Source organism: Choloepus didactylus, chromosome 17 (assembly GCF_015220235.1).
Source record: "Choloepus didactylus isolate mChoDid1 chromosome 17, mChoDid1.pri, whole genome shotgun sequence".
NCBI classification, from domain to species: Eukaryota; Metazoa; Chordata; class Mammalia; order Pilosa; family Megalonychidae; genus Choloepus; species Choloepus didactylus.
Genome location: NC_051323.1, coordinates 44758314 through 45010666, shown reverse-complemented (window position 1 = coordinate 45010666; position 252353 = coordinate 44758314). Strand labels below are relative to the sequence as shown.

General features: G+C 46.6%; 3 protein-coding genes across 7 annotated transcripts; 1 reads left to right on the top strand and 2 right to left on the bottom strand.

Moving 5' to 3' along the window:
- The first annotated feature begins 8922 nt into the window (after nucleotides 1-8922).
- On the top strand, nucleotides 8923-135330 carry TTC7A (tetratricopeptide repeat domain 7A). Of its 3 annotated transcripts, none has more exons than XM_037806985.1 (20): nucleotides 8923-9441; nucleotides 17514-17677; nucleotides 24816-24984; nucleotides 46364-46494; nucleotides 49694-49809; nucleotides 64291-64369; nucleotides 65128-65285; nucleotides 65885-65948; nucleotides 73128-73265; nucleotides 73774-73857; nucleotides 78138-78242; nucleotides 85602-85719; nucleotides 87236-87293; nucleotides 88556-88628; nucleotides 92144-92304; nucleotides 107752-107868; nucleotides 110705-110802; nucleotides 114051-114188; nucleotides 121647-121849; nucleotides 133212-135330. In XM_037806985.1, the coding sequence occupies exons 1-20, from the start codon at nucleotides 9258-9260 to the stop codon at nucleotides 133431-133433; spliced, it is 2580 nt and encodes an 859-aa protein (XP_037662913.1). In that variant the 5' UTR covers nucleotides 8923-9257; the 3' UTR covers nucleotides 133434-135330. The 3 variants fall into 3 exon arrangements, with proteins under 3 accessions (XP_037662913.1, XP_037662915.1, XP_037662914.1); XM_037806986.1 differs by having other exon boundaries at nucleotides 8924-9441; nucleotides 114054-114188; XM_037806987.1 differs by lacking the exon at nucleotides 78138-78242.
- Nucleotides 135331-148062: 12732 nt separating this feature from the next.
- STPG4 (sperm-tail PG-rich repeat containing 4) lies at nucleotides 148063-198654 on the bottom strand. 3 transcript variants are annotated; one of them, XM_037807580.1, is made up of 7 exons: nucleotides 196778-198654; nucleotides 194909-194968; nucleotides 192849-193106; nucleotides 183986-184050; nucleotides 183686-183740; nucleotides 150578-150682; nucleotides 148063-148179 (listed from the first exon to the last, which is right to left on the bottom strand). In XM_037807580.1, the coding sequence occupies exons 1-7, from the start codon at nucleotides 196856-196858 to the stop codon at nucleotides 148063-148065; spliced, it is 741 nt and encodes a 246-aa protein (XP_037663508.1). In that variant the 5' UTR covers nucleotides 196859-198654. The 3 variants fall into 3 exon arrangements, with proteins under 3 accessions (XP_037663508.1, XP_037663507.1, XP_037663505.1); XM_037807579.1 differs by lacking the exon at nucleotides 148063-148179 and having other exon boundaries at nucleotides 150602-150682; nucleotides 183686-183717; XM_037807577.1 differs by lacking the exons at nucleotides 148063-148179; nucleotides 150578-150682 and adding an exon at nucleotides 167454-167624 and having other exon boundaries at nucleotides 183686-183717.
- Nucleotides 198655-200912: 2258 nt separating this feature from the next.
- CALM2 (calmodulin 2) lies at nucleotides 200913-215964 on the bottom strand. The gene is made up of 6 exons (XM_037806875.1): nucleotides 215840-215964; nucleotides 210208-210238; nucleotides 203291-203434; nucleotides 203100-203206; nucleotides 202523-202658; nucleotides 200913-201532 (listed from the first exon to the last, which is right to left on the bottom strand). The coding sequence occupies exons 1-6, from the start codon at nucleotides 215840-215842 to the stop codon at nucleotides 201504-201506; spliced, it is 450 nt and encodes a 149-aa protein (XP_037662803.1). The 5' UTR covers nucleotides 215843-215964; the 3' UTR covers nucleotides 200913-201503.
- Between the last annotated feature and the right edge of the window lie 36389 nt (nucleotides 215965-252353).

The window sequence follows — 252353 nt, the reverse complement described above, 5'->3', positions numbered from 1 at the left end:
ATACCTGATGATGATATTGGAATGGGTAAATGACTGTTAACCATGAAGCAAAGTTTTCATCCACAATTTAATCAAATTTAGGGTTTGGGGTGACAGCATGATGGGGTGCTATGAAAACAGAGCACTGATCACACTCTCACATGTGTTAAGACGTTGAGAACACAAGCACCAGAGGAGCCCAAGGGGCAAAAACAATGGTGTGTTTGGAGGACTTGTCCTCCATCTCAGGTTGGCCGAGAGCACTTGGCAACCTCCAGCCTAATGCCTCATAGTCACCATGGCAACTGATATGAGTGATTTGATTGATGGGGACTCTGTGTTATAATAATCACATGCAATAAATCTCGGAATCAGTGTATAGAAGAACGAAAACTTTCTATACTCACACAGCTTACTGTCGACATTCACAACTTTACTAATCCAGGAACTCTTGCCCAGGACGATAACGTTGTAAATAACTATATATTTTTGCAGAAACTTCAAGAAGCAGCCATTTACATAAACTTTGCAACTTTTCAATTGCTAACAACAAACTACTATTTACTCTCAAAGACCCTGAAAACCCTCATTTTGTGCTGTTCAACAATCCTGACCTGTTTTATCATGCTTCTTGCTCAGTCTTCCTCAGGCCCCCTCCCTGGAAGACTGCCTTAAAATAAGTTCCCAAAACTTCATAAATATACCCATTCTGCCATCCCTCTCCTGAAGGCTGCCATGACTCTATCAGGGTAGAGCTGTGCGTCATCAGAAGGCGGTTTTGGTGATATTTCAGGGAGTGAACATTCTCGCTATTGAAGACAACGGGGATACAGTCACAGCCTCCTCGCCTCTGCAGCCAAAGACCCAGGACTCAGAAATGGGCTCCTCTGAGACCCTTGAGCTGCCTGCATTTTGCACTGGGTCTGAACTCCAAGTTCTTTTTATAGTTCTCCTTTTTCATTGAGCTCCCCAAACACTGGCTATTTTTTTCTCCTAAGAATAAGGAACCATTTTTAGGAATCCTTTGCTCAGATTTCAAAATCTTTTTCCTTGATGGACATCTGCCTTATTACTAACAAGGCTATTACTTATCTAGGTCTGTCCTTGTCATTTTTTGCTGCATATCTGTAAGAGGAAAGTTCATAGGAAGAAAATGTGGGTGAGTCCCAATAAGTCTATTCCTAAGCCAACCCGGGGACCAATTTTGTCTCAGACCTATATTCAAAACCTATGAGAACTTTCCTCAGACTTGTCTTGTTTGTTTCCAAGAGAGTTCAGTTTAGGGAGAGATCCGCTGAAACTCTCTATCTGCCAGACACTGCAAATTCATCAGGGCTGCACTGGAGAAGGTCTAGCTGTGAAGATGGGGGACGCTGAGCCAAGAGATGTGGAAGCAACAGTCTCAACTGACCGTTCCCAGATTCTCACTGAGTTGTTTGGGTATAAACCTCCATCCACACCTTCCCCTGGCCAGACGTCTGCCTGAGGACTCCTGTATTTATGCTGCTACCTGAATTTGTGCACTTCCCTTTCTAAATGGCTTAATTCTACCAAGGATAGTTTAGAATTACAGGGGCCACCATGGGGAACTTATTTTACTTAAACTTTTTATTTTGAAATAATTTCTAACTTACAGAACAGTTGCAATAATAATAAAAAAATCATACAGAGAACTCCAATACACCACCCTTTGAGATACCCAGATCTACCAATTTTAACATTTTGCCACATCTGTTACATCATTCTATCGACCTATCTATCTATCTATCTATCTATCTTCTAAACATTTGAGAGTAGGAAGTATATATCAAGCTCCTTGAATGCTCTGTTTCCCAAGAACAAGGATATTCACTCATGTAATCACCTTAAGTATAGTTATCAAGTTCAAGAACTTTAGCACTGATACAAAGCTTTCAGTCTATATTCCAATTTTTTCATCCTTCCCAATAATATACTTTCAGGCCTTTTCTCTTCCATCATTAGTTCCAGTCCAGGATCATGCATTGTATTTAATTGTCATTGTCTCTTTAGTTGCTATGGGGAACTTAGATTCAAAAACAGAATTATCACCCTTTTTATGTGGCTAAACAGATATAACCCATTTCATTATGTGGAATTTTTTAATGCAATTTTATTGAGATATATTCACATATCATAAAATCATCCAAAGTGTACATTCACAGTATCATCATATAGTTGTGAATTCATCACCACAATCAATTTTTGAACATTTTCATTACTCCAAAAAAAATAAAAATAAGAAGAAAAATAAAAATCAAACACCCAAAACATCCCATACCCCCCCCCATTATTCATTTACTTTTTGTCTCCATTTTTCTACTCATCTGTCCATACACTGCATAAAGGGAGTGTGTGCCACATGATTTTCATAATCACATGGTCGCAACTACAGGGAACTTTTGATATGAACAAAATTATTCACTTGAGAGGTGCCTTAGAATGAAGAGAACACAATTTCAAACAGCAAAAGGTCTTCATTTTTTAATTAATGTAAGGAAGTGTCCAAGAGAAATTGATTCCAAAATTGCCTCAACAGATTCCTTGGCCAAAGCAAAAGAAAAATGTGAACAACTTAAAACTCTTTTGATCCCCCTTGCAAATCACGACTTGAACCTACCATCCCTTTTTCCCCATCCTACACTCCTCCATCTCCTTCTGCCACTCTCTCTCCCTCTGACTCGCTCCCCTTCCCTCCAGGTTGGGGAGATACCCCGAAGGTCTCTAACCTCTTCAAGATAAACTCCCTTCAGAACAGAAAAATCTTCTAATGGTAGATTTCTAGCCCTGGTCTCATTCTTAGTCGGAAGTCACTGTCAAAGACTCTTCAAAGCCCAGACAAGACAGAAATTTGCAGAGGAATTTAGAATAATTTTCGGGACATATAAAGCAGGGCACCCAGATGTATACCCGTTAGTTCACGTTAGTAGGAACCTCAGATGCAAAAAAGCCCAATGAACAAGTCAGAATGGGGAGATCCTGAAGGGTGTCTCAAAAGACTCTGAATTGCATAGGAAACCAGAAGGGTTTAGAAAATGTGTCGATGTTGGCCAAGGTCTTTTGGAGGCTATCATCCTCAAAGTCTTCCTTGTGAAAATAGACTGTGTTCTCATTCGGTCCTTCAGGTCCATGGAGACCTCAGGGGCAGGCAGGCGAATGCCTGGCCACAGCAATCAGCAGTAGATCTGGAAGCAGTGGTGACTCCAGCTCTCCCTCTCGTTTGTGAACAGCCTTAAGCCAGAAATAGGGGACTTAATAGGCAAGTAAAAACTAAAATGGGAAATAGCCCCATGGCCAGACCTCCAAAACCTCGCTGAATATTTTGAAAAAGCTCTACAACTAAAGAATGAAAGGAGGAAGAAATAAAGTAAGTCATCAGTAAAGGTGTTCAATTTCCCTAGAACTTTTACCATTATCTTCAAAGAAAAATTTCTGTAAAAATTAAAAGACAACTGTGCCAGTTTGAATGTATTCTATCCCCCCAAATGCCATTATCTTTGATACCATCTTGTGTGGGCAAACTTATTAGTGTTGATTAGATTGTAATTCTTCGATTGAGTGTTTCCATGGAGATGCGACCCACCCAACTGTGGATGATAACTCTGACTGGATAATTTCCATGGAGGTGTGGCCCCACCCATTCAGCGTGGGCCTTGATTAGTTCACTTGAGCCCTATAAAAGCTCAGACAGAAGGAGCAAGCTTGCTACAGCCAAGAGGGAAACTTTGAAGAATGCACAGGAGCTGAGAGAGGAAGTGCAGTCTATAAAGACATTTTGGAGACGGCCTTTGAAAGCAGACTTTTGCTCCAGAGAAGCTAAGAGAGGACAAACTCCCCAAGAGCAACTGAGAGTGACACATTGGAGAGAAGCTGCAGCCTAGAGAGGAACGTCCAGGGAGAAAGCCATTTTGAAACCAGACCTCTGGAGCAGTCACCAGCAACATGCCTTCCCAGCTAACAGAGGTTTTCCGGACACCGTTGGCCATCCTCCAGTGAAGGTACCCGATTGTTGATGACTTACCTTGGACACTTTATGGCCTTATGATGAACTTTGTAACAAATAAACCCCCTTTATAAAAGCCAATCCATTTCTGGTATTTTGCATAACGGGCAGCATTAGCAAACCAGAGCAACAACCTTGCAAACTTCTTATTGATATGGGCACAGTAATATCAAACTTAAAGGCGACCACTATTCTATAACCTTTTCCTTGGAGTAAATAAACTACACGGGCCATGGGTCTATGTAATAATCCTTGGAAGGCATGCCCCATGCTCCAGCCATAACCATCAGCCTCAGGCCTTTAACTGAGGAACATTCTTTTCCCCTCTGGGATACTATATTCATTAATGTAATAGGGAGGGATTTGCTGTGTGAGTGGAAATGCTACATTAAATGCTTTCCTTCTCGTCTCTTCCTTGAAATCCCTAAGGAAACAAGGTCATAGCTAATTTGGATATTGATTTATCAGTACTTTTCTGTATCAATCAAGCATAGATTGAAGTTCTCTTGTAGGCAAAAACATCTACTGATGTTGGCAGAATTACTGGAGTTAATCCTGCTCCAGTATTAAACCTCTCCTCAAACTTGCACAACATCCTCTAAAAAGAGATGCTAGAAAAGGAATAAAATAATCAAAAACCTTATAAAGAAAGGAGTGTTCATACATTGCATGAGTCGTTCTAACACTCCTATCTTGTCAAAAAAACCCCAGTGGGCAGGAATATAGATTCATGTAGGATTCCAGGGCCATAAATAAAATAGTCACTCCCCACTTTCCTACAGTCCCAAACTCAAATACGATTTTATCTTTGAGGCTCCAGAGACGACATGTTTCACAATCATACATCTGTGCTGTGCATTCTTTGGTGTCTCTTTAGATCAAAAAAGTCCAGACTTGTTTCCCTTCTCTAGGGAAAGTCAACAATATACCTGGACAGTTATGACCCTGAATTTCTCAACCACCCATCTGCTTTCCACAAGGCCTTAATCAGGACCCATGGGCCTTAAACTGCCCTGTGATTCTGTTCTATCCAATATGTGCATGACCTTTTGTTGTGTTTTACAGATGAGGAAAGCTTTAGACTGATTCTATATGCTTATTGTTTTAGCTCAGAGACAGCATAAAGATTCCATAGAGAAGTTACAATTTTTCAAAGTAAAGTGCATTATCTAAGACAAGATTTATCTCATGGAGGTAAATCCTTTCCTGCAGACACAGGCTGTGCAAAACATTACCAGGCTAAGGACTAAAAGACAATTGAGAGGATTCCTGGGTCTTACTGGCCACTTCAGACAGTGGGTTCCCAACTTTTCTGAAATCTCCACACCATTATCTGACTTAACCAAGTCCTGGGTAACAAAACCAAACTTTTTCCCTGAGAACCCAAACATGAACAGGACTTTCTTGAATTAAAAGAGGTTGTAAACACCCTTCTCTTTAGGGCCCAGCTAATTCTCATAAATCTTTCTACCAATTCAATAAGAGATCTCAATGAGTCCTTGATGTTCCAGCGTAACCTCTCGGGAATCAAGATCAACAGTTTACTAAATACAGGCTCTCTCTTGGCCCAGCAGCAAAAGCCTCCCCACCTTGTTTAAGAGGAGCAACTAAACTAGTGGAGTCTTCTGTTCTGCCAACTTGGTTTTAGGGTCAGATAGTCCCTGTGCCGCTTTGGATGTATTATGGCCCCCAAAACACCATTATCTTTGATGCAATCTTGTGGGGGAAGATCCATTAACCTTTCTGATTGGGGTGTGATGTTTTGATTGGACATTTCCAGGGAGATATGACCCATCCAACTGTGGGTGATGACTGTGATTGGATAATTTCCATGGAAGTGTTATTCTACCCATTCAGGGTGGGTCTGAATTAAATCACTGGAGCCATATAAATGAGCTAAAAGACAGAAGGAACTCAGTGCAGTTGTGAGTGACATTTTGGAGAGCAACTGAGAGTGACATTTTGAAGAGGAGCTGCAGCTAAGAGAGGACAGAATGCCCCAAGAGCAACATTTTGGAGAACGCCATTTTGAAATGCAACCTGGGTGCAAGTGGACGACAGCCACGTGCCTTCCAAGCTAACAGAGGTGTTCTGGACGCCAATGGCCATCCTTCAGTGAATGTGCCCTATTGATGCCTTACCTTGGACACTTTATGGCCTTAAGACTGTAACTGTGTAACCAAATAAACCCCCTTTATAAAAGCCAATCCATCTCTGGTGTTTTGCATAACAGCAGCATTAGCAAACCAGAACAGTCCCCATACTGTACAATTGTTGTTGCCCACTGAAAATACCCAGCCTTGCTCAGCATGTGGGCTCGCCTCCTATGAAATTCTATACTTTCTCTGAGAAGCTGCTAAGACTAGGTCAGTGTTCTCCTTTACCGAGGTTACCACTTGTCATGACCCAAAGGGACTTCTGCTGCCAAAGGACTAAAGAAGATGCCAGGCACATTCTGAGACATGAGCTTTTATTCAGGGCTTACTTACAAGGAAATGGAAGTCGGTCACATTGCCCTGGATTCAGGAGCTGCTCTGAAAGACAGCAGGTTCAGAGCTCAATGTGAAGATACTTTGCAAAAGCGGGGTTGCCAGGGAGTGTTTTATATGGATTAGGACAAAGACATGCCAATGGGTATGAGAGCATAAGTGTGGGAGTGAGGGTCTTGTGATGTAGGAAAGGATTGATTATAGTCAACAGGGAAGAGGGGAGGATTATAGGTTATCTTGCAGATAATACAGTCTCAGGGAGTTTCAGGGAGGAAGTAAACTATAGATTACATTTAGTGCTGGAGGCCTGATCCTACAAGGAGAGTAGGTCAAACCTTAACTGCCCTAGGTCATGCAAGCCACTGTGTGCACAGTCTTCAAGGCCCTTGGGGAAGGCCCTGGGCCCGGAGCTCGCACAGCAATGAACTCTGCTTTGCCTTTTCAGCCAGTATTTCACAGCATTTTTGGTGAAGCAGCATATGACAGCAGTCCTCATCAGAATTTGTCCTAAGCTTTCATCTGAGCGATTTCAGATTAGTAAAAAGAAAACAGACACTCTCTATCTGCCTTTTATTTTGGCAAATGTTACTGGTTCAATTATAGTTACTGTTTGTTCTTGTTCTTACAATATCTTACTCCCCTGAAAAATGCTGGTCAGCAGAGGGCTGAGTGGGGTCTTGTCCCTGCTGGGAAAGAGTACTGAGGGGGTCAGGCCTGGTTTGGCAGGGTTGAGAAACAGCTCGTTACAGAATTTAACTGTGAAGATGGTGTTCCTGTTCCCCTTCGTCCTTCCAATGCCCACGCACATATTGGTGTCCAGCTCAAAGAAACAAGCTGTAATTCCCTCTTTGGTTGGTTCTCTAGTATTTTGCAATCTGGGGTGGGGTTGGCAAAGGACTGGGGCCTCTTATTTCTGTCAAGGCCTCTTATCAACCCTGCTGTTCACTCCTTGCTCCAGGGCGACTCCAGGCCTGGGGCAAATCACAGGGTGTTCTCAGGCCACCCTAACCCAACAGACAGGCTCATCACTCTGCAAGTGAAATCTGGTCTGGCCATCATCAAGGACAGCCAAAGGGTAACAGAAACCAGGAATTAAAGAGGAATAGGTGAGGAAGGAGTTCATGGGCTGATTGAGTGGACTGTCCCAATTTTCCTTCACTTACCTCCTGGCCTCTCCAGAATAGATCCCAGGTGCTTAGAGCTGCTCCCAAGGTCAGGAAATCCAAGGAAGGAATGGAGGAGCTGGATTTGGAATCTGGAGAGGAGGGCATCCATGGGGGAGTTGGGGGTGAGGTGGTGGCAGGGAGACTGTCTTCAACAGCTGGAGGAGAGGGCAGGCTTTTAGCAACCCACCAGCAGACTGAGCATCCCGAGCCTGGGCTGCACTTGGCATGAAAATTGTCCACAAACATGAAGCAGTGAGCCTCCTGCCACTGACAACACAACCCCCGAAGTCCCTTTCTCAGGGGTCTATAATTGAAGGACTGCCCTCATTCGACTGTCTTCCGGACTCTTCCGTTTGAGCCACACATTATGGTCACTTAAAACGTTGTTTCTTTCTTTGTGTGTCCTGTGGTTTCTGGCGTGTTGGCCTCCACCGCCCTCCTACAGCTGTGGGCCCTGGTGGCCCCGGACGCCGCCCTCGACCGGCTGCCTCCCTCCTCTAGGCCACGCCCTGTAATTCTTTGAACTTTTGGTACCCCACGGCGCTGGGCTAAGCCCTGCTAAGGGCGCCACACAGCTTTGATCATTGTCTTTAGACGCCAGAATTAAGTAACTAAGTGTCAAGTTAGAGAAACAGCTTAAAACCTTTAAGAAATCCAGAGCAACAGGGGTTCCGCGTAGGACAGACCAGCCTGCTAGTGTGGGGAGAGACAAGTTGGAAAGAGGAACCCCGCTGTCGAAAAAGGAAAAAACAAAAAAAAAAGAAAAAAACACAAACTCTCAGAGTGTGGGCGTCTAGAGCGTCAACGGACTCGCAACGCGCCTGTTTTCTCCCGGGCCCCCGGCGCTTGCGCGCGAGGCCCGCGCGTCCCAGCAGGGCCGGGATGGGACCACGCTCCCGGGAAGGCGCGCTCTCGCAGCTGGGGGCGACCAGCCGGCCTCTCCCCGGATTTGTGACGTGCCGGGGGAGCAGTGGTGACGGGACCACCACACAAAGCCAGTGGTCGGGGCGCGGGTCTCCCAGGCCAAGAGCCCCTTTCGGTGGGGGAGGGGGAGGGGGAGGGGAGCGAGGCGCCCCCGGGCGCCCGGGCTCCGCGCAGCATTAAAGTGAGCGCAGAGGCGGCGGCGGCGGGGAGCGGGCGCCGGGGCGGCCGCGGGCGCCTGTCGCGCGCCTGGCTGCTGTGGCCGCGCTGGCCGCCCGCGCGTCCCGCTCGCCGAGTTCGCGCCACGCCCCGGCGGGGGTGGAGCAGCTGCCAGGGGCGGGTCCGCAGCTGGCGGCGCCCGGGCTCAGGGCCGAGGCTGTGGCAGCAGCTGCAGCTGCGGCGGCGGCAGCAGCGGGAGGAGCTGCTGCAGCAAAGGCGAAGGCTGCTCCTAGACGCGTCCAGGCCTCGCGGTCGGAGTCCCAGCCCGGAGGCGCCGGGCGGCGCGTTGGGTGGTGTTGCTGCCCGCCCGCCGCCGCCCGGGCCCCCGCTGCCACCCAGGCCCCCACCGCCGCCCGCTCCTCCTCCAACCTCACCGCCCGCGTGTACGCCCCAGCCTGGACGCCGACCCCGGCCGGGTCTCCACTTCTCAGCCGCTTCTTCCGCGACAGTGCCCGCTCGAAGATGGCTGCGAAGGGCGCACACGGCTCCCACCTGAAGGTGGAGGGCGAGCTGGAGCGCTGCCGCGCCGAGGGCCACTGGGACCGCGTGCACGAGTTGGTCCGGCAGCTGCAGACGCTGGTCATGCAGGGCGGCGGAGGCAGCCGGCGATCCAGCCCGAACCCCTCGTTCACCGCTCAGGACTCGGGTGAGTGAGGGAAGGGACTGGATGGTTCCCAGGAAACGAGCGCGCGAAATGCGCCGCCTCTTCCAGGAAGCGCGCTGCGACTGTCCCCGGCCGGCGAGAGCAGCCGTCGGGATTACACTCCCCGCAGTGCTGGTTTTAGGCTCAGCCTGAGTAATTAGGAAGGTTCTTCTACTTTGGGGGGAAAGAGAAAAAGGACTTTTGCTCCAAATCCTTTAGGATCATAAGGGTAACTTTGTCTACTGTAAAATGGTATCGGCACGTATCAGCGCATCCGTGGACTCCTTCCCCACCTGGGTCCGGGGATGTCCTAAACTCTATCCGGCGAGGGCTCTGACTGCTTACCTTTCTTTTGGCTCTCCTTTCCTTCCCCTCTGTTTCCTCCAAGTAAAGTTGAAGACGGAGTTCTGTCCGCAGCAGACAAGGGTTGGGGTTTGACCTAGCGCCAGGGCGGGGTGGTGGAGAAGTGGGGAAGAGGCCTGGCAAGCTCCGGTTTCCTCATCCGTGGTCGGACTCGGATCCCGGCTAGCCGTGGCAGTAGGTGACTTTAGCGGTAGGGCTGGTTTGGCTGGGCTGGAGCGGGAAAGCACCCCGATGTGGCAGTGGGGGAACACCCCGCCCCAGCCTCCAAACTCAAGTCTTGTTCTGGTGCCTCGAGAGCACTAGGCCCAAGCCCGGTTCTTTCGCATGCACAGCCACTGAGGAGCCTTCAGAGCCTTTTGTGAAAGGAGGCAGCTAAGAAATAGAGACATAAAGAGTTTGAAAGGAAGGCTCAGTGGGGGAGAAGGAATGATAATGGTAATAATAGCTACCACTTTTCTACCTTTCACTTGTACCAAACACTGTCCTAGCACTTCAGTCAACTCATTAACTCCTCACAGCCACCCCACTGGGGCAGGTGCTCTTATTTTCCCCACTTTATACATAGATAAGGAAGGTTAGGCACGAAGAAATTAACTGGATCACCCAGCCAGTATTTGGCGGAACCAGGATTTGAAGGGAGTTTCCAAGTACATCCTTTTAACTTAATCATGCCTAAAAGAGGTATAGTAAAAATTCCTGCCCCTGAAGATCTCTGGGAATGGTTGGGGAGGCAGGGAGGTGATTAGAGGGCAGTTGTGTGGTTAGATTGCGCAGTAGAAAGGGAAGAGGACTTCAAGGAAGCAGCAGAACTTTGGCCTCTGATGAGTGTTTGGGAAAGTCAGGGTATGTAGGGCCAGAGGGGAGGATGGATGGAAGCCTGCTGCCGGGGGTTGGGTGGCAGGGACAGTCAGTCTGAGGCTTTGGGGTAGGTCTGAGCATGGCAGTGCGGGGTAGTGGCCAAAGCTGAAGATACATGTTTGGGAGAAGCTGGTAAGCCCCTTCTTCCAGGGTAGGAGAGAGACATCACCGGTTCCCCTTGGTGAGGGGTCATGTGCTGGGATGAGGAGATGAGGCTGGGAGTGGGAACTGAGCCAGCAGATGGCATTGGACCCCGTGTCAAGTGTGGGAATTGGAGTGAGGCTGGCAGCACAGAGAAACATACTGGGCCCTAGACAGGAACCAGGGGCCTCTTCGTGTAGAACCGGAGGCTGTATTTCCTAAGCCTTCTTCAGAGGTCTCAAGGAGGCTGGGCACTTAATAAGCATCCCACAAAGGAAGAATTTGGGAAGTCAGTAAGTTTGGAAATAGTGGATTAAATCACATTAAACAGAATTTTTTTTAACTACAGGATTTCTCAGAGCCCTTAACATACTCACCTGCCATGTCATGTGCAAGCCAGGGTTAGAGAACAAATGCCACGTTTCCCAAACTTAACTTGACCACATTCTATGGAACACAGTTTGGGAAACATTGGTATGGTATGGCAGGTTATCGTTTATACAGTGCTTTCTCTTTATATATATATTTAATTCTTGGAAACAACCCTGTGAGGAGGGGCAAGAGTTACTGTCCCATTTTAGAGACAGAGACACCAAGTTGCAGAAAGATATGGGGTAGACCCCATACCCAAGTGTGGATCCCTGCCTCTGGGTCCGCTAGCAACATAGCAGAGGCCGGGGAGTCCCGGCTGGCTTCACTGCGGTTACTGACTTAGGGGTAGTGGGACCCCTCCTGCCAACTTGGATTTTCGCTCTGTGAGTGATTTTTTTCTCCCACTGTTAAATCCAGACACACCATCCCCTACACACACATAGACATACACAACCTAGGAGGAAAGAAAACAAAGGGCTCCCTGAGTCCATCTGTGGAGCAGTTTTTGGATTGTCTGCTATTTTGCTTCTCTCTGTCAAGGGGTTCCTTGAACACTTGGAGACTGAGAGCTTGCTCTTTTTGGGGGTGTTGGGGCTGCAGCCCACCCCCAGCAATCCAGGAGATTCTTAGATTCCCATCTGGACTGTAGCACATTCACAGCTCCATAGATTGTGGGGGTGGGGGAGGGAGGTGCTGAGGCCCTGAGCCCCCTGTGCCAGTGAAATTTCCTACAGAAACTAAAAAAAACAGCTTGCAGAGCCCAGACTCCATTCCAGGCGGGCAGAAGGCCAGAGGGGCGGATGGGGCTGTGTGTGGCAGTGGTGGTGACTCTGGTCTGGTGGGAGTGAGGGATCAGAAGATGCTTAAGAGGACCGGCCCCCGCACCTTTTCCTGTCTGAGGAGGCCACGTGTACCCCATTGGGGGTGGAGGTAGGGGGAAGGTAATTGTACAGTTTGTACATTTTCTTTGAAACGCACATCCGGTTCAGATTTGGTCAGGATGGCAGCAGGGGAACCCCCAGAGTATGACTGGCTGTGAAGGGAATTATTTGGGTAAAAACAAAGAGCCCCACCCAAGTGGTTAAAAAAGAAAAGAAAATTCTATTATGAAAAATTTCAAAAACCTAAAAATGTAGAGGGAAGGATGAGTCCCATGTTCCCATCAGTCAGTGTCAATGTTTGTGAGCTCCTGAACACTCGTGTTGGAGCTGTAGCTCCACTTGCCCCCACCCTTCCTTAAATATTTAAAAATATAACCACCATACCATTATCACACCAAAAAACTCTAGCAATTGAATTTCACAGTTGGTTTGTTAGAGTCAGGATACAAATAAAGTCCAAAATTGCTCTCTACCGTCTCCAGCATTTTATACTGAAAATTTCAAATATACAGCAAAGTTGAAAGAATTTTTCAGTAAACACCTATATACCTGCCACCAAGATTCTATCACTAAAAGTTTACTGTACTTGTTTTGTCACAGATCTGTCCCTCGATCAATCCCTCTATCATCCATGTTGAATCTCTTCTAATCTGTAGTTCCCCCTTTGGACTTTTTTTTAACTGGAGATTGTTCTGAGCATTTCTTTGGTTTAAGTTAGAGTGGGGTGTTTGGGGGCAGGTGGCCTCTCGCTAGTTTGCAGCTTCCTCCTCTCGCCGCGGTTGGAAGGTTCCAGCCCTCGGCAGTCCTGTGAGGTGAGCAGCTGCAGAAACCACCGTGCCCCCATCTGACCTGCAGGGAAGGGCCGGGTCTGAGCCCTGGGTGGGCAAGCTGTGGAGAGGGGAGCACCGCTCTCCACATAGGGGTCCGGTGAGGAGGCTTATGTCTTTGAAGTGGGTCCCTGAGGGGGTTCTTCAAAAGGGCAGGAGCTGCAAGGGCTCCGAAGAAGGTAGCTGAGGAAACTTTCGAAACAAGGGTGAGGCTAGAAGATGGGGTGACCATGGAGCGGTTGATTCCCTGGGGCCTCCTGAGGGAAAGGGTGCTGGGCTGCCAGAATCACACCCCGGCTCCCAGAGACTTTGACTGTCCAGAGAGTCTTCCTGAAGCTTCTCCCCTTCCCACCCTTGGGAGGGTAGAAGCTGGAGCACAAACAGCTGGAGCACAAACCTGGATGGGGAATAGGTTTTGGACAAAAGGATGATAAAGAGCAACTTGTTTTGCCTTGTTTTGGAGAAGGACAAGAGCACCTCTAGCCACGTGGATTTTTATTTAACAAATGAGAACCTAGAATATTTTCAATGCCATAAATTGTGGGGCTGGGGGAGGTGCTGAGGTGCTGAGCCCTCCTGTGTCAGTGAAATTTCCTACAGAAACTAAAAAAAATAGCTTGCAGAGCCCAGACTCTGCGATATATCTTCAGTTCCACAGATTGGCCAGCCAGCAGTAGTGGGATGGAAAGAAAAGGCGGAAGGAAGAAGGAGTATTGGGCAAAGAGAGAAGAGAAAGAAGTGAATTACAGAGTGTGGATTAAACAAAAACCATTAGGCTGAGTGGAGGAGTGAACAGGGAGGGCAAAAAGGCATGGGAGAAGGACCTTAAGTCTTAGTAAAGGAAATAGTCTGAAACTGACAGATATATGAAAGTGAGCAATTCTTATCCCTGCCTTTGGAATTGCTATTAGCTTTTAATCTACCGTTTACAGCTCTTAGATTGTTCAATTTCTAAACTGCCAGCTTTGCTCTGCATGGAATGCAGGGGGAGACAGACTATTCTTTGGGTTAAAAGGCTGTGACCGTAATAATGTTGCATATACATTGTGCTGGTTGAGCTGTAGCTAGCCAATGCTTCCGGTAACGATTTATAACCAGTGATTATGTCCTCTATAGTCAACTTTCAGTAGCACAGCATCTAATGGATTATATTATAGACCCGTTTCTTCCAAGGGGCTGACTCCTTACAATTCTCCACTCCCTCACCCCTCCATTGATCATAACAGCTTCATCTGAAGGAAATATGAGTAGAAAAGTAACGTTCTGATGAAAGCACACACACTCACACACACCCGTCACTCTCGTACATACGAATGTGTGAGAGGCTCCAGATTCCCTGCAGAAGAGTTTTGGATAACCCACGCCATCATGACCTTCCATCGGTGCAGACCCTGAGGGCTACTTTTGGCTCCTCTCAGATACCACTGGTGTCACTGTCACCTTGTGATACCAAGGCTCCTGGAACAGGTGGTGGGGAGAGAAGAGGTTTTCGGCTCTCCCAGACCCAGATTTAAATTCTAGCTTTGCCAATTATTAGCCTTTTGAGCTTATCCTTGTTATTTTTAGGTCTGTCAGTCTGTTTTCTCCTCTGAAGGAGAGACCAGTAAAGTCCTTAGCACAGTGCCTGGTGCAGAGTCAGTGCTCAGGAAATGCTATCTTTATCATAATCTATAAAATGGGACTAATACCTACCGTTTAGGGCTGTGCAGATTAAACGACATTATATATTAAAGTGCCTGGCACTTAGACCCTCGACAAATATTAGCTCCCCTTTCACAGTAAAAGGCAGTCTTGTTTAGAGAAGTGCTTCAGAAAGATCTGCGAAGGATCAGGGTTTTTTTGTTTTTGTTTTTGTTTTCTTTTCAATTTCCAATCTCGCGTGCTCTGATACTTTCAAAAGATACAACAAAAATGAGTGACCAGAAAAGCGAAAGGAAAAATACACAAATACGACTCTCAGTGTTGTGTTAGTAGAGTCAACAGATTCAAAATTATTCTGTCAAATTATCAGAGTTTCTAAATTGTAGTCTAAAATTTCTGCACTTATCTCCTCGGGATTGGGTAGCATTCGCGGACCCAGGCCAGCGCACCGACCACACTTTGAATAGTACGCGTGTAGAGGACACCCCCATTATTTTGAGGAAAGGTGCATACTCTGGGGAGTATTTCGAGACTGAGGGTTGCTTGGAAGGAAGCTGGTTTCGCCGGGCATATAGGGAACTGAACCGACGAGCTTCGGGGAGGGCTCGTAGTGTGTGCTGGGGTGCGAGGGCCGGGCCCGACGACTTGGCCACGCCCCCGCGCCGTGCCCGCGAGCCCGTGAGCCCCCGCGCCGTGCCCCTGAACCGCGTTCGGGAGCCCGTGAGCCGTGCCCGCGAGCCTGTAAGCCCCCGCGCTGTGCCCCTGAGCCGCTCCCGTTAGCCCCTGCACCGTGCCCGCGAGCCCGTGAGCCCCCGCGCCGTGCCCCTGAGCCGTGCCCGGGAGCCCGTGAACCGTGCCCGCGAGCCTGTGAGCTCCCGCGCCGTGCCCCTGAGCCGTGCCCGGGAGCCCGTGAACCGTGCCCGCGAGCCTGTGAGCTCCCGCGCCGTGCCCCTGAGCCGCGCCCGCGAGCCCGTGAGCCCGCGCGCCGTCACACAGGGCCGCAAAGAGGCGCGGACCAGCCCGGGAGGCGGAGATTGAGGAGGGGCCGACGTTCAGAGGGACGCGTTCTCAGCCGAAGAAGCCGTGGTCTGAATCCCAGACCCCTGCGGGTGTGTGAATCCCAGACATGGCTGCCTCCTAACCCTCCCTCCTGGTTTTACAGCTGTAAAACAGGTTAGAGAGCACCTTTCCCGGAGTCACACAGCCGGGTTGTAACTCGGATTGCAGCTCAGGACTGTTTGTCTCCTGCATCCCCTGCCAAGCGGTCCACCGTTCCTCCTAGCTGAGATTTGGAAGTGGAGAAGATTGCCTTTCATTCCTGTGCTGGTTTGAATTTTGCTTTTGGCTAGGTACAAAATTTTAAAGGTACGAGAGTAACGAGTGAAAAGACTCTTGGCCCTCCCTGCCCCTGGCCCCCCCGCCACGGTAAGCCAGACAGGTTATCAGATGTTTGTGTATCCTTTCACATATTTTGTGCGTAAACACACAGTGGCATAGTCTGTACGTTGTTGTGCACTTTGCTTTCTTGTCAGTTTAACTTGCAATTCATTCCATAACAAGCACAACTTCCTTTTTATGACTCCATGGGATCCCTTTTTATGGATGTACCATACTTTATGAATCACTCCCCTGTTGAGGGGCATAGTAATTGCTTCTAAGTTTTTGCTATTACATGTAATGCTGCAGGAAAGACCTTGTACATAGATCGTTTTACACACGTGCAGGGACGCACATTGGAGTGGAATCAGTGGCTCACCGGGGATCTACAAAAATAATTTTGATATATATTGCCAAATCGCCCTTTTTTAGAGATTCTACCAATTTATATTCCCACCAGCATTGGATGATAGTTTGAATCAGATACTTTCATTTAATTTTAAAAATCATATTGTAGCAAAGGATCTGATGGCAGGCTGTGGCATCCTCAGGGGCAAAACATCCTGCAGTGGTGTTCCTTGGAATCTGGGCTCAAGGATTGTCTCTGAGGGGAGGTTTCCTTACAATTTAGGACCAGTGGCTTTGAGATGTGAGCAAATTGCAGTGATCCGGTGAGCAAGGCTGTGGTCTGAGAATGCCATCCTGGCAGCAGAAAGAGCACTGACAAAGGATGGGACCAAGTGGACATTCCTGGAGACAGTTTTGGGTCATCCCTTGTGAGCCATATGGCTTCCTCATGGGGTAGTTTAGAGGGCCCAATTCATTTGACAGATTTTTGTTGGGCATCTATACCATGTGACAGATTTGGTCCTTGCCCTTATTATGGGGAAGGGGCAGTGCACCAGTCACACAGAGCACTGCAGCCTGAGGCTGTCAGGAAGCCACTCTTGGGCCAACTTCAAACACTGCCACATCTCCTCTGCTGTAAGTTGGGGTGTTTGGTGTGGTCTGGGCAGGCAGCAGATCAAACCAAGCAGTATAAAACCACTTGCCATGGGGTGCAGTCTGCAGGTGAGGACACACATATGAGAGCACTCTGGAAAGTGTCAGCACTAAACCTGTTGACAGGTTTGCCTTTCTATACAAGTAAATCCACTCCCCACCTTAACTCTTGGCTTTGTCTGCTACGCTTTCTTTGGGTCATGTTAAAATACCTTAAAAATGAAGTAAACCAAGTACAGTTTCACAGAAATCAGGAGCATGTGAAAATGCATTAGCCCACCTCGTATTTTCCCTTTTGGGTTAAGAACTTATTACCCACAGCAAAGCATGTGGGTATGACTTTTTCCTTCATTTTAAATTCTGAAGTTTTGGGAATTTGTTCCAAGTCCTGGGAACTCTACCTCCTCAACCATCAAACTATAGCAGGAAATAAACCCAAGGGGTTTTGAATGTGGCCATGCTTAAGTTTGTGGAATATGTGTCTTTATTTTCTCAAGATGCAAGCCATTTGGGGGATGGGGGGTGGGCACGGGGGCACGTACTGCTCCCCACATCTACCGGGTTCAGGGGGTCTTCCCACACGTGTCCATCTCATCCCTGTCCTGTCTTCTAGATGACTTTGGGAAATTGCTCCTGGCCGAGGCCCAACTGGAGCAGTGTTTGAAAGAGAACCACGCAAAGGTAAAGGACTCCATCCCTCTGCTGGAGAAGAATGAGCCAAGGATGAATGAAGCCAAAAACTACCTGAGCAGTATCCTTAACCACGGGAGGCTGTCAGTAAGTTGTCAGCCCCCAAGCCTGGGCCTCCACCCCTCTCCCTCCTGCCTCCCACGTGCTGTCGAGCTCTCCCTGGTTCATTTGGTCACTTGTGCAACATCCCTCTCTTAAGGGTTAGCCCCTCACTGTCCAGTACTAGTCACGTGTGACTGTTGAACTCTTGAAATGTGGCTAGTCTGAATTGGGATATGCTGCTTAAGTGTAAAATACGCACTGGATTTCGAAGACTTAGTACAAAATGAAGACTCTAAAAGATCTCATTAATAAGTTTTTATATTGATTACATGTTGAAATGATATTTTGGATATATTGGGTTAAATAAAATACATGACTAAAGTTAATTTTGCCTATTTTTACCTTTTTTTAATGTGACTAGAGAATTTACTAAAAAAAAAGTGACTAGAAAATTTAAAATTGCACCTGTGGCTTGCATTGTATTTCTGCTGGACAACACTGGGTTGACCTAATATGTGCTTGGCCTTTTGGACTCTCTGGAAATAAGACCTCTGTGAGCCTGTAAACTAGATAGAGGCAGCGCACATGTGAAGTTGGCTAGCTATGGAGGAGCTCAATAACAGGGCATGTCAGTGTAAGTCCACATGCATTTATTGAGCACCTACTGTATGCAAGGAATGTAGTCACAACTTTCTCTAGACCTTTGCTGCTCAAAGCATGGTCCACCCTCCAGCAGTGCAAGCATCATCTAAGAGCTAATCAGACATGCAAAATCTGAATCAGACCTTGCATTTTAGCAAGATCTCCTGTTGGTTTGTGTGCACATTGAAGTTTGAGACTGTTCTAGATTATAGTATATCCCATGCTATAATAGGGGATAGGTATGTTGTTAGAGACCCAAAGAGTGAGTGAGTTTTCAAGAGATATTCCAAAACAATCTACATGCTGACAAACATTTTTTCGAGCACCCGCTAGGTGCAGGGTACTGCATTACATGCTCTGAGGGCAATAAAAATGAATCCAGCATGGACCCTGCCCTTGGGGTTGCAGGTCTACTGGAAAGATTAGTCCTATCAGCAAATACAAAGCCATGGTCCAAGGTGGGCATGATATACACCACAGGAGTGGTATATACAGGAGGCAAGTGGTAAACACGAGGGGGGCCACTTCTTCGGGGTGCAGTGGGGTAGGGAGCAGAGAGAGGGTGAGGGTAATATTAGAGGGGGCCGGGCCTTGGAGGGAGGAGAGATGTAGACACATAGAGACAGTAGGGCTGGGCATTCCATGTTAAGGAAGCAGCATGCAACCTAAGGGCTCCTGGAATTAATGGGAAGGAGGTCAGTTTAGCATGAATGAAAATGAATAATGCAGAATTAGGTTGTAAAGTTGCACTAGTGCCAGGGAGTGGTTACTGGAATGCTGGGCCAGGGGGTGTGTGGCTTATTCTGTAAGCTTCTGAGTGCACAGAGCAGGGAGGGAGGTTGGGGGATGTCCCGAGTCCTGGAAGATTAAGGTAAAGAGCTATGAGAAGGCCACTAGCCTCTGAGAAGTATCAGTGTAATTGGAGGGTCTGTTTTGAGTGGAGGAGGAGGAAGGGTGGGGAAGGCTTGTCAGAGGATGGGGCATTGGGCTGGGTTTCAGGTGGCTCCACAGTTTGCTAATTAATTCAACAAATATTTATTGAGCACCTACCATGTGTTAGGTACTATTCTGGGCACTGAGGGTGCTGGACCAAATAAGAAAGTAAAAATGCTGTCTTCATGGGGCATACATTCAGTTATCTGCAAACTGGATGAAATCAGTAACGTATGCAGTGAGCTAGGCAGGATGTCAGATGGTGACAGGCACTGAGAGGAGAAAAACAAAGTGAGGAAGGGAAACGAGGAGTATTGGAGCAGAACTAGAATTTTACATGGTGTGGCCAGAGAAGGTCTCACAGAGAAAGCAATATTTGAGCAGTGGCCTAAAGGAAGTGAGGGAAGGAACTTGCAGGTATTTAGGGAGAAGGCATTCCAGGCAGAGGGAATGGCAGGTGCAAAGGCCCAGAGGTGGGAATGTGCCTGGCATGCTGGGGAACAGAAGGAGGCCATTGGCTGGAGAGGAGTGAGCTGGGGAGCATGAAAGGAGATGATATCAGAAGGAGAAAGAGAAGGGTGGAGTGGGAGGCAGATCCTGCAGGGTTGTGGAGCCCGCTGAAGGACATGGGCCCTCACACTGAGTGAGATGGAAAGCCTTTGGGGGGGTCTTCAGCAGAGGAGCTTCAACGTGTCTTTGGGTTAGAAGATACTAACCAAGGAAAGAGGCAACCCGCCTGGATCAGCCTATAATTTCAGGGGCTTTGCTCAAGCAATACACATCTGCCTTGTTCATAAAGAAACAATCTTGCTGGGTGGAGTTAGAACCTGTCATGAGAAACAGTTTTTAACCCCTCTGACAGGGCTGGTATTGGATTAATATAGCTGCCAGGCCTACACATGTCCCTTGAGCTCTCGGGCCACCAGTTCCTTATCTGCCAAAGGAAAGGGTCAGACTTGATTGGTGGTTTTCAAGCTCTTTCTCACCAACACCCGTGTTTGTTTTCCTGGTAGACACCATTAAATTAAAAAAAAAAAAGTACATTCTTATTATTAAAAATTCAGTAAACAATTTGAAGAATTAAAGCCCTCATTGGCCACTCCCACCCCAGAGCTGAGCACTAGTCACCATTCTGTGTGTGTCCCACACAATATTTCTTTACAACACACACCCACACAGCACTTTCTTTTCTTATTGGAATCATAGGAGATGTATTTGACAACTTGCCCTTTTTCACGTAGAGCTTTTACTGGGAGCTTTCTCCATGCTCGTACCTCATTCCTTGTATTGGCTGAATAAATGACGTCCATGTGTATCATTTTGAAAATTGTTTCCTCTACCAGATCACATTTGTTTTTTTTAATTCAGTTTTGAGATACAGTCACATACCATACAGTCATCCACGGTGTACAGTCAGTTGTTCACAGCACCATTATATAGTTGTGCATTCAACGCCACATTCAGTTTTTGAACATTTTTGTTACCATACACAAAAAAGATTAAGAATTAAAGTTGAAGTGGAAAAGAACACCCAAAACATCCCTTCCCCCCATCCCACCCTATTATTCGTTTACTTTTTGTTCTCATTATTCTATTCCTCTGTCCATACAGTGTATACAGGGGATGGGAGCCACAAAGTTTTCGTAATCACACAGTGTAAGCTATATAGTTATACAATCATCTTCAAGAGTCAAGGCTACTGGGTTGCAGTTCAACAGTTTCAGGTATTTCGTTCTAGCTATTCTAATACACTAAAAACTGAAAAGGGGTATCTATGTAGTGCATAAGAATAATCTCCAGAATGACCTCTCAACTGTATTTGAGATCTCTCAGCCACTGAAACTTTATTTTATTTCATTTTGCTTCCCCTTTTGGTCCAAGAAGGCCTTCTCAGGCCCACAATGCTAGGGCCAAGCTCATCACTGCAAGTCATGTCCCACATTGCCAGGGAATTCCATACCCCTGGGAGTCATGTCCCACATAGCGGGGAGGGCAGTGAGTTGACCTGCAGAGTTGGCTTAGAGAGAGGCCATATCTGAGCAACAGAAGAGGTTCTCTGGGGGTGACTCAGGCATCATTTTAAGGAGGCTTAGCGTCTCCCTTGTATAACAAACTTCATAAGGGCAAGCCTCAAGATTGAGGGCTCAGCCTTCTAATTCAGTAGCCCCCAGTGCTTGTGAGAATATCATTAATTCCCCAGGTGGGGAAATTTAATATTCCCACATTTTCCCAGAGTCCCTCAAGGGGGCTTAGCAAATACAACTTCATTCTCTTTCAGAATTGTCCTGGGATGTACTAGGGCTCCACACTAACCTGCACAAACCAACCAGATCTCACTCCTCAATCAATGCTCCATGTAATTATGTTGTTTGAATAAACTGATCCTACAAGTCAAATTATATAATGTGTTACAAAAAATATAGATGTTGCACCTAATAAACATCTCTTCCTTTGGTCCCACACAGAAGCTGAAGCTTCAGAAATGCTGTCCATCATCCTTTAACCTTCAGTCTGATTTACCTTAGTCCTAACCAAGTCCATTTTGTTCATATCTCTAATTGAAGTCTGATCTCCTTTTTCAGACTCTTGAACACAGATCACATTTATTAAATACAAGTTTTACTGTGTTGAATTAACCAAACACATACATAGAAACCAGTAACAGTGAGAAACTCACTGTTATCCCATTGTATATGGGATTTCCAGGTCAAAGCCAAAAGCTTGATGTTGATCAGGCAAAATAAAATATTAAAAGTAGTTTGTGGGATTCTCTGTCTTGCCCCCAAAGGTCAGGGTGTGCCTGGGGGGGCGATCTTTCTTGGCAGCACATGAAATCTCACCTGGATCCCTGTGCACCCCAAGTAGCTCTGACGGTTGAGGAGGGGACGTGGGGAGGTGGGTCCTGAGGTACCTACTTGAGGTGATCCCCAGCCACCCCCCAGAACCTCCATTATCAAATGGGAACCAGGCCTTGTGCCGTCTTGTTATTTTTTTTCCCATTTTCTGGATGATGCGACTGAGAGCCAGGAGAGGTTCAGTCGCTTAGCCAAGGCCTGCAGTAGCAGGTGTAGGATTTGAATTCAGGCCTGTTTGTTTTCATGGCCCAGCTCTAATGCTCTTTGCCACATCTTGCTGCTGCCTCCCCGAGTACTGGAGTGGAGATATGACGGTGACCAGGGCGCTGGGACTAAGGTTGGCTGTGATACTGACACGCCCACTTCCATAGGTCCCGTTTTACATCTCATCTCTTCTCTCCTCTTACCCAGATACCCACAGGAAGTTACTCCTCCCTTTTTATTAACAGAGACCTTGTGGCAAAAAAAGAATAGGTGACATGCCTGGCACTCACAGTGGAGGGGCTGTTCTCAGACTCAGCGACCTGCATAGCACCTTCCCACTGGGCTGGGTCTCCGGCTTCCTGACTGTTGCATTGACAGACCAAGAACATTCCAAATCCAAATACACGGGTCCCACAAAGTGTGGCCAGCTTTTCCCTTTGCCAAGTAAGGACACAGAAAGAGAAAAAAAAAAACAAAAAACAGCAAACTGTACCATCTTCTATTACTATCACTCCATAAAAGAAAGCATATTAATATAAAATGCAAGATGGGTATACTACTTTCATGGTAAAGGGAAACCTTTTAAATAGTATAAATTTAGCTTTATGAAACATGCAGTGCATTGTCCTTAATTTTTCCCCACGCTGTTTGTAAACTGTCATGAGTCCACCAGGAGCCACCATTAGCCACACCCTGTCATCACGCCCTGAAATATATCCCTCAGAGCCTAGCTGCCCATTTCTCCCTTTGCAGTAGAAGAGGATAATAATAATAATTACTCATACCCTGTGTTTATCTTGCTGCTTTCTCAAGAAAAGTTCAAAGCTCTTTTCTGGACTTTGCTCCATTAATACTCAGTATTGCTGTGATGGGAGGTTCCGTGTGGGTGCCATCAGGAAAATGAGGCCTGAGCAGGGAGGACATGTGCCCATGGCTTGCAGCTAGTGGGGGGCTGTGTGTCTTTGGGGGATGTGTAAGTGTTGGCCCTGGCCTAGGGAGTGGGTGGCTTATTTGGGGGAAAATTCAGCATTTGACAGTTAATCAGTAGTCAGAACATACGTCAGGCATGAGGCAGGGAGGGCTGAATGAATGGTCTACCTGAAAGAGGTGTTGTAGGAGTCCCGCAGGAGGGAGTGTAGTGTTAATCAGGGAGGCTTCCAGAGGGCGGTGATCTGAGCAGGGGACTAAAAGGTGAAAGAGGATCTGGATCGTGAAAGGCCAAGGGGAAGGAGAGATTATTCCAGAGAAGAGACCTGTGTTAGCAAAGGAGGAGGAAAGTGTATTTACAAAAACCAAAACTACCAGCAGGGAGGGAGAATTCCCTCGAGCCTGGCTTTGCCTCTCTCTGTTTCTCTTAGTTGTCTTCTGAGAGGGCAGCAGATGGTGGGGGTGGTGGAGGCTTCCCGCAGGGGTACAGACACCCCAGACTCTTACCTCCCTTCAGGGAGACAGGGATGCAGCCTTCCTGCCCATGACCGAGGCCAGCATGGGTGCAAGGCTGCATCTCTTGGGAGCTTTGTGGGCAGCACTGATGCCTGGGTGGCAGAGTCGGGCCCAGAGGGGTTGCTGGCTGACTGAGCACAGGAACGGGGCAGGGGGCTGAGCAGATGACATCAAGTGGTGGGAGTGCTCAGAGCTGGGCCCGCCCAGCCTCCTCAGTCAGCAGCACTGGGGGCACCGGCCATGGGCAGGGCCCGGACGAGGGGCAGGGGTGGCCACGGCACACTGGGCCTCCTTGGGCCCTAAGGGAGACCTCGAGGGTCCTTGAGTGGGGCGGAGGTTTGGGCAGAAGCAGCACTTGAGAAAGTAGGCAAATGGGAACAGGTTTGTATTCAGGCACATTCAGCACCCTTGATTCTGAACTTTCACCCACTTCTGATACGAGAAGGCTGGTTGCCTAGCAGGTGCCTCTCTCCTCCTCCGTCCTCTGTCCCGTGCTGGTGGGGTCTGTTCCTCTCCCCTCAAAGGCCACAGTGCCAGCGAGGAGCTGGAGCCTTCCCCCAGGGGCTAAGTTTCAGAGCCCCTCCCTTGCAGGGCTCTTCCCAACGTCTTTCACCTAATTATATATTATATATATTTGCAAATTTGCATTCATTTTCTTAAAGAACAGCCCCATATTATAAAAGCCGTGGGCGGCACCAGATGTGGCTCTGTCCCTGGGTCCCCTCATGGCGTTCAGAACAAGTGCCTGCACTGCTGAGTGCCCGGCCTTGGACTGGAGCCCTCGGGGATGTCAGGAGAGAGAAGATGGGACCCAGTCTGCAGGCTGTCTGGAGTCTAGCTGGGGGCAGAAGACATGTGTGCATGAAACAATTCGGGATTCATAAAAGAATTTTAAGAGCCACAGGTGCAGGTGGTGAAGGGAAGGGGGGTGGTTGTGGAGAGACGGGAGCGCGCAGGCCCGTGCTCCGGGGTCAGGGTGGGCTTCCTGGGGGGAGGTGTCTATCTGAGCATACATGTAGGCAAATCTTAGCTCACAGGGGTGTTCATCCCAGGGTGCCTGGTAGGGTGGGGCTGGAAACCCACTAACGAGGTCCCTGTCCTTTCAGCCACAGTACATGCGTGAGGCCATGCTGATCCTGGGCAAGCTGCACTACATGGAGGGCTGGTACCGCGACGCCGTCAGCATGTACGCGCGGGCTGGGATCGAGGACATGTCCATGGAGAACAAGCCTCTCTATCAGATGCGGCTGCTGTCCGAGGCCTTTGTCATCAAAGGTAGCTGTGGGCGCTGGCCCGGGCTCCCCACTGCCAGGTCCACACCTTATACTCTGGCCCCGCAGAGCTTGAAGCAGGGTGGCCTAGGGCAGAGGGCGCTGTGTTGAGGGTGGGCCTGTGGGGCGAGAGTCACGATGTTTAATCCCCAGAAGCGTCTGGGTGCTCGCCACCCAGGGCGGTACGTATGGCCTGAGAGCCCAGGCCAGGGGGGTCAGAAGACTTGTGTTCTTGCCCTGGCTCTGCCCAGCTGTGTGTCCTTAGGAAATCACTTCTTCACCTTCGCTTGGCCTCAGTTTGGTTATCTGTAGAGCCCTGGTTATCAGACTTGACCTTGTAGGGTTTTGATGATTGGGAGGAATCAGCTGAGTTGTATAACCAGGTTGAGAAAGCCTTTAAAAGCGTGCTCTCTCGCTGTCAGGTTGGTTCTAGTGACTGGCACAAGCTACGGCCAGATCAGGTGCTGAGTGCTGCTGTAGAGGCATCTGTCAGTTTCTGGGTATTGGGCACCTGCTGTGAGGTCCAGTGGGGAGGGAGGATGCTGGGATCCAGTGATGACAGGTCAGACCAGGTTTCTACCCTGGAGGAGCTCACAGCCTCCTCCCTGGGGACTCGGGGACCCAGGGGCAGTGGTGTAGGAATTTCATGAGGACCCTTGGATGGCCTCGTTGAAGACATAGTGCTTCTGCACTGTCCCTGAATGGGTTAAATGTTAATAAAAGCCTGAACCCAAACTGTGTGCTTCAAGGGCTCAGAGAGCCTGAGGGGCAGCCCCTCTGCTGAGACTGTTGCCAGGAATTGTTAGATCCTTGATCATCTTCCTTCTCCTGGCACAGACCAATCCCTGGAGAAAAGTCTAGAAAGGCTTGTTCCCATGTGGAGAGTTGGTGCCTGGCATGTTTAAAGTATGCATCCCCCTCCCCCTTTTCTATTGTAGACGGGAAGGTACATTCCCCCCTTCTAATATATGGGGAAAGTGAGGCCCACAGTGGAAAAGTACCTTGCCCAAAGTCACCCACGGATTTCTGGTGGAGGCAGGACTAGGACCTCCACTCTTTGACTTTGGCCTTGGAGTAAGAGCTGCCCTTTCCACGCACACTTCTCTGACTCCTTTGGGTCCCACCAGGGGAGTGGAAGGGGGACTGTGGCATCTGTGCAGGGCAGACCCTCCTTTGGCTCTGGCTGTAGGAGGTTCTTAAGGATTGTTTGTCCACCCCTGGATCCTTGGGTCCCTCTCCCCATTGAGATCTGTTCACGCCATCCCAGGAAACCTGCCGAGGTGTCACTCTGGGCAGACCCAGTGCCATGCCGTGGGAGGGTGGCTGCCCAAATGGGATGGTCCAGCCTGTGGGGGAGGTCTCTCCCTTGGCTCTCTCATCCCCCTTGCTGTGCCCTGGCGTAGGCCAATCTTGGGGGCGATCTTCATTTGGCATATGGGTCTTTTGGGCTCTTGGAAGCCACTTCTGCTGTGGACTCCCCACGCAGCACCCTTCCTTGGGTTTCCTTTTCTGTACTTTGCCCTATAAACCTGGCTCAGTACATATTGCTCCCTGTCTCCTGCTCTCTACTCTCTCCAGCATGCTTCCAGCTTCTTGGGGGAACACAGTCCTGGTGGCCAGAGGTCCTGCAGGGGAGGTAAGGAGCTGGGCACCTCTGGCATGGGCTGCTCGGTAGCGGGCTGTTCTAGCTCCCCACCCTCGGCAACTGCACGCAGCCTCCACTTCCTGCCTTCCTCCTGCCTGTCCCCCTCTCCTGCTGCTGTGACTGCACCCCGCTGCTTGGCATGCTGAGGTTTGCCTGAACCTGCATGGGCTTGAGACTGTGCACGTGGCCACATGGCTGATTTTCCTGGGTTTGGGGGGATCGGTGGTTCTTCCCATGTAGAGAGTAGAGGCCACACCCAAAGAGGGTGAGGATGGTTGGTCATTGGTCCTGACTCAATTCTGTGAGCATGAGGGTGGTGACAGCAGGAGGCCACAGTGTTCATGGGATATTGATTAAGCCCTCATGCATGCCAGGTGTGACCTCGTTTAATCCACACAGTAGCCCTCCGAGTAGGTCTTGTCTTCATTCCCTGTTTCAGGTGAGGAGTTAAGGTTGGAGGCGGTAAAGGGGCTCATCTGGGGTCTCTAGGAAGTGGTCAAGTCCGGACTTGAACCCAGGCAGCCAGAGCTTGTCAATACCATGTGATGATGCCACCCTGAGAATTAGGTTGAAAGGAACTATAGAAATGATCTGAGCCAGCCCCTCATGTCACAGATGAGGAAACCGAGGCTGACAAAGGTGAAGCAGCTCACCCTGGGATGTGAGCTAGATCATGGTTGAACTAGAATCCTCTGCTCCAGTGAGCCTGATGCTCAGTTTCAGGCTCTGTCTGCTCTGGGTGCCTCCTGCAGGAGCCTGGCTCCACTCCCAGCTCTCCACCTAGCTGGGCTGTTACGCCACAGCTTTATCTACCTTTGTGCATTGGCTTGTGCTCCGGGGTTCCACGTGGTCCCATCTGGTGGGGCGCGGCGTTCTCAGGCGTGCCTGGCCTGAGGGAGAGGACGGGCTGCGGTGTGACAGGGGGCCTGAGCTGGCCAGGCCATGCCTCTTCTGGGGCCCTCTGGGGGCTCACTGGGGGTCTGAGTATGAGGGTCTCTGGCTTGACCTGCTGTTCTTGTTGGGGGTGTCAGGACAGCCCCCTAAGACCCAAGAGCACATCAGTCACCCCCTCTCCCCATCGGAGCAGAGGGACTTGCATCGTGACCCTCTGAGGCATCACTCACAAGGACTTGACCTCCCTCAGAAGTGCAAGGCCGTGGCTTAGGCCTGGTTCTCGGCCTCGGAGCATGGGGAAGTGGCGGTTGAAGCCACCTCGGGAGCCCCTTGCCGGAAGCCCGTAAACATGATGCTTGTATGTGTGTTTTGGGAGGAAGGGACACATAACCCTCTGACTTCTCTAAGCGGAAGAAAGTTATTGTCCCTAAGTCATTGGTTTTTTCAGAAACAGTATAAAAATCACAAATCTTTCACAAAGACAGAAAAATAAAACACTTTCCTGGGAAGGCCTGCCATTCCCACATCCGAGAGATCTGTGCATCCCCCCCCCCCCCCCCCCCCCCCCCCCCCCCATGCTCCTGCTCATCCAGCATTTCAGTCTCGCACGTGCCCAGGCTGAGCCTGGTGCTCCAGGTGGTCCTGCTGAGAGTAAGGGACTGGATTTGAAGACCTCGTGGTGGCACCTGGGAGGTGGGTCAGGCCCTGTCAGGGGCTCTGGCTCTTCCTGGGGCCTGCAGCCAGCTCCAGGGTTCGGGAAAGGGAGTGAGCAGGAGGGACCGAGGAGGACAGAGAAGGCTGCCCACTGGCCACTGACAGGCCTCCCTCCCTCCCTAAGGTGCTAAAAATATTCCAGACATACAGAAATGCAACACATTCAGTTGAAGCCTTGGTGTCACCTTCCCTGACCCCCTTCTTCTCCCCACCCTGACCCCCAGAACTAACCTCTTGCCTGGATTTGGTAGTTATCATTGCTGAATATATCTTTTTCTTTTGTCATATCTCAATGTGTTCCTAAACTTTTTTTGTATTGCATTGCAGATTTTTTAACTTTATATAAATGGTAAGTTGTATATGGGCTTTTGTTATTTCCTTTTCTTGCTCATTATTGTTCTTGAACTTAATCTCAAGCCCACATGCCCATCCCTTCCTAGGACGTTGGATTGTCACCCTGGAGCTTCCCAGGGCTACGTTCGCATTCAGGTTTTGGCTAAGAGGTTGCCTCTTCTGAAAGTCCTTCCCTGACTGTCCCCCTGGCCTACCTTACCCCCCCTTTTTTTTTGTTAGAGCTTATCGTACCTGAAATTCTTAATTGTCTTTGTGTTTTATTGTCCGACTTGTTCAGTGGTGTCCTGGTAAATGTTTCACAGCTGGCTTTGGTTTCTGGTCTTTCCGTGGCTTAAGTCCTCCACTATGGCTAGTTTCAGATTACCAAGGTGCAGGTTGGGGAGAGGTGTGCAATGGTACATTCTTACACAGTGTTTTCACCACATAGATACAATAGGCATAAATAACTTCAAGAGCAGAGATAATAGTCAAGTGTGGCAAAATAATAATTTGATGAGTTGTATTATGACCTTTATTTTAAATATGATTTATTTTAATTGTAAGTTACTGTAACTTAATTTTTAATAATGGTTATTTTGAACAACCAGCTCACAAATTTCCCGAAAATTTAACAGTCAGGTCTTATGAGCTAGTTAGTACCAGCTGGCTCTGGCAACCACTGCCCAAAACAAACAAACAAAACATTAGACTGTTAGCTTCATGACGGTAGAGATTTTTTTTCCATTCAATTTTATTGAGATATATTCACATACCGTGCAGTCATACAAAGCGTACAATCAGTTGTTCACGGTACCATTATATAGTTGTGTATTCATCACCAAAATTAATTTTTGAACATTTTCATTACCACACACACAAAAATAATAAGAATAAAAATTAAAGTGAAAAAGAAAAATTAAAGTAAAAAAAGAACACTGGATGACTTTTTTTTTTTTTTGCCCCCATTTTTCTGCTCATCCATCCATGCACTGGACAAAGGGGAGTGTGGTCCATATGGCTTTCCCAATCACACCGTCACTCCTTGTATGCTACATTGTTATACAATATCACAGTAGAGATTTTAACTGCTCAGCTCCGGATCCTTGGCACCTAGAACTGTGCCCTGGGCTCTTGCTTCTCAACGTGGACCAGCGGCACTAGTACTACCAAGACCTTGTTAGAAATCTCAGGCCCTCCCCAGACATACCAGATCAGAGCTTGCATTTCATCAACATCCCCAGGTGATTTATATGCATATTACAGTTTGAGCAGCAGTGCCTGGGAATACCTGTTTAAAAAGTTATTTGTTGATCTCTATAAGATGAGTAGTTGTTATGACCATTTTATGGATGAAAAAACTGAGGTTTGCTCAAGGTCACACAGCTTGTAAGTAGCAGAGCTGAGACTGGTGGCCAGATGGTTATCTCCAAAGCTTGTGTCCTTTCTGTAACAGGAGCGCACGAGAGGGTGAGACAAAACAGACTAATTATAGTTAACTCTGAGACAGATTCACTCAGCTGAGGAAGAATATAGGAAGGATGGGAGTCCAGAGAAAGAGAAACCTGGCGGTTACTGCAGAGCCAGCGGGCAGAGGACAGAGCCTTTGGGCGTTGTCATTCTGTCCCCCAAGGGTAGCCCAGAGGAGGCCTAACTGGGCTTTTGGGAGCTGGAGGGCCCGGGGCGGGGGTCCTTACCTCTAGAGGCTCCTTCAGCCCTAAGTTGAATCGGAGCTGCAGCCTCCGGGGAAGCCCTGCGCCACTTTCCCCCGGGCCTGCTTAGTGTGGGGGCAGCCCAGGTGATGGTGGGCGAGTTGTTCAGAAAGTTTCCTTTTATATTTTAACATGAAATCCGTCATCTTGGTCCAGAATGGGAAGCCTGCTCCTCCTCCCCTGCCCCCCCAGGCCCTGCCATGGCCCATTGTGACTTCTGACAGAGTACATCAGAGCTGGGAAGGCCCCAAGAAAGGAAGCAAAAATCTTTTGGCGGAGCAGCCCAGTCACGATCCTGTTGCTTGGTGGGGAAAGTCTTCCATATATGTGGTATTAAAAGCATTATGGAATTTTTCTGTAAACCTATAACTGCTCTTTAAAAAAAAAATCCCCTCAATACCACAATATAGAGAAATTTGGTCTTCTCGGGTGGCCTCTCCCCAGTGCTGCCCAGAGTCCTGCTTATTTCATTCTGCGTGTTCATGGCCATCAGCTCTGTCTCCCCTGGAACCTGAGTCCCTTGAGATGGGCGTCTTCTCCTCTGTGCCCCCAGCCAATCCTCTCTCCTGTCGTTCCTCCCTGTCCAGCCACACGGGGTCTGCTCCTCACTGTCCTTTCATAGTCAACACCGTGGAGGGGGATATCTTCATCACAGCACCAGTTTTACGTGGTCCTTGCAGCACAGTGCCCAGTGCCTCAGAAGCAAGCGCCATGGGGAAGGCTCTCCCTGACCTAGCTGGTCTCACACACCCCCAGGAGCCAGTTGCAATGGCCAGAGACTGGGTTGCAGGGCTGGTGCTCGGGGTGGGAGTTCCCCATCTGAATTTCATGGACTGAGTTGGAGGAACGGTTCCTCAAAGAAAAATCGGTGTGTTGTTACCAAAGTAGATGGAAGGTGTGAAGGGCGGCCCCAAGTTCCGGCAGAAATAACTCCTCCCGATTAAACCATGTATTGTTAGGGTCAGGATTTGAAGTCGGCTCCCTTGGGCTCCTCCCTGATGCCCAAAGAGTCCTTGTTGGATTGGACCACTGTGTCTCAGAGAGGGAGATGAGGGAGACCCAGCTAGTTAGGGAGCCTTCACAGGTGAGCTGGGGGTTGAACCTGACCTTGAGGATGAATCAGGGACCCGTGGGTGGAAGAGGGGCCTTCCAGGTAAAGGAAGAGTCCAGAGGGAAGGGTGAGGGGTGGAGTGAGTTTGGGAGGGATTGGGGAGATGAGAGGGGTTCGAGAGTCAAGAGCCTGGCGGCAAGGCTCAGAGTGTCCCTTTGGGCAGGTGTTTTAGAACTTTAGCTCCGGTGCCATGTGGGGGTGGGGCAGGTATAGCACAGCTTGTTTCCCCTAAAATCACTTGTTAGTTGGTCTACTTGCTGCCTGGGTTGATGATCTTCTGTAGGATCTGGAGCTGAGGGGTCTGTGCCTTGGACTCTAGGATGAAGCCTTTGTGGATCCAGGTACCAGATTTTTCTCTTTTTTTGTTGGTCTAAGCCCTAGGAGACATTCCCCAGATTTTTTTTTTTTTTAGCCGTTTTACTGAGATATATTCATACACCATACAGTCCATCCAAAGCATATAATCAGTGTCTCAGTATCTTCACATAGTTTGCATTCATCACCACAATCAATTTTAGAACAAAAAAAAAAACCCAAAACATCCCATACCCATTATCCCCTCTATTATTGACCCTTAGCACTGGTGTGGTACATTTGTTACTGTTGATGAAGGAACATTAAAATATTACTGTTAATTCTGGTCCATAGTTGCAATAGGTGCATTTCCCCCCATATACCACTCTATTATTAACTCCTTGTAATAATGACGTACTTTTGTTCTAGTTCATGAAAGAACATTTTTATATTTGTACTATTACTCACAGTCATTGTCCACCACAGAGTTCAATGTGTTATACAGTCCCCTGTTTTATCCTCTAACTTTCCTTCTGGTGACATACACAACTCTAAACGTCCCTTTTCAACCTCATTCACACACGTAATTCAGTACTGTTAATTACACTCACCCTAATGTGCTACCATCAGCTCTTTCCAATTCCAGACATTTAAATTCATATTCCCCAGCTTTGACTCTTCACCAGGTGCTTCGGGGGGCACAGAGGAGAAGACGCCCATCTTGAGGGACTCAGGTTCCAGGGGAGACAGGGCTGATGGCCATGAACACGCAGAATGAAACAAGCAGGACTCTGGGCAGCACTGGGGAGAGGCCACCCGAGAAGACCAAATTTCTCTATATTGTGGTATTAAGGGGGATTTTTTTTTTTTAAAGAGCAGTTATAGGTTTACAGAAGAATTCTATAATGCTTTTAATACCACATATATGGAAGACTGCTTTCCACGTCTCAAGCCTTAGCCAGCTCACCTCAAAGGGCTATTTATTGGCAGACAGCCTCCCTTGGCTCACCTTGGGCCCAGGTCGCTTTTGTTTTTCTGGCTCTTGATCTGGGTGGTAACGACGCAGGGTCCTGCCCCGAGCCCCCCCAGGCCTTCGTTCTTGGTGCCTGATTTACAGCTGCTTGTGGCTCCATGAATGGGAATGAACCCCCTGAAAACCAGCCCTGCCTGGTGTTTCAGCTTAGCTCCCCCTCTTTCCCTCTGTCTGCCTCACAGCCCAGGCCCAGGCAGCAGATAGCAGACCCACTCTGGGCAGACTTTCTGGCTGGCTGACTGGGAGCAGATTGGCCTGACTGTGGAGAAAAATGACCTCGATTTACATAAAAATACTGAAGCGAAGTACTAGATGGTGAAGGTGCGGTGAAAAGCAAAAAATAAAACACGTTAAGTAGGTGTGAGGATTATGATTCCCCCACATTCTTTTATCCTCACCCCTCATGTTGTTTTCCTGTTTTCTTTTGGTTAATGCAACACTAAGCTATTTTCGGTCTCACGTAGGATTTTGTGGCTTATTACAACTTTTGAAAATAAAAAAGAGAGCACCAGGCTATTCCAAGGGCAGGATATAGTGTCTTATTATTTTTTATTTTAATACTGGCATGGCAGGAATTAGCTGTTTATTTGGCCTCCTCAAAAGGGTGTGGGCTGTTTGCCTTGTGGGGATAGAGGTCAGCACCTGGGCCACTGCTACCTGGGCCCCCAGACTGTGGTCCCGGAGGGAGGGCCTGGCTTGCAGACAGGAGACTGAGCGGCCCACTGTTGGGGAGTCTTGGAGGCTGGGTGTGGTAATTGAGCCTTCACTGAGTACTTTCCGGGGCCAGGAGATACAAAACAAGATACATTTTCTCATCTGGTCAGGGGTTTGGTGGAAGAAGTATGGGAGCATTTCGGTTAAGAGAGAATCACAGGAGGGAGACTGGGTGATCTCCCACATCCTCTCCTCAGAGGCCACCCTCAGAAGGGGCCGTGGGGGTGTGCAGTGTGGACAGGGCTTTGAAGGTGGGTGCTTGGGGAAAGAAGTCCCGTTGATCCAGCACTACCCCATCCTCAGTCAGGGTAGAGAGCTGTATCTCAACCTCATATTCCCCCATGAAAGGCGGGTGCAGGGCAGCCTTGGGCCGACCAGGACCTGAGAGCTGGGACCTGCTGGTCACCGAGAGAAGGGAAGGGCCCCCAGGAGTCTGGGCACAGGGAACAGGGGGCATTGAAGCCAGAAGACCTAGTCTCGACTCGGGCACTTTTAGCTGATAAGTCTCAGAATGAATCTTTTATTCCCTGAATTGTAGTTCTCATCTTTACCCCTAGGGTAAAGTTAAAACTAAGAGTCATTGTGAGCCTCCCCTGAAAACATTTTCTGAGCACACACACTCTGCTTTTTAGAATCAGCCATCTGATTTAATCATATGGCCCCCTGTGAGCCAGGTGTAAGTAATCCCACTTTGTGTTTGAAAAAACTGAAACTTAGATCTTGGTGAACATTTTGAGATCTATCCTTCCAACCTTTTCCCCCTGTATACTTTTGTTTTTTAAACACAAATAAGTCCATACAGTCATTTTTTATAGTCTGCTTTTTAAAAATTAATATTTTATGAACTTTTCCAATGCACATCTACATCGCTACTTTTTTTTTATCTTCATTTTATTGAGATATATTCACATACCACGCAGTCACACAAAACAAATCGTACTTTCGATTGTTCACAGTACCATTACATAGTTGTACATTGATCACCTAAATCAATCCCTGATACCTTCATTAGCACACACACAAAAATAACAAGAATAATAATTAAAGTGAAAAAGAGCAATTGAAGTAAAAAAGAACACTGGGTACCTTTGTCTGTTTGTTTCCTTCCCCTATTTTTCTACTCATCCATCCATAAACTAGACAAAGGGGAGTGTGGTCCTTATGGCTTTCCCAATCCCATTGTCACCCCTCATAAGCTACATTTTTATACAATTGTCTTCGAGATTCATGGGTTCTGGGTTGTAGTTTCAGGTATCCACCACCAGCTACCCCAATTCTTTAGAACCTAAAAGGGTTGTCTAAAGTGTGCGTAAGAGTGCCCACCAGAGTGACCTCTCGGCTCCTTTTGGAATCTCTCTGCCACTGAAGCTTATTTCATTTCCTTTCACATCCCTCTTTTGGTCAAGAAGATGTTCTCCATCCCACGAAGCCGGGTCTGCATTCCTCTCCGGGAGTCATATTCCACGTTGCCAGGGAGATTCACTCCCCTGGGTGTCTGATCCCACATAGGGGGGCGGGGCAGTGATTTCACCTTTCAAGTTGGCTTAGCTAAAGAGAGAGAGCCACATCTGAGCAACAAAGAGGCATTCGGGAGGGGGCTCTTAGGCACAATTATAGGGAGGCCTAGCCTCTCCTTTCCAGCAACCGTCTTCCCAAGGGTAAAACCTATGGTAGAGGGCTCAACCCATCAAACCACCAGTCCCCTATGTCTGTGGTCATGTTAGCAACCATTGAGGTGGGGTAGGCCAATACCCCTGCATTCTCCACAGGCTCCTCAAGGGGGCACTACATATTTTATTCCTTGTTTTTCTTTTTTTTTTTTTTTTTAACTTTCCTTTCTTTTTTAAATCAACTGTATGAAAAAAAAAATTAAAAAAAAAATACAATAAAAGAACATTTCAAAGAGACCATAACAAGGGAGTAAGAAAAAGACAACTAACCTAACTGCTTAACTTCCAACCTGTTCCTACTTTAGCCCAAGAAAGTTACATAATATAGCAACATTTCTGTGAACTTGTTCCTACTATATCCATCAGAAATTAACAGACCATAGTCATTCCTGGGCATCCCCAGAACATTAAATAGCTTATCTGTTCTTCTTGGATTATTGTTCCCCCTTCCTTAATTGCTCTCTATTGCTAGTTCCCCTACATTCTACATTATAAACCATTTGTTTTACATTTTTCAAAGTTCACATTAGTGGTAGCATATAATATTTCTCTTTTTGTGCCTGGCTTATTTCACTCAGCATTACATCTTCAAGGTTCATCCATGTTGTCATATGTTTCACGAGATCGTTCCTTCTTACTGCCACGTAGTATTCCATCGTGTGTATATACCACATTTTATTTATCCACTCATCTGTTGAAGGACATTTGGGTTGTTTCCATCTCTTGGCAATTGTGAATAATGCTGCTATGAACATTGGTGTGCAGATATCTGTTTGTGTCACTGCTTTCCAATCTTCCGGGTATATACCGAGAAGTGCAATCACTGGATCGAATGGTAACTCTATATCTAGTTTTCTAAGGAACTGCCAGACTGACTTCCAGAGTGGCTGAACCATTATACAGTCCCACCAACAATGAATAAGAGTTCCAATTTCTCCACATCCCCTCCAGCATTTGTAGTTTCCTGTTTGTTTAATGGCAGCCATTCTAATTGGTGTGAGATGGTATCTCATTGTGGTCTTAATTTGCATCTCTCTAATAGCTAGTGAAGCTGAACATTTTTTCATGTGTTTCTTGGCCATTTGTATTTCCTCTTCAGAGAACTGTCTTTTCATATCTTTTGCTCATTTTATAATTGGGCCGACTGTACTATTGTCATTGAGTTGTAGGATTTCTTTATATATGCAAGATATCAGTTTTTTGTCAGATACATGGTTTCCAAAAATTTTTTCCCATCGAGTTGGCTGCCTCTTTACCTTTTTGAGAAATTCCTTTGAGGTGCAGAAACTTCTAAGCTTGAGGAGTCCCCATTTATCTATTTTTTCTTTTGTTGCTTGTGCTTTGGGTGTAAAGTCTAGGAAGTGGCCTCCTAATACAAGGTCTTGAAGATGTTTTCCTACATTATCTTCTAGGAGTTTTATGGTACTTTCTTTTATATTGAGATCTTTGGTCCATTTTGAGTTAATTTTTGTGTAGGGGGTGAGGTAGGGGTCCTCTTTCATTCTTTTGGATATGGATATCCAACTCTCCCAGCCCCATTTGTTGAAAAGACCATTATGACTCAGTTCACTGACTTTGGGGGCCTTATCAAAGATCAGTCGGCCATAGATCTGAGGGTCTATCTCTGAATTCTCTATTTGATTCCATTGATCTATATGTCTATCTTTGTGCCAGTACCATGCTGTTTTGACAACTGTGGCTTTATAATAAGCTTCAAAGTCAGGGAGTGTAAGTCCTCCCACTTTGTTTTTCTTTTTTAGAGTGTCTTTAGCAATTTGAGGCATCTTCCCTTCCCAAATAAATTTGATAACTAGCTTTTCCAAGTCTGCAAAGTAGGTTGTTGGAATTTTGATTGGGATTGCATTGAATCTGTAGATGAGTTTGGGTAGAATTGACATCTTAATGACATTTAACCTTCCTATCCATGAACATGGAGTATTTTTCCATCTTTTAAGGTCCCCTTCTATTTCTTTTAGTAGAGTTATGTGGTTTTCTTTGTATAGGTCTTTTACATCTTTGGTTAAGTTTATTCCTAGGTACTTGATGTTTTTAGTTGCTATTGAAAATGGTATCTTTTTCTTGAGTGTCTTTTCAGTTTGTTCATTTCTAGCATATAGAAACATTACTGACTTATGTGCATTAATCTTGTATCCCGCTACTTTGCTAAATTTGTTTATTAGCTCTAGTAGCTGTATCGTCGATTTCTCAGGGTTTTCTAGATATAAGATCATATCATCTGCAAACAATGACAGTTTTACTTCTTCTTTTCCAATTTGGATGCCTTTTATTTCTTTGTCTTGCCGGATTGCCCTGGCTAGCACTTCCAGCACAATCTTGAATAACAGTGGTGACAGCGGGCATCCCTGTCTTGTTCCTGATCTTAGAGGGAAGGCTTTCAGTCTCTCACCATTGAGTACTATGCTGGCTGTGGGTTTTTCATATATGCTCTTCATCATATTGAGGAAGTTTCCTTCAATTCCTACCTTATGAAGTGTTTTTATCAAAAAGGGATGTTGGATTTTGTCAAATGCTTTTTCAGCATCTATTGAGATGATCATTTGATTTTTCACTTTCGAATTGTTAATATGTTGTAATACATTGATTGATTTTCTTATGTTGAACCATCCTTGCATGCCTGGAATGAACCCCACTTGGTCATGGTGTATGATTTTTTTAATGTGTCTTTGGATTCGATTTGCAAGTATTTTGTTGAGGATTTTTGCATCTACATTCATTAGGGAGATTGGCCGGTAGTTTTCCTTTTTTGTAGTATCTTTGCCTGGTTTTGGTATTAGATTGATGTTAGCTTCATAAAATGAGTTAGGTAGTGTTCCATTTTCTTCAATGTTTTGAAAGAGTTTGAGTAAGATTGGTGTCAGTTCTTTCTGGAAAATTTGGTAGAATTCCCCTGTGAAGCCATCTGGCCCTGGGCATTTATTTGTGGGAAGATTTTTGATGACTGATTGGATCTCTTTGCTTGTGATGCGTTGGTTGAGGTCTTCTATTTCTTCTCTGGTCAGTCTAGGTTGTTCATATGTTTCCAGGAAATTGTCCGTTTCCTCTACATTATCCAGTTTGTTGCCATACAGTTGTTCATAGTATCCTCTTATAATTTTTTTAATTTCTTCGGGATCTGCAGTTATATCATCTTTTTCATTCATTATTTTGTTTATATGAGTCTTCTCTCTTTTTGATTTTGTCAGTCTAGCTAGGGGCTTGTCAGTCTTGTTGATCTTCTCAAAGAACCAACTTTTGGTGATATTTATCCTCTCTATTGTTTTTTTGTTCTCTATGTCATTTATTTCTGCTTTAATCCTTGTTATTTCTTTTCTTGTACTTGGTTTAGGATTGGTTTGCTGTTCATTTTCTAGCTTCTTCAGTTGATCCATTAGTTCTTTGATTTTGGCTCTTTCTTCCTTTTTAATATATGCGTTTAGTGCTATAAATTTCCCCCTTAGCACTGCTTTTGCTGCATCCCATAGGTTTTGGTATGTTGTGTTCTCATTTTCATTCGTCTCTATATATTTAGCAATTTCTCTTGCTATTTCTTCTTTAACCCACTGATTGTTTAGGAGTGTGTTGTTTAACCTCCAGGTATTTGTGAATTTTCTAAGTCTCTGATGGTTATTGACTTCTAATTGTATTCCATTGTGGTCAGAGAATGTGCTTTGAATAATTTCAATCTTTTTAAATTTATTGAGGCTTGTTTTATGTCCCAGCATATGATCTATTGTGGAGAAAGTTCCGTGAGCACTAGAAAAGTATGTGTATCCTGGTGATTTGGGATGTAATGTCCTGTAGATGTCTGTTAAATCTAATTCATTTATCAGATTGTTTAGGTTTTCAATTTCCTTATTGGTCTTCTGTCTGGTTGATCTATCTATAGGAGAGAGTGATGTGTTGAAGTCTCCCACAATTATTGTGGAAACATCAATTGCTTCCTTTAGTTTTGCAAGTGTTTCTCTCATGTATTTTGTGGCACCTTGATTGGGTGCATAGACATTTACGATTGTTATTTCTTCTTGTTGAATTGCCCCTTTTACTAGTATGTAGTGGCCTTCTTGGTCTCTCAAAACATCCCTGCATTTGAAGTCTATTTTATCTGAGATTAATATTACTACACCTGCTTTCTTTTGGCTGTAGCTTGCATGAAATATTTTTTTCCATCCTTTCACTTTCAGTTTCTTTGTGTCCCTGTGTCTAAGATGAGTCTCTTGTATGCAACATATTGATGGTTCATTTTCTTTGATCCATTCTGCTAATCAATGTCTTTTAATTGGGGAGTTTAATCCATTTACATTCAACGTTATAACCGTGAAGGCATTTCTTGAATCAGCCATCTTATCCTTTGGTTTATGTTTGTCATATTTTTCCCCTCTCTCTATTAATATCCTTTATTGTACCCATACCGAATCTCTTTAGTACTGATCCTTTCTCCAAGTCTCTCTGTCCTTTCTTTGTTTCTCTGTCTGTAGGGCTCCCTTTAGTATCTCCAGTAGGGCAGGTCTCTTGTTAGCAAATTCTCTCAGCATTTGTTTGTCTGTGAAAAATTGAAGCTCTCCCTCAAATTTGAAGGAGAGCTTTGCTGGATAAAGTATTCTTGGCTGGAAATTTTTCTCCCTCAGAATTTTAAATATATCGTGCCACTGCCTTCTCGCCTCCATGGTGGCTGCTGAGTAGTCACTACTTAGTCTTATGCTGTATCCTTTGTGTGTGGTGAATTGCTTTTCTCTTCCTGCTTTCAGAACTTGCTCCTTCTCTTCCGTGTTTGACAGTGTGATCAGAATATGTCTCGAAGTGGGTTTATTTGGATTCATTCTATTTGGAGTTCACTGAGCATTTATGATTTGTGTATTTATGCTGTTTAGAAGATTTGGGAAGTTTTCCCCAACAATTTCTTTGAATACTCTTCCTAGACCTTTACCCTTTTCTTCCCCTTCTGGAACACCAATGAGTCTTATATTCAGACGTTTTATATTATCTATCATATCCCTGAGGTCCGTTTCGATTTTTTCAATTTTTTTCCCCATTCTTTCTTTTATGTTTTCATTTTCCATTCTGTCATCTTCCAGGTCACTGATTCGTTGTTCATCTTCCTCTAGTCTTGTACTATGAGTGTCCAGAATCTTTTTAATTTGGTCAACAGTTTCTTTAATTTCCGTAAGATCTTCTATTTTTTTATTTAGTCTTGCAATGTCTTCTTTATGCTCTTCTAGGGTCTTCTTGATGTCCTTTTTATCCCGTACTATGGTCTCATTGTTCATCTTTAGTTCTTTGAGTAGCTGCTCTAAGTGCTGTGTCTCTTCTGATCTTTTGATTTGGGTGCTTGGGCTTGGGTTATCCATATGATTTGTTTTTTTCATATGCTTTATAATTTTCTGTTGTTTTTGGCCTCTTGGCATTTGCTGAACTTGATAGGGTTCTTTTAGGATTTGTAGACCAATTGAAGTCCTTATCTTTAATTTATCAGATCTACAGCTTCGTGGAGTACACTTTCTCTAACTAACCAGCAGGTGGCATCCACGAGCCACCTGTTCTCCACAAGCCAGTTCTCCCCTGCTTAGCCTTTGTGGTAAGTGGGGGAGTGAGTCTCGTGGGGTCCAATTGGTGTACCAAGCTTGCATGTGTAGTTGGTGTTGCCTGCCCTGTATATGGGGCGTGTTTCTGGGCAGTCAGGGAGGAGGGGTGGCTCTAACAATCAAATCTCCCTGGTGATCCTGGAGTTTTAAAGCTGCTGCAATAGTCTAATCCTTCAGTTCAGTCCTGCCACAGTTTGTCTCTGCCACTGACCCACAAGTCCTTGGTATTGGTGTATGGCTCCTGAGACTTGCAAGTGGGCCCCTCTTCCAGGCTGTGCACCCCCTGGTCCTCTGTTGAGGGATGACTGTGCTATGTCACAGATGAGTGCCATCCCCCCCAGGGCAGTTCTGGGCTGCTGGGCTGTGTAGGGAGGCTCCCAGTCTGCTGCAATGATGGCTGAATGGGGCTTTGTTAATTCACACTGCTCCACCTTCCCAACTCTGGGACAATCAACTGATGTTGCAGGGAAGGCTAATGTCCATGCCCAGTTTTGTGGTGTGTGCCTGTTATTTGAAGCACTTCCATCACACTGGGTTGTCTGGGGCAGCTCTGGGCTATGGGGCTGGCGATGGGCAGGAGTGTTTCCTGTCCACCAGGATGATGGCTGTGAGTGGACACCCCCCTTTTCTTGGGAAGTTGTGGTGTTTAGTGAAATTTCTCAGCCACTGGATTATTGCCTTTTGTCTCAGAGTTCTCTTAGTTCTGCTCTTGTCTTGACCTGCCCAAATTGCAAGTCTTTGAAGCTTTCTGTATTGGGCTTCTTAGAGTAATTGTTTTAGAAAAAGAAAAAAGGATTAAAAAAAAAAAAAAAAGGGCCCTCCTCAGAGATTTAATGGGTTATTGAAATGCTAAGAGACAAAGCAATTAGGGCCATTAAGGAAAGGTCCACAGGGCAGAGAGATCAGCTTTTCTTTGGAATTTGCATATGAGCCTCAGGGCCTGAGCTCTGCCCTTCCCCTTTCTATGTTCACCAGAACTCCAAAAATCCTCCGCTTTTATTTTATTATTTATATTTGGAGTTTTTTGTGTTGTTTTTTTCTATGCCTGTCTCCTCTCTGCTGGTCTGGCTGCTCTCAGATTCTCTGGTGTCTGGTCTCAGTCTATCAATGGTTGGAGTTTGGATCAGTAGAATGAGTTTCCGATAAGGGCTGCCACTGCAGTTCTCCCTTCTCCTTCCCGGAGCTGACAGCCCCTCCTCCCACGGGACTGAGCCTGGCAGGGAGGGGTGCGGGTCCCCTGGCCACAAAAACTTACAGATTTCGCTGATCTCAGCAGTTCCACGTTTTCATGAGTGTTGTATGAAGTATGCCCAAAGTCAGATTGCTCTGTGGTGTCCAGTCCACGCAGTTCCTGGCTTTCTTACATCGCTACTTAAAGTAGCTTCACAGCATTTCATTGTAAGGATCTATTGTAATTTAGTGAGCCTGGCCCCTGTTATCCAAACTGTAGAATAAATCTCTCTCTTTTTTTTGCCATTATAGACAATGCTGCAGTGCATATCTTTGAAGATGAATATTTTACAGACATCACTGATTCTTTTTTTAATGATAAATTCCTAGAAGTGGAATTGCTGTGTCAAAAAGTATGCACTTTTTGGACCCTTTTGGATACACGGTGCCAAATGGCCCATTAATTTTGAGTGTGATTTGTGGGGGGAGTCTCCCCTTCCATCTACAATGCTCCTTCTCGAGGGCTGAAATAGTGACATGCATGTTTTCCTCCCCTTCCCCCACCTGCGGTACCCAACTCTGGTGGGCACTCTGGGTGCCCATGCTCTTTGAGCTGCCGGGGGGGGCGGGAGGGAGGGGGCATCCGTCTGGAGAGAGTGCTCCATCACGAGGAGGCTTTGTGCTCTGCACCTCTGTATCCAGAGCCCAGGGCTCTGGGAGCCGGGCTTCTAGGAAGGGCACCTGCCCAGGAGGCGGTACATCATCTCAGAGTGGAGAAGCCGGGACCAGCCCGGCTTTGCTAGGATCAACTCACTTCCAAACCAAAATTTCAGAGTTAATTAAAAAGCAAACCCTCCTCTTGACAGGGCTCCTAGAGCTGGGTGTTTTTATAGAAGGGCCCCGTCTGCCAGAGGGAAGGCAGTGCCCAGGGCTTCCTGGCAGCCCCCCTCACTGAAAGTATCCCTTCCACTTTTATCTTTTAGTTTCTTGAAATCTTAACTGCTTCCTGCCAACCTTGGTAATCCTTTGAAGGCCACCTCGGAAGCATCCCATCTCCTTCTTGGGTCCAAGGCTCTGATTTGGCCATTTCTGCAGAAACACTGACTGGGCAGAGGATGAAAGAACTCAGGGGTTGGAATCCCCGGGTAGGTTTCAGATCAGACATTTGTGGACAGGGAAGTGGACCTTCACATCAATCACAGAGCAGATAAAAAGGTAAAGAAGCCCCTTTGGTGACTGGACAGTGGCTTGCTTACGAGAAGCTGTTGTCAGCTCCAGAAACCTTTTGATCTTATGTATGTTAGAAATTGTTTTGTAGAAAGACTGCCCCAGTGAAAGCATCCCCTCCACTTTGATCTTTTAGTTTTCTGAAATCATAACTGCTTCCTTTCAAAAACACATTATCTCCCTTATTTTTAGGTAAATGTACAGTTTAATGCACAAATTTTTAGGTGTCTAATTTGATGTGTTGTACAAGTGTAAACACCCATGTCATTAACACCCCAGTGAAGACAAAATATTTCCATCACCCCAGAAAGTTCCCTCAGGCCCCTTCCCGATTGCTCTCCCCCTCCCAGGCATCCCCTAGTTTGTTTCTGTTAATATAGATTAATTTTGTACTTTTATTTCTGAGTGGTTTCCCATTGTGTAAATATACCACAGGTTGTTCATGAACTCTCCAAGAACCACTTTTTAAATGGAGGGGGAGAAACCCCATTGGGCTGTACACTCAGCATAAATGAATCTGTCCATTTATTCACTTACTAAACTCTAGGCCTTGACCTGGAGTGCAAAGGTCAGTGAGAAGTGGGTGGAGAAGATGATGACAATGTAGGAGGAGGCATGTGCCAGGGAGGTGTGACTCATGCTCGGAAAGAGGGAGGCTTGACTTCAGCTGGGAAGTCTTCAGGGAGGAGGTAGCTTTGCTTTGAGCTTTCAAGGAGGATTGGATTTAGAATTCTTGGAGAATCGTGGTGGAGAGGCCCCAGATGGGAGTGGAAGGAACAAATGACGCTGGGGGGCAGTGGAGGCCCACAGACAGGCATGACTGCGTGCACCACTTGGCGGTGGTCAGCCCACCAGAGGCTTGGGGCTGCTGCCTGTCAGCTGGGGTCACCCATCCCCATTCTGGGCCCAGCGGTGGGGCAGGAGAGAACCACCCAGTAGCACATCTCTCTTGGGCTGCAGGTGGCTGTGTTAAAACAAATCCACTTTCTGTCTTCTGAGGCTGGCTGCATCCTGCTGCCACCTGCAGTTGGTCTCCCGAGCCAGGCCTCTGAGCAGTTTGTACATGTGTCTCACCTTCCTGCAGGTGGGCAGGCCACACGCCTGGGGAGGAGGGGACGGGCCTGCCTGCTCCTTCCTCTTCTGCCGCAGCCTCTGTTCCTCCTTCCTGTTCCTAGTCCTCTGGAGGAAGCTTTCTCTCTCTGGTCCTGACTCATTTCACAGGAAGCACATTGAACTTGGTGACCCCTTTGTGTTAAGAAAAGGCATTCATGTTCTGTGTCCTCTTTCCACCAGCCTGGGGCACCCCAACCTTTGGACCTGGTCATACCCAGCCTGGCAGAGGGCAAGCTTGCTAATCCATATGAGTTGGAATCTGGCCAAGAAAAATAATAATAGTTCCTTATAATTACAGAGCACTTTGTACTTTGTGAAACATGACCAGGCTTGTTTGTTTCTCTGTCCACCCAGCAACGCTTACTGTGCGTCCACTGTGGGCCAGGTGACATAAAGGTGAATAAGGTCAGGTTGATTCCTTTAAGTCTGGTTGGGAAACAGATGTAAGAACTAGTAAGTATAGGAAATGGTGGGACAGGGATATGTGCAGGGTGTACTGGGGCTCAAGGGAGGGAATGGTTGGTTATAACAGGGTATATCAGGAAGGGCTCCGTGGAGGAGGCAGCACTCAAGCAGTGTCTTCTCAGAAGGTGACTGTTCGTTTTGGGCAATTGGGGATGGAGTGCATTCAAGGCAGGAGGGGCAACTTGAACAAAGTCCCAGAAGTATCCCCCAGCCCTGCAGTTAATAGTAGGGGTGGATGCGAATGTGGCAGGTGCAGTGAGAAATGAGGCTGGAGAAGTGGCAGGGATTGGGTCCTCGAGGGCCTGGTGTGATGTGTCAGGAGTTTGGACTTTATCCTGTAGCAGTACAGATCACTGGAGGGTTTTAGGCAACAGAGCAGAGTCCAGGGCAGATTAGAGTAGAGTACAGTGGAGTGAGTCTAGAAGTAGGGAAGCCAGTTAGAAGACCATTGTGGTCACCCAGTTGAGAAAAAAAAGCATGAAATAGGGTAGCAAAGGAAGGGGGAGGGGAGATTTGAAATGTTAGAGGCTTGGTAATCAGCCGGGTGTCGGCTGTGGGGCAGGGAATGGTTGAAGATTCCATTTTTTTACATTCCTTCAGCAAGTTCATCTTAAGCACCTACTACTTACAAAGCACCACATTGTGTGGGGCACAAAGATGAGATGGACATGGATTCTGCCCACTGGGAACCAACAGTCCAAAGTATAGTCTTCTCTAGTTAGGTGTGTGTTACTTGCAAGTGACAGAATTGCAGCTTAAATGGACTTAGACAAAATAAAGTAAAGGTATGGGGGATTTATTGGCTCATGTATTAGAAAGTTTCAGGAGATAGGGCTTCAGGCAAGGCTGAATCTGGTGTTCCAACAATGTCTTTAGAGATTTGCCCCTCTCTATCTTACCTCCTTTTAAGGCTGGCTTTCCCCAACACTTCCGGGCTGACATTTTACCAGCCTAACGCTAGTGGAGAAAGTAAAAATGCTGCGACCGGTTCTTATGGCCCAGCCCAGGCCATGTGCTCATCCTTAACCGTGGAGCCTGGCTCATGGCCTCCCCTGGAGGTGAAGTGGGGTCATCGCCCTCTGAGCCACGTGAGGTCGTGGGAGGGCTGGGCAGCAGCTGGGCGAAGCAGTGCTGTCACTGGAACGGGAAGTGGGTTTCGGGGAGGTAAAAATGGAAACGTTCACTACAGGCAGATGTGACCTGAACACAAGTAACATATGTGAGGTGGAAACTGTTTGACTTCACTGCAGGGATACGTAGAAAATGCCATGCCATGCTGCGCCGACTCCTGGTAGTGTGAGCTGCTGCACTGGGAGCTGGGAGAGTCCCAGAAGGCTGCCATGTTGCCCACATAGCACTTTCATCAAAGAGGGGAGAGAAGAACTGGGCGCAAATAACCCGAATACAATGTAGAAGGGGATGGGGACCTCGATGTTTCTTTTAACCACTGGAAGAGAAAGGACCAGGAATGGCCTCAGGGAGGCGTTGGACATTGGGGTGACACAGTCCGGGTCCCCGTGTGGGCATGGATACCTTTTGTTGGGCCACTGCTTGATCCCCGCTTCAGCTAATGCCACCATTGCTTTAGCCTCCTCCTTCCCCAGAAGCCTGTCTCCTCGGATGACCCCACCCTCCACCCCGGACCCTAGGAGGGGCCTGGGGTCAGGGGGGCCTGAGCAGGGCAGGTCTGAGGTGTCCCCCTCCTCCCACAGGCCTGTCCCTGGAACGCCTTCCCAACTCCATTGCTTCCCGCCACCGCCTGTCGGAGAGGGAGGAGGAAGTGACCGCCTGCTTTGAGAGGGCCTCCTGGATCGCCCAGGTGTTTCTGCAGGAATTGGATAAGGTGAGCCGGGAATGACAACACCCTCTATCGGGCACCCACCTAAGTGCTTCACACCTGTGGCCCCTGCTAAGCCATGGGGCCCCCTTGTGCAAATTAGAAAAAGGTACCCCACTCTGAAGATCTGCAGCTTCTTGGCTGGGAAGGTCCTTATGGTGAAACGATTTTGTAAAAATGAGACTCTTCACTCTGCAAAGAGCCCATCCTGTCTGGGAGGGGCCCAGAGCCTCTTTGGGGACTCAACTTGTACCCCCAAAGCAACAGCACAGTCTGTATCCGCCAACTTATAATGTGAGGTAGGGATGATATGGAGCCCCGTTTAACAGACAAGGGAAATCAAGGTTTAGCGAGAGTAACTCATTTGTTCTCCACTCTCTCCTTGGGAGGGGTGGAGTCAGCCTGGTGCGTGCGCTCACAGGTGCTTCCCTCTCTCCCGGTGGTGCTGCCCCAGAAGCTCCCTGCTGGGTCCCCTGGGGGGGGAGGGGTGCTCAGGTCTGGGCACATTCTCCAAGCCTTGGGCTGGCAAAGAGCTGGAGTCTGGAAGTTCTCAGGCCTTCTCCCAGCCCCCATGATGGCCGTAGTAACTGTCTGCAGGATATCAGTTCCAGGTGTTGAGTACCATGATCATTTTTCCAGTTCTTCCCCTTCTGGGGGCTCCTGGTTTAACAGGGAGGAAGGACAGGCAACCGTTTTCAACAAAGATGGTGCTGACGTTTAGTGAGTGCTTGCTTTTGTGCTAGAACCCTCACAGTGACTGTGTGAAGTATGTTGCTATCCCCATTTTACAAATGAGGAAACTGAAATTTGGAGAGGGGTTAAATTGCTTCCCAGAGTTCATGGAGTTAACAAGTGGCTTTGGCAGGATTTGAATCCAGGGAGTGTGGCTCCGGTTCTTGTGGGCTGGCGCTGCAATGTTCTGCTGGCAGGCTCAGTAGCCGGAGCAGGTAGGGTTGGCATCCTGAAGGAGGAGGTGGTTATGAGCAGAGAGACTCCAAGCCCAGGAGACGCTAAAATATCAACCGAGCATCTGTTTTTGTGACGGCCCTTCTTGGTGGAGTTCTCGAGCCAGGTCGATTCCCCTAGAGCTGGCTTTTTCCACCTTAACAGCATTGACGTCTTGGGCTGGGAGATTCTCTGTTTCGAGGGGCTGCCCTGGACATTGTGGGATGTTTAGTAGCATCCCTGGCCTATACCCACTGATGCCAGTGGCACCATCACCCCCAATTGTAACAACCAAACATGTCTCAGGTATAACCAGATGTCCTTGGAGGCAAAATCACCCCCCTGTTGAGAGAGCCACTAGCTTAGCGAGAACCTCTGCTTGCGTAGGCCTCGGGAGAGGAGAAGTGATTGGATGCTCCGTGCCCAGGCCCTGACAGGCTCCCTGGAGGCCTCTGGGGGTTGACCATTCTCCACTGGGGCTGTGACACGTGAATCACTGCTTTCGGAGCCCTTTACATTTGAATTGCCTGTGGTTTGAAGGAGACTTTCATGAAAAAGATAGTCTTCCTCTAAGCCGGAAGCCTAGGCTTTGAACTTTCAGAAGGTAAGGGAAATGGGCTGAAATGGTGCCCCAGGCCAGAATCAGTGCCCAGAGGCCCTGGGCTGGCATGTTATCCCAGGTGGAGGGAGGGCAGGCCTTGGAATCTCGTGCATCCTTAGGAATGCCGCGTGTCCCTCCTAAGACCCATGTTTTAGTAATTATATGGGTTGGATTAAACAATGGGAATTTATTTGCTCATGGTTTTGAGACCAGGAAAATGTCCAAATCAAGGCATCGCCAAGGTGGTGCTTTCCTCCCAAAGCCTGGCTGCTGCTGCCCCTTGGCTTCTGTGTCACACGCAGGGCACATGGCTGTGCCTGCTGGTCTGTCTTCTCTTCCGGGTCTCTCTCTGTCTGAATTTCATTCTCTTAAAAAGGACTCCAGTAATAGGATTAAGACCCACCTGGATTGAGGTGGCCATGCCTTAACTGAATAACCTCATCAAAAGGTCCTGCTTAAAGTAGGTTCACACCCACAGGAATGGATTAGATTTGAGAACATGTTTTTCTGGGGTACCTACAGCTTCAAACCACCACACCCCAGTTCCAGCCACAGGAACTAAGAACCTTTCTTTTGCTCTATTTGGATTCAGAAAGATAAGGTAGATAGCGCACTGATTTCCCACCCCTCAGATGAGCCCAGGGAGGTGATGGTGAAGGGAGGCCTTGCTCAGTGGGGCTGGGTGACCCTCGTAGGGCTGAGGCTCAAGTGACAGCTCCATGAAGATAATGTAGTTGTTTCTCGGCTTCTCCTGGAGCCAGGGGTCCCAGACCTAGGACTCTTCAGGTGCTCCATGGCCTCATGACAGTGACAGTGCACTGCCTGGCATATGCAGGCACTCAGATATTTGCTGAATGAATGAAACAATAATAGAAATCACCTGGACTCTGAGCTGGCCAGACCTGAGTTTGAAGTGACCTCAGGCACTTTCTGAGCCTCAGTTTCCTCATCTATAAAAGTCAGACACAACCAGCTCGGTTGGACTGTTGTAGGGCTGAAATAACGATTTTGGCTTTTGATGCCTGTTCAGTATTTGTTTCCTTTCCCCTCCTCTTCCACGGGGTGGGGGGTGGGGATGGGGGAAACAGCAGAAACTCAGGAGACAAAGCCTCTGGGAGTGAAGTCTAGTGGAAGATGAGATGTGCATACACAGAAGAGCAGACACCCATGTGTGCTGTCAGGGTTGAAGAGGGTATGCCTGGCGTGGCTCAGAAACGTGGGCAGTCTTCATGCTGGAGAGGTGCAGAGTATGGACCCCAGAGCCTGGCTCTGCCGCCCACAGCCTGTGTCACCTTGGGACAGTGAACTAACCTCTCAACCTCAGTTTGCTCATCTGTAAAATGGGGGTGATGATAGCTGCTACATGATAGGGTTGCTCTAAAGGCTAAATGAGCTGATGTATTTATAAAGCTCTGTGTTATCCAAGAACGTTAGATGTGGGGCTTGAGGGCACCCAGCATTTGGGTGGAGAGAGGGTGCTTTATACATATTTTAACTTAGAGTCAGGTTAAGTTCTGTCTGAGAATTGTAGTGTGTCCAGAGGCACAGGGCACACAGGTGGCGATGGGGCCACCTCCTCGGGCTGGGCTGCTCCTTGGCTTCCTGACCCTCTACCTTGGACCCTTGAGACAGCAGCTGTCTCTGTGTTCCCTTTTCCAGACCACAAATAACAGCACGTCACGGCATCTGAAAATCTCTCACCCGGTTGACTACGAGCTCACCTACTTCTTGGAAGCTGCCCTCCAGAGTGCTTACGTGACAAACCTGAAGAAGGGGTAGGTCACCGAGCTGAGCGGGACCTGGACATTTCTCCCTGGGCTGGGGTGCTTTGGACGTTCTGTTAAATCTGGCCTCCCTGTTCTGGTGTGTGTGTGCCTGCGTGCGCTCTCGGGAACTGAATGGGGGCTGGTTTGTGTCACATCTTGTCATGCTGGGGGTTGCAGAGGCACTTGCAGTGGGAAGGCCAAGTTTCGGGAAGCTGCTGAAGCAATAAAGCATACACATGCTTTGGGGGAGAACTGCTGAGAAGAAAAACAGGAGCGGTTATCTTTGGAAAATAATGTTGAAAGAGCAGAGGTCTGTGAGCTGGGAAGTGGGGGGTAGTCTGGTTTTGATCACTGAGCATTGAGGCATCAAAGTTGTTCTGCCCAAAATCCAGTGAGAAGGCAGATTCCTGCCCATTCCAGCATCCACGGCATGTGGAGGGGCAGGGGCAGCGTGGTCAAAACAAAGGCCTGGCATCTTTTGGAGGGTGTGGTTGTTGCTGCTGAGGAGGTGGCAGAAAAAGCTGCTTTTTCTGTAGTGACCTGAAGTGCCTGGGAATCCTCAGCCCCGAGAACCGTGCCTGGTACCCGGCATGCCTGCTTTTGCTCTTTGGGTTAGGCAGGTTCCCTCCCTCTGTGGATGGCCCCGTGGGAGGGGGTGGCGGTGTGGGGCACCAGGCAGGGAGTTCTTGCCTCGTGGTGTGTGTTGAGCGGTGGTGGTGAGGGAGAGAAGAGGGCCCTGAGCAGGCAGCCGTGGCTCTCACCAGCCTGCTGGGGGTGCCTCCGTCTGGACCACTCCTGGGGTTTCCTGCACCTGGGATTTCCTCCAGGTCCCAGCAGCAGAGCTTTTGTGCCCTATTGTTCCCTCCTCTGCTTTATTAAATCCCGGAGCTGTGAGGACATCAAGGGCAAGTGGGAGCAACTGGGTGCAGCCACATGCCAGTCACTGCAGGGGGAGAGGGGGCTCCTCACACACCCACGTCACTTGAGCCTCCCTGCTGTAGGGGGGTTGGGCCAAGCAGGTATCATCTCTTCCCCACAGGTGAGGAAACTGAGGGTCAGAGCTTTCTTTTGAGGGACTGACTGGGTTCTTTGAAGCCCATACTTCATTTTTGATATGATTTGTTTTGTTAGGTTTCACTTTCTTCCTTTTAATTTAACTATTTTTTTTCCCAAATAAATTTTGTTAGAGAAGATGTAAGTTTATGAAATAATCATGCAGAAAATATAGAGTTCTCATAAATTAATGCATCTCTATTAATTTAACTTTTTTTGGATAGGTGATTCTTGCATGTAGTACTACATTGAAAGGGTGCAAGAGAGTAGTCTATTAAAAGTCTCCATCCCAACTCAACCCCAGCCTCTTGGTTTCTCTGTAGACAATGTTACCAGAATTTTCTATATCGTTCCAAATTCTCAGCATATGCGGCAAGTATATACATATATTCCTCTTCACCCCCTTTTCTGTAAATATTCTGCCCCCTGCCTTTTTAACTTAAATACATGTACCTTGGAGATTGTTCCCTGTTAGGACATAGAGAACACCCTTTTCTTTTGCATGGCTGCATAGTATACCATAGTGTGGATGTATTGCCATTTGTTTAATCAGTTCCCTACTGATGGGCCATTTAGGTCACTTCCAGCTTTGGCTCTTTTAAACATATCCCAGAGTCCAGAGAATAACTTTGCATATGCATTATCCACAGTGTGGGTCTGCCAGAAGGAAGAATTCCTGGTAGACAGGAAATTTGGAATTTCTGGGTCAAAAAGTATGAGCCTCAGTAATTTTGTTGGATACTGCCAAATTGTGCCCCATGGAGGCGGTTCCAGTTTCTGTCCCAGCAGGATATGTGACGATGTCTGTTTCACGAACAGGCCACAAACAGGTCCTGGCCAACACAGTGTATTATCAAACATTTTGATGTTTCACTGATCCTGATTGGTGAATATATCTTGGTGTTATTTTAAATTTGCATTTTTCTTAGGAGTGAGTTAGTTGTATTTTTATGTTTTAAGAACCATTTATGTATATCTTTTTTAAAAATACAATTTATTGACCCCACCCCAGTTTACATAAGTGATATATGTTTATTAGGGGAAATTTTGGAAGTATTTCATAAAAAAATTAAAAAGAAAAGTAGAAAGCACATATTTTTATCTTTGCCAGTGTCGTAATTGGCAAATTGTGGTCCTCTGACCACCCATCTGTTTTTATAAATAAAGTTTTATTGGAACGCAGCCACACCCATTTGTGTGTTATCTATGCCTGCTTCTGACCACAGCCTCAAAGTTGTGTGGCCCCAAACCTAGAAAAAGTTTGCTGACCCCTGCTCTGGATAATCTCTATTAGCATGTTGATGTATGTCTTTCATGTTTTTCTAAAAATGTGTAGATAGATATATTTTTTCTTTCTCTTTTTCTTAACCAAAAAAAAAAAAAAAAAAATGGCTCCCTTTAGGAAGGCCTTGCTGGTTGGTAGCCTGCTTTGTCACTCTGGATACGGTTGTGAGCCTCTTTCACCTTCCTGCTCGTCTCCCTTCTCCACGCGGTTGCTTCTTGTTGTTCCGAGGGCTGTGAGGGTCAAGGGGAAGCCACCGCAGGGCTGGGCGGGTGCGGGCACACAGGGGATGGGAAGGGCAGCACGTCTTGGATTTGGTGGACTGTGAGCTGGGCCCCGAGGGAGGGAAATTCACAGAGGAGCTAGGGAGGGACTGAGAAGGTAGGATGGGGCTGTGGAGTCAGACAGGGTCTCCAGAAGAGGGTCCATGACCAAATAAGCTGGGAAACACTGGTTTAAAGACTTCTTGGAGCCTTTAGAACACAAACAAACATGATACATTTCCAGGCTCTGTTGAGGGTTCATCTCTTGGAGACCCCTTTTTGGGAAACAGTCCTCTGGGAGGCAGGAGTCCTTGTCCAGTCTGGCAGCCCTGTCCTGTCAGAGCTGCCCCCCAGTTCCCTGAGCTGTGGGAAGCCCCTGAGCCTAAGTCCTCAACTGCCTGGAGGAGGAGCGAGTTGGGTTCCTCACCCAGAAGGCAGAGCATGCCGTGGTAAGGCCCCCCAGGGAGGCTGAGGGAGCTGGGGTGGCTGCAGGCAGGCAGGCAGGTGGGGGTAGGCCTTGGGCAGGCTGGGGAGGCAGTCCTTCCCCAGCCATGTCCCAGCCTCGGGGAGCCCCGGACCCCTTTCTTCCCTCCCTCCCCTCTGCCCTTGCCATGATGCTGCTGTCTCAGGTGGTGAGAGAAGGCCGGGGTGCTGCCCGAGCCCCTGTCTTCCAAAATGGTAAGAATGGAGGGAGAGGGCCCCAAAGAGGAAACAGGCCACCTCCTTGCTCTCTCCTCACACCTGGCAAAGTAGGAAGGTGATGAAGCTGTAGCTTTGGAGCCGGCAGACCTGGGCCTGAAAGCCTGTGTGGCCATGGGCAAGGCCCTGGAGCTCTCTGAACCTCCCTTTTCTTTAACTGTGAGAGGGGGCTGATGACAAGGCAGTGCTGTCCTCACCACTCCACTGTGGGCTCAAATGACACATGAACACCTAACAGAGCTCCCGGGACATCACAGCTGCTTAGAAAATAAAAGCCATTATTGTTATCATTTATTTTTACTACTTTTCATGGCAGCCCACAGCTGGACAGGCTGCTGACCCAAGCACGAACTTTTTGCCATTTTATTTACTTTTAAAATTTTTCAAGTGCTAGGCCAGGTGGGTGAAGGTGTCCCCTTTTGTACATGCAGATCTGGAGGCCCAGAGAGCCAAGGCAGCTCGCCCCCGAGGGCGACTTTTTGTCTCTTTTTGGTTGGCAAGCTTTGGCTTCAGAGAGATGGTGGCCCAGCCAGCTGGTCCGTTTTTACTGCCCAGATGACTGCCTGCCCTCACTGGGCTCAGGTGAAGCACGTGGTGCTGGCGCCTGGAGCTTCCTTGCCTCCGAAAGCCCTCACTCAGCCAGTTGTGAGCTCCCAGGGACCAGTCTGGGGGTGCTGCCCTCAGCTCCCCACCTGCAGAGATTCGGAAGGAAGGAGCACATTGAACCTCATGGCAGGGGTCGGCAAATGATAGCCTGCAGCCTGCTTTCGTTAAAGTTTTATTTTAATCATATTTTTTATTGTAGAATATAACATTAATAAAGTTTTAATAGCATATTGCCACACCCATTCATGTATATATTGTCTCAAAGGCAGAATTGAGTAGTTGCAACAGTGACTTTATGGCAGAGCCTAAAATGCTTGCTATCTGGCCCTTTACAGAAGAAGTTTACTGACCCCTGCTCTACAGAGTTTAAGGCACTTCCCCCATCCTCACCCCCACCCCAGCCCTCCCTGCAGGGACTCTCCCAGGCCCAAAGGGCAGAGGTGCTGTCCTGCTTATGTATGGGCACCCCATGGAGTAGATTTTGGGGAAAGAACAGCTCCAACTTCATATTCTGTCGCCATTCTTTCATTTAGCAGATGTTCGTGAAAACAATACGTGCCACTCTTTAAGTGCAAAATCTGTGCGAAGGACCGTGGAGCACTTGGCTTGCATGGTGTTCCTTATCCTCCTGACAGCCCTCTGATATAGGTGCCTTCCTGAGCATCCCAGTTTTACACATGGAAAACCGAGGCTCGGGGAAGTTAAGTGACTTGTCCCAGGCTGACTTTTGGAGCTGCCACTCTTTAACCACAAGGCTGCACTCCACAGCAGAACTCCTGGGATTACTAAGATTCTGCTGCTGCCCTCGAGGAGCTCACAGGCCTAGCGTCTGCTTCCCAAGTGTGCTTGCACTTGGCAGGGACTGTACCAGCTTCTGGTCTTACAAATGTGGTGGGTGCCCCAGCCATCTGTGAGCACGTCGGGGTGTGGTCAAGCAGGGCCTGGCAGCAGGCAGCCGATCTGCAGCCTTGGGCGAGCTCCTCCTCTCCCTCCCCAGCTCTGCTTCCTCCCCTCTCAATGGGGCTTGGGTTCACTTATATCCCAGTGGGGGTGAGCCTCAAAGAGGAGGGAAGGAATGAAAAAAAAACACCTTAGCTCACCTCTCGGACACTTGGGAGGTTCTTGCCCTCTCTGCTGAGGGCACCCCCTCACCCTGCAGCTTCTTTTTCTGCAGGGTGGAGTTAAGGTGAATGCCAAGGACAGCCAGGAGGGCAGGAGAGAACCAGCAGTGATCAAACACCTGCTGTGCCAGGCTGGGGCACGGGCTTGGGTAGTGCTCCGGGAAGGAGGCCGCATGACCCCTGTGTCACCAGTGGAGGCACAGAGGCTCGCTGCTGAGCAGGTCTGAGTGTGGCCTTGAAATCTGTGCTGTTTCCAATTTTAGGGGTGTGGAAGGCAGCCTGTGGGGTATGTGGAAGAAGGACAGCACCCTGGTGACAGTTGGCAGTCTGTGGGCTAGTCCTAGGGATGGTGTCTTGGGGCCCTTTTTGCCCCCTGCCTGCACCCCCCCCCCCCCCGGGCTCTGCTATACCTCTCTCTGGAGTGGGTCTGTTCCCTCTCACCTGCGTTCCATGCACTCAGGCTGTATATGAGGGGGCACGTGAGTGTGCTGAGAGTGTGTTGGTGATGGTGCAGCAGCAGGTGGAGACGTTAGCCAACATCAGCCGATGATCACCCTCCAGAAAAGCCTGAGTAATTTCAGGTACTTTCTGTTCCCATAACTCTGCTCCCTTCCATGTCCTCTTATCTTCCTGATGCACAAATTTCACTCCTTAAAGTCAGGATCCTGGCTCTTTCCCCTCTCCCCAAGTAAGGAAGATTGGTAATGGAATCCTGGTTTCTTTCAAAATTAACAGCCCACACATTTTAAGGCCTCTGAAGTGTGGGCAGCCGTCCCCAGGACATATGGCAGTTGCTCAGCCCCTCTGTTTCCAAAGGCCGCATCCAGCCCCGCGGTGGCCCCGGAATGTGACAAATATTTAAAGCAGTGCTGCTGCTGCCCCTTGTACCTGGGCAGGCTTTAAATAATTTCTCTGCCCCTTTCCTCATAATAGTAGCCAAGATTTGTGGGACATGTACTGCCTGCCAGGCAACATGCTAATTCCTGTCTATGCAATCCTATGCAGTAGCAGCTGATAATATCCCTGTTTTGCCGAGGCAAGGAGAGGTTAAGTAAATTTTCCAAAGTCAGGGGGTAACAGGTGGTGGGGCAGTGTCCCTGGAGCTCGGTGTGTCCAGCCCCACTGCCCAAGGGCCTGCTCGCACGTAGCCCAGGAGTGGCTACAGGAGGCCTGCTTCACTGGGTTTTTTTTTTTTTTTTAAACTGTGGTAATATGTTTATTAATATGCGTGTTAATGATAGTCCACTTTTTTCTTTTTAACAATGTAAGAACTGTTTTTTTAATGCAATTTTATTGAGCTTCACTCACCATATAATCCAACCAAAGTATACAATCAGTGGCACACAGTATCGTCCTATAGTTAGTTGTGCATTCATTACCACCATCAATTTTTTGAGTATTTTTATTCAAAATAAAGGAAAAAATATTTTGAAAAAATATAAAAAGTAAAAAAATAAAATAAATCAAAAAGAACACCCAAATCATCCATAACCCTTATCCCCCCTATTATTTATCTATTTTTTTGCCATTATTTTACTACTCATCTGAACAGGTTTTTGTATGTTATTGTCTTTAGGTCCAAAGTTCTGTCTTCCTAGGTGAATCACTACCAGTTCCAATATTTTCCTTATTTATTTGTTATTGTTGGGATGTTTTAAAAAAAAAAAAAAAACAGTCGGTTGAGCCGGCCCAGGGATTCTCAGCCTCGGCACTCTTGACATTTTGAGCCATCTCTGTTGTGGGGGTGGAGCTGTCCTGTCCAGTGTGGGATGTTTAGCAGCATCCCTGGCCTCTGCCCAGTAGCACCCTGGTCCCAAGTTGTGATAGCCAAACTATCTCCAGTCATTGACAGATGTCTCCTGGAGACCAAATCACACCGGGTTGAGAACCTCTGCCATAGCCTAAAGAGACAGAAGCAGCAGTTCAGGAGCAGATTGGGACCTGGACACCTGATGCTGGGTCACCTTCTCCAGGGCATCTCCGAGAAGCTCTTCAATGGCTCCAGAGCCATCTCCTGCTGTTAAATTCAACCCTGCCTGGGCTCTCCCATTGGGGTGTTTGGGAACTGGGAGAAACCTTTCCCTGTCCTCACAGAGCTCACAGCCCAGCGGGGGCATGGGGTGAAGGTGAGAAAGCCCAGAGAAAGCCTGGCAGTTAATTTTACAGACACCGTGCATGCCCATGTCGTGCTAGGTCCTGCACCTGACACGCTAGGTGGGAGCTGTGGGCAGGACTGGGTCCCGCTTGTGGAGCTTGTGTCCCAGGGGAGCTGGCAGTCAGCAAGAAGCCCAGTGTAGAGTAGAGTTCAGCCAGAGCTTGCTGTGGGGAGGAAAAGAGGGTGGGCAGTGAGAGGACTGGCTGCCTGGGGTAGGGCAGCCTGAAGACTGAGGAGCTGGAGCGGGGCCAGGGCTGGAGGGCCTGCCCAGGTGTTGGAAGAGGGGCTTTAGGGGACAGCTTCTGGGCCTGAAGCTGACAGGCCGAGCTCATTCCCACAAGGTCTGGGGTGGAGCCAGCCTCCAGAGGGGATGGGGGGCCCTGCTGAGAATGGGGTGCTCTGCCTCTGGGGCCAGGCAGCCACAGCAGTGCCACTCCACCCAGGGTCCAGCCTTGTCCCTCGATTGAGGATTTGACATAATTGAAAGGGTGTGGTGTTCTCCATTGTGCAAAGTGGGAAGCATTCGCTGGAACCCCAGACAGTTTCCCTGGCTTTATTCCGAGCCTTGGGGATGCCTGGCCTCCCTCACCCTGGCCAAGTCTGAGACTGTGGCCCAAGACTCATTCAGTATGTCTAAGGGACATTGCTTTTTTCCAGGGGCCTTGCCCTATTGAACAAGCAGTTAATTCCTTCAGATGACTCCTGCCCTTGCTCCGCGGCTGATGAGAGGGCTCCAAACTGGCCTGGAACGGAAAACACCGGCCTGGAAGGACAGTCAGTAACTGAGGCCCTCCAACCCAAGGCGAAGCCTGGGACTCACTTCCCCTTGTTGCCACCAGAGGGCAGCCGTGGACTCCAGTGGAACCTCTCCCCAGGCAGTACTGCGCACCCCAGCTGCCCGGAAGGAGGCACCTTTCTGACATGCCCTTGGGGGGGTTGGGGCGAGGGCAGCTGGGGTCCAGGGTCCTGGCTGTGAGGAGGGTTCGGGGAAGGGATCTGGTTCTCTTTGCATGAAGCAGCTCCAGGGGTGAGGCAGCCACGGGGCTGAGGCCGTATAACACCAGGGAAGCTGCTTGTCCCTGTTAGTGGCTCTGTCCTCACTAGGACTGAGTCCCTGGGCAGCTCCCGAGAACAAGAATCTGAGCCGGCTCCACCCCTTCACCCAGAAAATGGGCACGGGGCCATTTCTTTTTGGGTTGGTTTTTTTCCCTTCCTTCTGCCTAGATCTGGCAGAGCCCATGCCTGGCTCAGGGCTTTGCATGAGCTTGAGCTATGGTGTTTGAACCAGGTGGGCTGTGTTTGTGCATGTTTAAAAAAATTTTTTTTAATTACTAAAGCAACGTGTCCTCACTGTCCCAAACTAAGCAATAGAGAAGGGAGTGGATGTGTTTTCTGAGGGAATTCCCAGGGCTGGCAAGTTGTCAGAACCTTTCTGGTGTGTTTGTGTGTGTTTGTGCCTGTTCCACCGGACTGCAGATGGTTATGGGCTGAGGACAGGCTCTGCAGAATAAGGAGAGCCTTAGAAAACCCCATGAGGGGTCTGGTCAATCAGTAATTTTGTCTGGTATCTGCTGGGTGGGGGCGGAGGGCAGGAGACAGATGGTTCTGCAGGGGGTTCAGGGACCACAATTGCCCAGATCAAGAACCTCTGAGGGTTCTGTCCTCCCGCTTTGGGGCACGGGGTGACCTCTGAGGCCCACTGGGGAGAGCCCACCCGTGGAGCCTCCCTCACTGCTCAACCTTTATTTATTGTTAGCACCCACCTCCCCGCCCCCCTCACTAGAAAAGCCAAGATCCCATTGTCTGCCTGTCCTCAGTGCCATGCAGAGAAGTGTCACAGCCTTTTCTGTGGAGAGGAGAGTTTCAGTATCATAGATGATATGGGTCCGTGACGGGATTGAACAGCTTGACAACCATTTGACCTTCACCTGACCTTGTCCCCTAATTCAGCCCTCCAGCTGTTGGGATCTGCCAATTGGCTCTGCTCTTCCAGGTCTTTGACCAGAAACCTCATATATAAATCATGATGCCAGCCCTGAAATGAAGACTTCTGGTCAGGGTCGTACATGCTGGTGTCTGTTTCTGTTCTATTCCGTGATTAATTCTGTGCGGTTTCTCATTATTCTTTTTCTCAAATCAAATCAAACCAAAAAAATTATTTGTTGAGCACTTACTGTAGGCAGAACATTTTGCCAGCCTCTGAATAAATCGGGAGCATGGCTGATTTGGGGCAGGACTGTGAATGAGACGTTGACTCACTGGGTCTTCTCTTTCGTTCCGCAGTGTTTGCTGAATGCCCATTTCAGGGCGGATGACCAGGCATTCCCTACGCAGCAGACACTTTGTAAGGATTTAGGAAATTGAGTCCCAGAAGTTCTGGAGTTTAAAATTGCCCGGGGGAGGGATGTGTCACAGTGCCAGGTCAAAAGCTCCCTGGGGTCTTTTTAGCTAAAAGGGAGTCACATCTCTCCCAGGGGTGTAAATCTCCCTGGCAATGTGGGACGTGACTCCCAGGGATGAGCGTGGACCTGCTGTTGTGGGATTGAGAAAGCCTTCTTGACCAAAAGAGGGAAGAGAAATGATACAAAATAAAGTTTCAGTCACTGAGAGATTTCAAATGGAGTCGAGAGGTCACTCTGGTGGGCATTCTTATGTGCTATATAAATATCCCTTTTTAGTTTTTAGTGTATTGGAATAGCTAGAAGGAAATATCTGAAACTGTTGAACTGCAACTCAGTAGCCTTGATTCTTGAAGACCATTGCATAACTAGGTAGCTTACACGGTATGGCTGTGTGACGGTGAAAACCTCATGGCTCACACTCCCTTTGTCCAGTGTATGGACAGATGAGTAGAAAAATGGGTACAAAAACTAAATGAAAAATAGGGTGGGATGGGAGGGATGGAATGTATTGGATGTTCTTTTTTACTTTTATTTTTTATTTTTTTTTGAGTAAGAAAAATGTTCAAAAGTTTATTCTGTTGATGAATGCACAGCTATATGATGGTACTGTGACTAGTTGATTGTACACCGTGGATGATGGTAGGGTATGTGAGGTATCTCAATAAAACTGTATTAGAAAAAAAAAAAAAGGAGTCAAATCTGAACTCCCTGGTCCCTGCTGTGAGCCGGCCCTTAGCCTGGGGTAAGTGATACCCTGGAAAGTGGGGTGTCTTTGAGGCTTCAGTTCTTCTGTTAGAAATTGGGGGTTAATGCACATACCCAGCGATGATTTATTTTGCCTTCTCTGCTCCAGGCACCAGGCTGGTGCCCGGGACAGTGAAGCCTTCTCCACCGAGCCCACGGACACTGCACAGGCAGATGCAGCAAAACCCTTGACAGTTCCACAAGGCTGCCTGCCCTTGGCAAGGGGACAGAGGGGCTTGGCCCCTCCTCCTTGGGAGTGCATCTGGAGGCTCCCTGAGATGAGCTCTTTTTCTTGACCCATCGCTGGACTCACTTCTCTTTATTTCTGTTCCTGGCCAATCAGGATTTACTTTAGTCAGAACAAATGGCTTCCCGGCTTCTCCCCACACAACCTGTCTCTGAGCCAGGGTTTGTTTGAGGCCCTGGCTGGATGTTGTTGAAAGTGGACAGCTTTGCTCAGAAAGGTCAGCATGAGAGTGGGGAACAAAGAGATCTTTCAAGCTGGCCTCTCCGGGCAGCCAAAAACGGCTCAGAGAAGCCCCAGCTCTCTCTGGCCTGGGCAGCTTTAGACACAGAATGGGGCTGCTTGGGTTTGTGGCCATCTGGGAGGAGGGGAGGCCTCCCCTTGTGAAGTGCCACCTGGTTTCCCATTTCCCAGAGTAAGTGGAGGCACAGGGGTATTGCAGACATCTCTCAGTGTCAGGGACAGTCCCAAGCCACTCCGTGGCTGACTGGACCCTGGAGCGTCTGTGTTGGTTTTTCCCTGTAAGCTCATTGGATAAAAATTGGGATCTACCCAAAAGATGCCTAAGGGTGATGACTTGCTAAAGGATTCCTATGAGTTCATTTAAATACCAAAATCCCTTATAGATTTGGAAGTAGTCAAAATACACAACTTTTGGGACATGGGATCCTTAAAACGCAGTGCTAATTCCTTACCTGTGTGTGTGTTGGGGACGGGGGTCCCTGCCTTTCTCACATTCCCCAGGCGATGCCAGTGCAGGGCTTGGGAGCGCCTTTGAGTGTTGAGGATGGAGAGGCTGAAGAGTGACCTTGAGGGGCCCTGGGGGAGGTGGGGCTGAGGGAGGAGAGCCTTGCCCGCAGTGGGAGGAAGGGCCTCCGTCACTTCTGGCTCCGGCCTTGTGGGAGCCGCCCGGGCCACGCCTGGCAGGGAGCCTACAGAGTGGAAAATCACCCGCCGTCCTGAGAGCTTTCAGCTCTGCTGGGCCGTGGGGGCCCGGGGCAGCCTCTGCTTAGCCTGTGGCATTGGCCCAGCTGCCAGGGCAGAGCTCTCCAGCAGACCAAGTTCCCAGAGTCGGCCATCCCTGCTCTCTTTGCTGGAGAGCTCCCGTGGTCGGATGCCTTCTTTCGTTCGCTCTCCTGGTGGTGGCTGGTACAGGGCTTCTCCCTCATCTGATCTGCTGGCCTGTGGCCCATGTCCAGCTTGGGGTTCTTTCTGAGGCCTCAGTGGGGCTTCCTACTCAGGCTTATGGAGCTCAAGGCCTGCCCCAGGCTTGGTTAACATGTCCCCTGTTCTCATGTCCACTCTGGGAGCCCACGGGGGTTGGTGGAAGATCCCTTCAGGCACTTCATCTCCCACCCACCCCCACCCCCAGCTCTTAAGTTCCGTAACTTCCATGCAAGATAATATGGTAAAATAATGTATAAGTAATATGATCTTTAAGACATAAATTAGAAGGGGAACAGAAAATAACTAAAATTTAGTGAGCATCTACCACGTGCCTGGTTGTGCTTGGGGCTTCACATGTGTTCCTCTTCCTGAGAACACCGTGAGGTGATGAGGAAGCTTCTCCTCGTGCAGATGGGGAGACGGAACTCAGAGGACACTTCACTTTCTTAAGATTACAGATTTAGAGTATGGCTGCAAGGCTGGGGTTTCTGTTTCAGATTGTTCCTTCTGAAACCCACCTTCTTTGACTAGGAGAACTAGAAGACACTGGAGATCATCTAAACCGATGTTTCTCAAACTTTCTCGTGCATCAGAATCCCCTAGAGACTTGTTAGAACCGATTGCTGGGCTCCCCCGCAGTTTCTGAGGTCTGGGCTGGGGCTTTGGAATACATTCCCAGGATGCTGGTGCTGCAGGTCCAGGGACCACACTTTGAAAACCACCCATCTAAAGCAGTGCTTCTCCAAAGTGGGATGAGCACCTTCTGTGGTTTAAGTGGTTTTAAGTGCTACACAGACTTTAAAAAAAAAAAAAAAAGCTCTATTTATTATGTATTAGCCAAAAAAATAACTAGCACACCAAAACCATGATTTCTGGTATTTTTGATTAGGGTGAGATATGCACTGAAGTAAAAAGAAAGTATAAACAGAAGTGTTAAATGAATCATAGAACTGGTAGTATGCAGATGGGCGAAATCGTGAAAGTCAAATGGCCCTCGGCCTCACTCAGCAGAAGAGGCACCGCGCCTGGGGGGTGAGCCGCTTTCGTGGCCGCAGCTGGGCAGACGCAGCACCAGGACCTGAGCCTGCCTCGGAGGGGGCTGCAGTTCCCTGTCCTGCTTGCCCCTCAGGGTTCTTCATGAGCAATGGACAGGCCAGGGGAGGTCTTTGTGAGTCTGTGTCTACCACAGGGGTCCTTGTCTCTGTTCTCAGCCCCAAACTAGGAACCGTGTTTAGAGTGTTGGTTGTCTGTCTGTTTGGGGCTTTCTTCTCTGTGACCAGTGCTTCCCAGAAGGCAGGGACTTGAGCTACAAACATAACCTTTTACAGCTCCCAGGTCCCATACGCACCCAGCAATGTGTTCGTTCCGTGCATTGAAGTTGGAGGGGAGGCTCATGCCACTTGCCTCACTGCCAGCTTTGGCTTTTCATGCTTTGTGGTCTTTCCTTTTTCAAATGTGCTGAACTGGCAGCCTCTGCTGTCCCTTGTGTGGTGTGATCCTGGGAACCCCTGAGCACACAAGGTCATTTCCTTTCCCTTCTCAGACATGTGCTGAGCATGTGCTGTGTGCCAGGGGCTGGGGCTGCATTTCAGGAATGCAGGAGACACACACCATGGCGGGGGGGGGCGGGGTGTCAGATCTGGGAACAGGAAATAGCCAGGCCCTGCAATACTTGCTTGAAAGAGGCATTAACAGGGTGCAAGAGGGTGCAGGGAAGAGGGGTGGGCGTGGGGAGGGACCTGGGGACAGCTTCATGGTGGGGAGGGGTGATGTTGGAACAGGTGTTTGAAGGGTGAATAGGGGAAAGGCTGTCCAGGCAATCGAAGCCGTGGGTCCTTCAGGAAGGGCTGGAGTGGTAGGTGATGAGTTTGGAGCAGGCGAAGGGCAGGCCCACCAGCTGGGCAGCCATGCTGAGGCTGGCGCCGGATCCTGTGAGCCCAGGGTGGGTGGGCCGCAGGGGCCTAACCCCCGAGGAGCATGATGGTTTTGCCTGTCACAGGGGCCCACTCTCGGAGGAGGGAGCGGTGTTTTTCAGATTGCAGGCCTCAAGCCATTAGTGGGTTTTGAGATCTACTTAGTGCACTGCAGCCTGCGTTTTAATAAAAGGGGATGGGAGGAGGTAAGACAGAAAATATCAGAATGAATTGTACATGGGAGATGTAAGTATTGTTTCAAGAAATTTTCTTCAGTTTTATATAAGGAAAGAGGATGTGTATACTGGGTCTTGATGTAAAATATATTTCTTACTGTGGGTTATAGTTTTAAAAGCTTGAAAATGCCTCAAGGCCTAGAGGGCTAGCTGGAGGGGCTGAGACAGGCTGGTGTAGCCATCCGGGCCCGAGGTGACGCCAGCAGTCAGCTGGCCAGCCCAGGGCAGTGGGAAAGTTGGGATTGAGGTAAGGATGGATCCCAGAGTTGCTGCGGGTGAGGAAGAATTTGAGGTTGACTCAAGTAAAAAAAAGTCTTGGGCCAAGATAAAATCTTGTTTTAAATGCTCAGTCTCAGGGTCCTTCTGGTGGTAAAATGGAAGCCCAACTTGTTGAGGGGCTTGGGAGAGAAGGGATGTCCCTATTCTCTGATTGCTAACGTCCTGGCCCTCCAGGGTCCTGGTTGCAGCTCTGACCTTTATTCCATTTATTGATTATTTTTGAATAAACCTCCAAAGGCAGGCCTCCTGCTAAGGCCTGTGGTTTGATGAGGGTCTCTGTGGGAACTAGGCTGGTAATGACTCTGCTTCTGCTGTCCTCCCACTAGGAACATCGTCAAAGGCATGCGAGAGCTCCGGGAGGTTCTCCGGACTGTGGAGACCAAAGCAACTCAGAACTTCAAAGTGGTAACCAGAGGAGGCCTGGGGCTGGTGCTGGCTGTGGCTGGTGTCCTCAGGGGTCAGATCTCAGTGGGAGACTAGAGAAGGCAACCAGGGTGCCTGCCTGCTCCTGCTCTCCCTACTGTGCTCGCGGCAGACATTGTTAATCAATCGCAGCACCCTGTCCCACTCAGCCTGGGGAGCACCCTCGGCATCCTTCTCATCACAGCACTGCAGATAGCCCCCAGCTTTAGATCAGAGGAAGACTATGTCCTTGCCAGGTGGTGTGCTAATTCTCAGGGATTTCCGATTTTAGTAAGTAACATTGACTCTGCTGTCCTGCCCCAACTCAGGCCTGCCTCTTTAGGCCTTAAAGTTAGTTCTACTCAAAGTCAGAACCACAGATGCTTCCCGCTCTAGAATTTTTGGTCAGAGATCAGGAGAAGCATCTGGCAGAGAGCGACCCCTGTGCATATAGCTTCATGCTTTTCTCCTAACTCTGCAAGGACTTACAGAGTACTCAGGACTGTGCTGGGCTCCAGGGGGTAAGGAGGAGGAAATGCACCTCTTGTCTAGGAGAGGAGAGAGGAAAGAAGATTAAAGTAGGAAGCATTAAAGGCCAACACAAGGGGTGGAGGGACCCTTGGGAGTGCAGCAGGGGCCTCCCAGAGGGGCAGCAGGTTGCACGGCAGGCAGATGTGGCTGGGTGGCGGGAGGAGGGTGTTCTAGGCCAGGTTGGGGAGAGCCAAAATGTGCCTGGGTCTGAGTCCCTCCCTCTCTGCCAGATGGCGGCTAAGCATCTGGCAGGGGTTCTGCTCCATTCCCTGAGTGAGGAGTGCTACTGGAGCCCCCTGTCCCACCCGCTGCCTGAGTTCATGACCAAGGAGGAGAATTCCTTCATCATGCAGGCCTTGCGGAAACCTCACCTCTACGAGGGAGACAAGTAAGCTCTATCTGCCCTGTTGGACACCCACAGTCTCACGTCCTCATCCAAGACTTGATCTCCGCTGGTGGCCCCTCTCTGACCCGTGCTCTCTTCCCACCTCCACCCAGCTCACCTCCTGGTAGGCCCCTGGGGCATGGGGTGGGAGTGAGGGGAGACTCCCATAAGCATCAAAAGCCAAATATTTGGGAGTTATCTGCCTTCCCAGTAGTCTTGCTTACTCTGAGATTTGCTTCTCTCTTATTTACACCAATAATTGAAGGCTGGATCTGTGACCAACCTGGTAGACCTTCTTTCTTGCTTTTCCCCACCCCTTGCCCCAGGCATCTGAGGCCCTGATAGGTGTTGGAAGGGGCATTTCTTCCCCTGGGAGCATCTACAGTGTTTGGCCCAACATCCGCCGCCCACAGCAGCCTTGCAGGTCTCTAACTTGAGGCATGCTGGAGCTGCAGATGGTATCCGGTGCCTCTGAATTATGCAGAAGGTCACCTTACTGGGGCTGCTGCTGACTTGGACAGCCAGGCCAGCGTTGGGCTGATGTGGGACCGGTGCTGCTGCTTCGTTGTGTTTGAGCCAGACCAGCCGTTTGTGTCTTGCAGCCTCTACTGCCCGAAGGATAACATAGAAGAAGCCCTCCTGCTCCTTCTCATCAGCGAGTCCATGGTAAGCTCTGGGGGTTCCTCAGGGGCCTCTGGCCCTTTGACCCTCTGACCCTCTGACCCTCTGATCCTGGGGTTTAGGCTGCGGGGCTCAGGCACAGCCGCCCAGGTCCTGGCAGAACTCTGCCTCCCAGGGGTATTTCTGAGTAGGGAGCTTCTTGGACCTGCTCACCACACGTGGAGTGGGTCTTGCTTATTGCTTTGGGTCTGGCTGCATATATCAGTCAAGATTCTCCAGAAAAATAGCACCAACCAGATATATGGATTTATTATAAAGAATGGGCTCATGGGGCTGGCACATCTGATCTCCATAGGGTGGGCTGCAAACTGAAAACTCTGATAAGGGTGATGCCAAAGTCTGTAGTCCAAATTCCCCTAGAGAAGTTGGCTGGCTGGAAATCCTGGCAAGAGCTAATGCTGAAGTTGAATCTGAGTTCTTCTTCTGACCTCTGAACGTCTCAGCTCTGGCTTCTGAGGCCTCCAACTGATTGGATGTGAAGGCTCTGCACATTGCTGAGCCATGTCCTTTGTTGACTGTAGATGCGCTCAATTGATTGTAGGTGTAAACTCCATCTCGAAATACCCTCACAGTAAAAAGCAGGCCAAGTGCTTGGCCAAACAACTGGACACCAGAACCTAACCAAGTTGCCTCATTAAATTAACCATCACATTGAATGGGGCTGCATTTGGGGCCATGGGTCATGCCCCAGATGAGTAGGGACTGAGGGAACAAGTCTTGACCCACCTCTTCTGGGATTATAAGAGGTGATATCAGCGAATATCAAACAGTGTGCGTTGAGCACTGTGCGGGGTTCTGTGATGGCTACGAGGGAGTGGCCATTGAAGGTGGAAGGAGCATGAGCTTTAGAGGCAGAAGGCCTGGGTTCAGGCTCTAGCTCTTGCCACTTGTCAGCCTAAGGCCATGGGCAACACTTCCTCTTTTGACCCTCAGCTTCCTTGCCTATAAAATGACAATGACTCATATAGGTAACTGTGCAGATGGAAGGAATTCATTCGTTCATTCAACAACTATTTACTGTCTACTTTGCACCAGGCCCAAAGTCTCTGCCCTCGTGGAGCTTACATTCTAGTGAGGGAGGTAGGCAGAATTAATTAACAACTAAAATATCGCATGTATCAGTGTGTAAGTGATCCCTCCACAGGAGAGGGAGATGAGGAGTGCTGGACAGAGAACATAAAGTGCTGGTTAGATTTGATCCCAAGGCCCATTTGCTGTGTCCTGGGCAGGGAGAGCGGACAGCATGCACTCCAGCACTGGCCGCGAGAGGGCTTTGCAGGTGCAGCGAAGGAAGAGTGGGGTGGTTGGGTGGTCCAGGACTGGTCCAAGGGGGAGCAGGAGAGCCATGTCTGGAAGCTTTGCCCTCTGATCGAAGGCCCAGCAGTTTCTGAGCTGGGATCAGCATTGAGAAACGGGTCTTTTAAATTAAGTGATACTTCTGAGTGCCAGGTTGGGAGTGGAGTTTGAGGAACAGAGAACCCGTGAAGTGGATACCTGAACAGCCAGAAATGAGTGTTCCTTTGGACTTCTGGGGCATGGGATGCAGGGCTTGCTGAGAGGACCTTGGTCAGCGGGTTGCCCCTGGCTCAGCAGGCCTCCCGAGAGTCCCTTTGAAGGGTGTGGGTATTTGGATCTGGATTGCAAACTGGCCGGAGCCTGACCCTGAGAAGCTTGGTGGGTGGGTACAGGGTTGCTTGAGGAGGGAGCAGCTAAATGGATGGCTTGACGTTACCATTCACTTTAAAAAGTTTAAGAAAAAAAATAGTGCTTCCTGAGCTTGATTCCATTTGGCATTCTGCGGATGAGCACAGTATGTTCCAGCTTTTGCTCCAACACAAGGCCCTGCTCTGGCAAAGGCTGCGGCTGGTGAAGGGTCTAGTAACCGTGCCAGCTCAGATCAGCTTCGAGTATTGTTCATCAGGGTGGGAGAGCCTCTCTCCCTAGCTGGTGGGAAGGGCTATGATTTCTGCCCAGGAGCTTGACATGGCAGGAGAGCAGGGGCTGGCCCGGGTCGTTGAATAGGGGGGCTTGCCACAGAGTGTGTTATTTCTTGGCTCTGTGGACTGGCAGCTTGAGAGCCAGTGGTAATTATGTCCACTGGTCGGGGGTGGCAGCAGGAGCTGAGTATTACAGCGTCCTCAGGGGAGGGGACAGGTGCTGAGCACAGATGCTGCCAGGCGACCCTTTTCCAGGCACGGTTGTACTGGGGCATCAGCAGCAGGCCCTGGGGCCAATGTGGAGGCTGGCTGTGATCTCACGGCTGAGCAGTGCCAGGGACATGGTTGTCTGAGAAGCAGTCCCTGATTTGGAAAACTCGGACTGTGTTTCGATTTGGTTCTTTTATGAGCAGAGCCATCTGAGGGTCTCCAGTGTTGTTGATGAGGCTATTGGACCCTTCCTCGGAGGCAGCTGGAGGCAGGAATGGAAGCCAGGATGCTAAGTCTCAGCCCCCTGTCTGTATGCTTTGGGCAGCTTGCCTGGCCTCCCTGGGCCTCTCTCAGTCTTCTTATCTCTGAAACAGGAATGATCGTCCACAACAAGGTCATGGCCAGAATTGCAAGATGCCACCTACAGAGTGCTCTGAAAGCTAGTTCCCTTTCTTCCCTTGGATTGGAGCCCTGATCACATCTAGGAATAGAGGGAAGAAACAGGACTGGGCAGAAGCAAAGGTGGTGCTGCCTGAGGCCCTGCTGCCAGGAGAGGGTCCGAACTGGACTCACACCTTGCTGAGTCAGAAGCTGAGCTGGCAGAAGAGGCCCAGGAGGCAGTTAGGGCCTGGGGAGGCTGCCCTGGACTGGCAGCCAGAGGCTCAGCCTCCATTCCTTGGAACCTTATTTTAGCTCACCTGCTGGGACTCAGTCTCCTCATCTGCAAAGGGAGGTCCATAATTTCATCCCTGTCCCCTCCGTGGCCTTGCTGGGAGGCCAGATGAGATGAGATGGTGGACGGGAAATTCAGCTCCTGAAAGGGTAGTGCATGGCATATGTGTAAGGAATAGAGGGATGGCTGTTTGAACAAGAGTCGCGGTGCCTTAGGGGTCACGTGGGCTGGCCTGCCTGGGGAAACAGAGATTCTCCCATGGACCTTTTCCTAAGGCCCCATATTGGCTTCATGGTCCTAAGATAAGTGGGTGATGCTGGCAGTGATGAGCTGTTGGATAGTGGGGGTAGGGGGTAGGGGGGTAAGTGTTGTTTGTCTGACTGCTCCTCCTCTGACCTGCTGGGAGGCCTGGAGTGAATCTTCCTGGCTCTAGGGGAGGCTGCCCCTGGAGACCACCCAGGGGGCCAAAGGACGGGAGCAGGGATGGCTGCATGAGTCTGAGTCCCGAGATTAAATGCAGGCCTGAGGTCAGCACATCCCCTGAGGTGGGAGCCTGGGGGTGGGTCCAGGGTTATGGCCATGAGCACCCAAGGCCGGGAGAGACCAGGGGAGAAAATTCCATTGCTCCCAGAAGAGTAAGGAGGACAGTAGCAAGAATACATAATATCGGCATATTGCCACCGGAATCGCATTCACGTCTGGTAACTGCATTTGATCGAGGATTTCTTCTGAAGTGGGAGTCTGAGGCCATTTAAATGGTGTAGGGGAAGGAATGTGGCTGGAGGAGAGGGAGTTAGTTCAAGGCACAGCTGGCATTGGACACCTGGGGGCACGGGGCAGGGCTTGCCGCTGTCGTTGAGGCCCTGTCCTTGAGGCCTGTTCTGACCCCTGAGCTGCACATCATTTCCCACAGTGCTGGGCCCCTTCCACCAGCCCCCATGGATCCTCCAACAGGGTTTCCCCATCCCCGCCCTGTTGCCCCTGGTGACACACGGACCCATGGTGACAGTCGCTGCCCAGCAAACAGCACCCTGCGTTTCACAGCAGCCCTGCCCCAAAGCCGTAGGACCCGCTGGGCTCCCTTCTGCTCTGGGTTGTCCTTCTTTGGGGAATCCCACTTCCCTCTCGCCCAGGTGTGAGTCCTCAGGACCCCCGGGAAGACACCCTCCCTGCCGCCCGCCTGGTCACCAGGCTGAGGAGATTGCTGCTGCGATTCTCCTTCCTGCTCCGACTCTTCTGACCTCATTCGTGCCCGGATCTGACAGTCCCCACCCCCTCGCTCCCACCAGACCCACATCCAGAGGCACCTCCCAAAGGGCAAGGGGGACAGGAGGACTTCCCACCTGATGCGGGGAGTCTCCCTCAGATGTCTCCCGCCCTGCAAACTTGGGTTGTGTGAAGCTGTGGGTATGAGTGCGGGCAGGGGGCTGGGCTCTAGAGATCAGCAGGCACGATCTCTGCCCGCAACAGCTGGCAGACGGCAGGGTGGGTGCACGGGGGCGGAGGTGTGGGCCCGGTGCAGAGAGAGGGTGGACGGAGGCCTTGACCTGGCCTCAGGGGACAGGTAGGGCCGGCACCCGAGGTAAGGGATGCCTGAGTGGAGCTGGAGGAACGAGCAGACGATCCAGGTGGCTGGAGAGAACCCCAGTGGGACCAGAGATGGGAGCCTATAAGGATGGGGGGCTGCGTGGAGAGGCGTGAGGCTCCGGGGTAGACGCCGGAGACGGGGCCCCACGGTGAAGGGCCTTGGAAGGCGGCCATGGGAGGAGTCTAGGCTTTATCCTGAGGGCATCTTGCGGGTGGGGGAATTGGGAGGTGGGGCTCTGGCGGGGGCAGGGGCTTACTCTTCAAGGACAGGCCAATCTGAGCGCAGGCTGTGGGGACGCTGGCCCCTCTCCACCTCCAGTGCACCGAGGAGGCTTCTCCCCGCCCCTGCGGGTGGCCTGGCTCCGCCCTGCTCCCTCATGCCCCCTCCCCGTCCCGCCCAAGTTCTGGGTCAGATCAGCTCAGGTATGCAACTCTTGTATGAGCCCCCTCCCTCCGTTTTTTGTAGCCCCCACCCTGGTCTCCCTGAGAGCAGGGACTGTGTCCCCCTGACCCCTTCGCATCCCACCCCCCCCCAGGACGCTTCTGCTGGAGGTGTCCTCGGGCCCCACCCTGGGTGGCAAGTGCTGGATGTTGCTGGAGGTGAGACTGTGGGTGGAGTGTGGAGAGGTACATTGCTGGGGACAGGAGTCCTGTGTTCCCACGTGGCTCAGTGCAATAGCTCCTGCGGAGCCTCTCCTCAGAATTTCTTTTCTCTTCCTGTGTGGGTGGATTTCACTGAAAAGGAGGGGGAGTTGTTTGGCACTCCACCTCCACCCCCTTAACCCTTTGGAGCACTTGACCCCCTCTCATTCACCAGGCTCAGCCTTGCTGGGGATTCCCTGCCCCTCCCCTGCACCCCCTCCAGGGCTGCCTCATGCCCCTGGGGAGTGGGCTGCACTCACTGTTAGTGGCTGGGGAGCAGCGGGGGTGGGGGCGGCCACTGGGACCCTGGCCACTGGCCTGCCTTGCTGCCTGATATCCCCCATGGGTGAGTCACTTCCTCGGGTCTTGGAGTCGTCTTTGGAAGCCTCTGTGAGAGTGTATTTCAGTCCTTGCATGCAGGACACCCCCAGAGCTTGCAGTCCAAAGGCCGCTGAGCTTCTGGCCCCTCACCCTGGGGAGCCGGGTCCCTGGTCCATAGGACAGGAAAGTAGCTGTGTCCAGAGGAGCGAGGGTGTGAGGACCACCTGGGTGGACCTGTCTGAGGAGTGGGGCCTGGGTTTTAAGAGTCAGCGGCTCCGTTTTTCTTCCAGGAAGGCCAGGTCCTTGGTTCTGAGGTCCTGTGTGGGAAAGTGGAAGATGGTGAGGCCCACTCCACGGAAGGGGGCTCAGACCCTTCTACAGAGGGAGGGGGTGCTGGGAAGAGACCCCTTTGGCAGAGGGAGAAAGGGCAGGAGAGAGAGCAGCCTGCAGAAGTGCCTGGTCAGAGCCCAGCTTAGCCTCAGCGCGGGCGCAGCCCGCCGAGTGTGGGTGGGGACAGGAGGGGAGGTGTCTGTACAGCCTGGTCCCTGTCCTGTGCCGGCTCAGAGACCCCGACGCCTCGGCTGCTCCTCTCTGCCCTGTCCCTTGTGCCAGTGAAGGTGGTGGGTGGGTGGGAACCGCATGCCGCGGACCTCAGAGCAGGAGGGTCCTGATGATTCCAGGCTCGGCGACCCGGGAGCGCCCTCTCTTCGGACTGGAGAGAATCGCCCACTCTTAAAGCACCTTTCCCTTGCGCCTCCCTGCCCCGCGCAGCCATCTGGCAGCTCCGTGAGCGACTGCAGTTCTGAGTGCTGGATGCCGAGAACAGCGTCCTTGAGTGCGGGGAGGTTCTTTGGGGAGGGACAGAGGAGAGTTCTGTGGTTGGAGGGCGCCAAGGACAGGGTTCTGGGCTGGGTGCAGGGGTGACGGCAGGAGAGTGGCATGTAGGGAGGGCTCGTCGTCAGAGGGCCTTGGCGGGGGTGGGGTGGTGTAGAGGGAGAGAGGAGGGCCCTGAGGGGCCTCAGCAGAGCCGGCCCACATCCGACAGCATCGGGTACGAGCTGAAGCTCTTGCTGTTGGTGAACAGGTACACGCACACGAGCAACTGTCCCCCAACAACTGGTCTGTGCTCCTCAAAACTGCCGGGGTCAAGAAAGACAAAGCAAGGCAGAGGGACTCTTCCAGGTGAAGGGAGACTAAAGAGGTAGAGCAGCTGATGGCAAGTCATGATCCTGGGTTGGTTTCCGGAATAAGAAAAATAAATTACTATAGTGACATTTAACGGCCTCAGTGGTGAAATGTGAATACGGGTGGTATTTGATAACACTCTTTTATTACCGTTATGTTCCCTGAATTTGGCACTTCCGTTGTGGTTATGAGAGAACGTCCTCTTGTATTTAGCATGAGGGTCATTTTGTCAGAACTGACTCTCAGTGATTCAGCTGGACAACAACAGCAACATGGGAGACAAAGCAAATGCAGTAACTGTTAACAACTGATAAGTCTAGGTGAAGGGTTTGGAGTTATTGTACTGTTCTTACAACTTTTCTGTAGGTTTGAAATTTTTCAGAGTAAAATATTGAATCCCAGGTGCTTGAGCCCTTGGCATCTGTCCCCCTTGCCCCATCCTGGGCAAAGGGTTTTCTCTTGGGCGGGGCCTGCGTGGGGGTGGGAGTGGGAAAGGGGGCTCTGGCTGTTTCCGTCTGGCTTGGGTCAGCGGTGAGTGGGGTGGGCCAGCGGGCCCACACCTGCTTGCTTTCTGCCCTCACTCTCTCCCAAACCATGCCCCGCCCACAGGCAACTCGGGACGTGGTGCTGAGCCGGGCACCAGAGCAGAAGGAGGACCGGGCAGTGAGCCTGCAGAACGCCGCGGCCATCTATGACCTCCTGAGTATCACCCTGGGCAGGAGGGGGCAGTACGTCATGCTCTCGGAGGTACGGCCATGCCACCCACCTGCTACCCCCTGCCCCAGGAGGCACTTTACTCATAGGCTCTGGAATCAGGCCACCTGTGACCTTGGGCAAATTATAGACGGGGAGCTTCGTCATCTGTAAGATGGGGCCATTAGAGAACCCACCTCACAGGGCTTTAGGGGAAACTCAGTGCATTACTGCATGTAAAAAGCTGAACACAGTGCCGTGCACACAGGTAACATGTTAGCTGTTATTCTTTTTATTGGATGTCTACATTTTGAAAAGCACCTTCAGAAATCTCACTTCGTTTGCTCCTCGCAGTTGCCCTGTGAGATGTTACGGCTATGAGCGCCAAGGGTGGAGAGGGCGAGAGATCAGGCAGGGTCACGCCACTTGCCTGCAGCAGGAACAGCGTTTCCCTGGGGTTTTCCGACAGGAACTGGGTGCGGGTCTCCCAAAGCCACCTGTGGGCAGGGACTTGGGCAGTGAATACCCCGAAGGGGTTCTGACTCCCTTCTTCCCTCCCTAGTGCCTGGAGCGCGCCATGAAATTTGCATTTGAAGAATTTCACCTCTGGTACCAAGTGGCCCTGTCCATGGTGGCCTGTGGGAAGGTAAGGCCCAGGGGTTCTGGAGTTGCACACTCACCCTCGGGGGGCTCTGCCCTCCTCTAGCCTCTCCCTGGGGCCTGAGGGGAGCCTGGGGGCAGAGATTCGGAAGTGTCATCCACCAGGAGAGTGAGGGGACAGAAGGGTGTGTGTGTGAATCTGGTGTCAACCTGCGGTCAGGTGTGCGAGTGTGAATTCCTGGGTATTTTTCTCTGAGTGTGTGTGCACACGGAGGGACAGCGTAGCATTTCTGCTGGCAAGTCAGTGGGCACAACTGCTTGCAACATGGGTTTGGGACGAGGGGAGCAGCGTCCCCTTTGGGCTGTAGGGCCCTTCCTGCCCGCCGAGGGTGGAGTTGGGCACGGAGCCCTGCCCTGAGCCCAGGACCTTCCCAGGAGGGAGGGCCTCCAGCGTAGAGTGGAGCCGCAGCTTCCACAAGGGAGTTTGGAGGGAGAATTGAGTGAATGGTGTGGCGGGGGCACTGGGGCAGGGCCAGGACCAGACGGCGCTGTGTCCATAGCAAGAGCGGACCATGCCCCCGGTGGCCAGGGTGTACATTTGCCCTCGATCCACCAAGCCCCCTGTTCCAGCACCCCCTGGTTTTTCCTCAGCTCAGAATGATGCTTACATAAGCTTCTATTTTAAACAGTGACATGGAAGGAAGCCTTTCCGGAGCTGGGGGCTGAGGGTGTTGGGGCTGAGCGCTACGAATCAGGAAATAAGGTGGCATGAGCTTGCACGTTGTTCCAGGAGCTGTAAATACCCGGAGCCCTTTCATGGGACTGAGGGAATTCCCCGCCCGCTCCCCCTCCACAGCCCATCTGTGCCTCCTTCCGTTCCGGCCCCGCAGCGGTCTCTGAGGAGAGCCCCCCACCACCCCACCCGGGCTTGGCAGCGCCTCCTCCACGGGGTGAGGAGAGGCTGGGAAGTAGAGCCAGGAGCCCACAGGGAGCCATCTGGGCCCCCGCCCCGCATTTGTCTTCCCACACTTCTGCCCCTCCTCCCGACACCGACCCCCTGCCAGAGCATCTCGAAGTCACAGCCTGAGCCACCCTCGCCCTGTGTGCAAGGCCCTGGCTCACCCAGAGGCAGGAAATGAGAGAAACCCACCTGTTGAGCTGTGGGTGGATGGAGGACAGTGAGAGGGGCCTTCCTGGCAGGGGAGAGAGCAGGGGCAGGTGCAGTGGCTGGAAGGATGGGCCATGTGGTGGGTGAAGCAGGATCTGGAAGGCAGAGCCTGCCTGGGGCTGTAGGGCGTGCAGTGGGGGAGGGGTGGGGCCAACAGGGAGCCTGGGCAGACTGCTCCGGAAGGAGTGTGGCAGCCCTGCCCCACCCCAGACACGGAGGAAGCTGCCCCTGATCTTGCCATAGTGAGCATCCAAGAGGAGGGGAGCCCAGGCCCCACAACCATGTGTGGGTCGTGGACCCCTCTGAGGAACTGAGAAAAGCTGGGTATCCCTCCTCCAAAAATGCACTGCACACAGACTTTAGCTTTAATTGGGGGGGGGGGGGAGCTCCTGGCAGCACCCCACACCCCCACCCCCAGGGTCAAGAAGCAGTGTCACATCAGCCTGAGATGTCAGGAGCTTCCACCAGGGTCAGAGAGGTCCAGCCGCAGCCTGGCACTGCTCAAGGACCCTGGGAGCTGGTTTCCTGGCTGACACCACTGCAGACACAGCCTGAGTCTCTGAACCTGTCTGGGGGTCGGGTGGGCATAATGATGGGCTTAGGCAGGGGCTGGGGTGATGGGTGAGTTCCTCCTGCATGAGGCCCCGGCGGGCTGGAGACCCGGGTTACCACCCTCCAGTGCATTTAGTGAGGGGGGAGATTGTTCTGGAAGTGCATTCACTACCCTCTGAGGAATCCTTTACGGGAAATCAGCCTGCCTGGTTGTTGCGGGCAGTGAATGGCCAGACCTGAGCTGGGCATCGAAGTTCCCTGAAGGTGAGGCAGGGCAGATAGATGTTTACCTGGCTCCTCATTGTGCAGGAATAATGGGTGAGTACCATGCCCTGATGTAGGTTGTTCTTTCCCTTGGTCTACTCCGAAAAATGCATCGGCTGCGTTGCTAGGTAACCAGCACGACAGAAAAAGAACCAGCTGCTCAACTGCTGAGTCCTCAAATGGTTCCTTAAATAGCATCAGTTTTTTGGTCTGTGTGGGGGGAGGAATGTGCAGGGTCAGGAGTAGAAGATCCAGTATTTCAAGGGTCCAGGGGTCACCAGGCCAGAGGAGGACACAGAGGAGAGGCCTGAGCTAATGGGGATGCGGAAGGCGGAGGCCTTGGAGGGAAAGCCACCTCCCCTTCCCCTTCCCCTTCCCCTTCTCCTTCTCAGCAACTCCGCTGGAGGACTTTTGAGGGGAGGGACGAGGGCAGGCTGGGTTTGTCTGCTGGGAGTGGAGGAGACAGATGCAGCAGCTCCTTGAAGCCAAGGCAGGCCCACTGACCCAGCCTCCCTGCTCCAGCTGGCACCAGGCCCCTGTGCAGTATCCTGGCCTCTTCTCCTTGATTTCATGCCCTCTTGTTTCCTGAGAGAGCACTGGAGGAGGTGGCATGTGTCTTCTCTCCTCAGCCTTTCTGTGGACTCCTTATAGGCAAGAGCCATGCCTCTTTCCTCTTCCCATGGTGTTGCCACAGCCCTTTGCCCAGTGCTGGGCTCATAGCAGGCCCTTGGGAAAGATGCCTGGGAATTAGCCTAATAAGCCTGACCCAGGCCCAAGAGCCCTGGGAAACCTGCCCATGTCTGGGGTTGAGAAAGCTCTTCCTTAGATATTGGGGAAGGGAGGGGGTTAGCCAGAGAGGCGGGGGGTCCAGAGTGGACAGCAGACCAGGTGGGTCCCAGCTCTGCATTTGCCTGCACCATGGACAGATGAGCCTTCCGGCGTCCCCTCTGCCTCAGTGGCCCTTCCAGAGATGATGGGATGATGGGGAGGTCGAGAGCTTGGCCCACGACAGGGGCCCAGAGCATGGAAAGTGACACGGTTCGTAGACATTCACCTTGCTGCGTTTCTGGGAGAAGCTCTGGACCCAGTCGGAAGGCTCCAGCCCTGGGTGTGTGTGCATGTGTGCTTGTGTGCACACTGCTGATGGACGTGTGAATACTTGTGCCCTGGGTGTGGAGCAGGGAGGCAGAGCAGCCTCCTCCCCAGCAGAGACAGTCAGCAGAGGCAGCAGGAGGTGTGGCTCAGAGCACAGATTTTAGAGCCACCCAGTGCTCGAATCCCAGCTCAGCCTCTCATGGGCTGTGTGACTTTGAACAAGCTGCGTAGCTTCTCTGCACCTCAGTTTCCTTATCTATGAAATAGGATCATAATACCTACCTCATTGGAGTGTTGAGAAGATGAAATGGCTTGACATATGTAAAGCACTTAGAACTGGGGTCAGCAAACTTTTTCTGTAAAGGGTCAGATAGTAAACCTTTTTGACTGTGGGTCTCTGTCACAGCTACTTCTCCCTGCCATTGTATTGCAAAAGCAGCCATAGACAGCACAGAAATAATAGGTATGGTTGTGTGCCAGTAAAACGTCATTTACCAGAACAGGCAGAGGGCCAGATGTGGCCCCTGAACCTCTGACCTGGAAAATGGCCACCACATAGTGGGATCTGGCTACGCGCCAGCCACTGTTCTTACTCTCAGGACCTGGTGATATCTGTGTCTTGCTCTGGCTGCTCTCCCCTCCAGCCCTTCTCTCCTCACTCAACTGTCCTTGCAGTTTGAGTTGGGAACCTTGGGAGATTCCCAAGTGCTGGTTTGGAGGTTCTCTCTGGCTCTGCCAGCTTGGCTCTTCATCTCCACCTTCTCCACCTCCTTCTCTCCGAGCCTTTCCTTCTCCCACCTGCTGGGTGGGCCATGGAGTGGCACGCGGGAGGGCAGGCGGGTCCACCCATTTAGTGGGACTGATGCTGATGTGCTGCATGAGCCCCAGTGGATGTCCTAGCCTTGCCTCTCAGTCCCCAGGCAGGTTTGGCCTCGTCTCGTCACCTATAAACTGAGGGTGTTGAGCTCAAACGTTTGAGAGAAGCCCTTTCAAACCCCTGAAAAAGTCTGTGGTTTGGATTTGAATTCCTTTTGAAGAGCATCCACCTGTTGTGTCAGCTTCTCACCACATCAGCTGGGGGTACAGGGCAAGGATCACAGCCTCCGAGGAGGGACTCCTGCCTGGCTTCTCCTGCTGGACCTCCTTCCTGGCTCTTGGGAGGACAGGGGTACAGAGTAAGGCCTGGATGTCTGGGGGACTCCCCCCACCGTGGGCTGTGACAGTGTGCCCTGCCCACTCTCCTGCAGTCAGCCTACGCCGTGTCGCTGCTGGGCGAGTGTATGAAGCTGCGGCCCTCGGACCCCACCGTGCCCCTGATGGCCGCCAAGGTCTGCATCAAGCCCCTGCACTGGGTGAGTGTGCTGCGGGGGGCAGGGTGGGCAGGGCCAGGTCCCGGTACCGTCCTGTGGGAGGAGGGCAGCAGGTGGGCATGGGAAGAAGCATGCACACGTCTTGGCGTGCCTGTGTGGAGGGGTAGGGGTGGGGAGTGTGGGGAGCCGGGAGATAGAAGGGCCTGGGAGTTGGGAAAAAGTCTCCAGAGGAAAACTCCAGGTCCCCCAACTCAGGTTGATGTCGGGTTTAGGGTTCAGCCTTGAAATATGGTCTCTGGAGAGTCAAATGTGGGGATGGTAGAGGTGCCCCACAGGCCAGTAAAGAGCAGTGGTCAAGATCTTGGTTTCACCTTGGAGTTGCAGAGGCTTCAGGTTCCCCAGCATCGAGTACACCAGGGCTCTGAGGGGTGATTCTGAGTGTTAGAGCCAGCTCCTGGCAGAATGGGAAGGTGGCCTCCTGTCAGCCCCCTCCCTCCTCTGGGTCCCAGCCCCCTGGCTCCCTGCCCTGGGCACGATGCTAAATGTGTGACCCTTCCAGCACAGCTTGCTTTCCCCAGCCCCGTGATCCTTGGGAAACCCCCTTGCTCCCCAAGTTTGTTAGGAAGACTGTTGGCTCCTTGCATCCTGGAGGTTGGTGTCCGTGTGAACAGCCTCTGGGTATGGGTGGCACGTGGGTGTTGGCAGAGACTGTATGAGCGCTTGTAGAAAGTGGGGGTGTGAGCTGGCAGATGCAGGGAGGATGGGCTCCCTGACCCCCAGGTCAGACCCCTGCTTGTCCCCAGGATTTTGGAGAGGGGCCTCAAGCCTGTCACTGTGATGAAGCCCGAAATGCCCATGTTGCTGAGGGGGGAGCGGGGGAGGGCATCTGTGCCCCTCTAGGCTGCCAGCTGGGCCCACCCCGCCAACGGCCACCCTTGCCAGGAAGCCCTAAATTTAGGTCTTCCCGCCGTGGAGGAGCTGTTTCCCTTAGCAGCATAATTACAGTAATTATGTGCATTCAGATTACATGGTAATAAAATTAGGATCAAATCAGTCCAAATTGAAATCAGATGAGTTAGGAGCAAAGTAATCAATGACAACATAAATAGAAAAGACCAAAAGGAAAGTGAAACTCGCAGACTTGTCATCAGAATCGGGGAGAAGGGTGAGCTGTTTAACCTCAGCTGAGAAAGCATATTTGGGCCGAAGGGTCTGGTTTGAGCCAGGGCTTAAGTCAGGTACAGGTTCCAGCAAGTGCCTCACTGGGGTCCAGTAGCTGTGGGCCCCGGGTGGTGTTTCCTGCCCTGGAAACCGCAGCCCCTACACCTTCCTAAGGTCCTACTCATCCCTGCGTTGTTACCCTCCGTGTGTTTCTTGAGGGCCAGAACTGTCTGTCTCTCTCCTTTGAAACCCCAAGCCCAGATTTCAGCGCCGGGTGCTTGTTGGAGGGATCCTTCTTGTGGATGGGAACAGTCCCTTAGCCACGAATTCTGCCGTCCATGAGATTTATCTTCCCATCTAGATTGGGAAGGTCTTCACTTATCAGGCCTTGCACTCTGACCACCCTCCCCAAGAACCCCTGGCATACTTGGTGTTCACTAATAGCTTATAAAATGACTCACGTCACATAGCCTGCTGAGCAGGAATGGTGGGGTGGGGGGATGGGGTCTGCCTTGGGCTCGCTGGTTCTCCTGGCTGCTGCACTCTGCGGCTAATCCTCGCCCCCTGGGTTGGCGCTGGGCAGAGGCCAGGTTGTGGGGTTGCCAGGGAGCCAGAAGGAGGGAGCCCAGTACTTTGTTCTCTGGGCCTGCAAGCAGGAGGATGGTTATGACGGTGGTGGGCAGGGTCCCAGCCGCCTCTGTCTTCCTCCCTCCCAGCTATTCTAGCTCATGTCAGCCCCCAGCAGGCCCAGTCAAGCCCAAGAGAAGGGGGCAGAAATCTGGAGGTGGACAGTTTGGCCTGGGCTGCAGGAAGAGAGGCTGAAACTGGGACATTTGAAAAACGAGTTGTCCTGGGTGAAACCCAAGTGGGTGGCTGTGTGCCTGGAGGTGGAGCACATGCTGTCCCTGCAGCCTCCACGTGCCCAGAGCCAGCGTGGGATGCCCAGGACTGGGTTCAGATCTGAGGGCAAATTTGCCCTGGAGGGAGTAGGAGGGAGGGGCCGGCAGAGGCAGGGGTTTTGCAGCGTGGTGGGAGTAGCTAGGGCAGGTGTGGGGTCCGTGTGGGAGAACGCTGGCCCCTGGGATCAGCCCAAGCTCCTCCCCTCCCCTGCCCGACCCTGGGTCAGAGAGGGCTTCTCGGGTCTGACCCGGTGACAACAGTGCCGAAACCAGAGAGGCCGTGGCCAGTTATTTGGGGCAGGAGGAAAGGAAGGTGGAAATATTTTTTAATAGCCCTCCAAACGCAGTTATTTAAAATTCATTTAATCGAGAAAACTGAAGCCTTTTTATGAGGCAAAGAGGATCAGAGTTGGGGATGTGTGTGTGTTGTGTCACTCACAGACCAGAGGGGAGGTCGTGGCTAGAAAAGCCAGTGCCTTCATCTCTGGAAAGGTCTGCAATGCTGACTCTCATCTTCTTCCCCTGAGGGGGGCAGTATGAGGTTGTGGGCAGAGCATGGCTGTGGAGTCAGAGCTGTGTGACTTTGGGGGAGTAGTTTACCCTCTCTGTGCCTCAGTCTCCCTGGCTGTAACCTGGAAGCACTCAGGGTGGCTGTGATCATAGAGATGAGGAGTGGCCCCTGCCTGGCTGCTCCCTGGTGCCTGGTGAATGGCAGCTGTCACTGTTCAGCCCCTTGAAAACAGCAGGTGCTCAGAAAGGGTGCATTGTTGCATTTCTCCTCCATTTTTCAGATTCAGGGTGGTCAGAGCCAGGAAGACAGAGTAAGTGTTTCTGAGGCAGGGAAGAAAGAATGCCAGCTCTCTTCCCACAGATTAGAAAGAGTGCCGGTTCCTCCTAGGAAGCAAAGCATGAAATTTCAGCAGAGCAGATAACAGTAGATTCCAGACCCTGTGGGAAGGAACTCAGGAGGAACTGGAGGAGCTCTCTAAATGCAGCTCTGCAGCCTCAGAAATGGATTTCCTCTGGTTCCCAGGAAGGGAGGAAAAGGGTGAAGATTCCAAGGGCAGAACCTCTTTGGTGCACTGCAAGATGAATGCGGCAGCCCTCGAAGTGGAAGGCAGCCCCGGGCATGAGGAAAGTGTGAAAGGAAGGCGCCCAGCCTTGCAGGGCCCAGATGAGGAAAACTGGAGGGATACAGGAACTTGTAAGGGCACAGGGCATTTTTCTTTACTTATGCAAAGCAGAGGCAAAGGATCAAAACATTATATCCTTCAATGCATCCTTTTTACCAAGGGTCGGAGAGGAGAAAAATAAAAACAACCTAGGGCAGCTATGAATCGGGCAGCTTAGAACGGTCTGGATTTAGAATCAGAAGACTGGGGTTTGTAGCTCAGTTCTGCCATTTGCTAGCTGGGTGACCTTGGACAGGTCACAAAAGCGCTCTGAGCCTAAGAGTCTTCAGCTGTAAAAACACCCCTTCCAGCGGGTAGCAGTGGTGCGCACGTTCTAGATCTCTAAACCTAGAGTGGCAAGGCAGGAGGAAGAGGCTTCTCACCTGGGTTTTTGTGGCCAAGTTAGATGCTGCCATAGGTAAAGAAGGTATTATCATAAACAGAACATGGTATATACACACTGGAATATTATTCAGCTGTAAAAAGGAATACAGTTCTGATTCATGAAACAAAATGAATGAACCTTGAAGACATGTTGAGTGAAATAAGCCAGACACAAGAGGATGGATATTGTACTGTCTCACTGACATGAAATAATTAGAATAAGCAAGTTCATAGAGTCAGAATCTAGAATACAGTTTACCAGGGGTTGGGGTGAGGGTAGGGAATGGGGACTTAAGGCTCAAAATGTAGAGTCTGTATTTGGGATGGTGGAAAATAGATAGTTTTGATAATAGATGGTGGTGATGGTAGCACAACATTGTGAAGTAATTAACCACTGAATTATATATTTGAATGTGGTTAAAAGGGGAAATGTTAGGTTGCATATGATCTTTTTTTTTTAAAAAAAGAGAAGGTATTAGAGAGCAATGCTTTACTAGGAGGAGAAAGGTTGAAAAGAACTTTGAAAAACCCTCGCCCTGGAAGGATTTCAATGAGCAGGGTGGGCCCAATGCTGTAACCTGAGCTTCTTGTAGAAGCAGCAGAGCTGGTGACTACAGAGACTCCAGCTGTCAACTTTTGAGACTTCAAGGAGGAAGTGTCCAGAGACTGGAAAAGGGCAAATGAGGTGTTAGGCAGAGAGAAGGATGATTGCTAGTTCTAGATGGTGGGAGAATGGTGACTATGATAGCTCTAGAAGGTGGGAGAAGGGTGACTATGCTAGTTATAGACAGTGGGAGAAGGGTGACTGTGCTAGTTATAGACGGTGGGAGAAGGGTGACTATGATAGTTCTAGATGGTGGGAGAAGGGTGACTATGCTAGTTATAGATGGTGGGAGAAGGGTGACTATGATAGCTCTTGTGTCCTTAGCTACCAGGCTGCCCTGCCTCTCTGCATGGAGAGCTTTTCCACAGCTTGAAGCTGATTTTGGGAGTTGGGTGGAAGTGTAGTATTTCAGAACAAAGGTGGCAAAAATGAGTTCTCAAGGGCTCTTGAGGACTCCCACTGCTTTCTGGTGCTTTTAAAAGTCATTTTTGTTGTGACAAACTTTTCCCCTTTTGTTGATTGGATAGAGCACCCTTGTATATTAAGACCATGTCTTGTCATATTGTATATTGTCATACCTAACAGAACTGATTATACATTTTTTCCTTCATAATCACTGCAGTGATTCCATGTGCAAAAAGCCTGCTTTGTGGTATGGTAATAGCAATCAAAATGGTGCTGGCCATGTAGGGCAATGGTACATGGAAGCCAAGTGGCTTTGATTTGACATGTGCGGACAGCATGTTTAGAGACCATATTTAACTACACTGATAAATCTGGCAAGTACAGGCCAAGAAAGGTGAACCACACGCTGTACATGCTAGGGATATCCGTTTTCACTTTTTAGAGCTAAGGACGGTGAGCTCTATTAACCCAGAATATGCTGAGTACGGGCTGGAGAGTAACTTTTTCCTGCTTGCCAGTATTTACTGAACTTTGTTCCTGGCACTCTTTCTTCATGGGTTTGCAGGAGGTAGAAGCTGGCATTTGCTGAGTTGAAGGACATGGCCGTGGGAAAGGGTGTATGTGCATAGGGTGCAGAGGGTTTCTGGATTCTTTTGAGCCCTTGGTAGGGTAATATATAAGAAAGCATCCTCCTGCTCGAATGGGGCATAGTGATGCCTGAAGACAGCATGTGAGACGAACCATATCAGCAGTGGGAAGGAGAAAAGGGGCTGTGGGCCCACTTGCCCCACCCCTTGGTACCTCCTGTCCCTCCTCTGCTGTGAGCCCCCATGCCAGTGCCACATGGTGGTGCTTTTATGGAAACCCCCCCTGGCCAGCGGGCCCTTTGCCTCCTGTTTCAGCCCCCAGTGCTCTGTGCAGTCCCACTCGAGCATCCTGCCTTGTCTTTGGACATTCCCAGCGGGCCCAGCACAGAGCCTGGCACTGCAGAGCCCTCTTTGTGATGGGGAGGGAGGGGGCGTGGTTTGATGAGGGGGGGCAACTCTCCGTTTTGGAGCCCAGTAACTAAATGATTTCCTCAAGGCCCTGTGGCTGTCAGGTGCCCAGGCAGGACTGGAGTCTGCATCTGGGGATTTGTCCTCCAGTACTCTTCACAAGGTAGCTCTGACTTCAGGCCCCCCACAGCCCCCCCTGAGTCCTGCTGGGGCAGGTGGTCCTGGAGACAGATCTCAGCACCTACAGCTTTGGTGCTCTGGGACCCTCAGCCACAGTCCACCCTACCCTGCCCCAGAGTCCTCGGGCCTGATGCTGCCAAAGACAGAGGCCCGGCTCCCCAGACTCCATCCTGGCAGCGAGCAGCCCACCAGCCTGGAGGTGACCCCGGGGCCAGCCTAAGTAGGGGTTGTGGCTGGGCTGCAGAGGGCCGACAGCAGTCATCAGATGCCCCTCCGCCGCCTCTCGCTGCCACATCAAGTCGCCTGCCCTGCTTCTCTTTACCTCTGCTTTATTTTCTTCCTCTCTGCACAGAGGTTCTCTGCTTCCACCAGCCATTTGCACCCAGCACCACCAAATGGTCGGGTCAGCAGCAGCCCACCTCCCCATGGCAAACTGCTTCTGTCTGAGGATCTCACTTCCCCAGTAAAGGGGAGGGGACCCGCCAGCCCAGCTAATGTGGCCAGTGGTCAGGGCCACCTGAATTGCAGGGCTTCCCCCCCTGCCGGCAGGGTGGGCCTGAGCAGGGGTGGGAGCAGGGCAGGGGCAACCCTGGCTTTGAGGCCAGAGGCCAACTTGGTTTTGAATCTTGTTCCCCAGTTGATAGACTTTGTGAGCCTCTGACCTGTGTGTAGGGGGCTTTGGTACCTGGGTGGCCTGGAGGATTTGGGTATGATTCGTCCAGCCCCTAGCTGTGGGGTGGGGTGGATCTCAGCCCGGGGGGGTCCCCTGCCCCCTCTGGAAGCTGGCATTCTCGGTGACACAAGTGCCAGCACATGGCCACACTGGGCACAGGAGTGAGTGACATTTCCTGGGTGGGGTGGGAGGGAGGGGGCCTTTTTGAACCACCGTGGGTGGGCACAGCTGTGTTCCCAGCTGTCCCCTGCGGACCCCCTGCATCCCTGTGACACCCTTCTCCTGTGCGCCCTTCCCTCACGTGTTATGTGTGATGATGTGTGCACATGTGACCCATATCATTGGCCCTGTTCCCACTCCCAGGACAAAAACCGCCCCAGGCCTTTTTCCCTTGATAAGTTTGAACAGCCCATCCCAGGGAGTGTGCACATAGACAGGGCCGAGTGGCAGCCCGCCTGCTCTAGGGGTTGGCAGTGTCCTCTCTGCCGGGAAGGGCAGGGACAGACCCAGTCGCCCACAGCAGAGAGCTGGCACAGCCTGGTCTAGTCTTGGGTTCATGCTGTCAGCTTTGGGACTGTGGGCAAGGGAAGCTTCTCCCTGTTGTGTTTAGGTCCAGCCCATGAAAGGCAAAAAGCCCTATGGCCTTGGTCCCCTTGGTGGGCCGCTGGCAGAGACATGGCTCTGGTTCTTCTGCTCAGCAGCTGTATGTCCTCTCTGGCCATGCTGCCCACACGTGAGGAATCACGGTTCTTCTCTGCACTTGTCCAGGGGGTCTCGGGCTGCTGAGTGTGAGTTGTCTGCCACACCAAGGTCCAGGGAATCAACTTCCTGTTCCAAAATGGCCGAGAGGGCCCTGGGCTAAGCAGGCTGACTGCACGCAAAGCCCAGCATAGCCCTCCCCAGTGACCTCTGCCTCTCGTCTCTGCAGCTGGACAAGGCGGAGCACTTTGCCATGACGGTGATTGGCCTCGGGGAGGAAGCCGGGGAGTTCCTACCCAAGGGCTACCTGGCGCTGGGTCTCACCTACAGCCTGCAGGCCACCGACGGTGAGTTCCAGGGCCCAAGGCCTCTGCCTGGGGATGACTCGGGCTTAGGTCTCTTGTCCCCCCATGTCCTCCCCCAGGCACCCCCCACTGCTCCGGGATAGATGCACTCCCACAGCCACACCCACAGCTCAAGCGCAATCCTCCTTTTTTGCTTAGACTGTCACCCCATTCAGACACACTCCCCCCACCTGCATCCAATTCTTCGTGCCCTTTGAGGCCCAGCCCCAGCTCCTCTAAAGCCCTTGCTGGCCTCTGCCTCTGTTGACTTCTTGTGGTATTTTCAATCTGTAACACACTGTCAGCCCTCGATCCCACAGCCTGCCTTCTCTCAGCACCGCTGTAAACTTCTGGGGTCTTTTAAATCCCCCTCAACATGTGGCATGCTGCCAGGTGCATGTAGGTGCTTAATAAACACACGCAGTAGGCTGGTGGGTTCCACTCCTACCTGCCCTGAGCCTGGCATTTTCCCCAACTCTGCCTGCTCAGCTGTGTGGCTCTCCCCCATCAGTCAGGCAGCCTCCTACTTTTGCATCCTTGCAGCTTGAGGGAAAGGGAGTGGCGGGCCTGGAATAGCAGTCAGGGCTCACCCACACTTCCCCGAGTGCCAGCCACTGGGGGCCGGGCAGTGTGCACAGAGCCTGCTTTGCACCGGGCCTCAGAGGCCAGGCACAGTGAGAGTTAACCAGAGGGGGTGGGGGGGCGAGCGACCCTGGTGCAGTGCCAGCTGCCTGTTCTCTAGTGATGGTCGTGGTTTCTTCAGGGTATTGGTGAGCCTCAGAGAAGGAAAACCGGGGTGTCTACACATTGGTTAAATGAGGAAGCCATCAGTCCCTTTGTAAAAGTTTGGTTTGCTGTGACCTAAAGACTCTCTCTAACCCTCCACAAGCACTGGTTCTCAACCCTGCTGCACCTTGGAAGCTGGGTTGCTCTCTAAGCTGGGAGCTGTTGAGACTGTCACCACCTACCCACCACCACCCCAGCAAGGGTTCTGATGTGGTCTGATCCAGTCATTTAGAAAGCTTCCCGGTGGTGCAGGGTGTGGTCAAGGCGGAGGGCGCCTGCCCTGCTGCATTTAAAGTTGGATCCAATCTGCAAGAAAGGTGCCTGGTTTGGGTAAGGCAAGGAGCCTTGTGGGTGAAAAGAAGGCGCATAGCTAGGACAGAGGCGGTGGTCTCTCTCTTGAGGTTTGGGCCTCCTGGGTGGAACACCCCTGGCACACAGTGCGTATAGGCTTGGGCCTTTGCGAGGGTCCCCTCGGCCCATGTGGCAAAGAGGACAACGTAGCAGAAGGAACTGGCAGGCCAAGAGCGTGCTGGAGGCTGGGCCCAGCCGGGCACCCGGTCCCTCCCTCAGTAATCATGGGGGTATGGCATCAACCTGGGGCCTCTGCCAGACAGGGCCTGCTGGGGCATCGCCCTGCAGAGCATGGGGGCCTCGGGCTAGGGCTGGGGGCACAGGGCTGGTTGGCATCTCCTCGGTAACCTGTGTGGCTCTGTCTCCATCCTGTCTCCTGCAGCGACTCTGAAATGCAAACAGGATGAATTACACAAGAAAGCCCTGCAGACCCTGGAGAGGTGAGGAAGCGCTGGGTTCACAGCAGAGGCCTCTCCCTGCCTTTGGTGGCAGGAGGTGTCACAGCCACGTGTGCACCCTCCTTGGAGCCTCTGAGATGCACAGTCGAGGTTACTGTCCACATTTTATTGACAAGGGAACTGAGGCTCGGTGACCGGTCACCCTGGGAGCAGGGATGGGCCTCTGTGGGGGGTGGGTGGCTGGGCTTGAGCCCTGCTCACGGAGGGAGCACTCACCCCAGGCTACAGCAGTCAGCCAGGCACAGCCCCACCCTCTAAAATGGGAATAATAACCCTTAACAGAACCACTGTGGTAATTACAGGGTACAGCAGAAAAAGCACCATACACAGTGCCCTTCCTGTAGCAGGGGCTCAACGAGTGGCATTTGCCTCCTTACAGCCCCTCCCCAGCCCCTGAGGGCTGCGAGGATCCCAGTCCCACCTCAGCCCAGACATTTTCCTCCCACCCCCACCCTCAGGGAGATTTCCTGGCAGTCCGGGGACAGGGAGGGAGCCGAGAAGCAGAGAAACCCCCCTTTCAGTGGCTGCCCTCCCTCTGGTCCACACCTGCTTGGCCCTTCTCCCACCACAACCCCCCCAGCCAGCCACCTTTCCCCAAAATGTCTCTCCCTCTCGTCCTCTGCACCTCACCTGTGTTTCCCACTGTGCCCCTGTGTGTGACTTGCTCTGTGCTGGGTAGTGCTGGGCAGGGCCTGGCCCGGACTCCTTGTGCTTCCTGGGACACGTGGTACATCACTGCCTCCCTGGCTCTGCCCTGCCCCTGCTTCCTTCCTTGGCTCTCAGACTTCTGAGAAACCCCTTCTGTGGTGGGGTGCCCTTGCCCCTGCCCCTAGGGAGGTGAGGAGATTCCAGCCCTGGTTGGCCCCCTCTGAGTTCTTCATTCCCGAGGCTCCTTGCCCATGAAGGCTGTTCCCAGGTTCTGCACCCTCAGGCAGGTGGTACCCTCCATCCCACAGGGTGGAGGGCAGGCTTGGGACCAAAGCAAGCTACAGCCAGGTCATTGGATGCAGAGATGGGACAGTCTGCAGGTGGCCTTCTTGTACCCTGTATCTCCCCTACCCGAAGCTACCCCTCCTTTGGGGTCTGTCACCTTAGGGCTCCCCTCCAAGATTGCCCCCCCCCACACCCCTGAGGCCAGCACCAGCCATCTCAGAGCCCCCAATGTATTGCCCCCTCATTCCCCCCATGTCCCACACTGGTTGCTCATTGCTCCGTGCCTGTCTTGTCACTCCTTCCCTCTACAGAGCCAAGCAGCTGGCACCCGACGACCCCCAGGTCCTCCTCTATGTCTCCCTGCAGCTGGCCCTCGTCCGACAGGTGGGTTGTCACGATTCCCAACCCAGACCTTGGGGGCTGCTGATCTTCTGGCCCCACTGTTTGCCAGCTGTGTGGCCCTCTGCAAGTGATGTCACCTCTCTGAGCCTTATTTCCTTCTGTAAAGTGAGCACCTTTGTACTCCCTCTCCTCAGAGGGACCTGGTGAGGGTGACATCACAGGTAAAGCCACTGACACATGATGGCAGGCAGGAAGGGATTGTTATCGGCCTTCACTTCCCCTAGAACATTTCCGTTTCCTGAGAAGCTGGTGGTGACTGTGACAAGAGGTTGTTTGTGTCCTTACCTTCTGATGCACTTTCCTGAGGCCTGGGGGGAAAGAGTGATTGGCACATGGAGCTGTTTCTGGATGGACCTTCCATGTGACCGCAGAGCTTCTCCCTGACCTGGGGATACCACTTTTCAGCCTCAGCCTCTGGGGCTGGGTAAGGGCCTCCTCTCCACTGACCAGCGTCACCCACCAGGACCTCGCGGCTCTCAGGCAGACCTGCCTCTCTCTCCCGGCCCTTCTATCTCCTTTGCTCTGTATGATCTGCTCCCAGCCCTTGTGCATACCCAGCCCCCAGGCACTCTGACCAGGTGAGTGCTGGCTCGGACACCTCCCACCCCATGGCTCTGGGGTTGCACACTCGCCCTTGCCTCCCACAGCACAGCTCTCCTCACCCGTGCCCTCCGGAAAATGGGCTGGCTCCAGCCTGTGGAGAGAAGCCAATAGATCCCTCCATCTGCTCAGGCTCATGTGAGAGTGGCGCTAGCTGAGGGAGGTACCACCGTGTCTCCCCCGGGAGCCTGGGTGATCCCCGCCACCTGATGAGGCCACACTAGCCCCATTCTGTCCCTGAGGACACTGAGTCTCGGGGGAGCTCAGTAACTTGTGTATAAGTTTACACAACTAGGAACTGGCCGAGCTTGGGTCAGTTAACAAAACCCCCATGGTCTCTGCTTCCCTGACCCACTGGGAGGTGGGGGCTGGGACCTTGTTCACCAGCCAGGAGGTTGGTCCTACTGATCAGTGTCAACATTTAGTCTCACCTTCAGGATAATTCCATGAGAGGTATCTCCCCTGACTCCAAGAAAATTTGGACTCTTAATTTTGCTGTCTGCTTCACTTTCCCCTCAAGCTGTGTTCCGAAGTGGCCTGGCTTTTCTTCTCATTGCACAGTCACTTTCATGGCTGGGACTCCCTTCCCCCCTCCCCTCCCCCATACCAAAACCCTTGTCCCAGTGCCGGTGTCTGTCCTGCCTTCTGTCAGTCTGTTTCTGAGTCACTCTGTCTCCTCCGGGTCTTCCTGTTATTCCCTCTGTCGTTCGCTGTTTCTCTCCCTTCCTCTCGTACCCTGCCCACCCATGATTCACCCATCCCTCCTCCATCTGCAGGCTGCTGCCGCCTGTCCTACCCCCCACTCCTCATGGCACCCACAGCTCCTGACTTCTGGGTCCTGGTGTCATCACCAGATGAGGCCCTGGTGCCCCTCTGCCTCCAGCTCCAGGCACATCGCTCTGTTCTCTGTCCCCATGAGCCTGAAGTATGGTCTCAGTTACCTGTGCCACTATTTTTAGGCCTCTGTAAATGACCCCGTGCTTTTCTTGCCTATCACGTTAACAATAACCCTTTGGTATTGCATTTTTTAATATCCTTAGTTATTCAATCATCTCCAATAAATAACTCTGTCCTCCCAGAGGGAAGGCTGGGCCAGGCCAGGGGAGCCTGCTGCCTGGTGTTCTTGGGGACCCTGGGCCTTGGCAGCCTAGATGGGTTGAGAGCCCCTGAATGGACTCTCAGTTGGTCCAGGCCTGCCTGGGTCTGAGGCGCTCCGGCCCCTCCTGCCTCAGCATGTCTGGCTGCGCTGAGCAGTGACGGCTGCAGTCATGGATCCTCTGCCCTAAATCACAGGGTCTGCTCTGGCAGGATCATCAGGGCCGGGCCAGAGCAGCATCACGTGGCACAGACAAGCCAAGCGGGGGCCACTCCAGTCTCAGATTCCTCCTTATCCCTTCCTTGATCTAGCCACATCTAGGTCCCTGTGGGAGAGCTTCTGGGCCTGGTACTTGTGTCTGCAGCCTGTGCAGAGGCCAGAGGTGGTGACCAGGGCAGCAGCCGGGCAGACTGGGGGCCCACAGGGAGCTTGGGAGGCTGGTTGGTATCTGAGGTTTGATAAGAGGAAGACTTTCTCATAAAAGATACATGAGATTCCGGGAGGATGGAGTCCTGACATGTCTAAAATTGCTGGAGCCAGTGCAACTGCCAGGCCTGGGAGCATGAGGGAGCAGGTGCTTTGGGAGTAGAAGGCAGGATCTTACCTGCCCATAAACTACCGAGGTTCTGGGGGGCTTGCAGAGGGAGGCACAGATCTAATGTGTGCCTTGTGCCCTGTGCTCTGCATGGCATTTTTCACGTGTCCTCTCATCCTTGCCATCACTGTCATAGGTACGACATTACCCTCATTTTGTAGCAGAGGAGTGGCAGCTCACAGAGGGAAGCTCCCTTGCCCTAAAGCAGCAGCGAGGGCGAGGGAGAGCTGGGATCTGACCCCGGAGAGCTAGCCCTTGTCGCTAGGACCCTTTTAATAGGAGGGAGTAGGTACCTGTCAGTCACATGTCAGGTTGTTCTTTCCCCCACCATTGCAGGAAAGGGTTCCAAGAAGAGGGTGTGGTTAGCTCTGTCTGTAGATAGTGAATTGTAACAGGGCTAGGCCTCCAAGACAAGGATTGGGCAGGGGGCATTTGTCCCCGGTGCTTCCCGCTCCCCCCAGCCCTCCACCCTCCTGCCTGCTGGAAGGTTCTCTCCAACCCTCCATCAGTTCTGCATCACAGGACCTCCATCCTGGCTAAGGGTTGGATGACTGAAGATGAGGGGAGAAGAAGGGATTTGCATTCCAGCAGGGAGCACAGCCTTAAGCAAGGAGTGAGCTCTGAGGATGCAGCATGAGCTAGGGAGTGGAGAAGTATGCCTCCTGGGGAGTCGGCTCAGGCTGCAGGTGCTGGGAGTCGCGGGGAAAGGAGGAGATGGTGGCCAGCCAGGCCCTGCCAGGATGCTGAGCCCACAGCACGGGGGAGGCTGGCCATGACCAGGCTGAGTCTTGAGCCCAGGCCCTTCATTCTCCCAGCACAGGTTTGCTGGCCTCTGTTAGCCCACCCCAGTGCATTGGCCCAGGAGTCAGGACTACTCCATGTGGCCACTCCTGTGCTACTGCTGGCCGAGCTCCATGATGCTGAACTTGGAGGGTGGGCCCCAAAACCTATTTACCCTGTAAACCTGCTTCTCTCTTCCTGGGTGGGGACAGCCACGGAGCCCTCCTTGCTGTGGTATTTGGCTTGGGGCTTGTTTCCTCATCTGAGTCCCACCTCGCTCCCCAGTCTCTGGGATCTCACTTGAGCTCGGTCTGGTGCATCCTCATTGTCTGGCACCGAAGTCCTGGGGGCAGGTCTGTGCTTTGAGACAAAGCCTCCAAGATCGGTGACAGGGAGGGTCCCTAAACTGCAGGTTTTCTTGGGCAGATCTCCAGCTCCCTGGAGCAGCTGCAGGAGGCCCTGCAAGTACGCAAGGATGATGCCAACTCCCTCCACCTGCTGGCGCTCCTCCTCTCCGCCCAGAAACACTACCAGCACGCCCTGGATGCCATCAGCATGGCCATCACCGAGCACCCTGAGAACTTCAGGTGAGCAGGCCCAGTGAGCACTGCCTGCCCTGGAGCCATCCTACAACACTGATGACATGCCCCCTGCTCGTGTGCTTGTTGTGCGCGGGGAGAGGAGGTGGGGTGGGGACCTGCAGGGTCATAGAAGGGCTCTGGTGCTCTGTGTGAGGTCGGAGAGTAGTTGGGGAGGGCTGCAGACTCCCCAGGGGGCTGCAAGCACCTCAGGGAAGACTGCTCAAATATGGGTACTCCAGAAGCTTCCACCCTGCTCTGCGTGCCGGCCTCAGGAGTACACCACCTTGTGCATATTAATCATGCCACTGGCGCAACACAAGTGTGCCCTTCGCCTGCCTCCAAACACACCCACTGGCTGCTCTTTGCTGGCAGTTTGGGGAAGGGTTATCTGCATCCAGAGAGGTCCACCCTCTTGTGGGAGGAACACCCCTGCTCCTCTACGGCCCCTCATTTACCCACATCACCCAGATGCCCGTCGTCTGTGATCAGGGCTCTCCAAGCTGCCTTTGGCCCAACAGTGGTGGTGCTGGGGTGGGGGCAGGACTAGGCCCTCCCGCCCCTTCCTGTACACAGGACCTGCTGTCACCTGAACAGGGTGGTGGGGAACAAGGGTCACACCAGCGACACTGCGCTGCTCCCCTCAGGGGCAGGTGACACTGGGTGTAGCAGACCTTGTTTCTTTGACTCCTGTAGTCCCAGAATAAGGGCCCCCCCAAGCACCCCATTCCCACCCTGTTCTACCTTGGGGTCCGAAGGAAGACCATTTAGAACCAGCCAATGGTATCTTGCTTCAGATGGCACGGATTCTAGAAACTCGGGTCCTGGTTACGCTCAGAGGTGACTCACACTGACAGAATAAACAGATTCACAAATAATCAGGTGGGAGCCACAGCTGAGATGGGTGGTGAAGGGAAGCTGCAGTTGTCCTGGTCCTGGGGGCTTCCCTTTTCATGAGGAGCCCGGGATTCGACCTCTGTCCATCTCTAGCCTCTCAGAGACAGGGCTGACCACAGGGAAGAGGCTCAGGCTTTCCTTGCCCTTGGCATCCTTCAGAGGACACTGCAGTTGGTTTTTCTTGTGGACTTGGCCGGGAAACTGAGGGCTCTGTGGCTGGCTTCCACCTCACCGGTGCTCTTTGGAAAGAAAGGTGCTTTGCGAGTGGAGCTTCTGATCCATGAACTCACCAGTGTGCCTCACTAGAGAAGGGAGCTCAGGGGCGGGAGCCCCGTGAATTGCGCTGAGGGCAGGAATGCATCCTACATGTTGTCGGCCTGCTCTGCAGCCCCAGGGCCCTGGGCCCCTGCCTGAGCCGTGCCTGCTCACGCTGCCCCAGACTGACCTCCCCACAACCTGGCTCCTGAGCACCACCCCACCATCATCCTGGCCCAGGTGGGTCCCAGCTGCCCACAGCCAGGTGGAAGCAGAGGTGATGTGTGGCCAGTTCAACATAGTCCACGCTTTGTGTTTGGGGGTGTCCCTGACTCTTGGTCTTTACTCTGTATTCAAGAGATTATGAAAATTCGAATCACTTCTCTTTAAAAGGCAGGCCGTTTAGGGAATTCTAAAACACAGATACAGTAGTCCCTGAGTGGACAAGAGGTCAGTTAACCTTGTCTCATTAATCCCAAGTACAATACAGCACGACCAACTGCAGTGACTTTTTTTATTTTATTTTTAATTTTTAATGAAAATACACAAAGGACAAAGATTTTCCCCTCCCAGTCTCAGTTGCCTTGCTTTTTTTCCAGGCTGCACCCTCACATGTCTGGTAGGGTATGACTGGCTGTCTGCTACTGGTGTGTGTGTGTGTGTGTGTGTGTGTGTGTGTGTGTGTGTGTTTTTTCTCTGTTGTCAGTTAGGCTTTAGCAGAAACAGAAACTGTCAAGAAGAAAGGCCTAGAATCATCCGGTGGGGCAGGGGCTCCTCGCCCACCCCTGGGTCTGCAGGTATACTATGTTATCCTGACTGACTCAAAGAGACTAGAGGCTGGGCTGGGCTTCAAACATTGTTTTATTAGTAAGTTCTTTGTCCACATGCAACTGTACATGGAAATTAAGAGTGAAGCCAAGGGGAGCAGAGCTGTTCTAGTGGACACAAAGAAAGGGGATTTGCACCCTGCCCACTAGGCTCCTCGCCAGACCTTGCTTCCAGCTAAGGGAGCTTCACATCCCAGCAGTCGGTATCTCACTGCTCAGTGTCTCTCCTGACTTCTGGGCTGCATGTTTTCTACCGGGCAGAAGCCCTCCTCTGTACAGGTGTGGTGAGGCTAACTCCACTTTCTAAAAGTCTGATAGAAGCCCAAGCTGCCTAAGGAGCAGTGAGGAATGGGGTCTGTCTGTTTGTGGGGCCAGACCCTCTGCTCCCCCTGTGCTCACCCCCACCCACCCCAAAGGAGGTGTCTCCCAACTGCCGTCCCCCTCCTCCGTCCTCCTGGGCTCTAGGACAGGCCTAGGAAACCAGGCTGCCTTCTCCCCCAAAGCCTCTCACAGGGGTGTTCTCCTGCTGCCCTTGCCTCCAAGCACACTTCCCCATCCCTCCCCCTTCCTTTCTCCTGCCCTGAGGTCCTGACTCCCGCACCAGGGAATGCTGGACTCCCTGAAAGTTCTTCGGGCCGTGGCCCCTGCCCCTAGGTTGGTGGCTGTCCCCCAGGAGGTCCCTGTGTGGACTTTGAGGACTCCTGGATCCCCTGGGACTGCACTAACACTTTGTGTATGTGTGCGAGTTTCCAGGGAGGTGGCTTTCAGCAGATTCTCAGACAGATCCAACCACCCACCTCACCCCCAAAGCGGTCAGTGTATGGGCTAACCTCGCCCTTCTCTCCTGGGTGTTTCCCTGGGGCTTGCAAGGACTCTGTTTGGAATGCAGCTTCTGCAGACAGGAAACGTCTCAAGGGGCTGTCTCTGTTGGGGGAACAGAACTCCTCCATCCAGATGATCTCAAAGTGGCTGCAGGGTCTTTCAGGAGCTTTCCAGGGCTGGGGCCTGGGGGCTGGCAGCAGTGGAACATTTCTGAGGCCAGCATCAAAGGCAGGAGAGCACAGGAGTCCCATCCCTTGGGGCCTCCCAGGGTGCTTCTCTTTCCCCATCCCTGCAGGGATTTGTGCCATGGAGTGTTGGGGACAAGAGGGTCCCGTCCCTGTGGTGCCTTGCTTTGTGTGCTCTGCTCAGCCAGAGGCAGCAGGGAGGAGAAGCAGGGGCTGGCTTCTTCTCTCCAGCCACCATGAGCCCCTCACCTCCAGGATCCGGAACTCTGGCTTGATCTGAGCCGACCCTAAAAAGCCAGAAAGCTAGCTGGAAGAAAGTATGGGTTGCTGGGGAGGGGGAAATCCATCTACCACCCAGCTCTGTTTAGCAGCCACCAGGTTAGCCTATGGCTCCTTGCAAATGAATGAAGATTGTGCCCCACAGATGAAACCCAGATACAGAAACCCCTGGGTTGGCAGGAAATGTCATGGAGTCTATTTCAGGTCAGGGATCGGTGAAAAATGTCACTGCTCTTCGATTGAAACTGTCCTGCTTCTCCAACTGCTCTCTGTGTTGGGAACAAGCCAGTGTGTGGCTTCAGCTGTTACCACGGCAATTAATTAAACAAACAGCCAATAAATATCACCACAGCCAAACAAAAACTCAAGCCCCCTTCTCCCTGACCTCATCCTCCCCCGCAGGCCAGGGGTCTGGGCCCCTCTTCTACCACGAGCCTTGCAGACGGCTCTCCCAGGTCTTTTAGTCTTTTCCTTTCTGCGGGACCCTCAATGCATTAGTTCCAGCACCTGCCGTGTTGAAGGAGGAAGCCGGCATGCCATGTGTGGATGGGGGCTGTGCCCTCGTCACCCTGTGTGGCCACCACCTGGAGGGGGCCTGGCAGAGCGGGGCTTGAGGAGGGGGCATGGACTCCTTTCACCTAGGCTGATCCTTTTGGGGTGGGGGTGGGGGTGGGGACAGTGGAGTCTGTTTCCAGAGCCTGTTGTGAGACTCAGACAGGAGAAGGCCATATAGTCAACCTCTGGACGGGTTTGGGGGTAAATGGTACTGGGGGGTCCAAAGGGCCCGCCCAAGGAGAGATTGGGCTGTAAGGGGAGACCCGGAGGAGGCAGTGAGCGCCGGAGCCCAGGGAGGTGGAGGGACTGCGGACTGGGCTCTGAACCGAGGCAGGGAAGCTCCAGGAAAAGGTTTTCAGGCTCCTTAGCTGCTCAAGAGATCATGGTTCCCATACAGGCAGTCTCAAGACTCCCAGAGAAAACCTTAGCTTTCGTGGAGTTGAACTTTTGAAGATCCTCCCGATTTCAGGGATTAGAAAGCAAAGTAAAGAGGGATCTTGATTTCCAAGCTGTGGGATGACCTTTCATTAATAGAGCTCATATTTACAAAAAGAGACGTGAGGAGGCAGAGAGCGAGGGCCCCTCAGGGTACAGGGCGAACCTAGCTTGGTGGGAAGCAGATGCAGCTTCCTGAAATCCTGTGGACTTAGACCGAACCCTGGAAGCCTGTGCAGGCCGGGCACGGAGGCCTCGGGGGGCAGCCGCAGCCCTTATTCGGGCCTGGGTTCCTGGCCAGGCCGCAGAATGGGTGAGGTCCTCGTTAAGCTTCTGCGGCTCCTGACTCCTGGTTTAGGTATGAGGCAGCCGGGAGGCCCAGCCCGGGAATGGGGAATGGGCCTGCAGTAAGTGATAAGCTGTTCCCGAGGCTGCAGGCTCATGGGGTACTGGTTTTAGGTAACAGATTCCTCATGCTTTAGTCAGGCCACTTGTAGTAAAGTCACCATAGTAACCAAACAAAGTTCCTTGGTGGATGATGGGAGCTTTCCAATAACGAGCCTGTCTTTCCCAGACCCCACCCCAACCTGGCAGCCTGCCGCACTGGTGTGGGACGCCCAGACCTAGGCTGGCAGAGGAGCAAACCGGTTTCCCGGGCCCCCCTCTCTGCAGTGGGAAAGCCTCCTCCCACCCCCATGGGGAAGGCCCTCCTGGGGGTTTCTGCCCAGCCCACGTCCTGAGGGATTTGGAAGTTCCTGGGGGAAGGTGGGTGGGAGCCCCGGGAGGCACTCCCCAGGGCAGGGCAACATGGCCATCTCGACAAGCTGGCGCTTGCAGCACGTAAACAAATGGGAACCGTCACAGCCAGCTCCTCCAGAAACCTAGCGTGTTTTGGAAAATGTTTGAGCTGATTACTAGGCGTTAGCGGAGGCCAGACCAGGACTGAATCTGGTTGCATCTGAAGTTGGGCTTCAGGGGCACCTCTCTGAGCTACCTGGCCTGCCTCGCCTTTGTTTCAGTTGTGTGCAGTGTTTCTAGTGGTACATCCCAGGAGCAGGAGGGACCAGAGCCTTCTGGCGCTTCTGTTAGCATTTCTGCCTTATGCCCTGTGTGTTTATTTGGTTGTTCTTATTAGGTACTTGTGGCACATCAAAAGGGGTCTTAAAATACTGACTCTCCAGCGAGGGGATTGGAATCAAAGGTATTAACACAACATTGTTTACCATTTTCTGGATTCATTAAACATTTTTGGCTGCAGTAACCCCTGATGAGACAACAGCCAGTTAAACTTGCAGGAAGTGTTGGGCCAGGTGTAATCACTGAGACATCATCGTATCTCTTCCCAAAGTCAGCCCTTGTCAGCTGAGCTGCTTTGACATTGGGCACTTCCCTTCATTGGTTGTTCCATGAGAACCTCCTGTACTCTTGCGCTGAGTGACACCATAGATCTTGAGATATATCAGTTTCTTAATCTCTGGGTTAGTGGTCTGGTTCATACATTCAAACTTAGATGGGTAGATGACTTAGGTAGGTTGTTTCATTTGTTTGTTTTGGTAGGGAGTAAAGAAAGGAAGGAAGGAAGAATGACAGACATTTGCAGATTTTTCCAGAAGGAATTCTCCATTTGACTTCAAAGGTGGTTTTAGCCCTCTGCTTCCTGATACTCAGTGCTTGATTTCCCTGCTTACAGCCAGGGCTGCAGGCAGGCACTGTGACCCGGGTGGCTCTGTCCTCCTAGCAGAGGTGGCCCCGGCCCCAGAATAAAGCATCTCGGACCCTGGGGAGGGCCCAGGTGGGGCAGTGGGGCTGGGAGGGCCTGCTCCCACCAGCAGGGCGGCGTGTGGTCTCTAGGCCCCCAAGGTTCTGCACCAGGCGGAGATTATAGACTGAGAAGTGGAGGTGTTTTGCTTCTTCGTGTGTCCTATCAGGCTGAGGACCTACCTTTGTTCAACCATAGGGCCTTCTTTCTGGCAGTTCCTCCGCCCCTGAATGGTTATGAAAAGGCTCTGTGTGGTTTGTGCACACGTAACTGTGTGTGGAGTGTCGTCTTGAGTTAACTGCAGCCAAGGGAAGCCCAGGGGGAGGGCCATTGGGTCAGCTGTCACCTGCATGGATAAGAGACCAGGCCTGCTGCCAGCTATGGGGCATGCCCTGGGTGCAGGCAGCGCTCAGATCAACCTGGGGTGGCACTGCAGGAGGGGCAGGGACTTGTGAGGAAGAAGGAGCTAACTTCAGGAAGCAGAAGCTTGCAGGCTCTTGATTTCTAAAACTTCCAAGTCAGATCACATTAAATGAATTAGGTTAGGGGATGTGGGTCAGTGTAATCCTCCAGAACCAAGGGAAGACCATTGGTTTTTAGGGTTAAGAAGAGCTGCTAAAAAGGGTCGACTTGCTATCCCTTCCATGTTGAGGGTCAGTCTGTCTGAAGACCATAAAACTGAGATTAAGTATGGCCCTCTCCCTTTCAGGGAAGTCCCTCCTGTTAGAGTCACTTTAAAATAATGCCCCTAAAGAGCAAGTGTTTAACTCGTTCATTGCTCCAGTTGAGATTTTCCCTGAGGGGCATGGGATTTGGAGGAGTCCGGGAGACCAGGGTCGCTCAGTGCTTCCCTGGCATTTCCTGGCTTGTGTCGGAGCCACTCTGATCCCTAATTGCTGAGAGCCAGGTGACGGGCTGCCCTCCCCTGCCCTGTGCCGAGCTGTGGGCAGGGGCTCTGGGCTGCCTCCTGCCCTCCCCCGTGGCTCTGCCCTACTGCTCACCTCTCTGGGGTCCCCTCCTCACCTCTTGGCATCCACATCCTGTCCCTCCTTGGAGACTCCCCATTGGCTCCCGCACTTCAAAGCTGAGCCACTCAACTGAGTACTTAATTCTGTTCTTTTGTCATCTGTTTCCTAACTGCATCAGATGCTCAGTGTGACCTCCTGAGTTTGGAAGCGGCTTTGGAGCCAGGACTGTGGCTTCTACTCTGCCCACAGCTCCCACAGTGTGGCACCCTGCTGGGCACACCCAGCCTGCCCCAGCAGACCCTCAGATGGGCAGATCTGGATAGTTTTGTTTGGAAAGAGGGAAGGCGACCTGCGCGTTTGGCATCTCACAGCCGTCAGGGTGCTCTCCTCAACAGCTGCGGCAAAGGACTGAGCCCTTTGCAAGCATGCCAGCTCCAGCCAGTCCCGTCAGGTGCATTACTTTTGTTGTTGTTTTAGGTTGATGTGTTTGCCCTTTGATCTTCACAACGGTCCTGTTGGCAAGGTGAAGAAACTAATGGGCAAGTTAGATAACAATCTCAGGGTCAAGTAGTAGATGAGCAGCATAGTGTGGCCTGGAGACCAAGCCGGCTGATTGGCTGCACAACCCCGAGAGCGTCAATCCTAATAACAGCAGTGCATGCAGGGCCAGGTGCCGTCTCAGCATGGTTTCATTTAATCCTCTCAGCAACCCCAGGAGGTAGAGGTACTATCATGGTTCCCATTTTGCAGATGAGGAAACAGGGGCAGAAGGACAGATAAGTGACTGCACACAGTCCACCTGGGTCATAGTGACCATGCACAGTTGGGCCGAGTCAAGGGTAATGACAGTAATGGCTAACATGGGTTGAGCCCTTTATGAAGTGCCAGCCCCCACCAGTCCGTTTAGGTGCATTATTTCCACATAAGCCCCCCAGAGCTAATAGATACTGTCATTCTCATTTTACAGACAGGGAAACTGAGGCCCAGAGAAGTTAAAGTGACTGCCCAAGGCCACTTGGCTGGGGGAGGCTGGGATTTGCACTTGAGTCATCAGGCCTGGACCCTGCTTTTGACCAGCGTCCCATGTGGTGCAGCCCAAGTTGGGACCCACTGCCTGGAGCTTCCTGTGCCCTGTGCAGGCTCTCGCCCCCTGGCCAAGGAGTTAGATTTTCCAGAGGTGTGGCCGCCTGACTCAGAGAATAGCCTGCTTTTTCGCTCAATTATGTGTTTTCTATAAAAATAGAACTCTTCATTAAAACAGTGTGGCACAGCCATCAGCTAGAATTACTAATTAGTGTCCTTTAAAGATATAATACCCCCTTTTGTGCATTTGCCACACCTGCCACCCACCTTCCCCCCACCATGGAGGAGTCCCACGATGGCCGGGAGCCAGCAGGATCAGAAGAGCCGCCCAGGCCCTGGGAAGGTGCAGGTGGGCCGGGAAAATGAGGTGGCATGGAGAGCCCACGGGACACCCCGCAGCTGCACTTCCTCGGAGTTGCTCTGGTCCCAGGACCTTGGAACAACCAGTTTTCCAGACCTCGGTGAGTCCTTGTGGCTCTCAGCTTCCTTGTTTCGTCATTCGGCAAAGATCTATTGCATGATACTAGGTCAGGCACTAGGGATTTAACTATAGGAAAGATTTGGTCCCTGCCCTAGCACAGAGTCTGATAGGGCAGGTAGTGATGCAATGGCCTGAAAATAGCAGTAGTTGACTTTTCCTGAAGGTTACCATTATCCAGACATTGGCCTTATAGCTAATATATTTCCTTAAACCACCCATGACCCTTTCATCGAGACCATTGCCTTGTTAACAGGCGAGTAGGCAGAGTTGAGAGAGGTTAAGGAACTTGCTGGTAAGTGGCAGCGCCTGGAAGCCTACCCACATCGTCTCATGCCAAAGGCTGTGTGTTCAACACTGTGTCCTTCCATTTGGTGGAGAGTAAGCCAGGGGCCAGAGCACTCCCTCAGGTGTGCAGCAGTTCCCGCGTCCAATTTTTATTTCAGGGTCTGAGTGGTTTTAGTGAGGGCTGCTTTCAAGAACATGGGAGTAAAAATGTGGGTCCCTGGTGCTCGGAGCCCACTCAGCCATGCCCTTCCCCTGCAGCCAGCTCTGCTCTGCCAACATGCCCCCTGCAAAATGGGGCACTGGGAGGAGGTCCAGGGGTAGGATGGTTGGAGGCCCCAGGGAAGGTGAGGGAGGGGGGGTGAGATGACCTTTGGGCCCAGGACAGTGCTTGCTTAGCCAGAGACCTTGTCACAGAAATATCTCCAGTTTATACAAGAATTTTTTTTTTTTAAGTTTTTGCCAAGGCTCACACTCACCCAGTTCTCAGGAGACCCACCCTAAGATTTTTCCTCTATAGCGGTGGAAAGAAATTGTTTGTCTTTGCCTCAAATGGGAGAGGCTCCAAGTCTTAATCCTTTTGACAAATAGTAAGCAGTCTGATCCCGCCCCAGAGTGCTGGGCAGGCAGGGCCCTGGAAGAGGGGAAGAAGAGGGGGCAGATGCCAGGCCAAAGCGGGCCTTCCCCTGGGAGCCTCTGTATCAGCCCCTGGCCGGATCAAATGGGAAGGTTGGCAAAGCTGAGTGACCTGTGGCACCACCCATTTTATACCAGCGGGCAGAGGGGCAGATCTCGCTGGTCTTTGCCTTCCTCCACAGGAGGGGGGCCGACTCCAGAGCAGGTGCAGACAGACTCTGCAGGGCTGAGATGTTCCGTGGTTTGGTGGGTGCTTGATCTGTTCGGGTCACCTGAGCCCCTGTCTGCATCCCTCAGGAGATGGACTTTGTGGGTGACACGGGAGGTAGCAAGTCCCCACATTGGCCCCAACACAGTTGGCAGATGAGCCGTGCAGCGGGAGCCCTGTGTGGACATGGGGTTGTGGCAGCATTCGCGGAGCTCTTGAGCGTGGGTTTGGCAGCTACACTGACGTCCCCTTTTAGGACCAGGGCAGGGGTGCAGTGCCATCGTGGACGGGCTGAGGAGACTGCCAGGAATGAGGTGCCTCTCAGGGCCCTGAATCTGCCTCCTCAGCCCAGCAGCCTCTTCCAGCAGTGAGCACACAGCATCTTTCCCTTCCCCAGAGAGAACACTCACTTTCACATCTTCCTTCAGATGCCAATGGTGTGGCAAGAACTTTTGGCCTTAAAAGACTTGTGTTTATTCCTCAGGCTTTAACAGCTTAAAAACAGGAGATCCTTGTGATGGGGGTCACCACCGAGGCCCCTTCGCCCAGGGCCTGGCCTGCTGCGGCTCTGTCCCTCCCCTCTTGGCCTCTTCCTTTCACTGGCCCATCTTAGGTCCTAGGGCCACGAGGGAGGACCTGCTGGCTTCCTGATAGTGTGTGAAGCTCAGGGGCTTTCTGAGAGCTTTCCCTGGCCTGGGAACTTGCTTCACAGGTCTCGCGGGCCTGGGCAGGCATGCCCACAGGCCCACCTCCTTTTCAAAGTCAGAAGTCAGGGCTCCATATCTGAGTGGGCAGGGCAGGAGGTTTCATGCCTGTGTTACAGCTGTGGCAGTAGCAGCCAGGACTTTGGCTTGGGTTTCTGACTCCAGGACCAGCGTCTGTCCCCTCTGAGTGACGTCACAGTGCAGGGTTTGAGGACAGTCACGAGGCCGTTCGTCTCCCAGCGTGGCTTTTGTCAGAGGGCCCAAACGTTGGTGGGCTGCTAGGTTTGCCCATCATCTTGGCAGCATCCCAGTTTCAGAGACGCTCCTCGGTTGTATTTTTGGCCTTTCCCAGGTGACTGTCCTGGGGTAGAGACCCCCCCCCCAATGCAGGAGGAGCCACGCGCAGAGCCCCCCGTTCCTCCCTGGGCCATGGCGGCCCTGTCCCCACACAGAGGAAATGTTTGCTTCGAGACAGTTTGAGATGGAATGGGCCAGCACTTTGCCGTCGGGTTCACGAGTGAAGTGACGGCTCTCCTGCTTCTGAGCCAGGAGCCCGCCCTAGAGAGGGGTGGTGGCAGAAATCTGCTCTGATTAACAGGCATTGCCAGACCCGCAATGTGGCCGGATGGTTTTAACCGCTCATTGTCACCGTGCCACGCGGACACGTGCTCTCTGCCCCGTGCTAGGTGCTGGGAAGGTGAGGGGGTGCTGGCATGGAGGGGACCTGCCTTCCAGCTGGCCTGCAGTGGAACACGGGACACGGTAAGTGGTAGTTTGACCATCTAGAAGCAGGCCTGGCCACACCTAGAGTGTCTGGCTTTAAAAAGGTTTGATAAAAAATGTATCTTCATTATTAAACTCTTAAGCTAATGTGGCAAAAACAGAAAATACAATGTGTGCTTCAGTGCTGAGTACATAACATCCTACCCATTCCAAGGAGGGCGGGGGGTCATGTCAGAGCTTCTTGGAGGAGCATTAGAGCTGCAGGATTAAAAGAATGGAATTTTTAAAAATGTCCCAGAACCCTTTCTTCATATGATACTTTAGACACGTTTAGTCTTTAAAACACATAAGGGAGGTGCTGGGCTGGTCAAAGCGAGTCCCCAGATCCCACCGCCAGCAACGTCCCAGGCCCCGCTGAGGAACCAAGAGTTCCGAGGAGGCCATGGCCATGGCTTGACTCCTGTCCCATGGGCCAGAAGGTCTTGCCCTCCAGCCATGGTGGCACACCGGAGAGCTGTCAGCCTTCTCATACTGTCATTCTGAAGAACTGGGCCAGGAGTGTGGGTGGGAAGCCGGCCAGAGAGAGTCCTGTGCACCGACGGGTTTGGAGACAAAGGAGCAGCCGAGTCGCGCCTTCCAGCAGAGTGCAGTTGCTTGCTGAGCTCTGTTGCAGGAGGGCAAGAGTTCAGAGGTGAACTGGAGGCATGCTGGCAGGTGTGCGGAGGCCATGTCCCGGCCTAGTTAAGGCTGTACTGGAGCTGGCATGTGTGTGCTGCCCCCACGGGGACACACAGGGAAAGGGTGACATCTGGGCAAGAGTTGGCTGGATGCTGGAGGAGGGTGGGTGGTTCCTAGCCAAGGGAACAATGAGAGGCAAAGCCCAGAGGAGCACAGGAGTCTGTCCTGCAGTTCAGGGAACAGCTAATACCCATGTGCTCGGCATCCGGTGCCCAAGGTCGTGGGCAGAAGGGGCGGGAATTGAAGGTGAAGCCAGAGCGGCAAAGACCTTGCAGGCCCTACCAAGGCGTTAGGACCTGGTGTCATGGGCAGTGCTGAACTGCGGGAACAGGCAGATCTCCCCACAGCTGATCCTGAGCCTCTCAGGATCCAGGAGTAAAGCTCAGACCAGAGGGTGACTGTCGAGCGCTTGCCCCAGCCCCAAGAGGATGTGGTTGGGTTGAGAAATTCCGCCCTGGGTCACTCATGCCACTGGAATGTCAGCAGCCGCAAAGATACAGCCTGTCTGTTGGTATAAGAGACCCCGCGATGCCAGCTCAGCTTCCGGCCATTTCTGTTCCAAGCACATGGTGTGGTCAGGCCTGCCGGGGACCCAGACTGTCTCTCGGGGACTCAGGGAGCAGGAGTGGGAAGGGGGCTCTGGCAGAGGAACATGCTGAAGAGGAGGGGTGTCTGCAAAGAGCTGCAAAGAGCTGTGTGGAGCCGCCAGGCTGTGCTGGGGAATGCTGCCGAGCTGGTCTGCCCAGGGAGCTCGGTGGCCCCATTCCCTGGCTGCTCCTTTGGCTGCCTGGGGGAGGGGCAGCCCTGGGGTAGACTTGAGCCTGGACATTCCCCACAAGGGTGGGGCCCTCACCCTCCACCAACTCCCTCCTGCTCCCCTGGGCTGCTCCCCTCCACAGCCCCAACTTCCTCCTCTCTCTCCCCATTCCCAACCAAATCCCAACCCCTCCTTTTCATCAGACACCAGACCCAGAAAGACCCCTTCTCTGTTCTTTCCTTGCACTGAGTCTGATCCAAAAATATAGCACTCGATTCTCTAGGCAATTTGTCATTTATAGCACTCTAATTATTACCTTGAGGCAGAAATTGTGTCTTCTGCTTCTCTGTATTCCCTAGAGTAGAGGCTCCCTTACTCTTGGAGTGCTGGTCCCCTTTGAGAATCTGAGGAAATGGGGAGGGGTGACAGGACCAGTTCTCCCCAGCAGCTGCCCACCCAGGGGCTGAGACCACTTCCTGCTCAGGGGTGCAGCGTGAGCTGGCTGTTGGCCCAGGCCGCTGCTGTCCACACTGCAGGGACCTGTGTCTGCAGGCACCGTACAGGCCAGCCGGGTGGCTCACTGGTAGATGTTCCAAGGAGGGCACGGAGCATTCTAGCAGTCTGGGAAGGCTTCTTGAGGGACGTGGGGTTTGACATCAGGCCTTGGGGGCAGACAAAAAGGGAAAAGGAGCTGCCGTGTCAGGTAGGGGGAACCATGTGAGCCAAGGCAGGAAAGGCACATGGCATTTTTGAGAGAAAGTGAGGAAGAAAATACCGAGAACCAGAATCCCATTGGGGATTGAATTATGTTCAGGTCCCTAGGGACTGAATCATGCCCCCAACAAAAGGCATGTTCAGGTCCCAAAGCCTAGTCCTGTGGGAGTAAATGGGACCTTTGAGGATGTTGTTAGTTAGGATGTGCCCAAACGGATGAGGGTGGGTCTTAATCCAACATGGCTGAAGTCCTTACGAACAAAGGAAATTGGACACAGAAGGGAAAGCCACGTGGAGGAGAAGCCAGAAGTCAACAGAAGCTGGAGGAGAAGGAGAAGATGCCACCATGTGCATTGCCATATGATGGAAAGGCCAAGGACCAAGGATGCCTGCAGCCAGCCCCAGGACACCACAGTCTTTGGGGAGAAAGCAGCACCTTGCTGATGCCTCAGTTTTGGACTTCTCCTGGCTTCAGAACCAATAAATTTCTGTTGTTGGTATTTGTTTTAGCAGTTGGGAAACTAAAACATCCCCCTGCCAAAAAGAGGACTGGGGCAAACTCTGCTCTACTCTTTCTCTACCATCGAGTCACCATTGAAGAAAAGCAATGTGTGAAAAGAAAGTAGCAGCATAAGGACATGGAACCCCTTTATGAGGCTGCTGGGCCAGGCTTCCAGCCAACCAGAGCCGGAGGGCCGGGTCTCAGTACAGAGGAAAGGAGGACCAGGACCCAAACTGAGGGGAAAGCCTCTAGGTAGGGGTTCTGCCTCGTGCATGGGGTCTGCCCCCTTCTGCAGCTCAGAGGCCTGGGAGGGGCCCTCAGATCACAGGGGAGCAATCCCCCTGACCCAGCCCTTGCCTGTCTGGCTACAGAACTCGGCCTCCATGAAGGCAGCGATCACTTTCAGGACTGAATAGTCACGTTTGCCCAACAATGGGTGCTGCTAATGAAAGAGCCTCACTGCTCACCACTCAGCGAGAACTGGGAATGGAAACTTTGAGCCTCTGAGGCTCAGCCAAATCCTCCGCAGGCTGCCTGGACAGCTGGTATGAATCAGGATTGCTGGGAGAACCAGTGGTAAAAAATATTGCACCTTCCTGTCTGGTTGGTAAATAGCCACTGATTTGATCCTTCTAAGTGCCCCCAGCTGCCTTGCCCCCTCCCCCAGGACCCCCAGACCTGGCACAAAATGGCCTCCACATCTGCACCCCAGTTCTTGGTGAGTGAGTGTCCTGATTGGTCTGTGTTAAATATTTTGACTGTCACTGCTGTGTCCAGGGCACAGGGAGGGAGCCATCAACCCCACTGTGGTCCTAACCTTCAGGTGGGACCCAGCCCCTCCCTTTCTTCCTGCCATGCTTAAAGCCACAACCACACACCTTTCTTTCCTCCCAAGACTTCAGCCTTTCAGGCTGAAAGAAGTTCTGTAGTTCTCTCCCTTTGCACAAAAACTGTGTTCCTAAATGGTGATTGAGTAGTGTTTCATATTTGGGAGAACTCAATGAACTCAATGAAGAATCCTTTGATAGAATAAATCAAGACCCCCCTCATGTACCATGAGTCAACAAGTCAAGTTTTCCTTTCAATTTAAGAGATGTTAATTGAGTACCTGTTATGTGCCAGCAAGATGGAAAGCAGAACTCTGCCCTTTAGGTGACCATTTGCCAATTCCTTGTTTAGCCTCATTCATTGATTCCAAGTCACCTTCTGGGTCTATTTTTTATACAAGGCCCTATCCTGGGCATGGTGGGGAATCAAGTGCACAACATGGCCATGTATTCAATGAGGATGCTGAGGATGTGGATAGAAACAGCAAACAAAGCAAGTCTAATGATCACACTTGACAGAGCTTCAGAGGATGGGCAAGATAGTGTATGCTAAGGGGACACGTGGGATGAGCAGTATGGGCACTGATAAATGCTTCATGCTTTGGCAGTGAAGATGGGGAAAAACTGAGGTACAAAGAACACAAGTCATCCAGGGACATTGCAGAGGCTGCACTCCCAGCACCCTGCTTTTTGTGGGCTGGGGAGGAGGGCAGATGGGGGCTGCTCTGGTGGGGTTGAAAGCCCTTAGGATCTCCCCTGGGAAGAGAGCCAGATGAAGACAGACTCTCAAGGAGTGCTGACTGTACTTTCTCCCCGCAGCCTGATGTTCACCAAGGTAAAGCTGGAGCAGGTCCTCAAAGGCCCAGAGGAAGCCCTCGTGACCTGCAGAGAGATGCTGCGGCTCTGGCAGACCCTGTACAGCTTCTCCCAGCTGGGGTGAGTGGCTGTCATCTTCCCTTGGGTTCCCAGGGGGTGGTTGCCAAGGCAACAAGCCACAGCCGAGCAGCCATGATGCCTCATGGCGTGGGGAAGGTGACAGTGTTTGGAAAGAAGAGTGTGGAACTTATTGTTCATGGGACTTTTTACATCAGTGGTCTAATTTTAACCTCTTGACAATCCTCTGTGAAGTACGTGAGGGCCCTATTTAGGAAACTGAAGTTCTGAGGAGCAAAAAGGGAGAGAAATGATACTGAGCCCGGGGCCAGGTGCTGGGCTGATTGCTTTACTGTCTACATCAGCTGCTTAGATCGTACACAGTATCAGATTTTATTCTCACACCAGTGCTGGGACTTGAACTCAGATCTCCTGAGTCCCACCCCTTGGAGCTTGTTCCTTCTTTCCTAGTTCCATTTGGAAGCCAGAGGAGGAGGAGGCGGCAGGGGTCCTGAAGGGCCACCCAAGCCCTCCCCATTCGCCCACTGTCTCCACGCATCCTGTCTCCTGCTCTAGTCCCCAGCCTGGGCTCTGGCTGTTTCCTGGACCAGAGTTGGGGCCCCTTGTCCTGCCTGAATCTGCAGAGAGTCTTTGTTCAAACCCAGTGGAACGCCTGGGCTCAGCCTGTGCAGCCCAAAGGGCTGTGGGTTCCCAGTGCTTCAGCCCCTCACCTCCCTCCCTCCAGCCTCTCCCTTCTCTGGGATTGCTGGAGTCATCTCCCTAAGGCCTTCTGGGGAACCCACTCTAGTGGGTATTTGCATTTTCACAGGAACTCTGGGGGCCCAAAAGGCTTTCGGAACCCCAGAGGAAAGCCTCTCATGAAATGTGCAGAGGAGGACCCAGGGCAGTCCAACAGAGTGGAAAACCTTGGGCGGGGACAGCCCTCAAGTGGCAGGCCTCTGGGCCTGGGAGGACCCTGGGCAGAGCAGGACCCATGACGGAAGCTGACAGGAAGAGGCTCTGGGATGACAGGCTTTTCAGAAAAAGAAGGGGGCCGCTGGGGGCTGTGCGGGCAAGGGCCAGGGGGGGAGCCAGATTCTGGTGTGAGGCTGTCCTGCAGCCCGATTCCCCTTGTTCTGCTGCTCGCCATCTGGTGCGCTGCCTGGGCTCCCTCCTCTATGGAGGAGCTGCCCCACGCTGGCTGCCTCAGGATGCAGGAGCCCAGCAGGGTGGCTGGTTGTGAGGGGGCCATGCCTGGGCTTCAGCCTGGGCTCCCTGCATTTGAGGTGGGCTGTGCCTACACTTGGAGACCAAGCTCCAAGGCTGCCAGGTGCTCTCCCAGGGGCCTGGGGCAGTGGGGTCTGCCTTAAGATAGTTTCAAGCCACCACCCACCCACTTCAGCTCTGATCTGAGAGCTTGATCAAACTCATCGCAACAGGGAGCCCCAAGGCAGTTCTCCTGGGGAACCTCCAGCTGCTCCCCCTGCAAGGACTGGCTCCACACTGGGCTACGGAGGGGCCCGTTTTTCAGTTGGCTTTTTCTTGATTCAGTGCTTGCCCCATTAGTACAACCCAGAGCTCTGAGTAAGATGGCTTTGCCTGGTTTTGCAAGTGTTCAAAGATTCTGTAGGGGAATGGAACCCTGGAACATCTCACTCCGCCATCTTGGTCAACCAGAAGTCCTCAGCTTTGGTGTCCATGAGTTTAGCTTAGTGTCTCTGTCTCTCTTGCACCACACACAGGTTTCTCCCACAAATGGAGAGGAGGGGTTGTGGGGAGAGAGGTTATCAGCCCTGAACCACTGGGTTGTTATGGATATTTTGCTTTTAATGCCCATATAAATGGCCATGTGTGCTCATGCCCAAACTTGGGCCCTGGCTGTCTTGGTGGGACCATCATCTGAGTGCCCCTCTAAAAAGAAGAAGACCTTGGCCCCAGGCTGGCCTGCCTTCTCCTGTCCTACCTTTTCCAACTTGCTATTGCTCTAAGCTTCCCCCACCAGCAGGTTCAGGGCCATGGGCCTCCTTGGCAGTGGGAAGGGACTGGCAGGCTGGACTGCCTTGCTAAGCTGATGGCTGCCTCCTGGCTCCCCCCTCTGAGAAAAGAGGAGCCTCCCTGGTAGTGTGGGGGCTGCGGGAACCCAGGGCATTGGGAGGGGAGTGAGATGGGATCACCCAAGGTAGGAGACCCTGAGGCAGGGATGTGGTGAGTGGGCCTTCCCTCATGGGGGAGTGGGCTAGGGCCTGCAAAGATTAGGCTTTCCTTGGAAACCAGTCCACAGACCCTGCTCTGTGGCTGCACTCTGCTAGACAGTGTGAGGGCAACAAAAGGTGGAAAAGACCTACTCCTAGCCTGGGGGCACCTCTAGTCTCAGCCACACTGGAAGAGAGAACAGGTAGTAGGAAAGTTTCTGTTACTCAGTAGGGGTGGTGCCAGCCTCTTTGCCCACTTAGAGCAGACAAAGAAGATGCTGGGAGGAGCAGGGAGCCCAGGAAGCTTTCCAGATGGATGAGGGGCACTTGGGCTGGGTCTTAAGGAAAAGTGGGATTTAGATGGAGAGAAAAAAACGAGTACATTATTGATGGTGGCAGCAAGGGCAGCGTGAAGGTTTGGGAACAAAATATGGTAGCTTTAGGGAAGAGAAGAGGAAGAGGCATGTGTGTGTGAGTGCTGAGGAGTGACAGACTGTCAGTTGAGCTTTTGGGGTAAGCCAGGTTCTAGAATCCCACACCTGACCTCTGATCTCTCCTGCCACTGTCATTGTCATGGTCCTTCCCATGCTCTAGTCCCAGGCCTGGCCTCTCAGCCCCAGAGCCTGCGTGGGGCAAGACTGCCTTGTTCTTCCTGGGTGAGGCCGGCCCTCCTCCTCACCAGGCCTCAGCCCTCCCTTGCCTTCCAGAGGCCTGGAAAAGGACAGCAGCTTTGGCGAGAGCCCCACGCTGAAGAAGCAGAGTGGCATGCACCTGACCCTGCCTGATGCCCACGAAGCAGACTCCGGTAAGGGTGGGCTCTGTGGGCCACTCTCCACATGGCCCCCGCCTGCTCCTGGCCTATAACCCAGACCAGGAGTGTGACATCCTAGACTGAACCCTGCCCAGCCTGGTCACACCCACCCCTGCTCCTTGCTGGCTGCTGCCCAAGGGCCTTGGAGCGGAGGAGCTACCTTGGGCGTCTTTCAGGCCTGAGCCTGGCTCTGGGTAGGAATGCTGCGGCCCTGGGGCAGCTCATGGGAGGGTCCTCTACTCCCAGGGCAGGAAGGTAGAGAGAGAGGGGACACAGATGGAAAGATGGCTGCAGAGCAAGGAAACTGTTTCCCCTTAAGCTATAGCTGGTGGCTAAAGCCTACCTAATGTCCTCAGTAGATGAGTCCGATGGAAAGGAATGGGCTGAGCTTAAATTTACAACTCTAAGCTTAAAGCTGGCGTTTTCCTGGTAAAGCTCATCCTGAAACCCAAGGCTTGTGAAACTCAAATGTGAGTACAAGCTCACATTTTTTTTTTTTTAACTGAGGACCTGATTAAAGCAAAACACCTTCTTTAAAATAAAAAGAAGAAGAAGGATTAGTCATGGGAGTGAAAGTGTAAATGGAGTTTAGTGGAATAACTCATTTTTTTCACTTCCATGGTTGCTAGCCAAGTTGTCAAGGGACGGTGTTGATTTTACAAGCCAGAGCTAGTGCTTCCCTTTGTACGCACCCCCCAGGAGCAGGTGGCTGTCTGTGGAGCTGTTCTCCATGGCAGGAATGCTTAAGGAGGGAGTAACAAGAAGGAAGAGCCAAGAACAAAGTTATTAGGACTGTGGTTTGCCCTGAGGGCCCCTGAGTTTGTTGAAGCCATTATTGCCTGAGTGAGAGAAAGTGCTCACATTTCACTTGCCTGTGAATTGTAAATGTCAGCAGCTTGTATATCCTGAACTGGAGCCCATGTGACCCAGAACTGCCGTGGGGAGAGATTCCCCCGTGGGCACAGGGTCTGGCTCAGCTGCCACCGAGGGATCCTTCACCCATCAATCTCAAATGGGAACTTTATATGTGTGAAACAATAATATGCACTACTGTGAAACAGAAAGTAAAAATATCAAAAGAAAGAAAAGGAAAATCACAGTCTCATGCCCCAGACCTTCATAAATGGCCTTTCAGACTTTTTTCTGTGCCCATTTTTTTGTACAAAAATGTACCCGTAGAACCCTCGAATACTCTGCATAGATTGTTCAGCTCAGAAATTAAAGACAGATCTCTTAAAGCACAGCAGCTTCATTTGTAAAATTTAAATACCTCCTATAGACATGAGGGGCTTGAATTTCAAAGTAGTCTTGCTTGACTTAAAAGTAGAGCCTATATATCATTAGAGAAGCCCAAGTTTCTCCATACAAATTTGCAAGTTCTTATTTTATTTCAACCAGTTTCTGTACTACAAGTTGAAATTGGTTCCACTGAGTGCAGTGCGTTCAAGGCAAAGCAATCATTTAAAACAGGGTTGACAAGGCATGGTGGATTTGTAACCTATCAACTTAGCTAAGCAGGAAATATATCTCCCAGAATTCCCTTCCCTGAGTTAGCATGGCCTCATAAGGTTTGGATGGGAAGTGAAGCATCAGCCATTCTCGCTTTCTGCTGGAAGGTCGGTGCAAAAACTAGGCACTGTGGCTGCTCACCTGCTGGCTCACCTTGTTCCATGGGGCAGCAGCCAGGTCTTTAGCTCCTCCAGCTCCCACCAGAGCCTCCTTCAGCTTCCCCAGCTGCTGGGCTAGGTGTATGCTTGGTTTCATAAAGAGGGGCAGAGTTTCTCCTGCAGGACCCCCACAGCTCTGAATTGGAGACTCGGATGTAGTGAAGGACTGTCACAGGGCCCAGTCCACCCTGGTGGATTCTAGTTCATCCTCGCACTGCCCCACTTCTCCATCTTCCCTTTCTGCCTGCTTGTCTTGCTGATGTCAGGCTCCTGCATCAGATAAAAAGAAAACAGCCTGATATCGACTGTTGAACCAGTACCCATACTTGTATAAGGTCAAATCCTTATAATAAAGTCATATATCTCAAAAAAAAAAAAAAAAAAAATGTGCTCGTGCTCTTCTGTTAACCTCCCTGTTTTGCTGACTGTAACGTTAGCATCTTTCTGCATCATGTTTTTATACATCATTATTTTAATGACTACATTGTCTTGTACATACCCCCATTTATTTATTTTTTATTCAATTTTATTGAGATATATTCACATACCATACAATCATCCAAAGTGTACAGTTGTTCACAGTACCATCATATAGTTGTGCATTCATCACCACAATCAATTTTTGAACATTTTCATTACTCCAAAAAAAAAAAAATAAGAAGAAAAATAAAAGTAGAAAGAACACCCAAAACATTCCATCTCCCCCATCCCACCCTATTTTTCATTTAGTTTTTGTCCCCATTTTTCTACTCAACCATCCTTATGCTGGACAAAGTGAGTGTGAGCCACAAGGTTTTCACAATCACATGGTCACACCTTATAAGCTACATAGTTATACAGCTATCTTCAGGAATCAAGGCTACTGGGTCACAGTTCAGCAGTTTTAAGTATTTCTTTCTAGCTATTCCAATACACTAAAAAACTAAAAAAGAATATCTATATAATGCATAAGAATACCCTCCAGAGTGACCTCTTGACTCCATTTGAAATCTCTCAGCCACTGAAACTATTTTGTTTCATTTCTCTTCCCCCTTTTGGTCAAGAAGGCTTTCTCAATCCCACAATGCTGGGTCCAGCCTCATCCCAGGAGTCACACCCAACATTTTCAGGGAGATTTACGCCCCTGGGAGTCATGTCCCATGTAGGGGAGAGGGCAGTGAGTTTATGTGCAGAATTGGCTTAGAGAGAGAGAGGCCACATCTGAGCAACAAAAGAGGTTCTCTGTCCCCCATTTATTTTTAATCAATCCTTGTTGCTGGACATTTTTTTCACTGTTACAGGCTGTGGTATAATGAGCATCTTCACCTACGTTTTTGATTGTTTCTTTGGCAGTAGATTCCTGGACATGGAATCTCTCCCTGGGTACTCCCCAAAGGCTGCCCTCATCAGCCCACATGAGAGCACCAGGCAGCCTCCTCCTGGGGGGTCTGTGAGCCACTTTCTGGCTGCCGGACCAGGTCACCCTGCCCTGACTCAGGTGCCCTGTCTCTCCCCTGGGGTGGGGTGATTACTGCTCCTAGCCCTGCAATCAGCAGCTCTCTGACTCTGCTGCTCCACCTCTGCCCTCTTGCTCAGCAGGCTCTCGGCGGGCATCATCCATCGCCGCCTCCCGGCTGGAGGAGGCCATGTCAGAGCTGACCCTGCCCAGCTCAGTCCTGAAGCAGGGTCCCATGCAGCTGTGGACCACGCTGGAACAGATCTGGCTCCAGGCTGGTGAGTGCTCTCAGAGCCTGTCCCATCCCCGAGAAGGGAGTGTTGGGATGTGCAGGCTCCTGACAAGGCTCGTGGAAAGGGCTGGGGATTGAAAACCTGGAGCTCTGGTTGCAGCTGTTTTCTTGGCTTGTCTTGGCCAAATCACTTAATCCATCTGGCTTTCTATTTCCTCGTCCTCCAAATGAGGACAGCACCTGCCTGCCTACCTCAGAGAGGCTCTGTGGCAGCAAATACAAATGTGAGAGGATTTGAAGTCATTGAAGACCACACAGATGCGAAGCCCACTCAGTCTCAAAATCAGACCCCATCCCTCCTTCTTGCCTGCCTTCTCCTGAGTCAAACTAGTTAGGACTTCATACCCCAGAGAGCTCATACAGTAGCTAGAGAAGAGGTGAGGGGTGGAGGTCCTAGAAAAAGTGGGTCCTGGTGATAGAGTCCATCTAAGTTCATTGCCATTCTGGCTACAATCCCTCCTGATTACCATTTGATACTGTTGCCACCATGGAGATGGAAGGTTAGTTAGCCTTAGGGAGGCAGGCTCAAGTCCTGGCTTCAGAGCGCCACAGCCCTGGGCTCCAATAGCAGCTGACTCCTGCCTGGCCCTGCTCTCTTGGAGCCTCAGTTTCCTCCCAGGCCTGAAGGGGTGAAAGGAGCTAACCTAGGTAAAGCAGTTAACGCAGTGTGTGGCATGTAGTGGGCACCCAGTGAACAGTGCTTGGCCTCTGCTGTCATGTCCACTGTCATCAGGGTGGGCTAGACGCCATGTGCCACCGAGGTGGTGAGCGTCCGTGAGGCTCAGCTAAAGGATGTGAGGCGAGTGACTCGCTGGAGAGCTGCATTTGAAAATGTAATGTGACGGTGGTGTGAGAGGTGTGTTCCAGTGAAAAGAAAGAATCAAGTCGAGATAAGTGCCTGAATGAATTAAAATGGCAGCATCAGAGGAACAAAGAGGAAATGATAGAAAAAGTAGAATCCTAAAAATCTTGCTAGGCCAACGTGGCCCTTGACCTAGAATTGCCCAAGTGCAGCTCTTGGCTTAGGCCCACCTCCTCACCCTGTTTCTTCTGGGTGCCATTGCCTCCCAGCTGCTGGTTGCTTCCTTGGCTTCTCTGTGCCTGACTTTCACTCTGCTTATGAAGGACTCCAGTAATCCAGATTAAAGCCAGCCTGATTCCATTGGGCCACACCTTAACTGTAGTAGCATCTTCAAGAAGTCTATTTACAATAGGTCCACACCCACCAGAATGCAGAGCAAGACCAAGGACACGTCCACCACACTGGGACGTGTGGATTTGGCAAGTCAGAGTTAGAATGTGCTTGTTAACTGGCAATCTGAAGTTTTCTGTTGCATGTATTTCACACAGGGACACATCATTGTGCAATAAACCTGCTCCCCCCACCACCACCATTGTAGGTTCTGAATCTGGAAAATATCTGGACCAGGACCCTCAGTCACGCTAAACAGGGAAACATTTTAATAATGCAAATATTGCCCCAGTGAACATACTAGGGTCCCTCAGGATGCTAGTGATGTGTGGGACCATAAGCTGGTTGCATCTTAAGTAGGAAGAGGAATGTTGAAAAATCAAGAGGAATGATAAGCAAGGCCTCCTCTTAGGCTAAGAATCCCCTGCCACCTTCTAAGACAGCGCCCTAAAGGCTCTGGGTGAGGCCGACAGGCTGCAGTTCCCACCTCACCCATGCCGGGAGCATCACCACCTTCAGGAATGGGATTATATCAGAACAGCGGTCAGATTCCTGATTTGAGTGTTGCCCTAGCTGGTGCTCCCCAGGCCTGTTGTTTTCATGATTTTACTTGTTTACTACCATCTGCAAATGAAAATGTTTTTGCGTTTCACAAGCCTGCTTGCATTTCTCAGATATACTATTTTATGCTAGGAGTGCTGGTATGTTCTGGTAACTCCAAGTCAGGCGCAAGGCTTTCCAGAAGCCTGTCATTAGTCTTGGGAATGTCAATGTAAATACACACCCTAACATACTTTGCACGTTGGCCTTTCTTCTCTGGACATTATCCTGGATACTGACCCCACAGATGAGAACTCTGTAAGAACAGAATCTGAGTCCTTTGACCACAATGCCAAATAAGAGTTGGATGTAATGTTTGATATAGGCTTGGGTGCATGTAACAGATCCAAAACAGCAATGACTTATACCCAATATACACTTATTCCTCTCTGTGTAATGATTCAGAATGATGGCCTTGGCAGCTCTGACAGTTTTTCTGGGTCCAAGGACCCAGGCTCCTTTTGTTTCCATGGGCTCTGCTTTCCCTGGGATGTCATGCTCATCCATTTGGTCCAAGATGACTCCCCACCACATTCACATTCCAAGGCATAAGATATACTAGGAAAAGAGGAAAAAGGATGCACCCCCTGCCTATAAGGACATATCCTGGAATTTGCACCCATCACTTCCCTTCTTGATCCATTGCCCAGAACTTAGTCACAAGACCACATCTAGCTACAAAGGACTCTGGGAAATGTCATTATTCTGGGTGTCCATATGCTCCATTAAAAATCAAGAGACCTATCACTATAGCAGGAGGGGAGGATAGATTTGGGAGACAGCTGCCACAGCCAGGAAGGGGGAGTGAGAAGGTGCCCTTGGTCTTCCATGCTGAGCGTGCAAGGATTCTGGACCATTTGCTCCATGACCTTTCTCCCCTCCCTTGACTGCCATCATCACCAGCAGGCATCTGCTGAGCACCTACCTGGAGACTGAAGGGCTGCCAGGGGCGGGGCACCAAGGCGGTGCCTTCTCCCTAAGCCACCTCCCCCACCTGAGCCTGGCTAAGGATATTGTCCTCAGCGCCCCACTCCACCATCACCCCTGTCTAATGATTCCACCAGCTGTAGCAAATTGGCAGGAAGAGAAGATCCTTTTATCATTTTCGAATGAGCTTTGCTTCAAGATAAATTGCATCTCAGAATGTTTGGGCAGTAAATCCCATCATTAATCCACTCTGGTTGGGAAATGTCACATCGCTCCTCTTCCAGTCCCCCACCCCCACTCCATCCCCACTTCCTTCAAGCCTCCTTCCAGGTCCAATCCAGTGTAAGCTCAATGAGTCTCTCCACTTGAGAGATACCAGTTTTCAGAAGTGTTGTGACTCTTTGGGCCTGTGTGAGAATGGGACAGGCCCGTAGATGCTCCAGAATCCTGAGTGTTGGGAGGTGCTTTCCAGAAGAGTGTGCCAGAGAAGGGAAATGGGTGCAGGTCCAGGGGCTCACGGCGGCTGTGGGCTTTCTCTGGGTTGGGGGAGGCTGGCCCAAGTCTCAGCTCCCCAGTGCCAGGTTCCAGGTTCGCAGTGGGGTACTGGAGCCCTGGCCCTGTAGGTGACCCTGCAGGACGAAGCTGCCCCCAAAGCCCTGAGAGATGGTGGGGCAGCTGGAGCAGAGCTAGAGCTCAAGTTTATCAGGAATTTATTTCTTGCCCTCAGCCCCTGTGTGCTCCTCTGCACTCTCTTGTATCCCCCTTTCCTCTTCCTTCTTTTCTGTTGCTCCCTGCTCTGCTTTCTGTCCCTACCTTCTCTTTCCCTCCTGCCTCTAACCCCCTCTTTCCCGCATCTTTCTTCTCCTTGCTCTGCCTTTTCCTTCTTTCCCTTCTCTGCCCACCACCCCTCCTCCAGTTTCCTGAAAGCGTGATGAGAGCCCTCAGGGCAGGAAGTTGGCATCCCAGACCCGCACAGCCTCTGGCTCCCTTTGACTTTGACTCCTTGAGGCAAATTATGCCCCTTCTCTGGGTCCCTCATCTAGTCTGTAATGAGGGAGGAGGTCTTGGACCAATCAGAGAACTCCCTGTAGACCCACGGGTTTTGTTGCCCTTCTTGTCTTCGCTCTCTTCCCTCCCTCCCCTCCCTCTCCTCTCCCTCCCTCCCCTCTCCTGTCCTCAGCCCTGAGGGAGGGGCCAGCCGCTGGCGGTGACCCTGCCACTGGTCTGCCTAGTTCTGTCCAGCCTCGGGGCCTCACCCTCCAGCCCTGGATGGCTCCCTCTCCTTTCTGAGGTCTCAGGAGAGCGAGGGGGTCTCTCTAGGAGGCGTATGTCACCCACCAGGAGAGGCCTCCAGAGGCCCTCCCTGCAGAGGGGTGTGGAAGTAGCCCCCTGAGAGTGGACTCACCGCCCCCTCACCGCCACCAGCCTCAGGCCAGGGTGCAGATTGAGAGGGGTGGACTGAGATGGGGGGGAGCTGTCTCCACATTGTCAGAAGACTGGAGCCAGCTCTGTGTGTAGGGTTAGACTAGGCTGCCTCAGGAAAAATAATAAAAGGGACTCTCACAAAGCTCCAGGGAGCAGATGTTTTCCAATTTGTAGCCTGTGGAGTGAAAGGCAGACACTAGCTGGGATGGGGGTGGGGGGTAAAGAGAGATGGAGGGAAGGGGAAGAGCCCCAGAGACAGAGAGAAGAGGGAGAAAGAACTGCCGGGCACAGGAAATGGGGTCCTTGGACACTGAGGGTGCAGCACGGTCCCTGTTTGCTGAGGTTGTCCACAATGAAAATTCAAGGGAAATTCAGTAGTAGTGAGCCTCCTCCAGCCCTGACCAGGGGAGGTCCAGGGCCCTGGCAGCCTGCGGGAGGGAGCCAATCAGGGCAGTGGGTGGGCGCAGTGCCACACAGCTCCCGGCACGCATGGCTTGCTGGCTGGGGAGCACCATGTTTGGTAAAACAGTGGGCAGTACCCAAGGGCAACTGCTCAGGGACACTGGAGAGGTGGAGGGGGTACTCCCTGCAGCCCCCAGACCTGGGGGCCTATCTGTGGGGCCAAGGCCCTGCCTGTACATGCCTCTGGAGGCTGGGCCTGCAGGTGGCTGGGGCCCTCAGGAGACCTTACTTCTCTGGCTCTGTCGTGTGTCATCTGGTGTCCTGCCCGGAGGGTAGTGAAGCCCATCCAAGCTCAGCTGTCTATTTTCAGGGCCTGTTCTCCCTGGGGTTTGGTCAGCCCAAGCAGGCCAGGGCTTCAGGAGCCCTAGGGCCCCAGGGCAGGAGGGAGCAGGTGGGGTCCTCATAATTGAAATCTGTTGATGAGAAGGCACTGTGGAGGACTCCCCAAGAGAGGGCCAGGGACAGCCTCCGGGGACAGGGTGGCAAGTTGTAAACAGCTTAATATGAGCCGTAGATGGAGCTACTGGGACAAGGTCTAGGGGCGTGGAGAGCCTGGTCCCTGACCCTGCAGCTGAGCTGAGCTCCTGCTGATGGAGGAAGTAGCCAGAGGGGCTGGTGCAGGAAAGGCTTCCTCACCCCCCAGCACTTCCTTCAGTTTCTCTCTTCTCTTGTGACCCTGGAGGATTCTGCTGCTTCTGCCACAGTGGAGCTTGTCCTCTGTGTTGGCTCAGCCTCCCTTTTCTCTGCCAGTCCAAATGCTCCCGCAGCCTTCAGGCCTCAGCGCAAATGCTGCCTCCTCCAGGAAGACTTCCTACCTCACCAGCCCAGGCTGACCCGCCTGAGGGCCCTCAGCACTCAGGGCTGACGCTTGGTCTCTCTCAAGCTATTTAAGGGCTCAGCAACACCCCCCACCCACACCCCTGCTCTTTCTGTCTCTCGTGGGAAGGCCAGGTACACAGTCAGTGCTTAGTAGTTGCACTTTGGATGCTCAGTTATAAGGCAGCCGGCTTGGAGCCCTAGGCAGCAGCTTGAGAAGGAAGCACCGTAGCAGAGCAGGAAAAAAGAGCCCAGGCTGAAAAAGCCCAATCCGTGACCATTGCGCCGGCACTCCCTGCCCCAGCAAGGCCGCATGAGTTTAGAACCTGCATTCCTGGCCTCACCTTCCTGGCCTTTCCGCCTTGGAAATCACCACTTCAGGCTGTCTCAGGGGTGAAGAGCCTGGATTTTTCCCTCTTTGCCTTGTCATGGGAGCCTGGCTGCTCTGTTTTTTAATTCTCAGATTCCTCCAAATTCCCATCTCCATTAGAGAAAAAGAGAGCCCCTCAAAAAAGCTTTTGGTAAACGCCCCCCCCCCCCCAAAATAGAAAAAAACACAAAACACTGAAGATTAAAAATAAGTAAAGGAAGAAAGGAAACAAAAAAGCTCTTGGTAGGGTTTTAGGTTATTGTGAGCTATTTTTATTGCACAACACACCTTAGGCAAACACTCATGCTAAGCTCGCTGAGTGTTACAGTCAGCCTTAGTCAGGCCTCCTGCCTGCTCCTTCTTGGCGTGGGAAGATGGGGTGCCTGGACCCAGGTTTCCCCCCTCTTTCTGGGAGCTTCCTTCAGGGATGTCTGTTTTCCACCCAACCCCAAAAATTCTGAGTTAATGTAACCTCTCACCAGTCTTGGCTAGGAAGCGCTCTCGGCCCGCTCGCTGTCAGGCTCGGCTGGCCCTGCTCTGCTCCCCTTCGGTGACCTCAGGGAGAGGCAGCCCTGGGAAGGGACGCTGAGCCCGGGGCTGCTTTGAAAGGAAGACTGAGTGGGCGCAAGGCCGAGCAGCAAGCCCACAGCCATGTTTCTAAAAGTGCCTGCCGTGGGCACGTACCCAGGCAGCGTGGGTTCAAAATGCGCCTTATGTGGGGTGGCCAAGATTGGAGAAACTGCCCATTTTTGACGGATCTGGGGGGAAAAGCCAAACTGGTTCTGGGGCAGATCCTTTACTGCCTTCTGGCAAAAAGATATGGGGGTCCTCCATTCCTCTCTGGTGCAGCAAAAGATCTGGGGCTTCCGAGGCAGGCCAGAGAGCAGGGAGGGCATGCCAGTCCCAGCCTTGCCTGCTCTCAGCGGGGAAGTGGGGAGAGTTCCTCACCTCTCTTGGCCAGGAAAGCACCTGCTCCCTCCAGGAATTGTATGAGGACTAAACGAGAGGACATGCTTTGCAGGGTTGGGGGTTGGCACACATTCAGCTCACAGTGAATGCAGGTGGTTGTGCTTGTAGCATTTGCTAATACTCCTGGGTTTGAGCCCCAGCTCTGCCCATGCTGGGCCTTCCTCCAGCCCATCCTAACCACACTGGGGTGGAGTTTGCTCTTCACAGTCAGCCCCTCATCCCCAGACACATAATTAAAAAATGAAGTGAAGAGATGCTGGAAAAGCAGTCAGCTTCCCCAAGAGCAAACTCCCCAGGGGAGGCAATTCCTGTCTCCGCTGCCAGACTGAAACCAGAGGGCCCGATGCAAACCCTGGCTCCCTGCCTCCCTCTCCCTGTGCCCCAGGTGAGCTACCTGACCTCTCTGGGCCACAGCACCCTCCTCTGCAAGGCCGGGGAGTAGAACTACCTGCTCTCCAGGGGCTTTGTGAGCACTGGGCCCAGGGCCCGCCATAGAGCAGTGCTCAGAAACGACCACCTGATGTCACTGCCGCACCCCAGAGGGTGCCCGTCCTGTGCGGTGACTCAGTGGGACCTCAGATGGGTTCCTGAGCTCTGGGGGCTGACAGTGGGGTGAGAGAGGTGGCTGCAGCCTCTGTCTTGCCCCACCACTCATGCCTCCCACTGCCCTTCTGGTCTCGCAGCTGAGCTGTTCATGGAGCAGCAGCACCTCAAGGAAGCCAGCTTCTGCATCCAGGAGGCGGCGGGCCTCTTCCCCACCTCGCACTCGGTGCTCTACATGCGGGGCCGGCTGGCCGAGACCAAGGGCTGTTGGGAGGAAGCCGAGCAGCTGTACAAAGAGGCGCTGACGGTGAACCCAGACGGCGTGCGCATCATGCACAGCCTGGTGAGTCGACCCCCTGCCCCCGCTTCCACCTGCAGGGCCTGGCGTTCGGGGGAGGTGGCTTCCTCCCTGCCTGTTGGCAGAGACAGCACTCTGTTGTTGAGGCAGGTCATTCCCCTCCTATCAGGGCCTGGGTTGATGAAACAATCTAGGAGTATGGGTTGTTGGTGACCTCCTTTTTGCTGTAGGTTTCTATAAGGTGCTCTGTCCCCAGATGGCTCTAGTTGTTGCTCATCAGATCCTTGCCCTGGAGGCTAATAACAGATGGGAGGCAGGTACCGAAACGCTATTCCTTCTGGAGGTCCCCGGGCTGTCACCTGAGGCCAGGGGCTAGGGACCTGTTCAGAGGAGCGCCATCTTTCCTCGGTGAAAGACTGAGGGTATTTTGGATGGGCTGTCACGTTGGCTGAACTCAAGCACACCCTAAGAATGAGCCCCCGGTAGCCCCCTATCCTAGGACATGGAGCATGCTTCCGGGATGCAGGACCTACCTGTGCAAAGGTGCAGAGCCCAGGAAGCAGGACACTGGTGCTCTTGTCTTCCGGGCTCAACCTCTCTCTTCCCAGGCAATCCTGGGCAAACCAGCCACCTTCTGTGACCCTCAGGTGTACTCGCCTGTCCAGCAGGGATTCTCTGGTCCAGGAAATGTTTATTGAGAACTGCTCTGACAGGTGGTATCTTGGACCCTAAGGTAGCTGGTTTTCCCCCTGCCTTCCTTTACTGCTTTCAGACAGCAAGTATCAGGAATAAATGTAATGATCTGAAAAGTGTACAAGGCTGCAAATGCAGAAGAGATTTTTTAAGGATAATTTAGGAGTCCACACTTAAAAACAGAGTCTGACTGGGGATGTGGGTTCTGCGTTGGGTGTCCCCTTTGAGAGCTTTTTGAGGAGAACGGCATTGGGGTTCTGATGTCTGCCACGTGGAAAAGACAAAAGGGTCAGGAGAATTCCAGATGGGTAAAGGGTTATCATTGCCAAGAGGGGTCTCATTTTTTCATTAGTAGAAGCTATCGGAAATTAGATTTCAGCTCAATGTCAGGAAAAACATTCTAATTCTTAGAATAGTCCCAGCACAAACTCAATTATCATTCAGTGAGGATGTTGCCAAGAAAATGCAAACATCAGTGGGGGCTGGAGCTGGCCCGGGTCATCATTAAAGGGATCTTTCTAACCCAAGAGTCCTTGAAAATGGAATAGAACAGGGATCCCCAGCTCAGCTGTTTTCCCCACTGCCTGATTTCTTTAAGGATTTCTAGCTCAGGCCCGTGCGAACGTGCAATGTTGGGTGGAGAAAGCCTGTGCAGCAACATCAAACCCCGACCCCCGTGGCCCTTCCACAGGGCTCCATGATTCAAACCTTCGAGTCTGCCCAGCAAATGTTTGCTTTTTTGCAAGGCATATCCTCCTTCCTCCTGCAGTTCAGACATTAGCTTTTCTGATAAATGTGTTGCCAGAGGTCACATCCAGAAACTTGATTAGGGGGATGGGAGGGAGGATGTGGGCTGCCATTAGGCCTGCAGCCTGGCAGAGCCGTCTGTCTTCCACTGTGCTCACGGATGTAAGCCTGCAGTCTCAGCCCCTGAAACCCAGTGAAATCCAATAACAAGTACAATTTTGAAATAACAGTGTACCATTTTTCATTTATGCTTATTATTGTTTATAGCTGTTTTCCTGAAATTGAAGCAGTTTCCAAGAGTGGGTTTCCATGGTAACTGAATAGCGGCCCAGAGTGGCTCCCTGCAGATGTTTCTGGAATGGTCCCTTTGCTCTTCCTGGGGCGCCTTGCTATTTGATGAAACTGGAGCAAGTGGGAGCCAGGCCTGCCCACTTTTAAAGTTACAAGCAACCAGAGGGGCAGCCGACCCCAGCGTGGGCAACCCATCCCCTTTCCACACGATCTGCTCCTGTCAGCATCCCACACAGAGGAATAAAGAATAGCACATTTCAACCCTGGGAAAGATGCACCAAGCACTCTTTTCCCAAAGACACATGAACACTTCGGCCATGTGTTGATCTCAAATGTTCCCTGAGCCACCTGTCTTCCCTCTACTGGCCTCAGACTCAGGGGACACCTGGGATCTCATCCTGGCTCTGGCCCTAATTCACTTGGGTGATTTAGAAGAAGACGCTGAACTTCCATGCTTTTGATGTCCTCTTTGGTAAAATGAATCATGATCTTCATTGTTCCCAGACCACAGTGTGGTTCTAATCAATGAAGTGATACATATGAAAATGCTTCTTAGAGTCTACAGTGCAAAACCAGAGAAGGCAGAACACAGCCTGCGTCCCACCCCTCTCCAGTCCCTCACCCATGGCAGATATTGTTAATCTATCACAGCACTTTTTCCCACTGAGCACAGATGTGCTTTGCTCTGCAGAGGTGTGCTCTCTGTAGATGGGATCTTTTTGAACAGGGTACAACGTGATGGGAGCCACTACCAGTTAGTCTAAGCCAGTTTGATGTTTATATAAGGGGTTTATTGTAAAAATAGTCTGTCGATAGAGGGACACATCAGTTGTCTCAACCTTTGTGAACTCTGGAGGTTGGTGCATCCTTGGAGAATTACCCAGAGAGCGGAACGTTGAGGAGAACTGGTATACCTCCTATGGTGTCATTGTCCCAGGCAGGACATCCTGGCCTTACACTAGGTACAAGGAGGGGAAGGAGAGCCACCCCCCCTCCTAGAGTATGCCCCACCCTCCCCTCCAAGCCAGTGCTGGAAGAGCCCTCAGAGGTAGAGGGTGCACCCCAGTGGGTCTAGAAGGAAGAGAGGAGGTATTCTTAGTGTGCTGTGCAGGTGCCAGGTTTAGCACCATGGTCCTTAGGGTGAACTTGGCAAACAGCAGGAAGCCAGCCCGGGAGCCTGTCCTTGGGTCTGTGTGTGTGTGAAACAGATTGACAACAAGCTGGAGCAAGCCCTCTGGGAGAGGGAGGCTGTTGATTTTAGGAGCCAGGATTCAAGTAGAAACTCCGGCCCAGGAGCAGGTTCTCTATTCTCCCTGTCCTCCTGCCCTCCTGGTCCCAGATGCAATGGGAAATGTGTCCATGGTTCTGGCTCCACAGCTTTTCCACCCTGATCAGGCAGGAGGAAGATGCCCCTCCTTGACAGTGCTCAGCCAGGAAAGAGCCTTTGCCACACCCATCACAGTTTCCCAGAGTAGTTGGTGCCATCAAGCTCTGGTCCTGTGAGCTGCCCCCTGGCTGGGCTCAAGCATGACCAGGGGTCTTCAGGAGACTGCCAAGAGTGGGAAGAATGAGGCATGCTCTCTGCAGATGGAAATTACAAACAAATCATAGGAGCAGGTCCTGACAGTCTCTGCCAGCTCTGCTTCAGCCTTCCCCCCAGGTAGCCAGAAACCGGCCGGGTATTCAGAAAGTAATTCTGGCAGAAGAATCTAGTTAAGGGGAAGCCTGAACATCACTGGCCCACCACTGAGGAAGAGTGAAAAAGAAGCAGGGTCCTTCCCAAGATCAGGAGAGGAGTCGGCCCCAGGTGACACTGCTCTTCAGAGAAGGCTCCAGGGCTTGGCTGAGAAGAACCCCAGCCAGCCTGTACTTCTCTCTGAGTTTGTCACTGTCCTGTCACCTCCCAGGATCCCCCCGGTACCACCACTGCAGAAGGCCTTCCAAGTTGATGTGTCAGGAGAAAGTGGTCCATCAGGCCCCTCCAAGGCATCGGTGAGGGAAGAAGGGAAGCCCAGGAGGGACGGATGGTGGAGCAGTGAGGCCACTGAGCACCTCCCAGGGAGTGGGCAGACTTTAGTGCAGGCCAAGTGAGCAGGGAGTAGGCAGGTAAGGTTGCTTCCCTGCCACCTGCATTTGCAGATGGCACTCTGCCCCTCCTCTCCCAGGGGACACTCTGGAGAGTAGGGGCTTCTGACCCCTCTTCAGTCTGGGCCCCCCTGCCCCTTACTGATCCCTGACCTCTGTCTTGCTTTCTTCTCAGTGACAGAGCTCCAAGCTCCTGTTATCCCTGGTGCTCTGTCACTGAGAAGAAAATTGCTACCAAATCTCCCCAGAATCCTTTCCTCCTCAGGCCCCCCAGCTGCTGTGGGGAGGTTGTTCTGCATATGTTTTGGCTTCTAGATGTAATTTCTGAAGCAGTCCTGCTAGGTGGTCTGGCCTCTTCTCTCTCCACTTGCCCCTGCAAAGATGGGACAACAGCATGGCTCTCATCTGTTGCCCTCTGGCGAGAGTGTGGCAATGATTTATTCTCTCTTGCTCACAGCAGGGACCAGGTGATTTCTTTCTTCGGTGCATTTAGGGGATCGAGCACGACTAGTGTGCGGCCATCCCCATAGCCTCCCAGCCCCTCCCCGGGTGGTTGGAGCATGCCTCAGCACATCTTAAGTCCCCTCGATCTCCCACCACCACTTGCCACCCCACTGGGGAGGGGCCTGAGTCACGAGGCCCAGAGACCCAGGGCACCCCAGCTCCTGAGGTTCTGGGTTGAGCATTTTGTGCGTACTCCAGGAATCCAACAGGGAGGTTTGCTCTCTAAGATGAAAGAGTTGAACTCTGGCTGCACAGGTCATTTCATCCACCCCACCTCAGGGCTAGTCCCGTCCCCAATTCTACAGGGCAGGGCAGACAGCATGGTGACAGACCTAAGACAGAACCAGTCCTGCTTCCCCCAAAATATTGGGGAGAACTCGGGGTGGGGGTGGGGGTTAAATCTCCTCAATGGGTCAGTTTTTTCCTCTCCTTTTACCTTTCCTGATAATCTTCATTTCTGCACTCTTCTCCAACTCTCTCTCTCCTGTCTTTTCCTATCAGCCTGTAGCGCTCCCTTTAGTATTTCTTGTAGTGCTGGTCTCTTATTCACAAACTCTCTCAGTGTCTGTTTGTCTGAAAATGTTTTAATCTCTCCCTCATTTTTGAAGGAAAGTTTTGCTGGGTATAGAATTCTTGGTTGGCAGTTTTTCTCTTTCAGTATCTTAAATATATCATGCCACTGTCTTCTTGCCTCCATGGTTTCTGCAGAGAAATCTGTACATAGTCTTATTGACTTTCCCTTGTATGTGATGGATTGCTTTTCTCTTGCTGCTTTCAGAATCCTCTCTTTGTCTTTGACATTGGACAATCTGACCAGTAAGTGTCTTGGAGTAGGTCTATTGGGATCTATTCTATTTGGGGTACGTTGTACTTCTTGAATCTCTAATTTTCTGTCTTTTATAAGAGTTGGGAAATTTTCAGTGAATATGTCTTCTATTACTCTTTCTGCGCCTTTTCCCCTCTCTTCTCCTTCTGGGATACCCATAACACGTATATTTGTGCGTTTCATGTTGTCACTCAGCTCCCTAAGACCCTGCTCATATTTTTCCATTTTTTTTTCACCATCTGTTCTTTTGTGTGTATGAATTCGAATGACCTGTCTTCCAGTTCACTGATCCTTTCTTCTGCCTGTTCAAATCTACTGTTGTGTCCCTTCATTGTGTTTTTCATCTCCTCCATTGTGGCCTTCATTCCCATGAGTTCTGCCATTTGTGTTTTTAAGTTTATGAATTCTTCTTTATGGTCAGCCAGTGTCTTCTTTATATCCTTCAGCTCTTTTGCTATATCTTCCTTCATTTCATCAAATTTATTTAGCATTAGTTGCCTCCACTCCTGTGTCTCAGCTGAGCTATTAGTTTGTTCCTTTGGCTGGTCCATGTTTTCGTGTTTCCTGGTATGGCTTGTTATCTTAAGTTGTCTAGGCATCTGATTCTCTTGATTAGTTTATTTTGGAGCTTGTTTTCTGTCTTTTACCTAGTGGTTTTCTTGTTGGTTGGCTTTGTTTTCTGGCCTCTGTTACTCAGTTCAGCTTATTCTAGACCTCTAACTTAGGTTCTATTTAGTTGATCAGAATTTTTCCCCTCTTGTTTCTTCTGTTTTTTGCTCTGCCTCTATGTAACCTTTTTGTGAGTGGGTCTCCTCAGATATGGTCGACCCTAGTCAGATTTTCCCAGTCTAGTGAGGCCCAGGTCTCAGTGGGAGGGTATGGAGTTTTCCTGAGAATGAGACCCTCCTATGAGGCCTTTAGAATTGGTGCTTTTCCTCTCCTGTCCAGCAGGTGGCGCTGGCCAGCCCACAGCTCCCCCACCAGTGTAAGGAGGTGTGGAGCCTTTAGTTCTCCTGGTGACTCTGATCCTGTCGGGGGCGTGGCTGACTGAAGCAATGTTCGCTGCGATCTCAGCTTTTCCTCCAATTCCAAACTTGTGTCCAATGTGTGACTGGTTACTGGAGACCCCGAAAACACTGTTTCATATAGTTCTTGGGTAATTGCCAGCTGCTCCAGGGGAGAGACGAAATTCTGCTCCTCACCACTCCGCCATCTTGCCCCGCCTCCTCAATGGGTCAGTTTTTGATTCTGTCAAATGGGGGTAATAATTCAGGCCCTTGTGACCTCAAAGGGTAGTTTTAGGGCTCAGATGAGCTGAGAGCTGTGAAAAATTAAGTCAGCATTAGGCACTTTTGTCATAATTTGCATGACAGGCTTGGTGACAAGTGCCCTGAGCCCGAGCCCCATCTTGAACCAGGCTCGTTTCTGCCTGACTGCTCTTACTGTGGGGTGAAGGTCTGTCCTTGGCCCAAATTTCCTTCTGCTGCGGGGGTGGCCCGTGCACCAGCAGGATGCTGAGAAGGCAGGGAGGAGTTGGTGCTGGGCAGGGTCAGTTCTGAGGCCAGCAGGTGGGGGTGGGCTGCCCCAAAGCCTCCAGACTCCCTGGGAGGTACTCAGTGGCCTGACTGCTCCACCATCCCTCCTGGGCTTCCCTTCTTCCCTCACCTATGCCTTGCAGGGACCCGGTGGGCCACCTTCCCCCGAGGCACCTTTCAGCTGCATCTGGGGCTGGTGGGTTGGATGGGGTTTTAAAACCCAGCATTGCAGTTGAGTGATGTCTGGAGGTTGGAACTGGGCCTTTGAATCCAACTGACCTGGACGTGAGCCCCACTTTGCCTTTACCTGCTGTTTAACCTTAGCCAAGTTCCCTGACCTCTCAGAGCCTCAGTGTCCTTATCTGCAAAATGGGGTCACAATGCCAGGCACCTGCAGTACTGTTAGAATTCAGCAAGATGGTTCTGTAAATGTTTGGCCAGGAGTTGCGATGGTTTTTGCCTTTTTCATGCTGAGGAATAGCTCCCAGGCCATGTTCAGATGCTTGTAGTTTGCAGAGAGAAGTAGAAGCCCTGAACCAAGCCCAAGAGATGTGTCACAGCAAAGCAGGTCCCATCTCAGGTGGGGAGTGGCCAAGGCACAGACCATAGTGTGCAGGACGTTATCCCCACCTCCCTGTGCAATGGGCAAGAAATGCCCACAGTGTACACTTGCCTGACCTTCGCCCCCCTCACAGCGTGTTCACCTCTAGAACCCCAAAGTGTAAGGCTCTGCGTGAGTCTGGGGACTTTTCTGGCAGGGGCCTCTTCCTGCCAAGCCTTGGGGAGCTCTACAGTGAGCTCTGTGGTGAGCACTTCCACTAGGCGCTGGGTGAGGTCTAAAAGGATTTGCACCCCTTCCTCCAGTAGGAAAGCAGGACAAGCCTGTGCCTTGAGCTGTCCCTGCTGGGGGTGCTGTGGTGATGGAGAGGAGTGGGTGGTCACCCAGAGAGGGGCCTGTTCCCAGTCTGGTAGAACAGGTTGAGGCCGACACACCTGAGGGAATTGGAAATGCCGCAAGAGCCTGGAGCTCTAGCTGGAACGTGGGGGCTGGTGGTGTAGATTGCAGAACCTGGAAGCCCAGATGTGCCAGGGCCTCCCTTGCAGGGTATCTCCCTATGCAGAAGCACTCCCGGCCCTTCTGCTGGAGCAGGCTCAGTGTTGGCCTCCACGCTCCTGCCTGCAGCCCCAGCATCCCCAGGCAGGGGCCCCAGGGACCAGGAGGCTCCAACAGCCTCCAGCTGATTCCCAGCTTCCCAGCTGGAAAGGCTGTACAGAATTCCAGGAATGTGCCTTGAGCTCAGAAAGAAAATTCCCAAAATAACTTCTGTAAATACTTAAGAGGGGGTGCAGCTGGTTCGCAGCTGGTCTAGCACTAGGGCTGCTTCCCAGGACAGGCGTCGCCCCAAAAGAGAAAGGCACACTACCCCAGGGCCTTCCTGCTGCCCCTCCCCTCTGGGGGACATTGCCAGGCACTGAATTAATGGAGCGGGATAATAGGCAGTGGCAATTCTGAAAAAGAAAAGCAGGACCTTTTCCCCCTCTACATCCCCATCCCAGGCTGCAGCCCTGAGCACCCCCTGTGCATCCTAACGGGGGTCCCCCTCAGAGTCTCCATTCAAACAGTGGCAAGAGCAGACCCAAGAAAGCCCCTGGCCCCGAGCGTCTGAACTTGCTGAGCTCTGCCTGGCAGCATGCCCTAGCCAACAGGTCTGGGTCAGTGAGCATCCATTAAGTGCCCCTGGCATACCTGGCTCTGAGCCTAGGACCCTGGCACCCCAGTGTCATTGAGCTGCTGTCCTCAATGGCAGGAGGCAGCGAGGGTGGGGCAGGCAGGATCTCCAACCAGAGGCCCCCAGGGACTGAGCCGTCATAGGGCTGTGCCTGCAGGAGACACTGCCATCCTCAGGGAAGGCTTCTAGGGGGACACTGTCTGGGGTGGTTGAGATGTAGCCAGGCTCTCCCTCTCCCTGAGATCCAGGAAGGGAGGGAAGAAGGGGTGGGCAATGTCAGGAATTTCTGGGTCTCCCCCCATAGCCCTGCCCTCACCCTTAAGCCCATTTGGATGGAGTCGAGTTCCTGGCTCTGTGTTCCCACTGTCTCCCTGGAGACCTGCTCTCTGGGCAGCTGGGTGGGGTGGGGAGTGCCAGGAGGATGTCAGCAGATCCTTGGCGCAGAGCTGGGCTGAGTGCAGAGCAGGTAAGACCTTGCATCTTCCTGGGCCTGGGCCTGGGCCCAGCCCAGTTGTCAAGCAGCAAACAGCTCAGAGTTGCTACCAAACATGAACACGGCTGGTGTGAGGGGCAGGTGGCAGCAGATCCTATTACAGGCCCTGGGCCTCTGGACCCCAGCCTGACCCTGGCCCGGTGTCTCCTTTCAGGCTCTAAGGTCATAACTCTGGTTGGGGGTGGGGGTGGTACACACACACACACACACACACACACACACACTCTCCTTTCAGGCTCTAAGGTCATAACTCTGGTTGGGGGTGGGGGTGGGGGTGATACACACACACACACACACACACACCCAAGCCCACAGTCATCCCCCACAGGGAGCCCAGGCACTAGAGAAACGTGCTGCTCTGTCCTCCCCACCTCCATAGGATGCCCTGCTTGTCTTGGAGACACTCCCGTTTGCTGTCTGCTCACCACGTGCCACCAGGCTCCATGTCGTCAAATCCATGTCTCAGAATCCTCGCCACACCAGGGCGGGACTGTCCGTATACCCAGTTTACAGATAAGGAAACCGGCCCCGACCTGGTCAGTGGCAGAGCTGGGATCCAGCCCAGTCAGGGCTTCTGCTGCAGAGCCCCTTGGCTTCTCCTCCACACAGACCCCTGTGAGGGCCTACTGAGCGTGCCCAACACAGGAACCTGCAGACAACAACCTCCTGTGGAAACCCAGTGTAGAAAACTGCATGAAAGACCCTCCAACCCTGCTCCTCCCCAGGGGACTTGTGGTCTTCTCCATCTGTCCTCTTCTGCTCCCCCAGGGCCAGGACTCACAGGGCTCAAACCTTCCATTTTTGGTGCTTAATGTCGGAGTCTGGCAGCCTGTTGTCTCGCCTTCCTTCCCTCCTCCCCATGGGCCCCATTCCACTGTGAGGTGCCCAGGCTCTGGCCCTGTGGGCAAAATGGCTTGGCCTGGAGCCCTGCTGGCCAGACTGGACACTGCCCCCTTGTCCCAGCCAGCCTGAGTCAACACCACCCTGTCCCAGCTCTCTGTCCTTGCCCCGGTCCTCCACCGCGGCCCCTGGGGTCCTTAGGTGGGCTTTGCCCCAAGTTGTTGGAGGCACTGTGACTGTGGCTGCCCATCCCTCCCCATACCCCAGCTGCAGGACCTTCAGCCGGCACCTCTGGAGAGGGAGAGGCTTTTCCTAGGACTTCTGCAGAGCCTGCTTTTACCTCTGCCTGAATGGTTGTGTTCCAAGCTCTCAGAGGACTTTATGAAATCAGGCATATGCATCTTCCCCAGTGGGTCTCCATAGTAACAGAGGGCCCAACTCTGGGGAACATGGCAAGGAGGAAAATGTTCCAGCTAAAAATGTACATGGCCATCAGTAGGCGGGCATGGAGAGGGGCCTCTGGGCACATGGAGGCAGCTCCCCACCCCCACCCAGCCCCCACCTTTCCAGGAAGTCAGTGTGGTGATGGCTTTACCGCATGTCTTCCGATGAGAGAAGCAGGGCCCCCTGTGCTGCCAGCCCATGCTGCCTTCAGGGGTGGAGCAGAGATCCACAGGACAGTGCAAAGCAGCCTTTCTGGAACCCGAGGCAGGCTCAGGGGCCACAGGGCAGCCCTGGCCCCCTCCTCTTGATTACCACCCTGTCCCTCACACCCTTCCCAGTGAGTGAAAGAGGGTGTAAAGGGGACATGGTGCTAGTTTCACTTCCCAACCCCTTTTGTGACAATTTCTGTCACTTCCTCTATCTCTCTGGCAACGAGATTGTTTGAGCCAAACAGTGGGGCTGAGCTTCCCAGCCCACTCCTGACTCATTCCTCCTGAGCCTCCCCTCTCTTGAGCTGATCCTGCCTCTTCACTATGCACCTGCCCCTCGTCCCGGGCCATCTGCCTCTCCTTGATCCTCACCTGCCAGGCTGGGCTGGGAATTTAGGCCACAGGACCCAGAGGCCCCTGGGAAAACCAGCTGCTTAATGCAAAGGAGCTGCCCCCTCCTGCCAACAAGCTTGAGTTTCTCCTCTCAGTTATGTGTATGAAGCCTTTTAATGTACATTCCTCAGTCCGTTGGCATCCCTGGAGTGAAGGGCAGCTCTGTGATGCAGGCACGAGGACTATGAGAACAACAGCCCCCTTTATTGAGAGCTCACGGCATGCCAGAGATTGTTCCAAGTGCTTCATGTATATTGACTCATGGAGACTTCACGACAACCCACGTGGTGGACACTATCATTGGACATTTACAGATGAGGAAAAGGAGGGCCAGAGAGTTGTGACTTGCCCACGATCCCCTGCTTGTAGTAGGAAGACTCAAAGTGAGGTCTGCTGACTTGAAATGCTGCCCATTGGGGTCCAGGAGGGACATCGCCTGCCGTGGGTGACCCAGGAGGCTGGGGTGCAGCAGGGCTTGGACAGGGACAGGTAGGATTTCATGGGTAAAAGGTGCCCAGTCCAGGGACCCAGGTGCAGGGCTGGTGGCAGGCGGCGAGCTGCCTCCTGCTCCCTACCCCAGAGCACCCTCACTAACCCTGCCTGTACTTGGTCCCCAGGGTCTGATGCTGAGTCAGCTGGGCCACAAGAGCCTGGCCCAGAAGGTGCTGCGGGACGCCGTGGAGAGGCAGAGCACCTGCCACGAGGCCTGGCAGGGCCTGGGTGAAGTGCTGCAGGCCCAGGGCCAGAGCGAAGCCGCCGCTGACTGCTTCCTCACCGCCCTGGACCTGGAGGCCAGCAGCCCCGTGCTGCCCTTCTCCGTCATCCCCAGAGAGCTCTGATGCTGTGCCAAAGCCACAGGGAGCCTGGAGCAGGCAGGCAGCGGGGAGCACAGGCCCAGGAGGGGCAGCGGCACTTTAGATGACAGGTTCAGGGAAAATACATCTCTAGCAAACAACTCTGCAGGCTGCAGCCCCAGTCCTCACCTCCTGCCTCCACTTTCTCTCTAGAGCCAGCTGGGCCTGAGAGCTGTTGATTTGGAGTTGGGTGTAAATGCTTTGCATCAAAAGCAAATCTCTTACTCCTTGGCACTCTTATATTGTACCATTTATGGGCAAGGAAGCAGTGGGGAGGCCACATCTGCATGTCCCCCCTGCCTCCCACCGAGTTTCTGTGCATCATCTAATTGTGCATCAGGGTCTGTGTGTCTCCCTGTCCCCTTCTAGAAGCCTCTGTACCCTACCTGCCCTGCCCCAAAATCCCCGACACCTGGATTTCCCAACTTTATGCACACTTTAGCCTCAAAGCACAGCTGTCTGCTCTCCAGTACCAAAGATGAACACCACAAACTGCCTCTGCCTGAGCCAAGAGGACTTTCCCAGATTCCCTCCTTGGGACCTTGGGAGACAGTCTGGCTTGAACCCTAATTGACTTCAGAGTTGTGGTAACTAGACTCGCTCCCCAAGAGCCCAGGCTCAGGGCTTCACAGCTGTGCGTCATACCCCCTTCCCCCATGCCTCTGTGCCTTGAAGTTGGAGAGGCCATCCCACAGTCTCACTTCCCAGTCTCAGGGCAGTCATAGCTTGAAGAATCTGCTGGCAAGTGGGAAGAGGGGGCAATCTTTGGTTCCTCTCCCAGACTTTAATTCAATGGATGATACCTGGCATTGCCCCTCTTTGCCCTCTGAGGCCAGTTGGGCTCCAGTGTGCTTTTCCCTTCTGCTCCCAAGTGCCTTTGGGGCCTCTGGTGTCTACCACAGCCACCGAGCACCACCCTAACTGAGCCTTCCATTTCTGCCCACTATTCCCCTGGAAACAAGTTCCAGCCCCAGGAGCCTCCTCAGGCCCCAGGCCAGTGGCCCCTCTTGGAGTGATGGCTGTGGGAGTGGGCAGTCTCTAGGACTCTCCCCAGTACCTGTCACCCCCTGCAGCCCATTTTTCACCCTGGTCCCCATCCTGGATATTTGGCTCCCTTGCCCAGGGCCTCATGGGGCTGGAGTTGGGCACTCCAGCCCCTTCCTCCTGAGGTTTGGCAGGCCTCTGGGCACAGGATGGCCCTATCTGCCAGGTCAAGGGGCTGTTGGGCCGTGTCTGCCCCACAGGCTCCCCCGGCCCTGCTGGGTGATGGGCTTGGAGCCCAACCCTGGGCAGCTGGCAGGGAATTCCCTTTTTATCTGCACTATGGGTTTTCGTTTTAAAAACTCATCAGGTACAGCTTCTCATTTTAAGATGTGTGGAAAGGTGGGGCTGGGCTGCCCTGGTTTGCCATAGCCCGGCCTGTTCCTCAGAAGGAAGGGGCTGTTGGAGTCCCACCCTCAGCCCTGGCCCAGCACCATGTGCCCCAACGCTCTTCCGAGGAGAGCCAGGGCTTCCTTGTCTTCCTGCCTGGCCGGGAAGCCCTGCAGCAGGACACTGGGTCCTTTGCCTCTTGGCTGAAGGCTCTCTATGTGTGTATGTGTGTATATAAATATATATATATATATATATATATATATATGATAGAGACCTATTTTTATTCAGGTATTCTGTTAGGAAAAAAGTAAACAAGAAAAAGCAAATGCTATTGATTTGCTTTGGGGTGCCTGGAGATGCTGATAATCAATTGTCGACAATGGGAAAGACTCCAAATGCACTTGGACTTAAAGCATTTCCATGCAAGAAGCCGCAGAGGGCTGGGCCAAGTTGCTGACACTGTCTGCAGATTGAATAAAGAGATCCTTGAAGGAGAAGCAGGTTCTGACGTCTGTCTGAAGCAGTGTGTTCATTCATGCAGCACTTAGCCCTTGGACTGCTGTGAGCCAGGCCCTGGAGAGGCCAGTCTGGGAGGAGAGGCCGAGAAGCCAGCGCCAGGGACAGACAGGTCAGGAGGAGGCAGGAGGGAAGGGAGAGGCACTCCGGGAAGGTTGTGACAAGCTGGGGTGAGAGGTGAGGGTGCCGAGGTGGGCCGGGAGCCTGCAGGTGGGTAGGAGGAGGTCCAGGCAGGGCCGGCTGGAGCAGGGTCGCTTCTGAGCTCTGTGCTTGAAAGGCTGAGGCCTGAGCTTCCCGCTGCATCCAGGGCACAGCAGGAAGAGCCCAGGTGGACCTGACCTGCAGGCGCTGCTGATGGAGCACCCTCAGCACCTGGGGGAAAGTACCAGGAAAAGGGGCTGTGCCACGGACACAGGCAGCTTCCCGATCGGGCTCCTGCACTGAGATGTCCATGCCAACACGTTCCTAATATATATTGATATTTTGCCACGTGACAATACACTGTATATTTTTAAAATTTGAAGGATGAGATGGATGCACGCAGAAGTTCCTTCTTGTACCCCACTTTGCAGACAGCTGCCCTTGAGGCTGCCCCTAGAACTCAGGACGGGTAAAGGTCTCGGCCTCCCGGAGCCCACTGTGTCCTCAGCATGCCCTGGCGTCTCTACCGGCACCTCTAGCCCCATCTCGGGACTATGGCTTTGCTGTCCTGGTGAGGAAGGGCTTTTCTTGGAGGCTTTGGGTGTCCAGCTTTTCTGCTGTGATACTTTTTTGTTTTTAAGGTACCACTCAAAAGCCTTAGTGATTTAACCATTGGTATCAAATTACTTGTCACGTACCCTAACCCCAGCTCATGTGGTTGAAATTAAAGACTGTCTTAAGCCACAATGGTGTTACATTAGGTCTAGAAAGCTCATCCTATAAGGGAGAGTGGAAGGAATCGGGTGAAGTAAGGGCTGTAGGCCTTCCTGCTCCTGGCTTTGTCCATGCTGACCTGAAGCAGGTAGAATGTTGGGATGTCGGGTGGTAGTGGAGACATGCTGAGCCCCGGGCATTTCCTGGTCCCCCAAGTCCCAGTCTGCAGACCCCTCCCTCACACACACACACACACAAGCCTTCATTGCAGACAGAAGGAGCCGGCCGTCATGTCCACAAGGGTTAGAGTATGAGTCAAGACTTGGTGCTGCTCTGTCACCCCAAAGGCCCTTCCTCCTACTCTGCCCCCTTTCCAGGACACAGCCCCCACTGTGCACTTTGGTATTAGTAGTGTTTATCTGGCAGGCACAAATATGCCTGGAATTTCAGCCCCTACCACAGAGTGGTACCAGGGTGCTCAGCATGCTGCTCACACCCCCACCCGGCACACATGTCATCACCGTGAAAACATTTCTTGGCCGTGGGAAGCCTCGTGCTAAACAAACCTCCCCATTTGCCTGGGCCACGCTGCCAGCTCTTGATGGCGACCCACAGTCAGGGAGCGTCAGGCACAGGGAACCCGGGACCACCCACGCATGGTCCTGATCCAAGCGATCCCAGGCTCCAGGGAGGTCTTGACCGCTGTCCCCGGCCATGAATTTCTTCACGTTTTCAACAGGCTCTTTTCAGTTGCCAAGAACAGAGCCCCCCCGCCAAGGTCACTCAAGTAAAGAGACAAGGGGCTCTCCCTGGAGCCTGTGTGACCCTTCTGCGATGGAGCCAGCGGAGAGCAGAAGGTGAATTGGAAGGCCCAGCAGTGTAGCCCTGAGCAAGTCACTCTGCGTGTTTCTTCATCTGTGAAATAAGAACAATACTGAATAGTGCCTGCTTTGTGAGTTGTTATGATTACATGAGGAAAACGTGTAAAGAACCTGGAACAGTGCCAGGCCCAAAGAGGAAAAAAACAATACTTGTGAGCCGTTATTGTCTCTGCGCCTGCCACTCCAGCTCCTTTCCCTGCCCCTTAGGACTCCTGCAACACCACCCTGGCCCCTCCAGCCCCAGCCCTGATTGGCCTACAGTGCAGCAGCAGCTCCCCTCTCACTTTTCCTGGGGTGCTGAGCAGCTCAGGCAGGTGCCTCCCCTAATCCAGTCAGCTGTGACCAGAAGGCAGGGGCCTCAGGACACAAACCCGCTGGAGTTCTAGGTGGGCAATGACTTGGCATCATCCCTGCACAGTGCAGGTCCCCTGGAAGAGGCAGACAACTCACACCCCCTCCTCTCCCCACTCTTATCACTGTCACCTGATGGTGCAGCCCTGGGGGGCTCACATTCTAGCTCTTCTCTTCAAATGAAGATGACAGTGACAATGCTATCACTACGAATATCCTCCCTGCACTGTGCTTTGTAAGGCACTTGACTCAGCAGTGACCTCTCTCTCCTATGCGCTCCTTTGGTGGTCATATCAGCCTCGGGAGGTAGGTGGCTTTTGTCTCTGTTCAAGATGATGACACTGTGGTGTCTCCTCTCAAGTGACTGGGACCTGCAAACACAGGTCCTTGCCAGCACTCTTTCCATTGCCTTCCTTACGAAGACACTCTTATAGCACCTGCTCACCTGACCTTGGGAAGGAGTCAGGAACCTCTGGGATCCATGGAAATTTGGATCACCAGGAGCCCTGCCCCACTGGAGAAGACACACACAGATCCAAGGGCCTTGTGGGACCCCAGAAGCCCACCCCTCTGCCAAAAGCTTCACCCCACTGGCTGGAGGCTTGGCCCCTGCTTTAGGAAGGGGAAGGGATGATGATGCTCGGTGCCCACCACCCAGTCCCTTCTGTGGGAGCAGCTGGAATGGAGGTTCCTTAAGCAGGGGTCACTCAAGATGCTGGAAGTTCCCCCCCAAGATAGCAAGGGTGCCCAGAAGATGTTGGGCAGCTGGGAAATGTGACATGGTCCTCCAAGGGACCTGTATGCTGGGCCACCTGACTCCACTGTCCTGACCATCAGCTGACTGAATTAAAATCCACCCTCCATGGGCTGGCCCATGGCCTCTGGGAAGGACTGAGGTGCCCTATACTGGTGGTGATGGGGGCAGCCCCATACAGAGGCAACTTTGTGGTGGTGGGGACTCTCATTGTCCTTCTGTCCTTGTTCACTCTCTTGCTCCCACTCTCTCCTCTTAACTCTCTCTTTCAAATTTGGCAAGAAGTAAGTCATTGTGAACTTCTTTTAAAAATACATATGGTTGTTTATTTTTTTCTGAACCATTTGAGAATAGGTTGCATAAATCATGCCTCTTTACCTTTTAGTAGTTCAGGGTATTTTTACTAAGAGCAAGGTCATTCTCTTATATAACCACAGCACAGTTAACAATGAGGAAATTTAACATTGCTAACAATAGTTTTATCTAATCTGCCATCATTATTCCGGTTCTGTCACTAATCTTTATAGTGCTGTTTTCCTCCCATCCAGGATCACATATTCCATTTAGCTGTGATGCTTCCCCAGTCTGTTTTAATCTGGAGCAGGCCCCCTGCCTCTGCCTTTCCTGACATTGACATTGCTGAAGAATGCAGAGATCTGGCTTTTCTCTCAAGGTCTACAGATAATGAGGGAAGCAGTTGTTGGTGGCAGCAGAAGCTAGAAAGCAGCAGAAGCCACGGGGCAGAGGAGAATGGAGAGCAGTTGACTGGTAGGAGTGGGAAGGTGAAAGCAAAATTGAAGAGTAGGTGACACTCCATAAAGGCAGAGCTCTAGAATCAAAAGAAATGATGCCCACTTTTGAGGGGGCAAAAGGATGATGGAAACACTAGAACACCATTGTATTTCTGAACTACCTTCCTAGCGCGTATAGCCTGACTTTGAGGTCAAGGTTCCTGTGATAGTTTGAAGTTGTCATGTACCCCAGAAAAGGTCATGTTCTTTTAATCCATTCCTGTGGGTGCAGACGTATTATAGGTGGGACTTTTTGATTAGGCTATTTCAACTGAGGTGTTGCCCCAAAGTGGGTCTTAATCCTTTTACTGGAGTCGTTTATAAGATAAAATTAAGAGAAGCTCATAGAGAGAAGCCCTGGAGAAGCTAAGAGTGGACCAACAGAAGCTCAGGGAGGAAGCCACTGAAGCCAGAAACTGAAAGAAACAAAACCCGGGAATGAAGGATCAGCAGATACCAGCCATGTGCCTTCCCATGTGATGGATGTGTCCCAGATGCCAGCATTCTTTCTTCAGAGAAGCTATTGTCCTGTTGATACCTTAATTTGGACATTTTCATGGCCTTAGAAATATAAATTTTTAAGCTAATAGATCCCCATTGTAAAAGCCAACCCATTTCTGGTATATTGCATTCTGGCAGCTTTATCAAACCAAAACATTTCCCTTCTGCCTTGTTCCCTCCTGTCCTTACTGTTGTCCCATGGAGACTTGAGGGCTCCTGAGTGTGTGTTCCTGGTCATCCTGCACCCCCCAGAGTGAGTGTGCTCTTCTTCCCTCACCTCTGTGCACCTAGAGTCTAACCCACGGGGGTGGGGATACACACCAGGGCACCCTTCCATGATGGTGTGGAGACCGCCAACAAGAAGGAAAGGGGCCAGGTAGGCATTGTGAGATCTCCATCTCATGGGGGAGGAAATGAGTGGAGAAAGGTGAGGTGACTTGCGACATCCTAACCCAGAGGAGCAGTGATTGGAACCCTGGCAGTCTGCATTCCAGACCCTCAGCCCATTGCATTCTTCATGACACACGCCAACTCTGGGGAGCTTGTGCACTGAGATGGGGATCAGGGCACAGGCCAGCAGGTGTGAAGAGACTGGTTGAAGAGGAGATGGTCTCAGGTGTCAGCTCTGACATCTGAGATGAGTCCCTTCACTACTTGAAGATCAAGCCTTCTCCCCAGGGTCCTCAAAGTCTGGGCAGTTTCCCAGGGCTCTCTGTGGTCTCTCTTGCTCCAGCTTGTGCCCGGAAGGAAGATGCCTTTGCAAGCTCCCTCTCACTCCTGTCTTTTGCCTAGGCCTGACATCATCTCAGGAGCCCACAAGCTGGGCATGAGCCCACAGATGGCCCTTGCAGGCTGGGCTGAGCTGGGACTGGGGCACTCTCCTTCTCCCATCCAGACGACTGTTCTTCTGAGCTGGAAGCTATACCCTTTGGGCCCTCTCCATCTTTTCTTCTACCTCCGTCTTCCCCTCTTCCTCCTATGAGTCCACCGGGTCTGCTATGGCCTCTAATACCCAGGCTTCCCAGGTCCACTCCATACCAAATGACCTCTTACCAGAATTCCTCCTAGGGCTGACTCCTTGTCCCACATCTTCCCACCACCCACCTTGGGGGACCCTCCTCCTTTCTCAGAACACCCCAGCTGGCACAGGCTCTATGCATTCTGCTTCCTGAATACAGATCCCCACTTCCCACACACCTGGCCTCAGCCACATCTACATACCCCATGAGTTGAACGCCAGCTGGGCCCATGAGAGACTGGGAAACTTGGGGCACAAATGTAGAGTTAGACCACACAGTCCCTGCCCACAGGCTGACCTTGGTCTTCCTGTCCCTCTCTGGCCAGGTAGCCTCACGCAACCCACATGCTGTCTCCTCACTTTATACTAGTGGTATCTGGGGAGGGGTCTCTGCAGAGGGCCACAGCCCTCCTGAGTCTATTGTGGCCACTCAAGGGCCTGCAATGGGTCCCAAACCCACTGCAGAGGCAACACAGGGTGGCCAGGGATACCAGAGCTCCTGCCCCTCTCCCCTCCCCGCCCCCCACCCTGAGACCCCAGAAGAAGAGCTTCCTCACAGGGAGTCACAAATGCCTTGGGCCCAACAGCTCCAAATCAGCCTGGATTCATCCTCACATCCTGGGGTGGGCCTTGGGGCTCCTCCACCAGGTTCAGGGTCTTCTCCCCCAGCCAGCCTGGCTCCAGGGCCTTCAGGGCAGGTGGATCTTAAGAACATATTTGCAAGAGTTAGAGGTTAGTAAAGGGCATCCTCAGAGAATTCTTTCAATACTTTTGGTATATGTTTGAGTGTTTGGGGCCATTTTGAATATTTAAATTTTTAGATGAAATAAATGTCTACTATATTTTCTCTATAAAGTTACACATATATCTAAATAATATTTTATTATATAAATTAAATTACTTTAGAATATGTATTTTCACCATTAGGATCTTTGTCAAGACAAAAGACACTCAGGTCATTGAATACAATTTTCCAGTATCTTCATTTTCATTTCCATCTGAGCTATTTCAAATAGTATACTTTTTTAAATCCTTGAATAGTGTGGGCTCTAGATATTTATTTTATCTGGAGCCATAAGTACCATGTGTAAAATATTAGGTGAGTTCTCCCCACACCTCCCCAACCCCAACCAAATTTCCCGTGAGAGAACATTTGTAAATTGTCATAATGCAGTTTTTTAAATAACTCAATTTAATTGAGATATATTCACATACCATGCAGTCATACAAAGTGTACAATCAGTTGTTCACAGTACCACCATATAGTTGTGCATCCATCACCAAAATTAATTTTTGAACATTTTCATTACCACACACACACAAAAGTAATAAGAATCAAAATTGAAGTGAAAAAGAACAATTAAAGTAAAAAAGAACACTGGGTGCTTTTTGGTGTTTTTTCTTTTTGCCTGTGTTCTACTCATCCATCCATACACTGGACAAAGGGGAGTGTGATCCACATGGCTTTCCCAATCACATTGTCACCCCCATAATGCAATTTTTAAGTAGATTGCTTTATTTATTTATTTTAAGAGCAGTCATAGGTTTACAGAAAAATCATGTAGGAAGTACAGTTCCCACATCCCATACCACCACCACCACCACCACCACCCCCCAGCTCACACACATAGTTTTCCCTATTATTAACATTTTGCCTTAAGGTGAGGTACATTTGTTACAATTGATGAACCAGTATTATTAGAATTATATTATTAACTACAGTCCATAATTTACATTAGAATTCACTCTTTGTGTTGTACAGTTCTATGGTGATTTTTAAAAATTTTTACATAAAACCATAAAATTTCCGTTTTATCACCTTCAAGTATACAATTCAGGAGTGTTAATTAGATTCAAAAATCTTGTGCTACCATCACTACCATCCATTGTCAAAACTTTTCCATCACCCCAAACAGATTGCTTTTTTTTTTTTTGTAAAAGTAGCTTTTTAATTATAAATATAATGTGTTCTCCTTGTATGCTGAGGAAAATGAAGTAGGAAACCAAGTTTAAACAGTTCACTTACCATTCACAGCAATCAGATCACCCCACATTTGCTAACATGAGACCTGATTAGGGCTGTCATATTCTCAGGGAGTTTTTTGCACATTCCTCACTCTTCATTTCCAGAGCCACTTGGATTCTCCAAGATCCGCTATGGCCTGAGCAGCTCTTGAAATGGGCTCTCCTATTAGAAGAATTTCTGTGCTGCTATCTCCCAAAATTGTGTTCCAAACCTCTCACTCCTGTCTTTTCTGTCTGTAGTGCTCCCTTTAGTGTTTCCTGTAGATCAGGTATCTTGTTCACAAACTCTGTCATTGTCTGTTTGTCAGAGAATATTTTAAGCTCTTCCTCATATTTGAAGGACAGTTTTGCCAGATATAGGATTCTTGGCCGGTGGTTTTTCTCTTTCAGTATCTTAAATATATCACCACACTTCCTTCTTGCCTCCATGATTTCTATTGAGAAATCTGCACATAGTCTTATCAGGCTTCCTTTGTATGTGATGGGTCACTTTTCTCTTGCTGCTTTCAGAATCTTTTCTATTTGGGGTACACTGCACTTCTTGGATCTGTAATTTTATGTCTTTCCTAAGTAATGGGAAATTTTCATTGATTATTTCCTCTACTATTGTTTCTGCCCCTTTTCCCTTCTCTTCTCCTTCTGGGACACCCATGATATGTACATTCCTGCATTTTGTTTTGTCCTTAAGTTCCTGGAGACGTTGCTCGTATTTTTCCATTCTTTTCTCTATCTGTTCTTTTGTGTGTAGGCTTTCAGGTGCCTTGTTCTCCAGTTCCTGAGTGTTTTCTTCTGCCTCTTGAGATCTGCTGTTGTATGTTTCCATTGTGTCTTTCATCTCTTGTGTTGTGCCTTTCATTTCCATACATTGTCAGTTGTTTTTTCGAACTTTTGATTTCTACCTTATGTACACCCAGTGTTTTCATTATACTCTTCATCTTTTTTGCTATATCCTCCCTAAACTTCCTGAATTGATCCAGCACAAGTTGTTTAAATTCCTATATCTCAGTTGAAGTGTAAGTTTGTTCCTTTGACTGGGCCATAACTTCACCCCTCCTAGTGTGGGTTGTAGTTTTCTGTTGTCTAGGCATCTGGCCTCTTTGGTTCCCCAATCAGGTTTTCCCAGACCAGAACGGGCTCAGGTCTTGGAAGGAGGCCATAGTTTCAGGTCTCCCTGAGGGTGTGTCTTAGAAGATTGGTACACCCTGTGTGGCCTCAAGTCACTGTGCTTTTCTGCCCAGCAGGTCAGTCTATCACTCCTGACTGGTGTAAGGAGGTGTGGTCCATGGCTGTTTTCCTCCAGGCTCTGGGGTCTGGTTCTGAATGGAAGGCGGGTAATAGAGCTTGGCACCACCTCTTTCCTCTTAGGGAAGATATACCCCCTGGGGAGAGGTCATTGCATTTGAATAGTCTCTGACTCTGCTATCTCCACCCTTGTCTGGGTCTGAGCACTGGAAATTGAAAATGGCTGAGGCTTTCTCCACTGAGCTGAAAAAGGGACAGAAAGACCCCCTTCAGGGTCAGTCTGCAGCCCCCCTCAGTTTCACCCATTGGCCAGAGACAGTATCTGGTCCTCCGGGCTCCCCCTCCCTCACAGAGAGGTCCTCTGGCTTTCCAAGGTCAGTCATCACCAAAAGCCTCTGTCTGCTTGGGGATTCATAGCTTGTATCAAGCAGTCCACTTTTGCTAATTAAAACCCCAGTTGGAGCTCAGCTGAGCTATATTTGCTTATTCGGAGAGTGCTTTCTCTAGCACCATGAGGCTTTGCAGTTTGGGCTGTGGGAGGAGGGGGATCCCGGCTCATATCCACGGTTTTTACTTACAGATTTTATGCTGCGATCTTGGGCATTCCTTCCAATTCAGGTTGGTGTATGATGAGTGGACAGTCACGTTTGTCCCCCCGCCGTTATTCCAGATTATTTACTATTTGTTCCTGGTTGTTTATTAGTTGTTCCAGGGGGACTGACTAGCTTCCACTCCTCTGTATGCTTCCATCTTCTTCTGTCTCTTGCAGATTGCTTTTTAAGTGATCTATCAGGAGCTTGTTTATAACATCTAACACCTGCAATTTTAAGGTCAAACCTCCAGAAATGATTTCTAAATTAGTACTAAATTTCTTTGCCTCCTTTTTTCAAACTTACTTCTTCAGATGATTTCTGTCAGCATCCAACACCAACATTGGCAGGCTGTTCAGGCTAATAGCTCTTCCCCAAACAGTATTTTATGGTTCCAAAATAATCAAGGAAGCCCCCTATAATATAAAAGACTTTATGGGGCACCTTTTTATTTTCCAAGACATAATTGTGAGGGAAGCCCTCACTTTATGTTGGAGCTTATACTGTTTTCATTGAGCATCAACAATGTGCTAACACTGTGCTAGCGCTGAGAAACTCACTGATGCCGATTGGTCCCAACTCCATGCTCATGGAACGCACACCCAGCAATGGCCTCAAACAAGTATCTGGGGGCTTCTGGAGCACATGTGAGAGACACCCACTCAGCCTGGGGCTATGGGAGAGGATGCTTGGAGTTGGCATGCCAGGGTCCAGGGGTGAAGGTACTATTTCAAGTAGAAGACCAGCCCCCTACCCCAGCTAAAGGTTAGATAGATGGTGTGGGAGGCAGAATAATGACCCCCCTGTGAATATGTTACCTGTGCTGGTTTGAAACTATTATGGACCCCAGAAAAGCCATGATCTTTTAATCCATTCTTGTTGGGTGGGATCTTTTGATTGAATGTTTCCATGGAGATGTGACCCACTCAACTGCAAGTGAGATCTTTGATTAAATAATTTCCATGGAGGTATAGACCCCACCCATTCCAGGTGGGTCTTGATTAGTTCACTGGAGTATTTAAGGGAGCTCAAGAGCTGACACAGATGCTGATGCTGGGAGACACTTGGAGATACAGACAGAAGGATATTTGGAGATGGTAAGCTAAGAGATGAAGCCCAGAATTTGCCCTGGAGAAGCTAAGAGAAAGAAGCAAGAATGTACAGGGGCTGAGAAAGAGGAGTGAAAACAAAAGCCCAGAGACATTTTGGAGAAAGGCATTTTGAAACACAACCCAGGAGCAAAGGACCAGTAGATGCCAGCTACGTGCCTTCCCAGCTGACAGAGGTGTTCCAGACGCCATTGGCTGTTCTTCAGTGAAGGTATCTTGTTGATGCCTTAGTTTAGACACTTTCATGGCCTTAGAACTGTAAATCTGTAACCGAATAAAACCCCTTTGTAAAAGCCAATTCACTTCTGGTATTTTGCATAATGGCAGCCTTAGCAAACCAGAACATTACCATACAAGGTAAAAGAGACTTTGCAGATGTTTTAAGACTCTTGAGATAGGAGGATTATCCTGTATCTGGGTGGGCCCAAAGTAATCACCAGGGTCCTTATAAGAGGGAAGCAGGAGGATCAGAGTCAGTACTAAAAAATGTGATGACGGAAGCAGAGGTTGGAGTCATGTGAGGATGGGATCACAAGCCAAGGCATGTGAGCGGCCACTAGAAGCTGGAAGAGGCAAAGAAATATTTTCCCCTCAGAGCCTCCAGAAGAAATCAGCCTAGCAGAAACCTTGACTTTAGCCCAGGGACACTGGTTTTGGGCTTTTGACCTCCAGAACTGTAGGATAATAAATTGGTTTTGTTTGAAGCCACTAAGTTGGTGGTGGTTTGTTACAGCAGCCACAGGAAACCAACAGAAAGGAAACTGGGAGAGCAGGGAGCCTGTCTAGCTGCTTATTACCCCAACACCCAACATACACCCCCAAACCCCCAAACCATTGGCCCCTGCAGCCATGTCTGCACAAAGGTTCTTGGTCCTCCTGGCCACAGCTGATTGGCCCAGGGTGAACCCCTTACCTAAGCTTCTCTCCCTTAGGAATCTGGAACTGAACCAAGAGGTGCTGGTTACATTCTTTAGGTGTTTGACTCAGGAAATGATGTGAGGAGAGGCTGAGGTAGCCACATTTGGTCCTATACACATGAATAGGCCGGGAAAGTTGGCCTCCAGAGGAAGGATTGAAAAGCAGGCCGGAAAGAGAGGCAGTGGAGAGACCAAGGCCCCAGAGAAAGAAATGTTTCCTACCAGCTCCTGGCTTGACTCTTGTTGGTGAGATGCTCCCAAACACAACCCCTCTTCCCCTCGCTAGTGGGAGAAGTTCCTCTAACTTTCCATCAACAAGCCTCGACTAAGACAGACATAACCACCTCCTGCCAGCCTCTCTTTCTAGAACCCCTCCCCTGGGAACCAGGTGCCACCTTGGATTCTAATTCCCTGAGAAAACTTCCTCCGTCCAAACTGCCAGCCTTACTTTCTGATCCTGCAGGGATTTTGATTCACTTGGAAAAAAAACAGTTGACATTATTTGTCCCTGTAGCCATCTTCTGGCCAACAGGGGACAAGAGATGCCTCCCTTCAAATATCAGTCTGACCTTCCAAGTGGTTGTTTAGCTTTGAAGAAATGCAGTAGGGAGTCCCTTTCACAGATGTGAAATGAATAAATTCCCTTCCTCACCCCAACACATATTTTATAAAGGCTTATAAATCTCAAGAAGAGAAGGTTTCTTTTCCTCTTTTACAAGTGTAAATAAATTTGGGCGAGTAATATATATAAATATGTATATACATATATACATATACATATACATACACATATTCCTTTTAAAAAAAGATTACTTCCATGTAGCAAATGTGTATTAATGACTCTGGAATCTTTCTGACCTTTACTGAGACACTGACTGTGAGCTCCTCAGGCTGGAATGACTTCTCAGGATACAGGGTCCCTGTATGTGGTTCCAGCCTTCTGACTGATCCTCACCCCACCATGATCACGCTAGCACCCTCTACTCTAACCTTCCTCTGTTCCCCTCCAGCAAAAGTAAATTCCTGCCTTTGGGCCTTGGCATAAATGGCATCTCTTGCCCCCAGCCCTCTTCCCTCTCCTCTCTGCCTTTCTCAGCCTCCTGGTCCCTTGGGTGCTGACCACACTGCCCTCCAGCATGTGGCCTTCTCCCTCCACTGAACATGCACGCCCTCCGTTGTCAGAATGGCTCCTCTGGGCACCCGGCATGTGATTTGGCAGCTTCCTTAGGCTAGAGCGTGTTTCCTATTTGAACGGTCATCTGCATAAGCTTCAACCCAAGGTGACCAGTAGCAGTTTCTTGGCACAGCTTTTAAGTCCCCCTGAGCCGGGGACTGCCCCAAACTACCTTTCTGGTCTTGTCCGCTCCTACAAGCTGGGAGACCTTACCATCCTAATGCAGTTGAGATACAGTGGTGAGCAAGGGGCTTTGCTGGGCAGAGGGCCAGCGGCTGTACAGGCACAGTCCCCTGGAACGTGCCTTTTGGTGATAAGCAGTGGGAGCATATCATTTATTGTTCAAATCACTTTTGAGAGTGAACTGGCAATATGCTAGAACTATTCCAGACAAACCCTGAGCAATAATAGATTGTGATCTGTGGTCAGATACCTCTAAAGAATAAGCGAAACCAAGGTTTTTAAACATAAGAATTGCTAAAACTCAAAGTAGCTTGGTACCAAGATCGCTTTATTTTAAAAGCCAATTGTGTTGTTGAAGAAAAGGCTATGTTCTCGGCCCATCTTAGCTATGCTTCGAGGCTGCTTGGGGAATTGGTTTGAAGATGTGTATGCTCCTGGGCCTGGGGTTTTCTGAAAACAGAACAGAAAACAGGGGCTGATGAGGTGTTGGTGCCAAAACCCTGGAGCCTCCTGGGCCTGGCACCTGGCTGCCAGCTTAGACATGACTGAGAATCCGCAGAACACACGGGCCACGCTAGCCCAGCCAAGCCTTGAATCAGAACGGGTACTTGGAACTGAGGCTTGCTCCATCAGGGTCTCTCAGCAAGGCTGAGGGTGGGAGTGGGGTGGGGGGGGTGGTGCTGAGAGGAGAGGCAGGACAAGCCCACTGCCACCTAGTGCCTGCAGCTCGGGGCACACACTTCCTTCCAAAGCCACTCAGCCAGGCAGTGCCTGACCCCAGGAATGCCATCACCCTCCCCTAGCAATAAGTAGATGGAGAGAATGGGTTCTGAGCCTGTTTTTGAAAAAGTCATGTTTTCATTTTGATGGAATTCTTGAAAAATTACTTTGCAAATTATTTAAGCAGGGCTTCTCTTCAGTAGTGATACAATTGCAAATGAATGACACTTTCACAGACTAAGACTTCAGTTTCTTCGGATAGTGTTTCCCATGCTGGGGTGCACGCACATACTCTTGAAACCCAAGGGGATTTTTGTGGTTGTTGTCTTGGGTCTGTTTGAGAAACAGCAGTGTAGTGGTTAAGGGCAAGGGCTTTGGACTCTGACTGGCTCCATGCGTCCTGGTTCACGTGCTCCCCAGGCCTCCCCCTGAGTCCCTCCAGGCCAGCAGCAAGCACTCCACACTTAGCCTCCACCACTAGTGTTATGCCCTGTTATCACCTACTTGTTATTTCCAGACTTCTTTGCAGTTTGTTATCTCTTCAGGACACTGTGAGATGGAAATAGGATTATCCTGAGAGTGGAAAAGAACCATTAGCCCAGAGTGGATGAGATCAGCTGCCTGCCGAGCCTTGAATGACAGGATGTTTCCCTTGCCAAAAAGCAGAAGAGGAGCCTGGAAATCTCATCAAGTCCTGGCCGGATGTCAAAGGAAGCTGAAGCCTTTATTAGTGCTATTAATGAGGATCCAGCATACATGTGGGGTCCCAAAAGACAAGCCCACAGATCAGAGGTTGGGCAGACCTGGGGTTCAGCCACCTAGAGAATATCCTGCCTGGTCCCCCCAGCCCTGATTTCACTGTCATCCAAGTGACCTCTGATTGCCTTTAGCATCCATGAACATTTTCCTATTAGGGAGAGACTCCTAAGAGAGCAGACCCAGACATCAGGCCCTCAGTGGACTCCTATAAGTTAATACTAAACCTTCTGACTTCTCTATCAGTTCCCTAGGAGTTTGGTTAGCATAAGTCAGTCCTCCTGAGGATGGTCATCCCTGCGGGTTCCAACAAAAGTCTGTTTCTGGATCATGTTGACACTGTCAATTGTGAGGGCCTGCTTAAGAGGCCCAGCAGCCTCCCATTGATGATCTGTCTTTAATTATACTGGGCACACCTCTCCAACATCCCTCCAAATAAAGGCCATGCTACCCTAACACGACAGTTGAGCAGAGATTCTGAAGGCGATGGCCTCGGAGACCACAGGCAGGGCTGAGGGAAGTGATTCACAGGCCCAGATGGAGGTAGCAGCAGCCCTCTCCTATCCTCTGCCGGAGCTTCTCCCCCAACTCATCTCCCATCCTGCCCCACCCTTGTGGGCCTATTCTCTTACAGGTAGAACTGGTAAATATTTCTGTTTCTCCAACCATCTCAAATGAGTCCACATACCAGCAAGAATTGGTGGCTTTCAGACTAGGGTGCAGGCCATGGGAATTAAAACTGTCTTTGGGCATTAAAAAAAAAAAAAAAAACCCATGTTCATAACCTCCATGTTATGCTTTTGCAGCCTTTCTTGGTATTCTCTAGGTCTTCAAGGTTCCCTGCATGTTCCCAGCATCTGCTTTCCTTGTATCTTTCTGTGGACTTGAGCCTCTCCCCTGTCTGCCCTGCATCCTCGGGGTAGGTGATACTGATGGTTTAAAGGTCCCCTTTGGTTCAATATTAAATGTTGTAGTCCTGACCCTTTGCTTCCTTTGTGTATGGGCTCCCAGAAGCCACATACACAAAGAACAGCAGATCGGTTTGGGGTGGAAGGTGGGCAGCTACTGACCCCCAAAATGCAGCCAGAGCATAACATCAATAACTAATTACTGGGCTGGCTGTTTTCAGCTGGACTCTATTCAGCCATGGCCTTGGGGGCTGGAGCCCTCTGAGCATACAACTGGGTGAGGGCTTGCCAGATGATCGAGCTGCATGTTCTTCACTGCCTTGACAAGCATACACTGAACTGTATACAACTATAACACACCCCCCCTCAGCACCCCACCCCTGCGCTATTCTCACCAACCCCCTTACAACCACAAAACCACCACAATCACACCTCTGGGGGTGTCTGTCTTTTAGAATACTTACTGAACAGGTGGGCAAGAATCGAGGTACTCTGGATTGAAAACAAGAAGTAATAGAATTTGTTGCAGGTATTTTCAAATTATAATGACCTGGTCCTGGACCCTCATGCTATAGAAAAATTCAAAAACAAAAACAAAACAGAGTGTTTTACTATTACTAATGTTTGGTATCTGTGCTGGTTTGTATATATTATGTCCCCCAGAAAATTCCATATTCTTTAATGCAATCTTGTGGGGGCAGATGTATTACTGTTGATTAGACTGGAATCCTTTGATTATTTCCATGGAGATGTGACTCAATCAACTGTGGGCAAGACTTTTGATTGGATAATTTCCAAGGAGGTGTTAACCCACCCATACAGGGTGTGTCTGAATTAAATCACTAAGAGCCATATAAAACAGCTGACAAACAGAAGGAACTCAGTGCAGCTGTGAGTGACAGTTTGGAGAGCAACTAGGAGTGACATTTTGAAGAGGAGCTGCAGCTAAGAGAGGACAAAATGCCCTAAGAGCAACACTTTGGAGAACACCATTTTGAAACACAACCTGGGAGCAAGCAGATGCCAGCCACGTTCCTTCCCAGCTAACAGAGGTTTTCCGGATGCCAATGGCCTTTCTCCAGTGAAGGTACCCTTTGTTGATGCCTTACCTTGGACACTTTACGGCCTTAAGACTGTAACTCTGTAACCAAACAAACCCCCTTAATAAAAGCCAATCCATTTCTGGTGTTTTGCATAATGGCAGCATTAGCAAACTGGAACAGTATCATTTAATGCTTTTTTTGCCTTCCACAAATATATACATGGATCAATGTGATATAGTAAAAAGATCCATGAATGTGGGCTTGGAAGACATTTTTAAGGTGCGACCTGGGACGATTCATTGTGAAATGGGAATAATATCTGCTTTACCTGTCTCATGGGATGACTGTGGAGATTGAAGGAGATAAAGTGACCTGTAAAGTCTCCCCAGTCCCTGCCAGGCTTCCTGACACCCACAGGCACCTCCCCACCCCAGGCGCATGCCTCATGCATGTCTCACACCACAGCTGCCCAGTAGACTGCTGACAGTGGCTTGCTACACTAAGGTGATAGCTTTAAAAAATGCTCTTATTCTCTCATATAAATGTAATATATGTTACATTTATTACATTACATAAAGCATTCACAGCAATTCACTGATGTAAGTGCAATGCCACAAGAGTAACATAAACCACGAATACAATTAAAAAGCGACAAACATCCCAATAGAAAATTTAGTACAAGGCAATTCACAAAAAGGAAATATAAACGTCCAATGAGCTATTGGGGGAGAATACCCTATAACCTCATTAAATAATAAAAATAAATTCTAATTTAAAACATGATTTATTTATATTTTTGTCTAGAAAATTAACAAAGGTTAAAGAAAGAAAGAAACCCTAAACTTTAGCAACCAGCATGGGCTGGCAGAAGTATAAATTTATATATGTATATATGATGCTGACAGAAGTAATAAATTTAAGTTATCTTTCTAGAGGGCAATCTGACAAAATATAAAACATCTTTAAAATGTATAGACCAATCAGATGGAAAGGAAGAAGAAAAAAGACAGGTTACAAGATTGTTGCAGGTATCCAGGAGACAAATGATGAGGACTGAGCTCAGATTGGCAGGGAAAATGGGAACAGCCCAAACATCACTCTGTTTAACAGTGACATGACGTTAACCTTTTTCTTTTTTTCTAGTAATTCACTTTTTTCCTCTCTCATTTTCAAATAGCTAGTGCTCATTACCTCAGGGGTGGACAGAGCAGAAAACAGAAATGAGTGTTTCTGGAATAATGGCTTGTATCTGTTGAAAATAAGGTAGAGATTGGGAGAAGTGGGTGGGGTATAGATGAAAAAAAATTGGCTAGGCATTAATAATAGTTGAAACTGTACATGGGAGTTCAATACAGCATTCTGATTATATTGTGTGGGTTTTTTTCCACTTTTTTTTTTTTTAACCAGAGGAGGTTTAGTTTACAGAAAAATCATACAGAAAGTGCAGAGTTTCCATATAGACCCTACCCACACACACAATTTTCCCTACTATTAACACTTTGCATTAATATGGTACCTTTGTTACAAATGATGAAACAATATATTATAATTATATTATTAACTATAGTCCATAGTTTACATTAGGGTTCACTCTTTGTGTTGTATAGTTCTATGTGTGTGTGTGTGTGTGTGTGTGTGTGTGTGTCTGTGTGTTTGGGTAACATATATACAACATAAAATTTCCCATTTTAAGCACTTTCAAATATACAATTCAGTGGTGTTAATTACATTCACAATGCTGTGCTACCATCTCCATCATCCATCATCATAATTTTCCATCCCCCCAAACAGAAACTTTGTACTGATTAAACATTAATGTCCCATTCCCTACCCCCACCCTGGCCCCTGATGACCGGTATTCTAATTTCTGACTCTATGAATTTGAGATTCTACTTATTTCATGAGATTTTACAATATTTGTCTTTTTATGTCTAGCTAATTTCACTCAACTTGATGTCTTCAAGGTTCATCCATGTTGTGGCATGTATCAGAACTTCATTCTTTTTACTCCTTTTTATGGTTGAATACTCCATTTCCTGTGCATATACCACATTTTGTCTATCCATTCCTACATTGATGGACACTTGGGCTGCTTCCACCTTTTGGCAATTGTGAATAATGCCACTATGAACATCGGTGCCAAACATCTGTTCAAGTCCCTGATTTCAGGTAGAATTGCCAGGTAATATGGTAATCCTATACTTAACCTTCTGAGGAACTGCCAAACTGTTTTCCACAGTGGCCACACCATTTTACATTCCTTTCAACAAAGCAGGAGGGATCCTATTTCACTACTTCTTGGCCAGCACTTGTTATTTTCCATTTTTAAAGTAATAGCCTTTCCAATGGGTATGAAGTGATATCTTGTGGTTTTGATTTACATTTCCTAACAGTCAATGATGTTGAGCATCTTTTCATGTACTTAATAGCCATGTGTAGATCTATCTTCCTTGGAGAAATGTCTGTTCAAGTCCTTTGCCCATTTTTTAGTTGGGTTGTCTTTTTGATGTTGAGTTGTAGGAGTTCTTTATATATTCTGGATATTAAACCCTTATCAGATATATGGTTTCCAGATATTTTCTCCCATTTGGTACACTCTCTTTTTACTTTCTTGATGAAGTCCTTAGATGCACAAAAGTTTTTAATTTTGATGAAATCTCGTTTTTCTATTTTTTCTTTTGTTGTTTGTGCTTTTAGTGTAAAGACTAAGAAACCACTGCCTAACGCAAGATCCTGAAGATATTTCCATATATTTGCTTCTAGGAGTTTCATCATTTTAGTTCTTATATTCAGGTCTTTGATCCATTTTGATATAATTTTTATATAAGGTGCGAGGTAGAGGTTCATCTTCATTCTTTTGCTTATGGATATCCAGTTTTCCCAGCACCATATGTTGAAGAAACTATTATTTCCCCATTGAGTGGACTTGACACACTTGTCAAAAGTAAATGACCATTTTGGTCTGTGGAACTTTGGGTATCTGTGTGACATCTGAGACTCAGAGCTAGATTTCAGTAGCTATTACCTCATACAGCAAATGTTAAAAAAAAAAAAAAAAAAAAAAGCTGAAAAAGAGGCCAAACTTCAATTAGAGATATGAATGAAGTGGATCTGGTTAGGACTAAGGCAAATCAGTCCAAAGGGTAAATGACAATGTTGACTGTGTTATAAAACTTCAAGTTCTGTGTAAGACCAAGGGAAGAGATGTTTATTTGGTACAGAATCTATATTTTCTGCAGCACACTTCATAATTTAACTTGTATGGTCAGTTTATGCAAACCCCATAATTACATGGAACTTTGACTAGGAAGTGAGATCTGGTAGGTTTGTACAGGTTAGTGTAAATCCCGATACATCCCAAAGTAATTTGGGAAGAGAATACATATGTATTTGCAGGGCCCCCCTGAGGAACTGGGGAAAAAATGCAGAGATATTAAACTTCTCCACCTGGGTTATTACTGATATTCTTGCAAACATTGAAGACTACCAGGTTGGTAGGCCAGGCCCTCAATCTTGGGGCTTGCCCTTATAAAGCTTGTTACTGTAAAGGAGAGGCTAAGCCCACTTATAATCATGCCTAAGAGTCTCCCCCAGAGAACCTCTTTTGTTGCTCAGATGTGGCTTTTCTCTCAGCTCACTGGACAGGCAAACCCACTGCCCTCCCCAATATGTGGGACATGGCTCTCAGGATTGTAAATCTCCCTGGCAACGTGGAACATGACTGTGATGAGCCTGGATCCAGCATTGTGGGATTGAGAAAATCTTCTTGACCAAAAGGGGGAAGCAAAATGAAACAAAATAAAGTTTCAGTGGCTGAGAGTCTTCAAATGGAGTCAAGAGGTCACTCTGGAGGGTATTCTTATTCAGTATATAGAGATCCCTCTGTAGTGTATTGGAATAGCTGGAAGGAAATACCTGAAACTGTTGAACTGCAACCCAGTAACCTTGATTCTTGAAGACTATTGTATAACTATGTACCTTACATGGTGTGACTTTGTGATTGTGAAAACCTTGTGGCTCACACTCCCTTTATCCAATGTATGGACAGATGAGTAGAAAAATGGGGACAAAAGTTAAATGCAAAATAGGGTGGGATTAGGATATGGAATGTTTCAGGTGTTCTTTTTTCCTTTATTTTTATTTTTATTTCTACCTTTTTTTGAGCAATTAAAATGTTTACAAATTATGGTGAGGAAAGCACAACTATATGATGGTACTGTGAACAACTGATTGTACATTGTGGATGATTGTAAAAAAAAAAAAAAAAGAAAAGAAAAGAAAGAAAGAAAAAAGTGAATACAAGAAAAAAAAATTAATTGACCATAGTTTCTGAACTCTCAATTCTGTTCCATTGGTTTATATGTTTGTCCTTGAGCCAGTACCACTCTGTTTTGTTTAGTGCAGCTGTGTAATAAGTTTTAAAATCGGGAAATGTGAGTCTTCCAACTTTGTTCATCTTTTGCAAGATAGTTTTGGCTATTCAAGGACCATTATCCTTCCATATGAATCAGATGACTGGCTTTTCCATTTCTGCAAAGAAGACTGTTCAAATTTTGATTGGGATTGCAATGAATCTGTGAATCACTTTGGTTAGAATAGTCATCTTAACAATATATAGTCTTCCAATCCATGAACACAGAATGTCCTTCCATTTATTTAGGTCTTCTTTGATTTCTTTTAGCAATATTTTGTAGTTTTCTTTGTACAAATCCTTTACATCCTTGGTTAAATTTATTCCTAGATATTTGATTCTTTTCATTGCTATTGTAAATGGAGTTTTTTTCTTAGTTTCCTCTTCAGAGTTCATTTACTAGTATATAGAAATATTGCTGATATTTGCATCGTGACTTTGTACTCTGCCACTTTGCTGAATTCATTCATTAGCTCTAGTATGTTTTTGTGAATTTTTTTTTGGATTTTCAATATATAGGGTCATGTTATCTACAATTAGGGAAAGTTTTACTTTTTCCTTTTCAATTTGGATACCTTTATTTCTTTTCTTCGCCTAATTGTTCTGGCTAGAACTTAAGAGTACAATTTTAGATAACAGTGGTGATAGTAGGCATCCTTGTCTTGTTCCTGATCTTAGAGGGAAAGCTTTCAGTCTTTCACCATTTAGGGTGATGTTAGCTGTGGGTTTTTAATTTTTCATAATAGAAAGTTTAGAATAATGCATATTTATATTTTTACCCAGAAATTCCACTTTTAGGAATTCATCCTAAAAAAATAATTAAGAATGTATGCAAATGGACACAAAGACATTCACTATATCACTGTTTCTAAAAGTAAAAAATTGGAAATAAACTAAAATGACCAATGATATGTACTTAGTTAAACAAATCAAGATTTATCCATCCATCCATCCAGGGCAATGAATTTTCATGGGTATAAAAAAAACTATTCCCAAATACTGTTAGTGAAAAATGCAACTTTTAAAAAGTTTGCATAAAAAAGTTTAGAAAGGAATTATCCCAGGGTGCTCACTGACAGTATGCTGAGTATGCTGGCATGTTGAGTAAAAAAAAAAATTTAATTGCTTATCTGCATTTTTTAATTTGTCTACAATGTGCATGAATGTTCTCGAAATGTGAAAATACTTAATTGTATAGATAAATGAATATGGAATTCAGGTCAAGGAAAAAGAGGTAGAAAAACAACAGACAAAATCAGCAGTAAGGTTATAAGACAGAAATGTGTTCTGTGATATCCTTATAATAGGTAAGTCTGGGTCACAAATTAGCCAATGGATTTGGCTGAACACGCACCCCAGACTCAGACCCTTCATGGGATTTAAGAGCAAGGCTTTCCTGTTTACTCTGGCGGACGGCATGGCAGTGTAATTAGAGCTGCCATTCTCAATTACTCCACCATGAATGGAGTCTGTTATTAACAGCCAAGCACAAGTCTGATAATCAAAGGATAAATGAAGACTCATAATTTTAAAACTGAGGGCAGAGAGATGAGTATAGTCATGTCTTCAAACTCATGCATATGTGTCACTGAGATCTTTATCAGGAGGTAGCTATCTGCATGGTGTGAACTCTGCCCTCACATTGGAGAAATCTGGGCTGCCATTAAAAGAAAGGAGTAGAAGTTAGTAAAATCTGGGGAGGAACATTTTGTGCAACATTTGGCCATAATAATGCAGTACCCTCTGGCCAGATCAGTAGCTAAGGCAAAAGGTGATGCTAAGTGTGCTCCCATAGATTCCACACCTGCAAGAGCCATCACAAAATGACCAAGAAACACTGCAAACTGCACCCATTCCTCCCAAGCCTAGTGTGGCTTTTATTTCTAAGCTTCCAAATCAGGAGCTCCTTGGGAGTCCTTTGTCAGGCCTGACGGAACACTGATGTGTACCTGTGCCAGCCAGATGCCCCTGTTCACGGGCTTGACTTTCTGAATCAAATGGACCAAGATGTGGAACAGAAAGAAATTACTGGAAGTTCTTTATCCCACATGTGTCAGATGGAATCTTTAAGAAGGAACATAAAGGAATTGTATACCAGCCCAATTTCATATTCCAGAAGCCACAGGAATGCTGAGGCAAAGCCACGACTGTTTCAGATGAAAAGTAACAAGCCTACAATGATCCTACAATGGTCAGGGAGCAGTTCCATCAGCACTCCACTTCCACCCCATCTGAGGACAGCTTGAGTACACAGAGCAAGAATGCAGGGGAGAGACTTGGTCCAGACTGGCTCAGAATGTGGATCCAGAAACAAATCCAGTTCAACGGGAAGGTGTTTAATATAAGAAAGACATTTGAACCATGCCCTGCTCTTCCTTGAAGTTGGGAATTCTGCTCCCTCTTTTACTGGAGACCATTGAGCATGATCCGGAGCTTCGGTCTCACCTAACATATGATGTATGCATGAATGGGAAGCATCGGAGTTCACCAAGTAGTACTAAGAACCTCTTACACAATCAAACGGAAGGTTTCTTAAACCTTGCTTCTGTCCGAACCATATTTTGGCAACTCTGGGTTTCCCGAAGCTAACCCCTTCAAAGACCATTGCCATTCCATGTGAGGGGAGAGCAGAATGGACAACTTCCTTGAATCCCAGATCCTGATACCAAGAGAAACCACAGGAAAACTTTTATAGTATCCATTCCTCTACTTTGGGGCATGATTACATCTTAACCCTCCTGACAAGGTGATATCTTTCTCTTTCCTTTAAAAGAGTCCTATTTAATTGAATTTCTACTTCAGGGCAACTTTAAATCAATAGGAGCGCTAGAACTTGTATAGATGAATAAGTTGCTATCTTCGACTTCAGAGGAGTTTAAAGTCCAGAGAAGGGACAGACAGAACCATACAAAAATACCACAAAGGAATAAATGCGAGAAGCTTGGTGATGCTGAGTGAGGGCTGCTAGCTGCTTGGCTTCAAGATTCCAAACCAAGCCCTGGGGTAACCAGACCTGTCATAGCTATGTGTGACCTCAGTGGGCTTCAGGACATTACCAGAGGGCCAGAGCTTTCAATTTACTGCAAAAGACTCAGAATGTACTGTATTCTCTGTAGTGCTCCTGGGTCCTTTTCATACCATGAAGAAGCTTGACTTATTTGGTTCCAATCCCTAATGGGCAATAACTCTGTAGCATTTAAGCCTTTGGTAAACCCTGACACATCCCCCATTGAACACACTCCTCCTCCAGGGCTGAGAGGATGGGACTAGCTAATCTATACAACACGCTCCAGAATTAAAAGGTGTATCTGTTTGGGAAAGCTCAGAGCAGCAAAATGCCAGGGGTCTCTAAGAGACTATATAGGAGTAGAAAAACTGACCCAAGTATTCAGCTCATTTCTTCATTCAACCAGTATACAGTGTTCCAGGCATTGTACTGGAAGCTGGGAATACAATGGTATATGATCGTTTCCCAATATCCATACTCCCATTCCTTAGTATTACAACTCATAATTTTTAACTGAGCACGTCTACCCAGAAATAAGACTAAATTTCCCACCTTCTCTTGCAGCAAGATATGGCCACATGACCAAGTTCTAGCCAAAAGGATGGAGGTAGAAGAGGTGTATGCAAATTCCAAGGAGCATCCTTAAGGACTCTTGGACCATGGGCATGGAAGCCATGCTTAGCAGAGCAGCACACAGGAGTCTGATGCTTTGGAGTTACCACATCAGACCTGAACTTCCTACCGCAGGAATCTTATCATAGGAGAAATAAATTAATTCCTATCTTGTTTATAATATTGTTATCTGGGGTCTCTGTTTCTGGCAGCTGAACTTATCCTAAATGATATGACAGATGCATGTATCTTGCTCTCATAGGGCTTATGTTCTAGCAGAGAATATATACCTTACAAAAAATTAAAATGACAAATGTGTGGAACATCATAGAACATGACATGTAAGATGCTATGGGAGAGCATGGAAGAGGGTAAATTGACCTGGTCTGAGGGGCCCAAGAAGCCCCCTGCAGAAGTACCTCTGAGGAAACCAACTAGACCTAACAGAAATACAGAACACTCCCCTAACAACAGCAGAATACACATTCTCCTCAAGTACACATGGAACATTCTCCAGGAAAGATATGTTAGGCCACAAAACAAGTGTAAATAAATTTTAAAAGAATGAATCATACAAACTATCTGATCACAATGGAATGAAATCAGAAATAAAAAAAAAAAGGAAAACTGGAAAATTCACAAATATGTGGAAATTCAAAAACATACTTGTAAACAACCAATGAGTCAAAGAAATCACAAGTGAAATTAGTGAATCCTTGCAGGCAAATAAAAATGAAAACACAACATACCAAAACTTAAGGGATGAAGTGAAAGCAGTACTCAGAAGGAAATTTATAGCTATGCCCACATTAAAAAAGAAGAAAGATCTCAAATCAGTAACTTAACCTTCTACCTTAATGAACTAGAAAAAGAAGAGCAAATCCAAACCAAAAGTGGAGATAAACGAGACAGAGAATAGAAAAACAACAGATCAACAAAATTGACTGTTAGCTAGATAAGCAAAAAAAAGAGAAAACTCAAATTTCTAAAATGAGGAATACAATGGGAACATATTTCCTGGCCTTACAGAAGTAAAGATTATAAGAGAATATTATGAACAATTGTATGCCAACAAATTAGATAACCTAGATGAAATGCACAAATTCCTAAAAACACACAAACTACCAAAAGTAACTCAAGAAGAAATACAAAATTTGAATAGGACTCTAACAAAGAGATTGAATCAGTAATCAAAAAATGTCCAACAACAAAAAGTCCAGGACCAGATGACTTTACTGGGGAATATGATCAAATGTTTTTAAAAAAAAACATACTAATCCTCCTCAAACTCTGCCAAAAAAACAGAGGAGGAGGGAATACATTCTATTAGGTCAGTATTACCCTGATGCCAAAGCCAGTCAAAGACAGCATAAGAAAACTACATACCAATATCCCTAATGAATATACATGCAAAAATCCTCAACAAAATGCTAGGAAACTGAATCTAGCAGCATGTTAAACAGATTATACACCATGACTGTGCTGGTTTGAGTCTATTATGTACTCCAGAAAAGCCTGTTCTTTTAATCCAATCTTGTGGGGGCAGACCTATTGTGGGTAGGACCTTTTGATTAGGTTGTTTCCATGGAGATGTGACCCCCGCCCATTCAATATGGGTTAACCCTTGCTGCAGTCCTCCATAAGAGGATAAAAGGCAGAGACATTCTGAAGAGAGCAGAGAGATGCTTAGAAAGAAAACGCCCTGGGAAAAGCAAGAAGGACTCACAAGAGAAGCTAAGACAGAAGCCCAGAGACATTTTGGAGAAAACCACAGAAACCAGAAGCTAAACCCAGGAGAGGACCAACAGACTTTGGCCCTGTGCCTTCCCATATGACCAGAGGAACTCCAGATGCCATCACCCTTTCATCAGAGAAACTTTAGGACAAACCGCAACAATGGCCAAGTAAATTCCAATGCTAAGTATATTCCTAAGAGAAGTGAAAACAGGTATTCAAGCAAAAACCTGTACACAAATGTTCAAAAAGTAGAAAGACCCAAATGTCCATCAACTAACAAATGGATAAACAAAATATGGTATATCCATGCAATGGAATATTTTTCAGTCATAAATCGGAATCATGGAACCTTGGAAACATTATGTGAAAGAAACCAGATACCAAAAGCCATATATTGTATGATTCCATTTATATAAAATGTCCAGAATAGGCAAATTCACAGACACAGAAAGCAGAAAGCAGATTACTAGTTGCCAGGGGCTGAGGAGAGGTACAACGGGGATCAACTACTTAATAGATATGGGGTTTCTTTTTGTGATGAAGAAATGTTCTGGAATTCTATAGTGATGTTGTCAACATTGGGAATGTGCTGAAAATCACTGAATTATACACTTTAAAATAGTTAAATGGTGAATTTTATGTTATACGAATTTTACCTCAGTTTTTAAAAAATTGAGGAGTTAGCAGGGCAAAAAGGCTGAGGGAAGGGTTTGTAAAGGGAAGCAGTGATAGAAAAGGTCAAGGAAGATCAAAATGGGCAGGACCTTGAAGGCAAGCCTAGAGAAGGTGGTGCTATTTATTTTAGCTCTATTGGGACAAGTTTGCTGCATCACAAACATAAAATAGAAAGCACTAACTGGCCTGTGCTGATTTAATTAATAGAAAAGACCAAAAAAGCAGATGATTAGTGGTCACTGGGACATTTTAATCTTTAGGCAGGTGTGCTGGTTTGTATGTATTGTGTCCCCCAGTAAAAGCCATGTTCTTTGGTTTATTAAGTTGGAACATTTGGATTAGGTTGTTTCTATGGAGATGCGCCCCACCCAACTGTAAATGGTAACTCTGATTGGATAGTTTCCCTGGAGGTATGGCCCCGCGCATTCAGTGTGGGCCTTGACTAGTTCACTGGAGCACCGTATAAGCTCAGACAGAAGGAGCGAGCTTGCTACAACCAAGAGGGACACTTTGAAGAACGCACGGAAGCTGAGAGAGGAGCTGAAGCTTACAGAGACATTTTGGAAATGGCCTTTGAAAGCAGACTTTTGCTCTGGAGAAGCTAAGAGAGGACTAAACGTCCCAAGAGCAACTGAGAGTGTCATTTTGGAGAGAAGCTAAAGCCTAGAGAGGAGCGTCCCGGGAGAAAGCCATTTTGAAACCAGAACTCCAGAGCAGATGCCAGCCACATGCCTTCCCAGCTGACAGAGGTTTTCCGGATGCCTTTGGCCATCCTTCAGTGAAGGTACCCCCTTACCTTGGACACTTCCCTTAAAACTGTAACTTTGTAACCAAATAAACCCCCTTTATAAAAGCCAATCCATTTCTGGTGTTGTGCTTAACAGCAGCATTAGCAAACTGGAACAGCAGGTTAATAGTAGGAGTTCTCTTCCATTCAGTTTTCTGCACCATGTATGTCTCAGAGGGTGGGGACTGCAGCTAAGTTGAATGTGCCAAATCTTGATAAAACTTAATAAGTCAACTCCATAAATAGTCACTGTCATCTGCTGTGTGCAAGGTATTTATGCCAGGGATTCTGGGAGATACTGAAAACATTTAATATAGGATCAATGACTTCAGGGTGCCTACAATCTAGTTGTGAGGACAAGGACAAAAATTCAGTAACAAAAAGAGAATTAGACAACAGCAACACAAAGCAAGCTGTCATGGGATAGACATAAATATTAAATGAGTGGTACCGACTAGGAGGGCTTGTAACATGTTCACAGTGAGGACAGGTCACAGGTGTGTGTGTGTGTGTGCATGGTCTGAGGACGCTTGATGAAGGAGGTGGTCTTGAGCTGTTCCTTAAAGAAAGGCAGGACACGGGGGACAGAAGGATGAATATGTGAGAGCAAGGTCATAGGCTCAAGTGGGTAGAGACAAGTAGTATAGTATGTGATGCCGTACACCCATAAATGTTCAATAAGGAATTTTTAATCATTATCACATTGTAAAATTTTACTTTTTACTTGGGTTAAGATAAATGAGATTATATGTAAGCTCATGAGAAAAATAAACCACAGAGAGGAGGGGCAAGATGGCGGCATAGAGAGGAGTGGAAGCTAAGTAGTCCCCCTGGAACAACTACAAAAAAACAGAAACAACTAGTAAATAATCCAGAATAACTGCGGGGGGACAAATGAGACCATCCACTCATCATACACCAACCTGAATTGGGAGGAATGCCCGAGAACACAGCATAAAATCTGTAAGTAAAACCTGCGGATCCAAGTCGGGAGACCCCCTCCCCCATAGCCCGAGCTGCAAAGCCTCGTGGTGCCAGAGAGAAGCTCTCTCCCAGCAAGCGAATACAGCTCAGCTGAGCTCCAACTGGGGTTTTAAGTAGCGAGTGTGAACTGCTCACTACAGGTGCGCATCCCCAAAAAACAGACAGAGGCTTTGGGTGACGACTGACCTGGGAGAGCTGGAGGGTCGCCTTGGACTGGGTCTGAAGGGGACTATCTGTTTCTTTTTCGGCTCAGTGGAGAAAGCCCCAGTCATTTTCAGTTTCCAGGGCTGTAAAGCGGAGAAGGGTGGAGACAGCACAAGCAGAGAGCAAGACCATTGAAATGCTAATGACCTCCACCTGGGGGCTCTGTCTTCTCTAGGAGGAAAGGGGTGGGGCCCTTTCCATTCAGAACCAGACCCCAGCGCCTGGGGGAACACGGCCATACCTCCTCACACCAGTCAAGAATTATAGGCTAACAGGCGTCACCTGCTGGGCAGAAAAGCACAGCGACCTGAGGCATCAAAGGGTGGAGCAATTCTCTAAGACACACCCTCAGGGAAACAAGATACTGAATATTTCTTCCCTTTGGGACCTGAGCCTGTTCTGGTCTGGGAAAACCTGATTTGGATAACCAAGGAAACCATGCCTAGACAACAGAAAATTACAAACTACACTAAGAAAAACAAAGTTATGGCCCAGTCAAAGGAACAAACGGACACTTCAACTGAGATACAGGAATTTAAACAACTAATGCTAAATCAATTCAAAAAGTTTAGAGAAGATATTGCAAAAGAGATAGAGGCTGTAAAGGAAGCACTGGGCATGTATACGGCAGAAATCAAACGTTCAAAAAAACAACTAGTAGAATCTATGGAAATGAAAGGCACAACACAAGAGATGAAAGACACACTGGAAACATACAACAGCAGATCTCAAGAGGCAGAAGAAAACACTCAGGAACTGGAGAACAAAACACCTGAAAGCCTATACGCAAAGGAGCAGATGGAAAAAAGAAGGAAAAAATATGAGCAACGTCTCCGGAAACTCAAGGATGAAACAAAGTACAATAAGGTACGTATCATTGGTGTCCCAGAAGGAGAAGAGAGGGGAAAGGGGGCAGAAGCAATACTAGAGGAAATAATTAATGAAAATTTCCCATCTCTTATGAAAGACATAAAATTACAGATCCAAGAAGCGCAGCGTACTCCAAACAGAAGAGATATGAATAGGCCTACGCCAAGACACTTAATAATCAGATTATCAAATGTCAAACACAAAGAGAGAATCCTGAAAGCAGCAAGAGAAAAGCGATCCATTACATACAAAGGAAGCTTCATAAGACTATATGCGGATCTCTCAGCAGAAACCATGGAGGCAAGAAGGAAGTGGTGTGATATATTTAAGATACTGAAAGAGAAAAACTGCCAACCAAGAATCCTGTATCCAGCAAAGCTGTCCTTCAAATATGAGGGAGAGCTCAAAATATTTTCTGACAAACAGACAATGAGAGACTTTGTGAACAAGACACCTGTCCTATAGGAAATACTAGCACTACAGGGTGATAGTAGACAGGAGTGCGTGGTTTGGAACATAATTTGGGGAGACAGTAGCACAACAATGGAAGTACACTGAACAAAGGTAACTATGAATACGGTTGAGAGAGGAAGGTGGGGAGCATGTGAGACACCACAAGAAAGGAGGAAAGATAAAGACTGGGACTGTGTAACTTGGTGAAATCTAGAGTATTCAACAATTGTGATAAAATGTACAAATATGTTCTTTTATGAGGGAGAACAAGCAAATGTCAACCTTGCAAGGTGTTAAAAATGGGGAGGCATTGGGGGAGGGATGCAATCAGCATAAACTAGAGACTGTAACTAATAAAATCATTGTATTATGCTTCCTTTAATGTAACAAAGGTGATATACCAAGGTGAATGCAGATAAGAGGGGGGGATAGTGGAGGCATGTTAGACACTTGACATTGGTGGTATTGTCTGATTCTTTATTCTACTTTGATTTAGGGTTGTTTTTCCTTTTGCTGCTTCCTAGCTGTCTTTTTTTTTCCTCTTTCTTTTTCCTCTCTGCCTTCTTTGACTCTCCCTCCTGCCTTGTGGAAGAGGTGTGGATGCTCTTATATAGATGGTGGTGAAGGTGGTGAACACATAAATGTATGACCATGCAGGAAAACCATCGATTATTCACTTGGGATGGGGTGTATGGTGAGTGAACAAAACCATATTAAAAAAAGATGGGTTGATGGCAAAACCTTGAGGGCAATATACTGAGTGAAATAAGCCAGACACATTAGGACGATTATTGCAGGGTCTCACTGATAGGAACTAATTATAATATGTAGACATGAAATATGGGGTGCTGAGATGTGGGATGAGGCTTAGGAATGGGGAATGGTTGCTTAGTATGAGCAGAATGTTCAATTAGGATGAACTTAAATGTTTGGAAGTGAGCGGGGGTGTTGGTAGCAGGATGTGAGAATAACTAACAGTGCCGGATGGTGTGTGGGTGAGGTGGAGGGGGGAAACTCGAAGTCATGTATGTTGCCAGAGGGGGAGTTGGAGGTCAAGGGATGGGAATGTATAGAACTGAGTCCTATGGTGGGCAGTGTCCATGATCAACTGTACAAATACTGGAAATCACTTCCATGAACCAGAACAAATGTATGACAATACAATTAGAAGTTAATAATAGAGGGACATATAGGGAAGAACTATATACCTATTACAAACTATATACTACAGTTAGTAGTATTTCAACATTTTTTCATAAACAGTAACAAATGTACTATATCAATACTATGAGTCAACAATTGAGGGGGGTTGGTTAGGGATAGGGGAGGATTAGAGTTTCCTTTTCTTTCTTTTTTTTTTTTCTCACCTTTCACTTTATTTCTTGTCTGGAGTAATGAAAAGGTTCTAAAAATTGAACAAAAATTAAGTGTGATGGATGCACAGCTGTATGAGGGTACACAGGGGCAAGTGATTGTACACTTTGGATCTTTGGATAATTGTATGGTATCTGAACAATCTCAATAAAAATGAAAAAAAATTAAATTAAATTAAATGTAAAAAAAAAAATAAAATAAAATAAACCACAGAACAAAATTTTTTGCTAAGCCCACTTTTACAAAATTATCTTTCTCCAGAAAGTACATAAATTCTATTTTTCAGATGAAAATCTCTTTACACTGAGACATATGGGGTGTATATTAATGATAGATGTGTGCAAAGTCTTCTGTCAAAAAAAATACAGTTAGGAGACTGAAATTCAACTTTCTCAACAGTTACCACTTTGTTGGTTTAATCCATATGTTAACACTGAGAGTGGTTTTTGCAATTTGATTTCAGATGTAAAATTTTTAAACGTCACCTATATATCTCCAGTCCCTGCAAGTCTTCGGCATCTGAAGCCTTGTTTGCAGGCGGGTGACGGTTAAAAGCCCCGCAGTGTGCCGGTCTTCCAGGGCCTCTCTCCAGAGTGGTCTGAAACGGGGCTCAGCATTCTCCCTGCCGCCCCCCACCGCGAGTGCCCCCCACCCCTCAGTGCTGCCATGAGAGCTGCCCCATTCCCGTGGCCCCCTCTCGCCCACGGTGCTCCTTCACACACCCGCCCTCAACTGACCCTCCTAAGACCCCCGTGTGGAGGCACTGCTGCCTCCATTTAACATGCGAGGAGGGGGCTCCGCGGGGTTGGAAACGAATCCCGTAGCACCTCAGCTGAGGGAGCCACAGCCTGTGACTGACCTCCTTGCTCAGTACTGGAAGTTATCCGGCCTTAGTCCTGAGCAATCAAAAGCTAAAGGGAACCTAGAAAGCTCGCGGTCTGACCCCATTTACCCTGGGCACAACTTTCGGTTAACTATACTCGAAGAAAGAAAGGGTCAGGAAAAAAAAAAAAAGTATGGCCCCAAATATCTATGTATCAATGTGTAAAACGCAAGTAATAAGCAACATCACTTGAACTCACTACACAGAGTGGTAAAAATGGTCTCCCAAAATCAGGTGGGAAGTGTGTGACAGGCGGGAGTACACTGTCCCAACGGAGAACTGGTGCCCCAGAAAGGAGAGTAGAATCCGGGGTGGAGGCGGCCACAGGGAGAGCTCGAGCCGCCTCTCTGAGAATTCATGAGATGTTCTGAGCTCTGGAGCTGAGGCAGGGCGTAGCCAGCTCTTCAAATTTTAGAATTCTGTAAGTATCTTCACCTTCAGAGTATCTCGTTCTTTGTGGACACATACATGCTGGGAGATGGGGTAGAAAGAAACCTGTCAGGGTCCAAAAGTTATTCATATTTGTGAAATTAACACTTGACTGTACCTCTAAAATCTACATTGGCCGTGTTTGTTTCTGTGAGGAGAGAAAAGCGGCCACTGGGTTTCCAGGGCGGCTGCCTGTGGGTGGCGCAACACTGCCCATCCTAAAAGCAAAGCTTTTACAGGGACACCGGTGCTAGAGACCGCCCAGATAATTCAGAAATTGCTGTAGGTGTTCAAGGTCCCTTCCTCCATTTTCTAGATATGCCTGGGAGCAGAAGGGGCCCCGCCATCCTTTGGAATCAAAACTTCTGCCTCCAGGCTAGCAACCGCCTTACTCTGGCAGCTGCCCCCGGCAGGAGAGCAGCTGTAACAACCCAAACGCTTCTTGAGCCCCAGCAGAGGCAGGACTGGGAGGTTGTTTTCTGGCATCTCCCAGATGCTTTGCTAACGGTAGGAGAAGCAGCTTCAGAGAAGTGAAGGATGAAGGGAATGAAGGGTACAGAGAAGAATGGAACTCTGGGAGGCCATCTTTCTCTCTTCACTGCCTCTGGCACCTGAAGATTCCTTTCACCTAAGATAGCAAAAATACCCTCTTTTTGCAGTCCCGGTAGTGGGTATCTGTTGTTTACCTCCCAACATCTCTTACTTGTTCTTCTGATAATTAAACTCACTCCCTTCGTTTGGGGAGGGCTCACCCACTCCCACCACCACATAAACGGGTCAGTGACGCATGACTGACCAGAGCGCTCTCTACTCCTGGTCACAGCGATTGGTTCAGGGACAGGCGCGTGACCCTAACTGACCAATCAGAGAAGCCTGCCTTTTCAGACCCCGTAGCTGAGCAGGCGGTGTGTGCCTCTGAGGGGGCTGGTGGCCATCTTGTTCTACTGTTGCAGAGAGCACGACTCAAGGACTGGAGAGAGATATTAGTGGCTCCACATGCCAGAGGTTATAAGCACCAGTAAATTCCGCCCCACTTTCATGCTTTTATTTTTTGCTTAAACTAATTTGGGAGGGGTTTCTATCACTTGCAATTAAGTGCAATTCTCTTCTTTTCCCACTCAAGATACTGTTAAAAGGAAGGCACGCAGGCAATTCTTCATACGCGCAGCAAGACTGTAATACCTTTGGAAAAGTTACACAGATTTTTTAGGAAGAAAATTTGCCAGGAAATATTTTCTTAAAAATCCTAATGTATCTGGAGTTATATTGGAAAGTTTATATTTTTCCCAAAATGTTATCCACAGGTGAACTCATCTTTGAGGAGACTGAGGCTAGGACCTGCTTTAATCATCTTAACTTTCAGATTCCACTCAAGCAGAAATCAATTTGTGTATGGCTTCATTCAATCTGACTGTATTTATTAATTATTTTTCTTACCCTAAATTTCTTAAATGCAAAAACAGCTAAAATGATTTAGCTTTCTTTTCAGAACACTGGTTTTAATACATAGAGTATGCCATAGGTCTGACATCCCTTTTCAAACTCTTAGTATTAAATGTGACTAAACAAGTAAATCATATTATGACCATTTATATCTTCTTATCCCATCCTTTTATCCAATCCTTTCCTTATTCCTTATAGCCCTGTCAGGTTTTAAAAAATACAGAAATATCTTGAAGTACTTCTGCCATCAGATAGAAGAAATCCATTTTCATTTGACTCAGTTAAGATTTTGTTTCCACTGTCAGCAAAGACATGCATGTCTTATTTTTCCTTTTCTATACTACTATGAAAAATAACTGTAAAGTATCTGCTCAGCAAATCACTGGAGACCCCAGACATCACATGAACTATGGAGCCCTAGTTGTAGTAAGCTGCACTATTATTTAATTAATAGAATATGTTTATGTTGACCATTTTGATGGCTCTCTTCCTCAAACACTATTTTCTGTCTTTTAAAACTTGTATTTTGGAAAATTATAAAACCAATAGAGAAGAGAGAAAGGAAGTAAACAATAGCCCTTAGTATAGCACCCCACATGGCCACTGAAAGCATTTTGGTGCATTTCCTGTTTTTTATACACATGATTTTTCTTACATTCTTTTAATCATAAAATACATACCACTTTGTATCCTGCTTTTTTCACTCCACATTCGATTATAATAATTTTTGGTGCTATTTTATAATTTTCATGATAATTGTTTTAAAGCCTGCAAAACATTCCTTTGAGTGGATATTCACTAATCTTTTAAAATCCTTTTCTTTCTACTAGATAGTAAATTGTTGCTATTGTTATTTTGCTATTATAAATAATCCCTTGATGATATCTTTTTGTAAATGAGCATTTCTGTATTTAAGGTTATTAGTTTAGGAGAGTTTTCTCAAAGTGGAATCAGTGGGCTAAAAGATACAGACATTCTTTATAGCTCAATACATCTTGCTTCTCAAGAGGTTGTATCAAGATATGCTCCCGCTACCAATTGACAAGAAAAGCACTGAGTCTCTGTAGTTCACAGGCCAAATAGTTACTGAAAAAAAAAAAAAAAGAAAAAAGAAATCTTTTTCCTAACTCCTCCTTACCCAAAAGGGAGTGTTAAATAAAGTCAACAATAGCCTCTATGCATTCAAAAAAGGCATGTGGACTATCTGGTTTCCTTAATCCCCTCATTTTGAAATACTTCCAGGAGAAATAAAATTCATGCAATTTTTTGGCAGATCAAGAGAGTCATTTGGGTCCTTTGTAAAGCAATTAAATCAAGTAAAGAGGGATGGCCAGGGGAGGAGGGGCAGAGGAAATCCCAAATGACAGGATTTACTTTGTTCAATTCTCTTGGCTGAGAATGGCTGATTTATTGCAGTTTGTTTTTTCTTCTTTAAAAACATCTGGGTATGAAGTGCAACCCATAACATTCTTTGAAATTTGCTCTCTAAGTGCTTGTTAAATTGTACTTGGAAAGTTATCACTTCTATGTAAATATGTTGTATTCCACAATAAAAAAAATGGAAAGGGGGAAAAAATTTCTTGGTATGAGTGAACTGCACTTTTTTATCTTGAGATTTGTGGGGTTTGGTAATTACCAAAGTGCTAAAAAAGAACGGTGGCTGGTAGAAGTTTCTAATACAATTTTATTTCCTGTGGGTGAAAAAAGGGCCTTTTTTGCTTATGGTAGAATATATCTGCTGGCATCTGACACTCCAAAATGCTCATATCAATATTCTCCTTAACAGTCTTTCCTGTGGACAAAACAATTATGTGATCCATAATCAATTATTACTTTAAAAATAACTGAAATAGCCATTAATTATATAATATCACATTGATAATTTAAAGATTCAAAACCATTTTCCAATCAGACAAATCTCTTCCCCACAGCCTTTCCTGAATTACCAGCACTTTCAGACAAAATGTAATTCACCAACTAAATCCCTGACACAAACAAGAAGGCTGTGCTTTTTTAACAAGAATGACTCCTTAACACTAAGACTTTTTGACACGAGATTCTAGAGGATTTTCAAATTCATAGTTAATGTACTTTACACAACCAAAAAAAAAAAAAAAAAAGAGGAGTGGCATAATAATGAAATATGCCCTCGTATGATCATTTACTCATTTTTTAATAGGCTGCTCTTTGGGATTTCATGTATAATTAATAAACAAATTTCAGTAAGTTAGTTTTCACAGGTCATGGAAAGAAAAGAGGAGACTCACGCCTGTATGTACCTATCTTTTATGACCTGCCTTGTTCTCAAAGGGGCTTAAAGTGACTCAGTGAATGTCTATAGATTTGTTCTATACGGCACCAGATCTACAGGTCAGATTACTGGTGATTGCTGGTTTCACGTGTACAACAATGGGGCAACCTGTTCTAAGTCAGTAAGACTCAAATGGCACCCTGACACTACCACATAACCATAGACAAAACGTGTTTCAGAAGAATTAAAGAGTTAAAAGTGGAAAAAAAAACAAAATGTAAAATACGCAGAAGAAAAGTGAAGTGCACATCATGTCTCTGGAGGAAATTTTTTTTTATGTAGTGGAGGAAATAAGAAAGGGGAAGATACATAGGATTCATTCGTTCATTCAACATATGTTTTGGAGCACTGTAGTAGGTTCTGGGCATTGATGAACAAGACACATACAGTCCCTTCCTTCCAGAGCTTACATTCCAGAATGTGATAACAAACTATTTAATATAAGGACATAAATATTTTAACTTTTGTATATGTAACAACACAAAAGTAAAAGATAAAATCCCTGAAAAACTTCAGTATTTGCTGAAGTCAATAACTCTTCCTTATCGAGAGTTTATACAAATCAACAAAAAAGAATACTACAATTCCACCCAATAAATAAATGTACAAAGACTAAGCAGAAAGCATACAGGAAGGATGACAAGTAACTAGTTAACAAATAATCAGACTGTAGCCCCTGATCAGACAAGCAGATGAAAATTAAAATAACTAGATACAATTTTTTACATCAAATTAAATATTCTTTAATTCATGATAAACAAGATTTATACAGATCTGGTGAAATGGGCACTCTTTAATTATGGGTGGAGATATATATTAGTAAAAATATTTTTTTAAAGGTTTGGCCATTACTCTAGTAAATACTACTTGTAATAATCCATAAAAAACAATTCTAGACCATTAAGTGAATGAAGAGATGAGCCACAGACTGGGGGAAAATATTTTTCAAACCACGTATCTGACAAAGGACACGTATCCAAAATATACAAAAAACTTTTAAAACTTAATAAGAAAACAATCCAGTTTTTTAAATGGGCAAAAAAGCTGAACAGCACCTCACCAAAGAAGATATACAGAAGGGAAATAAGCATATGAAAAGATGCTCAATATCATGTATCATTAGGGAGTTGCAAATTAAGACAACGAGACACTGCTACACACTTATTAGAATGACTAAAATCCAAAACACTGACACCAGCAAATGCTGACCAGGATGTAGAGCAACAGAAACTCTCATTCATTGCTGGGGGAAGTGCGAAACAGTACAGCCACTTTGGAAGATGGTTTGGCAGTTTCTTACAAAGCTAAACATAGGCATACCATATGATCCAGCAATTGTGCTCCTAAGTATTTATCCAAAAGAGTTGAAAACTTATGTCCATGCAAAAACTTGCACGTAAACATTTATAGCAGCTTGATTCACAATTGCCAAAAATTGGAAGCAATCAAGATCCCTTCCATAGATGAATGGAGAAACAAACTGTGGCACATTCATAAAATGGAATATTATTCAGCAATAGGAAGAAAGGAGCTATCAAGCCACCAAAAAGCATGAAGGAACCTTAAATACATATTGCTAAGTGGAAGAAGTCAATCTGAAAAGACTACATCCTGTATGACTCCATCTATATGATATTGTGGAAAAAGCAGATCTATATAAACAGTAAAAATATCAGTGGTTGCCAGGATTTGGGAACGGTTGAATAGATGGAGTACAGGCATTTTTTAGGGCAGCAAAACTATTCTGTATGATATCATACTGATAGACACATGATGTTATACATTTATCAAAACCCATAGATATGTACACACAAAAAGTGAATCCTAATACAAACTATAGACTTGAGTTACTAAAAATGTACCAAAATTGCTTCATCTAATGTAACAGATATACTACACTATCGCAATATGTTAAAAATAGGGGAAATTCTGGGGGTGGGGTACATAAGGGAACTCTACTTTGTGCAATTTTTCTGTAAACCTAAAACTGCTCTAAAAATAAAGTTTATTATTTAAAACATAAAATTTCCTAAATCTAAAAAAGGCATACATAAAGTCTTATCACAACTTTAGTCTTTTAATCTGAGTATTCAGTAGCAAGAAAGAGGTGTGTAAGTACAAGTCATCATAACACAAAAGAATTCTCCATTGGGGTGACTCCTTATAAAATTATGTCCTATTCAAGCATCCCTCCCTGCTTAATACTGGCATCCACCATTGCTGTCAAGTCAGTGTCTTTGTGAATCAGTGTCTTTCCCTCATTATTAAATTATCATCCAACAATACAAATAAATGCACACCCACTTCAAGGTGAAAATGCAAATTTTACCAAAACATGCAAGATCTCACAACATTATGAAAGTAATGGAGAAGTACCTAAATCACAGGAAACGCCTTATGATTGACCAATGAGGATCTAGTTGTTCTTCTGGAAGTTGTCTTTTCATTCCTAAATAGTATGTTTATATTGGTATTTCTTGATTTACTGCTTGTTGGAATAAATGAGGCTGCCTAATTCTATCCACCACTCCCCTCTCCTCATCCATACATAATAGTATTTTAAATCACTAAGCAGTGTTTACTAAATATTTATTTCTTGTACAGCCTTTTGTTTTACCTGGAGTTAATTAGTGCCTTGCTTTTTCACTTGCACATTTTGCTATACATAGTTTATTATTTTCCCATTGTATTTGGCTGTTTTTGATTCTCCTTTTCCTTAGAGACATTCTTTCTGGAGTTCTCGATTTTCTTTCTCAGTGTAGGCCAACCTTGGAAATCTCTTCACTACTCTCCACTTTCTCCTACATCTCATGCCTTCCACTTCTTGGATTTATTCTTTTATCTTGCTGTATTTTATTATCAGTAGCATCTTTCAAAGGGTATTTGGGAGGTAATTTTTCTGAGTCTTTGCTTGTCTTTATGTCTTCACAATTGATAATTTGATTGAACATAGAATTCTACGTTGAAAATAATTTCCCCTCAGAATTTTGAAGGCATTTTTCTCCATTCCCTTTCAGCATCCAGTGTTGCTGTAAAGAAGTCCTACATCACTCTGAATCTTGATCCCAAAATTGTGACCTCTGTTTTCCTTCTATCTCTGAAAACTTACAGGAATTTCCTTTACGCCCAGTGATCTAAAATTTTAGGATTAATGTGCTTTGGTGTACATCATCTTCGTTCATTTTGCTAGGTTTTCAGTAAATCATTTCAATATAGATTCTTTTTCTTCAGATCTGGAGAAGTTTCTTATGTTATTTCTTTGATAATTTTCTCCCTCTAAATTGCTGTCCTCTGAAACTCCGTTTAGATAGGTATTGGACATTTGTGCCATTGTCTCTTTTCTTATTATTTTTTCTAGGAAATTTATTAATTTTCTCTTCCAAAAATTCCAACTCTTCTGCTAAATTTCCGGCTTACATATTTTTAATTTCCAAGAGTGCTTTCTTGTTCTATAATTCTTCCTTTCATATAGCCTTCTGTTCTTTCATGGTTGCAGTATCTTCTCATCTCTCTGTGGATACTAGTTGGATTTTGGTGTTGAAGTTTGTTCCCTCTATTCCCTGAATTCTTGGTTTTTAACGAGGTCTCAATCCTTGTTTGTTTATACACATCTCTCAATCATGTTAGAGGCTTTTCTCACTTGTGGAAATTCTGGGTATATGAATAGGATATGGTGAGATTAGGCAGTGGAATGGCAAGTCAGTCTTTTCCCTGGGGATTCCTAAATGACAGGATATGCTCTTCTTTCCTCTGGGTTAACTGAGTTTCTCCAGAGGATCAAGCCACCAATCTTTTGCCTGAGAGGCAAATGTCCAGGTGCTAACATTCTGCCTGAAGAGAGGGAGGGGGACCTTCAGATCCAGTCACTCTGTGCACACTATTTCAATTAATTCCCTGGTTTTAAGCCCTATATCTTACCTTCCCATCCCTCTAAGTCTTGAGCACCTCTGAGACTAATGGACTGCCATTCCTTTTGTATCCCTTGTGCCTGCTTTTCAGCCTGAGGCTTTTTCTACCCTGCTAAGTCAATTACCTCCTCCATCTGCTTTCTATCCTCCAAAAAACTGTTGAAATCTTTTGTCTGTTGATTGTCCTGTTTCTTCTCTTTATCTATGGGGATTTCTTTTACCACTACTTTATTGAGATTCGAGAGTGAGAGGAGATAGAGGTATGTGGCCAATTTGCCATATTGAACAGGGAATTATGTATTACTTTTATAACAGAAGAGAAAATATAAACTTTAATTTCAAGTACTCGTTATGACCATAATTACATTAAGCAGGGGAGTTCAAATTGCACAATATCATCTTATCCCACATGAACAGGAAGCCCATCTCTTCTACATTCATGTTTGTAGATATTCCCTGAAAAGAGTTAGTTTTCTTTTTAGTCTCTCTTTTGTTGTAGATCCTTTTCTGGAATTAACTTGAGGCTAATGTGCAAAAGTGTAACACAGACACTTAATGAATAGTTAATAATGACATTAATGTTTAACAACTGGTATTCTTTCTCATATTTTTCCCTCTTTTCACTTGCTTTCTTTTCTCCTAGCTACCCTAATTCTTGTTGTCACATCTATACTCTCGGGAGCATGGTGGTGGTGGGGGTGGTGGGGATAATCTAATAATTAACTGAAATTAATGAATGAGTATGAATTTGATTATATTTTTCATTTTAGGGGCTTTTGCATTTTAAAGAGATCATGTGGAAAGGGAAAATCCTCTCAAAAGATTTCTCAACAGTTAAATTGATTGGCATGCCTCAGCTTGGTGGCTCTCATATCAAAATCCCTACCTGTGGAGTTTCAGTCATGGCTGCAATACATGGGGAAAATATAAATATAAAGTTCCCTTTCTGGGCCCCTCAAACAATAAATCCCTGGTGGAAAGTCCCTTGGACCCAAAAGCTGAGAACTTTGCTTAGGTTTCGCTGACCTTTGCTTAGGATGTTGGCTCTGAATGGATAGACATGGGTGCCCCTTTCCTAATCCAAGCCTTGCCTTCTCTCCTGCTCTTACCTCCTTCCTCTACCTAGAGTTAGGCGCTTGCTGGAAGCTTACCATGTGATTGTATCAGAAAACGGTGGTGGTACCTACTGGAAGGAAGAAGATACATGTGCTTCTATTAACAGATAATATTAAATTTGAGTCATCAGTGGCTAATTTTGGGTGCATGTTTCAAGAAGTATATTCTAAACCCTTTGGTCCCACACTAATCAGACACAGGCACTGTATCATATATTCCCATTTAATATGTGTAAGTTTAAGTGTATTTCTATGTGTACACATTGTTTGAGTTATTGACTATAGAGTGACACAAACAGCCCAGCTCCAGCTCTTAAAGCACAAGCAGAGCACTGATAAAATTTCTCACTTGACTTTGTATTCTTAGAAATGTCCACCAGGCATAAGGCCTCACACATATAGGCATCCAGAAATGATTTGTGGAAAGAGGCTTTGCTGAGAAATGACCGGAAGTTCTAACATGTAAGGGTTTCCCAGGGTAAAATACAGCCAGTGAGGAAAGGCCAGTATAGCAAGACTTAAACTGCATCTATGCCTTGTAAGGGTCTCAGGCTGTCAGCTTCTAACAGGCAGGTTAGCAGGGGGGCATCCTAGGAAGACCTGTGGAGCCTTCTGCATATGAACTCATCCTACCTCAAAGGAAGTCAAGTAAGAAATAACCAGGCCTCAGTGACCAGTGAGGAATTGTGACTCCAGCTGCAGCACAATATCTAACATTTGGATTTGGCCCCAGGTCAGCTCCCTACTGTTTAAAGAACTTAGGCAAGTCACTGGATCATGCTCGCTCATGAGGCAGATCATTTTAGAGGTCACCATTGAATGGAGTCCTGGGTCCATGTCTTAATAATTGTCTGGCCTCTGGCAATTAACTTCAGTGTCTTGACTTATAAAATAGAGATGATAAATACTACCTCACCAAGTTTTTATAAGGATTAAATGAGACAGTACACTGCAGTCATTGAGCAACAGGCCTAGCAGCGGAAACACTCAATGAATGGTGGTCATGGTCATTATCAAAGTTAACCCTAATAGAGTAGATGATTTATAAAGTCTCTTTTAGTTTTAGAGGTTCTTAACGGTTCTGTGACTATGATGTTAATTTCTAGTACAATTAAACTGAATGATAAAATCAACCAAATGAATTTCAGATAAAGGCTGAGTGGTACATCATAATGTCCGAAGGATTAATGCATTCATCCCAAGAAGGTTTAAGATAATGTTCTCCTAGCAAGCACTATTTCTTTGCTATACTTACACTGCTTGTCAACTTGTTCCACTGTTGGGACCAAAAGGCTTTGCTTTGTACAGCTTCCAATTTGTGGATCTCAACCAAACCCACAAGGCTGCTCTTGGAATGCATGTTTAAGACAGAAATGAATCACAGCTCTGGGATGTTTCTTTGTTCTTGGAATATTTTCCATGAATGTATTCTTTCCAATCTTTTGAAGAACAAGATGTTCCAAATTAGTGAATCACTTTTATTTATAAAATGGGATAGATGAGGTGATGTCAGCAAAAATGGTGGAGTAAGGGACTCCAAAAACTTCTCTCCATAAAAGCAATGGGAACACTGGCAAAAATTGTCAGAATCAACACTTTCAGAACTATGGAAATTAACCAAAGGCTTTCAGCAATCCAGAAGGCATCTGTTCAAGAAAATTGTCTGAATCTCAGTAAGAACAGTGAGTTTTGTGGCATTTTAACTTGCCCTATTTCCACCCCACCTGCTTCAGCTCCGCAGTAGCCTTGAAAACCAACAGCTCATAATCACAGTGAAAAGCTGAACCTGTACCACTGGAGGAGGCAGAATGCATTGATGCACTTCAAAGCCCCACTCCCAAAGGATTACCATTATTTAATCTGCTTGTTTCCTGGAAGACCTCACTTGCAAGGTTATCTTTATTTGACCTGACTTGGAGCTCTCCCAGTTTGAACAGAATTTTCCCCAGGGCAATTTGTCTAAAACAATCATTGTTTAATATCACAGCTATCTGACTCAGTGGAAAAGACTTGGGGCAAACAATAGGCTAAACTAAAAGCTTAAAAGGAAAAGCTGGGGAAATAAATGTCCATAGTGGGTTTTGAAAAGCTCCAACATATTCCCAAGTATCTAGAAGTTCACATGCATGACCAGAGATAAGCGCATCCTCAGAAAAGACCTTAGAAGTCCTGAGCTTTCACCTCTGGCTGACCCTGAGGCTCTGTGCCAGCAGGAAGTGAAGGCTAAGGCAGAGTTGTAAACTATCTGGTTGAATGTTGAAGGTGAGCCCCAACTTGCACACAGAGCCCCTTGGCAAAAACTGGGAGATTGTTTGTTTGTTTCAGGTTGTTGTGATTTGAATTGTGTTCTCAGAAAGATATACTGAAGTCCTAACCTCTGGTACTTGAATGTGACCTTATTTGGAAATAGGGCTTTTGCAGATGTAATTAGTTAAGATAACATCATACTGGATTTGGTGGGTCCGAAATCCAATGGCTACCTTATAAAAAGGCCATATAAACCCACAGACCCAAATAGAGTATGCAATGTGATGGTGGAGGAAGAGATTGGAGTGACATTTCTACAAATCAAGGACATGTCTACAGCCACCAGACACTAGGAGAAAGGCATGGAACAAATTCTCCCTCAGAGCCTCCAAAAGGAACCAACCTTACTGACACCTTGATTTCAGAATTGTAGCCTCCAGAACTGTGAGATAATACATTTCTGTTGTTTTAAGCCACCTAGCCTGTGGTAATTTTTATGACAGACCTAGTAAATCTCTGTCCAGTCATTAGTTGAACACTAAGCTAACTAAGCAGAGACTTCAGCAGCCATACATGACAAAGAGTACAGACTTTACTGAATTATTTTACAAAAGTCACTAAACAAATAAACAAACCCTGGTGAGGAGGGAAAATCTGATTCCCAGATGTGCCATATTTTATTATTGAAAATGTCAACACAAAATGACAAGAAATGCAAAGAAAATATGGCCCATACACAGGGGGAAAAAAGGCAGCCAATAGAAACTGTCCCTGTGGAAGTCCAAATATTGCACTTGCCAAAGATTTTAAATTAGCTATTTAAAATCTGTTCAAAGAATCAAAGGAAACCATGTCTAAAGAACTAAAGAAAACTATGAGAACCATGTCTTACCAAATAGATAATATCAATAGAGAGAAAGAATTATAAAAATGAACCAAATAGAAATTCTAGAGGTGAAAATTACAATAAATAAAATGAAAAATATACTAGAGGGGCTCAACAGAAAATATGAGCAGGCAGAAGAAAGATTCAGTGTACCTGAAGATAAATCCACTGAGATTATCCAATCTGAGGAACAGAAAGAAAAAAGTAAAGAAAAATGAACAGTCTTAGAGAGTGCAATGGATGAGTTAGGTTAGTTAACACCGCAGTCTATCTTATTTGGTGTTTCTCTGCATGCAATATGAAATGTACAAAAGGATGCTCTCAGCATGCACAACTGGGTGAGGCATTCCATTTCAACCTAAAAGGGAATGGAAGCACTAACTTCTGAAGATGATATCTGAATGGGTTACTGGGCTGTACAACCTTCAGGATACCTAACTTGAACTAAAAGCAAATTATTTTTAATTAAGTCAGTCTTTGCTAGTATTAAACAGATTGTTGTTAACTTGAGGCATTCATTTAAAGTGTTTATTTCCAAAGAAATAAACTATCACCCAGTGGATTAAAAAAAAAAGTTATCTTGACTGCTTGCTGCCAAAGCCAACTTTAAAGATACATTTATCTCTGTTCCTTGCCTCTCAAATAAAAAAGTTCAACAGAGAGAGAGAGCGCCACAAGAGGAGACAACCGCCAACAAGAGATGATAGCATATTTTTGGAAGACATGAAGCACTTTGGAGGAATGGTACTTGACTTAGCAGGAAGGAGAAAGCTGAAGCCTAAATGCTTGGAGGGGGTTGCCAGTGAGAAGCAGGCTGATTTGCTACATAGAACCCAAGAAAAGCTCAGGAATTTTAAGCAGCAAGCACCTGCAAGGGGAGTAGATGGTGGTGTTGAAAGCAGGAGAACTAGTTAAAAGTTATTGCCCCAGGTCTCTATCCTACTCCACCCCCAGCAGTCAGTTAACTACACTTCCCCCAACCCTACAGGAGACAAGTAGGTAGCTGTCTAGGAAAACTAGACAGTTTTGGGACTCAGGAGCCTGAGGCACTATGAAGAACAGGGGCCTTTACTGAAAACAGGCATTAAGTGAACTTCCCCCACTCAGCCGCTCAGCTTATACCCCAGGGAGGAGGTTAAGGAGTCATTTCTGAATAAACTGACAGGTCCTAAAGAAAAGATCTACAAATACAAACATTTGTGAGCTGCCAAAGGGAAAAGCAGGTTCCTCATTCCTTCAATCCATGGTGAAATCCACTTGTAGATAATCCCCACCCGTATTCATTTCCTGCTGCTGCTGTAACAAATTATCATAAACTTTGTGGCTTAAAAACAACAGAAATGTATTATCTTGCAGTTCCAGAGGACAGAAGTCTGAAATCAGTTTCATTGGACTACAGTCAAGATATCAGCCTCTGGAGGCTCTAGGAAAGAATCCTTCCTTGCTGCTGGCATTCCTTGGCTTGTGGCTGTATGTCTTCAATCTCTTCCTCTGTGGTTACATTGCCTTCTCCTCTTCTGATCAACTGTATGTGTAAAATCTCCTGCCTTACTTTTACAAGGACACTTCTGATTGCATTTAGTGCCCACCCTGATAATCCAGATAATCTCTGCCTCTCAAAATACTTAACTTGATCACATCTGCAAAGTCTTTGCCATATAAGGTGACAATCACAGGTTCTAGGGATTAAGACATGGACATATCTTTGGGAGCCATTATACACCCCACCCCATGTACTGCACCACACATATACAGAGAACTTTCAATCAACCTTTCAATTTCTCACACTTAAAATCTTAGATCAAACATTTTTTCACTTTCATCAGATATCTGAATTTCTTGTTTTATGAACTCTCCATTCATGGCCTTTATTTATTTAACTTTTCTATTGAAGTTTTTACTATAGATTTTAAAGAGAATTTTATAGATAAGGCCATTAGCCCTTTATCTGCCATTATGTTGCAAATGCTTTTCCTAATTTGCATTTGTCTATTAACTTTGGTTAGTTTTCTGAGATACAAAAATTTTAAATGTTATATAATCAAATCTAATACTTTTTTCATTTGTGATTTCTTTCATTGTTATTATGCTCAGAGAGTCGGCCTTATCCTATTGTTAGAGATATGTTCATATATTTTCTCCTGGTTTTATGGTTTCAAAAGCATTTAATTCTTTAATCAGTATGGAATTTATAGTATTATGTGGTGTGAAGTAAGAATCTAACTTATTTTTTCCATGTTATTTAAGCAGATGTCCAGCACAAAATATGCCTTCCTCGCCCCACTGACTTGTCATACCATCTGTCTTAATCATCAGACTGCAATAACAAATACCCTACAATGGGTTGGCTTAACCCAACAGGAACTTACTGACTCACAGTTTCAGAGACTAGAAGGCTTGCTTCCTCCTGGAGTGGGTAGCATGCTGGCTGGCCAGCAATCTTGGGGTTCTCTGGCTTTCCTGTCACATGGAGATATCCTCTCTTTTCTTTTTCAGGTTCCACTGACTTCCGCTTCCAGTTCCTCCTCGTGGCTTCCTCTATTTCTGAATTTCTTCTGCTTATAAAGGACTCCAGTAATCCAGATTAAGACCTAACCCCATTCAGCTGGGTCACATTTTAAGTAAAGTAGCATCTTAAAGAGATCCTATTTATAATGGGTTCATTCTCACAGGTATAAGATCATGATTAAGAACATGTCCCCCTCACTCCCCGCCCCCCTCCCCCCACCCAGGGTACATAATTCAAACCACCACACCATTTTTATCAAAGATAAAAATCTTATATATTCTAGGGTCTGTTTCCGAGCTAAGTGATCTTAATTCTTTCAGGTCAGTTATCTCAATTCCTCTTTCAAATGTTTGCTGTTTGGTCTTTTTTTTTTTTTTCCTTCTGAGTTTCTAATTACAAATAAATAATTATAGGCCATCAAACTACCTCAAGATAATTTTATATTTTCTCATTCTTTCAAATTGTTTATATAATTATTCATTTATTTTTGATAGCCTACTGATTACTCATTTAAGAGAGTTCATTTTTATCATAAATCATATACATGTATTTGGAAATTTTTAGAAACAGAAAAGCATTTTCATATCTTTAAAAGAAAGAAACTAGAAATAGTATTCCTTTTTGTTATTAAGACTAATATCTATTGAATATCTCTGATGTTTTAATTAATTAAATCAACAAACACCATGTGTCAGCTGCTTTTCTGAGTGGTAGCCATATAGAACAAAAACAAATAAACATTCCTGCCTTCAGGAAGCTTGCATTGTAGAATGGAAGGATACAGACAAAAACAGGATAGGTAGTTTTTTTTTTTTAATGTGGTATATGGACAGTGATGTATGCTATGGAGAAAAAATAAACTGGGGAAGATGTTTTAGTTTGCTAAAGCTGACGAAATACAATATACCAGAAATGGGTTGGCCTTTAAAATGGAGATTTATTAACTTACAAGTTTACAGTTCCTAGGCTGTGAAAATGTCCAAATCAAGGCATCATCAAGATGATACCTCAACACTGAAGACAGGCTACCAGCTTCCTTGGCTCCTCTTCACATGGGAAAGCACATGGGGGTCTGCTGCTCTCTCCTTTCTCTCCCAGATTTTGTTGCTTCCAGTCTCTGGCTTCAGTGGTTTCCTCTCTGTTTCTGTGGTTTCTCTCTGTGTTCTATGTCTCCTTCTCTTTCAGCTTCTCTGGCTTTTTTCTCAGCTTCTCTGTGTCTTTTATCCTCTTTTAAAGGACTCCAGTAGGAGTATTAAGACCCACCATGACTGAGGTGGGTCACATCTCATTAAGACCTACTCACCAAAAGATCCTACTTACAATGGGTCCACACCCACAGGAATGGATTAGCTTTAAGAACATTATCTTTTCTGGGGTACAAACAGCTTCAAACCATCACAGAAGGGGAACAGGAAATTATGAACAGATGACTAGGGAAAATCTCACTGAGAAGGTGATACTTGAATCAAGATCTGAAAAAAGTAAAGAAGCTGGATATTTTCTCCTATAACTTGCCACAAATTGGTGACTAACACTGAAATCTAAATCTTCAATCAATTACATTAATCTTTCATTGCTTATTTACTATGATGTGCAAAAATGTTAATCTTCGTATTTCAAAAAGAACCATTACATATTTTAAACATCAAATTCATTATGAGTTAAATGTCTACAATACACTTACAGGAATGAAGCAGCCTGTTGGGAATCTTTGAACTGTAGAACGAAATACAAAGTCCCTATGTTAAAAAAAAAAAAAAGAAAAGAAAAGATACGATTTTCTAAATCTATTTTTTAAAGTGTTTTAAAGTGAGGATCTTTGTTAGCATTACTGCCTATCTTTCATTAAGTATTCAAAATGCTAATCTAGATATGATGAGCATAAATGAGGTTTAAAAGCCATTTATATTGATTGTTAAGAATGTAAGTAGAAAGGCATTAGTAAAGTTGTTAAAAGTAACTTAATTAGTGAGTATATACTTACCTGGAAGCATGCTTAGGAACTGGTGCAGGAAGTATCTCATATTGCCCTGGTGAAAGCTGAACGGACTGTACAGAATGGACAAGGACACCATAATAGATTAATACATATCTTGAACTCACTTTTTTTCTTATGTCATTCATAATCCTTTATTTTATGACCATATAATATTATATAACTTATTTTCTATTTTAATAGTGGAAAAGGTACATTTTCATAGGTGGAGCTTCCAAGCATTCAACATATATTCACTGTTCATGGTGAATTTGACTGACTATGCCTGAGATGCAGCATAGAAAAATGCTGTACAATTGATAGTATTTTAAATGTACTAGATTCAAATCAATTTGACCACCATTTGCTGAGCATGCTCTGTGGATAAAGCACTGTGCTAGGTGTGGGAGGGAATAGAATGATAAAGATATGGTCCCTGACCAGCAGGAGTGAAAAGAGGCATGTATAAATAATTCTAATATAAAACTCTGTAATTAGAGCCAAAAGAGAGATTGGAAATTTGGGAGGATAGGGACAGATGAAATCCAGCTGGTTGATCTAAAGATGGTAGAGATGGTGATACTTGAACAGGGCTTTTAAGGAAGGTAGGACTTCTTTCAGAAAAGCAACGGAAGGTATTCCAAAAAGTAAGAGCCCACATAAACCGACTCCTTATGCATTGCTGAACCATCCGGATGGTCCCATCGTGCCTGGTCTATGGATATTAGCATAGAAGCACAAGAAGAAAGGGAGTGTCAGGAACTGGTATGGATGGAGAGTCAGAAATGTGAAGGAAATGTGGGAGAGAAAGGAGAAGCAGGGAGAACACTGACTGGACTTCCAGATTTTTCTATGTGAAGAAGCCTGCAGGAAGGAGTTGTATTATAAAATTCCAGGAAGAACCATTCCCCCTGTGAACAATTTGTCCTCACCCTGTATAATATTTAAATTAAATATGTAAATACCTTTAATGAAAATGAGGTATCCATATCCTGGCTCTAACTGCCACATGGAAGTTCAGCTATTATATTTCACCCCCCAGCTGTCTTTTACAGCTTAATAGATGATTTTGATTGCAGAGGCAGCTTTTTGTGGATATAGTGATAACAGTAAATAAAAATTTTATGATGAAATACACGCATTGTGCTGATGAGCCTGTGCCATGTTAATTGCTCACTTAACATAATGAATACCCAGGAAACACTGGTATTATTGTATCATACTGCAGAAGCAAAGAAACATATTAAGCAGGGGGCTTTCTGGAGGACCAGCAACATTCTATTTCATGACTTGGATGACTGGATTCATGGGAGTTTGCTTCTACTTACTTTAAACTGTACATACATGGTTTATGCTCCCTTCTCTATGTATCTCTCACTCTCTTTCACTCACACTCACTCATGCATATAACACACACACACACACAAACAGGTGGTGAAAGAAGAAAGAGAACTGAAAAGGAAAAAAAATCCTTAAAGCAGCTGTTTATTCATCAACACTCTTAGGCAGCATTAGCCTGGAAAGGAATATTGGTTACCCATAACATCTATATTTGTCTGACATATTTTCCATAAATTCTTGAACGGTCAGCTGCCTTACATAGGAGACTGTCTCTCTAAACATTGCACAACTTGTTGCAAACTATCTGGGTGGCTCCATTTTCCTTGGGTCTAATGGAATATATATATATATAATTTTACTATATCCTACATGTGCTTATTCTCAGTTCTTCATTTGTAAGGCTCAGTGACTCTAGGCAATGTACCCATAAAAATATCTGGTTAATTAATGTTTCAATGCATGCTGATTAGGCCCTCAGACCCTTGAAATAGCTTGGAGTCATAAAAAATAGGAAGATGATTTTAGTGTAGATACTTCATTCAGTTATGTTGCACCAACACTATCAATGTCAGAAAACTTGGCTGATGTGAGAAAAGCCAACCCTACTGAGGAGGCTCTTCTCTGTATTGGTGTGACAATATTTTGAAAACCCAGGCCCATAAATAGGTAGGTACAAAAGACGTTTTTCCTCCTTTAGAGGCTCTGTCAGAACAATCGTAAGGTGAATGGCAAGCGCAATCTTTTCAGGCACTATTGCTAGAAATCTCATCACATATATCTTCTCTCTGAGAAGTAATGTCACCTGCATCATACAGAAGCATCGCTGCTCAGACTCCTTTATGAACTTAGAAATAGACAATGCGGGACTTCAAAAAAAAAAAAACTATGCCTCATGATACCAATGATATTTTTGCAACATCTCTAAATGAAGAAAGAACTATAAATGAGTCCTAGTCCCTAAAATAAATTCTCTGTATCGAACTTTCAAACTTCACTTTCATTTGCCAGACTCTTGACATAAATATCTGTGACAGTCACCTCTTCGCCTTGCAGTTGCTCAAAAAGTTCAGCCTTGAAAAAATTGGCTAAATAAGCTAAATTTGAGGGCCATTTTTTCATCTAAATGAACAATGGACTGCTTCAATCTCATCTCTTTTTTGCTCTTTGTTATCCCAACATTTAAATCTTGAGTTTCAAAAGTGACCAGCACCCTCCCTAACCAAGCCAGTTTATATCTATATAGAAAGGCAAGTGCTCAAAGTCCCTGCCCATTTCGAATTTAAAATTTACCACTTTACCGCTCTCCTAAACACACTGAACACGTGAGGTGTGCTGGTTTCCAAAGGGTTCAGAAGGACATCCAACCCTGATATCTGCCACCACTTATCACTTGTCAGCCCCTTCTTGGGCACAAAGTTTTTCTCTGTTGATATCTTCCTTGCTCAATGAAAAACCATCCTGTTGAAAATTGCTTCAGCAGTTACTTTACCATTGAACACTTTGCAACTTACCAGGTTTTCAGAGAGATCATCATCACAGCTATAGCTAACCAAAGATCAATTAGCCAGACAGATTCTTAATGTCCATGCTTTCATTCAACCTCAGTCTCTTAAGCAGCTGTTCAAGGATGTCTTTTGCACACATTAAAATGGCTCCTTCAATTTATTCTCTAATTTGATAGGATCACTGTTTCCAGCCTTGCTACGTCCTTTTGACCAAAACTACATATGGTGAAGGGGGAACAGAATGACCAGATTTGTTTCTTTTACATGAGCTTCATCTTCCAAGGCAATGCTAAAGCTAACCTGGATAGAAGCTTAGGGCAATTTTAAATTTTGTTTGTGATTTTCATTGAAATGTTTCCAACTTTGGAAGTAAAAAAGAGCATTTTTAAAAACGGTTAATGTAAAGAAATAATCAAGAGAAAAATGCTAGTTGTAAAAAATTTTTAATTCTTTACAAATAAGCATGATCAAAAAAGAGTATTACTTGCACACTGAAAACAAATCAAAATGTACAAAAAAAGTTTTTTTAAATCAAAGCTAAGTTTCTTTGCCCCCTACATAACCCTTAGTCCCTTCCCAAACAGAAACCACTGTTAATGATTCCTTAAGTCTCTCTCAAGGAAAAAACGTATGCATTTAACATTCTATATATGTAGATTTGGTTTCATTTATACAAATGGGATTATACTATAAATATTGGTGTGCATCTTGACTTTTTTCCATTTAATAATATCTCTTGGAGATGCTTCCATATCAACACATATAGATTTATTTCATTATTTTTTAATGGTTGCACAGTATGCCACAGTAAGGTTGTACCATCATTTAACTAGTCGTCTAGTCAAACACAACTATAAGCAATGACAGAGTTTGATATATAAATATGTTTTGTAAGAACATCCATAAGATAAATTCCTGAAAATGGAATTGCTGTTTTTAAGGTTATGTGCATTTAAACATTTCTAGGAATTGCCAAATTGCTCTCCAAAGTGTTTGTACCAATTTGTATTCACACAAACAATATATGAAAATATCTGGCTTCTGTTCCCCTTTGCCAATAATAGGTATCATCAAACCGAAATTGCTGATCATTTGACAGATGAAAAATGACATCTCACTGTCTTTTACTTTTCCCTCTGTAATTATTTAATTATTAGTTGAAGCCAAAAATCACTTTATGTGTTTTAGTTATTGGAATGTCTCTTTGTGAATTGCTAGTTCATAAATTTAGCTTATTTGCTTATTTAGCTTAGAACAGAAATTTATTTTCCCATAGTTCTGGAGGCTAGAAGTCTGAAATCAAGGTATCACCAAGGCTGTGCTTCCTCTAAAGTCTCTAGGGAAAATCTGTTCCATGCCTCTCTTCTGGCTTCTGGTGGTGGCTGGCATGTTGTTCTCCCCCTCTGTCTGTTTGTGTCCAAATTTCCTCCTCTTGTAAAGACACCAGTCATAATGGATTAAGGGCCCATTCTACTCTGGTATGACCTTTTTTTAAAAAAAAAAAACAAAAAAACAAAAAAAACTTCAAACTTATAGGAAAGTTGCAAAAATAATGCAAAAATAGTACATAGAACTTCAATATACTCCCTCACCCACATACCCAAATTTACCAACTTTTGGCATTTTGCAACATCTTTTCTTTCTCCCTCCCTCCCTTCCTTCCTTCCTCCCTTCCTTCTTTCCTTCCCTCCTTCCTTCCATCCTTCCATCCCTCCTTCCTTCCATAGGCTAGTCTCTTTCATGGATTCCAGTCCAAATTCACATCACTGGGGTGATCCAGGAATACATAAGAGGTGCATTTAAAGTGGTAGCAGACTGGTAGTTCCCCTAAGTAGTAACGGAACCAAAAGCAAACAATCTAGGGAGGAATTCCTGAAAATAATTTTTCAAGAGCAATGAGCAACACAGTCAAAGATAATCACACATACAAAGAAATATAGTAAGAACCAGTCAGATTCATGATATTTGGAAAATCATTAATTGATTGACTCATTCAGAAAGTATTTATTGAATGGCCTCTATATACCAGACACAGTTCTAGATGTAGAGAAATAACAGTGAATAGAACACATGTCCTCATGAAGCTTCATTCTCATTGGGGGAGACAGATGACAAATAATAAATGTAAAGTGCAAGTAAATTATATAGTATATTTGATGGTTATAAGTGCTAAGTTAAAAAAGATGAAAGCAGAGTAGGCAAGATCAGGAGTACTGGGTGGCAATTTTAAATGGGGTTCATTGAGAAGGTGGCAGTTGAGCAAAGACCTGAAGAAGGAAAGGGAGTGAGTCATGCAGATATTTGATAGGAGCATTCCAGAAGAAGTAACTACAAAGTGCAAAGACCCTGAAGTGGGAGCTTGAGTGACATGTTGAAGAAGTAGCCAGGAGGCCAGTAGAGAGTAAGAAGGGGAAAGAGCAGTAGGAAATGAGGTCAAGGATAAAGCCAGTTCAAATAGACCTGTTGACCCTGATAAAACACACACACAGATCACACCCATTATCACAATTCCTACTACCCAGTGGTTCTCAACAGGGAGCACTTTTGTCCCTTAGGGGACATTTAGCAATGTCTAGAGACATTTTTGGTCGTTACAACTGGACAGTGGGTGGGGTGGGGGGGGGGGTTGGGCTTCTGGCATCTATCAGACAAAGGCCAGGGATCCTGCTAAATATCCTAAAATGCACAGAGCAGCCTCCCCCACCAACAACAAAGAATTACCCAGTCTAAAATGTTAATAGTGACAAAGCTGAGGAACCCCAGTTAGACATATAAATGAAGAAGGCAAAAAGGCAGTTGGATATACAAGTCTGGAGCTCAAGAGAGAAGTTTGGGCAGGAGATATCAATTTGGTAATCATCAACAAGTAGATAGTATTCAAAGCCTTGAGACTGGATGAGATCACCAAAGGAGAGAGTGAATATGGCTGGAGCAGAGGCTTGAGGGCACAGCACTCCATCAGGAAGAGGTCAGGGAGACGGGGGGAATCAGCAAAAAAGGCTAAGAAGGACACTAAGAATGAGGATTGGAGAGGAGGTCTGAAAAAAGGAAAGAGAGTGAAATAAAGCCACTTAACAGAGTGGGAGAATAAGTGGACTAAGGAAGTCCATTCAGTGTCCATTGGAGGAGAAAAATTTAAGAATTTAAAAGAAGACCAGCCACTCAGTTACATGGATTCAGGTTCGAAGTATGCAGACAGTTAGGCTGAACCAGGGTTGCAGCTTAACCAAACAAGTAAGATCAGGGCAAGGGTATCGACGGAGCAAGCAGGGAGTAACTATAATGATTGACTGTGGAGTTTAAGCTTTGCAAGAAAGGAAGAGAAAACATTAGGGGGTTGAGAGTTGGTGAAAAGGTGGTAGGATCAACAGATTTTAGGTTGAGGGAATGGAAAAATTGTTAGGGTTGGGATATTAGAGGGAGTGAGGCGGAAGGACAGGGGAAGGTGGTCAGAGACTGGGATACACGTAATTGAGATTCTGGAGGGTTGAAATTATTATCCTGAAAAACATCTAAGGGTGAGGGCTGAAGTGGAATAGAGGAGAGTTCAAGAAATTAAGAAGCCAGGTTAGCAGAAGATCATCTACGTGTATATTGAAACTATGACAAGAGTAGTGGAAAGAGTAACAATGAAAGAACGGAGCTGAAATCATCAAGAAACAAAGAGGAGTAACCCAGGGGTCAGAGGATGACTGCAACACTGGGGAGAAAGGAGGTCATAAAACTGTAAATAAAGAGAGGTCTCATTTTTGTATATATATTCTACAATGAAAGTGTATTATTTCTTTAATAAGAAAACAGATATTGTAAAAATTAAGGTACCACATATTTACATGCATATATATGTACATTCAAATACACATATACACATGCTAAGATTCTCTCATACAGATTTTCCAGTTGAGTTATATGCTTCAGACTAAATGTGTTAAAAATAGTAAAAACTTTCCTACAAATAAAAAGCAGCACTACTGAGTATTCTATTAAAATTTATGGAGCTTCAGAATGCTGTTCTATCTTAATAAGTAGCAATAATGTATATACATTTTGAACTATATCTACCTCAAATGCAAATTATTATTTTACTAAGTTCTTATTAAAACACAAGAATTATGTATTTCATTGGTGAGCAATGTTACACCAGAATATTCCTCCAATTCTGAATATACCATCATAAACTTTTGAAATAGAAAATTAAGAAAACATATAATTTTTCCAGTTTCTAGAACTCAGCTTTTTGTGGCCAGGTGGGGAGGGAGGGTGGAAAGAAAAGAAACAGGAAAATATCCTTGCAGAAGACTTTGTCCATCTCTCTAGGTAAGCCAAATTCTTTTGGTCTTTTAAAGCTTCAAGTTTTGCCTAATACTAAACTTCTACATTTTCTCCCTTAAAACAGTGGGCCTTTGGCCTACCCTCAGAGACCCCTAAAAGCAAGAAGAGTACAGGAAGCAAAAGGAAAGTAAATGGTGGAGGAAAATAAGAAAGAATGACTTTGCATTTGAGGTGGCCAGAATGGTTTCACATGCAGCATGGTTACCTGATATCCAGCCATAAAAGTCTAAGTATAATTTAGTGTTTGTATTCGCCCACTGAAGCAAACAGGGTAAGATTTACCCAATGAACATATTCTGCTTCAAAAGCATAATTTGCAAAGCAGTAAGAGGGTTCACCTATTAGATATAGCATATGCGCATCTTGCTGAAAAGTTCTTGCCCATCCTAATTATCACAACCCCTGTCTTTTTTTAACTCAACTTCCAGTTGCAATGCATTTCAATCTCAGGTTACCGCAAAAATATTCTGATAAGGTTGGGAAGATTGACACTATTATTAGCTTCTTTAAAAATGGCAGATATTAAGGCACAGAGATCTGAGACAAGTGCCCAAAGTCCCAAGTAACAAAATTCAAGTCACAATTCTGTCCCTTGAACAGGTCGTGCGCCTCTCATTCCACGACTTTGAGAGTGCTATGCCCCTGCCTTGAAATGTCTCCCTTGGGAGGCACATGCTAGACTGGAAAGAGTACCGAATTTGGGCTCAGAAATCCTCAGTTAAAAGTACTTCCTCACCTACTTATTTATTAGCTGTGTGCCTTGGAACAACTTACGTCGTGTCTATTCAACTCAGTTTTCTTACAAGTAAAATGGGAGTAATATCTGTTTCGCCTATTCCAGAATGCTTGGGAGGAGTAACTATGAGAATATATGTGGAAATCCACAATAGACTATTAAGAGCCACATAAATGCCATGTATTATTCAAGGTCCAACTTAAGACTCACACAATAAACTATCAAGAGCCACATAAATGTCATGTATTATTCAAGGTCCAACTTAAGGCTCCTAGGAGCCTTCTATCCTTTCAATCCAGGGTACATCAAACACTCCCCTGGCATTCCTGGCTACCCTATTGATCTCAACACTTAGATTCATTTTGTCTTGTATTGTTACTTAAAGATTTCACAACCAGGAATATGTCTCCTCTACAGAGCCTCCCATAGACTGTAAGCATAACAGTGCTCTAAATTGTCGATGTTATGAGAGCACTAGTGGAGCTGAGAGTGGAATCTGACCCACCTGGTACCACGGTGCTTAAGAAATTTTTTTTTAAGTTTCTCTATGATGTAAAGTTATATGCAAGTTATAATAATAAGGATACTCACTGAGGCAGAGTATCTTCTTTTAAATGAAGAGAGTAAACCAAATCAACTGCTGGAAAAGATTGGAAGTATGACCCGATCACAGATAAGATCCTAGAGGCTCCCCAGGCTGGGAAAATCCCACCAAGAGTCAGCACCGCCCCACAATCAGAGAGCCCAAGAGGGAAAATTCCTCCCCCTTTACACAAGAACAAATCTTGCTGGACATATTTGCGAATCAGGCAGCCCTTGTTTGATTTCTATAGGAAATAAGACATTCTAAAGGTTTCCAATTTCTCCTGGGGAAGATATACTCTATGTATATGGAATACTTTCCTCAGGGGCTCTTGGTAGCTTTCCCATAAGAACCAATCTGCCAGTAGAGCTTTACCTGATCTTTGTAAACCAGTGTGCTGGGACTTGACCGTGCTTTGTCTTTAAATGAGTAAGTAGTCGTTTGCTTCTTTAACAAGTCCAGGAAGTCAGGAGGCATGTACTGGGGAATATCATTTAGTACTGGGTTGTTTCTTTGTATAAGAGGTGGTTTTTTCCTTCCTTCATTTTTAAAATTGTAGGTTCCTATCACGGGATTTAACAGGGACTCTTCAATAAAAGTTTTCAAGTGGTAGGTGCCAGGTATAGGAGTATCCTGTGGAAAATAGACATCAGTTTTAAGATCACTGTGTAAACCTATAATATCTCCTAAAGTATGATTCCTGGAGGGGTCATTCCTAAGTAGCATTTCTCTTTGATTTAAAGGTTAATGAAATTCTATCAAATATAATAAATACTCTTGACAGAACAATATTTCTAAAGAATCATGATGATTTCCTTTCTGAGTCAATTGCTGAATTATAGCAAACAGATGATGGTCATAGTTGAAATTAAACTTTTTAAAAAGTAACTTCAGGGTTATACTTAAACTTGCAATTCAACTTGACTATAAATTTCAGGCCTCTATTGAGACCATTCAGGATAGTTTCTTGACTAAATAAAAGTTCTTCTACTTCTGCTTAGTAGATACTATATGTTTCTTTCTAGTCCTCAAGTGGGAAGCTAAAGGATAATAACATGAGCCTGAAGATGAACTAACAGAAAACATGATGTAGTCTATCCAATAAGAGGTTTGGTACTTTCATATCACAACCACACAGTGGCTGAATGAGCAGGGCTGTTAAGTTTAGCCACTGCTTGTTTTTGTGGCCATCTGTTCTAGTTTGCTACAGCTGTCAGAATGCAAAACACCAGAAATGAATTGGCTTTTATAAAGGGGGTTTTTTGGTTACACAGTTACAGTCTTAAGGCCATAAAGTGTCCAAGGTAAGGCATCAACAATCGAGTACCTACACTGAAGGATGGCCAATGGTGTCTGGAAAACCTCTGTTAGCTGGGAAGGCATGTGGCTGTCGTCTGCTCCAAGACCTGGTTTCAAAATGGCTTTCTCCCAGGACGTTCCTCTCTAGGCTGCAGTCCCTCTTCAAAATGTCACTCTCAGTTGCGCTCTGGGCTTTTGTCCTCTCTTAGCTTCTCCAGAGCAAGAGTCTGCTTTCAACAGCTGTCTTCAACTGTCTCTCATCTGCAGCTCCTCTCTGAGCTTATTTGCATTCTTCACAGTGTCCCTCTTGTCTGTAGCAAAAGCTCCCTCCTTCTGTCTGAGCTTATATAGTGCTCTAGTAAACTAATCAAGGTCCATGCTGAATGGGCGGGGCCACACCACCATGGAATTATCCAGTCAGAGTTATTACCTACAGTTGGATGGGTGGCATCTCCTTGGAAATGCTCAAAGAATTACAATCTAATCAACACCAACATGGGTGCCCACACAAGATTACATCAAAGATAATGGCATTTTGGGAGACATAATACATTCAAACTGGCACACCATCTTTCCTCTAAGCACTCTGCTCAGTTCCATCATTTAAAATTATTTCAATTCCAAGAAGCCTTTGATCCATGGGGCCCCTCTGCTGTTGGAGGGTACTGACAGAAAATATGTCTGTGATATAGAAACTATGTCTCTTGAGAGAAGGTTTCTGGGGCATTTTTCAGTTTGAGCCATCTTGTTTTGATAGACATTAATAACGGTTATCAGAGACTCCATTCCATCTAAGATAAAAACAGAAACCAAAACACCTTTCCAGAATGTATGCTTTTCTTCCTGGTATAATCTCACCAAGATCATAAACTAGGACAACCTTAACTAGATATTCTGCAATGCACTTGGATTCCTAGAGCTGTTTTACCTTTCCAAGCTTTTATTGGATTCAAAATTTAAAGCTAACTTCTCATTCATATGCTGTTACTAAAATTAAGTAGGAAGTGAGGCCCATGTAGATCTGAACAATCACTGCTTTCTTAAAATGATGTGTTACTGACCTAAAAGGTAAGACTGATGAACATATTAATGGGAATAGGTATAATTTGATTAAGAAAGACTGAAAATGTACATACTGTTAATGCTATTCTCCACCATCCTTCTCTTTCAAAAGATGATGTCTTCCGGATTGGTTTCTATTAACAAACACAAAAGATATTCACTCAAAAGGTGAGCCCTTCATATTAACCATAATTTATAAAACATTTACTTGAAGAAATTAATACCTCCACCAAATTGATCAGCACATATTAAACTAAAAGCTACACAAGTTTTGCCTCTAATATTTCCTTAAATTATGATTTAAACTGTTTAAGTATCTAAATTCTCTTTGATAAAATTAAGAGTAATAAGCATCCCCATCTCACAGAGATGTTATAAAGATATTAATGTGATAAAATTTAATATTCTTAGGGAAAAAAAGACTTGCATAAATCAAAAGTTGTATTGGTATAATTATTCTAGATTTTATAGCTCAGATGATTCTGTGGGGACTCAAGGTGAAAGTGTATAGTCACCATATTAATGTGATACTGGGATACAAGTTCCTAGCAATAGGGCCTTCCTGGATTCATACACACTATCAAATACTGATACTGCTTCACTTCTCTAATCTTGCCCAGCTTGTGTCTGTGAATGATAAAGGCAGACACACTTAGGCTGGAACCCCAGATCTGTTAGCTGGGCAAGTTATTAATCTTTATGGGCCTTAGCACTCACGCCCACAGACAGTGCTCAATAAATGGTAGTTATTATTTTTAACATTTCTTCTGCCAAATTAAGGAGATTATTCTGGTGTTCCTCAGTTTCCAAGGACACTCTTGTCTTCCATAGTAAGTATTCTATACCCATTTATTATTCCACATTTGTTTCAGCTCTGCTGTTAACAAAACATAGTTGTTTAGTTTTTCCCTTTTGTACTATTTCTACCAAGTAAAATCATTAAAAGAGTTCTACTTTCGTTTCTAACATTTCTATTATTACTATGAAATATGAGGTATCTCAAGAATGCATTTTAAAATAATTAACAACTTAAATCAATTCATTCTTCTTGACTAGTAACTTAAACCCACTCTAATTATGAGAACTCCTGGTTTAGTTTTACTATGAAATATGTGCATTTCTCTAAAAAACATTGTTTCATACACACTGCTAAGTCTGAATTTCTTCCCATACATTTCCTGAACTAGATTCTTATTAAATCTTCTCTGCTACATGGAAATTATAGTCATGGAAATTGAACTTTCTCATGCAGGTGAAGACAGGTCTCCCATAAGCATCTCCACAGTGATTCCACCTCTACCCAGGAGCCCAGAAAATGAGATGGGAAGGAAACAGAAGTAAATAGGAGAACTCTAAGGGAAGTCAGGAGTAGCAAAACTAGAGAAAGGTAGTTTCAAATATTTTACAAATAATCAAATAGGAGATGGGACCAAAAAAAAAAAAAGACAAAAGAACGGTTAAACATCCCTCACCCAGATTTATTTAAAAACTAGAGAAACATAGTTTCAAATATTTTACAAATAGTCAAATAGGAGATGGGCCCAAAAAAAAAAAAAAAAATGGCAAAAGAAAGAAAAGTCCATTCTCTGGCAGAGGAAGGGAAAGTAAAAGAAATCTAATCATCCGATCAAAGCAGTTGTCCAGCACGGTTAGTAGTGAGGAAGAAGAAGAAAAACGCGCAGAAAAGAATAGTCAAAGGGGAAGCATAAGGCGAGCAGCAAGGCAAGAGGAAATAAAACGGAGGAAAGGTCAAATAAAGACAAGGAAGAAAGAAGGGGCAGGTGTGGATGTGAGGGCAGGGAAAGAAAGGACTGAAGAGTAAGAGGAAACAGGAGGGGCGCAAAAGCGGGGAATTGGAGGTGGGGAAAAAGGCAGAAGAGCCTCGCCCGGGGACCGCGGAGGAGACGGCAGGAGGGAGGGGCGGCGAGGAAGGGCTGTGGTACCGTGGTGGGGAACAACGGATTGCTGCGCCGCAGTTCGTCCCTGACTGCGGCGGCGGTGATGGCGACGACTGGCTGGTCCATCGCGGCCTCTTCTTGCCCAAGGCGGAGTCTAGCGGCAGCCGGTTGCTAGGAGACGTCTCACTCTCGCCAGGTTTGTCTCCAGTGAAGCGGGTCGGGTCGGGTTGGGTCGGGGCGAGGAGGTCGTCACATACTTGGAGGCCCCACGCGAAGCCTCACGTAGAGGAAAAACCGCACGGGACAGTCACGGACAAACGGGACAAACGTTAAGAAAACCCAGACGGGGCTCTGGGGTATCCAGAGCGCCCCTAGATAGTATCTGCGCCAGGGGAGTTGGTAGTGGCTTGAGTGTTACTCATAACCTCCATCAGCTCCCTTCCCAAATCACCTCTCACCCTACACTCCTAGATAGGTTAAGTGGAGGGAATATGCTTGGTAGGCACACTTGGCTTTAAGGCAGAAAGCTTCCTTAGCACCCACTTTAGAAAACTTGATGTTTCTAAGCTCCTTCACATAGAAATTGGCTGGGGGTTGCTTCTTTTCTAATTCGAGAAGTGGGTGAGCTCCAGACCAAGCAGGTTTCCTTGGCTTTCCAGTCTGTATAGACCCATTTCATTTTCAATCTCTTGACTGTAGCTTCTTAAACTATAAACATTCTCATCCTTAAAAACAAATCCTCCCTCAACCTTAATACCATTTTATAGACTATGTACTGTGTTTCAGGTACTTCATAGACCTTAATCTTGTTTAATCCTCACAACCCTATGAGGTATTAGTCCCATTTTATGGAGTTTAGCATAGTTGACTTGGCATTAAGTGAAGTGGCAGAGGCCCACTTCCCACTACATTCAGAAAATTTCTTCTTCCTTTCAAACTTCCAAGTGATTCTTTCCTTACTGGTTGTACTTATAAACCCCATGTTCATCTGACATGTGTGCACACCTTTCAATTAAAATTGCATTTGCTGAACTCACCACTGATGCAATAGTCAAATCCAAAGGGGATTTCTCTGCTCTTAGGAAACTTGACCTCTATTTGTCATTGCTATATCTATCACTCCAGCCCCGCATTCTTGAATCCCTGTCCTCCCTTGACTACCAGGATTTGAATGCTGGTTGCATTTGCTTTGTGACTTCTTCTCCATGCTTGTTTCTGTATTTATAAAGCTGGACATATATCGGTACCTATTCATATGGATTTATTATGAAGATTAGTTGAATAAAATATTTGGACTCATGTCTGGCACTGTGCATTCAGTGGATATGGGCTATCATTATTACCTTTATGACAAAAGCAAAACTTTAAAAATCCAACCTCTCACTTCTCTCTCCCTCATTAGGATCTTACACTCTGCATAACATCTTTCATACTTCCATGGTCTTCCCATATGCTGGCTCCCTTCTGCTTGAAATGCTATTCTTCTCCATGACCTGGCAAACCTGAGAAGTCCTCCTAGACCTAAATGCTTGTGTCTCAAAGGACCCTATGCCTAACTTTGAAGACTCATTTTGAAGTCATCTCTCCCCTAATTTTAGACATACCCAAAGTAAGGTTCTAATTCTGAGCCCTGTGGCACAGAAGTGACCAAAATATTTGAAAAAATGAATGACCAGTTCCTCCCTCCATAAATAAAACAAGAGAATGGACTAGAACAGTGTTTTTCCAAAAATTTTGTGCATACCACATTGGGATCTAGTTAAAATGCAGATTCTGGGGCAGGGTCTAAGATTTTTGCATTTCTATCTAATAAGCTCCCAGGGTTGATTATGTGGGCAAACTTTTGAGTAACAGGAGACTAGAGGGCTCCATTTAACTTCTCTTAAAAATAGGACTCCAAATGCATTTAACATAGCCTTATTAAAAAAAAAAAAAAAAAAAAAAAAAAAAAGGACCAGGCTACCAGCTTTGAAATCAAGAAATTAGGCCAGGGTGCAAGTTAAAAAAAAAAAAGTGTTCACAAAAGAATTAAGTCCATCACCATGGCTCATTTTATTTTCTTATTGTGGCTGAGCCTGTAAAACTGGCTCAGCAGACTAGGGACTGGTTCCCTAGATACTAAAAGAATAAGAAAAAAGGTACAGAGAAGCCCAGAAATCCATACAAGGTAGGTTTAGAAGGGAACAACTAGATGAGAAAATAGTTTACCTGTCTCAAAAATGAAACCAGCATGAGCCAATGATTTGAAGAACTTTACCCTACATGCATAATGTTTTGGGTAAACAAAATATCCCATTAAGAGAATATTGTCTTGTACAGTATCACTGACAAAGCTTAAGATTTACATTCAGGGCATGGTAACAGCTTTTTTTTTAAATGGGGGAGGGACTCCTCTTTGAGAATACAAGACTATACTAAGCAGGCTTCCAACAGTGACTCTGCTGTGCATCAAGATCTTTAAAATGTTTGCTCTCTTAAAAATTTCAGGGAAAATAGCATTGCCCTAGGATCAACTGCAATAGTGATTCAACTGCTCTGCACTTAAATTTCCCATAAAATCAAAATGCCTATGTTGTAACTTTTATGAAGATTAAAATATAAAATTATCAATACACACAACAGACAAAAGTGCCCCCAAATGTGTTACCCCTTCCACCTTGTTATCCATCTTTTTGACCTCAACAGCATATATAAAAGCATAGTGACAAACATCGACAACTTCACACCTACAGGATGACTATTAAAAAAAAAGGAAATTAAGTGTTGTAGATAACACGGAGAAAGTAGAACCCTAATGCATTTTTGGGGGGTATATAAACTGGTGCAATCAAGTGGAAAGCAATATGGTGGTTCAAAAATTTAAATACATAATTACCATACAACCCAGCAATTCTACTCCTAGGTATATACACATAGAAAGTGAAAAGTCTCAAATACTTGTATACCAAGCTGTATAGCAGCACTGTTCACACTTGCCAAAGAGGTGGAAACCCACATCCCCCATTAACGAATGGATACATACAATTCGGTACATACACACAATGGAATATTATTTGGCCACAAGAATGAAGTTCTGAGATATGCTGCAACATCGAAGAACCTTGAAAACACTAATAAACAAGGCACATAAGGACAGATACTGTATTTTCACATAAGAGATTACTAGAAATAGCAAATTTGCAGAGACAATAAATTAGAGGTTACAGAGGGGCAGGCTTTATCTGCATTATTTCACTGATTTTTGTAAACTCAGGGTTAAAAACCATCTGGGTAAATTACACCCACTTTACAGGTAAGATAACTGTAGCTTGTATAAAATTGACCTCTTCAAGGTCATCCACAGCAGTGATCTGAATATTGCTGCAGTGAAACTCCAAAGCCCATGCTTATTTTAACATCCTGGAGATGGTGTCTCAAAAGCCAAAAACAGGAATCTTCTGTCAACCAAATACCTTGTTCGACCTTCCCTTTAACTAAACTCTCATCATATCTACTGAAGGGGCTTCAGTAGAGTGCCCATCTGAAATTTTCCTATTTAATTAACCTCCTGCCTCATACATGATAATGTAAATAATACTCTCCACCCCCCTTAGCATCATCAATGCCTGTAATATAATTTCCCTTACCCTATCTAAAACATATTTATCACAATTTTCCTTTACTAACCATCCAGTTTTCTATTTTCTGATAGAAAAACCGCAGTACAAAATAGTCAAAGATGGGGGTAAGTAACCTGCCAAACAATAAATTGCCCCCCCCCCCGAGAAATTAAAAATCATGTGGCTATAATAAGCAGGTAACAATTATGGCTCAATATTTTAATCTTGGCTCTGGTTTGTTATGGAATCTTTAAATATTTAAAAACGTAGTTTAAAAAAAAAAAACCACCCTGATAACCACCTTTTGAGTAGTTTAAATTATAGAGAAAGCAATGGTAGAAAACAAGCAGAAACTAAAACTAAAGATTTAGTCACTACAGAATGTTTTTCATAAAACATGTTACAGGTAAGCAGACACAACCAAACTTAAAAGCTGAACACAACACTGCGTAGTCAAAGTACTTATTCTTGATTGTAAGAAGTAGAAACCAACTCCACATTTTATCCTCAAAATTGTTAGATCTCAACAGTTAATGACTCAGATTCAGAGCACCAGTTGGGTAAATTGTAATTTTTTTTTATTGGAAAACAAATATACAACTTGGAATGGATTTGAGGCAAATTGTGCCATAAGCAGATTTTCTTTAAGTGGCTAAACAAAGTTTAAAAAGCAAGTAACAATAAAAGAAAATGTTTCTGGTACAGGACCAGCAGTACAAAAAAATAGTGTACGAGTACCTGGATAATACACCCGTTTTGCAATAGTGCAACTTTAAGTACATATTGTTGACTGTCCATAGTCCACGCAGAGTTACAACTCCACACTTCAACAACAACATGCTGACAGTTTCTAAAGAAAACTACTTAAAAAAAGGCATAACCCAGATGTTCCCTCATTTGACCAACTCCATCTAAGTTTAGATGTGCAGAAGGGCTTAGATATATCCAGAGTAAGCCACATGCAACATGTTACTTGATCAATTTTCTAAAATAAGGTTTCAAGACAATGACAGTAAGATAAGGGAAGAAAACATGGAGGAATGAAATCCTAATTACTATACATGCATATTCTTTTGACAGTAAGGGGAAACCTTTTACAGATAAGTTACAAACAAAGAAAAGGCAAATAAACAATTTTGTACAAGAAATTTAACACATTCTGTACAATGTCTTCACTTTGCTGTCATCATTTGTACAAACTCTGAAAAAGAAGAAATACATGAAAAATTGAGTCAATGGCTAGTCTGATAAAACCAACCATATTTACTTTATCACTGAGCAGTATCCATTCCTATTTTGCTTTCTTCAGAACAACAGTGAAGTGTAGAAAAAACAGGAAAACTAGTTTATTGCCAAGGCTGGGCCCATACAAGCTTACAGTTATTTAGGCTTACTAATGCATAAACTAAACTGAATTAATGCTTTAGATAAGCTACTATAAACAAAAAGAAGTATTCTTGCCTCTTAGTTTACAACTTGAATTTTCAATCTGCCATGTTACAAGCCAGTATTACAACCTCAGTGCTAAGGGACTAAATGCTTAATTTTTAGAATGATAGATTTTATGCTGTTTTCTACATTAGAGTAACTGCATCACACACACACAAAAAAATGTGAAAAACATAAGGCAAAGGTTTTCTTGGAAATTCCCTCAATTTTCAAATGCCATATATGCATGCTACAGCCATTCCAAAGTTTACAATCACAAAGAATACTTTTGAATTTAAGCATTATATAAACTGTTTTAGACTAAAGGAAACAAGAGAATCCAATGGAGGATGAAAGTCACCTGAATTTCATTTTAGGGATACTGGAGTAAGCTTGAAGTTTTTTGAATTGTTTAACAATCTTTATACAAACTAACAAAACTGTTTTACCACTGTTTGGAGTACAGTGCTTTAAAATCTTTAATGTGCATATGAATCATCTAAGAATCTTGCTAAAATGCAGATTTCTAGGTCTAGAGATGGAAAGCTGATAGTAAAAATTTCTAAAATGTTATCAGGTGACAGTGATGTTGTCTAGTTTGCAGACAATACTCTGAATGGTAAAAGCTTAGTAGGTATGAAAAACTGTTTTAGTATCTTCAGTTTTTGGAGGGAGAGTCAATAATTTTCATCTATCGGATACCTACAAGTGCCTCTAACTCAAAGTCAAAGCATAAAACCGAAGTGGTGAGAGTCAGACTTACCTTCATAGTTTACTTGACCATCACCATCAATATCTGCTTCCCTAATCATTTCATCAACCTCTTCATCTGTTAACTTCTCTCCAAGGTTTGTCATCACATGGCGAAGCTCTGCTGCACTAATGTAGCCATTGCCATCCTAGAAAAAATGTGGTAAAATGCCTGAGTAAAATTATACACTCAGGGTTGGAATGGAAGTTTAATAAGCTTACTAAACTGAACATTAGGGAGAAAACTATACCTTGGAAATACATGCAAATTAAAGAGAATTAACAAATATTTAACTTCTAAATTAAATGTCACTAGACAGCCAAGCAAGATGTCCTAAAGTTTAAACATAACTTTAATATTCAAATCATTACTTCTTAGTTCCAAAGTCAAATGATGCCTCCTTTGCCACAAGATCAATGCCAATTCAAATGTTATTAGGAAATCTAAGTCAAACGGAATTCTTTAAAATCGTTTGCTTGGTGTTTAAAGAATGTAGGCAAGTCATCAGGAAGTCCTTCAAAAAATCAGGGATTCTGATGTCTTCATTTCATCCTCAAATTAAATTCAAATTCAGTCCTTGAATACCTACTTTATCAAACACACGGAATGCTTCTCTAATTTCTTCTTCACTGTCTGTGTCTTTCATTTTCCTTGCCATCATTGTCAGAAATTCCGGAAAGTCAATTGTACCATTACCTATAAATGTTCAGTTGAAACATTAAAACAGAATTTAATGCCACCTGTTCAAACCACCCCTCCCCCAAATTAAAAAAGACTTACCATCAGCATCTACTTCATTAATCATGTCCTGTAACTCTGCTTCTGTGGGATTTTGCCCAAGAGACCTCATTACAGTTCCCAGTTCCTTTGTTGTTATAGTTCCATCACCATCCTTGTCAAATAGTGAAAAAGCTTCTTTGAATTCTGTTTGGGAAAAGAAAAAAAAAATAAAAAGACAATTCAAAAGTACAGGTTAACAATAAAAAGTAACCTCTTAAATGAAATCTACTGATCAACTCTTATCTCCATTTATGGAGATAGCACCTGAAATAGGATATTGATTCTTGAAGGATTAGGTGGGAATGTGAACATATTCAAACATCTTTGGTCAATCATAGCACTATATGCTCATATTGACTGTCCAGGGAGTTTTCATCAAAATCTTAACAGGGAACTCCAATATCTAGACCAATTAAAAGTGAAATTATTCTGAATTGAAAGACAAAACACCCAAATGTTCAAATGATTGGCTTCTCCATTTTCCACTGAAGCTACTCTGTGAAATACAATTCAAATTACAGATTTAACCTGTATGTACAACAGAAAAATAAGACTCCTGGTACCAAATACATATTTCTATTGAGTAACTACACAATTTATTTACATTAGTTAACCTCAAAGGTTAAAAGGATGGCTGTATCAATTACTAAATTAAAAACAAAAGACTTTAAACTTCAAAACACTATGCAATTGGAATAGCTAGAAGTAAATACCTCTATCAAACTGCAACCCAGCAGCCTTGACTCTTGAAGACGACTGTATAGCAATGTAGCATACAAGGGGTGACAATATGATTGTGAAAGCCTAGTGGATTACACTCCCTTTATCCAGTGTATGGATGGATGAGTAGAAAAATGGGGACAAAACTAAATGAAAAACAAGGTGGGGGGGTGATTTGGGTGTTCTTTTTTACTTTTTTTTTTTTTATTCTTATTTTCACTTTTTCTGGTACAAGGAAAATGTTCAAAAAATAGACTGGGGTGATGAATGCACAACTGTATGATGGTACTGTGAACTGACTGTACACTTTGGATGACTGTATGGTATGTGAATGTATCTCAATAAAACTGAATAATAAAAAAAAAACCTATGCAAGAGGCTAGTTTCCTTTTCTAGGAAGGAAAAGGGACTATCACCAAATAATCTACTATAATGATGACTAACACTGGCCTGGATCAAGGCAAGTATGGCTAATTTTCATTAAGTACTTTATCACTGAAAACAAAGATAATTTAGGATCTTTCTTTAAAATATAAAATCCCAAAGCTTGTAATAGAGTGAAATATATTACTGCTTAAGATTTTTAAGATCTTGTGAAATTATGTTGCTTTTTATTTACCACTAACTAGATGACCTGGACAACTAATGGAACACACTCACTATTCCTGTTCAGAACCATGAACTAGCATTACAAGAAACCAAAGCATAATGATTAACAGAATTCTGGAGTCCAGACTACTTGACTTCACCACTTATTTTACAGATTAAAAAAAACTAAAGCAGAGACTGAATTTTAAGTGTAAAGTCATGCCAATGACTTAATAACAAGGCTAATACTTTCCAAATAAGGCATTATCTAAAAGACATTAGATCCTATCAGCAAATACTAACAGAGCTTCAAAGTTCACAGGGTTATTAAAGCTCCTCTAACATAGCTATAACACTTGAAATTGTATACTTTAGACATGTTTTAAAAATGGTATGCCTCCTTTTAACAATCCAAGGCTATTTATTTCACTCCCTGTCTATCTCTACACTTCAATCTCTATACTTCCATTTTCATTTCATCTATTATGCCTTCTCTGGAGTCAACTATTCTTCAACTGTTTCTGCCCCTTAGTATATCATTATCTTCATGTTTCTTAGCCTAAAACTAAATTCATGCCCTAGTTGTATTTTCTAAATGCTTGTCCTTCATACCTCCCCCAAAGTCTCCATTTCCTCCATTTCCTCTCTCCACTGTTAAAATTACTCGCAGCTCCAACCCATCAGCTGAAAATGCAAAATTAACCAGTGATCAGTGACCACCCAGTTGCCCAATCCACAGGCCCATGGCACAGAAACTAAAAGCATAGACTTTGGAACTTAACTGCTTGGGTTAAAAGAGGCTACTTCAAACTCACTGCCCTCCCCACTACATGGGACATGACTCCCACCGGTGTAAATCTCCCTGGCAAAATGTGGGACATGACTCACAGGGATGTGCTTGGCCCTGGCACTGTGGGATTAAGAAAGGGGGAAGAGAAATGAAACAAAAGTTTCAATAGCTGAGAGATTTCAAATGGAGTAGAGAGGCCATTCTGGAGGTTATTCTTAAGCATTATACAGACATCCCTTTTTAGTGTATTGGAATAGCATGAAGGAAATACCTGAAACTGCTGAACTGCAGCCCAGTAACCTTGATTCTTAAAGATGATTGTGTAACTATATAACTTACACTGTGTGACCATGTGACTGTGAAAACCTTGTGGCTCCCACTCCCCTTTTATCCAGTGTACAGATGAGTAGAAAAATGAGGACAAAAAGTAAATGAATAATAGGGGGCATGGGGTGTTTTGGCTGTTTGTTCTTCTTTAATTTTTATTCTTATTTTTTTTTTGGTCTGGTAATGAAAATGTTCAAAAACTGATGGTGATGAATGCACAACTATATGATGGTACTGTGAACAACTTATTGTACACTGTGGAGGACTGTATGGCTTGTGAATATATCTTAATAAAAGTGAATTTAAAAATTTTTTAAAATAAATAAATAAAACAAAAAACCACCCTACCTCTCTGCCACTTACTACCAATGGAATCTTGAACAAATTTATAAACTTTTTCTGTCTTGGCTTCCTCATTTGTTAGGATAATAGAACCTACTTCCTAAGTTTGTTTTAAAGAACTTAATATGTATAAAATAAGTACTCAATAAATGTCAGGAAAAAGCTCATCTCAATCCTGCAGCACTCTAATCAGCACTGAAAAACTCTCAAACTTCTCTTGGCTTTCCTAACAGTATGTTGGTTTTCCTCCTACTTACACATCATCAAAGGCTCTTGCTCTTATCTGTGTCCTACCTATAGATATAACCAAACTTCTTATCCTCTTTCCTCTCCTTGGCCATTTCATCTATGAAGATTTAGTTATCTTTTGTCTACTCATCTCTCTAAGCACAATGCCTTTATTTCTGACAGCCTACAGGACTTCTCCCCTGGCTGACCTCAAGCAAGATAGCTGAAAATGAATTCTGTTACTCTCCAGCAACAAACCCTAGGGACCCAAGCAAAAACCAAGGACATCGTAACTTGCACCCCCTGAAATCGGTCAGCAGTTCCATTCAATTCTGCATTTAAATACTGCCTCATTCTTTTTCTATCTTTACGATCAATATTTTGGTTCAAGACCCCATCATCTCTTGCCTGGACTACCACAACAGCTCCTAACTAGGCTCTCTCCTTGAAATTACCCACAGAACTGCCCGAGTCCTATTACCTTTCTGGAACAACACATTACTTTCTTCTGCTTAAAATATTTTAATTGCTTAGCTTCAGGACCAAGTACTGCTGACTAGCTGCAGTTTGTTATATTCAACAGTAAGGTAGCTTTGGTCCATGTAAATTCTACCACTTGCTTCCAGAGGAACTCACCTGTTATCAAGCAGAAGCTCAGTTCCAAACTGAAGGTTGACTTTATGAAGACAGCATATAGTTAGTGCAAACCTAAATCAGCCTACAAAAGTAGATCAGAAATCTCCCACCTACAAATACCAACATTTAATGAAGACATTCCTCCTTTACCAGGTATTTTCCCCTCTTTTGTTTTAACAGGATGTAGGAATATTTTCTAGAAATACATAAATTATTAGTTCTAAACACACAGCATGTATCACTTAATAACCTAGGCTACAAGAAAATTTAGAGATGTGTATTTAATTAATTAAATTCTCTGCAACAGTACTTAGCCATGTGCATCTTTTAACAATACCATTAGGTGCAAAACTTCCAGAGTGTTTAACTAGCAATGATCATTTTGCTGTTATATGATTTAACTTAAAGCCAAATTCAGGAAGCTGCACGGTGTAAGTTTATATATGTGTTTTCTAAATTTCAAGAACTTTGAAGCATGTAAATTTTAGACAAAGTAACTCTCAACCATGACTTGAAATATGAACCCAGGAGTCAAAACCTAAACAAACAATAAAGAGCTTGTCCTGAATGTGACAAAGCAGCTAAGTTCTACATAAATGATATGAGTAAAAGACCTCTCAAGACCCATTCTAGGTGTGCCTGAGTTGAAACTTTCAGGAAGGCATATTATTCAAGTTTTATTTGTTCATTAACTACCCCAGGATGCTTTCTTAAATTACAATTTTATGAAAGTGTGTTACCTGAAACAAATATGACAAAAGAAGAATCAAATGTTTAACTTCTATTTATTTTAACTATTCTAATAAGCCCTTAAAGAGGTCACTGTATCAGACCTATATTGGCACTCTGCAACTGTTATTATAAAATGAAAAAGGCTAATTTTTTTTTAAAATCAAACAAGTTCCATCCCTATAACAGACCATGAGAGTTTAATAAAGGTTTAGGCACAGATTCCTAAAAAAAAAAAGTTCTTTTATACTTTTCCCATCAAGCTTCCAAAAGTCAAACATCAGTAACTGACATCACAGCAGCCATCAACTAAATTAACTTACTAGTGCTGTCACACTGGACTGTCCCAGAGTGCTTTTCAAGACCATGTAATATAAACAAATCATTAGAGAAGAGTTAACTTCATCCAAACAAGAAGCAAGGTTTTTTTTCCTAGAACAAGTAATTAGCTGTTAGAATTTCTAAACAAATGTGAGGTAGCACTGATCATCATAGTAAGAGAAAAATAGCTTTAAAAGTATCTTAGTATATTTGATGTTGCATTACATTTTATGAAGTTTGTTTCAACAATCTAGAAGAACAAGTAGTAATTAGACTCTTACTGGACAAAAGAAAAATTTGCCTTCACTTCAAAAGAAGACACTGAAATATACCAGATTTGAAAGGAAAGGATTTGGGGAGGAGGAAGAATTTTAGGAAATGTTCTAAAAGAATTTTTTTTAGTGTTCTAGAACATTTTTTGTGCCACACACCTCTCTTTAAAGAATGAATTCTATTCATTCAAGAACTATTCAGAGCTTACTATGTGAGAGGCAAGTGGATTCAATAGGGAACAAAAAAGGTTTCTGCTCTCATGGGACTTATATTTTAGCAGCATAAAAACTTTGGTTTCTTTCCGCTAAAATATTTATGTCTGAAGGTTCTACAGGAGTCCATGAAATGGCTTTAAAGAAACGTATGAAAAGGCAGGGAAGGGAGATATCCTAGAACACATTTTTGTCCCACTTCCACAGGAAACCTAATTTTACGATGGAAGTTAACGAAAAGTTGTAATTCGTCTCACAGACAACGTTCCAACAAGCTAGTTCTTTATAAAAATATCAGTCTCTGAAGAGTGATTCTCTTGTATTGAACAAACTATTTTTAAAGATATGTGTTGGAGGGGGTGGTAATGAGCATTAACTATGTAACTGGCAGAAATCTTCTTCCCTAAAGTGAACGAACATGTTGTGTGTAGTAGAGACAACTACTGACTGGGAATACTGAAAAATGAAAGCCAGAGAGGAAGGTAGTTCTATTTTAGTAGGTCAGAGTTTAAGACTGGAAATATTAAGTAGCCCCTAAATTTAAAATAGTATTAACTGAAACAAAGAAACTACCTTAAAGCTCTCTGCATGAATGCTTCAACACATCCTATATATGCAATTTATTAACCCTAAAAAGCAAGTCCCAAATTTAAGTCAAATTCACACATTAAGAAGTGAAAATGAAAACAGCCTAAATTTGATCTTTAATGTTAATAATTTAATATTGTATATAACCCTATCAAGTAATACTTGCGATGGATATTTGAGGATGGGCCATTTTTGGCTCCTCCCATCTGTGTGTAGGTATGAGGAAGAAGGATACTTTAAACAGGGTGTGTTTTCTCTAGCACTGAAGCATTGTTTTAATTTCTTAAACTCCCTCCCTACCAAGAATATTGTGGCAGTACTAACCTGCTTGATGACTTAATGAAAGTCTTTAATGGAAGCAAAAAATAGAGTTTAAAAAGCACTTCAACACTACAATTAATTAAAAAACAAAAAAATGGGCAATTTTACCATCATTTTGATGTTAACAGCTATCTCAAACTACTAAAATAAAATAAAAATTACTATGCTTTTTGATATAGCATAAAAACACATCAGATTTTATGTAACTATTTTACACATTTCCATAGCAAATCAAAGGAAATAAAATCAAGATGTTCTAAAGGTCAATAGTTGACACTGCTTTTTAAGACAAAATTCAAATTACTACAGTGACATTTGTAAAATAAAATGCTAACTTTTGGGTCTAAGTTTTCACTAGAGATAAATGGTTATCTTCTGATTAACTAGAAACACAATTCTAAGGCCCAACTGCTGGCTAATTTAAACAAGGATAAATTCAACAGTCACTTACTGATTCTGCATTTCAAGTCATTCAATTACTACTTGGCTCTCTCTTCTGTGGAGACTGATTTAGAATTGCACAATATTAACTTGATCAGAATTCATGTTTTACAGTACGATAATTTAAAAAACAGCTACGACCACCACCACCATGCTCCAAAGTACATCAACATAGCCTAAAATACATGTCTTTAATTACAATTAGCCCCACACATCTTTCACAGGCAAGATCACCTTCTCACTTACCAAAGCAGGTTCAATTACTATCCTACATTACACATGTTACCATCTATAAAACAGATCGAAGTCAATTCTTTCATACAAGTATGTTCTTTTGAGGCTGGCTATTCATTTTACAGTTAAATCCAATGGATACAGGCCTAGCAAAGCATTTCACTCACCTGCAATCTGCTCTTCAGTCAGTTGGTCAGCCTACAAAGAGATCAGAAATAGGTAAGTGATTTGGGATTATGTAGATTAGCAAGTGCAGAAAAGTTTTAAAACTTTCAAAGTTCACCATGTATCATAAACTTCATTTAGTTCAACATTTCTTAGTACCAGCAACAAATACGCAAACATCTCAGAATACTTTTGAAAAATCTACATTTTATATGCAGTTGAAAATAGGCAAGTTGGCATACTAGAAAGTTTAGAGTTGCTACTTTTTCAACTAAGGCAAGGATAGAACCCAACAGAAATATTGCACCCTTCTTCAAAATTGAAGAAACAAACTTAAGCTCACCATTATTACCAGAATCTCCACAGAACCACAATTCATATTCAAGAGTCAAAAATCTGAAATTACTCACATAAAAGGTGATTAAACAAATTATTCTGACATGACCGTGATATACCAAACCTCACACACACAAACTAAGCAAAATTCCCATCTATTAAAAAGATTAAAATCCAAGCTGTTCTGGTCAGTGCAACATGAGAGCAACCAGCTTTTACTCCTTTTCTCACCAGCTAGGCCGCTGAACATGTGAATTACGCTGTTACCAAATGTTGACTGAGCCCAGCCAGCCATTTTCCCTTGATTTTTGAAATCTCAAAAGTAAACTTAAGGTTTGTGATGCTTCTACCACAAGGAGAGGTACCTGGTTTGGGTTTTAAAAAAATATTTCCATGCATTTGCTAAAACCTATTATATATTTTACTCTCATTCAATCTTCACAACAACCCTAATATGGTATTATTATCCCTTACCTTACAGAAGAGGAAAGAAAGATTCAGGTTAAATTTCAGGTGTGGGTGTGGGGGGTGCCAGGCAAGCTATGTACTAAGATGTCAGACATCCTCAATGTCTATAAAACTTAAATTCAGAGCAATACACAAAGATGTTTGCAAAGTATCAAGGTTCCTTTATTCTTCCTATGGCCTTCATCTTTGGACATTTCACTGCCTATTAGTAAATCACACCCATAAAGCAACTGTGTATGTGGCACTATTTGATGGGCACTGCCAAGAAACAGCTTCCTATCTAAAAGTCCCTACCCAAGTGGAGTCAAGTGCATGATGATTAATCCACTCATTCATTTTGCAGGGAAATGAAATTCAGTATTACCTGGTTTCATTCTTTTTAAATGAACACACCTCTGGGAAGAATAACACCTAAAGTAGAATAGCATCCCATTTTATCTAGAGGGCAGCATGAGAGAAAATTTGAGAAGGAAACCAGAAAGCAGAAGTTTCTTTCCCTGTTCAACAATTTTGAGTTCACCACAATGCAAACTGAATTCCTATTAAAAAACAAAACAAAACAAAACTTGAGGAGCCAAATAAGTTCACACACAGTACCTAATATAAAAACTATCTACTTTTTCTCCAATTCCAATCCTCCAGAGACAAATATTTGGTGTCAAGTTAGTCACATTTTTTCCCCCTAAAATTAAGATTTTAAACCGAGTAAATCCACTGAGTTGATGTTTACTTGGTTATAAGAGAAGCTATAGAGAATTTACTTCTAGTCTGATTCCATTTTGCAGGACCTGCATCATTTAAGTAAGGGCAGCAAAGCATAGTTGGAGAAAAAAGCATGGTATTCTGAGTCACAGCTGGGCAGGGTTATTGTGCAGATTAAGTGAGAATCTATGTAAAGTACTTACAAGGATGTAATGGTAACTATTTTATATAAATTAACCAAAGAACCTACCATGTTAAATAGCAATCTGACTTGCTCAATTTACACAGAGAAAGGAGGCTTGCATGACATTATCAAGCCCTTAGATTATTTTTACAGCAAACCTACCACATTAATACTTCATTTCATTTAAACTGAGAAAATTTATTTGCACAAACTGAAACCACAAAGTGTATAAGAATAGGTGAAATCAGTTTAGGACTAAAAACCTTGAAGTTAAGCTAAATGCTTGACTAAAGCTATGAAAGAAAACTTTTTTTAGAAAGTCAAAATTTTAGGGCCTGGCATCATTTTGCCCAGGTCCCTATCTCCAGGCAAACCCAATATTACAGAAGATCAAAAATGAGCTTCAAAGGATGGACTATGCATATCAAAGACTCTAAATTACTCATATAACCAAAAAGCGCTCCTCAATTTTGCTTGGAAAATTTTAAAGCTTGATAACTGGATGCAAATCAAATACTGCCAGAAAAGCAATTTTAAATTAGGGAAGTCTTCTGCATTTACTACTTGTCCAGTATTCAAGGTTTTAAAGTAAACATCACCAGCAACACAAGAACACAGTACTTCCTAGCTCTAATTTAAGCTGTTTCCAACTAGAGACAAATAAATTTGCTTCCTATTTCTGACTATGGAGAGCGCCATTTTCTTAGTTAGAAGAACCAGAAGAATTACACTTTTGGGAAAACTCAAGCTCATTAACGTGTGTTTATTGCAGCAAAGTGAAGACTAATTCTCTACAGAGAATAATTCATACTCCCTTATTTCTGCAACTACTGATATAATTTGCCTGTCACAGGTCTTTTCACTCTGGAGAAAGTTTCCAAGCATTAGTATTACTATCAGCTATCAAGGTGAAGTTGCCCACTATAGCCAGTGTGAGACTCTGCTTTCAGTTCAGCACTCCAAAAGAAGGATGACAAAAACAATTTCTGGGGAGTCACTGCTTAATAGGTAGTTATGGTTTGGGATGAAAGAAAAGTTTTAGTAATGGATGGTGGTGATGGTAGCACAACATTTTGAAAGTAAATAATACCACCGAATTGTTCATTTGAAAATGGTTAAAACAGGAAATTTCATGTTGTATATATGTTACAATAAAAATTTTTTAATTTTAATAAAAAAAAAAATTTGTTTGAAGGTTACCTAGACCCTGCTACTCTAAAGAGTGGCCTGGAAGAAAAGCATTATCACTGGGGCTTGTTAGAAATGCAGACTCTCAGACCTACTGAATTAGAATATGCATTTTGGAGAACTACAGGTGATTTGTAAACATTGAGAAGCACTGATCTAGATTCCATGAGTGACCTGAAGATAATGCACTAAGTATCAAACATTTCTTAAGTGGCATTTAAAAGTAGGCATGAATACTCATGAATTTTATCTAGTGAAAAATGGCATAAAATAATCTGAAGTTCTAATCTGAGTAAATGTTTGAGTTCATAGCTTGACAAGAAACAATTACTATCCTTCATCCATTCTTTATCTGTTCCTTCCTCAAGCACTACTTAGATCCGACAAAGGATTCACATGCCATTTTCTCCCTACAATTTCAGAAGTCAGGATATTTGTTTTACCTTTATCAAAAAGCAATCTGTATTATTTCAGTAGGGTAAAAAAGATACCTTAATTACAATAGAACAGCACTTACTACCTCTATAGCATCTTGGACCAAAAGAAACACTATTGGAAAAAATGACTTAAAAATTTGGACCTTTATTATGGGTCTAAACTGATCACTCTAGCTGAAGATAGAATTTTCTATATTTTCACATGGTCATAGTGAATTCTGCTCTAGCAAGGAAATGATTTTCTTGAAGTTTAATGGAATAATGATTATTCCTTTAGACTCAAGTGGTCTATCTCTTCACATCTTTTACCTTTCTAATCACCCTGGCCACCAGCCTTCTTGAAGCAACTCCCTTTCAACGAACATATACATGTAAACTCAAGAGCTATATGAGCAATCTTATTCCACTTCCACATCACATGAATTTTTTTTCCTTAACTTGATTGACTCCTAATTTAAAAATCTCAGAGTCTTATAATTATGGAGTTACCTGGGGTCAACTTCAAATTAGTTTACTACTTAACGATGACTGTCAATTTAACTAACTGAAAATCTCCAAAGCATTAATATTGCAAACAGTAACTACAAAAGCTTATCATTGACAGGTGACCACTACTCTTCAGATACAAACTCTAAGCATTACCAGGAAAACCTACTGAAGCCCTTGATTATCAGAACTGATTAGTAAACAACCACAGCCTTCATTTTTAAATCAAATTTTAAATTTACACTACAACTTGGGATGAGTAAATTCAAATAAAGAGTAAAGTAATTTAAAACAAAAATGGAATGAGTCTATCAAACTCAAGTGAACGCTGGTTTTGTCCATGGTGAACTCCTCTCTCCACACCCATAAAGTGCCGAAGGTTTCAGTTGGCAAAAGATTCCTATCTCCTGTTAAAGATGTCACATTGCCTCCTGGACACACCCACCGTGGTAACCATTTGGCAAAAGGAACCATAAATTAAGTATTGCAAATTATCGCACTGAGATTTTCTTTTTTTTTTTTTAAACCGGAAAGAATAGGAGTTACAGTCTTAGGCAACGCTTTTTAAAATTCCGTGCCCCTCAACAGTTTTCTATCGTTACAGCACTTGACAACTCATATTACAGTACAAATGAATTGAACTGCACGTTAAAATGATCTGGCAACTTCCATACGGAAATAAAAATCATTTTCAAGCGAGGTGGGGAGAAAGGCTTTGTGTGGTAATTGTTCGTTAACATTAGGAGTGCAAGTGAATACTTCAGAAAGATAGAGACACCGGCCCTTTTCAAAGGCATCCTCCCAACTATTACATGAAGCTGGGTCCGACTTTCACACGAGAACGGCAGGCACCCCGAGGCTGCTTTCGCTAGATGGTGAATCGGAAATGCCTTTCAGATCCTAGCTAAAGCCAAATGTGTTCCCTAATAAGACGATTATTGAGAGGATGCGTCTGACTTCGGGCACATATCATTATTTCATCCAATGACAAAGTCACTTTTTTTTTTTTTAATGCCTGGGTGACGGAAGGCCTCAGCGCCCAGATGGAGTCGAACGATCAGCATTCGCTGAGCTTCCTTCTTGCCAGCAGTGGGGGATGGGAAGCCGTCGCGGCCATCCTCCCTCCCCCACTCCGCCCCAACGGGCCGGCCCCGCTGCGGCGCGAGCCGCGGAGACCTCCGTAGTCCTGCAGGTGCCAGCGCAGCAGCTGGGGCGCGGGGAGCCGGGCGGCGGCTGCCGACCCGCGCGACACCCGCCCTACCCCCACCGGCCGCTCCCTGAGCCGCGCGCCCCGCGAACCTCCAGCACGCGGGACACACGGGTAACGGCGGCGCCGGCGCTCGCCCGGGATTTCGCGCGCTCCCTCCCGCCTGTTTAGTGCATGGCGGCCGCAGCGGACAAAGACGCTTCCTGGCGCCCGCACCAGTCGTCCTTTTGGGATTTGAATCCCGCCCCTGGGGTGACCTTTCGAAATCCCGACTGGAAGGCTTTCTGTGCCCCCACACCTGTCCAATTTCCACTTTCTCTCCTCATGTGCTTGGGCGGCCGCCCACCCCGGATCCACCCTAACCCAGACGAGCCCCTGAAGAGATCCACCCCTCAGGGTATGTGCGTCTGGCCCCCTGTTCCCGAGAGGAAACCTCCCAGAGGAGAATGGGGGCGGGGAAGCACCTGCGACATAACCGTCGAAAGCGCCCCCAGGCCCTTTAGCGCCATGGGTTTGGCGAAGACAACTCCTTGAGGGCGTAAGGGAAGTGGGTTCTTTCTTTAGTCAATTTGCTTCAGTCTCTTCCCCCCATAGGCCAAGGTCTGGCAGCTTAGCAACGCACTCACCATGCTGCAAGCGCTACCGGTCTCCGAGAAGCGATCACACAACCGTTCGACTCGCTAGCTCCACTCGGACTAATTCTCCCCTCCGCCTCCAGCGCCTCATAAACACCTCCCTCCGCCAGATCCCTCCGCTCCACGCCAGATAACGGTACATCGCAAACGAGTCCCGCCAACCCCCTCCCCTCAAACTCTTCTCGAGACCCCTTTAGCTACAGTTATTTGGTCGACGATACAAGAGATAAAGGGAAGTGGGAGAATGGATGACGTAAGTCAGTTCTGTTCTCCGGCGAGCCGTTGAAAAGCCGGTGGACTCATGCCTGAGAGGCGCTACTTTGCGACGCGGAGGAGCACTATCGGAGCGACGCATACGTCGATGATCGTTAAGCCGGCCTCTGATTGGCGAGTTCGTACCTGCAATGCGTCACTGGGGCTCGTAGCAGCCGCCGCCGGCGCCGCGGCCGCCGCGATGCGGTGCGGCTTCTGCTGTTGCTGCACGGGCGCGTTGTCCTGGCAACTGCGCCAGGCGGTTGAGTCGCTTACTTTGCGCTTGGCAGGAGAACCTTGCTCCTCCACCCATCTTCCTTGCCACACTGACACACTCAGGCCTTCCCGTCCCTTGTTTAGGGGTAGAAGATTAATATCTTAAGTCGGTAAAGAATGAACCTGAGAGACCCAAATACACACTTACCCTGCGCTCAAATTCTCCTCAGCCTGGTAATTAGGCCTCTTGAAGGATACCCATTTTCCATTTCACTTCCTCACAAAACCCATGGAAATCTGGGTAGGGCCAAATGTGGCTGTTCAGCTGACACACTAATTTCAAAGGGTCCTCCGTTTATACGTCTTTCCCTTTCATTTTCCTCGCCAGTGGTAATTTACCGGGAAAGAAAAAAGGTCAAAAACCATAGTAGCCGAGATTCTGTGGACTTAGTCACCTCAATAGCCCTTTGATATTGTGGAATAATAGGGTTCTGACTTGGAGACAGACCTGGATATGGGTCTTATGTCCCTTTATTAAATAAATTACTTCAGAAGATTTTCTTTGATCTCATAAAATGAAGGGACTAAGACATATCTCAAAAGATAATTGGAAGAAGTAGAATTACATAAAGATTAGAGTTCACGTAAAATGTTAAAGTACATGGCACAGGGTAGGCACTCAAGGGTTGCTATACTACACAAGTCTTCATAATGAATTTGCCCTTTTGATCTCTAACCTCTCAGATCTGAATGGATATTTTTAAACCACATAAAAATCTTTGGCCCCACCCAAATAAGCAAGGGTGAGTATAATCTGGAATGCTTATTAAGCAAATAGTGAACACCTATGTGAGCTTGATTTGGATATATTATAATTCTTACCATACAGGGAGTTTACCAGGCATAGAGGAAAGACTCTTAACTAATCATAGAGGTTTCAAGAACGGTACCTAGAGAAGATGACTCCTAATTTGGGTCTGACTCGATAATTGGGCTGGGACAAGGTGGAGAAGAAAAGGGAAGCAAGTTCTAGGTAAAGGAAATAACAGGGCAAGACCAGAGGCGTGCAATTGCATGTCAGGATGGGGGAGCTACCAGTGATTCGGAATCACTAAAGCACAAAGTAGAAAGTCAGCAGAGTGAGGGAGAGGAGGCTGGGAAGTAAGAAAGAATCTAGGGTTAATGCTCAATTGCAGTTTAAAAGCCACGTTAGGGCCTTAGAATTTCCCGATGTAAAGCACAGGCACTTGGACCCATGAAACCTAGTTAACAGGATTTTTAGCAAGTCAAGGTGAAATGCTGCCTACCAAGAAGAAGGCTACCTCCAGAACATCTTCCTGCCCATCAATACCATTTCCAAATATTTCCCAACCGCTATCTGCACCCACTTGGAAGGCTTTGGTGGAATTTAAACTCCTTTAGCCAAGTTAGACATTTTCTTGGGCCATCAAAAGCGTTTCTTCTGCTGGGCCAGAAATAGGCTCTCTTTCAGTCATGCAAACCAGGTGTTAAGTAAGTGCTCTTTCAATTAGCACTGGCAACCCTGTGACCTTCCTTTCAGATGAATAACCACTCAATGAAAACTTAGTGCCCTCTGCTTCTGTTGACCTAGCTAATGTAGTGATGGTGTAGGGGAAGGAAGCATAATTAACTTTATCCAACAAATGAAATACCATTGAGGTTACTTAATGTTACTTAATAGTGGGCACCTCTACTTCAGAATCTAAACTGAAAAAGGAGCTTTCGGGCCTAATTTACTCTGCATTCTGGTAACTCCCAAGGCTTTACCCTCTATTCCTCAGAAATTTGCATCTGATTCCTCCTCAGATGGAAAAGCCACTGATAATCTTTTCTTTTAGCTTAGTCACTAAAAATATTCTCACTTTACACCTCATCCATCAGCATGCAGTGATTTTACATTTGAAATTTTTAATGATGGGAAATTGAATGACAAAAATGTATAATCAGCTCCTCTAGAAAATGAATTTTTAAAAGGATTGATGCATCATGTATAACAAGTGTGAGCTTAAGTCTAATATACAGATGTGTGCTCATAGATGTATGCATTGAAATGAGGAGCTTTTAAACATGTACTTGCAAATGACATATGTCTGAATCAGAAAAGTTCTCCTGATTTTTTAGATTGACATTCAGTAAGGCCTCTCTTACAGAAATTTCCTTGCTGACCTCTCCAAGAAGAGAAAGAAAAGGAAAAATAATCAAGATTTACATTTAAAGCCATTGTGGTTTCTGCATATTTGAGGCTGTTCCAAGTCAATTTATTTATAGACCATTTGTCTTCTACAACATGACATATAGTGCAGCCTGATTTTGGCAACTGCCAGCTGAGAAGCAAAGTCAGTGATGACCATTATATCAAGGCCTGGAAGGTAGTTCTTGTATATTTTCCCCTCCTGACTGGTGAAAGGATCTTATAGCTTTCTACCTCTATCCGTCTTGGGAAAATGAGAATACACTTCCTCTCCAGGTCTCAGTTCCTCAATTTGCCAAACAGAGATAACACCAGCCCCATCCTTTGACACTTCCTTCCCATAGCTTCCGTCTTCCAGTCTGCTGTGCTAATGAACAGGGACAGAGGGACATCACAGAGCATTCTTGATTGCAGGGCCTGTGTGTTTTCCACCAGTGAAAGAATTAAACCTTAAATGTCCTAAGACATCCATCAAATGTAATTAATCAATTTGTCTCCTATGCATCCAGAATTGTATTAGTTATGTACCATCCCTGTTGCTAATTATGCAATATCATGTTCTGTGGATCAGATAGGAACCCTGGTTGAAAAAGGAAAGTTATCCTTTCTCCAGGGTTATGGGGCTAAACAGCAGGGATAGGAATCCAGCCAGGTCATGTTTCACCCATAGCATCCCCAGCACAATGAAAGGTGAAGAGTTTAAGAAAGAATTGAATCCTCCAGACATTCTGAATGGGCTTATGCTGGTACACACACAGGAAATGTTGAAGTTCATCAACTTTGATATTGACATGCTGCCATTCATTTATTTGCTCATTCAAAAAAATTGAGATTTCAATTTAGGGTGACTAACTTCAATTTGCCTAGGACTGGGGTCTTCCTAGGACACAGGATTTTCTGTGCTGAGACTGAAACAGTTTTGGGCAAACGAAGGTGGTTGGTCACCCTAGATGCTGTAACCACTCATTCAATAAATACCAATAGCCCATTATATGCTGTAAATATGCTATGACAAGGGTGAGCATAGAAGACCATGAGAGCACATGGGAGAACAAACTACTGGGCAAGGAGAAAACTTCTTAGAGAATGCAAAATTACCCGTAGGCATTTGTAAAGGTGGAGAAAGAGGAAAGGGTGTTTGAGGCAAACAGAAGAAGCACAAAGGAACAGAGGCATCATCATCACGATTTCCATTGACAACATCATCAGATCAGCCACTGGTGAGTGGACATTTACCATGGGCCAGCCACCATGCTGGTCACTTTACAGACATTGCCCATGTTATTGACCATTCCATTCCTCTTGAAACACTTTTCTTGATTGGCTCCTGGAATGCCCCTTTGCTGGTACTTCTACCTTTCTGGCAGTTTCTTTGCTGGATCCTTTGCTGGTTCCTTTTCCTCTGCTGGTTGCTTAAAAAATGGTGTGCCTTCAGATTTCGACCAGGTTCTCTTCTCCTCTGACTCTCAACACCTGCCCTGGGCACTCCCCACTCCCATGGCGTTAACCCTATGCTGATGACCCCCAAATCTAGAGCACCAGAGCTAAAGTCCCTCCTAAACTCCTGGTAAGTATTTTCAGCTGCTCAGGTTGCCCCTAACATTTGCGGGGCTGGGTCTAGAGTACAATGGAAGCTTATAGATCCTATGTTAAATGGTTAAAGTTATAAATCAAGCTAATGAGCAAATAAAATATGTTCTATCCTCCTAACTTGAAAAATTTTCTTAACAACCTGGAAGGTGATGGTCAAGGTTAGAACCTCAGATTTCCATGCTGAATCCCGTGCCGGATCGTGGATAACCCACAGCCATCTGCTAACTCACCCGACTCCATCACGCACTGAGAGGGATCTTGCATGCAGATGTGTGGATGTTCTTGTGCTCCTAACCAAGCTCCACTCATAGCCCTGCAAAAATAGCTGCTCCTTTACCAACCCTGGGGCTTAGGGACATGCACACCGGGGGTGCAGTCTGCCTTCTGGAAAGTGACCTGGGGAAGAAGCCTACAAAGGCCCTGGAAACAGACTTGAGCTGGTTGGGCAAGGAATTGTGCAATTCTGGGAACCTGGAGTAGTCTAGAAGAGGTATGGAAAGAATGGACTCTGGGTGGGGAAGTCCTTTTAGTCCTGTGTGGAGAGTCATCTGGAGAAGAGCCAGAACAGGACCCCCTAAAATGAAGATCTAGGGCAAGGCCCTCTCTTGCCCAGGTCTTGGGCAGTATTACAAATGCCTACTGACAACACCTCCTAGATGCCCACTGGCCCTAAAGCATCACATCCAAAACTGAACCCACCATCTTTCACCCAGACCTGTTCTCCTCTATGCTCATCTTATTAAAAGGCATGCCGAATTACTTGGAGGTATCTGGATGCGCTGGGCTGTTTCGCACGTCCATGACTTTGCTTGTGCTGCTCCCTCCTTCTCCTACAATGTCCCTTCTCCCTTTCTGCCTGCCTGCTGAATATCCACTCATACTTGACTCAAGCATTACATCCCTTTTGATGTTTTCTTCAATCCACAGTCTCTCTCTGCTTAGCCCAGGAAGAAATAATCTCTCAATCTTTCAAAATATCTTCAAAACACTTTATGGGTAGTATTTACTTAAAGGCTGGTTACCCTATCTAAACTGGGTTCCTTGAGGAGCCTTAATTATGTTTGTGCCTTCAGCCTTGCATGGTGCTGGGACATAGTTGATGCTCAATAAATTTTGTTGGTAAGTAGGTAGATGAATGGGCATTAATATTATTGTTTTGTGCATGCCTTATTCATGTAGCTTTTGATAAATACTCACAGGGTTTTTACAAAGTATGTTTGTCTAATAAATTATGAAAATCCATCTTAATCAGAGAAAGAAGCCAGTGGGCAATTCTGATCTTCTTATATATGTTATTAATTACAACAATTTTAAAATGCTAAATATGTACTTAATCAAGTACAATTTTCATCTTCTTTGGGTTTTTTAAATGTCATTGTGTAATAATTGTTTATGTAATTTTTAAATTGCATTTGTTCTCATCTTAATTAGGGAATTTATGGTTCAGACTGTATTATCTTCATGAAATTGAGATTTAAAGCCACTAATGACCAGATAAATAAGCTGAAAAAAAATTATGCTTTCAATTCTCTGAATGTTTTAAGAGAAAAGAGGTGATTGATGTTTTTGCTGGTATTGTGTTGGCAGCATGGGGCGGGTACCTGGAGGTGTGAAATCTCTGGAAAGTTGCCCCAAATTTTTACTTCATTTTCTTCCTATGGACTGGATTTTTGAGTATCTTTTCCCTAGTTTGACAGTGAAAAATCAGGATGCACCTTCTCAAGGCTGGGAAGTCAGCATTGTGGAGACCCTCTGCCATTCTTCTCACTCTTTTCTAACTATCTAGTGGGCATTCTTAGGCTCTGCTCTTGGAGGTGCGTAAATCAATTGTCTGTTTTCAAAGATTTAAAATATTCTAAACTAGACTCCCTGCCTACTACCTTCCCTCCTTCATTTTCCACATTCTATTCTCCTTTATTCTGTGATCAGGACCATATTATCTACTACTTCTTCCATGGAACTCTTGGTAGCAATATCATATTGGAAGCTGGTCTACCATTTTGCTCTGTGTTCGAGATGCACTGACCCCTCTTCTATAGGGAAACCAGGCCTGACAGAAATCTGAGGAGAGGGTTCATAGCTTGATGAGGCTGTGGGGTCAGATGTGCACACCATTAAAGCCTGATTGGAAGGCATGGGTCAGTATCTGGACTTGGAAAATCCCTCATGTTATTTGTATTTTTGATGCTCTGAAATCACGTCAATGAAAAACAATATATTTGCTGAGGAATTGTCGTCTCTTGTGGCTTCGGAAAGCTGCAGAGGGCCTTTCCTGATGGTTTTCCCTCTGCATGAAGAAATGGGAGTCACTTGGGGAAAATATCTTTATCTCACAGCCACTTTCTTGCCTTCACTAGTCCCAGGGTAAAGTAAACCTGAGAGAAGTCACAGTCCCTGACATTCATGTGGGGCCTGGAGGAGACTTGGAGGTGCCCCTATACAATAACAGGATGGGCTAAGAATGAAAGAGCTTTGGTTTTTCCAGATGAAAGCCTTTTTTGAACAGCAAAATATTTTCCTTGAAAATTTAGTTCTCAGTTTATTTTGAAAAATATCAAATATACAGAAAAGTTGAAATAGTACAATGAGCCACTCATCTACTGTCCATTTAGATTCAACAACAGCTAACACTTTTGCCACATTTGCTTTATCTCTCTGCCTCTGTCTCTCTCCGTATAAACACACACACACACACATATGGATGCACAATTTTTTTCACTGAACCATTTAAAAGAAAGTTGCAAACATCATTCTTCAGCCCTAAATTTCAGCATATATCACCTAAGAATAAAGATATTCTCCTACAAACCACAATACTGTTATCAAACTTGAGAAAAACAATAATTCCGTAATATCATCTTAGATCCCATCTGTATTCAAATTTCCCCTATTGTCCCCCAAATGTTTTTATAGCTGTTTTATCTTTTCCATCTAGGATCCAATAAGGATCAGATATTGCAAGGCTATGTCTCTTTAGACTCTTAATTCTTTTAATCTAGATCATTTTCCCCACCTTATTTGTTTGTTCACAACACTGATTTTTTTTTTTTAATCCAAGACAGTTTTCTTTTACAATATCCGCATTTAGTTTTGTCTAATTGTTTCCTCATGGTGTGATTTAACTTGTTCCTCTAACCCACCCCCACCCCCGTATTTCCTGAAAACTGGAATTTAGGTCTAAAGGCTTGACACGATTCAGGGTGAAGATTTTGGCAAGAATACTTCACAGGTAATATTGTATATTTCATACTGCATTATCTCAAGAGCACAGAATATCAAATCATTGTTGGTGATGATGAATTTGATTGCATTGTTCAGGTTGCATCTCCCAGGCCTCACCATTTTAAGTATATGTTTTCCCTTTTTAATTAATAAGTAATCTTTGGGCAGTACTCTGTCACCGTATAAATATTGTGTTTCCTAACACTCTTCACCTAGTGATTTTTATCATGCATTGATGATCCTTGCCTAAATCAATAATTACACTGGGGCTTGTGTTTGTAAAATGGTGATTTTTCTAATTCTATAATCCCTTCTATACGTATTAGCTGGCATTCTTTTGTAAAGAAGAACTTTCCTTCCCCTTCTCGCCTTTTGAGAGTGTTACTGTTGACTCTATAGAATTGTGGAGTTTTATTGTTTTTTTTGTTTTTTGGGATGTCTCCCTCAGCTTTTGATTACTTTTAGCTTTCTGGCACAAGGTGTTCCAGGCTCACCTTGTGCTTTCTCTGCCCAGACGTGGAAACAGCCATTAAATTCAGGGATCCTCAAAGATTTTAAATGCATAATTTTGTTATTACTATTATTATTCTTTCAATTCTTTTCAAAATCATTGCTCTATATTTATTGAATTTGGCCTGTCCATGGACATTTCAATGACTTTCCCGGGTCCTTAGAAGTTTTTCTGCTAAATGTAGTCTTTATCCCAGATTCTTGCTCTCAATCCCCTGTGCTGTTTCTTTGTAGCTCCCTTCAGTCCTTTCCCAAGGTGTCATATTTGGGGATGTAAAAAGTGAGCACTGGGTCAAACTGGAAGATGGATAATATCACAAAGCCCCTTGGGAAGCAGGGAGTGAAAGGTATAGATAGGTAGGGTTTGGGCAAGATAAAAGCACAGACACTCAACCAGCAGGTTGCAGACCCAACTGCTCTTGGCAGAGAGGCCACATCTTCCAGCAGTCCCCACTCTCACCTCACACCTGCTGCTGCCACTTTGTGCTGCCTTCCTAGAAGACAGAGAGGACTGGACGAGAACAGGAACTTTGCTTCAATCACAGAGGTCAGTAATTGGGGTAGGGAGACCACGAGGTCAGGAAAGACAGAGGGATGTAGCTATTGCTCTATGCCCGACGACTAATCCAATATTCACATGAACTCATAAAACTATCATTTTGAATATTTGTATAGGAAATCCTGTATTAAATTTTCTCTTGTGTTCATGTTTAAGTTGCTATTTTTTTAGTTTTTCCTGCATGGATATACTACAGCTTTTAATAATAAATAAAACTAGAATAATTTTACTTACCAGTGATTTCTAGTTCTCTTTAGTAGTGCACTAAGGTCACCTTCAGCTGTGTCCTTGTGTATTTAGTGGCATCACCTCCAAGCAAGCCCTGCATTATATTCCTCCTCCCCAGCAAGTACCTCATGGGCTATGCCCTCTATGGCCTTGGAGTCATACGACATGGTATTGGGGACCCAACACTGCACAGAGACTTGGAAGATCAAGATTTGCATCCAAACCAACAACAACCAGCTCTGTGGTCTGGGATAAGTCTCACAGCCTCTCTGGACCTCAGCTTGCAAGTCTGTCACATGATCTCTTGATTTTAAGATACCTTTTAGTAAGAGAGAGAAAGAGAGAAAGACAGCCTAGGAATCTTCTGCCACAAATTCTAGACTGTTTGAGTGGGAACAGATTTCACAGATCATTTAACACAACTCTCTAATGAGGAAATTAAGGCTCCAAAGATGAGGTGATTTGTCCAAGGTCCTGCAGCTAGTTGGAGGAAGAGCCAGATCTAGAACCCAGTTCCTCTAACGTCTAGTCTTGTCCTTCTATTCTATGCATGGCTGACTCCCATCCCTACCCTCTTTAAAATTCCACTAACCCTCTAACAGCGGTAGGCCTAATCACTTTGCTTTTCTGCCTGTGTGTAATTATATTCATTCACTCACCCATTCGTTTTACAAGATTTTATTAAATACCTACTAGTGCTCAGCACTGGAGTAGGCACTGCACTGAATAAAAAGAAATGGAAGTCTCTGTTCTAACTGAAGATGCAAAATTTATACAAATGATGTAACTACAATAACATTCAAGGCAACATGTATGATATAGGAATTCCAAGTAGTTCTTTTCTACATCAGTGGACTGAAAACTTGGAGGGCAGGATTTGAATTAATGGTTTCTAGAATACAATGGGCTCAAGATAGCTAATGGCCAAAATAATCTCTAGTCAAATAGGAAGTAGAGGTTGGGTTATGGGAAAGCACGTTTACTACTGGGAGTTAAGTTATGAAGTCATAAATTCATTCAGAATTTACACATCCCACTAAAATTGTGCTAGTAAACTATCAGCAACAAGAAAAATTGGAGTGCCTATGATGTGCTAGGTGCAATCATGGGCACCTGGAAGATACAAGAACAGGGAAGACAGCCAGAATATTCAATCACTCAGAGGCTGGGGTGGGGTGCACAAAATGCCATATCACAGATGCGATCGAAAGGGGCTAGGCTTTGGGAATTATCTGAAGATTCTGGGAAAAGAGAATTGTCTTCCAGTGGGAAGTGGAAAATGACTAACCTGGATATTCTGGGAGTATGGAAGAGGAAAGGAAGTTTGGGGTTTGAAATGCAGACTTAGAAAGTCTGGGCAGTCCTCCAACAGTCTTGCTCCCTCAGGATGGGAGTTTGACTTGCTTTCATGGTACTAGACTGACTCACTCCTGAGGCTGCTACACATTTATAGTAAATAGTTTAACTGTTTTTACTAGACTTCAAAATTATTGAGTCAATTTGAAACCTTAAAGACAATAAATTTAAAACCAGTTTGGTCTGTGACCCAAATTTAGTGTGATCTGAGATACCCAACTCCCTTCATTGGAACTGCTTTGAAGTTGTTGAATTATGGAGTGAATGTACTACTATCATTAATAATATGGAATCATTTCTTCCAAAACTAACGATGGGCAGTGACTTTCTCTCCACCAGAACTTAGGATTTTTCAATTTGGAATTTTAGGATACAGTAAAATCACCACCACCACCACCTGGGTTTCCTGGGGAGAGGTAGAATCATCTCTTTAGACAATTAGCTTTCCAGAATTATCAATATACCAACTGGCCTTGAGGGAATTAAAACAAATGGCCTCCCGAGGTCCCTGGCAATGCCAGCATTCTGAGATACTTCACATAAATACTGATTCCTTTTTCAGTGTTTTCATTTGTGCAGTGCGTTATGCCGGTAGGTCCCAGGCTTTGAAAGGCTCTGGAGAGCCATCTTTCCAGGGGCTCCGGCTCTGTTGACAAGGTGCCTCGCTCTACAAGGCAGCTACTTACTGTATGTGATTTTCTAAACTGAAAATGCATTTTTTCCCCCTGATTTTGAGGGCAGTGTATCAGTAGCTCTGTGGTATGCAATGATCTAAGACCCTGAGAGTCTGTTATCATGTGACAAAAGCTAAGGTCAACTGTGATTCCTCATCAGTGACCCACAGTATCCCTCATGCCTTTCACAATCTATTTCAAAGAGCAGACACTTTCACATTTTTAAAGGGAACCAGAATTATTATTCAAATGATAAACTGCCACAGAGACAGACATTCTTTTATGATTCACTGAGGTGCAGGTCTTAGGAGGTTATGCATTCCGTCTCAGTGATTATTAAAGATATTGAAGATAAGTAAAGCAGAGAACAAATCAAACGATGCACATCATATGTGCCAAACACAACAGAATAATCTTCCAGTTTTAATATATGGATTTCATAACCCACTGGGCAAAAACATGTTTTTTTCAGGAAGACAACAAATCAAGTAATCTCTCTGTAGAAAGCCATTTACAGCTCATTTGGAAATTGAATTCATAATCTTTAATAAAGCCTGTTTATAACAAAGATGAAGGAGTGTCAAATAAATACAGCTGAAAGCAGTGATAAATTAGCCCCTTTGCCTTTATATGTCTATTACATTGCAATCATTCAGACTGACTGAAGTCAAATTTGTTCTACCAATTCCCTAAATTCAATCCAATGAGTTCCTGGATTTTATACAAAACCAATTCATATTGTCAAGTGACGGCAAGAAAAATTAATATTGTGCTGGTTCTTGCTATCCAAAGGTACTTTACTAAGTGTAAGTAATAATATAGGCTTTTACCATCCAGAAATCTATTATTTAGATGTATACACTAGCCATATGCTCTGTTATCCTTAAATGGCAATGAATAAAAAGCTGACCCTGGGGAACATGTCATACCCAACATGTTAAAAAGGGTGCCTAGGGCCTTGGTCAGGAAATAAACAGCTGTCCTTGAATTTTATTGAAAAATCATGATGACAAAGCCCTTTCCATTTAAAAATCACAGCTCATCACCATCACCAAATCAATGGCTGGAAATGAATGGAGAGATGGTCTCATTCTGCTCTCTGCTTGGTCCCCAGCTCTGGATAATGCATTTACATCACCAATTACAAATCAGGTCAGGAGACTGCTCAGAAAATTCCCTGCGACGTCAGGGCTTCTCCTCGGCAGAGGCCCAAGCCAAGCTGACGCTTCCCCGCTGCTGCCTGCTTTCTTACAGATCAACTGTCAGTCTCTGGGTTGCTGGCTCTCCTCAGAAAATCCCAAATGCCTTCCTTCATGGGAGCTCAAATATGCATAGTCTTTCTCAGCATTGGGGCTATGAAGGCCTCAAAACATTGTTTCCTTCTCAGTTTGCCTTATTTAAATGATGATATTTTTCTTAACTAGGATTTTCTAACAGAGGTTGCTATTTGAAATAAGGACCAGGACAGCATGGGACAGATCTGAGCCAGGCTCTACATAAGCCAGGCGCTTCATTCCACTCTTCCTCACAGGAGAATGTGGGAGAAAAGGTAAACGGTGCATGTGAACTGCTCAGAACTGCCTAGAGAAAAGAGGATTTGCTCCTTCCCGTTCATGGGGCAAATATTTACTGAGCCTGGACCATGCGTATAGCATTGTATGCAGCTGACTGATGTCTTAGCAAGTTTCTGCATTAGGACTATGGAGGCTTCGTGCTTTTCTCCTGGCTAAACCCCTATGGGAAGAGGAAAAAAGGGATTTCAGAGCCAGGTAGATATGGGTTTGAATCCTATGGCACCACTTAATAGCTGTTGCCTTTGAGTGAGTCACTTAACCTCTCTGAGCTTCCGTTTTCTCACGTGTACAGAGAAGGTTAATAGCATCTATCTTGCAGGGTTACTGTGAGAATGAGAGTTAGGTAACATCAGGTGCCTGGCTCAGGGCCTGGCACTGAGTAAGTGCTCCTTTCACCATCCTGCCCATACTTTTCCCTCCCTTCCCAGACCTATTCTGCATCCAGCAGTGCAGCCCAGGAGAGTTGCCAGGTCCTTGAGAGCTGGAGCCTCATCTTACCCAGCTCTGCACATCCCCAGGACCAGCTCCTACTTCACGGTGGTGGGCTCCTGCTCAACACTGGCTGTCTGCCTGCTCAGGAAACAGGAGAAGTGAGCTTCTCTCTTGTTTTCCTCTCTGTGTTGCCTTCTCTGCTGCAGTCAGGCTTGCAGCCAGAAAAAAACCAGAATCTCCCCCCATTGTGTCCTGAGCAGCAGGGGAGGCAGAGGCCAGGGAGATGCCCTGGACCCCTGTTACAAGGGGTCCTTTTCCAGCCCACATTCCCTTAGGGGAGGCACACGGAGGGAGGCAGGAGGAGAGGCACAGTATGTCCACGTGGTCGGAGAGAGAATTCCCCGCCCCCAGTATTAAATCAAGACAGTGTCCCCGAATTCAAAGCAGCCCTTATCCTTCTGAGTGAGGGTAAGGGAATGAACTCCTTTTACTGAGCACTGCTGTGGCCCAGGCACTGTGCCTGCTGATTATAGATTGGCTCGGTTCATTCTCAGAGCTTGTGGGTATAGGGTATATCTTATTAACTCCAGTTTACAAATGAGGATAACAAAACTTAGAGGTTAAGTCACCCCCCCCCACCCAAGTCAGGGCCTAGTTAGGATTTGAGGGCCCCAGGTTATTTGACTCCAGAGCCCACCCCCTCAACTTCGGCAGGCTGCCTCCCAAACAGGTGGCGGGGAGGGAGCTGACTCACGGCTTTGGATTCATTCAGTTCTCTTTTCTGCATTAGCATTGCTTCAGCCTAATGAACAATAGTGCCTTATGCATTTCTCACTTTGCAGACATCCACAGGAGGCTGCTTGTCTGCAAGCCCAAAAGTCAGAGCATTTTCAGATGACATATTTCCAGATGCCTTGTGGAGAAGTTAAAAAAGAATGATTAACTGTTGGAGCCCTTAAAAATCATCTAAATCAGGAATTCTTAAGCTGGGGTTCAATCAGGACCTCAGGGGAGTCTGTAGAGCCCTCAGTTTGGATACATCTGCAATTTTCTGGGACAAGATCCAGAAATTTGATCAGATTCTCAAAGAAGTTCATCAACCTCCAAAGGGTTAATAACTCAGCCTTGCCTGGCCCAAGCAGGACTCCCAGCATCCCCAGTCTGCTCCTGCCATTGCTCCATGAGGCAGCACAATTTGTGACAGAGAAAACCCAGAGCTGAACGCCAGAAGCAGAATCTGAGCTCTGAATCTTCTGGCAAACATTTTAAAGACTCATGAATTATTTAAATGACTAATTAAGTCAACCTTCACAAGAGAATACTTGCTTTTCCCCCTCATCATTGAGCTCAAGGTGACACTTGACTTCACTCCATCGTTTGCGTAAGCACAAGACTACCTCCTTTTGTTCTTTCCTGCCTGGGCTAAGAAGGGCTTTGAGTGGCCTGCCTTGTAAGCTGGTAGTGACCTGCCAGTACCCCTGTGTACACAGCTGGGAGGCTGTACACCCATTTTCTCTTCTCTGCCTTCCATAATTCAGCTCCACGCAGCCTCTCTCCCACCTTAATTCCCACACCCTCTGTTCCATGCCAGCCGTGACTGTGCCCACATCTTCCCCTTACTGGGCTCGCCCTCCTTCTGTGATGCTGTGAGTGAGTGGCCTTGAGCCAGAAATATACCCATGATCAGGCCACAGAAGGCAGGATTCAAGAATCAAGGCTCCAAACCTCATGGGTGTGTGCTTGTTGTTCTATCAGACTTCACTTTCAAAACATAAATGCAAAGATAGAATCATCAAGCATTTCAGAAGAGCAATCACAGATTATTCACAGTTAAACCCCAAGTGTGGGGCCTTTCTGGGTGTGCAGGCTGGGCCAACTGTAGTGGTCGGACCCCACAAAACTGGCCCTGCTTGCCATTTTGTTCCTGAACTCTGGGGCATAATTTCTCCTGTGAAAATACAGAGGAACAGGAAGTAGTTCACTTACGGAATCATAGAGTAACCCTAACAACTGTGGGTAATGCCACCTACCTCATCAGTGCTCTGTTTCTGTACACAGATACTCATGACTTGGAAATATATTTGTAGGGGACTCAGTAAAATCAGTAAATAAGGCACTTATTTAATGTTTAGCAATTGGATACACAACTTCGGTGGAAAATCCTGTTTTTTAAATTTAAAAGTAAAGGTTGATTTAGCCATGACCTGCCTCACCTATTCCCAGTGAAATTATTCCCTTTCTTACTGTCCCCAAACTCAAGAATCTTTAATGCTTGTCAGAAAAGAAATGGTTAAAACAAATTTTACTCAATTCCTATTAGGCCTCAGCAAGATTAATGCAGTATCACACTTTGGTTTTAAACCCAGTGTTAACCACTGTAAGCTATACACTATGTTTCTCTTCCTCACATCTTTAATTCATGACTGCAGCTGAATATTTATCCTAAAAGAATTTTTAAAAGGTTGATTGATCCTCCTGGCACTGGCCTGGATCAGATCCCATGATGGATAATGTTATTTGTTTCTTAACACAAGCAAGCAGTTCCTTTCCTAAAAACTGAGCTCTTGATAGAGTGAGGCAGCCTTCAAGAACTGAGTTTCTGAGGTTGGCCAGCATAGGGCCTGCTGCCTATTTGCATTGATGACGTCTGGGGGAGGGAACTAGGTGCTTCAATTGACTCTGAATTTCTTTTTCTTCTTTTAAACATCTTCAGACTTTGGATGTGTGCACCTCATCTAGCGCTCAGCTGCTGGGTTAACATCTGTAAGCTACTGATTTGACGGGGAGTTGTGTAGCCCACCGGAGTGAGTTGCACTTTCCAATAAGAGTCTAAGAATGGAAATGAGCTGCTGGGATGCTGGATGGTTTTGCATAGTGGTGTCTGAATCCTGGGAACGTATTTCTTTGTTGTCATTAGTTCCTACTTATCAGCAAGCCTGTCCAGGACAAGAGGAGGTTTTATTTATCTCTTGGTGTCCACTACATAGTTGACACCCAATAAATGCTCATCAAATTGAAATTGCCCCAGTCTTCCTTCCTCTTCTTCATTTGCACCTCCAAATTCTCCCCTCCCTCCTCCCCCAGGAACTAATATTAGTATCACTGACAACATTTTTGCTAGGGATTTCTCTCTAATTTGGTTCCCTGGACTGGTGAAGCAATGGCATTTTTGAAACACCTTCCAGTGAGATTCCAATAGATTTTTTCCTTGTGTAGGCTTCCATAGCAGAGATGACTTCCAATACTAGGGATCCCTGGAGAAATGGCAGATAATACCTTTCTTCACTAGCCCAGGAGATCACTGCTAAGATCCATTGACCTTTTGTCTGTGGGTTGTTTTTCCAAGCTGAGATGAAGGATTGAATTATAGGTCCAAATCCCCATTAAGCCAATATTCATTTTCCCTCTGCTTTCATGGAAAGCAGTAATAAATCTTATTTTGGAGGGCCTTTTGTTTCCCTCAATTCCTCAGCTAATAAGATCAAGACCATTCCTGAAATTAGATTAAATAATTTGATTCTCCTATTTCTAGAAGTTTTGGAGCTCGTCATGACCTTTCTTGAAGAAGCAGAGGCTGTCTTGTTTTTTCTTTCCCAGTGGCCTATGAATACCCTGTCATTCAGAAAGCCAAAGTAAAAAGAAGTGGGGGGTGGGGGTGGAGGGGGTGGTAGAAAGGCAGGAAAACTGGGAGGCAACTTCCACTAACCAGTTGTGTGGCCCCAGCTCTCTCAGGGCCTCAGTTTCCACTCTGTAAAATTCAGGACCAAGACTAAAAATCTGTCTTTAAAGGTCCCTTTTGGCTCTGAAAATCTAGATATCTTGGAGGCTTAGAGGCTTCATGGATGCCTGTAATTCTCTAGGCCTAAGGAAATTGTTTCTTTTGTGATAAGAACAATTATTTTCCCCTCTTTATTTATTTTATTATTAGAGAAATTATGAGTTTACAGAAAAATCATGCATCAAATATAGGGTTCCCATCTACCACCCAATTATTAGCACCTTGTATTGGTGTGGTAATTGTTACAATTGATGAAAGCACATTTTTATAATTGTAGTATTAGCTATAGTCCATATGTTCACTTAGTGTTCACTGTTGGTATTATATAGTTGCATGGATTTTTTAAAATTTTTTATTCTAGTTAACATATATACAACCTGAAATTTCCCCTTTTAACCACATTCAAATATACAATTCAGTGCTGTTAATTATGTTCACAATGTTATGTGTGTGAACATTTTACTTATCCATTCATCAGTTGATGGACACTTGGGTTGCTTCCATCTTTTGCCAGCTGTGAATAATGCCACTGTGGTGTGCAAATGTCTGTTCTAGTCCTTTCCAATTCTTTTAGGTAATATCTGGTAGTGGAATTGCCAGGTCATATGGCAATTCTACGTTTAACTTTCTGAGGAGCTGCCAACTGTCTTGCACAGTGACTGCATCATTTTACATTCCCACTAGCAATGAATGAGTGTACCTGTTTCTCTACAACCTCTCCAACACTTGTAGCTTTCTGTTTTGTTTTTGGATGGGTACAGTGTACTTTACTGATTGTACATGACAAGATAGGGCTCTCTGAGCCCCCTTCCCTTCTTCAGGGGGTCTGGAATGGAAGCTGTGGAGGATAGGTGATTATCAGTGTTGGTGGATCAAGTTGGGACTCCCCAGCAGCTGACTGCCTCTCTCTTCCTCTCATGCAGTTGCTGGGGCTGGTGGTCCAGGGGCCTCTTACTCCTTGGAGGCCATGTGGAACATAAGGTCCACCACCCTGTGTTGTAGCCAAATTCATTGTCATACCAGGAAATGATCTTGACAAAGTGGTCATTGAGAGCAATGCCAGTACCACACTGTTTTGTTTAGTGTGGCTTTGTAATAAGTTTTAAAATCAGAAATTGTGAGTCCTCCAACTTTGTTCTTCTTTTGCAAGATGGTTTTGGCTATTCAGGCACAATTACCCTTGCATATGAATCTGATGACTGCCTTTTCCATTTATGCAAAGAAGACTGTTAGAATTTTGATTGGGATTGCAATGAATCTGTGAATCTCTATGGTTAGAATTGTCATCTTAACAATACATAGTCTTCCAATCCATGAACACAGAATGTCCTTCCATTTATTTAGGTCTTCTTTGATTTCTTTAGCAATGTTTTGTAGTTTTCATTGTACAAGCCCTTTACATCTTGGTTAGATTATTCCTAGATATTTGATTATTTTATTTGCTATTGTCAATGTAATTTTTTCTTGATTTTTTTTCTCCTGACTTTATTTGTTTAAAAAACAGAACAGAACAAAATAAGGTCAGTTCATAAGTTCAGCTGATTTTTTTCTAGACTTCCAGATTCATTTTCTAAAATTGCTGTTTTTTCCTTTAAAGCCTCAGCAGTCCTCAGCCTTGTCAGCCAGTTCCATCATTTTTATATTAGGTTCCATGAAATAAGGAAGGCTTTTAGAGCAGACTTGAAATGAGCAATGAGACATCCTAGGTATGGCTGAAAGGCCATCTGTACTAACCCCCCAGGGGGCCAAATCAACTCCCTCCATCATCTCCCATCATCCAGAATCCTATCCAGAATCTGAGTGAATAAAATAAAAGTATGTTTGTCAATCATCCCACCTATAATTATTTTTCAAGTGTGCATCAAATTATTGATTCTTCATATCTATAACTCTAACAATTTTATAGGCCTTAGTTTTCAAAATCAGAGAAAGCCATGTTACTGAGATTTAAGGACAACATTTTCATAAAAGATCATCTCAGAAGACTACAGAGATTAAGAGTATGGACTTCGGAGTAGTCAAAATAGGTTCAAATTCTGTCAGCTCTGTTTACTAGCTGTGCAAGCTTTAAGATCCATAAGCTTTAATATTCTCATATGTAAAATGGCGATAATAAATAATACCTACCTCCAAGGATGGGGCAGGGAGTAACTAAAATATGTATGGAAAGAGCTTGGTGTAGTGTCTAGCACATAACAAATGCCCAATAGATTCAATTTTGGTTAATAGTGACACTTTATTAATAATATGTGAGGAAGAAATGACCCTTGTATGCCCTAATCTAGAGAAGCAATCTGTGGTCTCGGTCGTCACATGCCTTTTTCTTGAGTCCCTAAGGCAAAGGAAAAATGTGGGAAATGCCACCGTGTTTCCACTGTTGGAAGTAATAATGTCTACCCAGGGAAGTGAATCCCCTGGCAACGTGGAATATGACTCCCGGGGAGGAATCTAGACCCGGCATTGTGGGATGGAGAACATCTTCTTGACCAAAAGAGGGAAATGAAAAGAAATGAAATAAAGTTTCAGTGGCAGAGGTTCCAAAAGGAGCCAAGAGGTCACTCTGATGGGCACTATTACGCACAATATAGACAACCCTTTTTAGGTTCTAATGAATTAGAATAGCTAGCAGTAAATACCTAAAACTATCAAACTACAACCCAGAACCCTTGAATCTTGAAGACGATTGTAAACATGTAGCTTATGAGGGGAGAAAATGTGATTGGGAAAGCCATATGGACCACACTCCCCTTTGTCCAGTGTATGGATGGATGAGTAGAAAAATGGGGAGGGGGGGTACCCAGTGTTCTCTTTTACTTTAATTGTTCTTTTTCACTTTAATTTTTATTCTTATTGTTTTAGTGTATGTGGTAATGAAAATGTTCAAAAATTAATTTTGGTGATGAACACACGACTATATAATGGTACTGTGAACAACTGAATGTACGCTTTGTATAACTACATGGTATATGAATATATCTCAATAAAATTGAATTAAAAAAACAAAAAAAAAAAGAAAGTAATAGTGTCTTTGACATACCTACAATTATATATATATATATTTTTTTCCTTTTTGTGTGTGTATGTATGCCAAAGAAGATTAATTATAGAATTTTTATCCAAATATATGTATATTTGGATATATATTTGTTGTTGTTATCCAAATATATATATATATTTGGATAAAAATTCTTTAATTAATCTTCTTTGGCAAATAAAATTTGTATTTTAAATTTACCTTTTTGTTGAATTTGATCAACACTTGTAAGGTGTAAGAGTTGCATCTTTACATGAGTTACTCTATAAATGAAACAAAGCCAAATTCATAAAGCAAAGCATGAAAAGCAGCATTCTCTCTCCTTAAGAGTACTAGTGGTCTTCAGCTGGGAAGAAAGATCAATCATCTGATTCCCAGCTGAAGGCTATAAATATATTTTAATGTAAAAATTGCTCTCTTCAGTGAAAGAGAGAGCAGAAGAATTTTCAAAAGAGAGAGATGAAGGGAATTATTTGGGGTTCTTCCTTGATGGCATGGGTGGATTCGAACCCTCTCCCCAGGGTGGGATCACCGTTCCTGCTCTAGCCAGTGGGAGAGGGAATGGGTGGCAAGAAGAGGAGAGGGCCTTAGGACTGCCACTGGCTGACGCTGGATGGACTGAGGTAGCTTGGGCCTCAGTAATGCTTCATTGACTGAAAGCTTCTATTTTTGTGTCACCTCACCCTCTCCCCCATCCCTGGAAATCAGAGGCCGAGACAGATGAAAGACACTGACTCATCTGGAGCAGGGAGGATGCCCTGGGTGAAACAGCAGCCGCATCTTTCGTGTTCAGATAGATCCAGGCAGAGATGAAACTCATACACCCCCTTGGGAAGGAAGGTGGTCTTACATGCCCAGAGGAATTTGGGTTCAGGTTGGAATGTTACTGAAGTCGACGCAGTGTGGGCCACAGCCATCAGGAGGTCCCTAATGGAGTTCACGCTTATCACAAAATCATCAGCTGACTCCGTCTGGCCCCCAGTCAGGCAGGAGTGGATAAACACAGAAGTGCGGGATTGCTTTACCAAGCCTGGATCCAAACTGTGAGATGTCTCAGGCTGAGGTGGAGCCCAAGCCACCCTTGGAACAAGTTTGCTGAGCTGGCTGGCTAGATCCAGAAGATCAAGGTGACGTAAGTGGAGAGAGGGAAATCTTGCCTGTCCAGAAATGAAGATAGAAGGCAGACAGATTCAGGTAGAGGGAGAGGCCATTTAAATTGGAAAAAAAAAATTATCATTCAAATCATAACCAAATTATTGGAGGGAAGACAAGGCAGAACAGGAAATGTGCATCCAGATAAGTGAAGCCTCCTTTAAAGTCTTCAAGGCAATTATCAGAAGGGATTTCAATTAACCTGATGAGGTCCAAGGCCATCACAGTCAGAAGAGATGGATGTGGATTTTATCTCCTATTGTTTCCTACAGCCGTTTATAAGGCAAATGTTTCCAGTGCAAGCCTAGCTGAGATATAACCCCAAAATTAGATTAAAAAGAAGAAAGAACTATGTGATAATACTGTGAGCCAGTGATTGTATACTTCAGATGGTTTGTGTGGTGTGTGGATATATCTCAATAAAATTGCATTAAAAAAGAAAGAGAAGAAGGAGAAGGAGAAGGGAAAAAGGAAGAATTGTAGGCGGTATCTCTTAAACATGGCTGCACATGAAAATCACTTGGGTATCTTCTAAACCTTCCAAATTCCAGGCCATACCCCAGACCAAGTACATCACAATCTCTAGAGGTAGGACACAGACATCAGTATTTTTGACACTTCCATTGATTCCAATGTACAGCCAAGATTTGGAACCACTGCCTAATGGGAAATATATGTGGTGGAGACAGGAGACATGTAAGGAAATGGGATATTAGGTTAAAGGAAAAAAAAATAGAGTTATTAAGAAAAGACACGCCATTAGCCTGCCTTAACACAGAATAGATTATGTCTCTTGATTCCTTTATTTGTAATTTTAGAAAGTGTTTATCGGTATTCAAGGGAAATGGATGAAGAGACAAGGGCCACATTAAAAAAGAAAAATAACTAACTAGAGTTAAATTCAGTGAGGAATTATTGAGTGAGGACCTTGAGCCTGGTGGCTGGGAGTGGGGGGTGCAGTGATACAGAAATCAAGGGAGTTCATTACCATCATGAATATGTCAACTCTGTATTTTTTGCTTCGTAGAATGTTCACATGCCTGACCTAATTTTAACTTTCATCTCTGTGAAGTATGCAGAGAAAGTTTTATTTTTCTCTCCCACTCCCACAGATGGGAAAACAGGCAAAGGGAGTCCCATGACTTAGCATTCCAGAGGAGAGCTAGTGGCAGGGATAGACTAGGATTTGGTTCTTCAAAAATCCTAACTGAATGTCCTTTCCTCCACACCAAGCTGCCTTCCTGATGAAGGCTATAAATATATTTTAATGTAAAAATTGCTCTCTTCAGTGAAAGAGAGAACAGAAGAATTTTCAAAGGAGAAAAGGGAATTATTTTGGGGTTCTTCATCAATGGCATGGGTGGATTTGAACTCTCTCCGCAGGGTGGGATCGCTGTTCCTGCTCTAGCCAGTGAAGAGGGAACGGGTGGCAAGAAGAGGAGAGGGACTTAGGACTGCTGCGGGCTGACACTGGATGGATTTGGTTCTTCAAAAATCCTAATTGAATGTCCTTTACTCCACACCAAGCTGCCTTCCTGCCCTTGGGTATCTCTACAAGTGGGAAAACTCACAGTGATGACTAAAACAAGAAAACGTGACACTTGGTAAGCTGAACAAAAGAGTTCTGCTCTTTGGGGGAAAAATCTAGAGGAGATGCCAAGAGACACATCAAGGTCATGACAAAGTGCCGGACACCCTCCCCTTGCAGATGCTTCATATATACTGGATGATGTGAATAAAATGAATTTGCCTCCAAATTCACATTGGTTTGGTGGGCAGAGGCAAGGTCCAGTGAGGTCAGAACTTGTTGTTAGGGAAAAACAGTGAAAGTAGCCTTGGAGTTATTTTATTTTGGCCTCAAGTTTGAGGGTCCCTCTTGAATCACCTAGATCATGAGAGTGACAATGAGCTGTTGCCCTGGATTCTATTGCTTGCAAGAAACAGAAACTCATGGGAGTTGGTGTCACCACAGTAGGGTGGGTGATAAGTCCTAAGGGCAAGAGTGCAGTCAGGCTTGAAGAAGGACTAGAACTGGGGAACCACAGACGATCAGGAACTCAGGGAGAGGAGCTCTCTCCAGCTTTCATTTCTGTTTCTCTCTCAGTTTTTCTGTCCATCTATTTTCTGGGGGATTGCTTCTGCTGTCCTCTCCACAGAGGGGTCAAAGGCAGACACCTATAGATCCCACGTTCACTTTTCAGCCATATGAACCAGCCTTCTCTCCTCTTTCTCTCTTTCTCATTTAAATATAAACTCTCATGAAAGAGACTCTGTTAAGCCCAAATTGCCTCAGGAATCCATCCCTGATGCAATCAACTCTAAGGAGGGGGCAACTTAGGCTTAAATAACTGTTGGGAGCCACTCTCTACAGATGGCCATGAGATATTTAGAGATAGAGATCATTTAAGCCGAGCACATGTATATACCTCTAAATATATCACCACATAAAAATGCTCTGAAAAGACTGATCACGTTCACTATCCTGGAGTGGCCTAGCTGAGAATAACTAATGCATTAACTCATTCATTCATTCGGCAAACATGAATTGATCATTTATTACGTACCAAGCTGTCCCAAGCATTTTGGGGATAAGAGGCCTGGTCCCCTGGCTCAGGGGACAGATTAGTGAAGAAGACACAGATACATAGATAATTTCAACATGACAGGATAAGTGTTAAGACTAAGACATGCTCAAGGGGGTGGAGGAGTCACATGAGGTGTGATCATGGAAGACTGCTCAGCCAGTAGAACAACACCCTAAGAGACGAGCAGGAGTTCTCCTGGTGAGGTGGCAGGACAGGGGAAGGGCACTCTAGGCAGAGGAAATAAATGTACAAAGGCATGGAGGTGAGAGAGAAGTGGAGGAGGGTGGTACATGGGTATATATGGGAGAGGGAGAGGAAGCCAGAGCCAAATAACCGAAGAAGGCCTTGTCTGTTATACAGAGAACTCTGGATTTTGTCCTGAAGACCAGGGCCAGTGCCTCAAGAGTGCTCAGCCGGGGAGTGAGAGGTGGAGGAATGGAGGCTAAGAAGATTGGAATATAGAGAGGAGCAGCAGAACAGAGTGTTACTACCGGGCCAAGGAAAAGAAAAGAATCAACAGAAGAAGGGGTTGATAGTGTCAAATCCTCAGCAAGGTCAAGACAAGGACTGAAAAGTGGCCATGGACTTGGCACTGAAAGGGTTACTCGTGTCCTTTGCACACTTTTAATGTCAAGGCTGTGGCCTCACCAAGATACTTTACCATGGAGCTTGGCTTGGAGGGGAGAAGAGTCACAGCATGGTGGAGAGAGAACATGTTTATGCATGTTTTAGTTTCCTGGCTGCTAAAACAAATACGGTACAATGGGTTGGCTTAAACAATGGGAGTTTATTGGCCCACAATTTTGAGGCTAGAAGTCCAAAACTGAGGCATCAGCAAGGCAGTGCTTTCTCCCCCAAAGACTGTGGCATTCTGGGCTGGGTGCGGGCAATCCTTGGTCCTTGGCTTTTCCATCACATGGCAATGCACATGGCAGCATCTTCTCCTTTCTCTTCCAGGTTCTGTTGACTCCTAGCTTCTGGTTGCTCCCTGTAGGTTCTTTTTCTGTGACCAATTTCCTTTGCTTATAAGGACCACAGCCATACTGGATTAAGGCCCACCCTCATTCCGTTTGGGCACACCTGAACTAATAACTTCTTCAGAGTCTTATTTACAAATGGGTTCACACCCACAGGAAGAGGGGTTGGGACCTGATGTGCCTTTTGTAGGGGTGTGATTCAATCCCCAACAATGTGCTTAGGAGAAAGATAGAGAGAGAGAGAGAGAGAGGGAGAGATGGAGCATAGAGGAGAGGAGGAAAGCTGAAGAGAAGGAGGTGCCAAGCCTACAGAGCTTGCAGGAAAGGTTACCAAGGGTTGGGAAAAGCTTAGAAGAGCCTCTATGGGGAAGGCGAGTTACCTGACAGGGATCCTAAGAAGGGTTTCCAGGCTGCTCAGTGAACTGCTGAGGCTGCAGTTGATGACTTTGTAGTGGTGCCAATCTACGTGGAGCATGGTTTTCTCTGGCAGCTCAGAAGCCCAGGAGCCCAGATGTCAGAGAGGAGGACTAGCCGGTCTGATTGGGCTGGGGAGCAGCCAGCCAGGAGCGGCAGCAGGGCAAAGCAGAAGGGAGGGGAGGTGAGGGGAGACTAGAAGGCTCATGAAGTTTAGGTTAAATTAGGGAAGGAAGTGGAGAAGGGGCAGGGGAGGGGGTAGATGCAGGCATAGTGGGGAGGCTCTGATGCAGTGACAGCAAACCGCAGGGGAGAGACTGTGGGTTTGGGGGAGGTTGAAAACCTAGCATACTGGGAGTTAGGAGTGGGCGGGCTGGAAGGTGGGAGGCTTTGATCACAGTGGGTTGGAGAACAATGCAAGGCAATATGTAGTCAAGTGCTAAATAGGATGGTATGAAATGTAAGTGGGGCATACGTGCTGGGGGGCGGGCGGGCAATCTTGGAGAACGGAGCGCTCTGTCTGGACTGGGGAGAAATCCAGTGCAACTTGCTCCCTTAACATTTACAGCCAGCGTGGCATACCCAGCAGGGAACGCAAGGTGATAATGTAGGAAATATTATCTTGAAGTCTAGAAAACACTGGGCAGACCAAACCTTTCAGAGGACACAGTTCCTTTGGTCTCAATAAAGGCGGAAAGAGAACAACGGGAGATAATATTAAGTTTCTCTTAATCCTGCCTTTGAAATGCTGCTGCTTTCTCCCTGCGGGGCCCTGTTATTTATGCTCTCCTCACACCTTTCTTGCCTCATCACTCTCTGGTTCAAGTTCCCTTTTGACACAACCCCCCACACCCTCTGTCAGCTGATCTCAAACTTTTTAGAAGCCTAATGTGCATTGTACATTTCCCCAGAATAAGACCATGAATTAACGTGGTGTTTTGTTTTGTTTTGTTTTTTTCCAGGAGTGGGGTGAGGAAGGAGAAATCATTATGGTGGTCCTTGGTGAAGACAGGTTTGCAGCATTTATTCTAGCCCAGAGGAACAGCAGAGCCGGACCAGATGCGTGTGCCCTGGGCCAGCACTCTTTCCTCAACAAAACTCACAGCTCTTCAGAGAGCCAGCTGATCTCCTTCCCTACCCACTTCCTGCTGCTCAAAACCTGAGCCTCAATTTCTTTCACCTTGTAAACTCTATGCTGGATGGGAGTTTAAGGGTAGCATCTGTGGTTTTGCCAAACCGGATAAAAACAGTTCGTGCCCATTTGCCTTTCTTTCTTTTGATCCCAGGACCCAATTTGCCTCTGGTGAAGCACCTGTCTCCCTGCTCCCCTTGCTCCATCCAGGGGTGACCACGAGGCTCATGCTAAGCCCATTCTTTGTTCTCTTGCTGAAATTTGAATCCGACTGGAGATATTTGAATCTTGAAGGATGGTTCCTAGTACTCAGACCCCTCTCAGAGCCTGATTCTAAAGCTTTTCCCTCTGGTTTGTGAGGTATTGCTTCTCCTTCCAGGAAAATCCCCATTAGTAACTTTGCATGAGTGTGGTTTGATGCTTGCTGCAAAACAAAAGAAAACCCTGGAAATCCAGTATTTGCCACCAAATGAAAAATGGTTCCTATGAGGTCAGGATATGGTAGCACCCCACATTCTGTCTGTCAGCCAATCCTGCCAGCACTACCTTCAAAATATATCCAGAATTTGGAGGGTGGGGCAAGATGGTGGAGTGGTGAGGTGTGGAATTCAGTTACTCCTTTAGGGAAGCTGGTAAATAGCCAGGAAATGTATGGAACAGCTATTTCAGGAACTTCTGTGAACCAGACACACACATCTTGCACCAATCTGGAACGGGTGGAACAGCTGAGATCGCAATGAAGAATTAAATGGAGGTGTCCTCATATAGATTTTGGTGGTGAATTCATAACTGTGTGATTATACTGGGAACCATTGATTGTTTAATTAGGATGGATTGTATGGTATGTGAATAAAGCTGTTGAAAAAAATAAGTGGAGGAATACGAGTGCTGGAGAAAATGTGGAGAGAGGGATGTACCTATTCACTGTTGGTGGGGAAGTAGAATGGTACAGCCCATCTGGAGGGCAGTGTGGTGGTTTCACAGCAAGTATGGGGTTGCCATATGGTCCTGCAACTCCATTATTGGGTATATAATTGGAAGAGCTGAGAGCAAGGGCATGAATGGACATTTGCACACTGATATTTGTGGCGGCAGTATTCACGATTTGCAATGGATGGAGGTGGCCTAAGGGTACATCAACTGATGAATGAAATGGGGAACTGTGGTGTATACTTACAATGGAATATTGAGTGGCTACAAGAAGAAATAAAGTTGTGAGGCATGCAACTAGGCAAATGGACCTGGGACTGTGTGTTGAGTGAAATAAGCCAGAAACGAAAAGACAAACATTATAACGCCTCACTGATGTGGACTAACTATAATGTGCAAACTCTGAGAATTGAATCTGAGAGCATAGATTATCAGGGGAAGTCTTACTGAAAAGGTTCCTAGATTCTAAGCTGTTACAGCAGTCATGTCTATTCCTGAGTTTTAATCATTATTTCTAAATTATGAGATGCTGAGCTCTTTGTTTGTAACCTAGTCGGTCCCTGGAACTTCAGGTATCTATATGACGTGACACCTGAGACTCAGATCCAGAATTTGGCAGCTATGAATGTCAGCATTACCCCATACAGCAAATGTCAAAGAAAAAAAAAAAAAAAGCTGAAAAAGAGATCAAACTTCCATTAGAGATATGAACAAAACAGACTTGGTTAGGACTAAGGTAAATCAGGCTGTGTTTTAAAACTTCAACTTCTGTGTGAGACCAAAGGAAGGGATGTCTATTTGGTGCAAAATCTATATTTTCTGTAGCACATTATATAATTTAACTTATATGGTCAGTTTATTCAAACACCATAATTACATGGAAACTTGAATAGGGAGGGAGATCTGGTTGGTTTGTACAGGTTAGTGTGAAGCTCCGATACATCCCCAAGTAATTTGGGCAGAGAATAAAAAGTATTTACAAAGCCCCCTTGAAGGACTGGGGGGAAATGTGGAAATATTAAACTTCCCCAACTGGGGAATTAATGATATTCTTGCAAGCTCTGGGGAGTACCAATATAGAAGGCCAAGCCCTCGATCTTGGGGCTTGCCCTAATGAAGCTTGTTACCACAAAGGAAAGGCTAAGCCTACTTAAAATTGTGCCTACAAGTCACCCCCCTAGAGAACACCTTTTGTTGCTCAGATGTGGCCACTCTCTCTAAGCCATCTTGGCAGGTGGACTTTCTGCCCTCCCCACTACATGGGACATGAATCCCAGTGGTGTAAATCTCCCTGGCAACATGGGACATTACTCCTGGGGATGAGCCTGAACCCAGAATCATGGGATTGAGAAAGTCTTCTTGACCAAAAGGGGAAGAGAAATGAAACAAAATAAAGTTTCAGTGGCTAAGAGATTTCAAATGGAGTCAAGAGGTCATTCTGGAGGTTATTTTTATGCATTACATAGATATCCCTTTTTAATTTTTAGTTGATTAGAATAGCTAGAAGGAAATACCTGAAACTGTTGAACTGCAACCCAGTAACCTGGATTCTTGAAGATGATTGTATAAGTAAATAGCTTATACTGCATGAATGTGTGATTGTGAAAACCCGTGGCTCACATTCCCTTTATCCAGTGTATGAATAGAGAAGTAGAAAATGGGACAAAAAGTAAAGTGATAGGGAGTAGGGGATGTTTTGGGTGTTAATTTTTTTTTTTTAGGTATTAATATTTTTTTTTAATTCAGTTTTATTGAGATGTATCACATCCCATAGAAACATCCATGGTGTACAATCAACTGTTCACAGTACCATCCTATAGCTGTGCATTCATCACCCCAATCTATGTTTGAACATTTTCCTTATACCAGAAAGAATCAGAATCAGAATAAAAAATAAAAATAAAAAAGAACACCCAAATCATCCCCCCTATCCCACCCTATTTTTCATTTAGTTTTTGTCTCCATTTATCTACTCATCTATCCATACACTGGATAAAGGGAGTGTGAGCCACAAGTTTTTCACAATCACAATATCACCCCTTGTAATCTACATTGTTATATTGGGTATTAATTTTTACTTCTATTTTTATTCTTATTTTTTTGAGTAATGAAAATGTTCAAAAATTGACTGTGGTGATGAATGCACTACGATTTGATGATACGCTGAACAACTGATTGACATTTGGATGATTGTATGGTATGGGAACATAGCTCAATAAAATTGCATTAACAAAATATATCCAGTGTATATATATGTGTGTGTGTGTGTGTGTGTATATGTGTGTATATATATATATATATGTGTGTGTGTGTATATATATGTGTGTGTGTGTATATATACATACATATATATACACACACTTCTTGGCACCCCCACTGCCACTACTCGGTCCAAGTTGCCGTTGCCTTTAGCCTGGAGCTTTGCAGTAGCCTCCAAGCTGGAGGTCCTGCTTCCACTGGTGCCCCTGAAGTGCATTCTCCACACGGGAGCCAGGGGGATTCTGTTATAATTAGATTGCATCATGCCCCTCCGCTCACATGGTCTGGACCCATTCCTGCCCTGCCCCCCTCTCCTGCCTCCCTCCCCATCTGTCACCCCTCTGCTCCAGCCACACAGACATCCTTGCTGTGCCTGCGACAGACCAGGCACACGCTGCCTCAGAGCCTTTGTCCTTGCTGTTCCCTCTTCTGGGAGTGCCCTTCCCCCAGGGACCCCCACATGGCTGGCTCCTCATTTCCTGCAGGTCCTCACTTGAATGAGGCCTTCTCTGGTCACCTTATCTGCATTTTCTGTACCTTCTAGTATATTTCAAAATCACTTTCACTGTTTTATTTTTTTCTTTCTAGAACATATATCATCTCTTTTTTAAAATTTTATTTTGAAATAATTTAAGATTTACAAAAAAGTTGCAAAGATAGTACAGAGAATTCCCATATACACTTCACTCATTTCCCCCAATGTTGCCATTGTATATGACCATAGTTCAATTATCATAATAAGACATGCTCATTGGTACAAAACAATTAACTAAACTACAGACATTCTTCAGCTTCAACCGTCTTTCCACTGACGTACTTTTTCTGTTCCAGAATCCAATCCAGGACACTACATTGCATTTAGTATACATCACCTTTTGGTGTACTAGAATTTTATTTATTTATCTTATTTACTGTCTAGCTTACTAGACAATACTAGTAACTAGCTTACTAGAAAGTAAACTCCATGAAGGCACGGATTTTTGTCTGTTTTATTCATTGCTATGTCTCCAGCACCCAGCCTAGTGTCTGGCACAAAATAGGCACTTAATAAAGACAAGAAATAAATGAATGAATGATCAAATATGAACTGGGCAGTGTGGCATTTTATTCTCCTTTCTTGGACGATCTTCTATCAGCCCATAGAATGTTGGTTTCAACACTTAAGATGTCAGCCTTGCGTTATATTTTTAGATTGCAGCTATGAGGACCAGAATTACTTTTTATATTTGTTTCTGGAAATGAAACTCCAAGGCTAAAGAGATATATATATATAAAAAAAAAATACCTTTAAAAATCAGAGAGAGAGAAGCAAACAAACCCAAACCAGAAAAAATCGTAAACATGTAACTGTGTCTTCCCAAAGTGATGGAAGCCCAAAGGTTGTGGCCTTTGTGGGGCCTAGATCCTTAGGGCAGTGGGGGGAGCAGGGCTAACAGCCAGAGTTCTGTTTTGTTTTTTAAGATTTTTGCGATGCGTTTCGTAAATTCCCCAGAACCCTTTCTCAGAAGTGTTTCATTTTGCTTCAATATTACCTCACATTGGAGAATTCCACAAGCTTTTTATCAATTGCCCTTGAAGGTGTTTGCTTCCTGAAAGGAGCATGTTGTAAGCTATGAAAACAGAAAACCAGCATATTTTAATAAGATGACCAGCCTCAGTTTGGGGCCTGCAGGAAGCACCTGTAGGACAGTCGGCTGCAGCTGCAAACACATTTGAAGGTCTTAGGGTCCTTACTACTTGGTAAATCTGTCAGCACGCACGGTGCCCCCACCTTGGAGCCCCTCAAGATGGAAGAATGTGCCCTGGACTGAAGAGGCCAGTCAGCTCTCTGAGATGGGTTTTGCTCATTGCCCCAGCACCCCTGATAGGGGCGGCCCTATCTCTCTTGTCACAGGTTCTCTCCCAAATTCAATGATGCAGAAACAGAATTTCCCTGGGCTCTCCATGATGCCCCCTTTCACCTCCTATTCAAGCAGGCATAAAAAAATGTATAGAAAGCCCCCTATTGGCCCATAAAAACTCACTTTGCAACTCCCTAATTCTATTGCAGTTGAGTGATTTAGGCAAGACCAGTTACATTTATCTTCAGTGTTTTCCTTATTTTCCTGCCACTTCATCCTCCCTTTCCTCCTTCTCACTCTTCAGGAAGGTTCTGCTCTCAGTTGTTTACACCTTGGGATTAATTTCAATGACAGTGTTCCCTCTTTCTCAAAGATGATGATGTTTTCAGCCACATTTCTCATTTTAGGTATCAACTGTCGTGTCTTTGAAGTCATAACAACAATCACGACAACTATCTTTTACTGATTGTCTACTGTATGCCTTACACTTTGCAAATATACCATTTAAATAATGAGTTCAGATGAAGTCATTTAATACATGTGAAGTGCTTAGCACAGTGCCAGGAATGCTCTATTAAAAGTAGCTATTATTTTTTAAATAATAATAAATAATAATTCCCATAATAATCCCATGTGTTGGATATTATCCTAATTTATAGATGAAGAAACAAAGTTAAGTGACTTTCTCAAACCCGTTCAGATGATGGGTACAGAGTTAAAATTTAAATCCAGATTATCTGACTCCATGGAATGTGCTCTTCCCATAACAGGATTTGGATTTCAAACCACAAAAGCCTCATCTTAATCTGCCTACCATGAGTCTCACCTGAACCTTAGGCACGTAGGAAAGTGCCCTGAAATGCTGCTATAACAGATACCACAGGTTGATTGGCTTGAAACAACAGGAATTTATTGTTGCACAGTTCGGGAGTCTAGAAGTCCAAAATCAAGGTGTCTGCAGGATCATACTTTCTCCAATATCTGAAACGTTCTGGGGGTGGCTTGAGGCAATCCACAAGTCAATCTCCGGCTTCATGACATGGACATCCGTCTTCTTCTGTCCCCTTCCTGTGTTCAATTTCCTCTGCTTATCAGGCCTCCAATGATATTAGATTAGGGTCCATTCTGATCCAATTTTTCCTCATTTTACCTAATACCATCTTCAAAGATCCTTTTTTACAAATCGGTTCATATGCAAAGGCCCAGGGGTTAGGACTTGAACATGTCTTTGTATAGGACATGATTTAATTCATAAAACACTCCTAGGACTGGGGTTAATAGTACATATATAAGAATGTTCTTTCATGAACTGTAACAAATGTACAACAATAATTCAAGGTGTTAATAATAGGGTGGTATCTGGGAAACAAATACACCTTGTGTAAACCACAGACTATAGTTACTAGCACTATTTTAATATTATTACATCAGTTGTAACAAAGGTACCACACTAATGCAAAGTGTCAACAATAGGGGTGTATGTGGGACTGCTGTATTTTTTTTACAGGACTTTTCTGTAAACCTACAACTTCTCTAATTTTAAAAAAATTAATAATAATTTTTAAAAAACATTATGTTAAGTGAAAGAAACCAGATACAAGGTACTACATATTGTATGATTCCATTTATATAAAATGTAAATATAACTAAATTTATAGAGACAGAAATAGATTAGTGGTTATGTAGGGCAAGAGAAGACTAAAGGAACTGAGAGTTGACTGCTAAGGGGTATGGGGTTTGTTTTTTCAGAGTAATGAAAATGTTCTAAAATTGACTGTGGTGATGAATGCACAACTCTGTGAATATACTAAAAGCCATTGAGTGTATACTTTGGATGGATTGAATGGTATGTGAACATATTGCAATAAAACTGCTTTAAAAATAATAGATGGTAGTATGGGTATCTGGGTGGGGTATATGTTGGAGTTCTCTGTGTGGGTTTTGTGTTATTTTTACAACTATCTTGTAAGTTTGAAAGTATTTCAAAATTAAAAGCTAAAAAAAACAAACAACATTCCTCGGTTCCTAGGTATTTACCCTAAGGGAATGAAAACATATATCCACAGAGAGGCTTATACTTTGAATGTTCACAGTAGCCGCATTTGTAATAGCCCCGAAACTGGAAGCAACGCAAATGTCCATCAACAGGTGAATGAATAAACAAATTTAGTATATCCATATAATGAATACTACTAAGCAATAAAAATGAATGAACTATTAATGAATGCAACAACATGGATGAACCTCAAAATAGTTATACTAAGTGAAAGAAATCAGACAAAAAAGAGTGCATACTCTGATTCTAGAAAATGGAAATTAATCTATAGTGACAGAAAGTGGATAATTGGCTATCTAGGAACAGGGCCCAGGGCAGGTAGTGAGGGATGCATTACAAAGAAGTATAAGGAAAATGTGGAGGTGATGAAAATATTCATTATCTTGATTGCAGCAGTGGTTTCATGGGAGTATCATATCTGGGAACTCATCAAATTGTACTCTTCAAATATGTCCAGTTTATTGTACATCAATTATACTTCAATAAGGCATTTTTAAAAAGAAGGAAAAAACTTTCCCTGTGCCATTATAGGAAATAGAAGGTCATGATTAGAATGTGGGCTCTGGGGGCTTTACTAGGTTTGGATTACGGTTCTGTGATTTGCTAGTTAGGGGACCTTGGGCAAATCGTGCAATCTCTCTAAGCCTTGCTTTCTTTATCTATAAAATAGGGATAATTCTACTGTTGTGAATATAAAATAATCTGGTATTTGTAAAGAGCTTGGAACATTAGTGTTGGCTACCATCAACATCATCATCATCATCATCATCATCATTTGGTTGAAATGCAAGGCAGAAAAACATGGTGGAGATCAGCCTTGGAACATTAGTGTTGGCTACCATCATCATCATTGTCATCATCATTTGGTTGAAATGCAAGGCAGAAAAACATGGTGGAGATCAGCCTCCAGGTGGGTGGCTGGAGGGGAGTTAAGTGAGAAGTCTAGAATTCAAGTCTGACTAGAACACCCAGAAGTCCCACTGTCCCCAAGGGACGGTGTTTTGAGGCAAACTCCTACCTGGCCTGAACCTAGTCCCAGGGCTTGGCCAGGCAAGAAGCTGCAGGGGAGAGACAGCAGGGGGTGCACCTGGGTAAAAGTGCATAGGTGGAAAATAAAGGCACAGTCTGATCGGCTGGGTGGGGATCTTTCCAGAGGTTCCCAGAGTTCCTTGACAACACCTTGGTGCTGCATTCATCACACTGGGAGATGGGCCCTCCTCTGCCCCTCTTGCCCTGGAAGCCGTTTCCTGACATATCAGAGGGAGCACCTTTCAGCTTTCCTTGGCTTTCCAGCCAACCACCACCCTCAGGGCTTCATCTCAGCTCCTCAGATCTAGGGTACCAGATCCGCTCAGGTCCTTCCACAGAACAACAGCAACGGGGCAGATACCAGGGGCTGGCTGCAAAATCTGCAGAGAAAAAATGCTAGGCTTGGGTGGAAATATTGAACCCGTGAGGGTGGAGGGTGTGTTGGGGGGAGATGGCTGGTCAGATATTGAAGGTGCTATCGCTGCGATCCACCACAGGGCCAAGGAAGCACAAATCCTAAAGAACATGGCATCAGCAGCTCAGGGCTGTGATGGGATCCATCTGGCCGGAAACATGGGACCAGACAATTTCATGTTCTGGGAGAAGTTTCTACAGGAGCAAGCAGAAGGAAAAAAGTGGGAAAGGGGCCATTAAAATGAATTAAAAAGTGACCCATGCCCGTTCCTCAGTCTCTGAAGCAGCTCACCCCAGAGTCAATGGTGCAGCCTGACAGAAAACTGTCTCAGCTTTAAAGAACCCCACCCAAGCAGGGGGCTCTTAAGAGCACATGGATCAATATGCTGGAGTTCTCTGCATGGGTTTTGTATTATTTTTTGCAACAGTCCTGTAAGTTTGAAACTTCTTCAAAATAAAAGTTAAAAAAAAGAGAGCTCATAGTTCAAAAAACAGCTCCACCCCTGTGCTGATTGTGCCCCATTTGCCGCCACCCATCCTCCTCTACCCTCCTTTGTGCAAAGGTGACTGAGCTCTTTAGATGGCCTTACCTGCTCCTTTGGCCTCTGGCTTCTGGATGGGTTTGGCAACGGGAGGCTTGGGAGAGATGGGAGAGCAGGAGAAAAGAGAGGTTGGGGCATTTCTTCCCTGTTCCCTCCTTGCTTTCAAGCTCTGGTCCTGGCAGTGGCTGGGTTCTCAGCGACTCTCAGTCCTCCTCCCAGGTTTCTGTTCTCACCTGTCTGGTGACACTCTTTCCACTCCTTGTGCCTTTAGGCTCGGGGGTGCTAAGAGCTTCCTGCTGCTGCTAGTCCCTGGGGGTCTTGCCAGCTCTCATCCTTCCCCTTACCCCTGCCGTCACTCCTCTAAGTGAAATCTCTTCATCTGAACTATATTCAGCGAGATCTGCTCCCTACCAGGACCTCCCTGATACAGCCACTTGTTAGCAGTCATTCTCTGGGCCTCCCCTTCCTCATCTGTAGAAGGGGTGATAGACATTGGGAGCCTTGGAAGAGAGAATGCACACAGGTAGCCGCCTCTGTTAGCCCAGGGGACAGCACAGCACAAGGGCCCCGGGACAGTGGCAGGATGTGTGGATTCAGGAGGTCTGATTCCTTCCCCCTCCTCCCTGGCCCTTTTGTCCCTTAGATAAACCCTGCCCACTCAGACCGAAGGGGAAAGGAGGCACTTCCCTTAGCGTCTCATCACGCAAGGGCATTCCGCCAGCGCACCAACCTTTCCCCGACAAAGGTCAGCCTGCCCGGAATAAGGAAGCACCACGGCCGGGAAAGGTAAACCCGAACCGGAAAACACAGGAACTGAGCGATTCTGTCAGCGTGGGCCTGCAGCGTCCTTGCCGAGCCCTGTTTATGAGGCAATAAACCATTTAAATGACTCTATTTTGGAACCCACAAGGTCTCCTTGGATGACGTATGAGAAGATACTGCTAATTAGAGCTCCAGGGGGACGGGAGATTGAGGCTGGTGGCTCCCTCACCTCTGCGGGGAAGCTGGTTTCCTCTGGGGGAGGAGAGGGGCTCCTGCAGGGAGGGGGCTGTCATGAGGTGGGTGCCCCTGGAGCAGACCCCAGGGTTCCGGCAGCACAGGCTGCGTCACAGGAACCACAGGACAGTACTGCTGTCTTCTGCAAAGCTGAGAGGGGGAGAGCAATTATTTCTTGCTTTCTCAAGGAGGTGGGGAGGGAGGGCTATGGTGTGGTGGTCAACAGCATGGCATGGAGCCCTGAGCTTGAATCCTGGCTCTGCCATTTATTTGCTGTCTGTCTTCAGCAAATGTACTTAGTTTCTCAGGGACTCAGTTTTGTCACCTGTAAAATGGGGTAAGAGTAATACTCAGCCTGCCTTGGGGAGTTTTTGTAAGGATTGAATGAGATATTGTATGTGGTGTGCTTAGCATGGGGCTTGGCACCTAGTAAGTGCTCAAAACCATTGCCATTATCAAGAATGTCATCACTACTCCCATCTCTTTCCATCTGGCCATCCTTTTCCCAGCTCCCAAGAGAGCAAGGGCCCCTTTTCTT

What these genes read in the sequence shown, in the direction of transcription:
- TTC7A (XM_037806985.1), top strand. Translation starts at nt 9,258, where the DNA reads ATGGCTGCGAAGGGCGCACACGGCTCCCACCTGAAGGTGGAGGGCGAG. An exon ending in CACCTCTACGAGGGAGACAA is followed by an intron (nt 65,286 to 65,884) that starts GTAAGCTCTATC and finishes TGTGTCTTGCAG; the next exon opens with CCTCTACTGCCCGAAGGATA. An exon ending in GAGCACCCTGAGAACTTCAG is followed by an intron (nt 92,305 to 107,751) that starts GTGAGCAGGCCC and finishes TTCTCCCCGCAG; the next exon opens with CCTGATGTTCACCAAGGTAA.
- STPG4 (XM_037807580.1), bottom strand. Translation starts at nt 196,858, where the DNA reads ATGGACCAGCCAGTCGTCGCCATCACCGCCGCCGCAGTCAGGGACGAA. An exon ending in CACTGGTTTACAAAGATCAG is followed by an intron (nt 184,051 to 192,848) that starts GTAAAGCTCTAC and finishes CATTCTGTACAG; the next exon opens with TCCGTTCAGCTTTCACCAGG. An exon ending in GTTCCTAAGCATGCTTCCAG is followed by an intron (nt 183,741 to 183,985) that starts GTAAGTATATAC and finishes TTTTTAACATAG; the next exon opens with GGACTTTGTATTTCGTTCTA.
- CALM2 (XM_037806875.1), bottom strand. An exon ending in CATTCCGTGTGTTTGATAAA is followed by an intron (nt 202,659 to 203,099) that starts GTAGGTATTCAA and finishes CATTTTTTCTAG; the next exon opens with GATGGCAATGGCTACATTAG. An exon ending in TGGTCAAGTAAACTATGAAG is followed by an intron (nt 201,533 to 202,522) that starts GTAAGTCTGACT and finishes CTTCTTTTTCAG; the next exon opens with AGTTTGTACAAATGATGACA.